This window comes from Podarcis filfolensis (genome assembly GCF_964270895.1).
Source record: "Podarcis filfolensis genome assembly, chromosome: 2".
Taxonomy (NCBI): Eukaryota; Metazoa; Chordata; class Lepidosauria; order Squamata; family Lacertidae; genus Podarcis; species Podarcis filfolensis.
The window spans coordinates 30091993-30347414 of NC_139605.1; the positions used below are offsets into that span (position 1 = coordinate 30091993).

A 255422-nucleotide genomic window follows, 5' to 3' on the forward strand; every position below is an offset into this window, starting at 1 on the left:
GAATTGCTAAGGAAATATTGCTTTGTGCAAACATTCCTGTAATATATGCACCTTGCATGCAATTTTTTTTCTTTTTTCTTTTGGACAGAGAACTGAATCAGAGAAGTGTGAATTAGGATAGCTGCATCAGAGTTCACATATTGGTTTGGGAAGTGAGGATTTGATAGGCTCACATTAAAATGTGAATCCTACCCCCCCAATCCTGAGGGGATTACCCAGCTGATCAAAAGGTGGCAGAGTTGTGGGGTGCCGGCATGTAGTCAAAATCTTGCGGAGATGGATGCTTCCCACTTGTCATTCATTCATGGAATCGGGGAAGGAGAGACATAAATTGGGGAAGATATCTCATTGTGTCTCGTCAGACTAGGCCACGCAAGGGCTGGGGAACATCACTGTGTGGATTCAAGCAAAATGAGGTGTCTATGTGCATTGTTTGTCTTTGCTTTCATTGTTTTTGTTTTTTTAAGCCAGAGCTTTGTTTTTCATCACAAGAAACAAACAAAAAGCAAAGGTCTTTCCCAGGAAGGAAACGAGGGTGTCATGGAGACCTGCCTGCCTCACATTCTTAGAAGGAACTTTGACGTCCTGGTCTTCTGAGTCTGATCAAACGTACACCATCAAATTGTCAAGCTAACCTCATGGTTTTACTTTACAAATACTTCTTGGTGAACCGAGTTCAAATCAAGGCAGCACTGAAGTGTTTTCAGTCCTTCTGGGATCTGCAGTTGATTCCCAGATTTGACACCGTACAGGCCTTTACCCTCAGAGGCCTTTGAGCAGACAGGTATGATAACATGGCAATGCCAAGACGTGAGGGGAACAATCTCTCCCTGCCTCCTGCCCAATTCAAGGCAGTGGGAATGATCTTTGTTCTTCCCTTCTGGCAACTGACCAGGTCTCCCTTGAGAAGCTTGTAGAAAGATCTGTAAAACCAGCCAGGCTGCTGTAAGGCTGGCAGAAACCCCACGAGCTCTATTTTGGTTTTGCTGTTGCGTTTTAAATAGACCAGTGTTCGTGTTTTGGCTGGGCCTTTGTGCCCACCAGCACCATTAAAACAAACGATCTGTCAGCATTTCAGGGGGAGAAAAGCGCGTTAATTTCAGGCATTTACAGCTTGGCAATAAAAAGGTGCTCAAAGCTGGAATATGAAATACAAGAGATTCTTGTGGAAGTTAATATTTATGTTCATATTTCTCTTCCTCTCTCCACCCACCCCCTGTTCCCCAGTCAAAACTACTGCTTGTCACTTAGAAAGTTATTACAGCTTGCCTCCCTGCCTGAAAACAGAGGAGGAACAATAAGAAAGTGTGGCACTAGCAAGTTAACATCTTCTGTCTAGAGCAGATGTAATTTCTGTTTATACTTGCTGACGAAACCAGTGGAGGAAACCCACCCTGTGTATGGCTGCAAAGAGACTGTGTCAGTCAAGAATAACCAGCAAGCCGCTCTGTTCTGACTCCCCAAATCATTGCTTTCTACGTGCTTTCTGTATTCCAGCAAGGAGTTGGCAGAAAAAATGCGTCTTGATTTTATGTGCTTATGCTGCAGACATTGGTCCAAGGCTTCTGTTCCTCTACAAGCAAAGTGTCTTTATACAAACTTACCAAAGGTCCTGCTGGGTCAGCGCAAAGGTCTCATCTGATCCAGCGTCCAGTTCTCACAGTGACCAACCAGATGCCTAAGGGGAACCCAAAACTCGGACCTGAGCGCAGCAGCACTCTTCGTCTCTGTGTTCCCCACCAACTAGCCATCAGAGGCAGAACCTAAGTACTGATTTGGGGCTGGGCGATATCTGCTTTCCAACATCATAAGCTAAACATTGTGATATGGTGGTATATTATGGTGCTGGAGAGGATGTGGGGAGGAAGAAGGCAGTTGCCGGCCATGGAGACAATTAGCGTCGCTGTGTGCAGCTTCTGCCTCTTCCGTTCATGGGGCCTGCCTTATCTGCTGCCACCACCTTGGCGTGGGGAGGGGAGGCTGGCAGGCTCCTTTTTTCTCCTGAGAGGAAGAGGCAACCTGTTCTCCCCTGTGTGAGCTGAAGGGTGGGTGGGGGGCCTCAATCAGCTGAGAAACAGGGTTTAAGGAAGCTTTCTTCTCAGTTGATCAAGCCCTGGCCTCTAGCCCACATGCACCTGAGTGGGGTCTTCGTTAAACTGCTGAAGTGCAGGCAGCGGAGCAGTTTAAAGAAGCTGCCTATCCGTGTGGTCCCTCTGCGGCTTGAGGGCCAGAGCGCACTGGTGGCTTCACCCAGCGTTTATCGCAGGTGAAACAGCTGTTGCTCCTGAGTCCCTTAGCCATCTGGCCGGGTTGAAGCAGCCATTGTGTTCTGGCCCTTGTACCAATCCTGGGCGATGTATCAATACATTGCCCAGGCCTCGTACTGATAGCCTTACCTTCCAAAAGCATATAATCATAGAAGGCTCATCCAGAGATCCAGGTGTGTGGCCATCACAGCTATTTGAGGGAACAAATACCATAGCTGTGTGAAGAAGTACTTTCTTTTGCCTGTCCTGAATCTTCCAACATGATGTGAGATGTAGAAAAGCATCTCCCTATTCCAGTGGTTCCTAATCTTTTTTTTTTGGCCATCTCTAAAATCCTGGTGCCCACCCCCCTGTGACATATAATTCTTATTATTCAAAAAGTGAACTCCTATTCACGTGGAGGAAGCCTAAAAGGCCATTGACTGTTAATAACTCATTCTCAAATTGCCCCCCCTTAAAAATAGAAATGCCCCCCTATGGGGCGTTGGGAACCACGGCCTTATTCACTTTCGCCACACCATGCAACGTCTTACATGTCTCTGTCATATCACCCTCCTTATTCACCTTTCTCACCCCTGAGCTAAAAATTCCCAAATGTTGCAACCTTCCTTTAGAGGGGCATTGCTTCACCTGGGTTGCTTCATTTTTGAATCAAGTACCCTGAGTTCATAATGCTTCATAGTAATATATATTGGGGGGGGGGAGAGTGTTGTTCTAGAACAGGAGAAACCAACTTATCTGATCGACAAAACTTTGAAATATTTGTCCTCACACACACAATTTGATCTTTTCAAACAAGCGGTCCAGAAAGTGAAGTAAAAGAGAAAAGAAAAGGGAAGCTACATGGAACTCACAGGTTTCAATAAAAAACCTGGGCGGAAAACATCTATCCTAAAGGCACAGCCAGACTGGCCATTTTTTGTGTTATTTGTTCAGGGAGATAGGGAGAAGTTGTCTCCCTGGCTAGAAAACTGAATGACTCTCTCTTCCAGTGTTGTATTGCAACTTGCTTTTTCTCTGGTTACAAACCATTGCAGAAGAAGCAAACTAAAGCAATGTACACCCCACAACGAATGCTCCATTTTTGTAGTAGCTTAGGTCAGCACTTTCAATACTAATGTTCAGAACAGACAACTTGAATGTTCCCTTATTTTCATTTTATTTTGGTTTGGTGTCTCAAACAAACAAACAAACAAAATTATACAAGTGATGGTGGAAAGAATTGGTCATTATCCAGCATGAGTGATAGACAGGTGTTTTCCATCAACACCTGGCTGTTTGCCAAAGTATTTTGCTTTTCTAAATCGCAAAACAAAAAGGTATCTTGGAATGTCCTAATATTAGCAAATCACTTTTGCCAACAGGGACAAAAGAACTTTGGAAAACATTACATGAAGAGCCCAGAGATCATAATTAAAAGAAGCTTCTTAATCTGGCAGAGCTCAAGTCCATCCGGGAATTGCCAGTGGAACCGGTAATAGACTTCCTGTAGAGAGACATGTGCTGATTACTTACTCAGTAATCCCTCTTCTAACTAAAGGGTACTTTCTAACTAAAGCTTGTTGGCTACTCAACAGGCGATTGCCAGGCAAATACTGATGTCACCTTAATTAGTAGGCTATTATTTGCTGTGGATTTAACACACTGGGTCCTTGCACTATCCACTGAGACTAATTCTAGATTTTCTTTCCCTGGAAATAGCCATCATATAATTGTAACGTCAGTCAATGATGAACTCTTATAATAACTTCAGCTGTTGTAGTGGAACAATGTGATGCAGCTCCGGTTTTGTATATTGAGATGCAGCAAGCTTGCAGAACTTGCACTAGGGTGCAAATCTCTGCTTTGAGTGAATCTTGCATGGCAAGTCCCCACTTTTTCTGGTTCTGGAATTTACCATTAACTTCACAGTAGTTTGGCAGAGAGGTTTGGTTAGCTTTGTAGAGCTGGGGGTAGCCAATGTGGTCCTTGCACAAATGTAGGGAAATGTAGGGTATTGTCAGAACAAATGAGGACTGATAGAATCTCAAGAAAGATTGAAATAAGGAGTGCTTGTGTGGATACAGTCTTACTGGTACCTCCTGGAACAGGGGTGGTCAAATCACAGCCTGAGGGCCATATGCAATTCTTGGCCTAATTAAAAGGGGGTAGGAATGGGCTGGGTGGGAGGTAAGCAGTTGAAGAAGAAGGAGAGGAGAGGAGAGGAGAGAGAGAGAGAGAGAGAGAGAGAGAGAGAGAGAGAGAGAGAGAGAAGAATGCCCTGACCACTTCTTGTTCTGTTTCCACTCACTTTGGCTCTGGCCCCACGCACTCTTGAGCGGCCCTCAACGGAGCGAAGGTTCCCCACTCCTTTGCTAGACTTAGGACACGCGTAAGGAACTTTGGGCCCTCCAGATTTTGCTGAACCACAACTCCCATCAGCCCCAGGAAGCATAGCCAATGGCTGAGGATCATGGGAGATGTAGTTCAGCAACATTTGGAGAGTTGAAGGTTCCCCGTGCCCAATTTAGGACAACCAAAAAATACTCTAAGAAGTCAAAACGAAACGACTGAGTGTGAAACCATTAATGTCTTGGCGTCGCCAGTGGACTGAGATGAATTAAGGATATTTAGACCCTGGAACCTAGAACAATGTCACATTGCTTACTTGGTCCACTGAGTGTTTAGCTTGGCCCTCCTTTTCTCTGGTCTCCTTTGCTGATTCCCTTCTCTTTACCCTTTCCCTTCAGCAGTAAATTTTGCTGCTGCTGACAGCAGTGGTAATTGCTTTATGTAGAATAAAAGTCCTTCCATTCTCTTCCTCTGTTTTTATAGTACATGCAACCTTACCAAGCTAAAGTTTAAAAGGACAGAAAAATTCATGGTGTTTGCAGTAAGAACGTGTTTTATGCTTTCCTGGTGCTAAAAGCAGGAGGATGTTACACTGATATGGAAATGTCAGAGTTACCGAGCTGTTTCTAAGGCCGTAAATGTTTCTTTTATTTCCCTTTCCCCCCCTTTTTATAATGGTTGCTATTAATTTTAAATTTCCATGGCATTTGCTGCAATCAGAAGGGCAAAAGTTCCCAGGCTCCCCTTTCTCTTCTCTCGAGCCAAATCTTTCAGCTTAAGGCAATACTGCAAATGTGCCGTCCGAATTCAGCAAAAGGTGTAAGTAGGATGAAATTGTGTGTGTGGGGATCAGCCTTTGACTTGCTCCTCATTGCTAAAATAAGGACATGGCCAACATCTAGACTGGGCATGATGCTGCCAAAACGAAGTACCTTTAAGACAGTGGCAGAAGGTTAAAACACTTGCTGGATAGAGATGGATTTTGAAGGAAGATGGAGATGCTTGCTGGGAGGAGATAATTTGGAAGAAGGCCTTTTTTGAGGAAAGCCCCACCATTTCTGTAACATCTGATCAGGTCCTTGAGCCCAAATCTCAACACTCTTATGCCATGACCCAATACTGACGGCCAACTTAGGGCTTGTCTACACTTTTGCTTTCCCTGTGTGTAGAAAGTGCAGATCTGTGCAGTTTTCTGTTTGTCCCCCGCTTTCTAGGTACAAGTCTGAGTGGTTTGGCCTTTGCCCTGCAGAGTACAGACCTGGGGACAGCCACCTAGAGGCAAGAAGTTGCTGGACGTGTGTGTTATTTTGTCAATAAAGACTCAACGTGTGCCATCCTTGCTGGGGTGCCTAGAACATGCAACTGTCCCAAAGTATAAGGGGCAACGTTTGGATAGGTCACGATAGGTGTGGATGCACAAAGAGGGAGTTCTGAGATGGGGCTGCAAATTGGCAAATCAAATTTTAGGGCAAAGTGTGTTTCTGGGGGAATTTTCACCTTTAATGAATAGTGTGCTTTGTTTTCTATACAAATAAGGGGTCAAGCCAAAAGAAATAAGCATCCTTTCCCCGCCTTTGTGGATGTTGCAACAGGATTTATGTGAGAAATAAATATTCTCCAATCTTTTATTAAGGTGCCTAAAATATTTATAGCTGTTTTTAGTTTGATTTCATGCCCTGCCATTTTCATTTTCTTTTTTTTTAGTAACCGTACCTCACCAGACTTTCTTTCCCCTATTAATCACACTGACTGGTGCTCAGCCTCCCCCAAGCAAACAGCCAACTCTTACATCCCACCAGGTGGAACAAAATGATCTATTGGCTCCATTGGTTGTTGCAGCCAATGACCCACAAACATGTATCTCATATTACATAAGCAAGCATATCTTGGTGCACCATCCTGAGAGATTTGCTCTTCCAATAGGAAACCCATGACTACCTGTGCATTTCTTTAGGTATGTGAAGCAACACAGGTTATCAAGTGCTACAGGTAGCTATTCTAATTCAGAGATGGCAAATACTGCAAACTGACCAATTGTTTTTTGCAGGTTCTTGTCCCCAGTAACTTTTCTATGCTAAGCAGTCTTGAACCTGGCAATCTGCAATTCTGTTAACAAAGACTTTTTGTTGGAAACGACCTGGAGTGACTGGGACAACCCAGTCATATGGGCAGGGTTCAATCAATCAATCAATCAATCAATCAATCAAAATTAATTCTGTGTTGACTGCATTGGTTGTATCTTTATTAATGGGTGTATTAGAATCCTACCATTTGCAGTACCTGATGTTTAAAAGCAGGATTCCCACATTCATGGTTCAAAAGGAGATCTGGGAAATACGATGCTAGCTAAACACATGTAATGGTTGGCTATGGAAGGATGGATCTTTTCAATGGTGGTGCCTCAGCTGTCAAATGCCCTCCCGAGAGATGCTCCTTTGGGGCCCAACTGTTGCCATTTTGGTGCCAAATGAAGACCTTTCCATTTTCCTAGGCTTTTAGACCTGCATTAATTTTTAGGCTGATTTTACTTTCTGTGACATGTACTGGTATAAAGGGATATGCATGGGCTCTGCCTGCACACCTGATGGTGAGTGATTTGGGGAAGGATCTCATGCTTCTGAATTGGAACAAGCCATTGATAAGGCAACTCAACAGTGGTGGATTGGGGACTCCTGCAATTTTCTTCCCCCTTAGAAACAATACCAACGTGACTGAGGATATGCCCAAAGCTTGAGATGGAGTGCAGCAGGGAGGGAAGAATTTTTCATTTTGGCAGACATGTCTCATTTTTAGTCACAGCTAAGTATTTTCCCAGACCACTCCAATCATAGTGATTTGGGGGAAGGATTGAAAGTTGCGTTGGTTATTCACATGGATCTTTGTTTTCCCCTATGCAAATAAGTGAAGAGCTCTTCATTGTGTTTTCCCAAATCCAAGGGGTTATAGGAGCAGAAGGGCACCCCACCACCAACTATTGGGATAGCAGCATCATTGCTGGAGGGGTGACATTTTGCTCACTCCAGTCTTTTCTTATTTTCTGTCCCAGCCCCTGTATTGTACCCAACTCCAAATGGTAAAGTCTGCCCTTGCAGGAGAGCCGCTGAATTTTGTCAGTCTTCAGCCTTTCAGAAGAGGGGGCCATGCCTGCAAATTACACCCACTATTATGAGCCCTTTCCTTAAAGGCAATCAGTTCCCAGAAGAAAAACGTTTTCACCAGCTGGAGGAAGGACAACAAGGAGGGAGCTAGCCCAGTTCAAACTCCACTGCTTCTCATCGTAAGGAGGGTCCAACTCACACTAAGGTGCAAAACCACTTCCAAAGGTAGGCTATCTAATCACCTCTTTAGACTGGGAGCTATGGAATGCTTCAGTCCTATTTGCTGCAGAGATGGGGAGAAATTTCCCACATCGAAAATGGATGCTGCTTTGAAAGGGGCCAGGGCCAGGGCAATCAACTCATCCAGAGATGCAGCGGGCAGCCTCCTTAGTGAGTAAATACCTTAGTCCAAACAAGCTTTCAAATTGTTATCTTTATTTCTCATGGCACACAGCACGTTGGTGTGTCCTGTCGCACAGTTTTGGAACCAAATTCGCCGCGGTGGCAAGCAAATGAATCTCTTTAAAATACGCAGCTGTCGATAGCTGTACGTCTGACACAGCTGTTTGCTCCCTTGTCATTCTTTTATGCACGTGTTCCCAGCAGACGTGCCAAGAGCTTCGGCCCACTGGGGCATGTGGATGCCTAGGCAAAAAGGCTCAGCAGGGGATGGAGTGATTCCGATATAATCACAGCCCTGCAAGTGTTACAAAGCACAATCAAGTGCGCTCACGTCCCAAAGGGAAATGATTATTGCATGGTAACAACACTCCCTGGAGTGGGCCTTATTGGTATTATAAAGAGTGTTTATTGTGGAGAAGCGTGTTTTGTTCTTTCTTCCTCTTTGGCAATGCTGGCGGCTAAGAATATTGAGCAGCCACTGCAGCAGAAAGGTAGCTCTAATACAGCTCTTTAGAAAGCTATATTAGCTTCTATCTGTCTCTTTCTCAGGCAGAGTTAAAATCTAGAAAATGAGCATTTTAGTGTACACAGATAGAAGCCATTCGTCAACGCACAGGCAGGCCAGCCCCCCGCTCCTTCCAGGAGTCTGATGCACTCTAATTCCATGTTTGTGGAAACTTATTATTTTCTTTTTATGTTTGTTCTTTGAATGAACACTGGACAATGGGAGAGGATCAATTTACGCTAAGAGGTGCCATCTGCAGGGAGTGTCCGCGGAGCCTCAAATGGCACACTTCTCAAGTCATTTCGCAAATTATAGTGTAAGTAAGTAGAAGTATTGTCTTCTGAACTGCACTTTCAAAAGTAAATCATAACAGCTGTCAATAACGAAACATTGAAAATAATTCCTGTAATACCCCACGGCAGTGGAGACTCAGTAGGCTCCAGCTGCTAGCAATAGTAAGAGGAGCTTTTGACAGCCATAAGGAGCCATTGCAAACCTCAGGCACCTCTGTCTCTGTCTGTGAGGAAGGTAGTTGTGCCTCGTTCAGGATTTATCACTGTGTAAACTGGTTCCCCCCTCTCCTTATATTTCCCCTGTATGGTAAAGTACACAAAATACTTGTTTGTTCTTTGTCCAGCAGCTAAGGAAATGGTTACACATTTGTCAGTTCAGACTGGATTCCCTCTTCCCTGCTAAAATTTGGATGAGATTCCTTTCAAATCATGCACAACTGCAGGTGTGGGAAAGCAACAGCTAAAAACTAAAGTGTGGTTCTAGTTGGCTGTTTGTTTTTCTTTTTGTGTGTGTGTGTCCAGTCCATGAGGCCAGGTAAGGCAACTGCCTCAAGCTGCAGAATCCACAAAGACAGAAGATCCCAGTGTCGATCTTTGTTACCCCCTTGTTCCTGATGTAGATCTTCACTCAGTTCTTCTTCCCTGGTGGGGAACCATTTTGGGGTTTACCTCAGGTGTCAAAATGTCTTGGGCTGGCCCTGCTCCACTCTACTGATGGAAGCCCAATGACTGACTTTGACTTTTATGATGAATGCAGTGAGCACAACTCCCACAAACTGAGGCACTGTTCTGTAATATGGCGAGGCAGATGTTGGGGCCCATGTACACAAACACAACCATATTCCATTGTCAGAGCAGGCTGTCAGTTGCCAGCAACCCCCAGGTGTACTTGGGAATTAAATACATACCTAAGGAAAGGTCCTGCCGGATCACGCCAAAGGTCCGTCTAGTCCTCCAGTGTCCTGTTTTCACAGTGGCCAACCAGACTGCCATACCACATAACTCAAATGCTGTGTGACAACTGCTGATGCTGCCTTGCAAAGTCAAAGAGCAAGTTGCCAGTGAAGCCCCACTGAGTCCTATTACCAGTTTTGGCCCAACTTAGAGTATCTGTCATGGCATTGAGTAGCTGCAGCAGGATTGGTGGTTGTTGCTTGGATGTGAGGCTGGGCAGCATCCTGTAACTCCAGCTGTAGCAACTTCTGCTCATAAAGCAAAACAAAGAGTTTCAAGCCAGGAAGTGAAATTTCAGTCTCAGTTGTTCCTTTGCGTGTACTGAAATCTCATTCAGCATTCATTTGTGTGCAAGAGATTCCCTTCCCTTCCCTCCCTTTTTTTTAAAAAAAGTTTTTATTAAAGATTTTCTTGGGTTACAAAGGTACATACAGCATCTCTGCTTTCAGTTCATAGAGTTCTTTCTACAGATCAATTCCTATTCAATGCAAGACACTAATGTTACAGACCAGGCTTCCTCAACCTCTGCCCCCCCCAGATGTTTTTGGCCTACAACTTCCATGATCCCTAGCTAGCAGGACCAGTGGTCAGGGATGATGGGAATTCTATTCATTTATTGGTTTTTGTTGGCGGTGAGAGAGATTGTGGGGGTTGGTTGCCTATAGTTGACTGCAGTGAGTTTTGTTTGTGAGAGTGGGGAAGGGCTGTTGGGTCAGCTTAACCATCTTGATTCATATGCTGTCGGTGGTCCTGTTGTTGTCTTGTTACGCCAGGGTGAAGGCGTCCTCTTTTGTTTGTCCCCCCTGCTGCTCTTCTTTCCCCAGTAGCTTCCCTCTCATCCCACCCCCATTGAAAAAGGGGTGAGTAGGTGAGCTGTAGTGGGAGGGGAAGGGGCCACATACAATGAGGGTGAGGGCCGCATGGATTGCTCAGCAGCATTCTGGGATATGCCTGGACTCTGTTACCTTCCTAGACACCGACGTTTCCAGGGCTGTGTGTGAAATTGGCCAAATTGTACGTGCTGCTGGCCTTTTTTGAGAGCTCAAAATATTGTATAGCAGCTACTCTTTTCCCTGCCGAATGAACTTCTAAGACAACACTAACCTAATATTACTTGGTGGTTAACATTTCTATATAAATAACATATTATTGTCAGTTCCAATGGTTATCTTTATTCCTCAGCTTTATTCTATTCCAGTTGAAGGAAAGGATTATTCCTTAAAATACCTCCCCAAATATTTTTTTTTTAAAAAACCAAACCAAACCCTGCTGTGTCCTTTTAAAATTCACAAACGCTATGAGGAAATAAAACCCATTTATCTCTAGATAGCAGCGCCTTCTACCCTTCCTCATTTTATAGGATTGCCCATTAAATGGTTGATTAGTTCTCTGTCTTTTATAAATATTTCAAGAGTTGCAATCTCTTTCCAAAGGTTTGCAGAGATTTGTGTCCAGCTTCTATTATCCATAGTACTTCACTTGATTGTTTTTATGGTCAGGCTTCCTGTTCGCTTCATTTATCGCAAGCCTAATTCACATGCCTATAGATTTGCTAAGGGTTTCGAGCCAGCTTAAAACAGCATTCCTGTTGATATGATGCATTTGGAGGAGACTCTTCATTGTGCATAATTACTTCGGGATTTTGATAACTGTCCTTTGTCATTTCCCTCTATATCACTTGCTCTCCTCTGCATGGGATGTCTGCTCACTCAAATGTTCACATGAAAGGGAACCGTTCTAAATCTGTTTACAGATAAAAATATGTGTGGGGGCATACTATCAGCAATTATAATGAATTTGAATATTCTTCATAGGGAAACAAGTTTTGTGCGCGGGTGGTGCTGTGGGTTAAACCACAGAGCCTAGGACTTGCTGATCAGAAGGTCGGAGGTTCGAATCCCCGTGACGGGGTGAGCTCCCATTGCTCGGTCCCTGCTCCTGCCAACGAGCAGTTTGAAAGCACGTCAAAGTGCAAGTAGATAAATAGGTACCGCTCCGGCGGGAAGGTAAACGGCGTTTCCGTGCACTGCTCTGGTTCGCCAGAAGCGGCTTAGTCATGCTGGCCACATGACCTGGAAGCTGTCTGAGGACAAACGCCGGCTCCCTCGGCCAATAAAGCAAGATGAGCGCTGCAACCCCAGAGTCGGTCACAACTTGACCTAATGGTCAGGGGTCCCTTTACCTTTACCTATACAGAACACCACCATCCCTTGCAGACCCTTCCCTGTGCTTCATTTAGATTTTGGATCCAGAGAGGATCATATCTCACTAGTTCTCTCTTTCATTACAGTGGGTGACCATCCTAGGATCAAAACGTAGTTAGGTGCTTGGTGTGTATAATTTCTCCCTCTGCTAAAATTCTCAAGGAGATTTTGAAGTAAAGAATACAGTCAAGGAAGCATTCCAAATGCATATTGCATAAGTGGGTGACTAATAACCCCCACTTGGGGCTCTTCCACAATTCTGCTTGTCCATGTCTAGAAAGTAAGAGTCTGAGCTTTCTCCACTGGTCCCATGCTTTCTAGGTATGGGTCCAATCAGTTCCCCACTTGCCCACTGCATTCCCTGGGAAAACTCACTCTTTACTGCTGAATCAGAGCAAATGTCATTTTGCGGAAAACCTGGCTGACATTTGCTCCGATTCAGCAGTAAAGAATGAGTTTTCCCGGGGGAAAACAGCAGGGCAAATAGGAGTGTGGCTGAACTCTTTGGGCTGGGCACACATTATTGGCTTAAAATGCAGCTAGCTTGTTCCCTTTCTCAATTCAGGTCGAAGCCAATCTGTTTTGGGAGCAAAAGTGCACTTCGACTTAGGCTTGTGGAAGTCATTTTCTTTGCATTCCGGTATCCTGTTTGTAATAGCGACTGATGTAGCAAGATTGTTTTAAGGATTAATAATGAGGAAATCTTGTTTTTCCGCCCAAGATTGCAGTGATCATTTGCTTATTTTGTGTTGAAATCCCTTCTATAGTAGCATTAAGCAGATTGGCACTTTTTTGCAATTGTCTTAGGCGCATAGAGCTGATTGAGAAGCGGCAGAATTGCTGGAAGGTGGAGATGAGAGGAAATGGGCCTTTGTTTATTCTTCATGCTGACCTCCCTATCGTTCTCCACCACAGTGTATTAATCAATGGCAATAGACATTGTTGCCCTTAGTGCAGTCAGTGTTTATAGCTTTAACTTTCATAGCAAGGACATAAATACATACAATTCATTATGTGTGCACTGTTATTTGCTCATCATCCACCACGCCGAGATTATCATAAGTCTTTGAGGAAGCCATCAGGTTTTCAGCTTGTAGGCCTCATTAGTATCAAACATCTTGTGACAAGGTCATAAAAGCAAAAGCTCTCTCAGATTGAGAAACAGCTATTAGTTGCTATTGGTCATTTTCTTACCATTGGCATAATAGCAACTACCATTTTGTGATTGTGTGTGTGTATATCTATCTCATCCCTCATGATACCATCCCCATCCACGAGTTACAATAACATTTAGCTTTGCGAGTGCAGAAAACTGTTTTGTCAGTAGCATGGCTGATAGATATTTAGCATATCTGCTCCCTTGTTCTTTCAAACAGAATGAGCGAACCATTTATAGGTTGGGTTTTTGTTTTTTTAAGGTTTCAAGTTGGACCTTTGTTTGATAGGCATGTGCTGCAGCTGGATCTTCTTCAATAAGCTACAACTCCAAGCATCCTTTTGTGGATGTTTTGTATACCAGGCTGCATAGGAATATGATCTATTTGATTTTTCTATCTTGCTAGCAGAATATGGAGAGACTGGGCATCCTCTTCTGGGACAAATATGCTATTCAATAATAATAATAATAATAATAATAATAATAATAATAATAATAATAATAGGTTTATTTATACCAGGCCCATCTGCTCATTATACCCCTTGGTAAGAAGGCAGGCAACCTGCTGAAGTTGTTGGGGCAATGGCTCAGTCACCCTCATGGCCAGCTTCCACTGGCTGAAGCTGTGCAGGCCAACTGTTGAATTGATGACTTCAGAAGCCTGGGTTCTTGCATTTTTCAACCCAGTTCTTTCCCTGTTTTACTTGCCCCATTAACTCAATAGTTATTTGTTATCTCTTGTGTGCCATTGCAATTGCGGGAACCCACGAGAGGCCATGGAGACTGAAGTGCCTTCAGCAATTGGTTCCAACCCCAATTACGTCTGCATTCCAGTGATTTGCAAATTGCACACTGGTGGTAACTGTAGGATTTTAGACATACACACTTGCAAGGACTGAGTGATAGATATATGGGAAGTCTTAACCAGCAGAGCACACCCCAGAGGTCTACCGGTGGAATTGTGTGGGGCAATCTGTTACAGCAGCCTACTTTCATCTCAGATATATAGACTGGAAATAGCCAGAGCTGGGCCAGCAGGATCAATCATTTAGAATGAGCTGTACACGTTCATTAGAATGGGAATGAGGCCACCAAACTTTATTTCCTTGGCTTTCTACTGCATGGCAAAGCCCAGGAGATATCTGAGGGACTAACTGCATACACTTCAGCCAGGAATGGTTTACAGCAATCAGCTGGTGGGATGCTGTTGCAAATCTAGTTAGTTCAGTTGCATGCCTAAAGCTAACCCAGGCTGACTTCAGCCCTTGGTGGGATAAATGTACTGCTTCCTTGCAGAAGCTGATACAGCAGGAAGTTAGCACAGGCTGATGAATGGCTGATAGATCCTTATCTTTCACCCCATTCAAAGACTCTACATTCTTTACCAATGTTAAGTTGTGGGTGAACATATCAGACGACACAGCGATTCTACAAACAGCTCTTGTTTATTCACAGGCCAGAACAGAACTGAACTGAAGGGTTCAGCCAGCCTGCTTATATAGAGCTCCACTAGAACGCAACAGTAACCATTTTCTGTAACTATCCAATCACTGAACGTCACTTTCGATACCTTATTTGCATATGTGGACCTGAACTATCTACAGTATCCCCTGCTGGCCCAGGGTGAGAACTTCAGTACATAACAACCAAACAATTTCCTAGACAGATGGAAACTTTACTAGGGAACAAGGCACCATATGCTATGACATGTGACAGACAAGGGCAACGCAGGATCCTGTGACTCTTGTAGGACTCCTGTTGCATGTCTACGCTTTACAAAACAAATGAAATCGCAACCGTGAAAAACACTGCCTAGCTCCTCAGCTATTGTGTTAACACCAGGTAGAAACTGGATATGATCAAAGATGGTTTGACCTGGGTTTAAAGAACATCTGATTATAAAAATAATTCACATTGCTCTACTATAGGTTTATATGATGCCAAATGGTTTCTTGCATGTTGAGACTATAAATCCTGGTTTATATGTGGCGTTTTCTACAGCCACAGTTCTAGTGGCAGAATTTAATATTGGGACAGAAATCTCCTTGTCTTTTCCATGCTTCTGCATATTTTCCATGCACGTTAGAACCAGAGAGATGTTTGCATAAGAAGGCAGAAGCTTCTGTCTCATTCTGAAACAAGGCATGCAACCATAAGATCGACCAAACTTACGATTTATGATTAGAGTTGCTCTATGGAGTGTGAGTGAGCCCTGAGTGCTCACTGGAAGGAGAGATCGTGAAGCTGAGGCTCCAATACTTTGGCCACCTCATGAGAAGAGAAGACTCTCTGGAAAAGACCCTGATGTTGGGAAGGATTGAGGGCACAAGGAGAAGGGGACAACAGAGGACAAGATGGTTGGATAATGTTCTCGAAGCTACCAGCATGAGTTTGACCAAACTGCGGGAAGCAGTGGAAGACAGGAGTGCCTGGCGTGCTCTGGTCCATGGGGTCACGAAGAGTCGGACATGACTAAATGACTAAACAATTACAACAACATGGAGTGTGGCAAGGAGGAAACCTAATGTTTACTCTAGGTCCATGCAGAAGGTTCCTATATTCTTGGGTCAGTAATTGAGCTTCATGGAGTCCCCACCCTCTCTTCATAGGAGTTCTGCTCCTGTAAGAGTTCGGTAGGCCAGGATTTCATAATATGGAGCTGCTGAAGATCAGATTAGATCTGGAATCTAGTATGAAACCCCACACCCACTGCCTAAAGTTGGATTGGCCCACATTTTGACAACAAACCCAACTTTTCTGTGGACACTCATTCACTGTCACCCAAAATTAAGCCATGCAGTCTGCACAGCATGATCCGGCTTGGCAATAACCCATCTGCCATGTGAACAGGTGGCATTTGGGTGTCTAGATTGCAAATGGCTGTGTGGGAAGGACTGGGGATTTCTTTTGAGCTGCTAAAGCAGGGGTCAGCAAACTTTTCCAGCAGGGGCTGGTCCACTGTCCCTGAGACCTTGTTGGGGGTCGGACTATATTTCTTTTGGGGGGGGGGGAAATGAACGAATTCCTATGCCCCACAAATAACCCAGAGATGCATTTTAAATAAAAGGACACATTCTGCTCATGTAAAAACCCGCTGATTCCCGGACCGTCCGCGGGCCAGATTGAGAAGGCGATTTGGCCGGATCCGGCACCCGGTCCTTAGTTTGCCTACCCATGCTCTAAAGAGATGGGTTAAAGGATGTGTTAAAACTTTCTTCTTCTTAATCCAATTTTAGATACACAGCAGGAAGGGAGACACCATATCATAAACAGGGCTTTTCTGCTTCCAAATAAATTAGAGCATGCATAATATTTGAAGTGGAATGCTGGGAGAAATGTGTTGATTTTTTGGGCACATTTATGTAAGCTATGCACATTTTGCTTAAAAGAGTAGCTTGTGTTCCTTTGACAAGAATATAGAAATATAGTCAATCAGAGATGATTATAGGTGAATGCTTCTGCCAGAACTGATTTACTATTTTATCTGTTAATGCCAGATTTGTAGAATCTGATCTGCATATCTCAATGTGCAGCCACTGTTGCTTTCTTTTTTAAAAAAGATAGTTTGATCTTGTCTAGAACTTGCTCCCCCACTTCACATTTATTAAGCAATTTTAGTTGGGTTTGCCTTTTGTGAGGCCTTTGTTCGGGACCTCCCATAATAACAAAGGATTACTGAGCTGAAGAATGGTTCATCAAACTCCCTGCCAAAGCCAGTTCTCCTAATGGAGACAATAGAGGCCTTCCCATGTCACACGTCTTGCTGTGACACCTGGGGGCCCCCACTTTCCAATATGATCAAGCATTTATTCGGAGGGGAGGTCACCGAGAGTTCAATTTGACAGAGGCACTCTTCCCTTGCTCTTAATGGGGCTCCCTGTTGTAAGGTCCTGCAGTGGCTTAGTACATAAAGAGGCTGAATTGTCAAAGGGGTTATTTGGAAAGTCCTCCAGTTGATTATTCATCTAAAAGCATGGCGAGAGCTGCTGTCAAGAAGCCAAATTTGTCACCGAGTGGTGCTGACACCAGGAATTGCCTCATTCCTATTTACCATAAGAATCAGGAAGCTGTTGCTACGTCAGCTGTCAGTTCACGTTGTAGTTGGTTGGAAGGTGCTTCCTTGGCGTGCAATAGTGCAACACTTTATGGGATGTGCTGAAGTATTTGCTAAAGGAGGGCACTGGGAAGAGGGTAAAAGGTCCCCCGCTTGGGAACTGCTTTGCAGGTGTAATATGGCTGCTTCAATCACTTGTATCTCAATAGCTGAATGTGGCTCTTGGAAAGCTCCCCAGGGTGCACCCCCTGACCCCAGAAGACCTCCCACACTGAGCCTGCCTTGCAACTTGAGTACTTGTGTCTGTCTGGATCGTGTCCTTGGGCTCTGTTGATGACTCTTGCTTGTCTCAATGGAAGATAGGAGAGGCGTCTGTGAGTGCGTGCAGGTGGTGGCCTACTGCACAAACATAAAATTGCCATTCATTGCTCTACCTACTTTTGTCCCAGCCCCAACCACCCCAGACACCTGACCTTTGGAAGGTTGCCCAGAAGGGAATGTGTCCCTCAGGGTGAAAAATGTCCCCAGCTCCTGAGTGCTGGATTTGAAATACCCTTGGCTTCTCAGGGGACCTCCTTAAATATATTTGTCTGTGTATATCTGCAGATTTTCACTGCCTATTTGCACCCTGCAGGTGGCAGATGACTAGAGAGTCACGACTCTCCTGGCTTTCTTTTCTACCTAAGTAACTGGGCCCAGTTTCTCTTCTCATGCACAACTTCTGATCATTTGAATAAAAAGAAAAAGTGGGATTTTTATACTTTCCGATGTCTGGGAAATCCAGAAGAGAAAATGTCTCCTTTTCAACCATTCAGATATCATATTAATCACAGGACTTGTGCCATATTCCGTTTTCGAATTTGCTTCCAGGAATTGCTTCAGGAATTGATCCTAACAACCTCACACTCAAACTACAATGAATAGGTCGATCCAGTCAAGGCCCTTCTTTGGAGCAGGGATTCTTTTTTGTTCTTGTGCATAGACTAGGATATTATGGCACAGGAATCACAGAACGACACAATGTTGTCATTCATACAGCAGCACCAACATGTAGAGTTAAGGACAAATGTAGTTTGTAATTACTATTTTTTTAAAAAAGACTAATCTCAGATGCCTCCAGTCATATCTAGAGGTGCTGGTAAAACTTGTTCTTTGGGGCTATTAAAGAAATGTTTCCGGGATTTGTACTTGCAGCTATAAGGAAGGTCTTACGTTCTTCTCTTTCTGAAATGTTCCCATCTACCATGATATCCTTCTGGACTGAGTGTCTGAGTGGAGGCTTGAAACTATGGTGTTGCAGGGGTTATTACTCAGTCCATCGGTGATTATGGAGTTCTGTGGGCTCTTATTTTGTTCCCATTCTATTTAACATCCATGTGAAACTCCTGGGAGGGCAGGCCAGTCAGGGGTGTGGACTGAGGTGCCAAGATGTGGATGACAGCCGACTTTACATTGACATACATTCTGAGCAATCTGATGCGAGCCTATTGGAATACTTCTCAAGGCTGATGAAACGTTCCAGACTGGCATATTTATTTATGCAAGAAATTTTATGAACTGCTTGATCAAATGCATGAAAGTGGCAACTATCAATAATAAAGAGATAAAATCAGAAAAAAATAAAATAAAAACAAGTATTCCTAACGAAACCGTAAGTCTGGATAGGCAGGTGTCTAAAACAATGTAAGAAAGGTTCCCATCAAATGTTGTTGGACAGAGAGTTCAAAAGTCTAGGTGCTGCCATACCTGTATTGCCCTGATGCAAGTGTTTGCTATTGAAGGATGACTTGAGTCCACAGGCCAGAAAGCCACTAAGGTACAAATTACATTTTACTTTAGCAACGTGGGTACACAGGTGTTAAGTGTGGAGGGAAAATGAGTGTCCCCAACACTAGGAGGCCACATGGCAGATATATGTCAGAGAGATGGAATTTGCTTCTGGCTTATTGGAGAAGGTCCATGTCTGGAAACACATCTCTGTTGGGCTATTACTGCAAAGCATGACTGTGTGCAAACCTACCAGTCTGAAATGCAACGCTTTGAAAAGTAGAATCGTTTCATCTCATTGTTTTTCCTTTCTTGAGACTGGCTCTATGTTTTTTAATATGTTGTATATGGCTGTCTTTAATATTTTAATTGTGAGCAGCTCGGAAACAGAAAAGCAGGTTATAAACGAATAAACACAAAACGAGTGGTCTTGTAAAACAGTTCCCACAGGGTCCAACTGCAAGCTACTGAAAGCTAAACAGTTGCTGATAATGTGACTTTTCAGCCTCAAAAATGATTGTGCAGACAACCCCTTTAGATAGAACAACACGTAACAAAATCGTTTGCTAACAAAATCTTGATAGCCGCAGGATTCCATACATATATTTACCAATATAAATGTGCACCTGGAATTCTGTGGAAGAAAAGCAATTTGTGGTTTATTTTGAATGTGAACCTGGCAGGTGGTAGAAGGGGAGGGCTAAGCCCCCTGCCCACCCTCTGTTCCCAAAGTGCCCCTTTCCACACCTGTGAGCTATGTTTTCCCTACGAGCAGAACCATTGGGTTTCATTAAGCAAAGGTACATGCAGTGTGTAGTTCTATCCTTAGGGAGAATTTTTTTTTTCCTTTTTTTGCCGTGCTGGGGTGGTGGCGGGAATTCCTTGTTTTTAAGGATCATGCATTATGTGTGTCTCCTTTTGCTTGGTTCTGTAAATGCCCTTTCAGAATAAAGTGCGGTGATGCTATTTTAAAAAGTTTGCATCACAGGAATGTTTGTTTCAGCAGCAAAATGCTCATCAGGATTAGCTTCTTTCCTCTAAGGGATGCAAGAGAAACACAGATCCTAGGGGGAAGTGACAGCATCCAAGGTTCAGTCTTTTGTCGTTTGTGTGGCAAGGAATTTAAATGTAATCAAATCTGTAGGATTAGGATAGGGAGAGGTAAAGGGAAGAATTACACTGTTCCAATCTCTGTACATCACCTTTCGGTTAATGGTGTCTTTTCTTAATTAGTTTGTGTTCCATGCAGTTCCTTACAAGAAGGACTCTGCCGAAAACAAAATAAAAGAGGGAGTTTAAACTGCTGATGGTCTGCTTTTGTGTGGCTTCCAGGCATTTGAGCAATTTTGCTAACAAGTATCCTGTAACCTATTTCCAAAGGCCACTGGCAGATAATTATATTTGGTTTAATTTACATACTTCCAGTTTATAATCCTAATTAGTTCTCCAACCACTAGTCCCTAGGCAATACACAGGCCTGCCTACCTCTTGTTTGTGATCCCTAATGTGTGAGAACTCCCATTTTTATTTGAAGCGGGTGGGCTGGGGTGGTTGAGCAAGCCAAAAACCAACTGGAAGATTGTGTTTTTAGGTCTGGCTGAGGGTTTTCTCATTTCATGTCACAATTTGGCAGGGTGATGGCATGCTGGCTATAAATATTGCATCAGTAAACATGCCTAATTGCACAGCACGCTGCTTATTTCTGGATAAGATAGTTTCCTGCAATTTATAGTGTGCCAATTTACTCTCAGACATATATATCTTTAGGATTGCACCTTTAGACAGAGATGAGAGCTAGTACCTGGAACAGTAATGTATGGGGACGAATACCTATTTTCAAGTACTAATCACATAGATTCAAGACACAGATACCTGACTATACACTCTTAAATAGTAAAGCTTTTTACCCTTCTACTAATTCACATTGCCTCCCAAGCCGAGGAATGTGAACGTGCATGTGTGAACTCACACATATGCACACCCCTTCACACTTCTTCCTCTTTCGCTGTCCCAGGTTTCCCTGAAACACAGGCACTCCGCATGCTGCCCTCTCATGTGGTTGGAAAATGTAGCTGACTAGAGTGAAGCCACACACAAGAAGATTCTGCCAGTGCTGCTCCAACTTTCTCTACCACTTAATGATGTTTGGGGCCCAGTGCAAAATGCTGGTCTGGTGTCTGACAGGTGTTCTGGACTACAACTCTGATCAGCCCCAGCCAGTACGGCCTTGGGAGCTGTAGTACAAAAACACCGGGCTGGCTAAGGCTCCCTTACAGAATCGGGAGGGCTTAGGCCCTCAGAATGGAAAATACAGCCACTGGGGTCAGCACAAATATTCCTGCAGCAAGCATAAACGACAAGGGAATTAAAGGAAGCGTTCTCCGAGCCAAACTAGAAGTGATGTTATTCACATCTTTAGTCCTTATGTGGCTGATTATTATTTTTATATAGCAGGTGTGGGGTTGCCGAATTTGTAGCAGGACTGCTGCATGGGCAAACACTCCCCACCCAAAACCTGGCTCACTGTCCTGATTATTTATGGTAAAAAAGCAGCCGCAGAATAGCTAATTACACAAATAACATCACATCTAGTATGGTTCTCAGCTTGGAATTGACTTCCCACAAAAGGTTGGTCAGAGACGTAACCCAGAATCCTTCATTGACTTTTGACACATGAAGAAGTGAACAGCAGCTGATGGTGGTTGTTTTTTTAAGCACAGCATGCAAATAGGATTGTTTAATTTGTTCAAGCTTTCGCAAGGCTCATTTGGAATTTAGTGTGCTGAAATCTGAAAAGCAGCAACTGCGAATCAATCTTTTAAAAAAAATCTTTCTTTGTGTGAGGACTTAAAAAATATGAAGACAAGCGTTGAAGTTTTGTTCTCTGAAAAAGGCTGCTTCATTCTTTGCAATTACGTAGATTAGAAAACCTTTCTTCCGACTAATCCACAAGGGTGATTCCAAGCATGGGGGCCTCAGGACCTGAATTTCTGCCATCAGCCTGCTTGCTATCCATACCCATCCTAAAATAAACTCAGTTTCGGTAATCTAATCCGTTGAGCCAGATAAACCTAATTTCTAACAATGCAGCTTACACAAGGCATTGTGGTAAAGGTGGTCAAGGTTAAAAAAAAGCCAAAGGATATGAAATATAAAACAATAATTTATTTTTTTAACTTCATTTACTTGTTAATGTTTATAACTAGTCATGATTTCATGAAAACTGCTTTCAATTTCAATACATTCAAATCTACAAAGCAGACAGCTACTACAATGGGCATTTCAAATTACACAAAACGGCCTTGTAAAAACATTGGACACACATGCACATTCTTCCAACAGGCCCACAGCCTTGGCAAACTTGCTTCAAAGTGTTTCAGGGCTGCACCATGCAGCAGTTTGCTTCTGCTCTTTCAAGTGATTACCTACATACTTCCTTCAGAAACCGCAAAGAAAGAAAATAAGAGAGTGTAGCTCTTAGCCAGGACTCTTAAGGGGTTGTGTGCATAATGCGCTTAGTGTAGTGCCTAGCTGTCCTCGGTTCCCAAACTGCTGTGGTAGTCGGCTGCCTCTGCTGTTTACTACCACTCTTCACCCCCCTGGAAGAGGGCTGCAGCTACCCAGACATTCGCAGCAGTCACAACACAGAGACCTTTACAACTTGCGACTCGCCAAACAGCCCACCCAGAGTGCATTACTGAGCGCAGGACAGGTCTCAATATCTGGCTGGTGGTCTGCACCGGGCTTGGTAGGTCACAAAGTGGGCATGCATGCTGTGCCATAAAGCGAAGCAGTATGAGTGCACAACCCCAAAGACACAACTGGTTTGAGAAATCGTGTACACTACTGCAAAATGATTCTATCAAGAGTTTGGTAGTTCAGCTAAAATATTGATAAAACAGAAACTTGTGCAGAAAAAGGGCACAATAGCAAAGATATATTGCAAAATACTGCTTTGTTAAAAATACATATTTGAAGTTGTCTTTTGAGTTTCTGCATGTGTAACCTTTTTAAAATATGAATATAGTTTAAAAAGATATTACCTGTGTAAGTATGATTAATATGCTTTTCCTGTTATTTAAAACATCTTATGTAAAAGTGTAACACGTTACAAAAAAAGGTACTATTGGTATTCCAAATAAGGTCTGTCTGTTCCGTATTGCCTTAAAAGAGATTTTGGGTGGATGACTCTTTCTTTCCTCTTTTGCACCCAGAGTTCAGTATTTGAAGTATAAAGCCAATGAACGTGTCTTTTATTTACAATAAAAGAGAGGGAGTGTTGCCACATTTAACGAGGCAGGAATCTCTACCCCATCGGTAGGGTTTTATGTACACAACTTTGGCACCGGGAGATTATACAGTAGTCACCGACAGGAAGGAGTTGTAAACTTTTGTGCCGTCGGGTGACTTTGTGCCATGGGTCAGCAGTTCTTGGATTGTCATCCAATTGTCAAATATCTTTTTATTCCTTTTCTTCATCATTTTTTTGTGGCTCAGTTCTATGATATTCATTTCCTTCTTCTCTTCGGCCCCCTGCTGTTCCTTTAAACACTCTAACCTGCTCTGCATCATAAACTCGCGCCTTTTCCTCTGCTCCTTGGCTTTCACGACGTGCTGCTTCCGCTCCTCCTTGCTCCAGTAACGGCCCATCTTCATTTCGCTGATGGCATCATCGTCCGTCGTCATGCCACTGCGCTCTTCCTTGATCTTTATGGCACGCTCTCTCAGCAACCTGTCCCGCACGGGTCTCTTGGTGATGTAACGGGTCCCGTCGCTCCTGACTTTGACTTTCCATTCCATCCTGGGCTCGCTCTGGTTGGAAGAGTTCAAGTCTTTGCACATGCTCACTAAGCTCATTTGGCTCTGCGCGTACTCCACCGCCGACTTCTGCTGTATCAACTGCATGTAGCTCTGGTAGTGCTGGGCATGGGCAGGGATGTGCGCATGTTTATATGGAGAGTGGTGATAGGGAGATAAGTAGGAGCTGCCTGGTTTGGGGGGCTGAGCTGGGCTTTTGCTTCCGTCGCTCTCTTTCCTCTCTTTGATTTCCAGCTGCTCAGCATCTTTGGGGTGAGCTTTAGCTGTGCCATATTCATGACTTTCTGGGCTAGACAGCAAATTTTTCTGAGACCCTTCTGCTCCTTCGCTGACTTGCAAATTGAGATCTTCTGCTGTCCTGCACAGAGAGTTGTTGGGGGAGATCTCCAAGGTGAGAGGCGTGCTCCGGCAACTTTCCCCTGTATTGTAAGCGCTGGAGCTGTCCTTGTCCGATTTCTCTGGGAGTTCGGTGATGTCCGAGAGCTCATGCCGGCGGACGTCAATGCTTGTGTTGTAGTTGCGGAAGCCGCTGTTGTGCAGCATCCATGGCTCTCGGTACTGCTCCTTCAACTGCTGCATCTTGTGGGCCCTCACGATGTTGAGGCACTCCAGCTCGATGTTGCGCAGCTCCTCGTTCAGCATCTCCAGCTCCCGGTCCACGCTCTCGTGGTCACTCTTGCTCATATCCAGAGTGCTGTTGTGGTAGTACAGGCCGTACGGGTTGGTGGACTTCACCTGGCACTTCAGTTCCAGCAGCTCGCGGAACCTCTCGCACTCGTCCACCGGGATGCCGAGGAAGTCAGCGTCGGCGCAGTCAGCGGAAATGAACGACTCGTTGCTGAACTGCATGTCCCCGCTGCCCAGCGTGTCGTGGCTGTAGGTCAGCTTCTTCTGGCTCCCCAGGGTGTTTGAGGAAGTCGTGTGATCGTCGGCATTGTTCTCCTGCTCCGAGCTTTCGTCGTTTCGAGTGCTTTCATCGGTGCGCCCTACGCCACTGTCTTTCTCGTGTTGGTTTGATAAAATGGTGGCAGTATCTGTGGTGCCTCCATCCTCTTCATTTTTCTTCTTCTAAAGTCATCAAGAAAAAGTACATTCGTTAAGAAAAAAAATGCAAATAAATATAATAGGCAGACTAATTTTCTTCTCCCTATTTGCAGAATTTTCTTCTACAGATTTTCTTCTATAAATTGCACACACACACTCCTAATCCTTATAGATGAAATAGGTATGGTCCACTTGGAACATGTCACGAGGAACACTAATAATGAGTTTTTACAGGAAAGCTGCTTCTTTTAGTTTTACTTAGGAGTGGAAATTTCATTTTTTACCTAGGAAATGCATAGTTCAGATGGTGATATACTTTTTGGATAGATCTCGGGTGTATTCTCCCCTCCTCCCCAATTTTTAAGAATCTATTATTCGGACCAGATTTTCAAAAGAACCCGAAACACTACACAACGCATAAAAGAAAACAAATTTATAACATTTGGATATTGTTATTTTTTCTGCATTTGAGGAATGTTGGATCAGAAGACCTTAATTCAAATCCCTGTGAAGAAATGTGGAAAGCTGTAGCTCAGTGTCAGATCACCTGCTTGGCATGCAGAAGGGCTGAGTTTCAACCCCTAGCATTTCCATTGAGGGCTGGGAATGTCCCTTGGCTGAAATGCTGCTACTGGTGAGTGCAGACAACCATGAACTAAATTGACCAGTGGTCTGACTCAGTGGACAGCAGTATCCTATGGTGTGTAGTGGATGCCCTTACACAGTTTCCCCATCACTCAGGATAAGGGCTTGGGTTGGAAGACCAAAGGGATTAATGATACATTGTAAGATGTTTGGGACAGGTGGAAAAGCAGAATCTTAACCACTTGAATAAAATGGACAGTGCTCAAAAAGAAACTGAGTGCAGGTGTGGGCAGTCCCTTAAGTAATGAGGGTGCAGTGAAGAAATTATACAATTGTAGGATGCTCTCTTGTCAGTTATTCTTATTCAGAGACAGCTGTTCTTTTCCATCCTAGGAAGGGCTCACAGCATATGTAAGAAATGTTTAATGCAATGCTTAAATAAGAGCCAGGGAACAGCATGACTTTGGTTTGACAATAAGGTATTTCACCTAACAAAGTACAATGACATTTACCTGCTGAAGCATGCTGGCAGTAAACTGCATTGCCTGATGGTGCTGTTCCTCCAGCATGTCCATGTGTAAATCATCCAGAAAATCATTTCTGTCATCATCCATCCATCCTTCATCCAGCTACAAGGAGAAGAAATACAAAACAAATGCACCGAATATTGCTATGCGGATGTGACTCAATAAATAAAGGGAACTTAAGAACTGCTTTTCTGGCAATCTGACTTATTTCATGCACAGCTTGTAACAACCTCAGCATACGAGTTGTGCTTCCTTCCTTGCCTGATGTGAATCTGAAGTGCAGAAGGATATTCCAGTTCTTGACAGAAAGCACAATGCATTATGAAGTTTTATGTGATGGGAAAATAATTTCCTCCACCCTCACTAATTCCTAGAAACAGATCTGTCGGTGAGTTGAAGAATCCAGATGCTTTGGGAACTGCATGCATGCAATAGTAATGCAGCACTACCATAAAACAGGCAATAATTTTGGCTTGCTAAAAACAGCATGATGTACAAGGCATGGGTGCTATCGCCAGTAGCAGATGGTGGGGTGGTGATGCTTACCTGACCTCCCGGGCGCAGAGTCACTGCCGCTTACCGGGAGGGAACTTGGGAGGGGAAAGCGGTGGGGAGGTTAGCGCTGTGCAAATGCATTGGCAGCAGCACTGCATTGGCCCCGCTGGCCAGTTGCACAGTGCCAACCTCCTCACTGCCTTGCCCCTCCCACTCTTCCTCCCAGTAAGCAGCAGCAACTTCACTGCTGGGAGGTCAATGCCAATCCCCCATCCACCACGAACAATCACTCTGGTCAAGTCTACAGCTGGACTATTGCAGCACACAGCTAGTTAATGTTGGATGAGTGAGATTGGGACATAGTGAGGCCGCATGTGTGCAGTTTTGCACAATAATCAGCACTATGCCAGACAGTTTATTCTGAATCCTGTGTAGTAACATGTCAGACTGGGCTGGGGACACACTATCTGAAGGTGCTGTTTGCTTGCAACTCTAGCACCATGTCCTTGCCCTCAGTAGCCTCACCCTTCCTAGCTTCTCTGCTCTCATATGTTGATGCATCTCTACCGGTACCTTCACTCACCCAGCTCTACCAGCCTCAACTGTTGGAAGCATCATGCTCTATAAAGCACAATGCCCATTGATGGTGCTGTATAAGCAATAACTAATAATAATCAGATGCAGCACCTGGAGAATTTCTGGCCTTGCTATGAGCAAGGAAACGTTCTTGCTTTCTTCACTGGTAAGGAGTGCCACAGCTTCTTCACGATTCTGTATCTCTATGCCATTAATCTGGAGAAAGAAATTCAAATCCCATTATATAGAAATCCAAAAGAAAGAACTCAGAAATTATATGTGAAGTACACTTATATTTTTAAAAACCATGCAACTCTATGCAGAGAATTTTAGTCTGGGTTTGGACACATTTGCCTCATATGGAGTATTCCTCAGAAACAGCTGCACTGAAATGAATGAAAGCCTCATGTCAGAGTCATGACTTCAATTCTAAGTTTACCCATAAAGCCACTGACCTGCCTTGACCAAGGCCAGTGCCCTTCAGACTCACTGGAAATGATTCACACCCAACTCCCAAAGAGACTTTTTATGTAAAGAGGTCACCAAGCACCTACTTTAACTAATGCTGTGGCAGTTATTTTTGCCCAGTTATTTCCAAAGAAATGACCTTAGAAAATAGGTCACTTGTTATTTTGGGGTGGGGGAAGGAAGTGCAGTGGCCATTATGAAGTGGACAAGTGGTGTGCGGTCTTAATTTGAAGCTTCATTCATTCATACCAGCTTCTCAACATCTCATGCTTCCTGAAATGCCTATTATGAGAATAAAACAAAAAATTTTTTTTCCTTCCAGTAGCACCTTAAAGACCAACTAAGTTAGTTCTTGGTATGAGCTTTCGTGTGCATGCACACTTCTTCAGATACACTGAAACAGAAGTTGCCAGATCCTTCTATATAGTGAGAAGGTGGGGAGGGGTATTACTCAGAAGGGTGGTGGGAATGGGTGGTTGGCAGATAGCTGTGATGAGCCTGTTGACGACTCTTAACGACTGCAATAGGTCTTACAGGAAAAAGCAAGGGGTGAGAAGGTGAAAAATGGCTTTGTCATGTATAATGAGATAAGAATCCAATGTCTTTGTTCAGACCAGGTCTCTCCATGGTTTTAAGTTTGGTAATGAGTTGCAATTCAGCAGCTTCTCTTTCCAGTCTATTTCTGAAATTCCTTTGTAGTAATACAGCTACTTTGAGATCTTGTATAGAATGTCCTGGGAGATTGAAGTGTTCTCCTACTGGTTTCTCTGTCTTGTGATTCTTGATGTCCGATTTATGTCCGTTTATTCTTAGGCGTAAGGTTTGGCCTGTTTGTCCAATATAGAGAGCTGAGGGACACACACACGAAAGCTCATACCAAGAACTAACTTAGTTGGTCTTTAAGGTGCTACTGGAAGGAAAAAAAAATTTTTGTTTTGACTATGGCAGACCAACACGGCTACCTATCTGTATTATGAGAATGTTTGGGGTTGTATCCAATGAAGCCATCCTGTTCATGCAAGAACTTCTCCTTGTGCAATGGAAGTCCTTCTCCCTGTGTGTACCCCAAATCTGTTCTGGAGGTTCCCCCAACCCTCCAATGCAGATTTGGCTGGGATGTGGGGAGATAGAGGTGCGAACAGGACAACTTTGTTGGATACAACTCTATATCAGTATTACCTTCATTAGGCTTTTGAAGGAGTGTGGCTTGGCAGGATTCTTCCTATGCAGCACTGAAGTGCTCTGGAGGATTTGATTTCTTTTAAATAGATTCCCTAACCCCCCCCCCCCAAAAAAGTTAGATGAAGCTGAAAACCACAGACTGCTTTCTCTGAGGGTAAAGGTTTTCATGAAATGGGCTGGGGGCATGGTAGGGATTTGGCACAACATGTAACTTTAAATCAACAGTTTTGATTGGCAACTCGTTTTAAGTGCCTCATCACATAGAGAGTGCTGCTTTTTTCCAAGGCAGGACAGGATCTAGTATTTAAAACTTTGCCCTGGCAAGATAAATACCTGCTCCTGCCACATAAACTTTACAGCATCAGAAAGTAATGTGACAACTGGGATTCACAGGGCTGTTTTGAGGCTGAATAAAATAAAGATGATAAATCTCTTTGCCTGCTAAAAGTGCTATATGATGGCAAATTCAATAACATTACGCCAGTGTTCAGAGACTGTTGAACTGTCCCCATTGGTAGTTTCTCACAAACATAATGCTGTCAGGCAACACTTTGGCTTTCATGGCTGATCTATGAAAGTAAACACGACTGCATTTGCCCTAAACTGCGAGCATCTGGCCATCAAAAGACTTATTTGGGGGAATATTTATACTGGGGACTTTTGAAATACATTTTCTTATATATTTTATTCTGCTTACTGCATTTCTAGCCCACCCCCCCCGGCAAGGACTTCAAGGTGCCTGGCATGCTTCTCCCTGCTCCTCATTTAATCTGCACAACAATCCTGTGAGGCGGGTTAGGGTGAGAGGCAGTGACTGGCCCAAGGTCACCCAGCGAGTTTCATGGCAGAGTGGGGATTTAAACCGTTGTCTCCCAGGTTCTAGTCTGACACTCTAACTACTATGCCACACTGGCTCATCGGTTGGAAATGTCACATAATAGGATAACTGAAGAAACTGTAATAGGATTTCATATAACATAAACTCACCTGAATTATACGATCGCCCTCTCTGATGCGACCATCTTTCGCAGCAATGCTGTTGGGATCAATCTACAAAAGAGAAGAAAGTAGGCTACTTTTTGCAGCATTTCTTCCCTGCGTACTTCCAACCACTGGCATGTTATCTGAGATTGCCTATACACATAGTTCACAATCCTTCTTGTTTCTCTTAGACGTGGATGGGGAACCTCAGACCCGGGGCTCAAATGCTGCCCCCAGGTCTTTCTACCTGCCCCCAAGCCCCACACCCTCTTGAACCATGCCCCTCCACCCAGCTTTGGACTCTCATTGAGTGTTTTTGCCTAGGTGGAATGAGTCCTCTAATAATTCTTCTTGCTTGTCTGGGTAGAGGATAGAGAGGGGTGTGTGAGTGTGAAGAAACTAGCCTACGGCACAAACATACAATTTACATTTATTGCTTTGCCCACATTATTTGCCTGTGGCCCTGCCCACATATGCATGTCACCCCCAGAAATTTGCCCTGAGGGGAAAGTTACACTTGGGCTGAAGAAGGTTCCCCAACCTGAGAAAGAAACACTGCACTATTTTACTAGGAAACATATGATTTGCATGCAAGAGGTCCTAGGTCCCATCTCCGGCATCTCTAGGTACAGGTGGGGAAGATTCCCACCTGAAACCCTAAAGTGCAGCTGCCAGTCAATGTAGACCTGGTGCCCTCCAGATGTTTTGTACAAGCCCCCCAGCCCCAGACAGTCAGGGATTATGGCAATGACAATCCAACAACATCTGGAGGTCACCAGTCTTAAGAAAGGTCAATGTAAACAATACTGGTCTAGATGGGCCAATCAATGGTCAGATTTAATACAAGGCAGCATCTTATGTTCCCTATGTTCACGACTGGAACCACCAACTCTCTGGTCGCCACTCATCTGAAAGTGGGTACATCTGGAATAGGTCTTCTAATGTTGATCTTAAAAGAACAGAAATAGGTGCCTGAAATGTAGGAAAATTGTTTGATATTACATTAAAACTTGCTTTTGGAAGTAACATGAAATGTAACTGACAGGGGGGAAATGACTTTTTCACAACTACAGTCAAAAGGCAGGCATTATATTTGGTCTCACCTCACTGATATAAATGCCAATATCATCTTCATCATCAGTTCTGTAGCACACTGTAAGCCCAAACTTGTCCTGGCTGTTCACTCGATGCAAATCTACTTCCTAGGGCAAAGGAATGAGATGCTGGTGAATGTCTGGTTTTTTTTTTTAAATATGTGGAAATATTTTGCTTACATTATAGTTTCTGTTTTTAAAAGATTGCACTATGTTAATTTACTGAACTAGAAGTGATTATGGACACACAATCAATACAGACGGCAATTCTGGCTCTTCTATCAATATGCAGTTGTTTTGGAAATAAGACTCTCTTATTGATCATATAGAAGAAAAATGGTCCATCTCTTATGAAGTGGCAACACCCCCCCCCCCATTTTTAGTGCCTCCACTATAATATTTGTCAAGTGAGTCTTTGGAACCAAAGTCTTCCTACATTTCCAACACCCTAGGAACAGTAACATCATTAGCGCAAAGAGATAAAGATTGATAAATAAATGCTAAATCTATGCATTTCTGTAATGGGAGATGCTGTTTGTTCTCTAATCACATTTTAGCATTCTCTAGACTAGTGCAATGTAATTCTGGAATAGTCTCTAATCCAAATACTTCAAGGCAAAGTTAGCCATGACTACATCCCCATAAAGGCACATAAAGGCTGGGCGAGTGAAAACATTAGTGTTAGCGTTGCACTGAGAAAACAAGGTTGGCACAGATTACAACCTTTCATTGTTCTTGAGATGGAAGTTGTTTCATGGTCTGTGAAAAAGTGGCCTGCAGCAAGGTAGTGAGGAAGTCAAAAGCTGTTTCTTTCTAATCTTAGTTGCATGAAATGGGGAGATTAATTTATAAACTACACACGTTATTGTTATTGATTTCTAGACCACCTTTCACCAAAAATGATAGCAGAGCAATTTATAAGGTGTTATCAAACAAAATTCATCGTATCAACTGAATGACTAATTTACAATTATTAATTCCAGGAGGTCTACTTTAAGTAGGATTAATATTGGATACAACCTTAAATTTTAGTCTCATGAATTACATAAGTAACAAAGTCAGCAGTATCATAAAAAATGGCTTAATGGCTTTCTACAGCTTGAGCGTGCGTTGCCATTTAAATGTCATACCTTTGTATTGTCAAAATTCAGCACAGAGTGGTGAAATTCTGCACCCAATGCAGATAATGAGTATTGTGCCATCCAAATACTGATGAGCTGAATTCTGACATGCCTGTGGTTTTCCTAGTACCCTCCGTATGGACTGTAATTCTCATTAGCCCCTGCCAGCATGACCTATGGGTCAGGGATGATGGGAATTGTAGTCTAAAATAACTGGAGAGGATGAAGTTGGGGAAGACTGGTTTAGTACTTTGGTAGGCCTCAGGATGCTTTGAAGAGTTTTCCAGACCTCTACAATCAAATGTAAATACAGTTGTACCTTGGTTCTCGAACGGAATGCGTTCCAGCAGTCTGTTCGACTTCCGAAAACATTCGAAAACCAAGGCACGTCTTCTGATTAGCTGCAGGAGCTTCCTGCACTCAATCAGAAGCCGTGGAAGGCATTCGGGTTCCAAAGAACGTTTGCAAATTCTTGCTTCCGGGTTTGCAGCGTTCAGGAGCCAAAATGTCAGACTCGAAAGGCGTTTGTGAACTAAGATACGACTGTATGCTTCAAAAGTATCACCCATCTTATCATGCGAAATTTGCATCTCATCCCTCATCTTTGAAAAACAAATGCTGCAATCTCCTTCTCCAAGTGGGCACCACAGTTTCAAACTTGCTAACTCCCATGCTGCTTGTATCACGCAAATAGTTAAGTGGGGTGAGCAATGCCTATCCCCTAAAAATCCCTCTAACCCTTTCCCACCTCCCCAAATCATCAACAGCCTGGGTAAACATGGCTAGGATTCCAGCCTTGATCTTAAACGGAACTTGGTGTGAGATGTGTTGTTTAAAGAATTGGGGACAATGGCCACAGCACTATCAAATTCAACATATATGTAAGTGGGCAACTGCACAGTCACATTTGACTTCAAAAGCCGGAACTTCCCCCAAATGAGGGAATTCGGAATAAGGAAATTGAAAGGGAAATCATGGTTTCCAAAACAGTATTACTAATTTGCCCAGGAGGACTCCCCTGAGTGAGTGCTTGAGGGCCCTGCTCTTGCCACTTACCATCTGGCCTGGGGCGGGGCCTGAAGCCTCACAAGGACTGCTTGCTGCTTGCTACTTGCTGCCCAGGAGGACTCCCCTGAGTGAGTGCCTGAGGGCCCTGCTCTTGCCACTTACCATCTGGCCTGGGGCGGGGCCTGAAGCCTCACAAGGACTGCTTGCTGCTTGCTGCCCAGGAGGACTCCCCTGAGTGAGTGCCTGAGGGCCCTGCTCTTGCCACTTACCATCTGGCCTGGGGCGGGGCCTGAAGCCTCATAAGGACTGCGTGCTGCTTGCTGCTTGCTGCCCAGGAGGACTCCCCTGAGTGAGTGCCTGAGGGCCCTGCTCTTGCCACTTACCATCTGGCCTGGGGCGGGGCCTGAAGCCTCACAAGGACTGCTTGCTGCTTGCTGCCCAGGAGGACTCCCCTGAGTGAGTGCCTGAGGGCCCTGCTCTTGCCACTTACCATCTGGCCTGGGGCGGGGCCTGAAGCCTCACAAGGACTGCTTGCTGCTTGCTGCCCAGGAGGACTCCCCTGAGTGAGTGCCTGAGGGCCCTGCTCTTGCCACTTACCATCTGGCCTGGGGCGGGGCCTGAAGCCTCACAAGGACTGCTTGCTGCTTGCTGCCCAGGAGGACTCCCCTGAGTGAGTGCCTGAGGGCCCTGCTCTTGCCACTTACCATCTGGCCTGGGGCGGGGCCTGAAGCCTCACAAGGACTGCTTGCTGCTTGCTGCCCAGGAGGACTCCCCTGAGTGAGTGCCTGAGGGCCCTGCTCTTGCCACTTACCATCTGGCCTGGGGCGGGGCCTGAAGCCTCACAAGGACTGCTTGCTGCTTGCTGCCCAGGAGGACTCCCCTGAGTGAGTGCCTGAGGGCCCTGCTCTTGCCACTTACCATCTGGCCTGGGGCGGGGCCTGAAGCCTCACAAGGACTGCTTGCTGCCTGCTGCCCAGGAGGACTCCCCTGAGTGAGTGCCTGGGGGCCCTGCTCTTGCCACTTACCACCTGGCCCAGGGCGGGGCCTGAGAGGCCTCACTAGGACAGCTGTTACTGCCCGAGGGGCACAGAGTGTTTTTTAAATGTTTTTAACAAAAATTCTTTTGGGTTTTTTGTATGTGGGGGGTGGGGGTGGGATGGATGTTTGGTTGGGCTTGGGGAATTATTTTTTATTTTGATGTTTTTGTAATTTTTACTTTTTTGTTTGTATTGTTTTATTGGGTTTCTTTGTTTGTTTAAGGTGTTATTTTGTTGTTAGGGGGAGGGGTCAGGGCTGCCGGAGGAGTGGGCCCCAGCCCACAAAATGGCTGGGGCATGTTCCACAGGGGGGGATGCACTGGGACAACCGATCTCAGTGATCACGGGTAGGAGGAGGAGTTACGCTAAGACTAGACCATGTCATTACAGAGGGGGCAGGTTTAGTCGTTGTCTGAGGACTATTCCTGCCTCCGGGTCTGGTCTTGACCGGATGGATACTAGAATCAGCAAGGGATACCCACATGACCTGAAGGTGCTGCTGTGCAATGCCAGGTCAATGATTCATAAGACCACTGCCATCCATGACTTGATCATGGATGGAGGACTTGACCTGGCATGTGTAACAGAGACTTGGTTGGATGAAGCAGATGGGCCTGTCCTTGCCGCTGCTTGTCCACCAGGTTTCTCTTACGCACAGCAACCCAGGTCATGTGGGCGGGGAGGGGGGGTTGCAGTGATTTTTAGGAAGTCATTAGTTTGCACCAGGCGTCCTATTGGGAAGACCCAGTTTTCCGAGTGCATGTTCTGGAAGTTGGGCAATAGGGGCAGTACAGGATTCCTTTTGGTGTACCGACCTCCCCGCTGCACCAAGGATTCCCTGCCTGAGCTGCTTCAGGTCGTGGCGGATGTTCTCCTGGAGACACCTAGTTTGGTCGTCCTAGGGGATTTTAACATCCATGCCGACACGACCTTACAAGGGGCCGCTCGGGACTTCGTGGAAAGCATGGCCTCCATGGGGCTGTCCCTGAATAAGTCTGGCCCAACCCATAGCCGCGGACATGCCTTGGACCTGGTGTTTACCTCTATGGATGTTGGTGATCTGACACTAAGTAAAAGCGAAACGAAAGAAGTGCCATGGTCAGATCACTTCCTGGTGCAACTGGACTTCTCTGCGACCCATCCCCTCTGCAGGGAGGTGGGACCAATTCGGATGGTCCGCCCCCGCCACTTAATGGATCCAAATGGTTTCCAGAGAGTGGTAGGGGATGCTTTATCCCATGTTGATGGCCTTTCAGCTGATTCCCTGGTGACCCGCTGGAATGTGGAGCTAACCAGGGCTATTGACTGTTTGGCTCCGAAGCGCCCTCTCCGATTGCATGGAGCCCGGACAGCCCCGTGGTTTTCCACGGATCTGAGGGCAATGAAACAATCGTTGAGACGGCTAGAGCGCCGGTGGCGGATAACTCATTCCGAATCTGACCGGACACAGGTTAGAGCTCAACGTCGAGCCTACCAAGTGGCGATAGCGACGGCGAAGAAGAATTTCTTCGCCGCCTCTATTGCATCTGCAGAAAACAGCAGCAGGAGACTTTTTCAGGTGGTTCACAATTTAGCGGAACCACCTGCAACATCGGGGCCCAGTACGGGCCACATGTTCTCCTGCAATGATTTTGCAAAGTTTTTTGCAGATAAAATCGCTCAGATTCGGGAAGAAGTAGACTCCACCGTGGGAGCAGGGCCGGGGCGGGAGAGTGCTAGAGTTCTGTCTAGTCAAGTTGAGTGGGATCAATTCCAATCTGTTACCTCCGAGGATGTGGACAGGCTGCTTGGACGAGTGAAACCAACCACCTGTCTCTTGGATCCTTGCCCATCCTGGCTTATAAAAGCTAGCCGGGAAGGACTGGGCGATGGGCTTCGTGGGGTGGTGAATGCTTCCCTCCGTGAGGGAGCCTTCCCAGACCCGCTGAAAGAGGCGGTTATTAAACCGCTTCTTAAAAAACCATCTTTAGATGCGGCCACGATGGCCAACTATCGCCCAGTCTCAAATCTTCCATTCTTGGGCAAGGTGATTGAGCGAGCGGTTGCCGAACAACTCCAGGCACGCCTGGAAGAAGCGGACCATTTGGATCCCTTCCAGTCGGGATTCAGGCCTCATCATGGGACTGAAACTGCCTTGGTCGCACTGGTTGATGATCTCCGGCGGGCTAGGGACAAAGGTGAGAGCTGTTTCCTAGTTCTGCTGGATCTCTCAGCGGCGTTTGATACCATCGACCATAACATCCTTCTGGACCGTCTTCAGGGGCTGGGAGCTGGAGGCACTGTCATACAGTGGTTCCGCTCCTTCCTCCTGGGCCGTGTTCAGAAAGTGGTGGTGGGGGATGAGTGTTCAGACCCCTGGGCTCTCACTTGTGGGGTGCCTCAGGGTTCTGTCCTCTCCCCCATGCTTTTCAACATTTACATGCAGCCGCTGGGAGAGATCATCAGGAGGTTTGGGCTGGGTGTTCATCAGTATGCGGATGATACCCAGCTCTACCTCTCTTTTAAATCAGAACCAGTGAGGGCGGTGAAGGTCCTGTGTGAGTGTCTGGAAGCGGTTGGAGGATGGATGGCGGCTAACAGATTGAGGTTGAATCCTGACAAGACAGAAGTACTGTTTTTGGGGGACAGGAGGCGGGCAGGTGTGGAGGATTCCCTGGTCCTGAATGGGGTAACTGTGCCCCTGAAGGACCAGGTGCGCAGCCTGGGAGTCATTTTGGACTCACAGCTGTCCATGGAGGCACAGGTCAAATCTGTGTCCAGGGCAGCTGTTTACCAGCTCCATCTGGTACGTAGGCTGAGACCCTATCTGCCTGCGGACTGTCTCGCCAGAGTGGTGCATGCTCTGGTTATCTCCCGCTTGGACTACTGCAATGCACTCTACGTGGGGCTACCTTTGAAGGTGACTCGGAAACTACAACTAATCCAGAATGCGGCAGCTAGACTGGTGACTGGGGGCGGCCGCCGAGACCGTATAACACCGGTCTTGAAAGACCTACATTGGCTCCCAGTACGTTTCCGAGCACAATTCAAAGTGTTGGTGCTGACCTTTAAAGCCCTAAACGGCCTCGGTCCAGTATACCTGAAGGAGCGTCTCCACCCCCATCATTCTGCCCGGACGCTGAGGTCCAGCGCCGAGGGCCTTCTGGCGGTTCCCTCATTGCGAGAAGCAAAGCTACAGGGAACCAGGCAGAGGGCCTTCTCGGTAGTGGCACCCGCCCTGTGGAACGCCCTTCCAGCAGATGTCAAAGCGATAAACAACTACGTGACATTCAGAAGACATCTTAAGGCAGCCCTGTTCAGGGAAGTTTTTAACGTGTGATATTTTATTGTATTTTTGGTTTTTATGGAAGCCGCCCAGAGTGGCTGGGGAGGCCCAGCCAGATGGGCGGGGTATAAATAATAAATTATTATTATTATTATTATTATTATTTAACAACCAACATTTTTTTTACATAGTCCTTTGGATCTCTGGATAAACTAGACTAAAATGACAGCTTAATACTTCGCAGGATACCTAGCGCCCCAAGTCTTTGGTTACTCACTGCTTAGAACTGCTTTAAGTATTCGACTAAGCTGGCAGTACACAGACAGCGCTGTAATAATGAGCTTGGAAGCCATTTAAAAATTCCCACGTTTGTGAGGCAAAGGGGAAAAACACACCCTGTGTTCCGATTGAAAGAGAGATTGCTGGCTTCTTCCTCCTGGTATTAATGCATTAAAAGTCCTAATAACATAATAGTCTTGCCTCTGAGCATCTCTCAATTTCAACCCGCGGTGCCATTCACTGGGGGAAGACAATAAAACTCACCAATATGAATAATTTATTGGCATGTCTAGATGACAGCTGCCACGATAAGCAATCTCTTGTTATTTACTTGTCAACATGTGTAATTTGTTTTGAAAAAAACAGAGCAGTAAATGTCAGTGACATTTCAGATGGTATTTAAATGATTTTCAATCAATAGGCACTATTGTGAATGGCTCCACACTTTCTCATCGTGCTTTCTTTTGTTACAGAAAGGTTGAACGCATCAGTATAATGGCAGAAGTTTTCCATATTTCTAAGGCTCTGCCATTATTTTTTTTAAAAAAAGAGGATTGAAGCTGATCAATAAGGAAGATTAGATAATGTCAGCCAAGTACAGTTGCTGGGGTCAGTACTTTAGGTTTCATCAAGCAAATGGAAATGAAGTCAGGAAACTCTGGCTCTAATTTATGTTTAGGAAAGTTACTGCCTTTTCCTTTAAAAAACAAAACAAAAACAAATTACAGATCCCTGATCATGGGTGCGATATGTGCCTGGTAAATGGCACCACTCACCATCTTGTCTGCAGCATGGACAGGATAAATCTTTTACCCCTTCTTAATAAGCAGCTAACATTACTTGGAGGGAGGGAGGCAGGGGCTCTTTAGCTTTTGCTTGTAGAAGACTGGGGGGGGCATGATTTGGCCACAGAGTGTCAGACTAGGAGAGCAGGGTTCAAATCCCTACTCAGCAGGTTTTTACATTTTGAAATATGGCAACCCTAATATAAATGCAATTAAAGAATTAAATAAATGGTGGGGCAAAGTCAGGAGTTGGCACTTCTGGGTTTCATTAAATCTTGCCCTCTAAATGTCCTGTAAGTCAGTGATTCCTCTATTACAGTGGTACCTCAGGTTACAAACACCTCGGGTTACAGACTCCGCTAACCCAGAAGTAGTACCTTGGGTTAAGAACTTTACCTCAGGATGAGAATAGAAATCGTGAGCCGGCGGCACAGTGGTAGTGGGAGGCCCCATTAGCTAAAGTGGTACCTCAGGTTAAGAACAGTTTCAGGTTAAGAACAGACCTCCAGAACGAATTAAGTTCTTAACCCGAGGTACCACTGTATATGTATATGATATTGTTGCAAGCCACTCTGGATGCCATAGAAGCCATGTGGCACAGTCAGTTTCTCACTTTGTTTTTACAACATGCAAGAACATATTCTAAGGAGCAGAAGCCTTGCTTCAAAAAGCTAGTTTCCGGTAACTTTAGGCAAGGGCTGTGGCACCAACATGACTCTGCAGAATAATTACTTGTGCATAGTACAATGGAGAATTCATGTATTCTGTATATTCATAGGTACTCCCTCCGCTGCACTCCTGAATTGAAGGAGGTCTGGCTAGATGACCCCTCAGGGTCCCTTCCATCTCTACAATTCTATGTTTATAAGTGAATGGGGGAGCTGTAAGTCTGGAACTCCCATGAAAGCAAGGAATTGTGAGTGTGAGACAAAGCAGCCCTTGGGGCTCCATGATTCAGCTCAACACCCACCAGTCAACTTCTTTTGTCCCCCATTCACTACAGGGAAACTTTAAAAAGTGGCTATAACTTTTTTACTTTTGACAGAATAGATGAAATTTGCAGACATAACAGCCCCTGCAGAGCAGACAAATAGGCCCAGCAGAGGCTTTTGTGTCTGATACCGTTAAAGTTTGGGCTTTTTTTTTTCTTAAGGGAAAATTTATAACTTTTGAATTTGGAGCAGAATTAGATGAACATGAAATGAAAATAAAAATAAAAATCTGATTTTCCAAAATACCTGGGTGAAGACTAAGACAAGCAAGTGGCCTCTCCAATAGTCCCACTCCTCTTAGTCCTGGAACAGCCCACTCTCCCCCATTGTCTTTCACCCAAAGAGAGCCCCACACTCTACCAACACACTGGGTGCCTCCAGACTGCCATTATTTGTGAGAGGGGCTCAAGTGCATACCGTAAATTTAGGTTTGCATAACTGAAATGGATTGCACTGATTTTAACAACCGAATTCAATCCTGCACTGATTTTTTGAATTCTGAGCAACATCAGTATACAGTAAACACAATCTGAATCTAATCTAATCTTAATCATGTGGATCAATCAAGAAATATGTTTTAGGACTCAGATCAAGTTTTATGTTTCAAAGATGCTTTATGTTTTATTTTTCAAAGAAGCTTTAATATTTCATGCTTTTGGCTTTTCATTCTCTAGTATTTCAACAGAGAGCTTGAGCTTTTCAATATGCTTCAAAGCCAGAACGCTTCATTCCACATCTCCTGTTTGGGATATATTGTATGCGGGGAAGCCACTTGAGAAATATCTGAAATACACACACACATCTGAGGAAACCGTACTCAGGCAAATGGTCTTTGTAAAAAATTCCCTTCAGAATAGCCTCAGAGCAGGTGTTTGGTACCTGAATTTTTATGAGTAATTAGATGTAGACTTACCCTTGGGTTCTATCCCCCCAGCCCTGGTTAGAAGTAGAAATAACTGGGATTTGATGCTACCCTAGATATGGTAATTTTGTGTACACAGAAAGAAGAACAGCTGTTTCCTAGCTGCCTATGCCTCAATAAAGTTTTTATGTAATCATAAAGCTTCAAAAGATTTTATGGACATCAACTCTATAAATTTTAAAAGCATCAAAGCAAAGAACATTTTTAATTTTCAGAGAACTTTTTGGAACAGAGTACTTTGCTTAAGCAAAAAACAACAGCACACCCTACAAGTACTAGGGTGTTCATTCCCATTACACAGTATAATTCACGGACCTCTACTTGCTTCTCAAAAAGTAATAACGTATTTTGGTTAACATGGTATGGTGTGCAGATTTTCCATGTATTATGGACCAAGAAATTATACAACTACTATAATAACTTCTACTTGAACAAATAGTGACCGGCACAAAGGCCACAAGTAGAAGTGGGCTTCTTACAGGAGCACAAATAGGACTTGAGTGAACAGTCACTGCAGATATAGTTAGATGTCTCACACCTGGATCCTGAACATCTCTTCACATCAATACATGTGACAGCAGCAACCAACAGCGCCAGAGTAATGTTGTGCATTATGCAATTATAATTTAGAATATGCACAGAGATCCGTTGTAGGCCCACTGAAGCGAAAGGAGGATGTGCAGCCACTGTGAAGGATGATTGTACCCTAATTGTCTTAGAAGTCAGGAATGATCTAAAGAGGATACATATTATAAGTGTCATGAGTAAGCATTAGCATAACTTTTTGAGATGTAGATTACCCTTTTCTTATATAGAGCTCCGATAAAACCAAAGCATGTGCAGATATGAGATCTCTGAAACTGAAATGGATGCAAGACAATTACATAAAATTATTCAGGCCCTACACCAACTGGTGGCAGATAAAGAAAGCTAAACAACCTGAATGCTGAAATATAAGTGCCATTTACAGTGAGACAAGAATACCATAACGTGCTATGATATTATATGCCTGTGGCCATTCATAACACTACGATTTCAAAACAAAAGATAATACTAAATTAGCCTCTGTATACGCAAATGGAAATTTGTGCCCAACAGATTATTATATCGTGTTGCAGACAATCTTCTGTTATAGGGGCAGGTTAAAACTTTAGAAACACGGAGCCAGTCTTTTCAAAATATGTACTTGTATTGGAAATAAAATTCTCTGGAGTAAGTGGGGCTATAAGATAAGGAGCTTGGATGCTTCCCTCAGTTTTGTCAGAAAGCAAATCCTAATGACAGACATCAAATCTGTGTCCAATGGGCTTCCTTGTAGTCAGCAGAGATTTAACTGTAAAAACCAGGATCCCAGAAAGTCAGTTATGTCCAGTTTTGTTGAGCATTTTACATAGACTCATAGACTTGGATGCAGGATTCTTTTGCCCAACGTGGGACTCAAACTCTGAGATGAAGAGGTTCATGCTCTACCAACTGAGCTATCTGAAAAAGCTTATCAGTCACCACTCTTCTTGAAATGAAGCTAAACCACAATTAGGTGCACACTTTTTGCAAATAAATCCCACTGAATTCAGCTAAATTTAGTTTTGAGAAGTCATTCCCAAAATCAGGCTGGTAAGGATGGATTGACCTGTACTTTTACAGCTCTCACATTTTTGTGTGTGTTTGGTGCTCTAGACACATGCTCTAGACAAGGTACATGTTTTAAGGTTCATTTGCAGTAATGCACTTAATGATATCCTACCTCTTAGAAGAATCAGTCACTTTAACTGCTTTTTGTTATCATGGTATCTATTAGGAGATTACTAAACTGTCTGTAAGTGCACCCTTTAACAACCCTACCCTGTATGTTCAAACAACATGGAAATCTACTTGTATTTGTGGTGGCTGCTTTAGAAAGTATGTAGAGGCAATGTTACTTATTTCTTTCCTTGATCATTTTTAAACGGCTTTATGGCTCATATGTACCCACATGTGTACATAAGATATGGGCCCAATTAAAGCTTCAGAATAAGAGATGCAATTTAGAAAACCGTTGATATGCTGCCCTGACATTGTTCTCTTATTATTTTTTGGTTTGAGCTTAAAGAGAGGCTGTGTAATATGCTGGGGGCTGCATTCCTTGTAACACCAGATGCCAGTTTCAGATACTGAACTTAAAGGCCTTCAATGGCCTGTTCTTGGCAGATACTCAATTCTTGTGACTAATATCAGCCTGTACAGATTGCTAGGCAATTCTACTGTGTTTCATTGAATTCTAGCAAGAACTATAGTCATTTACACAGGGGACTTGTTGACTATATCTGTTAAGTCATTAATTGTGAGTTAGGATGGCCATAAAAGCCTAGATGATGGACTGGAATTCAGAGTGTATTTTATGGAGAGAGAGTAGTCCAGGTGGTGTGGTTTGATATTTTACATCCTTTTCAGCATTCTGACTCGAGTCAATGAAAAAGTGCGTCTGCAGTCTGTTTAATACAAATCTGTCAATAAGCAAACAATACAGCTAGAAGCTGCCCGAGTGTTTGTTACACTTTGACCCTTTCCATTGATCTCAGTCTCCCAGGTTTGAAACGATTCTTAAAGGCTTTCAGAGAACGGCTATTTAAGCTGCAAGTGTTTCCTAAATGTTTAGCCAGTACTGTTACACAGCTTTATTATTTTAACAATCTAAGTGCTCTCTTAATGTCAAAATTATAAAATGCAGTGAAATGATTTGAGTTGCACGTGCTATAGTTACTGGCTGGCAAGAGCACATGTGGAAACAGCTGCCAGCTTAACCTGTCTGACACTTTGAGCAGTGGTAGCAGCAACAGTTTGTTGCCCAGCTCCTTTCAGCAATGGTTGCAGACTGCCTGAGTTGAGTTCCCTGTTCTGTAGCAGGGGAGGGCAAAGGAAACACTTCTTTGGATTGCAGTTGTTGCTTTTCAGAAAACCACCTTCTGTGTGTGTAAGGGTTTGTGGGGTAAGAATTCAGCAGGAATGAGCAGTTAATCTGGACCCCTGCTTTGGGATTTTCAAAGTGGTTTGGGGCGGCATTTACCTCAGCATTATCTTCTAGAATGATGAGCCCAAGCGACTTTGTATTCCCCCTTCCTTGTTTATCTGTATGTGTACAGGGTGGGAGCTAGAGGTCTTTTAGTGGGTGGCAGTTTGAGCAAAAGCATGAAGCTGGAGACAGATTAAGCTAGTCATTCTTAAATTTAATTAAACTCCGTGCAGCAAGTTAGTCAAAGCTTGAATTCCATGAGGCAAAAGTGTGACCTCTGGAGTGTGACCAGCCCCATGATTTTGCTCAAACCAAATGAGACACATGGTATTTCTGTAATTTGTCTTTTTAAAATATATTTCATTGCTCTACTTTTGTACTTTTTACTAAACTTATGATTTGAATTTATGTTGTCTAGGATAGCAGGGGAAACATCTTGACTGGGGACTTTGAGAGAACAATAACAAGCCATGGAGGAGAAAGAAGCACTTTGCTGTAAACAAATGGAGGAAAGACATGCTTCTTTCAGATGTAAACATTTCTACAAGAATTAAAAACACACAAAACCCTACAAGCTTCTCTTTGAAATCTACCACAGGTATAAAACTACGCTTTTGATACTGCGTTCCCACATGAAAATCCATGTATGCAAAACTGTAAAAAGTGTATAAATAAAAACCTTATCTCCCCAAATTATTATTCACCCCCTCACAAGTATAACTAGAACAGATAAGGAGAAACCTATGGCTGCTTGTATTATGAGCTGAGGACATGACCTCTAATCCTTTAATTACACAACATATAATTAACTACGTATTAAAATTAGTAAGCACTAATTTCCTGCCGTCTGTACACTGAATTGCAGAGTAAAAAGATTTTCCAATATATTTTGGTAGCATAAGTTCATAATTTGAATGCAGCAGTAGATGCTAAGTCCTTGGCACACGAAAATATAATAAAAATATTTTGTATGTTGAATGGTTGCTTCTAGTTATTACTCATACCTCTAATTCTAGCTCCTCTCTGTCCATTTCTTGATGAATGCCTCCCATATAATCATTTGGGTCATAGTATTCGTGCCCTGATGAATGCCTGGGAAAATAAAGCACAGTTTAGGTTATCACTCCCTATTCTAATTAACATATTAATCCTCCCCCAGCCTCATGGCAGATCATCACTAACATGTCACACATACATCAGGACTGATGCGCTGCAGGTGATCAATGGTGTTGAGGACGTAAGCTCATTAAACAACAGAGAAAACAAATATTTATTTTTTAAAAAAAACTGTCTCGCTGCCTTAACATATTGGCCAACCAGGCAGAGCTGGCCCACTAGAGAGACAGAGGGGAACATTTGTCAAAGACAGGTGGTGGTATGAAAACATGCTGTGGAGCTAAGGCTTGGGGGTGGCATGATGGACCCATGAAGGGGAAAAAATGAGGGCCAGAAGAAGAGGAATGGCAGAATAAGCATTAGCACACACATTTTATTATGCAGGGTAGTGGTCATAGGTTCCCATGTTACACCTGAGCACAGGCTCCACACTTCAACTACTTCCACTGAGAAAACTCAGGGGGGAAACGTACAGGCTGGTTTCCTAGCAACCACCTTTCCACGCGCCCTCTTATCACCTCAGGAACAGGAAAATATGCCAACATCCATCCTCCAATTCCCTCTGCCTCGGAGGTGGAGGGGAACCACAGTGAGCATGTGAGAAAAGAACGGTAACTTAATTAATAATTATTCTTTTTTCTTTTTTTTTTAAAGCTGTCCTCAGAAAAGCAATATGGATACTGCACAATAATAGCATGAGAACATGACCCCCGGTGCCTAATCTCTGACAGAAATTGCACCAATATATCACCTTCCCAATCCCGAGCTTTGTAGCACATGCTCATTTGCCTGATTTCTGATTGTGAAAATAATGTTTTGTCTTTAATAATGATGTAAGTTTTTTTAAAAAAAAAATGGATATATATATTTATATGCAGAGGAAGTGGGCAACCAGGTTTTAATTCCGCTTTCAAAATATGAGAACTTGGGATGATAACTCAGTGAAATTGACTGTCAACAGGTCCACAGTTGTCAAAAAGAAGCAATATATAGTTAACATCTGGAATTCACTTCGTTGGGATATGGAGACGGCTATAGATGATGTTAAAAAGAACTAGGTAAATTCATTAGGCACCATAACAAAAGAAAGCGAGTATCTATGTTCAAGGATTCTATCTTTCTGAATACCAGACGTTGAGGACCATCTTCTCAAGTAGATTGAGGGGCTCCAACATGACATCTTGATGTGCGATGTCGTAAGAAGCCAGGACTCTTGTTTATATATTGATGGGAGAGTTGGGACTCCTCTCTCTCTCTCTCTCTCTCCTTCCATGTAGTGGGATCCCATGCTGTGGGAGGGTACTGACTAGATTTGAAGGTCCCAAGTGACTGTTCTATCTGCATGGGTGATTTATTCACAGAAGTCTCAAGCAGTTGGGATCAGTCTCTGCATGTGATGGGGGCCTAAGCTACCCAGTACTCTACAATTACTGACACTTCACTCTGCTATCAGCCTCCCCCAACTGGGTGCCCTACAGATATTTTGGACTACAGCTCCCATCAGCCACTTCCCAGCACTGTGGAAGGAGTCCAAGGGGGAGTGGCCACATTCTTAGGCTGAAACCATGTTGAAGCAAGAACACTATCCAAAGCTCCATTGGAAGGTCCTTCTTTTATTTCATTGCCAGTGCATGCACAAAAGTGGACGTTGCTTTTTACCACTCATGCACCATCCTATCAGCAATGCCATTGCCAGTTTCTGTGAACAAGATGGGAAGAGTTCCATCACAAATGGCACTCCACATTTGTTGTGGGAGAAAATGATTCCTATACTATCAGTATAGGTGGACTTGCAAATAAGTAAAGGGGTGTGTGTGTGTGTGTGTGTGTGTGTATGTATAACTTGATAGTATAGAAGTTTCAGACTCCCATTAACAGTAATTAAAAATTGATTTTAAAAATTCCTTGACAACATTTTAAAGAAAGATCAGCCCTATAGAACAGCTTATTTGTGTAACATTGCCCCGGGATTATAATAAAAGGTAATTAATACACTGAAAGAGAATGTAGTGGCTCCTAGCAATCTGCAATTTATGGCCACCATGAAAAAACGGATAAGATTGAACAGCAGCCCTGTAAACAGGTAGTAGAGAGCACTGCCAGACACATACGCCATAGTCCAGATTTTAGGGGGAAGACCTGCCGCCCAAAAGGTCCCAGGTCCAATCCTTGGTTTTTCTAGTTGGGAGACCCAAGGCATCAGGCCTGGGAAATTTCTCTGCTGGAGACCCTGGAAAGCCATTGCTGCGGGCCAGAGTTCTAAGGAACTCTTTATTTATCTGTGGGTTCACTCAGCCTTTTTCTCCTCATCTAAAGGCATAGAGACTTGGCATAATTGCGCATGCAAACTTAGAAGTGAGCAGGTAGCCTCAAAGCATTTTATTTTTAAGTGTCTTGTTCATTTGGTTTCCCATTCACAATGCCAATGGGCCTGCAATTTCGCAACAGTCAAAGTTACTGCACTGATTCCACCATTTCGTGAAATTGGTTGAACATGTGGGACACAGACGAAAAAATTGCGGTGCTGAGTGTTCCCTGCCACTGCATTTGCCTAATCCCAGTTTTCCAGTTTTCCTTCCAGCAGTAAGCATTCTGTGGCCATTGAGCATGCTCAGTCCTACTGGGGTCCCTCCCTTCTTCCTTAGAGTGCCCCTGCCTAAATATATATATATATATTTTGTACTTGGTTCCCCCATGTCTGCTGATACCCCCTTCTTGTGTCTGGGCAATGTCGCTTTGGCAATAGCACTCACAGACTGAACATCAGAATTAGAGTGGATGGTTGCATAAAATATTGCAGATATTTCAGTTCTAATGTTTTTGCTCCTGAAAATGGCAGCTTAGATCTTCATAATGGTGTATGGTCGTTGTATATTTTCATCCCAAGTGTATGAAATCTAGCCCCAATGCTTCATTGCTTCAGTGTTTACTGCCTTTTAATGTAGTGAGGTACTTACTCCTCAGGTAAGAGATACGGGTCCAGTACTGAAACTGGTGGGGTAGGTGAACTCATCTTGGTAAGAGCCATGATGTGTTCAAAGGTGATGTCAGTCTGGGTGCCCATATCCACCAGGAGACATTCATGAGAGGGGCTGAAGATTTTGCTGCGCGGCGCTCTCCTCAGGACCTGAACCACGATTGGATCTTTAGCTGTTTTGAAGGCTTCTACTGCTTGGTCATGGGTTGCTTTAGATAAATCTTTTCCATTTACCTGTGGGGGAAGAGGAAGAAAGGTGAGTCTCGTTTATCTAGCGTTCCCTTCATGTAAAACCATTTATGACATGAGCTTCATTTTTGTAAGTGCTACTTGAAAGTAAGGCTGGAGCTCTGGATCACCTAACTCTAACCTGCTGTGCATTAGCAATGAGAAAGAACAGCAAGTAGTTCATAGTGGGTGGTTAAATTTCTGCGGAACAAGCGACCACCTTTTGGCAACTTCAGAAAGTCACAGCCCGATTCACTTCCATCTGAAATCAGTTCAGGGGCAGTGTGGGCGTAAAAGAAAAAGTTCAGGATATTGGACTAAGCTCTTATTGCACTGTTGGGCACATCATCAAAGGCTCATACTTTTAAACTGTATTATCACAGGGGCTTTGTTATAGCTCTGATCTACAGAAGAAGAACATGATACAGGAAGCAAAAGTGGCTACATCCATGAATCCACTAATAAACTCTTCAACTCCCTTCGCAACCTTGGGAATGCATTTCCTGACTGCTGAACACAGGATTTTTAAATATTTAAGGTTATTCCCATCCTCTAAGCTGCTACTTGTAATACTGACTATATAAAAAACAGTTTCCATGGAGCAGAGAATGGGCCTAGAACCATAAGGTGAAGTCCTACTGCTGAAAGTAAGCTGATGGTATTCGGACAAGACAGTAATCTCTGCCATAACTTTAGGCCTTCTGCAGGTCCTTCATCTTGGCATGAATGTTTCCTAAGGCTGCAGTTGTACGGAGGTTGGAGTAAAGCAAAATGCAAAGGTGATTTAGCTGCCTTATACTATGCCCTGCTAGATTTGAGCTGGCGAGGTTCAAGTGAGGAAGAAGGAATGATCCTGCATTCTTCTGTCTGCATGCCTGTTAAAAAATTAATGGTTTTGATGTTTTCCCTCCTTTTGGAAACAAGAGAGAAAAGGGAGGGAGAGGTTTAGACCTGCTCAGAATCCCTCAACCCAGGTGTGAAGGCATGTCAAGATGACTGGGAGGCCTTGGGAGCCATGACATGCCCCTAGGGCACCCATTTTTGGCACCTCCAGTGTAAGAGCAGCAATGTCAATTGGGCCAGAGCTTTGGAAGAGCTAGGTGTGTCAGAGAGGTTGGTTCCAGGGGTGGCACGTCTCATTTCGCCACTTGAGACAAAACAATAAGTACTGCCTTGTCCTGCCACTGTCGACATGGGAGCTGCTTCTCCACCACGAGGGTGCCACCTTGGGGGCTTCCAGCTGCCTGAGGCAGTGGCCTCATCCCACCCAATGGCTGGACTGGCCCTGGTTGACTCCAGCACTGGATCTCTGCTGTGTCTCTGATGCTGGAGGGATTGATCCAATGTACTGTTTGGCCTCTAGGACACACAGCATTGAGAAATGATGTAGAAAGAAAAATAATATTATTCCTACATCATTTAATAATATTCTGTAATAATATATTGACATCTTTTGTGAGCAGCCTGTTTAAACTACTGAAATACTGTTTATTTTAAATATAATCTTATCCTATTTTCAGTTTATTTTCTAAAACGTTCTTCCACACCTATCTTGTCTCTCAAGTCCATTTTGTATAACAAAGCAGTTTGTTTTGCAGATGTTATACACACACTTAATCTTTAGTGTAAATGCACGGAAGAGATATTCACCTGGAGCAGCTAAGTATCACAATCTGCTAAGTACCCTCAGACGTGGCTCAGCCATCTGGATAAAGTGATGTCAACACAACACTCTTGGCTCTACAGCTTTTCCCAATTGATTTTGAAAGGATCTAAGGCTCCTTCCCCCAAATTATTTCCATATGCTTTTTGTCCAGCATGCATTACATGGGTTTCCCCCCTTCTTTGGGATAAACTGAAATCCACTGTGTCATTTTCACTGCAACTTATAGGTAGCCTCAGGCAATCTGTCATACTTGATAAAAATTAATTTGTATCCCCCATCTCTGAAACAAGAAACACCTGCACCAATATTAGTGTAGAAAAGGCCCTTCCATTTTTGACACCAAATTACCACTGGAAACTACCCCCTTGCAGGGATTGTCTAGGGTAAAATATAACATTGTGCTATGGTGAATGTGCTGGGGAAAATGATTTCCCCTGGCTGTTCTGAGGGCTCTCCTGACACCCCAAGAGGCAATTTCAGGGGTTGGGAAAGGGTAGAAATCCCCATTGCACAAGTGGGATCCCTTGCACAGTGCTTGCACCAATGGGAACCTGCCCCAAGTTTATTTTTTTTAAAGCCATTGCTATATCCTCCAGTATCTGACCACTGCAATGCTTGACCACTGCTGACCTATGTCTGAATGCAAATAAATAAACCACCCTCGGCTGCTCCAAAAGCCTTATGCTTTCTCAAACGACCTTTCCCCCTTGCTGTCCCTTAAGGGCTTAATGTCTCTAAAAAGAAAGGAAAAAAAGAAATCCACCTTCTCCCTTCTGTCAAATCCCTTCCCAAACTCATCTTTGGCACAATGTCCTTTCCCCCTATGGAAACTAAGCCATCATGTGTGCAACTCAACTGAAACCAGATCCTCCTTCTGTCTTCCTTACTCCCTGTTGAACTTTGGCTTATAAGGCCCTTGGGTCAAGGACCTGCCTTTCTGCTGCAATTCTGTAGAATGCCACGCACAGTGACTGCATATTATAAATTAACAATCTGTCGCAGCCATCCTGGGATGCTAACCACGATCATAGTGCCAGGCGATTCACAAGCTCCCTGCATCTGGTTCAAAGCACAGTCTTCCTACTTTGGCTTACTTTATATCCAGCTTTGTTCTGGTCATTCAAGTGGAAGCTGTCACTGATGACCTCACGGGATCACATGGTCAGGTTGATAAACAAGACCCAAAGTTCTCTATATAAATAAACTTACAAGAACTATTGTCCACTCTTAACTACCATTGCCATTGGCTTATTCTTCAATTTGGGGTAAGGGGGATTTATTACATTGATGGTATGGTAAGCACAAGAGCAGTGATTGGGAAACCTGTGCCCCCCCCGATGTTGTTGGTCAACAAATTTCATTGTCCTTGGCCATTGGGGGCAGCGCTGTCTGGGGAAGGTGGGAGCTGGAGTCCCAACACTGTCTGGAGGGTCACAGGTTCCTCACGCCTGAACTTGAAGCGTCCACTCATAACAGAAAGGAATTTAAAACAAAACTTCCAATATCATAAAGCTATTGTGCAAATCTAGCGTGCACCTGCACCTGGAATACTGTATGCATCTTCTCACTACAGAGTTGGGAAAGGTTCAGAAAAGAGAAACCCAAATGAGCAAGGGGGTGTAGCAACTTCCCTATGAGGAAAGTTTACAACATTTGCACCTCTTTAGTTTTGAGAAAAGGTGAGTAAGAAGACACATGATAGAGGTGTATAGAACTATGCAAGGTTTGGGTAAGTGGACAGAGAATGGCCCCAACTTTTCAAATGTTTAAATGGGGCTTAAAACCCCATTAGTTTCAAGCTGCCTTTTCTTAATTAAGCCTATGATTAAAAAGACCTATTCCATTTCTATTTTGCTGTTTTATTTTTTAACTGGCCTCTTTTTAAGATACTTGTCGTGCTGCTGCTTTTAAACTGTCACTTTTAAAAGTTAGCATTTTTCTTAATGATACATAAGCTGCCTTGGATAGTCTACGCTCCCCAAAACAGCTTATGAACAGTTTTATAAGTAAATAAATGAGTTAAGCCAAAGGTTTCGTGGCAGATTTTTGTTCTAAACTTGTACGATATCTGACAAGAGTGCCCCGCAGTAAGTGGTTTTGTGGACCAGACCTTTAGGATCACTTCTGTTATTTTAAAAGAAAGAAAAAAGCTGGATCTTCTCAAGTCAATATGGCCATATAAAATCAAATAATGGCTTTGTATGAAGGAACACCTGGTTCCTTCAGTTTTACAGTCAACCCAAATTGATCATAAAGCTTCCATATATGGACTGGATGCCCACAGAGAAGTGAATTTGCATCAGGCTGAAGCAGGCTATGTATCTGAAGCTGTGCGGTACATCAAAAGCCTTGTTCTGTTCGCTACTCAAAGCATAGGTGGTGTGCTTGGGGAGGAAATACATTCTTCTGTTCTCTTTTATAAACAAGAGTTTATTTATAGAGAACGTGTAGCACAATAGATCTGAAAGGGACCGAGTGCAAGACAGCTACAAGAGAGCAGATTTATGCAGAAAAGTAACTTGAGATCAAAGCAGGCCTCACAAATTTTGCTTCTGGCATTAATTTTTAAGACATCTATGTTCACACCTCTGTTTCAAGATGCACACAACTCCACATAGGAAAAATTACCTGCTTCAGAATTTTGGTAAGGCCTGGCATTAGAAGTTAACTTCACTGTGAAATTGGCACATGGGGAAAATGGTAAGCCTGCTTTCAGGTTGAATGGGTGCCATCTCAAGACTGGAGTCTGCACACCTATACCTTGACAAAGGAACATCTAAAGTGCTCAAGCTGCTACTACTAGTGAATTTTTCTCCTACCTCAATGATATCACTCAAACCAGGCTTAACACAGTACTTTTAATTAAAATGCGTGGCAATTATCTATTTTGCAGACTAAAGATGTTTCACTGTCCAAATGCCTTATTTATTCTTGGACAGTTGGAAGCAACATGATGATCTATAGTACCTTTGTAACAGCTTTGGCATTATTGCAGTGCCGACATCAATTAAGGAAGAAGGGGGCTTGTAATATTCCTGTCTAATGTCGAGTGTATGCCAGATCTCACTCCAATAAATGTTGCAAGCATTATTAATCAGAGATTGATGAATCATCCTTTTTGCCACACTTCATTGGCCAGATCCTGAACGCCTATCAGTTACTTCAGTGGAGATGAATTAATTTATATCAGCTAGCATTGTAAACATTACGACTACGGCCGTTTCTAGCCAGCGGAATTACTAAAAATCACATTGCAAGGAGGAAGCCTTCTTGAAGGTGCATATCTGAAGTAAAATGGCTGCAAACCACTAAGAATCAACACACCTTATACAACAAATTTGAGAACAGATGTTCCTGACAAAAAGGGATAACATGGGTTTCAGGCTCCTTTTCCGCTCAGAAATTAACTAGTGCTTCTGATCAGTTTCAGGATTCACATTCACATATCCAACATAAAGGGACATGGGTGGCGCTGTGGTCTAAACTACAGAGCCTAGGGCTTGCCAATCAGAAGGTCGGCGGTTTGAATCCCGACGACAGGGTGAGCTCCCGTTGTTCGGTCCCAACTCCTGCCCACCTAGCAGTTTGAAAGCACGTCAAGTGCAAGTAGATACATAGGTACCGCTCCAGCGGGAAGGTAAACAGAGTTTCCGTGCACTGCTCTGATTCGCCAGAAGCAGTTTAGTCATGCTGGCCACATGACCCGGAAGCTGTCTGCGGATGAACGCCGGCTCCCTTGGCCTATAGAGCGAGATGAGCGCACAACCCCAGAGTCATCCACGACTGGACCTAATGGTCAGGAGTACCTTTACCTTTACCCAACATAAGTCTTTCTGTTTTCCCGCCTGCTGCAATTAAAATGCTCAAAATGACCTTAAGCACAATCCCTTCTCCACTTGGCCTGGGCCTCTACATCTATACAGGGCAAAGCATTTATTCTCTTGACTTTGCAGAGGACTGTTGCACCCCAACTACAAAAGTAAGGACTCCATCCCCTTGCTAGCCTTTTCAAACTTTTTTTTTAAAAAAAATGATGGCAAGGAGAAATAATAAGAAGTGAAAATTATATGTCCATTCTCTATTTGGCAGTTCTTGCTCCTGTGCTTGTCTGCACAGGTAAGGGGAAGCATCCAGCTGCCATTAGCCTTCAACTGTCTGCAGCAATAGAGCATTTGTGCATGAAGACAGTCATGCTCTTTGCACAAAGGCTAGTAGGGCAGGGATACTTGGCATCATCCCTCCTCCAGTGTTGATGAACACGGCAGCAACAATGCCCAAATAGGACTACAGTAAGTGAAAGTCATTAGTAGATGGTGGGACTCTGTAAGTGAGAAGAATTGCTGAACATCTTTCAATATGAGTAGAAATTCTCATTTTAAAAGGCTAGCTCTCTTATTCAACAACCCCAGAACCCAATAGAGGGAGACTGAAGTTCCTGATTGAAATATATGACGGCTCCTTTTACAAATCAGGAAGCACTTATTGCTTTACTATAACCCACTTTTTGGTACTTTTATGGCTAGGCATCCGTAGTTGTCTCGCTGTGAAAATGGAGTCTGGTGGCAGCAGAAGTTGAGAAGAGAGGAGTGGGGGAGGTAAAAATCAGAACAAGGAGTTGGGATTGGAAGTGGTTCTTGAACAAAGAACGGATTTTGTTGGTAGATGCCTTTTCAGTAAGAAAGGAGGATAAGAGAAGCATTAGAAGAGTTCTGCTCTTCTGTCCACATACTGGCCAGCCAGATACCTAGGAGAAGCCCACAAGCAGAATATGTGTGCAAGAGCCCTCTTCTGCTTGTGATCAGCAATTGGCATTTCACTGGAGTGTGTGTATAAAGTCATCAAACAGCTCTGTAATGCTAATTAGAATAGACTGGATTATTCCAAGCACATCTATTCAAAACACGAATTCCAATGATACCGAGGGAATTCATTTCCATGCCAGCATAATTAATATTTCAGCTTTAAGAACCAATACACCACAGTAGCCACAGTATTGGTTATAGATCTGGAAAGCCGTGTCCCAAATCTCTGCTCAGATGTGACACTCATGTGTGGCCTTTGTCCAGCAGTGACTCAGACAGAGACACAGAGATGTAGATGCTGAAGGCTGTGGCACATGAGATCCATGTATCTGGGCCTCCAGTTACTACAGCATTATTTAAATGCTCATTCTAAATGTGATTTAAAGTAATTTGACTGTTGTTTTTAACTAGGCTTTTATTTTTATTACTTTAGATTTTATGACCATGTTTTTTAAAAGTTGCATGCAGCCTTGAGTCCCAACTTGGGAGAAAGACAGGATATAAATATATTAAACAAACAAACAAACAAACAAACAAACAAACAAACAAACAACCCCCCCCCCAATCTCAGCACTATCAAGGGGCTGACCTACTTGCCTCCACAGAGCTGATACATCAACCCAGGCAATGTGCCTGATGCAAGCTGATGGACAGACAACAGATTTTTAGGCTCCAGGCCAGACAGTTGCCCCTTTAAGGTTCTCCACTAGGCAGCAAGGGGAGCACAAAAGGGGTCCAGGACCATAAAATGGCTCAGTTGTGCCTCATGTTCCTTGGAACAAATACAGTAGTCTGCTTTATGTGCTCTGTCCAGGGTTCTGAAAGGTCTACCACTAACCTCCCTTCTTTTCAGGAACCCCTCATTTTAGCTGTAATCCTGCTACTCTGCTTCCTGCCAGTACTGAACAATTTGCACCCTTCTCAGATGTCCATGGAATCTGCTTTACCAGGATAGACACAGTAATAATATCCCAGCCTAAGCTTGCTCACAAGGCTGCTGTAAAGTAAAAATACAGCTCTGATCTCCTTGGAAGAAGGGCAGAATACATACAATAAATAAGCACTTAATGATTTGTCAGTTCTAAATTAAAGGTGAACAACAAAGAGTCTTGTGGCACCTTAAGGACTAACAGATTTATTGTGTCATGTTTTGTGCTGTTGTGGCTTTCAAAAGGCCTCTGCCACAATAAATTTATTCTCTACAGTGCCACAAGGCTGCTGTTTTTGTCGCAACTGACTACCACAGCTGCCTCTCTGAAACGCTTCTTTTCTAGCAGACATGATCCATTGCACATCACCAGACAGTGTTCAGACTTCCCAGCCTGGTGCAACCCCCTTCGCCTCAGATGACCATAAGGCAGACCTATAGGCTGCCCCCACTACACCCTCCAGAGAAAAGGAAAAGATTAAATACAGAGAGGCATTGAGCTGTCCTGCAAGGAGGAGACAGGCACATAGTGGTATGGGGTTGAGAGTGCAAAATAGGCTAATAGAGGTGGGACGCAGATAAGCATGGAGGAAATAGTGAATACAGATGAGATGACGCTGAAGAGAAATCTGTGGTGGTCCAGAGACCAGATGCTTTGAAGTGTAGAGGAAAAAGGGGAGCTCTAGAATGAGAGGGAAAGAGAGAGTTAACAGGAGCTAAAAAGAAAAGGCTGGGCTAAAAATGTGTCAAAAATGCATCCCTGCAGCTGACAAAGCAGTACAGCCTTCTTAAATTAACATGAATGTAAAAGAGGCTTTCAGAGTGCTCTAAGCTGTGCATCCCTAATCTAGTGTGTGCATTCAACCTGAGAGGAAAGTATTTCTGTTTTACCCCACACATTGCGTAAGCACTTGGTGCTGACTGCAGCTGCAAAAATGTAAGACAAGGCACGCTCAATTTTGGCCTGGTCAAATTAAATACCATTAACTCGCCCTCTTGAGCACATTACAATTTGTACAGCTGTAAAATTAAGCCCAATTTAATGTTTTCTGTTAGTAAGAGAAATGCTGATTGTGTCCAAAGTTTTATTATTTACAATAAACGAAATGTGCAAATTCCAATGCCCGAGGTTTAGTACTGATCTTTTCTTTACAAGACTAAGCAATTAGGGTGACAAAGCAATCAGAGTTAAAGCATATCAAAACAACCCATGTTATATCAAGTGTAACATTGCTAAAGATAGCTGTTCGCTGTTAAGCAGAAAAAGCAGTTAAGTAACACAGCCTCTAAAGTGATTGTAAACTTTAGAAAGCATCGTCTGGCCATGCTGAAAGGTGAATCATCGCAGTAACTGGTCAGGGCTAACTTTTGTGGAATATATGGGATTCACAGTATAAACATTAGGTTATGTCTCATACTTACAGTGGTGCCTCGCAAGACGAAAATAATCCCTTCCGCGAGTCTCTTCGTCTAGCGGTTTTTTCGTCTTGCGAAGCAACCCTATTAGCGGCTTAGCACTATTAGCGGTTTAGCGGCTATTAAAGGCTTAGCGGCTAAAAGGCTATTAGTGGCTTAGTGGCTTAGAAAAAGGGGGGGGAAGCGAAAAAAATCGCAAGACTCGCAAGACGTTTTCGTCTTGCGAAGCAAGCCCATAGGGAAATTCGTCTTGCGAAGCGCATCGAAAAACGGAAAACCCTTTCGTCTAATGGGTTTTTCGTCTTGCGAGGTATTCGTCTTGCGGGGCACCACTGTATCCCACTTTTGGTGCTCATACGGCAGGAGTGAAGAGACTCAGGCCAGGGGGCCAAATACTTCACTGTTTGGCCGCTGGGACCTTTCCCTGACCACACCTTTCCCAGTGGTCACACCCTCTCCCTGAATTTGCATAGCTGGAACATGTACTTGAACTGTGTTAATGCCTTTTGCTTGCCTAAAAGGAGGGTGGAGAAGATGGCTGTGCTGTGTGTAGCAACCTCAGACTTTGGCATGGCTGGAATATAACCTGCTGCAAGAGTCACATCTATTGCCCTGCCCACTTTTGCACAAAGTCTTGGCTATCACTAGTACATTGCTGCAAGAAGACTGCCTGTGAGGGAAGGCCACCCTTGTGCTAAAAATGTTTCCCCACCCCTGCTGCAGGATTACACCATGTGCAAGATGTGAGTGCACAAGTGGCCAACCTACAGGGGAAGGGGCCATGTTTGAACTTGTGCTCTATGGAAAACACTTCTTACTCTTTCCCCATATAACCTTCTGAAGAGCTGGCTAATACGCTCTGTAGAAAGACAGGAAAAGAACACAACTGGCAGTAGTGCTCCACAGATAATTTTATTTATTTAGTTGCTTCCTTAGCAGCTCATCTGCAAAACATTTAATCTTCCTGTTTTCATTTCCTTTCTTGTAGTGGATGGCAAGGTTCACGCCTTCCCCCTCACACGGGCTTCCTTTGTTTATGATGAAACTAATGAACTGCCTGTCAGTATTATCATGAGCTGTATTAATTTTGTTCCGCGTAAGTCAATGGGAGCCATTGACAGATATGTGGAAAAGTGAAAGGGCTTCTGTTGTTGCTTGTGGTTCTGAGGTGGTGTGGAGGGTGTGGAGATGAAGCTGCTGTCTGTTCAGTGCATTAGCAAACCCAGTATCAGGAGAGGGCAGGTGAACGTTTTGCTCCCATTTTAAACAGGCTTCTTGATTGCAGCTCCTTTATTTTGACTCTTCTAACTCAGTGGGAGATACTGACTACTGTGGGATAAAGTAAAACAGTGTTGCCTCGACTTCTCTTTGTCTCACTGTGGTTAGTGTTTGTGTGTGTGTAAGAGAGAAAGAGAGGAGAGGGAGGAAGAGAGAGAGAGAGAGAGAGAGAGAGAGAGAGAGAGAGAGAGAGAGAGAGAGACTCAGTTTGTTCCTCAGAAGGATGCAGTGTTACTGAAAAGGCTGTATTGACAATAATGGATGGGAGCCGGGGGGCTGGCTTTTATGTCTCACAACTGTCAAGAGGTCTTGTCATCATTTTACCTTGGATTAGCAACAGAGCATGTTCTCCAGTATTATGAGTTCGTTAAAATAACCCCTGACTCATAAGAGTCATGCTGGGAGGAAGGAACTGATGACAGATTGTTATTGTTTCTCTGAATGGCTGTTCAAACATTATGATCACCTAGATCATTCTAATGTCCGAAGACTGAAATTTCTGAAGCTTTGACTACTCTCGCTCTTAATTCATAGACTGAAATCCACAAAACCCCCTGGAGCTGGGGTAAATAGTACTACAGACAGAACTCGTGTGTTTTTCCTATAGCCTCAGTACCCTGAAAGCACCCAGTCCTGCCTGACCAGGTTGGGCCTGGTTAGTACTTGGATGGGAGAACTAGTGTGTGTGGAGCAAGAGGGCTGGTTTTTGGCAGGCCTTGCAAACCTACAATTCCAGCCATTTGCCTGCTAAAGCTCAAAGTGCCCAGAGTGTGGACACCATTGCACAACTACTTTTGCACTCATGGTAGCCATGATTTGCTTGAGGCCTGAACTGTAAATTCATCTAGCTACTTTCCACTCACCCCTTAGTGAGATTTAAATGGGAACTTGGTGTTATGAAAAGTTCTTACCCATGAGGAGAGCATGCTTGATGTTTGGTATGCTGATTGCATATTAGATCTTTCACATGGGGCTATCTGGGGTGACTGGAAAAGTCACCAGGATATGGAAGAAGATCAGCCATGTGAATCCAACATAACACTACTGCTTTCCTGGGAGTTGTTTAGATTTATATTAGTGTCAGAATGGTTGACACCTCATCCCATATCCTACTAGCGAGACAACTTTGAACATTGTTAATGAAGAATGAGGTATTCCAGCAAGATGTCTATCTTGCCCCGGGAATCCAATTATAACGATCTCATAGTGTGTGAAGAAGATCAATGGCAAAGCACATCCAGCCCAATAATTCTTTGGAAGAGGAATATTTTAATAAGAAACCAGTCACTTATATGATTTATAGAGTAACTTCTGTCAACTGGCACCCTGTATATGGGGTGATCTACTACGTGATTTAAAGAAGCTATTTTTGACGTTCTTGGGCTCACTCATTATGATGGGCAGTGTTTGTGTGCAAGAAGGCATATTCTACTCATGCGCATGTGTGCACATGCACAGTGTATCTCTACCCTCTGCACAGAGAAATGTTCTGCTTCTCCAGCTCTGGGATTCCTAACAGTGGGGACGAATGTCAATGCCCCCTGTCGGTCCCCACTACAAAATTCTCTCCAAGTGCAATACTTTACTTTTGTCAGTGCGGAACCACAGAGAGCTAAACCTGGGGACACAACCTGCTTTCTTGTATGAGTGACAACTGACCCATAATTTTTTTTAAATAAAATTTATATACCGCTTGAGTGTAGAAAAAAGCTCAAAGCAGTTTACAAAGAAAATAAAACTGAAAATGTACCTCTAATATGTATGCTGTAACTAAGTGGTAGATCACATGTTTTGAATGCTTAGAACAGGGGTCAGCAAACTTTTTCAGCAGGGGGCCGGTCCACTGTCCCTCAGACCTTGTGGGGGGCCAGACTATATTTTGGAGGGGGGAAAAGAATGAATTCCTATGCCCCACAAATAACCCAGAGATGCATTTTAAATAAAAGCACACATTCTACTCATGTAAAAACACCAGACAAGCTCCACAAGTAACCCAGAGGTACATTTTAAAGGACACATTCTACTCATGTAAAAACACGCTGATTCCCGGACTGTCCGTGGGCCGGATTTAGAAAGTGACTGGGCTGGATCTGGCCTCCGGGCCTTAGTTTCCCACCCATGGCTTAGAAGCTTCCAGGTTCAGACGCCACTTTTAATGATATTGTAGCTGGTGATGGAAAAGGCAAAGGCTGAAATTCTGGAGAGTCACTGCCAGTCAGGTTAGGTAATACATACCTAGAAGGGTAAATAGTCTGACCTGCTATAAAGAGACCATGGAACAACAAATCTGAACACTCAATTTGCAAGGAACACTCAATTTGCTGGTATGCTCACATATTAATTCCATTGCGAAACCAGGCTTACAGTGCAGCTACTTAACAGTTTCATTTATATGTATTCATTTCTTACATTTATATACCACTTTATCTTTCAAGGAGCTCAGGGTCATATACATAGTTCTCTTCCCCCCCACTTCATCCTCACAACAACCCTATGAGTTAGGTTAGGCTAAGAGATGGTGACAGGCCCAAGGTCACCCTGTGAGCTTCACGGCCGAGTGTGGATTCGAACCCTGCTCATAGTCCAACACTCTAACAATCACACCACACTGGCTCTACATGCTATCTATGACTCCTCTTTTATATCACATAGCAGCCTTCACCTTTATTTGTGGCCCATCTGATTTTTTTTAAAAGGGGTATGATACTGATGTCAGAATATGTTACTTTAAAGAATTCTCAACTTCTTTAAAGAATTTCACAAACAACATGCAGGTGTTGCATAGTCGATGTTGTATCAGCATGATTAAAATATACATAGCAAAATACGTAGCAATGTACAAGGTGCTATAAATAACAGTAATTTCTGAGTTTGAGCAATGAAGAATTTCAACATGCTGTGGTCATGTGTTTAAACCATGAGCTCAATTTGAAAAGGGTATTGCAGAGAATGAATTTTGGTGGATCTGGCTCTGAAATGAGTTGGTCAGCTTATCATGCAAACAGAGTAGCAAAGGATGTAAAAGGACAGTGTGATCCATCTGTACACAATGGACATGGACACTGGAGAGAAATAGAATGATACAACAGAGCATTAAGGCAACACATGATGTATGTTCCTAATCAAGAATAGATGGCACCATAACGTGAAAAGTGGGAGGCCCAGGCACAAATCCAAATGGAAAATCTTCCAAGCAAGAGAATGCTAAGGACATCTGAAACAGTCACATCAATCATGTGGATTTGGTGAAAGGGTGGGGGCTCTTTTGTTTTTTAAGGGCAAAAGGAAATAAAGGTTCACAACAAGAGAATGGTCAGCAGGTTAAGTCTATGTAAGGCAGTGGGAGGAGCTGAGTTTGTAAGCTCCCCTGAGCCTGGTTCCTAGGGCTGGTGAGGAGTCCGCTTGCTTCCAAGTGGTGACTACTCCACATTCCACTTATGATGTCCAAAGGGTTCTGCCAAACGGATCCTTCCTAACAATGTGGAGAGTTTCCAGTCCAATACTGGAAAGTCAAAAGGCAGAAGGTGTTGGCACAGAAAACTCCACATACAATATGAAACACCCACTAAGTAAGCAGAACCAAAAGTTATAACTGAGATGCTGAAAACCCACCACAGGAGGCCTTTTGCATGCGAGCTAAAAAGCATATTTGGGTTCTTAAAGGTGTCTGGACCTCAGAAACAGAGAGGTTAACACAACAAACTGAGCAAATTCCACAACTCAGGGTGGCTCAATGAATACAAGGAAGCTGCTTGCTTTAGATTGTCACCTTCCAGTTTGGGGAAGAGAAACACCCCTCACATGCTAGATTTCCAGATTGCCCTAACACCTGAAGAGAAATCTATGTGTGGATCAGGTTTTGTGATAAAAGCATGCAGCACAAAGTAGACATGTGTTTTCTACTGGATGCTGCTGTATTTTTAATGTAAGGAGAACAAATATTTGAACTCTTATGGGGGAGGAGTTCCTATTTTGGACATGGCAACAGGGAGTGAAAATGGAAGCCACCCCTGCACTTGTGAATCTGCTTTTCAGGACATGTCTTGAGATGCCACCTTCTCAGACTTGATTAGAAAGAAAGAGATACTCAAAGAAAGACCACTTACAGTAATCTTCATGTTTTGAAATAAAATCACATACTGTACTGAACTGCCTGTCAGACAAGGCAGGCTTTCTACTGACTTCATGAACAGCAAACTTTTTTTTTTTTTGCATCATCTATTATGTCTGCACTGTCCATTATGCCACTGACAAATGCATCTAAGAAAACATTTGTGCTTAATAAAGAATAAGAAGTTTTCCTTTACAGAAAAGCATGCCAATCCTTGGGATTTGTACTACAAAATTTGCCATGCTGACAGACTACAGATGTCTGTGTCTCATTTAGAGCACACTTTATGGTCTGATACACTTATTTAGCCAGCTTTTAAGAAGTCTGCATTTTAGGGAGGGGGAGCAGTACAATTTTATGGCAAATGCAACAGCAAAAAAAACCTATTTTCTAAATCTCTTCTTCTCCGTCAGAGTCTAGAGAAAAGAGGTTCAAAGTACAGGTTAATTCTTTTTACAGCTTCATCTAATCCTTCTTTTATTTCACTAGAAAAGACAATTTCTTTTTTTTTATAGATGCAGAACTGTATTATTTAGCAACAGACTGTTTTGAAGTGTGTGCACTTCCCTTTTCTCTCGTAAGCTATTGATGGTATAAAGAAAAAGACTAAAAAGAAAATTCTTGTTTGAATAAAACAAAATCCACTTGTCCTCTCTGAAATATTTAGCTCTCCAAGGAAAAAATTCTGAGTGGGAAACCTCAGCCCTAAAGAAAACGACACTGAGACAGGTTAATTAGAATGAACCTTGCATGACTGATTTATTTTGCTGTGTCTCTGGCATATAGAAAGTAACAGTTCTCATATATATACACACACACACACACACACACACACACACACACACACACCGTATATATATAGTGGGGCTGGCCTAAACTGAAAAGATTTTAATCTATTTGCTTGGAACCAAAAGTTACTGATACTGAGTTAAAACCTGATTTCCATGTAGCCTTTTCATTAGAAGCACCCAAGGGAACAGTCAAGCAGAGCCCAGGGGACAATAATGGAAATTGTGAGGTGACACACTGAGAGCCTTGTTTCAGGGTAGCCATGATGAATGAGAAGAATCCAATAGGCTTAAGAGATCTAGACTGGGTGATGGGATAGGAATGGTAATTGTGACTCCTAGTATGCCCTCTTTATCAGGATAACTGCAGCAGTTGGAGAATTCTGCCTCTGACAAAGCAGGCAGCAGGTCTCAACCTTTGGGAGGTGTGTTGCTTGCATGGCTGCTGATGAAGACATTCATTCATAGGTGTCACAGTAGTGGAATTTTTAGATGGAACATCAAAAGCATGGGAACACTGACAGAAGCTACTGCAACAGTGCTGGTAAGACAGAACATCTAAAGAAGTCTACCATCTATGATAAAACACTAAGAGTGAAGACCCATAAAATGACAGCAGATTCTCCCTGGTCCCACAAGCAAACTGTCAGATGTTCATTATCAGAAAGCCAAGTGCTGTTTCAAGGCTTCAGGGAAGAGTCACTTTCGCTGGTTGCCCCCCTCCAGTTTCAGAACGTCAAGGCAGCACTCCACAGCCAGGTTCCTGATGAGGCTGCAAAGCTTATGATGTCTGAGAGGAGCTTTGTTAAATACAGTATATCTAGCTACAACAGGAGATCATAGGCCTTGGGGAGGAATCATGTCTCAGGAGAAGAGCACAGACTTCACAAACAGAAGGTCTTAGATTCAATCCACAACATCTCCCACTAAGAGGGTCATGTGCAGGCGATGGGAAAGACAAACATTTCTGCTTGAGATTTTGGAGAGCTGCTGCCAAATACATGGACAAATAGTCTGACCTGCTAGGAGTCATGCTCCTGTGTTTCTTGGAGGCTGATACAAGAGAGGACAAGACTGGTGGATTGAACCATTGTTTGACCTGCTTGTGCTATTACTGCATCCATCAGAAAACCAGGCTGATGGTGCACCTAAACACATGCCATGACTCTACTTTTTATATTGTGCCTTTTGGACTGGACCTGGAGAGGGGGGAGCAGAATTTAAGCAGTAGCCCAAGGATCTATTCAAGAGGCTTGTTCTCACGCTTCAGACTTATTAAGAACAACCACCACACACATTAACAGCTGGCACGTATCATCGCCGCCAGCTGTTTCATCATCATCATTATCTATATAGTGCCATCCACACTTTGCAGAGTAGAAGAGGACAGGTCCCTGCTCCAAGGGCTTTACAATCTAAAGTTTGGCATGGAAGAAACAGAATAAAACTGGATGGAAGTTGAGGCTGGGCTAAATGGGAGAACAATATGCAATTATGCAGCTAATTGGAGCAACAGGTTACATCAGGGTAAGGAAGGAAATAGTTTCCATCCACTTTCTATTCAGCATAGTGCATGTTCCTTGTACTCATACTTTCTCATCTCCTGTGTGGTGTAGTAGTTAAGAGCGGTAGTCTCGTAATCTGGGGAACCGGGTTCGCGTCTCCGCTCCTCCACAGGCAGCTGCTGGGTGACCTTGGGCTAGTCACACTTCTTTGAAGTCTCTCAGCCCCACTCACCTCACAGAGTGTTTGTTGTGGGGGAGGAAGGGAAAGGAGAATGTTAGCAGCTTTGAGACTCCTTAAAGGGAGTGAAAGGCGGGATATCAAATCCAAACTCCTCCTCCTCCTCTTCTTCTTCTTCTTCTTCTTCTTCTTCTCCTCCTCCTCCTCCTCCTCCTCCTCCTCCTCCTCCTCCTTCTGTTTAGAACCTGGCTTTTGAATTACTGGGTTGGTGAACAGGTGGATATGCGCACAATTTTGTTAAAAGCTGGGCTAAGCCAAAGTATGCTGAACTGATACTCTGGAGTTAAATGGGGCATGTCTGGGGCAGAGGGTGTGGAATCAACTGTACCATTATACAGTGTGTTACAGACTAGGTTCATTGACTTTTTCAATGGCCAAGAACCAAGTTTCCCTCACAGTTATGCATTATCAGATAATTCAGCCCCCCAAATTCAGCTGGCCTCTTTGCTAAAACCTTATGTCCTAATTGTTTTTCTGTATTAGGTAAAATAGGTTTTGTTTTTTTAAAAAGTTATTTGCGGAGCAATATGTTCTTGGGGACGCGGGTGGCGCTGTGGGTAAAACCTCAGCGCCTAGGACTTGCCGATCGTCAGGTCGGCGGTTCGAATCCCCGCGGTGGGGTGCGCTCCCGTCTTTCGGTCCCAGCTCCTGCCCACCTAGGAGTTCGAAAGCACCCCCGGGTGCAAGCAGATAAATAGGGACCGCTTACTAGCGGGAAGGTAAACGGTGTTTTCGTGTGCTGCGCTGGCTCGCCAGATGCAGCTTGTCACGCTGGCCACGTGACCCGGAAGTGTCTTTGGACAGCGCTGGCCCCCGGCCTCTTAAGCGAGATGGGCGCGCAACCCCAGAGTCGGACACGACTGGCCCGTACGGGCAGGGGTACCTTTACCTTTACCTTTATGTTCTGGTGGCTGCTCATACCCATATTTGCCTTTTAGCAATGAGTCTTCCCACCTGCCCCGGCAATTAGATTCAGACCACATAACCAAGTCAGAAAAATGTGAATGGATGCTTTATTAACACTTATTGCACCACTATTCAGTTGTCTCAATTCCAATATACACAATTTTAGTGCTCTTTTGGTGCCCCTGAAAATGAGTCATGACCTTCCCTTTCATTATTAATGAACATAACACAGCCCATTTATTAAACCTGCACTTTTCCCTCTGCTCCATATGCCTGTTTTCCCTTCCAGTATTTGACATGTGACAGTAAAGCTCAGAGCAAATGTCCCTAGTGCTTCCTCCCCTGCGAATTCTTGCCACCTGCTTCATAGCGTTGAACAGATGTATATATGTAAACCATTACAAACCTGTTCACCCAATCATTTATCATTTTAAGGAGAGAAAAATACTCCAAAGGCACCCCCTACTCCAAATTTTACATGTTTGGGTGAATTACTATATTAATATTTTGAAGGCTGTAATGCAAAAAGGCACTTGAAGCTATTTTAGTGCATCACTCATAACAAGTAGGGTTTTTTAAAAAAAGAAACAAAACTTTCAAACCATGACTTGTTTTTTTTAAAACCAAAAAACCCTTCTACCATGAAGAAACTGTATTTTCTATAGAGAATCCAATGGAGGTGTTGCATTATTCATCATCAAATGAAGAGGAAAATTTCAATTGCCAGTTTCTAGTAAATGGTCTAATTAAGAAAGGGGGATTCTGAGCCATGGACAGGCGCCACAATCATTAAAGGCCATTTTCCAGCAGATTACAGGTCTCCAGTCTATCAACGAGAATGCTGAACTAATTAAGCAGCAGAAAACCCAGCCCAGGACAAAAGTCTTCGGATTACGCAAATGTATGTATGCAATGAAGGGTCTACGCTATGTCACTTTAAAATCAGAACCTCCTTCCCTTCAGGCTTCCCAGCTGAAGTATTCCTATAAGGTAAGGGAGAACCATCTTTTTTTACTCTGTCAAGGGCTGCATTCCCTTGGAAAGTATTACTGTATGCTGGTGGAATCAGTGATGGTGGAGTCAGAGACAAAAGAAGAAGAAGAGTTTGGATTTGATATCCCGCTTTATCACTACCCGAAGGAGTCTCAAAGTGGCTAACATTCTCCTTTCCCTTCCTCCCCCACAACAAACACTCTGTGAGGTGAGTGGGGCTGAGAGACTTCAAAGAAGTGTGACTAGCCCAAGGTCACCCAGCAGCTGCATGTGGAGGAGCGGAGACGTGAACCCGGTTCCCCAGATTACAAGTCTACTGCTCTTAACCACTACACAACACTGGCTCACAGTGTTCCGGATTAACTGGTCCAGAATATAGACCTCCCTTCCTCAATTTTCTCCATGGCCATTTCAAGTAAGAATCCCCAATCCTATGCAGCTCTACTCAGAAGTAAGCACCACTAGGTTTGATGGGGTTACTCTCAAATGGATGCTGTTTTACGGCCTAAAAAATAAAATAAAATGAATGCATGGCTAGTGCATTAGTGCAAGGGACATGGGTGGCACTGTGGTCTAAACCACTGAGCCTCTAGGGCTTGCTGATCAGAAGGTAGGCTGTTCGAATCCCCGCCACGGGGTGAGCTCCCGCTGCTCGGTTCCAGCTCCTGCCAACCTAGAAGTTCGAAAGCGCACCAAAAAGTGCAAGTAGATAAATAGGTACCACTCTGACGGGAAGGTAAACGGTGTTTCCGTGCGCTGCTCTGGTTTTCGTGTTCCATTGCGTCAGAAGTGGCTTAGTCATGGTGGCCACATGACCTGGAAAAACTGTCTGCAGACAAACGCCGGCTCCCTCGGCCTGTAAACCAACCCCAGAGTTGTCTGCAGGTGTTGCTGGACTATTAACTTCCATTTTCCCTGACCGTGAACCATGCTGAGTGGGGTTCATGGAAGTTGGAGTCCAAACAACAGTTGGAGGGCCACAGGTTGTCCATCACTTATTTAGTGTCAATGAAGCAAATATGTCAAACTTTTGAAAAGTGTGCTCTATTCAAATTATTCAACATTTATGCCCAATCTACATACATTTATGCCTATGTCTTCAGGCCACTGGCATCCATTGGTCTCCTCAGTTTGTTCAACTGGCAGCTCCTTCCACCCAAGCTTGATTATCAAATTTGCACAGGTGTAGAGGTTATTTGCTCCCAGTACTCAAGTTTAAGCGTGGACCAAAGAGGAGCAGAAAAGCTCTTTCTGGCAAAAACTGGTATCAAATGTTACCATTTTAACATAAGCTTAACATAGGGACTGGGGTGAGAAGAGTAAATTCCTTTCCCTGTTGATCTGCATAAACCAGTCTTCCTCAACCTTGGCCCTCCAGATGTTTTGAGACTACAATTCCCAGCATCCCTGACCACTGGTCCTGCTAGCTAGGGATCATGGGAGTTGTAGGCCAAAAACATCTGGAGGGCCGAGGTTGAGGAAGCCTGGACTATAAACCTTTGGCAACCAGAGCATGTGTTATTTGTGAGCATGCCAATTCATTCAAGTAACATTTCCCCCATTTCTTCTACTGGAATTTTGTCACTGTAAGTCAAAAGCACATAGGAACAGCTCATGATTCATCCAATTACAATATGGAGGTGGATAGATAAACATACAGAGAGATAGTATTGCTCTAAAAATGCAGAATTTATCTTTCCTTTCCTTCTGCTATATTCTCAGTGCAGAGAGTGCATCTCTAATAATTGTATGATTGGCTCCTTCAGTCCTGGTTTTTAAGAAAGTTTCAAAAACTTGCCTAGTTTCCCTTGACTTTTCAATGTAAGTTTTTGTCGTATATGCTGCTGTCGAGTCCTTGTCCTTGAATTTTATTCTATTGAGCATATTTAAAACTGCTTTGAATATGTTTTATGTTTGTTTTTAATGGCATTGACAGGAGCTGTATTGAGAAGGCTACAGTCTTGAAAATGGCTTGAATGACAGAATGAATGACAGTCCTGACGTAGCACCATGTATGATTTTTACAATCCAAAAACTGAGAATAAGAAATGCGAGTTATTATATGGAGACAGAAGGAACTTAATTCATGATCATGGAACTTAAGCACATCTTGTTTAGCTACCTGAAAAACCCTATTCAGCCAGGAAGGTCTCAGCCATGTAGCTCACAGCTGCCCTTCTCTCCTTGGAGGAATGACAATGATATTAACAAACAAACAAACAAACAAACAAACAAACAAACAAACAAACAGAATGACATTTAAAGATGAATGCTGAGCAGGACTTTGTAGAATCTGGAATAACTTTTGGTGCTGTTAAGCACTAATTTGCAAACCTAATCAAAACCTTAAAATATAACCCTTTTTGTAAGTTTGAGACTCATCCTCAGCAGTGAGTATTAAGTCTCTGGCTTGCCAACCATGATGGAAAGCTGCTAAACATTTGCAAAATTCTGTAAAGAGTCTGTCTGGGGAAGAACCTAAGAGAAATCTGCTGGATTAGGCCAAAGGACCTTCTGAGTGCTTACATGCTAGCTTGTTCACTGAGATAATCTGGAAGGGTGCTGTTAGTTGTCCCCTGTGCTACAGAGGCCTGACTGGGCTCACCTGTAAGTCAGCCACGTGGTGTCAATTGTCCAACACTTTCCCAGCAGAGATTTGGCAGGCATGATCACTTTTGACTTCCAGGTGTCTCTTTTTTGTGCTGTAATCCTATGTGATCATGGTATACCTCTGAATACAGTGGTACTTCGGGTTACAAATACCTCAGGTTACAAACACTTTGGGTTACAGACTCCATTAAGTAGTACCTCAGGTTAAGGACTTTACCTCAGAATGAGAACAGAAATCGTGCAGCGGCAGCAGGAGGCCCCATTAGCTAAAGTGGTTCCTCAGGTTAAGAACGGTTTCAGGTTAAGAACGGACCTCCGGAACGAATTAAGTTCATAACCAGAGGTACCACTGTATTGAATATTGAAACTATGTGGATGGGGTCAAGCACTTGATGCCTGACAGACACTTGGCCTTGGGTCTCATATGCACTTGCATCCAGTAGCTACATAGGACTGCATCAAGTAGAATCAGCTCTCATCCTGCTGCAGGTGTGTGTGAAAGCACGTCTCATTTATTCACATTGTGAGAATTTAATAATGTGCCATGCAAGCCCTTTACATATTTTCAGGTTCTTTACTACAAATACAATAAGAAGAAAATACAGTATGACATATGATAGTTGGAAATACAATTATCTGATTATTGTCATCTCTCAGTTTTACACAACTTGTCATCCCCCCCCCCCATCATTATATCCCACAACTTACTGAATCAGCTCTTCGCTGTGGCACATTAAGGTGCTTCTGTAATTGAGCAACATTACTCTATGCTGCTTCAAGCATATGTTGAATCAACATCTATGATCTTCATATTCTGCACTGTCTGGAATATGGCCCAGTAATAATACCTCCTGAACATCTGGTAACCAATACCCAGTGGTTGTATCTATTATCTATGTATCTATTATACGTAGGATTCCCATTTAATATTTGCTCACCCCCAGCACATGCAAAAATAAGTGAAGTTGGCACAACAGCCCTTCCAACATGCACCAGTCTCTAAACCACTGGTAATATTCAGCTTAACAACAACAAAGCCCAAGCCTGCTGTGTTGGTAGAGCAGAAGCAAACCATAAAGATCAACCGTGCATGTGAGAAAGTGCAGTGCCAGTGTGATCCCAAGCACTGCCAAAGCAATGGCCATTAATGTTGCTGTATCAGCATTCTTCCTTTTCCAGCACAGCTGTTTCATGCATGGATTGGCTGGGTCGTGGGGTGAGCCCTCTGTTACCATGCCGAAGACTGAGAAACAGCCTTGGAATCAGGAGCAGTAGAGCAGCCCTCTACTGCTGATCTCTAATAGCAAAGGGAGGCTGGGCAAATGTGGTAGTGCAGTACATCATTTCAGCTCTCACTGCTCAAAACTGCTGTGTGTGCCGGTAAAGCTGATCAATAGGACCGAGCTGACCATTGGCTAAATCCTACTATTCCAACTTAGCTGGCTTGGAGTTCAAGCTGTAAACTGGCTGAAGTTCAAGTACTTCCATTTAACTAGGTCATGGATCAGGCTGCTCGTGACCTAAAATAAGGGGTAAAATTCAATGAACGGGATAATGTGTGTGTCAAGATATGGATGCACACACCTTATGCAAAATATAACTGCCTATTTCTTAGATATGATTTTTCACTTTGAAATTAATGATTTGCATAGCATCTCCTAATCAAAATATAAGCAGGATTTCTTTCTCTGAAATAGTGATTGCTGTGTTGACATTTAGTACATTGAAACTGCAAGTAATTGAGATTTAATGTACATTATCCCCCCCCCCCTTTACAACTCTTCTAATAATCCAATTGGCCCTCAGTAAACCCATGTCTAATTATTTCCAGCACTGTGGTTCATTACTGCTATCAAATTTTTTATGAAGACCCTCTCCCCACCAATACTTTAGAAACATTTTGCAAAGTTCCTATCTGCAATGCGAATTAACTATAATCACAAATCCTTCCTTAAGTGGTGATAGGACTAAAGCTCAAGATCTTTATATAATAAAAAACAAGTGTTATGGGTTAACTCTTATCTAATCCTTAGGATAAAATTTGCAAGAACAATGTTGATATAAGTTTGTGGTGATGATGCCCAAGAAGTCTTGCTCCCTTGCTTTCTAAAACATTTGCTCTCCTAATACATAGGAAAACTGTTTATCAAGGGAGCTGATATAAAACAGTCATGACAGTCTGCATGCCTTTCTGTTTGTAGTTACAAAGTTTTCTACTTAGCCATTGTGTTCTCTGGGAGGTGTCAGAGACATATATATGGGAAATGGTGCTTAAAATTTAACTGTGTTCCTGCTAGTACAGAACACAGGGCCCATTTTACTTACTGTGTTGTGAGTGACATGAGTAGTTCCACAACAAAGACTACCTCACCTTTCTCTGTGATTTGCAACACCCTCTGCTGGCAAATGTAAAAACAAAACACTTTTTGCATTTAGCAATAATTGTTGCTAGGTGCTCTGTTTTTCATTTCCTTAAAGTACTTTGTAAAGACGGAATCACCTCACATGCAATTTGTATGTTCACAGATAGTTATATTTTAAAATTGTTTAGATCTCCCTTTTAGAGTCAAATAACATATAGAGCATAAAGATGGCTACTTTTTCACATTTATTTATTTATTGGTAAAGAGAAGGTAAAACAAGTTTTGTCTTGTCAAATTCTGCATTTCCTTTTGATGCTACGTCTAACTTTACTGGAGCTACTATTATAGTATTTCTTTACAAACCTGTACTTTGGGATGAGATGATCTTTCAGAATCAACTAAAGAGGCAAATGGCTGGAGCCCAAACAAATATTTAAAAAATGGCATGGACTATATAGATCAGAATGATTTTTCAAGTGTTTGTTTATTCTCACTGTGCTTTGTAGCCAGAGAAGTTGGGAAAGAAAAAATATTGTATATAGATAAAGAAAGAATTCTAGACGGGATCTCCCCTGGGTAGCAAAAGGAATTTTTACAGCTGACAGAAACACAGAATCTACAGGAATTAAACTTGAGTCAAAGTATTGGTAGAGGTAGTGGCTCACTGTCTGTGGTGAATAAGTTAGTGCATTTGTCCTCCAGAAAGAAGCACCATAGAACTATTGGTAAACAGAGACCAACCCCTCCGCCACATCAATCATCACTTGTGTCTTTCCAAACTTGTTCAAAGAGAGCATGACCAAGATCTGACCCTGGCTGAGATGTTTTCCTTAACTCATGCTGGGGACAGGGTCTCAGGGTCTACTGTCTTGTAGCTATAGATGCCTGTTTATTACATATATGGTGCATTTCAACGAATATTTAAACCTCTGCACTTGTGTCATAAGGCACATCACCATAAAAAATAAATAAATCCCAAAGCCCATGTCAAATAAGGTAATAGCTTACTTGCTACAATGGAATAACATTCCTTGCCTATTCCTTCTTCTTGCTCCGACAATAAAAATAACAGCAATTGTCATGCGGCTAAAGTAACATATATACGTCCTTAGAATTCAAAGCAAATGGCTTTACCTGGCAAACTTCATACAGCAATTTGTACTGTTCCTCTTGCTTCTGCAGAGAGCACAAGCTGCATCCCATGTTTAAGAAAACTGTCTTTCTTATTCACCGCAAGAGCCCGGGAAGTTGTTGTTAGCAAGCATGCATGTAGATATCCCTTTGGCACACTAAGAGAGTCAGATGAAACTGAAACGATTTACGTTGGTGATGCTCTGATCACTGGCAAGCAACTCTGCCTTCTTCCTTAATGCTCTCCCTCCTCCACTCACAGTACACAACACTCCCTCTACTGCTTTAGTCCAATGCACACACTATATACTGCTGCTCATGCATATTAATCAGCTCTCATTGACTATTCATAACAGACAGTGATACAGAAGCTATAATTGCTGTCTATGACAGCTGAAATTTCTCTAATTAACAAGCAAGCACTCCAGTAGCAGGGCATAATAAAAGACACTAACAATTCTGTAAACCATTTTGTAGCAATTACAAATAAACATGACTGCATTTTACTGTGGTCCCTAAGGATAATTCTTAGCATATTTAAGCAGTTTACAAATACATTTTAAATGTAAGTCATAACCAAAACGAATCTGCTGCTGATACAGAACTATTACAAGCAACATTAAACAGTTCAGCAAAGTTAAATAAAACACTCCTTAAAATATTTAAGAGAACGTGGTCACAACTAAATGGAAGTCTGTAGAGAACAAGCATGCATTTAGCAAAAAAGAAGAAAGGAAGAAAAATGAAGAATGGAACAGCTCAAGGAGCTGATGCAACTAGGAATGGGACAAATTCTGCAACTTATTTTCATTAAAGTACAATATTGCCAGCAAACCTCACGATAATATAATTCTTTATAAATTCCACCTGACATCAGAATGGTTGCACATTATCACAGCACCCATTAATAGTATTTATGTGATGATTCTGTGCTTATGCATATGCTAAACAGGAGCTATATAATCAGCTGAGCACACTTCAAGGTCCTCTAAAGACCATATAGCATGTGCACTCCATGGTAATGTGACTGCTATAGTTGCTTTATGATGTGTATTTAAAAAGCCCTCTGTATATTTACTTCCTTCAGCTGGTAAATTCTAAGTGAAATTATTCCCCATTCACCAAATGAAATCATTACCTAGTGATGATTTGCAAGTTTTGGCTTCATCCATTGTAACACGCATATGAAAGGTCAGGTGTCTCTCTGTGTTCAGAAATCGCACAAACACTGTTTCTAGTTGGGAATACATTATAGGAGGCAACAGGGTCCCCCCCCCCCTTTATAAAATATAAATCACTCTGGTGCAAGAAATTCACTTTAAAAAAAACCACCACCACCTGGCTTCTTGCAGTTAGGAAAGTGATGGGAAATACACAATAAAGTGTGGGATAACCACTGATGGGTGGGAAGACATATAACCTCCCTACAAGCAAATCAGAATGAATGCCCAAGAAAGAGGCTATCTGGAGGAGTCCCCTGTGAAGGAGGTTAGGCTTGGAGGCAGTGACTAGCTTTGTAGCTGATTGGAGATCAGAACTGAGTTCTATCCAACTCTATTACAACATTCTTAGCCACTGTGCCTCAATGGGTAATAGTGGACTGAGCCTTAGGAGGCACTTGTTCACAGTAGTATCCACTGATTGTTGGCTAAACTCACCCATTGACAGTATGTGTGCAGTCTGAGAGTCAAAAAAAGTGTCCTGTGAACAGATGAAGCCTGTTATTCTTTTCTGGAAGTAATTCTTTTCTTATCCCACAACTGGACACAGTGGGATGGATGTACAGTAACTGTATTGCCTCAAACCAAGGAACATTATTTTGATCATCAAAGTGTGATGCTAGCCTCTCAAGTGAAGCACAAACATTGCCAAAGAAAGCATAAATCAGCCATCAACCCACACCACTGTGTATGTTCACTCAGCAGAGACAGGTTCCTCATCAGATGTTTGTGGAGTGGACAAGAAAGATCAAGAACAGTGTAAGGACTCTGCTGAAGAACAAAAGGAAATATGGTGGCAGGTTCTTTCTGTAACATGTCTACCCTTAATGACAACTTCTGTTGCCTTTGCCCTTCTTACCAAAACAGTCTGCATTGGTTTTTTGAAAGCTTTGGGAGGATTTGCAATGCCTTGTCTTGGTCAGCCCATATGTTAACATGAAAAAGTATTTCTCTAAGGGTTTGAACATGGGAGAACCTTACACAGGGTGAAGTGAAAAGAAAATCTGAACAGACCAGAGGATATCTGGGGCAAATGATTCAGGAGACAACTTTGGGAAGACTGAATGTTCCCTGAAGTTGCTTGGAGTTTCACATTCCCAGGCTGCAATCTTATGCTTGCTTACTTGGAAGTTAACCACATTGTACTCAGTGGGAGATAGGTTTGAGTTTCATGTCTCAAATTTCCCTGCATCTGGAGGTTCTGTCTCCCAAGCTTCTCCCAGCACATCCCATTGTCCTTTATGGAGAGTGAATGGAATCTGACTGTCCACTGGCCACATTCTGCATTTGCGACCTCATAGCATGGTACGTATAATGTGTACAGTGTGTTCTTTGGTTCACCAGGAACTGGAACATCTGCTAAGCTAATATAAGAATCAGGAAGATCGGGATAACAGCTCTTCAGCTGCAAGTGAAATAAATCAGTAGTTTATTTCATCAGTAAGAGTTAAATGAAACAAAATAACAGGACAGGTCCCTGATGCAATTCAGAAGCAGTCCCTGTTAATACGCAGCTACACAAGAATATCACCACATATCTTTAAAATATTCTGTAATCTCAAATGGAAGAATAAATCAAGAGGGTTGGCTTCCCATGTTCTTGTTGACAAATATTCAATAACCCCTGTGGTATCCATGTGGTGTGATCAGCCCACTTGGCTGGGAAGTGGAGTCAGTGTGACAATCAAGCAAAGAGCCTTTTCTAAATTGAGGATGCTTTTCTTTTTGTGTGTAAGTCCAATTCTGAATTTTGACACATTTTAATGTCTCAAATTGACCTGGGTTGAGTTGTGTGTTCTTATCAGCAACTGTTTAAGCAAACTGTCTTTGTATAGGCTGGGTGCAATGAAATAATATTTTGCTTAACGTACCAATAGCCTAATTAACTTTCTTTCATTTTCAACGTTTTTCTCATACGGAAGGAGGGCAAGAGGAAAGAGAGAGAGAGAGCAGCTGTTCCTTTGTAATAAATTTATGTAAGCTGAGTTTATGATGATGATGGTGATGACCATTGTAGGAAAGAGGGTGAAAGGAAGGGAGGTATTTGTTTGGAACATTAGCACTTTACAGAAGAAAAGAAATCTGGATTGTTTGTTTCTGTATGTGTTCAGATTTTATTTTATATGAAAAAAACCAAGTACAAAAATTGGGTCAGCTTAATCAGCCCTTTTAGTGACTATGCGGAGAATGTATCCGACTATCAATAGGGCTATTTATAAGGGCTTTCCCAATATCATAAAGCTCTTATGGCCATGAAAAGTTTTTGGCTCTCAATAATTAGAGACTTACAGACTTTGTTGTTTTGTGCAGGCTGAGCTTTTACCTTATGAATACTTGGAGCCAGTGCCAAAATAAAAGAAAAATGTCTCTTAAGAACAAACTCTATTAATATATTTCTAATTCCCATTTATCCGGTTCCAGGACATGGCCTTGGTGCCCTCCACTGTTGACTGTGATTTTATATCCTAGCCACAAATCACCTACCAAGTGCCTCCCTTGTCCCAACAGCCATTGCCTCCAGGTCTTTCCTTTGCCTTGTTCTTTTGTACTTGCCACATTGTTCCTGCCATTTTAATATTAGTTGTTCAAGGACCAGCCAACACTATTAGATCTTTTTACCATGAATTTGCAGGGCAGATTTTCCTGTGGGTTATTTACCCTGTCACTATGGTAAAGTGTGCAAAACGAACAAAACAAAGTGTGAATCACCCTAAATTCTGTGATTAAAATAAATAGCTTTGTCCCTCTTCCATATCTGCTGCCAGAACTAGCTGTCCTCTATGCTCATCCACTGCTTTCATGCCTTTTGCAGCTACTGTGGCTGTAACTCCTTCCCATCATGCAACACATACAGTATGAAGATTGAAAGATCTTATCACATGGTGAATCTAAGAACACTTACCAGCATTGCACAGCTGTGAGTTGCCATATCTAGAAAAGTATTAGAAAACTAGCTTTCTCCCCAGGTTTTCATGTCTTACGACCACTTTTACAATACCACGTTACAAAGAGGAATTTTTTTAAAGAGATTATTTTGTGGTGATCATTCTAGCTCAGAACTGCATGTTAAAATCTTGTATGGCCATGCAAGATAATGCATTACTGGTGACAAAATACAGATACAGTCTTCAGAATGGAGAAGGGCTGTAGCTAGCCAAAGGGCACATATTTTGCATGTACAAGGTGCCACCTCCAGTTAATAGGGGTCAAATAGTAGTACAGTAAATGCAATGTGTTAGTGCTGGAAAAGGCTTCTGTCTAAAACCCCACAAAGCTGCTGCTGGTCAATAGACCAAGATGGACCATCACCTCGATTCTGTATGAGGCAGCTTTCGCTGTTCCAGTACATGCTCAAATCCCTCCACATCTGTTAATTAAATGGTAAGCTCTTGAAAGCCTTTGCCTTGGTTTCCCCAATATGTGAGAAATAAATGAGCTAATCGGGCTCTTATGATGAATAATAAGACGAAATACCACTGAAGGCTTCTGCATTCTAAAAATGATATAGAAATTATTAATCAAAGTTTTGTTTCTTTGATATTTTGAACAGGAACACTAGAAATTATTTGTGCGATTTTGTAGCAACACAATGGGTTTGGACTAGTTTACAAACGTCAAATGTTGAGAACAAAGCAGCATTTGGTAATATGGCCACACCCAGCAAACTGCCTTTGTGCAATTTAGCTTAAATGAACTCTGCCAGTTATACTGTGATTTCCCAGGTTGAACGAAGTAAACTACCTTTAAAAAAATCAAAAATCAAGCTACTCCTGTTGTGTGTGGAATAAGTCTGTCAGCTCCCATTACTGGCTAAAATGACACCACTGCCCTCTATTGGAAAGAATTAGGCCTTGAGTTGCTAGGCCACAGTGAACAGAAATATTTGGCAGTGCGATCATGACAACTTATTTATTATCAAAGCACTCTCTACAGAGCCTCCTCTATAGCTTGGTCCTGAAGTGAAGGAAGAAATTTATAAATAAACAAATAAAGCAGACATACTTTGGCTCTCTTAGCTTCTGAGGCAAGAGGAATCCGTTCACTTCCAGCAGCTGCCTGGCAGTAAGCGGGCATAGATGCTCTCATCGTAAGGCTTCTCAAATGTCACCCGGGACCACCCAATCAAAGGTCACAGAGCAACTGCTTGATCCTCCCCCTCCCAGGTTTTCCTGAAATCATATGGGAGAGCAAGTTTGACTGGAAGTCCTTAGTCTGATTCTTGAGCCAGTGAACTGAACAGGTATATGCCCAAGTAAAATCCCACCCCACTGTAGGCCTGACTGGGAGACAGAGGAGCCACAGTGGTGATTCTCCACCTGCCCCACCTCAAAGCACTATAATGGAAGTGAATTTTAAGCACTAGTTGGGCTTGGGTGCAAAGGAGCTTGCTCTCTGTCGGAGACTGCAGCTTGTAGGTGCATCCTTTCAAGGCCTGAAAAAAGCCAAGTACGTAGCCTTTCCTTCAAAGAAACTTGCCTTCCTGTCTGGCTTTCATGCAAAATCTACAAAACCATAGCAGCTTCTCCTGGCTTTCCTAGGGAAGCGGCTTCAAAATTCACAGCTGCGCAGAGAGAATTCTCAAGTGTTTTCTTTCAACTTGGGAATCGCAACTGCTATATTTGGGCCGATTCCTGCCTTTGCCATCTTGGGCCCACCCCCACCCCCCTTGCTGTCTTTGTCCTCCCACTGGTACAAAGATGCTGCCCATACTTTGGTAAACCTCTCACCCGCTTTTATGGGGTGGCATCCCTCCAACTCAGTTGCTTATTGCACAGCTGCACACCCACACAGATTTCCAGCATGTCGCTCTGGATCATTTGAAGGCTATTGCAGGAGCTCGATTCCAGTATTGCCCGAGTGGGCAACTGGGAAATGTTATATTATCTCCCCATCAAAGGTCAAGTCTGGGAGCTTCCACATCCCACATACAGAGTCCACTTGGTCTGCCCTTTCCTGACAGAAGCAGCACAAAATAAAACTGGAAAACCCTGCATTAGATGGAGAACGTCTAGTGAGAGCCAGGACTGCATTTAATTTGCGGCCTCCTTGTAAAGGGGTTGTCTGATCAGTTAAATAAACTATAGAAAAACAATTCAGACTCCCAAATACTCTGTGAAGGTTTAGAGCAGGGGTTCTCAACCTGGTCCCTACTGCCCACTAGTGGGCGTTTCAGGATTCTAGATGGGTCGTAGGGGGTTCTACGGCACAAGCTGAATCCTCCTTCCATCAAGCACTGGTGGGCGGTAAGGAAATTCTACCATCAAGAAAGATGCATTAGTGGGTTGACTACCCCTGGTTTAGAGTTCCAAGCCCAGTGAATTTTATACGATAGCTGAACAAGGATTTTTTAAAACATTATTTTTTAAGGATTTCTTGGTTTACAAAAGTATGTGCAATGTCTCTTTTTTCCAAGTTACATTTTCTACAGATCAGTTTCCTATGTTGAGACATTAGTGTTACATTAGGAAGAAAAAGGGGAAAGAGGTGGAGGGGGCCATGGTGAGTGGGGGTGGGGTGGGATGGCAATGCTTCTATTCTACTTAGTGTATGTGTGGGGTTTTGTGTCAGCATCGCTTGTGCGGGTTCTCCTTACTATTCACTTGTATTCCTTTGGTGGTGAGAGATGTTTGGTTTAGGGGTGTGGTTGTTTGTTTGTGATTGGCTGTAGTGAACTTTGTTTTTGTGGAGAGACCTGTCAGGAGTAAGCATGGACCAATGGTACCAAATAGTATGGGAAACAGCCTTATTAGAAAAAAAAACCTAACCTGAACAAGGTTTGAACACACACAAAAGCCAACACTCTAGCTCTGTAGCATATTAATTTAAAACAATGCTTCATACAGTGATGTGGTGAATGGATGTTGTTGTTTTTTTAAAGCAAAATTTTAACGCAGCTGTTTAATCAACATGAATGTTGTAGAAATCAACTGACATAATTTTCAGTCTTTCACACCAATAGGCATGTTATCAAAAACTAATTGTTCAATCTCATCAAAGGAACTAGATCACATCTGGTAATCTGAGATCACAGTTATGGGGCTATAGCTCAGAGGCAAGGGAAATTGTGGTGATTTACCATGATACCCACAGAAGCATCTAATATTTGCTAGTTTGCTGAAGTAAAACAGTAATATTGTGGAGATACAATGGGTTTATCAATCTGTTTAGTGTATCTAAATCCTTCTGGTGTTTGACCTTAGCGTCTTTAAGGTGAACTGCCTTTAGGGATTGCAAACAAAACCCAATGTCACAGGATACTAGATTACAAATGATTCGTCTTCAGATGGCTTTTGTACTGTGCATAAATACACAGTATCTGAAGAAGTGTGCATGCACATGAAAGCTCATACCAATAACAAACTTAGTTGGTCTCTAAGGTGCTACTGAAAGGAATTTTTTTATTTTGTTTCGACTACGGCAGACCAACACGGCTACCTACCTGTTAACCATAAATACAGTGTTGTTCAAGGCACAAGGATGAAGGTTCTCCCACAAATATCTACTGGTTTACTGTACCTCAGCTCCTTTTAACAAACCAGATGGACTGGCAAGCATCTTACTTGGGCCCTCCAAGTCTCATGAGGTGACACCATCAAATTCAGATTATCCTATCTACCTCTCTATATCCTAGCACCATCACCATTTTTGCCTAAATGCCCTGTTGAGGGATTTCTGCAGTCTCACTGTCAGTTTACAGTGGTACCTCGGGTTAAGAACTTAATTCGTTCTGGAGGCCCATTCTTAACCTGAGGTACTACTTTAGCTAATGGGGCCTCCCGCTGCCACACGATTTCTGTTCTCATCCTGAAGCAAAGTTCTTAACCCAAGATACTATTTCTGGGTTAGTGCAGTCTGTAACCTGAAGCGTCTGTAACCTGAAGCATCTGTAACCCGAGTTACCACTGTATAAGATACTGAACCACAAACCAATTTGGCTGTTGTAGGGCATATGGTGATGAGCTCAAATGCTTTTCAACAAACCCTACAAAGATGGGCTTCAGTAGCACGAACATTGTACAGTGCAGCAAATGTACCATATCACAGATGTATCTGTCAAGAGGAAGTCTTGTTTGTGTACATTACAGAAGAAAATAATCAGGAAATGTATTGAAGTGCAAGAATGAAAAAAGAAAGCAGATTCTTAGTAAAGGTCACAGGCCATTAGTACAGTCCACAAAGTCTTCAATGTTTCTTTTCAATAACACACTCTTCAAAACCATCCAGATGAAGGCTAGGTAGCATTACATGCTAGGACACTCTTGAAACATGGGAGCTGGTGTTTTCCTTTTGAACCCGAGTGAAAGACAAGTCTTATGAGAAACCATGGATAATTAACGCTTAAAATATTCTCAGTTTCTGTTGTGGTTAACAAGTGAAACCACCAGTAATGATGTAATCTAGCATGTCAAAAAAAGGAAAATGAGAAGAGGAGGCAGAAGGCAGGGAGCAGCTAAAGGATGCAGAGGCAACTAATTAACTAAGTGATCCTTTAAACTGTCAAATCAAGCAAGGAGCTCCACGGACCGGTGTCTTATTGATATTCACATTAGGGCATTGGAAGCAATGATTCTAGTCCCAGTGGTTATAGTTAAACATTTTCTTTAAAAAAACACACACATAATGCCTGGTTTACCCCTAGGTATCCTCAATCTCCCATTCATAGGGAAATGAGAGAAGGCCACCCTGAATTGCATAATTTACTGTTCGGATGAAGAAGGAGTGGGGCGTAATTCTCAAAGGGTGCATATTGATTTTTGAATTATTATGAGGGATTGCATATGGAAAAAACCCCACACAATTATTTTTCTTCTTGCCACACTGTTAATCGTGCAAAGACTTACAATGTTAAATTAGGAAAAGATGTGTGTAACTCTCTGTAACACAATCCCCCTGCTTTTAATTTCACACAAGAGATGAATATGCAATTTAATAAAACCCTGTCATGAGTAGGTTGAGATGAATTTGTTCTACCTCATCAGTTGCGATCCAAGGGCAGTCTTTGCAAAATTGTCATTCCCACAAGAACAATAATCTTTAAGGATCAATAATATAATTATCTCCTCACATTTGAGACTGTTGGGCCTTTTCAGGGATCTAGACAATTTTCTTTTATCTGATAGTCACTGAGATCAACAGATAACATTTGTAAGATGTTGGATTTGGGTTTTTGTTTTTAAGGAAAAGCCCTTTGAAGTTACTGCTGACACAATACTATTATTTACATAAATATGAAAGAATATATACATAAATGAATTCCCTACTCTTTCATTTTTGTAGCATACAGGTCCTGTTATGTCATTACGTATCATTCACAGAATGGCAGTGATCCACGTGCTCAGTCAGTGATCATACACTGTCCAATGGGATTTTCCCATCTTCTCTTCAGTCGCAGCAAGAGCTTAACATCCACCCCCAGTGTATGAGGCAAGTCAATCTCATTTCACACTTGCACTTTAAAGCTCCACATTGCATTGTGCTCTGCAGTAGATAGTACAGTCGAGAAATTTCAAAGATTTGTAATATAAATTGTTACAAAAATTACATAGGGCAGAAAACCTGTTTTTACAAAAGAACACCATATTTTGCTTCTCAAACCACTTAAACAGCTCTCCTCTTTCTGACACATTCACTTCCCTGAAATTCTCCTGTATCACTCTATTCTCCACAATGCCCGCAATCCTCTGCTACCAGTTAAGGTTCCCAACCTGGCCCTTGCTATTTCTTTCAAAAGTTTACTTCTGCATTGTATAAGACTAGGAATAACCACATGGTGCCATTGAGATATAATTGGACTACAACTCCCATTAGTTTCAGTCACCTTGACTAATAGTCAGGAAGATGGGAGCTGTAGTCCAACAACACATGGAGGGTACCACATTGGCCACCCATGTGCTAGACTGTAAACCTGAAATGTTGTGACCACGAAATATTTCCATAGTCACAATGGTAGACACATATTTCACCAAAATGAATAACTGGAGTTAATGAAAAAGCAGCCTTGTGTTTCCTAATAAGCAATGTCTGAAGTCAGCCTGGAAGTGTAATGTGTACTTTGAAGTGGTTTTTAGGGGGGCAGTGGGGGATAAGCTCAGAAAAGGCCTTGTTCATTGTTCATTTGTACTTAAGGCTTGTGTGAAAATTTAACAGTATTTAGACACAAAACTTATTCTATTATATACAGGCATACTTAATAATTTAAGTTTTGTGTGTGTTTTGAAAAAATCAAAAAGATAATGTATCTATCAACTAGGTTAACAATAGATAATGAACTGTCAGTCTACAAATGTTGAATACTTTGACTGCAAATGTCTTCTGGGAGCATACGTTATGGGTCAGAAGACACACTGATTAAACCTACAGAGAGAAAAGTCTGTCACTTTGGGTCATGGCAGGAAAATGCTTCCCAATAGTCTCACTAAAGAATTGAATAAATGGAAAACAAATGCCAATGGAAAATCAGCTGGAAAGAAAAAGTACATTCCATGGTGCTCTTTCATTACATCAGCACTGAGGCAAGATCAGCTGGTGTGTTTTTTGTTTTTTATTCGTGAGTTATGGAAGCACCTAGATTCTAGATCAATAGGATTTCTATGATGGTTTGGGTAGCTCACATTTCCAGTTATTTTCAGTGGTATTTCTTCTTCCCCACATTGCACTATGTTTGTACTTGGGAAAGGTAATGTAAAATGCCTAGGCAACATATCAAAAGTTCGTGTAGCACAGTGGTGAACAGACTGAGCTACGAATCAGGAAGGAGCTGGTTTGAATCTCGGCTCTGATATGCACTCATAAGGTGGTGTTGTCTGTGTCATTCTCCTTCAGCTTCCACAACGTGAGGATAATATTGCTGACCTATCTTAAAGTGCTGCTGCCGTAGGGATAACAAGATAATATATGTGGCATCACATTGAACAATTTAAAGCACTATATAAATTATATTTGTTACTACTTCTTCTAAGTGATGACCCTGTACTAAGCTTGTAGCAAGAGGTGGATACTGAATTTCACATTCCCTGTAACTTTCAACTCTGCACAAGCTAGCTTGGAGAATTGCACATTACTGCAGCCAATCTATACTCCCTCCCTACTCATCGACCCACCCTGAGTTCCATGTTAGAATTCCAAGGCACAGTGAAAGGAGTTCATATTCTTTTTTTAAAAAAAATAAACTGTTTTAGTTCAGCAAACTGCACAGGTGATGTGACAAACCCATTTTAGATCGCATATGCCAGGGCTCAAACATTGCCTCACAAGGGTAGTCATGTAAGCATTTATGCGTTCGTTCACATTCACATTCTCACATATTCTCTCTTACACACACACCTAAGGATGTGGCTGTAATTTAGTGAAGAGAGATAAAATCCTTGGCACATAGAGATAACCTTCTGGTTGACTTTGTAATTACTCAGCTCAAGCTAAACTTTGGTGTAACCGGGATTGGTCTCAAGGATTTCAGCTTATGCCGCCATGATGGTTTCTTAAAGTCTCGCAACTCAGGTGTTAAATCTTCCTCCTGGGCTTCAAGATGCAACTCCGATTTAAATAGCTGTTTTGTGTGATTAAGAGTAATTTGGAGCAATTAAAGAAAACAGTTCACTTGTGACAGGTGGCAGAAAACGAAAAGAGATAATTACTTTTTTTAGCCATCTGTGTTAATTGTCATTAGCAGAATTAAGTTGCAGTATACCTCTTTGAAATGCGAGGCAAAGTTCTTTCCACCTTTGCCTTGTAAACTAACACTTTCTCAAGACTAGGGGAAGGGGGAAGAAAGTAATTTTACCTTGCTTACCACAAAGTGCCCATTTGTTCATTTTTGGAAATGAAGGAAAGTTGCAAAGTGACTGTTGTTGTCATTAAGACAATGAAATTATAAGCTGCCTTTGGTAGCAGGAAGACTGCTGTGGCACACAAACGTGTGAAAACTAGGAGTTACATACATATATTTAGCCAATGTGTTAAATTTCCCTGACTCTTTTTATATGTAATTACTAAATAATGCAACTCATAATGAATCTATGCTATCACTAAATTGTGTGTATGTGCGCAGACTGTACTAAAAAAAGTGCTACCAACTAATTCTGCACTTTCTAGAGGACAACTATAGTCCATGAACATCTCATTCTGCACTTTCTAGAGGACAACTATAGTCCATGAACATCTCATTGTTTCTTAATGTCTAAATGACTGTTATGTACTGAGCTGAATCCTAGAACAATAGAATGCAGCAGTCTGATTGGTCTGCAGAAGCCACCCAATCCAGCTCCAGGTAGAAGTGAATCAGCAACCTGGTTGGCCTGCAGGGGCAGCCAATTAGGCTTCTGGAGGAGGTGAATCCGCAACCTGATTGGCCTATAGGAGCAGCCTGGAATTAGCCAATCACACCCATTGTGTAAATAATGTATATATAGCTAGCCGTTTTGGGGAAAGTTTCATTCATTGCTAATCACGTCAGCATTGGAATGTTTTCACTTTCAGGGGATCCAGTTTTCCTGAAGAAATCAAGGCCACCGGAGACAGAATTGCGCAACAGTATAACTTGAATCTCACATATTTGTGGAAGAAGTGACAATCAGTGGCCTGTAACTTAAGTGCCGCAATCTCAGTCTGGTTGCTTAAATCTCACTGACTTCAAGGGAATTCAAGCAAACCAACAACAGGCAGAATTGCAGCAAATATGTACAAGCCATATCCAGGGGACCCTTAAATTGTCCTAAATTGGGGAGGGGGATCCCCATATACATTCAAGCCTCCTTAGGGGAGGAATCATAGCTTTGAATGTTGAAGATCCTGGGTTCAATCTCCAGCTAAAAATATCTGAAGGACCCTTGATATGAAAAATCTCTGCCTGGGGGTAAAATTATAAGCAAATTGGCAATGTTTTGCTTAAAAGTAACTGCATGTGTAACATTTATTGATTTATTCTGAACATTTGTATCCTACCTGTCTTCAAAGCAAAAGGCACATTTTCCTTCTGTCTTGATTCTTGAGCAAGCTAAGAATGGCAATGTTAAGTGGCAAGACATACACACTTTGACATGATTTAGAACGCAGATGGCCAACCTGTGGCAAGTTCTGGATTTCAAAGGTTCCGCTTTGAGTATGACTTGGTTAGATACCATCCCTTATGAATATATACAAGTTACAAAGGAAAAGGCCATACCACCCACTATGCATGTTTTTTGGTTTTAACGATTCATGAGACAATCAGACCAGTAAGAGCTAATTAAAATACCCTATTACTCAGGCATGGCGTGCTCTGCTTCCAATGGAAGCATAATATCACTAACATGACATGCATGCACAAAAAAGTACGTATCATGTCATCTGACAAGTTGGCTATTGTCTAGAGCAACTCCTCCAACCCACCCCACCCCCCGGGAGGGATTCATGCGTGTGACTGCCAAAAGGAGGGTCATGATTCAGTCTGACAGGGGCATAGCCTGGACACATTTTTCCTTAATTGCCTAGTTGTCATCTCAGATACAGCCCTGGGTGCCTCTATAGCTGAAGCAACAAAGAAAATGGATCTACTGAATATGATATATTAAAATCCCAAAACGTTCCCTATATTTGGGGCGCTCTTCGTTAAGAAGCCAAATAATTAATCTTTGTCTCTTTCATCACCAGCTGAATAGTGGCCATTATTTGATGACAGAACGCATGTATGAAATAATAAAAAGAAGCAAGATCACTTGAATGTTTAATTTCTCTTTTTGTTCTGTTTCTTTCTAACTGCGGCCATGCCACAGTTTGTAATACTGTACCTACAAAGGGAGTCATGGCTAGAGATAATTCCTAAGTTACACTATAAAGCCTCACTGTGGCAAATGCAGGATCTGGTGTGTTTTTTCCCCACAGCAGGGAGTGATATAATGGACCCTTCTGATCTTTCCCCCCTCTCCATGCAAGGACTATAATTCTTTCATAATGGGACATAAAAATGCAATGTTAACAAGATTCAACAAATATGGCATATGGTAACCTAAGCAAAGTGTGAAGAAGCCAAGTAAAAAATTATGCAGGATGGATCTAACAAATATCATGCGGCATATGCATTTTTTTCTGGCAATCGTTGAAGAGGCTGGTAAGAATGATTTGTTCTAATGAATGTGGCTTTTCTTACAAAATGAGTAAGGGGCATTCATGGGCTGTTCCAGGACAATCTCTTAGGGCAAGAGGTTGCATTGTCCTGATCGTTTTTATTTATTTATTTACGGCATTCATAGGCTGTCCTGAAACAGAACGTTCTTAGGGCAGATTAGATCACAAACTAAATTAAGAATTCAATAACCATAACAATAAAAGTAACAAGTAAAATGATGCATCATAAAACACGAGGCACAGAGAATAAAAGTTCACTAAAACATATGTAGTAAGCTGTACGAAGAGAGAGAAGTTACTCATACTAAGTTTGTTGTAACACGTTAAACAAAACAAACACGAAAATTTTGAAGTATCGGTTTAGCAAGTCAGCTAAGTGGGCTTCAAAAGGTTAAGACAATGGGTTCCATATACACTGGCACCTCGGTTTATGAACTTAATCCGTTCTGGAAGTCCGTTCTTAAACCGAAACTGTTCTTAAACCAAGGTGCACTTTCCCTAATGAGGCCTCCTGCCGCCGGTGCCCTTCCACCGTTCAGATTCCGTTCTTAGACCGAGGTAAAGTTTGCAAACTGGGACACTACTTCCGGTTTTGTGGCGTTCGTAAACCGAATCGTTCATAAACAGGACTTTTCTTAAACCGAGGTACCACTGTATGCCATCAACGATTGACAATTACACCCATAGTACTGGACTGTATAAATAACTGGAAGATCAAAATAGCTTTTTATCTAAGATACCCAGGGAAGGAAGGCCTTTTACCTATTTATAGCATCTGTAGGCCACAAACATTCAACTTGCCAGATGATATCATTCTATGGGCCAAACTAGACCTATATTTGTAAGCTGCTTAGAGGTTTGTGTGTGCGTTTATTCATTTATTTTTTCAACTGAGCGGTATACTATTTTTGTTAAATAAGATAAAGTAAAAAAAAGAAAGATGATTTTCATGACTTTAGCCCTTTCATGGTTTGTTTGTTTTTTAATACCCAGCCTGGGAAGGGCTGATCCGGACTGGGACTATGGCATGGAGAAGGAGGCGTTTTAACCCTTTGCAGCTGCTGTGGTCACATTCCAAATCAAGAGTGGGGTTTACCTCCCATTGTAAATGGTTGGCATGCAGTCCCCATTCACATGATGACTCTTAAATATGAATGCACAAATCATAGGGAGTGCAGTTATTTGAACACCGCAGATGTACAATTTCCATCTGTTGTAATATATAGGAAATCCCTCTTCAACTAACTTAAGTTACAATTTTTGTTACGATCAGCGATGGGCCAAAGTTCTGCTAGGTGATATCTTCCCACCCCATCCTTTACTCAGGATACAGACATGTTAGCTGTTAATCAGGCTTCCATGTTAAAACCGGGGACATGGTTCTTTGTTTCACTTGCTCATGACAAGCTCTACTAACCGTGCACATTGAACATACAATTGCCACTAACAATGAATGTGTCTAACATGTGGGAAAGTCAGTCACTCATAAAAGATTTCACTGCAGAAGTACCAATATCGTCCCACAATTATCACCCATCGGTCAGTGCAGTATCCCCAAGCTATGCATTCATCAAATGTTTATTGATTAAAGGCTGGGTTTTAACTCCTCTAAAGGACTGGGAAATATTACATGTGATTTAAATAGTATTTAGAAGACAGAAATCAAATACAAAGCAGTATTTATGCAGTATCAGTTTTTTTTCAAGAGTGGCCGGAGTAAAACAGCAGGAATGGAGGAGGCTTTCCTGAAATCTTTCGGTGTATATCATACTTAAGAGGTAAAGCAGCAATCCAGAAAGAATACCCACACTGTGATATAGCATATATTCTGCCCACTCTGCAACAGAGCACACATCCTGCCACTAAGTTTGTCACTGCCTCTGAAAAATCCTCAGCAGCATTACCCAAATACTTAAAAGGAAAGGAAAGAAACAAAACTGCAATGATGTGGCCAGGTGTAATTTCTCCCCTGCCAGCTACAGCCCTGATAGGGCCCTGCTCCAAATTCCTTCCATGGAGAATTATAGAACATCTATAGTAAAGAGGAGAGCCTTTACAAAAGGCTTCTCCAACCTAGCACCCTCTGGTTATTGTTCAACTAGAACTGCCTTATCCCTGACCTCTGGCCATACTGGCTGGAACTAATGGAAGTTGCAGTCCAAGACTGAGGGGGCAGGGTTGGGGAAAGCAGCTTTATAACTATCCTTATGGCAGGATAGTCCAGAGGTATGCACCTATGTCTCTTTCCCTACCTTCTGGTGGGGGAAATTCAAGGCCTGCTTGTTCTGAGAGCCTTTTGGTGTGTAAGGTTGCACTTTATTAGGAAATGTGGCTAATGCTGATTGAAAGCTGATTCCTTTTTTAAAATCCAGATGTTACTAGCCTGTTTAGCTGTCTTTGTGTTTTTGGAATTGTAAATGTTTACTTTAAAAATACAATTGTTATAAGCTACCGCAAGCACACTGAGAAATACACACACACACACACACACATATATACACACACATATATATACATTGGTTCCCGAACAGCTTGGCTCCCAAACCCGGAAGTAAGTGTTCTGGTTTGCAAACGTTTTTTGGAAGCTGAACGTCTGTTTCAGCTGTCGGCATTGTTTCCGGGGCCAATCAGCCAAGCAGAGGCCGTGCCTTGGTTTGTGAATGTTTTGGAAGTCGAACGGACTTCCAGAATGGATTGAGTTCAGGAACCAAGGTACCACTGCAAAGTGCGTGTCCCCCCACATCATCATAAGCATCATCATGCAATGAATAAATACACGAACAATAGAAGGCAATTTTCCTGCACCTTTTAACAGATTGGGTAGAACAATAGTGACAAATTCAGCAAGGTTTTCACATTATCTTTTCTAAACAAGTATGGAAGGACAGAGGCAGCTTCTGTCCTCATTTGCATCTGATCAACCCATCGCATTAGCTGAACCATATGAAATTTCTCAAGAAGCATATTTAAGGAGCTGGGCCTGTTGTGTTGAGAATCTAGCTGCAGAGTTTCAGCCCCCAACAGTCCTACAAATTAAAATCAATCCTAAATCTCACTTGGACTATTTTCAAGATACTGTTTTAATGGAATTATCCAGCCTCCTTGCATACGGAGATGTTAGAACTAGGCTTATTATCCTAAATATTTGTGATAACCTATCTGTCTCCAATTCCAGGAACTCATATCTATAGTCTTGCTATTGTTAAGGCTGCAATCCCAGGCACAAATTCTAGTGAAAACAGTCACGACTTTCTTCCAAATAACTGTCGCTAAAGCTGCCCTAAATTAACCTTAGACATAACTAAAAGCAGTAGAGCTCACCTTTATTGTTATGCCATTTTCAATTCACTTCTGATGGGGTGTATCTCAACAAAGGCAGCAAGGCTATCCCTAAATTATTGTGATCAAAACAGGCCCATTCTTGAAGCATTTCTCCTTCATGAAATCCAGTAGGTCTTATTACTTAACGTTTTACCTTGGCTCTGTACACCCTATCTTTAGCTATAAAACAGAGGGATTTGTTTATAGGTGTCCTTCACATAAAATTGCCTCTCAGTTACAGCAGCAATTTATCAATGGCTAAATAGCCTGAGGCTAGAAGTAGACATTTACTTAAAGGACCTTCAGACTATTTTAAATAGACCTTTGGGATCTGGGAACTGACCAGTGTGTGACATGCCCACCCCACACTCCCCCCAACTGCCCATAGCATCTTGCTGTGCTATTTCTTTTAATTGACTAACCTCAATGCTGGCTGTTCAAAATCACTTTAACCTAAACATGCCCCCGGACTGAAGCTCCTAATGACCTTCCCTTGGCCCTAAACACATATGGCTGAGACAATGCAAACATCATTTGGAAGATGAGTAAATTCAATAACTCAATTACCACTGCACCAAAGCCACATTCATCAAACCTCGACCACAGGAGTTTGTATCTTTAGCTCCCTGCCTTTCAATGGCTAGGCATTTGGGCAAAGAGTAACTAATCAATTTAGGAATGATTAAATAGAAATTTGTAACACTTGGCATTATTAAACCTTCAATCTTCATTATGGCCCCTTAACGATTACATCATGGCTGTGTAAAATAAATTAACAGGACTTGGCAACATTTTTGACATAAATACATATGGGGGGCTGGGAGAAATCATTAAATTGCAACAAATAGATACTGTAGGCTTATCAGTGAGCTGGTAATAGAGAAATGCAAAAGCTGAAACCTAAAGTATACACAGAGCAACAAACTACCAAAACATTTATCCCAACTCAGAGATGCTCTAGTTAAGTGGAAGGTAACACACTTGCTACTACGTCTGATGAAAAAGACAACACCCTGAGCCTGGAAGCCACAATCCAATTCAAAGATAGATGAGTTTATGCCCATTGATTTCTGTGGACTTAAATACACTTTACTGTGTTTTGGATTGCAGCTAGCATGCACACCACCAGACACTCCTCTGTTTGGGGAAAGACTTCTTTTGTGCTCATGTCCTTCTTTGGACTTCCCTGTAGCTCTGTAGAAGAGTGAAAGGCCCATAGCTTGGTGGAAGAACAATTGTTTTACATATTGAATGCATCAGGTTTAATACCTGGTATATCCACCTAAAAAGGGATCTTAGGCATAGCTGTCAACATTTCCCTTTTTAAAGGTAAACTCCCTTATTCCGAATAGGATTCCTTGCAAGAAAAGGGAAAAGTTGACAGCTATGATCTCAGGTAGCAGAGCTGGGAAAAACCTTTACCTGAGATTTGGAGAGCTGCTGAAGCTCACGGGTAGAAACAAACAAAATGGCCCATTATAACGGAGCTTCATGTGTTTATTGCCTTGATATGTGATACAGAAACATGGATACAGGTGTGGAGAGACTAAGCCAGGCTTCCTCAACCTTGGCCCTCCAGATGTTTTGAGACTACAATTCCCAGCTTCCCTGACCACTGGTCCTGCTATCTAGGGATCATGGGAGTTGTAGATCTCCCATGACCCCTAGGTCTTTCCCCCCTACATTGCAGCCTTCTTTTTGAAAAGTTTATGTTTCAAACATTACAAATTGCTTGTCCTTATTAACGGATGCTACTGGACTCGATCAAAAGGCCCACCCCATTCCAACATTTTCTTTCCAACAGTATTTGATAAGCTATCTTTGGATACCAAATGATGATGACAGTCTAACCCAGGGGTCAGCAAACTTTTTCTACAGGGGGCCAGTCCACTGTCCCTCAGACCTTGTGGGGGGCCAGACTATATTTTGGGGAAATATCCCTCCCCACGACTCTCCCCTCCCTTCTCCACAGCACTAGATGAGCCCCGGTGGCTGCTTACCTGTGCCTTGCAAGCGGCAGGGGCTGGTGGCGGCGGTAGGACGATGAGCGGTGTGAAAGGGCTGGCTCTGGAGAGGGGCTGCTTAAAATGGCACTCGGCCAACCGTGGCTCAACAAAGCCCAGCCCCCTTCCTCCTCTAGGCAGGGCGGGGAGAAGCCAGGAGGAGGGAGGGAGGGAGGAGGACCACCATGGTGTGTGTGAATGGGGGGGGGAATGGTGCAGCCCGAATGATCAGAATCCCCATAGCAATCCACGCGGCGATTCATGGACCGTCTGTGGGCTGGATCCAGAAGGCAATTGGGCCAGATCCAGCCCCCGGGCCTTAGTTTGCCGATCCCTGGTCTGACCTCTGCTTTATACCCAGCCTCTGGTACTCAAAGGTTATAACATCCCTGAGCATGAAAGGTCCACAGATGATTCTGAATTTCCATGAATCATCTTAATCAAGCCCTTAAAAAAAAAATACAACCGAGCCCACCTCCCCACTTTACATGTACTTTTTATCAGCATGGCTGTCACATAGCTGGAGATGAATGGGAGCAACCGCAGAGGATTTCACAATCATGCAGTCCTGAATCAACAGCCCCTGCCAATGTGTCACTGAAAGGAACAGTGCATCTTTGCAGACCTTTCAATGAGCTTCGTTAGTTGTCATGAATAGTTTTAAGACTTTGCAATGATGTAAACCCCACTTGTTCTGCTTCTCAATTAACTACATAATAATTGAGACCAGATGCAGGCTAATAATGCAAGAACCATGGCTTTTATCAGTGTGCAAGATAGCAGATGCTTTACAAGAGCAGTATCATTCATGCTAAAAGTAATTTTACCGTTCTATGGGAAAAAACCAGCAGTCATTTGGCTCATCAGCTCAACTTTAAAGGACAATGGAGATATTTGAAGATCAGCTTTCCACTGTTCCCTGTCGTGGCCACCTTGCAATTAATTTTATGAGGTTTTAAAAACTCGGTAGATGTGGGCTCCAGTAAAGATTCACATGAAATGTTTCTGCAAGATGTAGTTTGGCAAGCAGATAGTGAAGTGATACACCCAATGCCAGAGAGAGGTTATCAGGGAATAAATGCATTCTGTGCCCATAAATGTCTAAGTGTTTATGGAGCACGGATAAATTTATTCCTATAGTTCTCCAGATGCTACTGAGCAAGTTATCACTATTCTATTTCAAGCCCCCACCCCCACTCCTTTCTTCTGGATATTTGTTGCTGGTGGGTTGTAAGTAAGGTAGCAGTTAATCATTTGGGCACACCAGAATACAGGGATTATAATGGTGTGAGCTAGCATCAAATTGTCTATAATGACTGCCCATCAGAGTTTCTACCTTTGCAAGAGAATGTACTTGCTTACTTATGCCCATCATGCAAATATAAGGGGGCAGCATACATCTCTATTCATTCACTGGGTGGGGGGGAATAAAATGCTCTGTATACTGATCCTCAGCTAAGCCTGCAACCAAAATTCATGCCCACAGAACTGCACCAATCATCAAAGGCTCAAATGTTTTTAGTGCTTGGTTGATAAGCATGTGTAATATTATAGCGGAGTCCATCCAGGCTGAGATTACAATCATGCAATATTTGCAATTTACTTCAGTTGGGTTATGTGTAAACTTATTATAAAAAGTGTGATGTATTTTCAAGTACAGTGGTATCTTGGGTTAAGAACTTAATTTGTTCCGGAGGTCCATTCTTAACCTGAAACTGTTCTTAACCTGAAGCACCACTGGGGCCTCCCGCTGCCACTGCGCCGCTGGAGCACGATTTCTGTTCTCATCCTGAAGCAAAGTTCTTAACCTGAGGTACTATTTCTGGGTTAGCGGAGTCTGTAACCTGAAGCGTCTGTAACCCGAGGTACAACTGTAATTAGATTTAGGATTGAAGCTCTGCAGCATCATCTAACCATGTTTGCTCAGACGTAAACTCTATTACAGTCCAATGGGTCCTACTCTCAAGTGCAGCCTTTACCAACCTGGTGTACTTCAGCTGCTGTTAGACTACAACTCCCATCAGAATGGCCAATGGACATGGATGATGGGAGTTGTAGTCCAATAATATCTAGCAGGTGCCTCCATGCCAGGTTGTGGAAGGCAGCTCTAATGAGTGAGTTTAGGACTATAGCCTTACTGTCTCTGAACGTTCATTCAGAACTAAATTCCACAAGGTTCAGTGGTACAAGCCTCAAATAAATGTGCCAGGATTACAGTAGACTACATTACTACCAAGGAAAGGAAATAGTTAAAACATTTGCTTCTATTACTTCTATTTTTCATATTATTTGAAGCTAGTTTACTCCTTTCTCAATAAAGCAAATTAACAGAACACCAATGAGAACAGAAAGCAATGAAGCAAATCCATTGTGTGCTGCTTTTAACATCCACCAAACCAATTTCCTTTTTTTTAGAACCATTTCCTGGCAAAGCGCTACGGCATGGCACATCACCGGCAAGAATGAATATCAACAGTCATGGAAGGTGGACTTTGCAATGTAGGTTCCGACACAACTGTAATTACATTGGGTGCAAATAATGCTGCTGTAACACAATATAATCAAATATATCTAATATAGACCAGCCTATAATCCAATAAAGCAACAGCCTTGTTAAACCAACATTTATCAATCTCAATCTGGAATATTTACATACATTTCATAGTAAAAGGCCGAGACGGTCTGAAAGGCAAGCTGAGATAAGCAAGAGCAGTCCCACCAAGATGCAACAAGAACAAAGAGGGCTGGACACGGCAATGTGTAGGACCTTTATTAAATAACTGCTGACATATTTAGAAATAATTACGTATGATTCATTTCTCGCATTTTCTGAAATTAACTTCAAATCTGGTAGAATGGTTACAATGAGCAGTTCTTACCCACTACTTTTTATCTTCATTAGTGGGATTCAGACAGTTCATAAGAGAAGGGGATGAGCAAAAATGAAAGCATGCTTATCAAGGAATAGTTCTAAGTGGGATATGAAACTTACCTTTTATGTGGCATTAAAATGGTTACTGCAATTATGCTTCACAGTTATTCCTAGTATTATTATTTACAAACAGAACAGAACAGAACAAAATGTCACTTTCACAGGACTACACTCATAAACCAGAATAATGTCTCCTCTTTGTATTCCATTCATAGTTGCTAAGGAGTTAAGTTTTGCCTCCTCTTTCACCTCTGTGCATTGACATGGGCACTGGGCCTAAGCGTCAGACTGAACATGAGTGCTTCCTAAGTGGGAAAGTGCATTCAACATGCAGTGCCAAAAGAAACTTAACACTGAAACAAACAAGCATGATTGAGTCTCTTGGTTCAGATGTGCCTACTGCCATCTGACTGGTACAGCCAGACTGGTACAACCCCAAGACCTGTTTCCAATCTATGTTTTAAAATAAGCTATAAAATATTCTTATCTGAGCTGGCATTTTCTGATGAAGTTAATGCTTGTGGCTGCTGGATTGTTTTCTATGTATTTACTTTTAATATGGCCAATGGTGCATGTCTGGGGCAGACGTTCAGCACCCCAACTCAGCAAAATGGACAACCATAGCTCCCAAGCACAGCAGGGCTACCGCACCACATTTTGGAGTGAGTGGAATGACTTCTATTCACACAATGGAACATTCCCACCCCCAACTCTGCTCCAGAGGGTTGAGGGGAATTCAGAGCAGATTTGGGGTGTGGGGTTTGGGGAGCACATGTTGGGAGAAGAGGTAGGTGATGCTCTTACATCAGCAAGAGCTGTTCCATTCGCTCAATGGCTTAGCTGGATGCACATAATTTATTTACTTATTTACTAGGAGCATTTTCATGTGCCTCCCATGGCAAGTCTTGAGGTGGTGTACAACAGTAGTGCACAACAATATTAAAACACATATCAAAACACTGAAAAAGAAGGCGAAAATGCAACTGAAAATCTAGGAGGGACTTTTTGCTGGGAGCACAAATGTGCTTTTAAAAGACACCTGATTTTTATTGTTTTGGGCTCTAGCCTAAGTTCTGAGGGAAGGTGGTTCCACAGTACAGGTGCCACCACAGAAAAACCTCCTCCTAGTGGCTGCTAACTAAACTTCAATAGGCTGTGGCACCACCAGGAGGGGCTTCTTAGCTGAAGATAATGGTTCTGTTAGGCAATAGTGGAAAAGGTGCTTTTTCAGGTAATTTTGCCCCAAGTTGTTTAGGGCTTTGTAAGACAATATCAAACCTTTAAACCTCATCTACTAGTTTACAAACAGCCTGTAGTGGTATAATATGTACATGATACACTGCCAGAGTAAGATGCCAAGAAGCTGCGTTTTACACTAGTTGCTGTTTGCAGAGCCCTGCATAGTCAAATTATCAGTAAATGGGTCACACTGACCGACTACCCTTGTCTAGGAATGGGCGTACCAGTCAGATGGCAGTAGGCACTCCTCAGCTGGGATAGCTCAGTTGGTAGAGCATGAGACTCTTAATTTCAGGGCTGTAGGTTCAAGCCCCACACTGGGCAAAATATTCCTTCTTTGAATGGGGGGTTGGACTAGATGAGCCTTGTGGCCCTTTTCAACTCCGTAATTCTATGAAAGACACGGGACGCGGGTGGTGATGTCGGTTAAACCACAGAGCCTAGGACTTGCTGATCGGAAGGTTGGCGGTTCAAATCCCCGCCACAGGGTGAGCTCCCATTGCTCGGTCCCTGCTCCTGCCAACCTAGCAGTTCGAAAGCACGTCAAGTAGATAAATAGGTACCACTCCAGCGGGAAGGTAAACAGCGTTTCTGTGTGCTGCTCTGGTTCGCCAGAAGCGGCTTGGTCATGCTGGCCACATGACTCGGAAGCTGTACGCCGGCTCCCTCGGCCAATAAAGCGAGATGAGCGCCGCAACCCCAGAGTCAGTCACAACTGGACCTAATGGTCAGGGGTCCCTTTACCTTTATGAAAGGCACACCATGGTGGTTACTTGAGTCTGCAATGACAGCGATGAATCGGTGTCATTCTTCCAGTCAGTGTGCAATCCCATTAAGAACTGGTGAATTCCTAATTCCTAAACACAGGGACGAACCTGCTAACCAATGGGGCCTCTGTTTTACTCAGTTTCAGCTGATTGGTCTTCATCCAGCTCACTACTGCATTGAAGCACTAGTCCAAGTCAGGCACAGCAAGCCCTGACTCGGGTGTAGCAGAGAAGTAGAAATGAACATCAGCATACTGACGACATCTTGCCTCAAATCTTCTTACAACTGCTCCTGACAGCTTCAAGCAGATGTTAAATGGCATTGGGGTATTTATGAGGTGCAGTAACCCAACCAGTTCCGCAGGAAGAAGCAGAACCACTGCAATATGGTGCCCCAACTCCCATCCTACGGCGTTGGTCCAGGAGTTGTTGGTATCAAAAGCCATTGGGAGACTGAGGAAAAGTAACTCCTTCTGTTCCTCTCCTGATAAAGGTTGTCCATGACAATGATTGTGGGGCAGTGATATATCTATGTCTGTTTATGTTCAGGTTTGAAGAAAAACTGTTCTGTGGCCGTGGCTTTAAAGATTTGAGGCTGTGTGCGGTTATGATGCTACAAGCCTGTGTAGCAGCGGTTCCTGGTGACAGGTTCTGACAGAGGAGGAGAGAGACAATCACTTTAAGTTTTCATTAGATGGGGCCTGGATCCAGTTATGTTCAAGCTGATGGGTCTGTGTGACAGAAGACTCTGATTGGCTGGAGGTTCCAGTCAGCTGGGACTTAACTGTCAGGGACTGACATTTGGGAACCGAACAATTGGGCTGTTGGAGGGAGAAGGGAATTGATGAGGGAAGTGTGAGGGGAAAGACCAGAAATATAGGCTGAGGCAAAAGTTGGGCCTGAATATTTTTATCTATTGTGTTTTTAATACCTCTCTGGTGAAGATCAAGGAACGAAGGAGTTGATGATGGAGAGGCTGCCCTATGTAAATATCTTACCAGAGGAAGTAGGATATTAGATTGACTAAACTATCCAAGCAGAAAGGGTGCAATCAGAGGAGCTTTGCACTACAGAGATAGATTGTCCCCAGTAGCTAGACTGCACCGTAAGGATAATTGGCTAGGGTGGAGGTTAAGGGAATCTGGCAACTTAGAGGCTAGTGTCAGAAACAGCATCTCTTGCGTCTTTGGAAGCTGTCAACAGGCACTCTTAAGACCTCGGTATAATTATTAGTATTCCCATTATGCATTTAGTATCCCTAAAGCTGTCAACTTTTCCCTTTTCTTGTGAGGGATCCTATTCGGAATAAGGGAATTTCCCTTAAAAAAAGGGAAAGGCTGACAGCTATGTATCCCTTTAATAAATCAGCAATCTTATCTTCATCTTGTCTCTAGTGCTGGTGTCCCTCTCACGTGTTTATATAAGTGAGGGTGAGGGAACTTGCTATCCTTGACATTGTGGTAGCAAAGAGGTAGGATCAAATTTATTGGAACCTTATCTGAACAGAGAGACAGAGAGAAGGACTGCTCCTTGTATAAATATTCCTTAACCACACCCTGGATCCACCCAACCAAATACTCCTTAGTTAACTCCCATGATAGGAGAAAGTCAGGGGGACTTAAAAGTTGGCTGAATCACTGTAAGCACTTGCCCACATACTCAGACCACAGTAGATGAAATTGATCCTGTAATACTGGATAAAATGGCACATCACAATCTAAAAAGCTATTCCCTACCCGGCGAAGACCATTAAGTCCAATATGTAAAAATCACCTCATTGCACCACTGAATTTGGTTATTTTATGTGCATTTAAAATTTTATGTTATCTGCCCAGAGATCTTGAAACTGGACATTATGAATATCTAAATTTGTATCCCCCCCTGTATGTGTGTGTGTGCACGTGCGCGCGCGCGCGCACACACACACACACACACACAGAGAGATTTAAAAATGAGACAAAACTACAAAGACCATCATAAAATGATCCAAGGTTGTTTTTTTAAAACTACTGTTGCTGATCCCAGACTCTTCTGCATAAGCATCACATAGATGCCCCATCTGGTTTTGGCACTGACTGTAACCTAATTGTGAGAGGGAAAGATATGCTTGCTACTCATTAGTACAAGCTTTCTTGCCTTTGAGTCTGGTTTATAATGGCATAGGTCAAAGAAGCATTACTTTAATGAGAATCTTGGTAAGCACATATGCACAAAACATTTCTTATCTTCACGCTGATTTGCAGAACAATGTGCATTCTTAGAAATATAATCTGTATGCATCAATATGATGTGCCTTGTAGCAAAAAACAAAGCATTAGATTTTAGCACAACAAAATTTGAGTGAACACCTGATTACGAAGAATGGATGAAACCCTTTGAAACAAAGAAACTAAAAAGATAAAACTGCAGGTTCCTCTTATTTTCACCCCACCTCTTTTTAAGATAGGAAATCATGAAAACACACTTATCAATATTGTACATTTTTTTCTTATTTAATGGAATACAGAAGACCATGGGCAAGAAGTACTGCTTACTTTTGAAATTAGTTTTACTGAAAATATGATTAAATATTTGGGATTTTTAAAGCAGTAATGTTTCCCCTACCCTCAAACATGCCCAGTTTTAAGAAATTGAAAACTCATTATTTCATATTCCAATCTATGGTGCTGGAAGCCCTCAACTATTGAAAATAATGACTTTTTCAAATAGCAGGGAGCATGGTTCTCCAAAATTTATATTCGTGGAGATTCAAAAAACAAAACAGCATGAGAAGTTCCATGAAATGCCATTAATGGATAGAAATTTCCACATTCATTATTTTGAGTTTATTACTTTTTATATGTATACTATATAACTTTCCAGAAAGACTTGGCTACAATCCTAGACAGCCAAGGCATAAATATGCATGTAGCCAGAACATGTAGCTTTTATTGCAGCCAATCACCTGGTGAGAACAAGCTACATTTCAGTATAAAACAGGTTTCCCTGTTCAGTCAAGTGACTGGCTATAGAAAAAGCTTCCAATTTATCTATAGCTGCCCCACCTGCACTACAGCCACCCAGAGCCACAGCCAATGAAAACAAAATAATTTTAGCACACTCAGTGGCTTAAAACACATTACTGAGTCTCTACTGTAATAATGCTAGACTGGGAACCAAAACCATTGTTTTTAGAGTGGATAGTTAATTTGCCTGCCTTAAAATGGAATAATAATACTTAGTTTTTACACAGCATTTTAGAATGCCCAAAGTACCTTATGTATTTCATTGTAATCCTGTAAGGTAGATTAGCATTTATTATCTCCATTTTGCAGGCAAAGGGGGAAATGGGGAGTGAAGCTGAGAGAAAGCCTTGCCTAAGGCTACCTAATGAGCTTATGGCAAAAGTGAAATTCAAAGTCCAGATTTGTAACTCAATCTTTTCACTACTATGCTATATTTACTTGTAGATGAACAATAAATTTAAGTTTTGGCTTCCTGTATTGACTGGTTGGAACAAACATGTGACCTTTCTGATATTGTTGGACACTAGGTCCCATCATCCCTGAACACTGGATTGTGCTGGTTAGGACTGAATGGAGTTGGAGTCCAACAACATCTGGAGGGCCACAGATTCTCTATGCCTGTGTTAGAGCTTAGGTATTCTGTTGACGTCATAATAATTACCTTACAGAAGCACATATTCATGTAAACCAAGAGATATTTTGCAAGACTATTAAGCAACCAGTGCTTTGGCTTGTGCTGTCAAACACCTTTCTGAAGGAATAAACCCTACACAAATCTGGAGTGAAGTCCCTAAAATGGTTGGGTGGCACCTTATATTCCTCCTTTCAGCAACTCTTGCAGCCAAGCTGATGCCAAAGCTGCTACCTTTGGACATCAGCAAGGTGAGAGCATCTGGGCAGCCCAGGACCTCTATACACGCTGCCCAGGCTTGTGCCCTGAGAAGGTCACTTTGGTGCTGCAAATGTATCGGTTCGACTTCACACCTAGAGGTGCACTCCATTGCCCCTCAAGACAGACAGATGCCAACAATATAAGATACCGGTTATAATTTTGTAGGGAACACAAATAAATATACCAGTGCAGGATTCAAATGTTTATCTATAGTATGCTACCCAGCCAGATGGGAAATGATAAAATTGTTGTTGTTCCCAAGGTCAAAAGCACAAAATAGTTACATGAAATTAACTGAATATAGATCTACCATATTTCTTACATATGATACTTAGGATTCAATTTCATTTGGTGGAATAGGATCAACTCAAATACTGTACAGGGCAACTATATGAAATGGGATCTTGGTTTTTTCTCCATTAAGTGAATAGCTCACTGCAGAGCAGTAGTCACCATATGTATTTACATAAAGCTACTCAGGGGAAGGTGCAGAAAAATAATTTATGCCTGCAGCATGCAAGGTCATTAGCTCTCCTACAGAACACCATTAAAGATGCTAAAGCACCTCATATAACATTTATTGCAGGAAATATTTATAACCTATGAAATAGTATTTTGGGATGGGTGGAGGTAAATAATATAGTTTTATGCCAAAATGAGCATGGCTTATATTTAGTGAAATTGAAAAGAAGTTTAAAAGCTGTTGTGCGACAGAATAATTCTTTAGCTGAATGTTTGATGAATAACATCTTTTGATTTTTCAATCAGATTTTTCAATCAGTTCTAAATATGACCATAGTGGTGCCTAATAATAACCAGGCTTCTAATTCACTCATGCCCAGAGGGACACGGGACAACTTTCTTCAGGCTGCAAACTTGTGCTATTGCAATTGCTGTATGTGTGTTTATTACTGGAAACACAACTCCGTCAATCTTTCCCATTTGATTACCATAAAGCCTACAAGAGCTCTTATTTGTATCACACTATCTGATAGGAGACAGGGAATTGATCTTTCTGCTTGGACAGGAAAGCAGAAACTAGACACAATCCAGTTCCAATGTCGATCAGGAGGTAATACAGTCTTGAAAGTTGTATTTCTGAGTTATTTACACACAAATCAGTCCAAACAAACTAGCTTGTGTTGGTAATGACTACATTATCAGCCACTCAAGTTGGACAGAAGAAGATCATATTGTTTCGATATATTAATACATTGGCTAGAGCAGAAATGATTGCCAAATATGTTCAGTGTGCCCTGCACAGGCCCTCACCCGCTACTCTAAGACAATTCACATAGTACAAAGGATTTTCTCCTTCACTGAAGACAACATGGTACTCTCCAGATGTTTGGGTCACACCCATCACCCGAGGCCACTGCCATGCTGGCTGGGGCTTATGGGAATTTTAGTCTACAACTTCTGGTGGGTACCATGTGAGCTACCCACTGACCTGGCCTGCACCATGTCAGCCTGGCCTATTGCAGCCAATGAGGTAATAAAGCACACTCTGGATACCTTTCTGTTGCTAGTATGCAGTTAAAAAGAAAACAGGTTGATCTGAAGTCAATGCAAGAAACAAAGGAAAATAAAAGAAATCGTAACTGAATATTAATATATAAACCATTCTACAAAAAAGCTTAATCTTTTCATAAGTAACACAACTTAATCACAACTCCCCCTCCTCCTCTCAACCTCGGATTGTTCTAAATAAAGCCATGTAAAATATGCAGATGTTTGCACGTCTCAAGTCCTAATTAAAAAATCAACTGATTAAGGCTAGTTTTTGTGACAGGATATTAATGTATCATGGCTAGTGCTCATAAAGCTATTAGAGAAAGGATGGCATTATAGCAAGTAAAACAACTTTAGAGAGCAGGCTAAAATGCTGCAATTTATCTGTTATGTTTTTGCACAGCTTCTGAAGGTGACAAGCACAAGCTCACTGTCATGTGTCGAGCTGCCAATTATGTCAAACCATGTTTCAAATGTGAAATAATCTCTCATTAAAGCCTATGCTGGCATCACAAGCGAAGTCCAATTATTTCACTTTTTTATGTCATTGAACAAAATTGTCAATAAATAATACAACTGACAGGGCTTTAAGATCCACATGTGTATCTTTGCGAATAAAAAGCAAACTAATGTAGACCCTGTGTTGTTACGACATGGCTAATAGACACATTGGGCCTAATTTCCCAAACATTATATTCCCAAATCTCAGTGGGATGCTTGCATTTTACTTCTTCAATAAAAGTTCGTGATTAATTAAAACTGTATACCAGAATATTTTTTAAACGTTGTTGTTGAACACTAGTTGAAAAGTTTCGTAGATCAGACTGTAAATGGAAATGAAGTCTAAAGTAAATTCATTTGCCATTTCATATATGACAGGACTGACTTAGGCTGGCAAGATGAAAAAGAGGAGAGGGTTTCTGCACCTTCCTTCCTTCTTTATTAAGTAAGTAAATATACCACCCTATACCCACAGGTCTCATGGTGGTTCACAGGATAAAATCACAATATAAAAACACAAAATACATAATCAAAATAAAAACAAAAACAAGCTGAAGGTATACCTGAGAGTTGATTTCATCAGGTATACCTTCCTCACCACTAATAAAAGGTGAACAAGCTCCCCATACCCTATTTACTGGGCCAGCTTACAGATCCATTGCCCCACACAACTGCTTGCACCAATCTTACTCTGCCATCCCTTTTGTGCACCCCTGGATTTGCTGTCTCCCCCCCCCCCCAGTGCATATACTAATCAAATACTAACATACTAATCATATACTAATCATACCTTCTAATCTGCTTGGTATGTTCTTTTCTATACACTCACCATTACTGTTACTGCTCTAAATTCTGCCCTCCACATTACAGATGACTTCTGTATAGAAAGCAGCAAAACAACGTGGTTGAGAAAAGGGTTGAGAAAAGAACAAATCTTTTGGAAAGAGGCCATGTTGGTCATTTTTCAGTTCCCTGCCCACAACCATTTGCCTCTTTCCTATTTAACTTTTGTCCTCTTGCTGTCTGGGCTCAAGCTCCCCTGCTATTAACCTGCTCCGTTGCTTCCTACTTTTCCATGCTGCCCCCGAACCCTAGTTTTATCTTGATTCTTTCCTTCTATCTGTGAACAGGACTGAATTCTCCAAAGTGATCCAGAATAACCAACAAGTAGTCAAAAGGAAGTGAGGCAGCTTGGGAGAGATAGGTTGGTCTTTTCCTCTGCACTACTGTGAATTCATTCTGAAAATGAAGCGAAGGATTCAGGTTCGTTCTAAATGTTTCTCATAATGACTGCAACAAACTGCAACATTCTCCCCAATGTAAGTGCAGGGTATATATACAAAGTTCTATAAATGCAAGATACATAAAGAGAATTATAACACATCAGTTCACTATGTTTATGGGCAACACTGTGAGTGTGAACTGCAACTTGTGGCCACAGAAAAATGTCACCTTCATATTGAGCTGATCTAGACACTTCTAAGGACTGCAGCTATGTCTTTGGTATTAAGTCATTCTGTAAGGAGAGGAAAAAATGGAACTAATTTGCGGTCCTTGGCTACTTGATACAAAGTATTATGTATGAGACTTTCCAGTGTGAGAAAGATATTGAATAATCCCATTTAATGTTGAGTAAATGTCATTGTTTGCCATGACTAATCCGTGGTACTGAAGAGGAAATTCCACATAGGAAGCCCTAATGGGACCTTCTCCAGTTTTTCACTTTTGAATGAGTATTAAGTAACATCACTTTGAAAATAAGTACCAATTTGCTCAGATATTTTCCAGTATGTGATCTCACACACTAAAGTGGAGATAAACAGTGAACGCTTTGGATGACAAATGCAAATTCTGTTAGGCTGGAAAAGCCAGGGCAATCTCCACTTAGAGAAACCTTCAAATTAAATGAATAAAATTATTTTGAAAAGATGTTCAATGAAGGGTGCAAAATAGGATTATTCTACTCCATCAAGTTCCGTTTTGATGTTTAACGAATCTGTAACACCAGGTAAATTATGGTTTTGTGTTCACTGCACGGCTTTTAATGAGATTATCGGGTAAAATCAATATAAAAATTAGGGGGAGCAAGATGCATTTTCAAAAGGCGGGCACAACTTTTAGGAAAGGTTGACTGCATAGTGCCATCCTGTGAACATTTGCACAGTGATGCCCTTTAAGAAACTCAGCACTGAGACTATACAGGCCACAATGCTGTTTTTAACATGGTGCAATCCTCAGGACTCAAACACATGGCAGACGATTCAATCCTTTGCAAGTCTACTCAGAAGTTCATCCCATTGAGAGAATGGAATTTTGAGCAGTCGAGTGTGCATCTAGGATTGGAGTTTAAGGCCCATCTGTTTATGTAAGACTTGTTTATGTATTGAAATTATTGATACTCTGCCTCTTAGTTAAGAAGGTGGCTCACAGCAAAATTTAAATATTAAAACAAAACTAAGAAGGGTTGAGTTTCCATTTCAGTAACTCTGCTATCATGAACAAGCATGTTCTAGCCCCTCAAATTAAATGGAAGCCAAAAGGTTTGGTCCAGGAGAGAAATTACAACGATCCATACCCAATTACAGTGGTACCTCGGGTTACAAACACCTTGGGTTACAAACGCTTTGGGTTACTGACTCTGCTAACCTGGAAGTAGTACCTCAGGTTAAGAACTTTGCCCCAGGATGAGAACAGAAATCGTGTGGCAGCGGCAGTGGGAGGCCCCATTAGCTAAAGTGGTACCTCAGGTTAAGAATGGTTTCAGGTTAAGAATGGACCTCCAGAGCGAATTAAGTTCATAACCAGAGGTACCACTGTAATAAAAATAAATAAGGAATACTGTGTTTCCCACTTCCTCTTTCCTGCCAGTCAGTGTCTGGTAGACAGTAACCAGCATGTACAGTGGTACCTCGGGTTACATACGCTTCAGGTTACAGACTCCGCTAACCCAGAAATAGTACCTCGGGTTAAGAACTTTGCTTCAGGATGAGAACAGAAATCGTGCTCTGGCGGAGCGGCAGCAGCAGGAGGCCCCATCAGATAAAGTGGTGCTTCAAGTTAAGAACAGTTTCAGGTTAAGAACGGTACCTGAGGTACCACTGTATTTCCTAAAGGAATATTTGCTCCCCCCACCACTTGCTGGCTGATATTGAGGCTAGCTTATAACCTGCTGAATCTTCATTAGCTTAAAGGTGTAAGTTACTGAGCAGCTAATAACTGCAGAATATATTTAAAGGGGGGAAACCCAAACCTAATCATAAAGCATGCTGTGAAATACTTAAAGCAGGGGCAGCTAATTCACAGCCTGGGAGCCTAATGTGGCCCACCATGCAAAATTTTGGGGGTTCCCCAAACCAGAACTATTTAGGCTGCAGGAAGAAAAAGACAGAAAGAAGACACAGCACTGGGGTGCAACCCAGAACCTTGATATGGACACAAATAGCCCCCTTCCTCAATTAACCTGGACAGATCATCTGGGTAAGAGGGCTGTGTGCCTGCGTATGACAATTGCTCAGTGTTGGCTAAGCATGCATGTGGCACTTGGGACAAAAAGAGAGAGGAAAAGGTTAGTCAATCCTGATTTGAATTCTTAAGATACCGTGTTCCCAGGAACACTAGAAGAATCTGCTGGATCTGACCGATGGACCATCTAGTCCAGCATCCTGTTCTCACAGAGGCCAACCAGACACCTGTGGGAAACCCTCAAGGAGGACCCAAGCTCAAGAGCACTCTCCCCTCCTCTGGTTTCCAGCAGTTGGTATTCACACCAGTGTACTATAAATCACTACCATGCTCCAGTTCACCATTTGACACAATCACTGGTCTGCTTAGTGCCATTTGCAGAAAAAGATACCTCTTGTGTTAATGAGCATCACAATGCAGATTGTGGTAAGCATCTGCAACAAGCACCAAAGACTACTGAGGCCTCTCCTGATCAAATGGGTTGCATGTCTTCATGCTTACATTGTGTTATTTGAGACCAGGGTGACTTTCAATGGCTCATTTGCATTCCTGCTTCTGTGGGACTGTTATGATAAACCATCCTTTAGAGTGATTTCCCCCCACATTTCCCCTATCCCGCTGAAATTTGTTTTTATATTTACTTGGCTTGCCTGCATCTCCCTGTGTAACAAAGTTTTATTACTATATTTCATATTTCTATGATATATTGAACCCTTCAGCCATGCTTCACTTAAATTGCCATACAACTTTGCAATATTAGCAGCATGTAAGGTAATAAAAATAAGACCTTATTTCTACATTTTAGTTGAGGGGAAGGAAAAAAACTTCACATGATTCCAGAATCCGTATTCTGTTTAGCTGTTTATAATGCTTAATTTTTGACATCTGGTACATCTTATTTTATAGATGAACAGTTTAGATATTAAGAATTTCTTCCAAGGTTTATGGCATTCTAGTGCCATCTAGTGAAAGATTATGGTCACAATGAATGCCTGTTGTAAAGTTATATGAGTGTTATAGGTGCTATCAAAGCGAACTGAACAGTATGAATTTTCCATTTCATGAATATTCTTTTTTTTAAAAAAAAAAAGCCAAAGAGAAGCAAAATATAAACCCTCTAGGGATCCTTAAACATTTATTTGAACCTGGGTTTCCTAGTTCCCCAGTGCACTGGCTCATATAAACACTACATGACTTGTTTATATGATAAGCAATTTAGAAGGAACTATTCATGTGATTCAACTGCTGATTTGTGTATACAATCAAAGGAATTAATCAGAGCTGAGGTGAATTTAAAAAAGGAAACAAAAGCACACAGGGATAATAAAAGTTTCCTTTTTAAAATTTCACTTTCAAATACTGCTCTAAAGATCCTTTTTGGCATCTTTCTCCCTCCCAAAACGGGGATAGGGGTTGAGCAGGTGTTTGATCTTTAAGTGTAGAATGATGATGCAGATGTACATACAAAATTTTATTCCAGTATCTCAGTCATAAACCCCATGTATTGCATGCAGATGAACTACTGATATTTCCAGGAAAGAGAGTCAGGTAAAAGGTTATGTGAAAGATCTCTAGTTGAGAGACAGCTGCTGCCAGTCAGAGTATATTCAGCGTAGATACAGGCATGCTATATGAGATTCTGAATTACAGTGCCATGGGTGCAGGGCTAAAGATGGAGTTTTGAACTTGGTGCGGAAACTGCCACTTTCATTTTACAAGTTATTGTGTACAAACAGATGGCTGAAAGGGCTGGTCCCTTTGTTATGTCAAGCACATTTAGCAGCACACACATCATTTCAGGTTTATTAATGTGGAAGAAGTTCAGAGTTGATAGAATTGCTCAGTGCAAAATATTAAGCACAGCACAACACTTCTAGAAACATCTTTGCATATCCACGAAACAGACGCCACTACAGCACTCTGCACACGTGCTTTTCTAAAACCTTCCAGCTGCTACTTTTTATTTTGCTTCATTGCATGTCATTGTTCAAAGGAACACTGAATACTTAAAAAGCCAGAATTTTACATGCACTTATGAACCTAGCTCTTAGTAAGACAATTCAAGCAGATTGAATATTTGGCCAGAGGTAAGTAGCAAGTTTCATAAGCCTGGTTAGGTACACTTTAAAGATGATTTTCAGTGACTGGGAGGTCCTTGGAGCCATAGGATCTCCCTTGCTGACATCAGAGTCAGAGCTCCACCACTGGAGAGGGAGATCCCCTATTAGATCTCTGCTTGTTGTAGAAAACCAATGCTTCAGCTTCTAATTTACATGCTGCAGATCACTTGGAATACAGTGATTTCCTCAACTAAGGAGAAAAAGCTTAGAATGAAACTATTGTGCACAAAGATTACAAGGTAGCATGCCCCTAACACTTATCCCAGTGCTAGAGTGAGAGTGGGATGGGGAGAAATGCTGTCTTTTACCCTTATCAAGCTCAGCACTGTGATGCTTAAAAGGTAAAGGGACTCCTGACCATTAGGTCCAGTCGTGACTGACTCTGGGGTTGCGGCGCTCATCTTGCTTTATTGGCCGAGGGAGCCAGTGAACAGCTTCCGGGCCATGTGGCCAGCATGACTAAGCCACTTCTGGCAAACCAGAGCAGAACATGGAAACGCCATTTACCTTCCCGCTGGAGCGGTACCTATTTATCTACTTGTACTTTGACGTGCTTTTGAACTGCTAGGTTGGCAGGAGCAGGGACCGAGAAACGGGAGCTCACCCTGTGGCGGGGATTTGAACTGCCAACCTTCTGATCAGCAAGTCCTAGGCTCTGTGGTTTAACCCACAGCGCCCCCCCCCCGTCCCTACTACACAGACACCCAGCACTGTGATGCTTAGTGCTGAGATAAAAGATACAGGGTCCATGTGAATACATTCTCTATAAGGGGGAGACAGTGGGAACTTAAAGTAAGATCAAGCCAATGGCCAATCTTTTCCAGTATCCCATTCCCACATTAGCCACCCAGATGCCTGTGGGAAACCCTCAAGCAAAACCAGAGCATGAGAACCCTCTTCCCTCCTGTGGTTTCCAGCAACTGGTACTCAGAAACATCACTTCCTCCAGCTGATGAGGCAAAGCACAGCCTTCATGCCAAGCATTGTCCAACCCTCTTTTAAAGCCATCCAACTTTTATTAACCCAAACACCTTATCTTTGATTCGGGTGCTGTGGTGTTTCTCTCTGCAGCTTATGGCATGACTCCAGTCAGTGGGCCGCACACTGCTAGACAAATAACCTGTTTGTGACCTCAATCCCAAACATTTTACATGGATGTGAATCTTGCAGAAACCAACTCACGAAGTACAGAGGAGTGAGTTGGCCTGCAGTGCTACGCTCAACCTCACAGCTAATTAAAACTGTTACGAAGCTAAACATGTCCAGGCAAAGAGGCTTGGCAAGTTAATCCAGTGCAACATGTGAACCCAACTAAAATATAAATGTAATTTAATTAGTTGATAATGGTCCATTAATTACAATGGCACCGGAATGAAACACGGTGTTATGGGAATACATAACAAAAGCAGTGAGGAAGAATGCATTTGCTTTGAGTGCTCTGTTAAGAAAACCACCTGTGCAAATAGTTGAGCCAGCCTAGTTCGGCAGACAGGAAGGTTGTTTTTTATTGCCCAGAAAAGGGTTTTGTTTCCATGGCAACACACACCGGACAAAACCCAACTATTTCACCCCCCCCCTTTGCAGTGAACATTTCATTAATTCTAACACATTAGCATGTGATTTAATAATGTGTTTAAAATAAGTTTATTAACCATCAATTGTTTAGTATAATGGCTTCTGCCTAGTTATGACCATTTAGTGACTTAAGAATTCATCTTAACATCTATTAGGCCTTTTCTAGGGCTTCTGGCATTTTAAACAAATGCTGTAATGTTCTTTGGCTCAGAGTAACCACTGTAGACACCAGGGGGAAGCTAAGCAAATGTTTTAAAAGTGGCATAAAAGTTTATTTAATTGAGCATAAAATTATATTAACTTAGGTCATATAAGTGTTGCACAGCATTTAATATTTTGGCAAGTAATTACGAATACACATCATACAATATTTAATGATGTTATTCAAAAAAAACTGGTTTCTTGATCTGAGGGCAAATACACCATATTTACAAGGAGTTGTTCTCAGACGGGGCCTGGAAAATACAATGTGTTACTCATTAAGTGTGCTGTTGTGTGATTATTTGATTACATTTCTGCTTTGGTCTATATGGAAAGAAGCAAAAAGGAAATAGAATAAACTAAAGCAGAACATATTATCTTTCAAATAATTCAAATCACAAAAGTCATGTTGGACTTTAACCTCTGAAAAGTCATTGCAATATATAATTAAGCCAAAACTTGTGTAGTCGCTCAACAGAGGGGGAAACTCCACAGTAAAAAAATATAGTTTCATGTCTTTGCCATACTTGATAGTTTATCAAGACTGTTTCCATTGGCTTAACTAGAACAAGCCAACTGGAACCGCTTAATATTGTACTATTTTTTTTGGGGGGGGGAGCTAACAGCACAGCCACAACTCTTCCAATTGACAACCAGCTACACAATTTCATCAGGCACACAGGTATTTTAGCATTTCAGTCGAATACTTATACATTTCTTCACTAACCAAGAACACTTGGGCTTGGATTCAATGGTGCCGTGTGTGTGTGTGTGTGTGTGTGTGTGTGTGTAGACAATTTTAATTATGTGAGGGGAGGTTTCCCAATCAACCAGATGCCCTGGTGGCAAGCCTTTGGACCACATCAAGCTCATGGAAGTCCAGTAACATCTGTAGGTTCAGAGGCTTGGCATCCGTAGTATACAGGATATAAAAATCAGCAAAGAGAGGCTGTGAGTCAGAGCAGAAAAAAGAATGGTGTGCTCTTTTCCCTGGAGTTTTTTTTTTTTTTTGGAGGGGGGGAATACCTCAAATATCACTCTTCCCAAGCTGCCTTCCTCCCCATTTTTCCTTGAAAAATCACAGAACTTCAAGTAATATACAGTTCGAGACTCAGTCCCAAAACTCAACTCCAATGCAGTATGCTTGAGATGAGTGCTTAAACCAGGAAACAAATGTCCACTAGATGGCTTCCTAATAATGAATTTAGAGCAGTAAAAAAGATTCACGAACCGGGAGCAGTAAGGGTCTGTTTTCAGCTCTGATGCTATCCTAACAATAAAAGAGCAATTTATGTTATTGTATCGGAGGTGTATTCTTCACTCTTAGATAAGCTTCCCTCGTCTGGGAGGCCACGTTAACCAGTAAGGGGGGAAATGTACACCACCAGTTCTAGGCTTAAAGCAATATATTTTTAATTTATTATATGGTACAAATGTGATTAACAAAACCCCATGTCCTTGGCCAAAGGCTTGCAATCTTATCAAATATGGCAAGCAATGTTGCTAAAACCAACAAAGAGACAGTGGTCTTCGATAAGGGCAAAGGATGTTAATTTGCCACACTATGAAGAATCATATAAAGAAAACAAAACCCTGTGTGAGAGAAAGCACAGAATTTGAACTCTATAAAATCCACTCCATCCTCTCCTACTGAGCCATCTTTCCCCATCATTTCTCCCCCACAATATTAAACATATCCTGGCACCCTCCTGCCCAGTGCATACTATTGTTGCTTATTCTTTGCACTGGAAGAAATGTAAAGGTAAAGTGACCCCTAAGACTCTGGGGTAGTGGCGCTCATCTCATTTTACTGGCTGAGGGAGCTGGCATACAACTTCCAGGTCATGTGGCCAGCATGACTAAGCCACTTCTGGCGAAGCAGAGCAGCGCACAGAAACACCGTTTACCTTCCTGCTGGAGCTGTATCTATTTATCTACTTGCACTTTGACGTGCTTTCGAACTGCTAGGTTGGCAGGAACTGGAAGAAAGATTTGCATGCAAATCAGGCCATGCATTAAATACCTCTTCCAATGCTGAAAATCTTCCTACAAGGACAGGAAAAGGTGTGGAATCTGTGTGTAGACAGTCATGAGAAAAGGTAACAAGGGAGGACACTTTCAGCTGCAGCTTAGGCAGTTGGTCACAGCTCCTCAGCACATATATACATAGCAACCCAATTCCCCACAGTCTGTGATCAAGGCACAGGTTTCATGTGTCTTCTTCCAACTATCTGAAGTGTACCAGAGGTCTGTTGTTTTCTAGGCAGGGATATATTAAAAATCTCTTTTTTCCTAATCCAGCAGGCATACAGTGAATAGAAAATCTTGTACCTCCTATAAAATGCAATGCTTTGTGGTAAGCTATATGATAGAACCATACCTGTTGATTCAAGATGAATTTATCTCAATTGCCTTCCCCTCAATCTGCATTTACAAGCACTAAGAACAGAACCTCTCTACCCCCATAAATAGTTACCAGCCTGATGATGATGATTACAACAAAAAGCTCTTCTTGGGCAGTCTTAAACTCCTTCCACGGAAGAACTGCTTTGGGTCTGGGCACCCTCCAACTCCAACTATCCTGAATTGTGAGTGGGAAGGTCTCAAGGCAGTCCTCTCGTGTTCATGAATGGCAGTCCTCTCGTGTTCATGAATTCTGAACAGTCACAGTTCCCCACTGCAGGTAGGACTGTAACATAAGGAGGGCTGCTCAATGCAGGAAGGCCAGAGATGATGATTTTGTTCACAGCCACATACCCCCTTACAGAATAAGTTTATGAACACCTGAAGAAGGCTAAAGTGGTTACAAGTACAAAGGAACTATTATTCCTCCCTAAGTGATCCTGAGCACCACAATCCAAAGCACATAACCTAGGAGTAGACAGTCAAATCAACCTGTTTGTAGCAGCAAATCTATGCATGTTAATACTTTTGCCTGACACCAATCTGAGGTATTAGGTGCAGAACCAATAGATTCCAATGAGCAAGTATACTCACTAAAGTAAAAAAGGTAAAGGTAAAGGACCCCTGGACGGTTAAGTCCAGTCAAAGGTGACTATGGGGTGTGGTGTTCATCTTGCTTCTCAGGTTGAGGCAGCCGGAGTTTGTCCACAGACAGCTTTCCGGGTCATGTGCCCAGCATGACTAAACCGCTTCTGGCACAACGGGACACTGTGACGAGTGCCAGAGCGCACAGAAATGCCATTTATCTTCCCACCGAAGCGGCACCTATTTATCTACTCACACTGGTATGCTTTTGAACTGCTAGGTTGGCAGAAGCTGGGACAGAGCATTGGGAGCTCACCTCATCGTGCTGATTTGAACCACTGACCTTCCGACTGACAAGCCCAAGAGGCTCAATAGTTTAGACCACAGCGCCACCCGCATCCCCATATTCACTAACACAACCAATATAGCCTCCTTTTTAAAAACACAATTCCCCAGGAAGTGATCTTTAAGATGTTAAAAGCACAATACACCCTGTTTTTCAAGGCGCTTATTAGCTGCACTGTTATATGACTTGGCTTCGTGCAGTCCTTTTAGCCATTTGTGTTTTGCTGAGGTAGACTCAAAGTAAAATGTTTCTTTGCTGTATATTCAACATATAAAAAGCATGTCTCAGTAAGCCCACTGTAAGCTGAACGGCCATTCCAAACTTCAGACAGGAAACACCTGGGCTCCTGTGGTGAAGTATCGTCACTGTGAGCACACGGTACATTTTGGAACACATTGGCTCGAGTTCTTGTCCTTTCACAGTTTTCATAAGCACAACTGCACAGGGGCTAAAATGTGTGCAATGTGAACTATCCTGAATCCGATACTAAACTTTCTCCCCCAAATACTTTGGGCATGCAAATCCCATGAAAGGCATATGGTGTTTCCCTGAGAAAGATTAAATGTTTCATTCATTTTGAGTTATGTTTTTCCTTCATGGAACCACATTCTCCTCTCTTTGATCTTATGATTCTGTGATCTTGTATGGCTCTGTGTTCACAACCCTTCAGTTCCTGTAACTGGAGCTTGCACAGCAGTCTGGAGCAAGCTCAGCAGAAATTAATGTAGCCTGTGCAATGGCAGTGATGGGTCGACTGCGTCTATAAGCAAGGAGTGTGTTCTGAATCATAAAATGTTGCCATTAAGGGTAATGATAAACAAATCATGTTGGGGGCCCCCAGCTTCCTACTCTTCCGAGTGAGTTAATCTTTAAACATCATCCGACTCTAAGTAAAAGAGCTGCTTCTAACGTTCCATGCCCCTGAACTTGTGCCTTTACGCACTCAGCAAGTGTGGCAAAAGTCTCCTTCGGCGCACATTTAAATCTGTGAGAAAATGCAAGGCAGCTCCAATTTAACATTATTTCCTCCACTGACAAGCACATCTGAGGAACGCATGCGCAAATGTTGCAGAGGGCTGAAAAAAAATCAACGTCAGCAGATACTTTTTATTTCACAAGTGTGCGTGATCGGAGTGGCTCCTAAAAATGCCATAGCCTTCTACTCTTTAAGTTCTCTTCATAATGCAAGCTCTCCATGGCAACTGGCAAGATCTGTTGCAGATACCTGTACTAGTTGGAAGTTTGGGGTTGGGTGTAGACTGAGCAGAAGATTTGGCTTGAACCCCGGTTTGATGCTAGGCCTGGTCGATGTATCAATACATCAGCCCAGGACCAATTTGAGGGGCAGAGCGTGATGGTGCCTTCATCTGGCAGTATATTGGGGGGGGGGCTTGCCTGTGCCTGACTCCCTCTGCTGCTAGTGCCCAGCCTGCGGAGGGAGGATGCGGTGCCAGGGTGAAACCACTGCCACTCCCACTCTTGGGATATCATGTTTGGCATGGAATGACTCCTGCAAAATGCCTATAGCCTTGAGGAATGAGCACTCCACAGGTTTGGCCTGTGGAAAGCCTTCTCCTTGGGTTGTGCCCATAGAGACCTTCAACACATAATTGCAGAAAGCCTCCAGGTAGTCATTTGTGATTGCCATGACACTACCATCCAGTTACATTGCTAGGCTACCAGGGATTTAAGTGAGTTGAAAGAGAACGGACAGCCTATTCTCTAAGCGGTAAGGCCAAGTACAAATGATAAAATATATAAATACAGAACGGGGGCTTGACTCACTGTCTTATCCTCTGTATGTGATAATTCAAACAATATAGGACTTTTATCTTTGGCAGGGGAATTCTCAAGGTTATGTTTTCAAGTTCCCTAGAGAAACACAGTAACCTACAAACGATTCAAGGGTGTGTATTTAAAATATAGGCAAGGCGTTGTTGTATATCAGGACAAAAATATTTAGGATAATGGGAGCTTTGCACAAGCAAGCTCCTAGTCTCTCCCTCCTGTAATTAGGATGCTGGTTTTTAATTACTTATCTATGTATTAAATAACATGGAGAAACCAAACACATACACAACAATCTAGTCCTCCCCTAAAAAAAAACAAGTAAACAAAAAAATGCCCCAAACTGAGTTGCTACATTTGTTAATATGCATCTAAGCAGCCAACACCATAAATTATAGGGTTTTTTTGCCTCTGTTGTAGACCATAATTCATACTTTCAGCTTATCCCAGGTTGCTGTGAACTTCCATAGAAATCGATAAATTGATGACTGAATTTGCCTTTGGGCACCTGAACATTCAGCAACTCACTTTTCACTTCTTTCCGTTATTTTGAATTATCTTCACAGTCATGAAGGTAATTTCTTTGCTCCATGTAATGCCCACATGCCAATCAATAAAACTAAAGCGCCAATGATGACAAAAGGAGTGTTTTAGAAAATAAATATGTTTATTAATTTTTCATAGTGCTTACAATATGCCTAGTAATAACAAAAGATTTCTGCTAGTTCCCTCACTGCAAGAAGTGAGGTTATAGGGAACCAGGCAGAGGGCCTTTTTGGTAGTGGCACCTTCCTGTGGAACGCCCTCCCTTCAGATGTCAAGGAAATAAACAACTATCTGTTTAGAAGACATATGAAGGCAGCCCTGTTTAGGCAGGTTTTAAATGTTTGATGTTTTAGTAGGTTCTGATATATGCTGAGAGCCACCCAGAGTGGCTGAGGAAACAATGGGTGGGGTAGAAATAAATAATAATAAAATGATAATGATAATAATAATAATGATGATAATGATAATAATAAACAAATAAAAGAGGTACAGTTGGTTTCAGCAGATATGATAAAGGCTTATGTCTGGAGTGACGAAAAAGAAAAAAAATTGGTTTGTTTTCCAGATATCCTGACCACATTTGGCCATGTGTACCAGAGGACTGGGATTATTTTCTTTCTTTCTCTTTCTTTCTTTCTTTCTTTCTTTCTTTTACAAACATATGCAATAAAGCAATACCATGTTTCATAAAATACTTTTTCTGAAGACGTGTACATGCACACGAAAGCTCATACCAAGAACAAACTTAGTTGGTCTCAAAGGTGCTACTGGACAATTTTTAATATTTTTAATATATGTTTCATAAAAATTATCTGCCTCATAGACTTTTCTTAGAGTACTATGTCCCAGCTAAGTTTTTCCATGTATTTATTGAAGCCAGGAATTTGTTAAGAGTCAATCAAAGGTATTTCAGGTGTTTCCCCCCCCCTAATGAACCCTGGTTTTAAAGTAGATTCAGTAAAATCTTACAATCTATGAGCATGATTCAGAAGGCCATATGTGTATGCAATTCTCATCATGAGCTGTAAAAACTAAAGAACTACAGTCTCATCCAAACAGAGGTGTTTCTCTTGTGTCCTCAAGTTCCTCTAGATAGGAGACTTTGAGAGTATTTGAGGACTACCACCTAGTAGGTATTTGTCAATCCCCGTCCAAGACTCTTGGGTTTCAACAGTAGTAGGCTTCTCCTGTTGTGCTAATTTCTACTTACTCAACGTTCTTCAGAAGAATAACCCTGTATGTCTGCTACTTTAACTGGTCCCAGAAGCGTGAACTCAAATACAGTTACTGTTTAACTGTAGTGATTCCATTAAAGGCTAATGGCCTGGGGTATGCTTCATTTCATGAACTGGAGACTAACCTCAAAAGATAATGATTGAGAATCAGTATTTGGTCTCCAAGAAACTGAATGAGGCAAAGCTATTATGGGGAGGAGACCAAAAATAAAAATAACCCCAGGAAGGGGGTGATGGAATGCAGTATAGTGGTACCTCGGGTTAAGAACTTAATTCGTTCTGGAGGTCCGTTCTTAACCTGAAACTGGTCTTAACCTGAGGTACCACTTTAGCTAATGGGGCCTCCCACTGCCGCTGTGCCACTGCCACACGATTTCTGTTCTCATCCTGAGGCAAAGTTCTTAATCTGAGGTACTACATCCAGGTTAGCGGAGTCTGTAACCCAAAGTGTTTGTAACCCGAGGCACCACTGTAATTGGGTATGGATTGTTATAATTTCTCTCCTGGACCAAACCTTTTGGCCACTGCACGATTTCTGTTCTCATCCTGAAGCAAAGTTCTTAACCCGAGGTACTATTTCTGGGTTAGTGGAGTCTGTAACCTGAAGCGTCTGTAACCTGAAGTGTCTGTAACCCGAGGTACCACTGTATTCTGAAAGAGGTATTGGTCAGAGTGTGTGTTGTGGTATGAGCCTACATCAGTGCTGCTTCTGCTTGGGAACCAGTGGCACTGTTGTGGATCATTTCCAGGTGATTCAGGCCAAATCACATGTGATTATGGTAACAGATAAATCATTACTGCAGCATGTACAAAAGCAGTTTTCAGTGGCAACCATACCTTGTTTGCAACCGTATCTGAACTGGAGCTCAGACTTTATTCCAGCCTTGCAATTGTGCACAAAAGGTACTAATCCTGACCCCAAAAATACTTTTCTCACCTGTCCACAAAAGTATATACTATTTGTAGCACACTTGTAGTCAGAGACTGGGCAGGGGAAAGAATCAATTGCTACGATTTTACAGAGGTTTCACCATATGGTCATCAAGGGGTGACGCTTACTTGCCACAGGTGAACAGGTGGCTACTGACAAGTCTGTACTATTCATGGTGGTTCAGAGTTATAAACCAAAGGATGCAATCCACCAAATGCTGTTTCAGGCAAGCCTGACTGAAATAAATATGGCTTGCGCTGGAACAGTGCTTCGTGGATTGTACCCAGAGGGGTGCAAACTAATTTGGAAACCAGATGGTGCTGAGCAGAGGTCAAGTGTCTTTCCAAGAGGCTTTCCAAAATAGCACTTTATTTTTTCAGAAGCCTCTTAAAACATATACCTGCCATTTGAAACGAGCTTGGAACATCCTGCTTTATAGCTGATGTTTTGTCAAGCTGTTTTCTTCTAAAAGCCAAGCCTGGACAGGAGTCATAAATAGTTTTCCAAAGTAACTCTCCAGCCTAAAAATAGTAATTTCCCCAAACTAAAAATGACTACCGCCCAAACATATATGCCGGCTCATTCAGACGTTATGTTCCCACACCATAGTCTGGTGTAGTGGGAATGTGCTGTGAAGTCACATGTTCCCTCCAGCCCCTCCTTTCATTTCATCCCCCCCCCTCCTTTCCATAATTGGATCACCAATGAGAGGCTCCACACTACTTACTGTTGATCAAGCATTGATCTTTCAAGTGAAGTGAAAGCACAAATGTAAATGTGGTTCCACGTGACATTTAAGAGAGGTAAATGACCCCTGGATGATTAAGTCCAGTCAAACTTGACTATGGGGTGCTGCGCTCATCTCGCTTCAGGCTGAGGGAGCCAGCGTTTGTCCACGACAGCTTTCCAAGTCGTGGCCAGCATGACTAAACCGCTTCTGGTGCAATGGGACACCATGACGAGTGCACAGAAACACTGTTTACCTTCCCGCCAAAGCGGTACCCATTTATCTACTTGCACTGGTATGCTTTCGAGTTGCTAGGTTGGCAGGAGCTGGGACAGAACAATGGGAGCTCACCCTGTTGCACGGACTCGAACCGCTGACCTTATGATGAACATACTACCGGTATATTGCCTATCCCAATGGCAGAGCCTTGGAAAGCTTATGTAAGAGTAAGTCCCATGCAATGGTAATGGGGAAGTGAACTAGGATCTCTCTCTCTCTTAAACTGCCCTGTAGCTATGCAGGTACACTAATGTTCATCAATGAAAATGAAGTCAGTGGGGACCAGCATGACTGGGTGTGAAAAGCAAGTGGCAGTCAGTTGCCTAGGAGCTGAGGAGAGTGAGTTTGTAGCAACTCCAGGCAGAAAGGACATATCAGATTGTCCAAAGCATTCCTGGTTACCAACCTTCCAGCCGCTCAATTTCTAAAATGTGGACACACACAAACTGAGCAAGGATGACTGGTCACTTACCTCAGCGGGAAGGAAAGAGGAAATAATAAATTAGACAGAAGCAGGAAGAGTCTCAAAAAAGACAGAGAAGTGCTGAAGACCCACTACAAATAAACTGGAAAAATAGTAGTATGTCACTGGGTTGGACCATTGTAAAAAGTGATGATTTTCATGGTTCTAGACTCAGGCATGTAGCCGTGTTCGTCTGACACAGTCGAAACATATAAAATCCTAACTAGTTCTGTGCCATCTGATAGTCTGCTAAATGTTCATGAAAACAAAATAAAAAAATTCCTTCCAGTAGCACCTTAGAGACCAACTAAGTTTGTTCTTGGTATAAGCTTTCGTGTGGATGCACACTTCTTCAGATATCTTTTTCATGTGCATGCACACTTCTACAGAGAGGAAACCACGCTCTAGAGAGGAGAAAGGGGTTGTGTGAACCCACAGCCAATTTTCAGTTTTCTAGTCCATGGTTTAGAGGGCTGAGAATGCAATAATCAAATGCAGCCACTGAAGCAAACACCAGGGTTAAACATCTCAAATACACCCCCACACAGTACCTTTTTTCCTGCATGAAATGTTCTAGACTGATTTAATAAAAAGCATAAGCCACATTAATTAAACGGTACTGTGAACTGATGTGCTGGTGCAAAATAGGTTCCCTGTGTTTGGCTTAAAAGAAAATATTGCAAATTATTACAAAGGATAGCTTTTACAAAGGTGTGCATTCATTAAATCAAACAGTATGTCTACACACTTTTAATTTTATTCAGCTGTATGAAAACTTTAATACTTAATTCTCTTTTAAAATGCAAAATAGTGCTGCAACAGCATTCAGGAGGCAATCATGGTAAGATTTAAGTCCTCCTCTGATGGGCAAATTAGCCAGATCAACAGATCAAGCACCAGTCAGGAAAGTCAATGACCCTTGAAAGCTGGCTTAAGCTTCCATAGGGCCACTTATTACAGACCACTTGCTATGGATGCAAACAATGTCAGGTGTGCCCCTTTAAGATCAGAAAATCTCTTATTAAAAAATGAAAGAGCAATTGGTCCTCACTGGTTGCTTTGATGTAAGATCAGTATTTCCCCTAAAATAGATTTCTAAGGGCAAGACCCACGAAGCTAGCTTTTATTTCGAAAGGCGTTGCTTTGATTGGCATTCCATAATTTAATTAATTCAGCCTAAAAGTAAGAGTTCTCAGCAGTACTATGCTCAACTGGGAAAACAAATTGGAATGAATAAAAAAAATGGGGGGGGGGCGGAGCAGCAACTGTTATTTCAACATTAAACAGATTAGAAAACCACAAGGACTGCACAAAGCAGAGTTGTGGCAGAACTACCTATTTAGTTTTAGTTTCACTTTCACTACTGTCAAAAAGCTCCTCTATTTTGGCTGCATATTTAAGTGCCCCCTCCTCTATTTTACACCTGGAACCAAGGATAAGGGTGGTTTTTAATGTTTCTATGAACACTGTAGCCTGAAGAACACAACTTAGGGAATCACCCTAGCCCTAGGAGCAAAGGTGAATTTGAGCTCTTAATATGGGATGGCTAATATGATCTAATAGGCATTGCTGAAACCTGGTGGGACGAGGCTCACAATTGGAAAGTAGAAATTGAGGGGTCTCTCTTCTCTCTCTTTGGCAGTCACTCATAGCCAAGTAACATATGGCCTTAACAATATAAAAAAATTCCTTCCAGTAGCACCTTAGAGACCAACTAAGTTTGTTACTGGTATGAGCTTTCAGGTGCAATAGATGTTTTAAGCGAATATTTATGTCAAGGAAAGAGTTAAACTCCCAGCCCTGATCAACTACCTCCCCCCACCCCCACAACTGCTTTCATACAAAATGATGATGTTGAGAGATAAAATCACAGATCTTCTAGACCGTGTCCATTTGGGCTCTCTGTCTTCTTACAAGTAGGCTCCAAGGAAACATGAGATGGCTTTCAAGGTTGTTTTTTAAAAATGCACCCCTAGCCATGGGGGGACGGGACTTAAGTACATACAAAAGTTAATCAGTGTGCTTTGCTGTGCTCTCCTTCCTCTCCCTTCTACCAGTGATCATCAAGGCCAGAGAGGAGGTAAATATTTTTCCTTATTCTACTCATTTGCAAAGGTGAGAGACCAGGTCTGTTTTATAACCAATGCACAGAAGGGAGGGTTCAGGGATGAGTTTGCACCTCTTAGTAATACTGTACCTTTATACAGTGGTACCTCGAGTTACAAATGCCTTAGATTACAAACGCTTCAGGTTACAAACTCCGCTAACCTGAAAGAGTTACCTCGAGTTGAGAACTTTGCCCCAGGATGAGAATGGAAATTGTGTGCCGGCGGTGCAGCGGCAGCAAGAAGCCCCATTAGAGAAAGCACACCTCTAGTTAAGAACAGTTTCAGGTTAAGAACGGACCTCCGGAACAAATTAAGTTCGTAACTAGAGGTACCACTGTACTCCCATCCCGCATAGGAGGTCATCTTAACCTTTTGAAAACCATTCACGCATCTGCTGAAGGACCAGAAAATGCAACTACGAAATCATTGGCCAATCTATAGGAATATCGTTGCAGTCAACTTGGAACTACGCAGCACGCATCTGAAATTAACAGAAGGCACAATGTAACCAGCACAAACAAGAGAGGCAGGATAATTTTCATATGATTTTTTGCTGAAATACCCAGGAGAAAGAAAGGAATTGATGCAACAAAAGGACTAGATCGGTACAAATGACGCGGACAAAATAAATGACGGGGTCCCCTGCTACAGCGCATTAGAACTCCTTGCTGTTTGCTTTTGAAGCGGCTAATGCCCCGTAGACTGGATTCTGCACACACAATAACCCTTAGCAAATTACTCTTGCTGATTCAAGATTGCTGGGGTCAAGGTCAGAGTTCAAGCCTTTTTGAGTCAAGGGCCTTCCACTAAAAACCAAGGCAGCATGCAGCGTAGGAGTGCTTGCTTCGTGCTCGCTACCAATTTGGCTTCTTCAGTTCATGCTTGGCTGAAACTTGACTTGGGACACCACCTTGCAGGAGTGGCCAGCTTAAAGCGCCCGCCAGCTAATCCTTCAAACAGCCCAGCTACTGCTTTCATGCCATCCCGAACAAAGATTAAAACGGCTTCACGCTCTTTTTGAAGTTCAGATGAAACTAGTTATCCCCCAAAGCCTGTAATTGCTTGCGGGACTTGAAGAGAAACAAAATACAGGGACCTTATAGCTTTTATGGTTTCAGGCAAACACCAAGTGATTATTTAACAGGGATTATAGAAAGTATTAGATCAATATAGATAATATCTCTATTACAGTCTGCAACAGGGGTGAGAAAGGTAGCCTGATTATCAAGGCCTCTTTCTCTGCTTTAAGCGAAGCGTTTTTAGGGCAGCTGCATGCCTAACCAGATTAATAGGGAATATCTGGCACATATTCCCATTGCTTTTTCAAGAAGAAAATACTCAAACTGAAAACAAAAATTCCAGGGGACTTCAAACCCAAAGTCAAAGGTATATAAGAAGAGTAGAAGCATATGTAGAAGCAGCAGATCTGCTTCATCTAATATATAGAGGGTTGTAGCCAGTTTTGCCCAAGAGGAAGGCAAAACTGCTTCCCTTTGCACCCTCACCCAAGGACGCCTCTCCCCAGAAGGTTGCAGGGACCTAATGAACATGGCTGTCTGCAAGGACCTGAAGCACAGCAAAAGGGTGGAATCTCCAGGCACTGGGGAACTTTATACGACCTGTGCAAGATTCCTCCACCGAGTTTTAGTAGATTTCCATCTACAACACTATCAAAAATGTTCTGTAGGTCCCCTCAACCCTCAGGAGAAGCTTTTCCACTGGGAAGGAGTGGAAAGGAAAGGTTGGCTATGTGAGCTGCCGTCCAATCAGACAACGTTGGGTACAGCCTGGAAAGAGAAAGAACTCTTGCTCATAATCCTCTTGTTGAACCATTCAAACAGAAGCAAACTAAAGCCTAGTTAAATGGACGAAAATCACGATCTATGGCTGCAAAGAGACCAGCAGGTTTTAGGGAAAGCACTGATGTCACATTTTGAGAGAGCAGGACCGCTGCTAGTGGTGATCCCACTTTCTGTCTCCAATGAAATAATCTTTACAATTTATTTATTTTTGCATTATTTTGAAAAAACTAAACTTCTGTTTGAATAGAGTATCTGTGCAACAAGGAAAATATGGGTTTACAATATGGATGACACCTCTCTCTGATAGACACACACACACACACACACACACACACACACACACACACACACATTCTTCTAGTTTAACATTATATGTGACTGTTCAATACCATAAATTTTGTACTGTATTGTTTATTCCCCACCTATTTTTGAATCAATCTCCTTTCAGTTGAGAAATTATATGTATTTGAAGGGTCCATTGCACTGAAGAACCCATAGTATACAATTGTCACATAGCATTCTGCCCATTCCAAGAGGCTCTGGATGTGTGAGAGATGGAAGTATACAGTGCACTGAAATAATCAGCAATATAAGCAAACTGCACACTTTTAATATTTGCATGGATACGGCACCACAACAAAGCTGTTAAGTTGTTGAGCTGGAAAGAAAGCAAACAGCTAGGATAAATAAAAGCAGCAGAAACACCCACAGCTGATGTGAATCCCCACAACCGCTCTTGAGTCAGATGGGAACTTGCCACATCATCATTAATTGAAGATTTTATGTGCGTGTGTTTTGTAACTTTCTGGCAAAATAGCAACTGCTGCAAGAAAGAGGGGGGAAAGATTCAGAAACTCCCTTTTAATAGTGAACTCGGGTGTCTTGAGTGCCTATGAATTTGGGAGCAAAGATGACCATCCGAAAATAAAGTGGTGGTGTCTACATACTTAGAGGAGATGCCCTAGGTGCCCATAAAATACATTATGTTTCAGAATTAAAAGGAAATATAATTTTCAAAAACAAAAAAAACAAAACCCAAAGCCACCTGACAGGAGCCTGTGATCTTACAGACTGCTGACGGAGGTTTAGTCTACAGAGAGATAGAGGGAAATGGGCTAAAGAAACCAGAGGTCAAGCTAACTGTGTGAGTCTGTCTATCACGTCTATTGTTAAGAGCAGTTTGAGACACAGAATGCTCATGTGTCAGTCTGAAAGAAGAAAAGGGGGAAATGGAAGGCAGAGCAAGAGCAAAAATCGACCTGCACCTAACAATTTTTGTTAGGGGAAAGGTGGGGGATCAAGGTTAAGGATGGCTTTTTTTCATTCCCTTTACTCCATACCCCCTTGATGTACAACTATAAAATATTCAGGTTTGGAGTTTCCACCTCTCTAGCGCTATATAGTATAGCTAAGGAAATGTGGGGTGCAAGAAGGGCTGGGAACAGGGTAGAAAAGGTGCTATTTATATCTTCCTCACTCCTGAAACACATCCCCTCCCTAGGGAGGCCTAAACAGCATTATAATGTTGTCTGAACAGGAACACTCCCCTTGGGAATTATGCTGCAATATTTTGTTGCAGGACCCACTTGCATTTTCTTTCTCTTTTTTCCAGCAGTTTCGATAACTGGCAGTGCAAGATGATTCAAGTAGCAGCTTCAGAGAGGCTGCTGCTGGTGCAGCAGTAAAACTGCTAGCACATTTGGAAAGTTAAGCAGAGTCTGGTCTGGTTTCAAATTGGACGGGAGACTGTGTGTTAAGATTCCTGCATTGCGGGGGAGGGGGTGTCGACTAGATAACCCTCAGGGTCCATTTGAACTCTACAATTCTATGATTTTATTATTTTTGTTGGGACAGTGGAAGGAGGAGATGGAGAGTTAAATTCTCCCTCTGCACAGGACACTGTCCACAGTACTAAGGTGATCAAACTTCCCCTTCCGTAACAAAACTGTGCATGCTGACTTCTGCACATGATTAGTTCAGCTCTCAGTTACACAGCATCTCACAAAAGCTTACTAAGGAATGGATCCGATTTGAAATCCCTCTCTTTGTGAGCCAAAGCTCATGTTACAATCTCTACATGAGCACTGAGGAGTCCCCAAAACTTTGATCTACATCCCATGGTGCCAATCCACATGGTAAAGACTTGTGGCCTGGAATTTAGAGAAGAATAACTACTCAAAAGGAGGTCAGGTCCTGGACTATCCATGACAGGGGTCAGCAAACTTTTTCAGCAGGGGGCCGGTCCACTGTCCCTCAGACCTTTTTTTGGGGGGGGGGAGAATGAATTCCTATGCCCCACAAATAACCCAGAGATGCATGTTAAATAAAAGCACACATTCTACTCATGTAAAAACACCAGGCAGACCCCACAAATAGCCCAGAGATGCATTTAAAATAAAAGGACACTTTCTACTCATGTAAAAACACGCTGATTCCCGGACCATCCGTGGGCCAGATTTAGAAGGCGATTGGGCTGGATCCGGGCCCCGGGCCTTAGTTTGCCCACCCATGATCCATGACAGCTGTTGCATGCTCTCCAGCTCTAAGTTTTACCCCTTTTCTTACTCAGTGTATTGGCTTCATGTTTACATTTAAGCCTCTCATGCCTATGATCAGGGTCCGATGCACCTCACGGACAAGTTTCAGAGCAATAAGATGCTTAAAATGTGGCACTAGGAAGGCAGTTCCACAAGGGAAGCAACCATTTGTGCACAACAGCTTGGTCACACAGACCAGGTTATTTTGTGTCTGTAATGACAACTGTTATTTTGGCCATGTTGTGAGAGCATACAACAAACATACACAATGATTCTTAACAATGATGTAAGAATTGTTGCACAAATATCTTTTTTGGCTTGATGAAAAATAGTGGAGGCAGAAATAAAGTTTTAAGATACCTTTTGCAGGCTTAGCAAGGCTATTGTTTCACATCAAAACAGATACATCACCATTTAGGAGCGCTGATCTCAGGAGCACGAAATTGTAAGCTGAGAAGCAGTGCTTGGAGAATATTTTTATTAAGATGCAGAAATGCGTTTAGAATTCACTACATCACAGCATTATACATATTATCGATAATGCTACATGCTTCTTATACTTCACAGCAAGAACAGGTTTTACAGTTTAGCACCCACGCCTATAAATACATAAATGGTCACTTAAGACCATTCCCAAATAATGAGACCATTACAGATTAAGTCTTATAAAGCAGTACGTATCACATTAGGTTATTAAATAGACAAACCTCAAGGCAAGCAGCCAACAGTTTGAATATAAAATTTCATTGCAAGTTAGATGCCCCAAGACGTAATAAATTTGCAGCTTGGTATGGATTACAAGATGAAGCTTCTGGATGAATAAATTCTGAGCAATCAGAAGCAAGCTCCATTCAGTTCAGTGAGGCTTATTACTGCCAACTATGTGTTTGTAGGATTGCAACTGGTTTACAGTGAGTGTTTTCAGATTCTACGTCAAACGTCTTCTGATCATTTTATTGCATGGGAACCTTTCCAATGCACTAATACAGAACATGATGTCCTCTGATCAGCATTAGCTCACCCTGCACACCAATGTGCATTTCTTTTTCTCTCCCCTCACCCCCCATTACATTGTTTGCTGTCCTTTTCCAGAAGAACAAGGTTAGAGAACAAAACTTGACTGTTAACACAGAGTATGAGCATCTTAGCCATAATGAAGTACAGTGGTACCTCGGGTTACGTACGCCTCAGGTTACAGACTCCGCTAACCCAGAAATATTGCTTCAGGTTAAGAACTTTGATTCAGGATGAGAACAGAAATCGTGCTCCGGCGGCACGGCAGCAGCAGGAGGCCCCATTAGCTAAAGTGGTGCTTCAGGTTAAGAACAGTTTCAGGTTAAGTACGGACCTCCGGAACAAATTAAGTACTTAACCCGAGGTACCACTGTAAAATACAAATGTTTTTGTATAATAACATGTTTCAGTGCTAATGCTACAGGTCAGGAAGTGGGGTGGGGGGAGCAGAGGAAGAACTGATTGATCCCACAACATTTTTTTGTTTGCAAAAGATCAGTGCAAAGAGTTGGGAAAAGCATAGACAACTTGCTTTAGCCATGGAGGGAAAGGGGATGGAGACATAGAGATGAGAGCCGTAAGTGAGCATGTCCTAGAGAAACAAAAACAAAATGTTTACATGTTTATCTAAAATTTGTGTTATGTTGCCAATAGGGAAGTCAAAACGCTTTCAAATTTGTGCTACATGAAATGCAGTAGAGAACTGCATATCCCCGAACTTATGAAAAACATAGAATATAAAAATGCTGGTATCTAGATTACTTTTTCCAATCATGCACATTTATTTTGGTGTGTTGGGCTATGTTATTGGCATAATATAATATTTGAGGGATAATGAACCAGCAAAGCTGTGCCTTTGGGGCAACTTGTTTTTAAAGGTGGGGGGACGTAAATCATTAAAGCGAATGAACAAATGAATTGCACGTCCCATCCCAATTGTACCTTTGTCTCAGGTCAAATCAAATTAATGGACTGTCATAGCCACAGTCTTCTGGCTTTGCAAATACTGTTCAGTACAGCTGAGTAAAAGCTGGTGAAGCATGAAAGAAGAAGTGAAGGCTTATTGCACTAATAAGCCCTGCAATAGTGCTACTTTTCCAGGAAAGCAGACATGTTAACCAAACCCTGGTCTTAATGAATCTTTCTGTGACCTCACTCTTCATCGTAACAAGTTGATTTTAATCCTGTTACGTTAACATCAAAGGGATGAGATTCATTGGCAAAGTTAAATGAAGCAACAATGAAGGATTTATAAAAGGCAGGCCAATACCCCCCAATCAGCCCATCTGTCTTAATTAAGCTTATATTTTGCTGAACACTTCTGGCAAGATTTAAGGTTTAGTGACCTAAGGCAGAACTAGCACATTGTAAGTCAAGGTTCTTTTTATCTTCTTATTTCTTCCTTTGATTGGCAGGCCAGGATTGCGGGGGGGACACGGTCCCAGTCAGGAAGTTGGGGGGTGGCGGCAAAAGAGCATGGGAGGGAGGAGGGAGGCACACTGTGTCCCCAGCACACACTTGGTGACTCCTTATGTATCGGCCAGTTTTCAATTATAAAAAGAGGGTGGGTGGGTGGTTCCATCAGGACCGTAAAGGAAGAGACAGGGCCTAATGATAGATGCAGAGTGCCTGGCTAGGGTTAGATCATAGAGAGACCTGCCTCCTTGCCAGCCCAGTAGTGGCAGGATGAAGATGATGAAGGTGAGAAAGGTGGGCCTTTCTAAAGAAGCCCACATGGAACATAAAGGGAGAAAGATGTCATTTCCTTTGTTGTCCCATAGTCTGGTCCCCCAACAGTGAGGCTGTTGCAACTGCAAGGGTGGCAGTGCAGACCTTTGCCCCCTGGAGAAAAATCTGTAAATCCAGTACCGTTGACTAGAATGTCAAGAGCTTTCTGGTCACTGGAAAAAGGAGGGAAAGAAATCACAACAGAGGTTTGCTGGTCGTATTCTGCCTGTTTGACATGATATGTCTTCATCATTGACGTAAGATTTGTTTCTCCATTTACAAGTAAGGTGCAGGTACAGCTTTTTCTGAGACAGTGACATAAATGGGGGGAAAAGCTTTCTCTGTTTCATCTTCTGCTTTTCATGCAGTCATGAATGTCACATGACTTTTACCTCTTGGAAAGCTTTTGATGCTTTTTGATGGCAAACAGATCAGCTCCTGAAAGAAGCAAAGGGCTGCAAAGTTCCATCAAGGAATAGCCCATTGCCTGAACATAGAGGCTTCCATACCACCAGCTCATTTGTCCATCTAGTCCACTACTGTCTGCTCTGACTGGCAGTGCCTCTCTGTATGCAGAGCACATGTTATGGTCCTTCTGCTTCTGTGAATAATAACATGGCCTTGTAAACATGCCATAAAATTCTCCTGGTGGCTTTTGCAGCTCAGTAGAATTTCCAAACATTAGTGAGTCTACATGACAGCTTCTGTTTGTTTAATTCCCAAACAGGCCTAATTTGGGAAACTCTGCTTTGCACAGATGGATGAATTCCTGAAGTGACTGCCTATTTTTACTGTTCTTTGTAATACTGATTCTCCCCCTGTTCCTAGTTTTCAAGTGTTTTCTTTGCTGGCAAATGTCACATGAACTCATATTTAAGACTTCCCCCGCCATGTGCCATGATGTACTCGTAGGGAAAACACACAACTTTAGTTAAAAGGTTTATTTTAAAGCTGTAATAACAGAAGTTTCTTTCTTTCTTTCTTTCTTTTTCTTTCTTTCTTTCTTTCTTTCTGATGCCTGTCCTCATCTTAGCTCAACCTCACAACAACCAAATAAGGAAGATGCTGCTGAAATAAGAGTTCAAGGCCAGCCAGTGAAATTGGAAAAGCAGGGAACCTGGATATCCCCCATCCAAATCCAACATGCTACTCACTGTACCACGTTTTCCTACAGCACACTGCATTTTCCATGTTCTTCAGGGTTTCACACATACACACTTTGCTTTCTATAGGATCTGTCTCTTTAATCATCATCTCACCCTTTCATCATCTCCCAGTCCAGGCTTCCTCAACCTCGGCCCTCCAGATGGTTTGAGACTACAATTCCCATCATCCCTGACCACTGGTCCTGTTAGCTAGGGAACATGAGAGTTGTAGGCCAAAAACATCTGGAGGGTCGAGGCTGAGGAAGCCTGTCCCAATCCCTCGTGCCATGTTGTCATTCAAAGCCACTTATTGGGTTTCGCCCAACTAACCTGTAGGCTCCACAAATCTACAGCAATGTTATTTGGAAAGGTGTGGCTTAACAGCGATGTCTTCCCTCCCTTAAGTAACCAGAGCTATAAATGGTAGCTGCAGCGTGAAATCTGACATCTCTCCACTAGCTGTTCCATTCCTTTGGGGCAGGTCCCTTTGGAGATATTTCTGTTTCTGCAGCAGCAGCAGCAGCAGCATCTGGCTTGTCCCTGACATCTGCCAGGAGAAGGGCTGTTGATCATTTTGAATCCCCAGGCCAAAGCAGAGACATGGTCACAGTTGAATATTTGGAATGTGAAGCCCAGTTTGGTTTTTCTTTCTTGGGAATTCAGTTTAGCTTGCTGTCTCCCGTGCAAATTAACAGCTTCCAGAGCAAGCATATGTCAACATTCCACAAGTGTGGTTGCATGTTTATATAAACACTTAAGCTGTAGTTCTCCCCCCAACCCCCAGCAACCACATACAGATAATGTTGGCTGCCCCTGTTCACAAATGGAGCATCACAAATTGGAACTGCGCAGTGGGGGTGCATGATAAACTGAGAAATATCTCAGCAACTTCAAGGAAAACAAGACTCCTCCAATACATCTCAGTTTTGGGGTGTGGGGGAGATGAAAGGAATCCTGAAAAAGAAATAAAGAATACTTCCTTCCTACAATAATTTTACACTGTTGCACTGTGAAAAAAGTATACAGCACCTTTGTTCACCTTTCACATGCCAAAGGCCCAACCTAGCAGAAGCTGCTATAACCCTAAATAGCTGTTTTTAACCTTTTAAATCAACTTCTCATTCCAAGTCATACTGAGAAAGCTATTGCAACATCTTTAACGCTTGCCTGTGCTAAACTGTTCAGGACCTAATTAACTCTGATCACCTATCCACACACACATTTGCTCATCAACAAAATTCTCGGACTCACTTTCTGAGGCTGATGCTATTTCTGAAGTTGATGGACAAAATGCAGTCACATGCAATGTTGGGCAAAGTATTAGGAACCTTCTTTTTGGCAGGATGGGGTATATAAATAAGGCAGCCAAATGACGGCTGCGTTTTTGGAGAGAGGATGAATTCTGTAAAATTTCAGAAGGGAGGAAGGGGCAAAGTTTTTATTTCTTTTCACACATGAGTGGTGGTAGAGCTGTAAAGTGAAGCCCCCTTCTATGATATTTCCCCTGGAATGCCCAAAATAGGAACTATGCCATGTCATGACATTTGCTATGGTTCTGCCAATATGATCCCATCAATATGATTTTTTTTAAAGCTGTGCTAGAATACACAATAGTTGAAGCCCCTTTTGCAGTTGGGGGCAGCAATGCTTCTGAATACAAACTGTTGGAAACCACAGGAGAAAGGGTCTCTTATGCTCAAATTCTGCTTGCTGGCTTCAGCCACTCTGAGAGGAGGATGCTTGACTAGATGAGCCACTGGCCTCATCCAGCAGGCTCTTCTTATATTTTATTATGTATTGTTGTGGCTTCAGTTTCATTCTGTTTGCTACAGACAGGTAAGCGTTACCAACGCTATACTCTGAACCTTAGGCCTTAACCCACAGAAAGGCATTCTAGTTTATCTTTGCACATACAGTGGTACCTCAGGTTAAGTACTTAATTCGTTCTGGAGGTCTGCACTTAACCTGAAACTGTTCTTAACCTGAAGCACCACTTTAGCTAATGGGGCCTCCTGCTGCCGCCGCGCTGCCAGAGCAGGATTTCTGTTCTTATCCTGAAGCAAAGTTCTTAACCTGAAGCACTATTTCTGGGTTAGCGGAGTCTGTAACCTGAAGCGTATGTAACCTGAAGCATATGTAACCTGAGGTACCACTGTACAGATATTTCACAATGACAATCATCCATACAAAAGCATTCTGTTTTCTATTAAATTAAACAGGGATGCAAAATATTAATATTATTGTCCAATAATAATTCAAGACAAATCTGTGCATTTATTGCTTCCTCTGGCTCCAAATTCACATGAACAGTACACGCATAGAGCTGAAACTCACCCTGGTATACAGCAGCTTAGGATTTGCAATCATTCTGATCTGACTCTTGTTATCACTCATCAATGTGGAGTCCTCCTTTAGGTTGATGATGGCCCATGTTCACACCTTAAGAATTCTGTTACGAGAACATATCTCATTTTGATGGCACCAGTTAATGAGGCTCTTTATCAACAGAGCTGGAGCAATGAAAGCTGCATTTCCTTGCTGCCACTGCTGAACTGTGCCTAAGGAGGGAGGAACCCATTTGGCTCCTAGCAGACACTACGATATGGTACTTGCTTAGAGCCTTACGGGGGCTATACATGCATGGCCACCATCAATTTGCACCTTAGAAAGCCACCAAAGAAATAAAGAGGGCGAAAAGGATACCTACTAGGGCAACTGCCGTATTCTTTACTCTGTAAGACGCACCAGACCATAAGACGCACCTAGTTTTTGGAGGAGGAAAACAAGGGGAAAAAAATTTCTGAATCCCAGAAGCCAGAACAGCAAGAGGGATTGCTGCACAGCGATCCCTCTTGCTGTTCTGGCTTCTGGGATAGTTGCGCAGCCTGCATTCGCTCCATAAGACGCACACACATTTCCCCTTGCTTTTTAGGAGGGAAAAAGTGCATCTTATAGAGCGAAAAATACGGTGGTATATTGATCAAGGACTACAGAATCTACTGACTGAATAAATATGATCAAAACCTGTTTGAATCAGCTTACGAAACAGAAAGAAAAATAAAAGAACAAATGTTGAGAAAAGGGGGAGGGACATTAAAAAGTGTTAGCAGACTTTTAGTTTAGACAACTGTTTACCAGGAAAAATAGGTTAAGAACTTATTCCATGAAAGTCTCCATCTATTTGTTTTCACTGTCAAGCAGGCTGAGCTTAAACCAGGTTAACAAAGCTTGGAGTCAAGTAAGGAGCCAGAGGTTACTGCTTCCGAACACATCGTGCCCATTTCACTGTGAATTCTGCAGCATGTGTGTGTGCCAAGATAGACACTTGTGTGATCTTCATTTTGGAAATGTACAATTTCCCCATGCAGCCAATTGACCTGTGTAAAGTGGCTTAGTGGCTTTAAGAACGCCAACAGCTTCCTCAACCTTTGATTCGTTTATATCTTTCTGTTGCTATACCATTAGATGCTATGTTTGTATGGGCTGGTGATATGCAGCTCCTTATCATCACCCAAAATCAAATTTTAAGACGGCTCAGACTGAAAATTCAACTAATCAAATTAAATATTTGGAACAGCTACTAGAAATAAATAAATAAACAAATAAATGATTTATTTATTTATTTATTTATTTATACAGTGGTGCTTCAGAACACCACATACCGTATTTTTCGCCCTATAGGACGCACTTTTTCCCCTCCAAAAATGAAGGGGAAATGTGTGTGCGTCCTATCGGGCGAATGCAGGCTTTCGCTGAAGCCTGGAGAGCGAGAGGGGTCGGTGCGCACCGACCCCACTCGCTCTCCAGGCTTGAGGAGAGCCCCACCGCCAGCCCCACAAGCTCGGGGGACAGCGGGGAGGCGGAACGCCCCCATCCCGCTGTCCCCCAACCTGGTTTGGAGGCTGGCGGTGGGGTGAAGCCTGCTCTTCCCCGTCGCCATCCCCGCAAACTCGGGGGATAGCGGGAGAGGCGCGGCGCTCCTTTCCCGCTGTCCCCCGACTTGGTTAGAAGGCTGGCAGCAGGAGAAGCCTGCTCCTCCCCGTCGCCATCCCCGCAAACTCGGGGGACAGCGGGAGAGACGCAGCGCGCCTTTCCCGCTGTCCCCCAACTTGGTTAGAAGGCTGGCTGCGGGAGAAGCCTGCTCCTCCCCGTCGCCAGCCCCACAAGCTCGGGGGATAGCTTCCCGCCCCAGCCCCGCGCCTGGGGGAGGGAATAATTTTTTTTCCTTTATTCCCCCCCGAAAAAACTAGGTGCATCCTATGGGCCGGTGCGCCTTATGGGGTGAAAAATACGGTACATAGTGCTTTACAAAGAACAGATGTGGTAGGCCCCCTATCCTAACCAGACCCATAGAAAGAACAGAGGAAGGGGGGAAATGGAGACATGGATGGGCATGTATTGGGGTGGGGGGTGTGACCAGAAAAGGTGAACTTTGAGGAAGACTTAAAGGAAACAAAAGAGCATGCAAGTGTTCTGGGAGGCAGCCCCAACCATAGGGGACAGCAAAGGGGAAATGGGCAGAGTTCATAGACTTCTAAAGGGAAAATAGACTTTTATGCCAGGCGTGAAAGCTGGCCCTTTCCCTATCAACATGCTTAACGCAACAAGCTCTACTCAAAATCCGCAATTCGCTGTTGTAAATGGAAGCACCTCAAAGATAACATCAACATTTTTTTATTTGCAAACCCAACACCCTACCCCAACCCTGTTTCATGCAGGGAGAAGAGGCGAAGGAATAACCCAAAGCGTTTTCTGACTGGCTCTCTGTTTTAAAGTGCCTCAGCGAGTGGAGTGCCAAGACAAACATGGACCACAGCAGCAAGCAGCACGGAGGGGATCTTATTACAGCAGCTGAGCACGTCCAGAGATGCTGGTTGCTGCCCCTGGGAGGGGTGAGGGAAGAAGAGATACAGAGCAGAACCACAGCCCAGTGTACTCTTAACACAGTTTCATTCTTAGATGCACTTCAACAGCAACAAAAGCCCTGTTTTGGGCAGTCTCTTGTTCTGAACAAGGAAGCAGCGGGGGTCACGAGCGAGGACTGGAAGACAGAACCTGCTCTTTCCTCCCCAATGAAACCCAGAACAAGTCACTCTGTAAAAGTGGGGAAGTTTTAAAACGGCATCAAGGGCATCGGGAAAGTTGCAAGGAAAGACTCCAGAAATGCAGGATATGGTTAAAAATCCAAAAGGGACTCTACTGGCAATAATACCCTTGTCAGCTGCTCGAGAAGGAAGATGTAGGTTTAATGAATGCACTGGGAGACCATGAGGTTTATATTTATGAAATCTTTCCTTCGCTCACCACTGTTTGGGCTGGCTCATGCCGTCAATTGCTCTTACACAAGAACAGCTGCAGTCCATCTTGAGAAGGCAGCTTGGGTGAGGAAACATTAGCATGAACCGGGCCGTACGCAGATAAAGCTGCAGAACTTTCCTGTGATGGCGGCTGCTAGAGGAGACATTTCCTGCCAACCTAGCAGTTCGGAAGCACGTCAAAGTGCAAGTAGATAAATAGGTACCGCTCTGGCGGGAAGGTAAACGACGTTTCCGTTCGCTGCTCTGGTTTCGCCAGAAGCGGCTTAGTCATGCTGGCCATATGACCCTGAAAAACTGTCTGTGGACAAATGTTGGCTCCCTCAGCCAGTAAAGCGAGATGAGCGCCGCAACCCCAGAGTCATTTGCGACTGGACTTAACTGTCAGGGGTCCTTTACCTTTACCTTTAGAGGAGACATTACAGAGCAAGGGCAGAGATGGTTGTTGATTATCTTTGGTTAAAAGGCGGTGTCAGGGAATCAGGAGCAGGAGCACTGGGGAGAGAGGATTGGGAGAGTGAAGGGGAAGAATCCGAGGGCAGCGTAGGGGAGTATGACAGTGGCCCGAGAGATTCCATGAGCTTCTCCAGCGAATCAGAAGATTCCCAGAAGGGGGCGCCGATGGTCAGGGCAAGGGGGGTCCCAGGGGGGACGCACCAGAAACAAGGAGCCAGAGGGGAACCCCAAAGCAGCAGTGGAGGATCGGGACCAGTTTCCCCACCAGAGCGTAGTGGGGGGGAAGAGTCACATGTGTCAGGGGCAGTGTCTCCTCCAGAGAGGGAGTCAGGGCTGACCACGCCTCCATCGGAGAGTGGGGGAACGGAAGGGAGGTCAGTTGCAGCTAGCCCCCCCGAAGGGGGAAGCAGTGACAGCAGCAGTGAAACGGTCAGGAGGAAAGCTGCTGGCTGGGCGCGTGCGCCAAGTTCAAATGTGCAGGCGCGCGGAACAGCAGGAGACCCGGATGGGGAACCAGCTCCTAAAGCCCGCCGGAGGGAGGGAGAAGGCTCAGGGGAATCAGCGGGAGAAGAGGCTAGAAAGGGCGGAACCCCGGCGGGCAGGCGGACCCAGAGGAGGAAGGAGCAGCGGAGAAGGTGGAGCAAGGCTAGAATCTTAAATTGGTGTCAAGGGGGAGGAGACTCAGACGGAGCATCAGTGGTCTGACACTTGAGACGTGGAGCTGCGCGCTGCGGCTCTGGAAGTGAAACTGAACTTCAATAAAGACTTTTATACTTAACAACGAAGCAGCGTTGGTCCTTTGTGAGCTGGGACCTAGGGTAGCTCTGACAGGCGGCTTCACACAAATCGCAGGCAGACCCAAGGCCAAAGTCAGGCCGCAACTGTTCTCGGGCAGGGGAAATCGTGTGAGCTTATGTTTTCTGCTGCAGAATAATGCCTTTCTAAAGGTAGGTAGGTTTGGAACTACACAGCCGATTATCTAACTATTAAAAGACCCCTGCATCCTTACAGTGTTCAGTCCCACTAAAATCCATGGGTTTAACAAACACTCACATTCTGTGGAGGACGGCATAATAATAATCCCCGAAGGCAAGCATGGTGTTTTGCCATAGGCAGCTTTGTGCCTTGATATATACCTTGAAAGGCCTCTGCATCAGCTGTCAGGAAGAACAGCAGGGATATAGCAGGCTTCTGTATCTGGCTGGCCTTAAACATCTCGTTTGCATTGCTGTTAACTGGGGTTTTCTGTGTTTGCTGTAATGAGCTTCCTGCATGCAATTATGGCTAAACAATGCTGAAGTAACTGGCACACTCCAGGTAGATGGAGAGCAAATGCATGAAGCAGGGCAGCCTTTGTTCAAGGCCAGCTCTATGGGCCCCAAAATAACATTCAACAGCAGCACAAGAGCAATCAACAATCACCATTATTTACGTGAAGGAGGGGGCAGGTTCATTTTCTGCTTCCCGGACCAAGGTTGAAAGCTAGGATGTGAAGGTATGATGGCTTGGGTGACACAATGCATGATCAACATAAATAATTCACAAAATGTAGCCGCTGCCAGGAGCCCAGATGGTCTTAAAGAAAGATTCATTAAATTCATAGCAGATATTTATGGCAACTAGCAGTGATAACGAAATGGAACACCCATGATCAGAGGCTCCATGATGTTCAGGCTCAGCAACTAGGAAGGGCCACTGCAGGGCCGGCCCAAGTTATTTCAGCACCCGAGTCTCATCACTACATCCCAAGCACCACTATCTGCTCAGCACAAACCCCAAAGCCTTGTACAGCCCTGCTCCTGGCAGCTGTGTGACCAAGCATTCCACAGTCAGGCTCATGCTCTGCTGGAGTACCACTAGTAGAACCAAGTGAGTAGCACTCTTGACAGGTTGTGGTGGCTCACAGCATGCTGCCAAGTCATGGATCCTATTTTTGGCTTTGTATGGCAGATGCTTTCAGATGCTGCTGCTGCCAAGGAGTAAAAGGTAAAGGTAAATGACCCCTGGATGGTTAAATCCAGTCAAAGGCGACTGTGGGGTGTGGCACTCATCTCGCTTTTAGGCCGAGGGAGCCAGCATTTGTCCACAGACAGCTTTCCGGGTCATGTGGCCAGCATGACTAAACCGCTTCTGGTGCAACGGGACACCGTGACGAGTGCCAGAGAACACAGAAATGCCATTTACCTTACTGCCAAAGCGGTACATATTTATCTACTTGCACTGGTATGCTTTCGAACTACTAAGTTGGCAGAAGCTGCGGCAGAGCAGTGAGAGCTCACCCCGTCATGGGGATTCAAACTGCCGACTTTCTGCTCAGCAAGCCCAAGAGGCTCAGTGGTTTAGACCACAGCACCACCCACATCCCTTCCACAATGCCAAGGAATACACTCACTGCAGCAGAGCAGCACTCAGGCGGTGCTGCACAAACTCAGGCAGACCGTGGGGTTGCTCATTCAACTTCCCTTCCCAATCCACCACCTAAGTATTGCAGGGCCAGCTCTGGATTGTAGCTTTCATGAGTTCCACAGGACAAGGAGTGGCCACTGTTGGAAACCGAACACCAGACTTCATGAACCTTTGGTCAAATCTGCATAGTTTTTCTCATTTCTTAGGAGTGTGGCTTACAGAATGCTTATTGGTTTGGACTGCTTGTATGATTTTTATGGAAGGTAGCACAGGAAACTCGTTTAGGCTGAAGAGCAGGCTGGGAAGTATTTTCATAAATCATTAAATACATGTCAAAACAATCAGTCTCATGTAGCCCTCAGGTGCCATCAGTCTCAAAATTCTGGGATCTGGTTTGACAATTTGCCCCATGAAACCTAGGGCAGCCAGATGCAAAGGACAGAGCTCCTGCACTTGCCATAGTTATGTAGAAGAGGGAACTTAAGCAGGGAATTATCAAGCCAGGTGCACCTGCTGAAATTTAAAAAGAGCCCTGATGGATCAGGCCAATGGCCACAATTCTCTCTTCTACACAACTATTAATTGTGCCCTGTTCTCATTTGTACCTGCCCATCCTAATGGCCCCACTAGCTTACACTATTAAAATTCGCGTTCTCTTAGCATGTACATTGCCAGCAATATCTCTGCACCGCTCCATCCATGACTTCCTAGTGACGCTTGGACCTTTCTAGCTTCTCCATTACCTCCAGCCTGCTGAGATTGTCCAAGCAATCCACACCTTTTGCAGTTGGCTCAAACAGGAATACAGGCATTGAGATTAACGATACAAATTGATCCTCTAATCATGCACAATGCTTTTTCGCATCATGTGCTTTTACTGTTTGGGAGGAACCTTCATCTGACGAGATATGGTGAATGTACATATATGGAACTGATGTGGATATACGGAGAATTCTGCGAGTGAGTACTCAACAGAGCTGCTTTCTGCATATCCCACTCTTAAGAGGAATACAGGTGTTGCTATGTAAAGGCCCCCAGGTTACTGCTGCCTGGTGTTTCCTTTTTTCTCATCAAAGTCATCTTTTAATTGCGCTGGGTCAAGTACTGCTTTCCTTTGCTAACTATCTTTGTGTGCTATGGCACGGTGCCCATAACTTAATTGTGGCCTTGTGGGCCGGCTTATTAGAGGAGGACTGGTAATGGACAGGAACTTGAATGGGAGGTTTCACATTTCAATCTGATGAAAGAGGCTGGATTTTGGTCCTGAGCCAGAGATGCACAGTTGTATTAACCAGATAAAAAACTGAGAGATCTCGTCCCACTGTAGTTGGTGGGAAAACAACAGCAGTGTTGTTTTCAGTAAGATCACCCAGATCACACTTGCAGTGGCGGAGCTAATGATGTGCAGGCACATGGCACTCTGTCCAATCCATGGCATCTTCAGTTACAGAAATTCAGATTTCAGGGCTGGGAAGCCTCCTGCCTAAGGCCCTGGAGAATTGTCTGAAACATGCTTGCTGCTGCTGGCCCAAGCTGAACATTTATATTAACATCTAGAGGCTGCATTTCAGACTAAAAGGACCCTCCAAGTGACATACCATATACTAAAGAACAACAACAAAAAAAACCTATTAAAAAACCAACAAAATAAAAACATTTACACATTAACACAAAAAGGGCAGGCATACCATTTTGCCTGCTCTATATACGTATTTGTAAATACTGAGTTGGTTCTAGACTTAGCTGTGCTTACTCTTGAGTGGCTAATTAAAGTCTCACTGATTTCAATTAGCCTATTCTAAGCATAACTAACTCTGGATCCAAATCCTTACCTAAATCCAACTTATTTCAATGGGTCTATTACAGTGACCCCACCAGACCACTTTAAAATTGATGAGGATCTTGGCAGACCATATTATTATTATTATTATTATTATTATTATTATTATTATTATTATTATTATTATTCCCTTTGTAGCAAATGTAATGAGCTGTGCTAGATGCTATTTGATTTCTAATTGTATTTTCATTTCTTCTTTTATTTCTTATCTTGTATTTTATTTTATTACAATGGGTTCTTCACGAGTTGAAGTTCACGAACTACTGGTGATCCACTGACCACAGTTTGGGAACCCTTGGTCTGTACTAAGTTTGGACCCAACCTCACTGCTTTTTTCATTCTGTACTAGTAGTATACATTTATACTGTACACTGTATAGAACTCCCAAGGTTTGCCAGGACTCAGCCCCAGAACCTACTTTGAATTCCAGGAATATGCAAAATAACAAAATGGTTGTGTGTGCCTCTGAACATGCGCAGAGCGCATTTCCAACACTACTGAGCAACAACAAACCATGCAACTGTGATCAGAGCAGAATCGAGTCAAGTGCTGTGACTCCCTAGGCAGACTTGGGCTCAAGGGCCTCTCAGTTTAGAGATGTAGCACTGATGTACACAGGCAACACAAATGTTTAGCCAATATGCAAGCATCTAGCAGTTACTGTAAAATGCAAAGTCTGCTGACTATCCTGTTCAATTTCGAGGACGCAGATGTACACGGAAGCCATAATGTTATGCAAAATGCACAGGATGTTATTAGTGCCTGACACATGTACACACAGCTGTTTGCAGAGTCAATAAAAGGAGATGAGATCGAGTTTCTTTTGGAAAAATCTAGACCTCCCAACCAACATTCAGAATTCTTGATGTCCACAAGTAGCACCATCACAACTGGCAAAGTTGACTAAAGGATGGTGAGTTACAGAAAGGGCAACAACAAAGGTTACTCACACCTTATCTAGCCACCCCCATCCTCAGTCTCCCTGCTTCTTGCTTTTCTATACTAAATAAATTTATATTCCCTCACCCCAACTTCACAGCCACAATTTTCACTCTAGAAACCCCCACGCTTACTTGGTTCATACCAACGCTTGGCTTAGTGTAAGCTTTCTCAAACTAGGCCCTCCAGATTTTTTGGCCTACAACTCCCATGATCCCTAGCTAGCAGGACCAGTGGTCAGGGATGATGGGAACTATAGTCTCAAAACATCTGGAGGGCCGAGTTTGAGGAAGCCTAGCTTAGTGTTATGTCAGAACTGGGCCTATACATGGCTAGGGCTATGTGCACGGCAAGCAGTTTTCAGATATGTGAAGGCTCTGCCATGCAGACACATTTCCAGCAGGTTTCCAGATAGGGAGCTAAATGTGAAATGTGGAATAGCTTGCTGACTGCTAATATGCAGGAGGTTACCAGAGACTTGAAGGAAGTGAACAACTGCTTGTACTCCTACAATGGTCTGGAGGAAGCAAAGGTCACCTGAGCATTACCAGCGTCTATTCCCAAATCCATCAAATCACCTTGGACTCCCCCACTTAGAGAATGCCATACTGCTCCATTTCCCAGACTGCAAGATAAGCTGCTACTATGGCTTGGAGTTATGGGGCACCTGGTGCTTTTTTCTGGGGGGATGCATACCCCTAAACAATTTGTGAATCTAAGTTTGGCCTCATTAAGCGGCAGTATTTCAATATGAGTAGGAAAATGAGAGTACCCCTAAACATTTTTTAAGGAAAAAAAGCACTGGGGGCACCTGAGCATGCAAGTACTGTGGCCGAGGTGTGTTTGAGAAGCTGCATTTACTATACAGTGGTACCTTGGGTTACATATGCTTCAGGTTACATACGCTTCAGGTTACAGACTCCGCTAACCCAGAAATAGTGCTTCAGGTTAAGAACTTTGCTTCAGGATGAGAACAGAAATCGGGCTCTGGCGGTGCAGCGGCAGCAGCAGGAGGCCCCATTAGCTAAAGTGGTGCTTCAGGTTAAGAACAGTTTCAGGTTAAGAACGGACCTCCGGAACGAGTTAAGTACTTAACCCGAGGTACCACTGTAAATAATAATTTTATTATATTTATGGTAGATATCTGAATGAAGTGAGAGAGTTGGCATCACACAATGTTCAGGGCAGCAGTTCCAAGCATAACATATCACTGGTTTGGGGAGGGACGGACATTTTGATTCTAGAAGGAACAGGAGGAATCTCCTTTTCTTCTCTCCCCTCCCTCATAATGTCTTGTAGGCCTTGAATATTCATGGTTAAAGAAGAGCATTGCATAGCACAATAGCAATTTCAGGGGAAACTTTACAGTGTAAAGTCAGTTGATTGAAGGCTTTACCCCAGTGATTTCTCAAACTAAGAAATGGGAAGATAAAGAACAGCTGTTCAAAAAACAATATGCAAGAACTTATTCTTCACCACGTTAAGAAGACTGCCCTGTTTCTGAAGGAAAATATTATGCTGTTTTAAAGAAATGCAGCTGGCCTGAGTTTATGAAACTTGAATTATCTTTCCTTGGAACCCGATCATCAGAAAGCTGGAAGAATTTCACTGCACAGCTCTGATCCAATTTCCTCCAGCATGTTTCCCGATTCTGACTTCAGTAATAAAAATTGAGCATGTGGTCACAATTTGGCCTTAATTCCCATTAGCAGAGGTGAATACTGAAACCAGGACTTTAGCTGACAAACTTCAAGGTACAACTTGCAAATACCTGAAATGGTAGAAGGGTTTTTGAGCACAGACAACTCCAAGTCACCTTCTCCACCACACCACACCCCTCCCCCACCTCAGAGAGAACAGTTAACGTAACCACATAAAAAGGGCTTTGAGTAGTTGTGTGCTGAAAATTTTTAATCCGTTTGCATGATTCCCCAGAGTTTTCAGTCTGAAAATGGTTTATGAGAGACCTTGACCCATCACAGTTTGACCTGCCTAAATATTCTTGCTGTGAATATTTCACAGCAAGAATATTCACAGCAAAAATATTCTTGCTGTGAATATTTCACAGCAAGAAGGGGCAGCCCTTCTCCCTCCTCGGGAAAAGCCCCCTCGGGAAAAGCCACATGCTCCACGCGGCTCTTTAAAGGGAGCGCTGACATAAGATGCACACACATTTCCCCTTACTTTTTAGGAGGGGGAAAGTGCATCTTATAGAGCGAAAAATACGGTATTTAGCTACTCTGGCACTGTTGAGCTTTAGCTATGTGAACCATTATACAGTATCAATGAAAATACGTATCAGACACTCCTGAGATCGGCACTTACACAGCTTACATTACAGTTAAATCACCCACATTTTATTTTTTGTTAAGAGAAAAGACAACGGAATGAATGATATGCTAAATCCAAAGCTTCCAAGCTCATTTGAAAGTAGAGTAACAGAAAAAAACACATTGATGTAGGCTTATCACAGCCCATGCACGATGGAGGCAGGATCCTCAAACAACGGGTGACATCTCTGTGCAGACAGTCCCCATGCTCTCAGGTCCTAAAAGCTGGCTGGAATTGTAGTCTTTATAAAAATCCAGCAACCTAATCATGGTTGGGAAGACAGAGAGATGTCTTGGAAGGGGTTTGAAAACCCCTACACACACAGGAATTCTTTATTTTAACCAATCTTATACTTAAAAGGGGAATGCAGCTAATGCTTGTCTAACCACTTTTCATTACGTTTTATAATGTCCGCCCGCCTTAAACCTTAAGCTCCAGCCAGTTCTCCACAGACAGACAATGTAAAGAACAGTAACCATAATATATTACACAACTGGACAATATCGCATGGATTTTACAAGCCAACGTGAGAGAGGCTATTTGGAAATGCCTTTCCACATTCTTATTTAAAACTCAGAAGTAGGAAGGCCATCCAGCAGTTTTAGGACTGAACTGCTCCTTCCAGTTTCTGGGGCAGGGAAATCTTAAAGTTTGGGTTTTACATGTACTTTAGAGTTTTGTTTCACTTCTGTATCCAAAGGGAAACTCTCCCTTTGCTATACTGTGATTGTTTGTGCATACCTTGACAGTCACATTTAAAACCTACTCACAATAGATTCACTAAAAAAAATAAAAAATTCAGGCATTATGCTGAGAATGCAAGCCTGCCATCATTTCCCAAAACAATCTTTTAAGTGTTGAGGGGGTAGCAGGTCAGGGGAGGATGACTTGGAAAATCTAGTAAGGAACCAGATGTAAACTCTTAAGCAGGAATGGGAAGCAAAAGTAATTTGCAAGAAGCATATTAGGGCTTGTTAGCTCCCAAATGAAAAATTAAATTAAGACAAAATTAAGGTATTTGGGGCAAACCAACCCCAATCTCCCCATTATGCCTTTGATCAAGGTTTGCTTCAGGATTTTCAAACTATAAATCTAGCTACCTTTAAGTATTTAAGAAACAATCAGAAAAGATTGGTCAATGGAACTAATTCCTCATACTGTACCATAAGGATGTGGAACCTGTAGCACTCCAGATGTTGGGCTCCCACCTCCCAGCACCCCTTTACTGTTCCGGAGCCCTGTTCGCATCCTGAAGCGAATGCAACCCATGTCTGCGCGTGCATGGGTCGCAATTTGCTGCTTCCGCGCATGCGTGTGATGTCATTTTGAGCGTCTGCGCATGCACAAGTGGCGAAACCCGGAAGTAACATGCTCCGTGTGGAGCGCAACCCGAAAATACTCATCCCGAAGCTACTTCAACCCGAGGTATGACTGTACTGTACCACACAAAAGGAAGAAGTAGAATGACCTCTGTACAGAGGACTTACTATAATAAATGAATGAAACATAAGGAAGATAATCAATTATCTTTGGTTACTAGAGTTAGAAGACTCAGTGTGTAAAGAGAAACAAGATGTGTTGAATATGAGATAGAAAAGTTTAAGCAGAAGCACGGGTAGGAAATAGTACAACTTTGGAAGTAATAGTACCCCTCTATTCTGCCTTGGTCAGACCACACCTGAAGTACCATGTCCAGTTCCGGGCACCACAATTTAAGAAGGATATTGACAATCTGGAATGTGTGCAGAGGAGGGTGATCAAGAGTCTGGAAACCAAGCCTTATGAGGAACAGTTGAGGGAATTGGGTATGTTTAGCCTGGATAAGAGCTGAACGAGAGGAGATAGAATAGCCACCTTCAAATATCTAAAGCACTGTCACATGGAAGATGGAGCAAGCTTGTTTTCTCCTGCTCCAGAGGCTAGGACCTGAACGAACGGATTCAAGTTACAAGAAAGGAGATTCCCACTAAACATCAGGATGGTAAGAGCTGTTCTACAGTGGAACAGACTCCTTCAGAGGTTTTTAAGCAGACACTGGATGGCCACCTGTCATGGATGCTTTAGTTGAGTTTCCTGCATTGCAGGGGGTTGGACTAGATGACCCTTGGGGTCCCTTCCAACTCTACAATTCTATGACTCTATGACTCATCCTGAAGGCTTAGTATAATCAGTCTAGCATGAGGGTGAGGTGTTTCTGTCTTGCTGTATTTTAAAAGGGAAAACATACGATTAAATTCAAGTGCTGCTTATACAGATAGGTTGCTGTGTGCAGAGTTACATTTTCGAGTTCCTGGCATTCCATCAAAATGCCCCACTGAAGAGCAGCCCTTGCGTTATGGTTTTACTCAAGACACCTACTGGGTGCAGTAAGTAAATCTGAACTAAGCACGCTAAAACCACTGCCTGTAACCAGAGCAATGAGTTTTACAACAAACCCAGTATGAACAACTTTAGGTAAGTATGGGAATAAATTTCGTAGGACCGCCCCATTAAATGTGATGCTAAGAATATGTATTCACTGAGAATACCACATGCACTGATACGACTTGCTGTATAAGCGTGTCCTAGAATGTGTATTTCTTATATCTAAATTTCAGAATGCATTGTTCTGCTACCACAGGAATGCTGAAACTGAGCCTGTTTTTCTTAAACGTTTCACGCAACAGAGCCAGACCATCGGTCCCAAGATTATTCTTTATTGACAAAAGTGACTATATAGACTAATAAAAAGCATCTGAGCTTGAAGGCAAGGAGGAGGAGGCTTAATGCTTCAGCTCCCAGTAGATGTTGTGAACCAAGCAGGCTTTTGTTGCTAATCTACAACAATCCAAGAAACTTTGCTAGTAGGCAGGCATACTTCATACAAGCACAGAACACGTAAATCAGGCATCCCCAAACTCGGCCCTCCAGCTGTTTTGGGATTACAGTTCCCATCATCCCCGACCACTGGTCCTGTTAGCTAGGGATCATGGGAGTTGTAGTCCCAAAACAGCTGGAGGGCCGAGTTTGGGGATGACTGATGTAAGCTGTGAAGTAAAGACTGCTAGATAACTTAACTCTTAACATCAGGCTCTTAACAACGTTTGGCAAACTTGTGGTATGAGCGTCATGATCTGTAGAAAAGGAACTTTTCCAAAACTTCCAATCAAAGCTTTATACACAAAGGGACACTCACAAGTATTCACATTACAGTGGTACCTCTGGTTGCGAACGGGATCCATTCTGGAGGCCCGTTCGCAATATGAAAAGAATGCAACCCGCAGCGGTGCATCTGCACACGCGCAGGTTGCGATTCACCGCTTCTGCGCATGTGCATCCCGTCATTTTGTGCGTCTGCGCATGAGGCGAAACCCGGAAGTAACCCTTTCTGGTACTTCCAGGTCGCCGTGGGACATATCCTGAAAGAACGTAACGTGAAGCGGACATAACATGAGGTATAACTGTATAGACTTCCCTCTGCTCCCACCTACTGTAGCAAGCAGAATTCTTTTGTCGGCTCACAGGATGCAAACTAATGGATTCAAGTTACAAGAAAGGAGATTCCAACCAAACATCAGGAGAACTTTGTGAGGCTAAGAGCTGTTCTGGCAGTGGAATGGACTCTCTCGGAAGGTGGTGGACTTGCCCTCACCAGTGATATTTAAGCAGAGGTTGGATGGCCATCTGTCATGGATGACCTATGTTGTTGAGATTCCTGCACTGCAGAGGGCTGGACTAGCTGGCCCCTCAGGGTCTGTTCCAACTCTACGATTCTGTGATTCTATGAATCAGGCAGGTGGGGGACTTCAGAACTGGAAAAAGAGGTGCAAGAGAAATTTCCAGGCTGTGACACTTTGACCCAGTTCATAATAAATCATGTTCTGATCGCTTACAGTCAATGGCCATTTCACACGGGGGTTCCATTCCTGGCCCCCAGGCACATTGGCAGTGCGCATATTAGTTCACCCTGTCCCGTTGTACCCTTGTGATGCCACATTTTGTAACATTTTCGGTCACTTCTGGGTTTGCATAATAATGAAGCTATTTGTTCAGCAGTAAAGATTTTCAGAATAATAAGAATTTAACTTCTGAACAGAGGGAGCATAGCACGTCACAAGACAGATTTAAATGTTATTATGTGATTCAGTGGCAACCTTAATACTCACTGTTTTGCGTGAGCCATTCAAATGCCGGTAATGTGAAATGGAAACAATTATTGATCTCTGTAAACATCACAGAATACTTTTATTGCAGCAAAATGAGATTCAACTAGATCTCTCAAACACACACACACACACACATGCGTGCATGCAGTATTTAAGGATCAGAAACAATGCAATAAAATGTATTTTTTAAACAAACAAACAACTACTGCAATATATGTTAAGCTCCCTCTATCCTGTACTGTATATTAACCGAAAGGGTTTTAAGTGCCGAAAAAGAAAGCCTTAGGGCTCCCTTGTTCGAAGTGAAACGCCAACAATGCAACCTGCAGAGCCCATGCTGGTCTTGCAGTCATCCATGTCAACTGTGGAAGCTGGTGGGAATCAGCTCAGGCAGAAACGCTTGGCCTGAGTGGGCTGGCCCTCTAATTAGAGCCATGTGAGCATACTCAAAGACATCAGCCTGAGATTAGCTAAAATTCAAGGCTCAATGGCTGATAATTAGATTTCTAGTTCTGGAGATATGGTTACGAGTTTGCATAATAAAATGACATATCCATCTTTCTTAGGTCAGAACTTGAACATAACTAACTATTGCAGTGATAAATGACTCCCTTTGTTTAACATCTGACGAGCAATTGTTTTATCGGATGTAAAATAGTCAAACAGGACCAAATTAAACTTCATTCCACCTAATGGAAATGGGAGCTGGACAAGAGCCATTGACATTTCTAGCCTTTCCTTAAGAGTCCAACAAACCGCTTTTGCAGAATCAAACTTCCTAAAATATTTCAGCATAACTGGATTACAATAAATTCAATATTCTTGGAGACTTGAATGTCTCCATAACAAACACTCAGGGGCAGTAGGATTGCACAGCAGGAAAGCAATCTCTGTGGAATTCAAGACTGCCATCTCCCTACACTGCTAAATTGTGAAGAACGCGAAATCACACACCCCTCCAAATACGTTTCAGGATAATTTATTTATGCATGTTTACATAGGGTTCAATCCAGACTGAATTTGCTGCAGCTCATTTAAATCCGACTGATTTCAAGAGGAACTACAATTAACTTTGTCGGCATCCAGCCCAAAAAAGTTTAAGTGAAATCACATGATAAATCTGAAGACAACTTTAGTTTTATTACTTATTTGAAGCATTTTTGTTCCAATCATTACTCTGTTTTATTTCAGCCAAAAAGCCTTCCTGAGCCATTTGCAAATATCAATGATAAGGCAGTCTCTGTCCCTGGCTTTCCAGACTTAATGGACATGGCACAAAAGGGAAATGGATTGGGTATTGGGAGGTGGAAAAGAAAGCTCAGACCCTCTTTCTTGTTTCCCAAGTTCTTCTAACGACTGGCTGGAGTGAAAATATATGGAAAGAACGAACACAAAGTTGTTTGTCTTTCAGAGACAAACCCCACAATTTCATTTCTCCTCGTCCTGTACATAGGTATCTTGCTGACAAGTATTTCTACTGAAGAATCATGGAATACAGTAGGTCAGAATGCATCAAATTCTACAGTTTAGTTATAAGGAATGCAAGGTGAATGATACCATATTGCTCTACAAAGGAGCATATAGACAGGAAACGTCAGTTTTCTCCTCTGTCCCCAGATATTAACATCAACAAAAGGATAGTGTCCAGATCATGGGAAGTAATTGTACTGCTCTATTCTGCCTTGGTCAGACCACACCACAACTGTTTTGGGCACCGCAATTTAAGGAGGATATTGACAAGCTGGAATGTGTGGAGTGGTGTGTGATCAAGAGTCTGGAAACCAAGCCTTATGAGGAACAGTTGAGGGAATTGGGTATGTTCAGCCTGGATAAGACAAGACAGAGAGGTGATATGATAGCCATTTTAAAATACCTAAAGGGCTGTCACATGGAAGATGGAGCAAGCTTGTTTTCTCCTGCTCTGGAGGATCGGACCCAAATAAACTTATAAGAAAGGAGACTTCAGGAAGAACTTTCTGACAGTAAGAGCTGCTTGAATGAACTATTTTGGAAGATGGTGGATTCTCTTTCACTGGAGGGTTTATAAGCAGAGGTTGGATGATCATCTCTTTTAGTTGAGATTGCAGCATTGCAGAGGGTTAGATGTTCTCCAGGGTCCCTTCCAACTCTACAATTCTATGATTATCGCCAGATATTATCAACTTGATCAAGAAATCAGACCAAAGCTCCAGCATATTTTGCTGATTCCCTATCCAATTACAAGCAGCAGATGAAGTAGGCACTTGCCTATGAAAGTTCATAGCACAATAAGCATGCTCATCTCCAAATGTTTAGCAGCACACTTCAGTTTTCTGCTATATCCTACAGCAGACACATCTAGTTATTCTTCTGGAACACAGCATTCAAAAGAGCCAGATTCTCTGTGAGCCTAATGGAAATTCAATGTATGAAGCAGCTGAGGGATCACATATCAAACGTGTTCATGTTTTTTCCATACAGCAGTGAAGTGCATGAGCCCCTTCATAAATTCCTTTCTTTTCAGTGTTGGATGAAAATAACTGCAGGGTGACTAGATTAATCCTCTATTAGTGTGCCTGAGAAATAGCATTCCTTACCAATTATAATTAGTGACATCACTACAAACATCAAGTCAAGCACCCAATGAGCATTTTGAGAAGTCTTAAAAAAACCAAACCCACCTCTCTCTCTCTTCTTTCATTACTGTTAGATGCTAGACCTGTCTGTCACATTTTTAAAAGTTACTACCTATGAAGTTTTCATTCCCTGCAGACCTAACAGAAGCGCCAAAGGCCTTCTAAAACCCGACCTTGCTAACGATATCTCTGTGTTTCAAGGTTATCCAAACAAGCAAGGCACGTCCATCCCCTCAATCCAATATCGCTGATTTAGGGTCCTCACTATCAGCAGAGTTATTACCAGTTACTGCATTATCTTCATCTATAAGCACACACAGATGGACTTTATGGTTTCCATCAAGTGAAAACAGAAAGAAACTTACCGGTTCTACTTCCTTAGTAAAAGAAGAAAATGGGTGGGGCTATTTGAAGGGGTGCAGGAAAAACACCAACCAGGGAATTAGTTTTGATAATGTAAACACCTCTAAGATTCTTTTGAACTTAAAAGGCCCATAACTGAATACTGATCTCTTTACTATTTGTTATTGTAGCTGATTGTTAACTTCTGTCCTGCCAATCTTTCCTTTGAAGATATTATGTGGGATGCAGCCTGATGTAAATGGGCCTACATACAGAATGAGGGGCCAATCTAGATCGTACACAGTACAAACATGTAAGATCAATGGGCAGGAGGGAAACTGTTTTCAATGAAAAGATGTGGCTTTTCCCCCATCAGTGGACAAACAGCTTGGGGGGGGTGTTGATTTTTAGCTGAAGATGGTGAGAGCTACAAGGGTTAAGCAGCCCCTTCCTTCCCCCACCCCTCTGGATGCCCTTCCTCCACTTCCCATTTTGCTATCTTCCAGAGCTGTTTTTCATTATTTTTATTTTTCAAAAACATCAGGAGAATGGTACATATGTCCTCAGTGTAATGTCTAATCCGGCCCTAACCACCCTGAATCTCTTTTTCAGCACCATCATTCCGGGTTTGATCCACACTGCGGGAAACTCTGTGATTTGGCTAGTCTTGTCAAGAGAACATTCAAAACCGTTTCCAACTGGTGATGTCCTTTGCCCTTTGCCTCTCTGTTCTGAACAGGGCTGGTCCAAGCATGAGGCAAGGTGAAGCAGTTGCCTTGGGCAGTGGAAGCTGAAGAGGCAGTGCAACATTGCCTCCATCACCAGCAGAGAAGCGGTGCCAGCAGCAACACTGGTTTCCGGTGAGACCCCGCGAGAATTCACTAAAATCTCACAAGATCTCACTGGAACCCAGCACTGCTTCTTCACAGGTAAAGGGGAAGGTGGGGCAGGTGGGGCTGCAGCAAACCTGGGAAGTGCTGCAGTTTGATACAGGGGGCAGTACATTCCCATTTCACCTCAGGTGGCCAACTGGGACACAACGCCCACAGTTCCGTACAACATGCGAGTACAAAAATGGTATTGCCGCCTATGTGAAAAATAAAACTCTTTCAACAACTTGGTTAATTTGACAGAGATTTGGGACTCTCTATCCACTGCTTCAATCTTGTCAATATTTTCAGGAATAAAAAAAATATGTGCTTTGGTTTAGAGTGTGGAGGGGATGCACTCACAATTACCCCCTGCATATCCCCAGAGACACCAGCTCCCCTCTCCCGCCCCCCTTTTAACCCTGTTCAGTTAGGCACCTCATACAAGCAGGGTTCCCCAGCAAAGGGAAGATTCCAAGCTGTGTTCAACTGAATGCAGTTGGAATATCCCTGCAGATCAGGCATAGGCAAACTCCGGCCCTCCAGATGTTTGGGACTGCAATCCCCATCATCCCTGACCACTGGTTCTGTTAGCTAGGGATGATGGGAATTGTAGTCCCAAACATCTGGAGGGCCGGAGTTTGCCTATGCCCGCTGCAGACTGTCACATGCCAGAAGATAAACCATGCATCAACATTAAACACCTCTGGAGAGCAACAGGAAAAGGGACCACTAGAGAAATCTTTGTGCAACTCTTCTGTTCAGCTGAGGAACTGAAGGCTAGATTTTCTGAGGTCTGCTCACATGACTCCAAAGAGTTTACAGCAGGATCTGCCATTTAAAAAGTGACATTTTTCACCAAGCACGTTTTTAAAAATCCCATTTTCTTCTTCTCCTTCTTTTGTTGTTGTTTTTATAAATTTAAAGTTTACTGTCATAAACACTGGCAGCCTGAAACCAAAATCTGTTTTTGTTTCCAAAGGCATGCACATTTGTTAGTTATTTAGAAGAATCTCATGCGGGCTAGGGTAATGAACACAGCTATGTTTGTTTTAAATATAAAGAAGTATATAGATCTGGTGGATTTGTACAGGAAAGGCAAGGGTGGGGGTTTTAAATATCAGGCTGTTCCAGATCTGAAGGAAACCTTTCTTCTTTCACTATGTATGCTTCCTTCCCAACCATATAACCAAACTCCTCTGCCTAGGCTTTACAAATGCTACGGGAAAGGAAGCTTAGAAAGAGGTAAACAAAAATTAAGGTAGGGTGATTGTTACCGTTTGCAATACATTACTGCCATGGAGAAAAGAGTATAGAAATAAAACAAATTGTCGCATTTTACATATTGTGAAATTTCTTGAGCTGCAGCATTCACTGAAGGTTTGTTCCACAGTAGCTCGGACTTGAGTCTTTCAGGACAGTGGCACCTTCCCTGTGGAACGTGCTGGCCACAGATGTTGTACAGGCTCGAACCCTGTACACATTCCCCTACATGCTAAGGACTTTTTCTTTTGTATAGGCTTTCTCAGAAGCACGAGTTTACTCAGGGGAATTTTTAATGCTTCTTTGAGAATAGTTTTAATCTGTTTTCATTTTTTTTAATTGCTATATGCAGCTTTCGTATTAATGTGTGGTCTAAACCACTGAGCCTCTTGGGCTTGCCAGTTGGAAGGTCGGTGGTTCAAATCAGCGTGATGGGGTGAGCTCCTGTTGCTCTGTCCCAGCTCGTGCCAACCTAGCAGTTCAAAAGCATGCCAAAAAGTGCAAGTAGATTAATAGGTATCACTCTGGCGGGAAGGTAAACGGCGTTTCCGTGTGCTGCTCTGGTTTCGGTGTTCCATTGTGCCAGAAGAGGCTTAGTCATGCTGGCCACATGACCCGGAAGCTGTACGCCGGCTCCCTCGGCCTGTAAAGCAAGATGAGCGCAGCAACCCCAGGGTTGTTCGTGACTGGTCTTAACTGTCAGGGGTCCCTTTACCTTTACCTTTAATGCTTTAACAGAATAAATAATTCTGAAGCTGCAACTGAAGCTTCCTGTCACTCAGGAATAATTTCTAACACCAGTCTCCAAGAAAGTGAGCACCTCTGCATCACAAAAAGAAGGAAATGTAGCACACTCAAAAAAGAGGGAAAAGGCACAGATTTGCATAAAATGTATTACTGCTGCAGGCTAAACTTGAAATGCAACACCGGAGGGTTGAGGGAAACCTATGGTTGTCCAGATGTTGCCCGCTGCCTACTCTCATGAGCTCTAGCCAGCATGGCCAACAATCAGGGTGATGCGAGGTATAGTCCAAAACTTCTGGAAGACTGCAAGTTCCTCACCCCTCTGCTACACCATTATATTACAATCTCTGGAATATTCAGTGAAGCTTATTAAATAACTCCTAGTGTGGTCATGACTGAAATGAAGAGGCCCTTGGTAGAGCCAGCAGAGTTCCAGGATCTATTCCAAACACATCTCTGTAGCACCTTCTTCCGTTGCTTCTCCACTAATCATTTGTTTTGTACTTGCGCCAGAGTATTGGTTGAATGTTTATGAAGCAAGAGTTCTCTTGTGGTGAAATCCCTCTGCGCAAAACAATAATGCGATTTTAAGTCTTTAACAGCATCTAGCTTGTTTCAATACCGAAGAGCGTATGTTTTCAATGCTAGCCTAATAAACAACAAATGCAGCAATGCACAACTCTACTCATTTAATGTCAGGACATGAAGCGCCTTATTTGTGGCTTCTTATTAATGATGAACAGTGGCTTCTTCCACAAGCATCCACCATAAACCCAAAGGACTACTTGCAGTAATGCATAAAATTAGGGTAAACGTACCACCAAAATGCTGCAGCACACTAAGGTGGAATGCCAGTTCATTGAAGGCCTACCTGAAGACCTGTGAATGTACTATAAACTAACTGACCGGGATTCATTCTTTGGCCCAGAGAGCTGCTGGTACAAAAGCAATGGAAAACCTGAATCAAGGTGTTTGCAAGTGTTTAAAACACTGGAGTTCAGCCCTTAAAAGCTGTACACTGAATTTCACAGCTGGCTTCAAGAGACATGTAGTTAGTCACTGCTGGAAACAGCATGGGGACAGACCATAATCTAGCAGTGTTCTTCACAATATTCTTATGCTAAGAATTACAGTGCAAACAAATAAGTACCTGGAGCAGTCGGCAACAACCAATGTGCTTCAACAGTGCTGCAGTCAGGAAGTTCTAATGCTCCTGCCCGGTGGGATTATTCTAGCACAGTCATTTTGTAGCATAAGGAAGGATGAATCCGTCCATTTCAGTGTCACTCACTTTCTAATTGTGATTTTTACTGTGTATTTATTTTAAAAAACTGTCACAAAGGTGAGAATTTGAATATGCATTCCCCCCTTATACACATTTTTGCATGCAAATCTGCCTAATGTCCAAACAATTCCCCCGTCCAAACAATTCCCCCTAATATAGCACACATTTGCATGTTATTTTCAAGAAAATATGTATCTTTATACAATTTCCATAATATGCATAAATGTGGAACATATCGTTTTTGTCAGGAGAACTGCACTGCAAAATTCAGAGAAGCATTATAGGCAGAGATTACATGGTCGCCATTTATTGCCACAAGATATTCAGAAAAAGAGCAAGTCACACATGTGCTTTTGGCCAGTACTGTCAACATGCTGCATTTCTAAAACCAGCTTAATTCATTTTTCTATAAATGGAAACCATGCTTTCAGTATATGTGGTGGGAGTTAGTTAAATGTATGCTAAAACTTGCCAAACTGCACTTTCTATAAAAGAGGGGAAAGAGCTTCATGAATTGAAAGCAGTGTGCTGGTTGAAAAAGGTAGGTTCCCAGAAAGAAAAACCTTCTTGTAATCACATATCAAAAGTCTAATACCGTTTATAAAAACCAGAAACTACTTTATGAATCTGATTGTGTTTACAATTTGGAGCCCAAAGTCTGCCCTCCTATAGCTACTGTTTTATACAACTGTATTTATGGCCTGCAACAGAGCTGACTTCCTATTCATGGTTGGTTTCTGGATTATGCATTCACTGAGTGAATGCTGAGCAGAATATTTCTTTCCCTGATTAGCCTTTTAAACAACAGTACATCTACGCAGAAGAGATATAAACACAAACAGTCCAAAACAAGAATCCATTTCTTGGTCTGAAAAGTTTTTGTAAAGAGTGACAAAAGAACTGTTCCTAAAAGATCATACACTTGAAAAAAGAGAATCAGACAGAAAGTGTGTAGAATGAGAACACCAAGAAAGAAAAATGTGTGTGCAATTAATCTGCACGTTATTTTTACACTTTTGCAAAGAGTGTAAGCCTGTTGCTGAGCAGTTGGATATGATAAAAAAAAATTAAGTATCCATGTCTCCAAGCTAGCTGCAAGGGAGTTTCTTATTTGGTTTATTTATTCATTCAATTTATACCTAGCCCTTCCACCCAAAGAAGCCCAGGGCAGCTTGTCTTACCACCAGACAAGCTTTAGGTTCATCATCAATGTTGCATATAATGACAGAATGCTGGACAAACGTATAACCAAGTTGGTGAAGTATCCTCAGTTAAGTAGCCTCCTAGCTGTTCTCCTTCACTTAAGTAGCCAGGCTCTACCTGCTATCAAGCAAAGCAAGTCAGATTCACAACAAATGTTTCTAAACATGACAAGATTCATATGGCAGACATCTAGTAAGCTGTGCTAATAATGTTGGACAACAGAGATAAAGAAGTCATACAAGAAAGAAAATGGCATAGGTTTAATATGTATGCATAAAATGCTATGTTTGGATGCACTGTGTTTAAAATGCAATGGAGAGATGTTTGTATTAGGCAAGAGAGGTTTGTCTCTAGCTGTAAGTATATATAAAAAAAGGGTGGACCTTTCTGTTCAGGTTAAATGATGACTCACCTAGAAAACAAGAGATGCCATGTCAGCTCAGCGATGTTGCTACAAGCAACTTGCTTGTATAGGATCTCTCTCTGGGACCAGAGACAGAAAAGTTTATTGAACTGCATTAAGGACTTAAAGGAGATGGGACAGCATTGCCTGCTTTTAAGAGCAATGTGTTGTTTTGTACAGTCGTACCTTGGATACTGAATGCCCTGGAACTTGGACGTTTTGGCTCCCGAATGTCGTAAACCTGGAAGTGAGTGTTCCGGTTTGCGAACGTTCTTTTGGAACCTGAATGTCCGACGGGCCTTTCTGCAGCCAATCAGAAGCCATGATTTGGGTTTTGAACATTTTGGAAGTCGAATGGATTTCTGGAATGGATTCCGTTCGGCTTCCAAGATATGACTGTGTTGTTTTGTGGTGGAGAGCCGAGTCATTTCTACTCTGCAGAGATTTGGATCAGGGATTCCTTTTGCAGCAACTCTAGCAATCGATGCACGGTATATGAAGTCCAAGCTTCTTAAAAGGCATTCTTTAAGTTATATTTATTCTACCTTATTTGTGAAATGGTTGCATTTCTTTTTCAGTAAGTAGTTCTTTAGAAGGAAGAGAGACCAGGAGCTGTCATCTTGGTAGAAATGTTAGATGGATAGAAATGATAGATTCTTTGCATTCTCGTCTACTTATTTTTATAGTAAACATCCCTGTGGACTGTGAAAAGGTCTGCATATAAATCATCTAAATAAATAATAGAAGAGGAAGAGACTTTTTTAAAAAATAATGAATGCTCAGAGTTTGGACCCCATGCTGGCTGTGACTCTGGTACATCAGCACCCTCTGTACCCATTTCTCAGCAGCTGTGCAGCACTCTTTCTACCACCTCAAACTCCTGGGTTCTGCCTTCTTTGGTTTACTTTTAAATCTATTATAGACTCTGCAACTAGACCTCCCCCAGGTACGATTCCCATGAATTGGCCACTCTAGTACTGAAGAATCATTACAGAATCATTATATCCAAGGTGAAAGCAAATCAGACGATTTGTGTATCTAGCCTGTGTTGTCCACCCTGACTTCAAGCAGCTCTCTGGGGTCTCAGGCAGATGGATTTTCCTCACCACATTATTTCTGTTTCCTTTCAAAAAAAGAAAACCTCATCCCTAAAAAAAGAACAACCCAAGAGATGCCAGGGATTGAACCTTCTGCAGGCAACACATGTGCTTTTCCATTTGCCTCTGACCCATCTAATAGTAGACTTTTGACAGTTCTAGTCTCAACTTTCAAAGTAGAGTCAACAAAGCTAGAGAAAGATACAAAGAAAAGACAATAAAAATGGGGATAAGTGCTGAAAAACTTCCATTTATGGAAAGGCTACAATTGCAGAAGGTAGAGCTGGTTTACATCTTGTGCTAAATCCAAATATGCTCCCCCACTTCCTTAAGGTTGAGAACTGCTTTAGGCTATTGCCCTTATATAACACTACTTGAACTCTCCTGCAAGCATTGATGGAGTTACACTGGTGGCTACTTTCCTTTCGTTCCCTGTTTCTTGATTTCAACTCTATAATCCCAAGTTTAAAAGAATGGCTGATGGGTGACCATATATCTTACTATCCAGGGCCGGCCCTACCATGAGGCAGTGTTAGGCAGGTGCCTCGGGTGGCAAATATTGAAGGGCAACAAGTGGAGGGATCTCTCTGTGTGTGGTATGCAACCTGTCCATCACCCACTAAACTAAGCCATTGTCACTGCCCCTGGGGTGCAGTGGAGGATGTTGAAATAAGATTGAACGGTCTGCTGAGCTTTTGTACCTGGAATGCAACTGGGAAGAGACAATTTATCTCCCTTTGCTTCAGGCAGCAACATGCCTTGGACCAGCCCTGTTACTATCCACTACCAGCAGCAATTCTTTGAAACTCAGAATCATACTATGGTTTCCAAAGAATCGTGAACGGAAACTAATTTGTCATAAACATGTACATGCTTTGCAAAAAGTCAACTAGTACTGCATGCAACAGCTACAATAATCACTGCTGAACTCTGAAACTCACTACCACATGCTGGGAGAATGGACAGCAATATGAGAAAGGACTGAGATGGGAAAGGGAATAATAAAGAATGACTTTTTCCTGCAAAGGTTCTCTAGAAAATCAGCTGTCGAAGCAGAGAATGTCCAACTGGGACTTCAGCATCCTATCTGTACGGTTTGAAACACATCACAGTGCCAGATGGTTGCATTAATAGTTGTATTTTCATTATGGAAACAGTTTTGAATGGAAATATTTGTTTTATCTGAATTTATCCAATGCTCAGAAAATCTGGAAGTGCGCCTTAAAGAATGTAAGTTTCTCCGTGCTGTTTGGCAAGATTTTAGAAGAGAAAGAAAGGAGAATACTAGAAAGAAAACTATTCTCTAAAATCAGCCACTGAAGACTTATAAAACCATGGATCTTTAGTTTACTTATCCAGATTGATTGCTTATAACTTCTGATTCTCTAAAAGAAAAAAAGCTTGCAGTGTTACTCTGTGCAAGATACTTCCAAAGGTTAAGATGTTAGCTGTCACCATTCCGTTATACATCCCATTACTGATGGGGGGAGGGGAACCCCAGCTCCTCCAATTTTCCATCTCTGCAGCCAGACTCCCTCTAAACAATTTCCTGTGCCCGTTTTACGTTAGAGACTAAATTGTTGCTAATGCAGGAATTCAGTTAACCGCAACCGATAGACAAATACCTTTACTTATCACTAATGGATTACAACACTTGACTGCAAAAGCCATTTAAACCTTAAACAAAAGCACATTCTGTGACATACGCTTACATCCACAAAACCAGACAGCTGCTGCTACAGCAGGTTTTTTTTATTGTGCATGTGAGAAAAACTGCACTAACAATTTAGAGGGCAACTTGGTTTTGTTGTACGCTAGAAAGTTTAAACTGGTGGTGTAGGGTGGTTTTTTTGTCCTAAAATGAAACACAACAGAAATAATTGCTTGCACTGCAAATGCACGTGAGGCATGGGGGGAAAACATGTTAACTACTCTGGTATTTAAAAGAAAATGTGCATGTACATTAGTCATGCATATCGTGTTTATATTAGAGTCACATGGAGACTCTCCAGTTGTGAGACCGCAATTTCACTCGACAAAGTTCTGGAAAACAACAGTTGTGACACCTTCTGCTAAATATTTGCGCTGGCATAGTGCTACTGCAACACTGGCACAAAACCAAAGCTTGTGGTGCTATACTGCATACATGTTGATAAATATACTCTGCCCTGAGCATTTATGTGCTGTTGTAACAGTCTCAAGATTGTACTATAGACAATGGATATGCAGCCACAAATGCAAAACTGGGGAGGGAGTTTTTTCAGTTTAGTCAGGCCAACACCCTAGTCCAGTAAGCCTAGACATCACTGTGATTATAACACATTTTATAAGGTGCCCCCAGAATCCTTTGAAGCAAGTGAAAGCACAGCAGGTCCTCAGCCAGTCAGCAAACAATTCCACTGATGGTAAAGTAAAATTACAGTTTGAGAGAGTCTTCTGAGTCATCTTGTCCAACTATCTGTTTGATGAAAATCATTGCTGAATATGAATTTCGTACGACAGAAATTAAACTATTACAGGATGGTTCCACAAATTTCCTACATCATGAACTATTTTATTTACAATTTAAATCAATGGTACAGAGAGGTACAGCTTGGTGTCATCAGCATATTAAAGACACCCTCCCCCAAGCCATCTGTTAACAGCCTGCAACAGCTTCATACAGATGTTAAGCAGCATGGATGACGAGACTGAACCTTAACAGTGAAATCCCTATAAATTAAAGTTGTTATTGATACAAAAAAACCTTTTACTAATGGTCAACAATCTAAGCATACATGTTATTATACATTTCATATCTGTAACAATTATGATATACATACTTTAACACAGGGGTAGTCAACCTTTTTATACCTGCTGCCCACTAATGCATCTTTCTTGATGGTGAACCCTTACCGCCCATCAGTGCTCGATGGAAGGAGGATTCAGCTTGTGCTGTAGAACCCCCTACCGCCCACCTAGAATTCTGAAACACCCACTAATGGGCAGTAGGGACCAGGTTGACAACCCCTGCTTTAACATAACAGCAATGAATTGTAGAGTTGGAAGGGACTGCAGCGTGGTGCCGTCAATCACAGGTCCTTGAGGTGGTCCAGAAGGATACCATGATTAACGGTACCAAAAGCAGTCAAGAGGTCAAGGAGGGTTGCACTCCCATGGCCCCTCTCCCAACCCAGGTCATTGGCCAGGGTTTCAGTCCCAAAACTATGTCCAAAGTTGGATTTAAATTGGTCTAGAAATTTCATCCAAGCATGCCTGAACTTTGTCTTAAAAAAGGAACAAAAGCGACTGAATGATAGTTGTCTAGCGCAGGCATAGGCAAACTTGGCCCTCCAGATGTTTTGGGATTACAACTCCCACCACTCCTAGCTAACAGGACCAGTGGACAGGGATGATGGGAACTGTAGTCTCAAAACATCTGGAGGGCAGAGTTTGCCTCTGCCTGGTCTAGCACTTCAGGGTCCACAGAGGCTCTCTTAAGGAGTGGGTGCACCAACACCTCCATCAAAGCTGGTGGCACAACCGCTTCTGCAGCAAGGCATTAATTGCTCCCTGTGACTTATTAGTAGCACCACCAGAGTAGAGAGCTTACTGACATGGACATCCAAATTCTATCAGCTGGGTAACAGGCTTAGTGGCTAATGTCTGTTACCACCAGAATGATAGCCCCTTATTCTATCCCCTCCCCATAATTATCCTCTAGACCAGGCATGGTCAAACTTGGCCCTCCAGCTGTTTGGGGATTACAACTCCCATCATCCCTAGCTAACAGGACCAGTGGTCAGGGATGATGGGAATTGTAGTCCCAAAACAGCTGGTGGGCCAAGTTTGGCTATGCATGCTCTAGACACACAACCCACGACACCTACATGGGCATGTAGATTGTGTCAATGGTCTAATAATCCTACGAAGGCTGGTTGGAAGAATGACCCCAAAATATCTCACAATTTAATTGGCACAAACTTGTGCAAAAGCAGCAGACTGCTCTTCTGAGCAACGAGGTGACTAAGTGCATCAAGCCAAATGGATCAACAGATCGCAAGACAGACTCTTAGTGCAACACAGTACCCGAAAACCATTAAATATCTTCAGAAACCACATAGTGCTAGCCTAATACAAAGGAAATAAAGTGCACGATAACAAGAGAGCAAAGCAATAAAGCATGTAGACACTTCAAAGTGCAAGATTATCCTGAGAGACTGAAAGCTGAATGCAAAGATGGTGGTTCTATTTATCCACATGCTGATGACAAGCAGATCAGAGGGCATCGTGTCCATCCTCCCACCCTGGACTCACCTGTATAAACTAGGAAGTCTGATGGAAATAAGCAACTCTAAAGGGCCTGTGCCTCCAAAAGCCAGTCTTGGAATATTAACTTGCATGTGTATTTCTGTGAGTGGTCTCCGACCTCTTAGCACCTTTAACAAAGTACAGCCATGACTGTCTAAAGTGGTACCATAGCTCTTTAAATGTATGGTGTGGATGTGACTGCAGTAATACAGGCTGCCTTTATTGTAATTGTTTGTATGGTTTAATAAATTTTATATGTACATAGTTTTATTTCTAACAATGTTCAATTGTTTTTTAATGATTGCTTTTTCTATGTTTTTAGCAGTTCTTATTTTTATATGTAAGCCACCTTGATTCATAAAAAGGAGGGTTGTAAATCGTTGCTGTTGTTGTTATTCTAAATCCAATAGTGAACTTTTTCTTTTCTATTCTGCCAACCACTTTTTTGGGTTCCTTGTTCATATCCTGCTAACATAACCTCTTTCCCCCTGAGTAAACTTAAAGAGCTTGTGGTTTTCACTTTTTTGACCAATGATGCCTGCCTCTTTTTCTCTGCATATGCAAGGAGATAACCAAAGCACAACAGGAATAAACTGTGCCTTAGTGGTACCTACCTGATCCAATACACTTGTAAAATGCTTTTTGTTAACATAGAACAGGACTCCCTCTTTCTCCCTCTCTCTTTTTAAAAGAAAACAAAATAGATGCCCTATATTGAGAATAATAGTGGAATAATGCAGGATCCCCTCTTGTGCATCAACCAGTGAATGCCTCAATCCAAAACCTGCAGGAGTTGATCCTGTATTGTGCTTCCAAATTTCCCACTCGCCTTATTTGGAACTCAGTGTGTGTGTGCGCGCACATGTTTGTAAAGAACGCCTGAGCGAGCCAATAACAACCAAACAATATGGTCTATGCTTTTGTAGTGTCCATTTTTTCTCACACCACCCACACACTTCAGGCACTGAAAAATTCAGACTGAATCATTTGATATGGCAACATGTGGTGTATGCTTGGAATCTGCTGGCAACCCATCAAGTCCCGTTTTCAGCAACCTCCTGCAGTGATCTTTCTCCAAGTCATAATTACCAAAAGGTGACACACGCTATGAAAAAAGATGCTGGTCCACAAGATTTGAAAACAAAACATACAAGCTGCAAAAAAAATAAAATACTGTAAAATAATCCTACTTTATTTTTAAAAAACATATAGGAATTTTTAACAGGGGTTTAATTACACGGTAAGTGAATTAAGATAGAAAAGTGATTTGCAGGCTAAAATTTCTACATAATATGAACTTGGTTCTTTTATAGGTAAACTCCAAATTAGATTACAGTAATAAGTTATAATTGAAGTAACCCTGGAAGAAAGTCCAGAAGCTGCAACTAATGGAGAATGTGGCCGCCAGAGGTACAGCTTATCAAAATCATATAACGTCAGTTCTATGAGACCTGCACTGGTTGCCTATAAACTGCTGCACCCAATTCACATGCTAATGCTAACTTACAAAGCATTTGCACACATCAGGATATCAATCACAACAATGAGGGGTGTGGGAATCAACAAGGTAAGTTTTCCAATCCTGGGATCGCCAACACTGGGCTGCCATTACAGCAGCTGGAGCAGGAACAAGAGCAACAGTATGAGGAAGCCACTAGGAAAACCTTATTTTCCTCCTTTCTCCAGCAGAGCACCAGTGCCAAAAGCGCAGCAGGAGGAGGTCTTGGGCTGGGGCCAGAGCTGCATCTGTAATTTGAACACTGCTAATGCCTTGCTTGCCAAACTATGCTATCCATGCCTATCTGCCTTTATTGATACATCCTTCCCTTCTGCATGAAGGTGTAAAGGTTAACAAATGGTTAGGTATATTTAGCATGCTTATATGCCATTCACTGAATGAACCAAATCCTGCGAAATGAGTGCCTTTCTCAATTATTGTCCTCAGCTGTTCTGACTGTCATCAAGCAAAATAGTTAGGAGTTCCCATAACTCAAGGCCCTGCTATTTATACTGCATAGTCCAGATGGGACATCTAGTTCTAACAGGTGCTTAGTACAAAGCCAAAGGCTATAGGTCAGCTCCTGGCTGCAAAATCAAATAACCTATTTGCTCTCTGACCCCTTTATGGACCATGAAAACAGAGGAGTGAAAATCCAAAACTCAGGTTACAACGTGAAATTTGGAACCACCAGGGTCATGCATATCCATCATTCCAGTTTCTGTCATTTCCCTGGCATATTTTCAAACAGCCACCGGTGGCCAATGCAGCCACCGATGAAACCAAGCACCATCTCTTGCTTGAGAGGGGACTGTGTGAATAGGAGTGGGGAGGAAATACGACCATCCTCATGATTTGACACATCCCAAGATCTCAACATACTATAGGGACTGAAATCATAGCTTGTTTCAATCTATGACACAACCTAGTTGCTGTAAGAAAAACACTGGGTGCTAATTTGATCAGAAGAATGTTGGGCTTCTGGTGGGCGGGGCTTGTATGTCATGCTCCAGAATCAGCCCCTCCCTTTGGTGTGTTCCATATCTCCCCTCAGAGGTCCTGGGCAAAGGCCTGCTGGATCCACATGGTCTCTCCTAGTCCTGAACATCTTGATTCCTCTTTCTTCATTTGGAACAAATCACGGAGGGAATCATACTGTGTAAGGGAGGCAACACATAAGCCTTCAACAAGAAGCCTTCAAGGCTAAGTCTAAACCAGCACACTGAAACAAAACCCATTGTGACTTTTCTTAGCTCTTTGTAGCACAAAAGCTTCCCAATGTTATCAAAGTTATATTATAGCTATTAAAATAGCTATTATGACTAACACAGACTGAGAATAAGATGTGGATACTCATGCAAAGTTAGCTGGGCTTTGGAGGCTAGCATAGACCTCCACCAGACTATGCTGAAATGGCTGGAGAGATGTTTCAACATCTTGAAAGGAAAAAAAGAGAAAAGATTGGAGGCAGGGAACCTGAATGAATCAATGGAATGTATGACCTTTTCCAACTCTTCCTTGTGTTATTTAGACCACTGACAACCTGATATGTGCCATACATTCACCAGTGTGCAGAAAAACCTTGGATCTAACTTTACCTCTACAGATTTCTAAACATACAGTCTGGACTGAAACTATCCAGCAGCCCTCTTTGTAAATGCAGTCCTAGACTTAAGCACTCCGAAGTTAGGATTTAATAAAATGGGTTGATTGTTTACAGATTAAGACTGAAGTGAACCTCTGATGTGCAAATGACTAAAAGCCACAATATCTCTCTGTACCATCTTTGTATGATCCAAACTGCAATGTAAGGTGGTACCAGTAGATGAGATATATCTTAAGGCCTTAAAATCTTAGCATCAACTTTGGAAAGTTAAAATGAAAGCTATTTCCCTTCCTACTGAGAAATTTCCTGTTTCCAGGCACTTGTTAGCTGGGGCAAATCTTTAAAAGTGTAACAAGCATTGGGGCTCATTCTACTGAAAATATATTTTTCCCCTTCAGAAGCTGCTGCCATTTGTTATGAAACTTGTCCTGAGCTGTCAAGCATACCTTTTCAATCAAAGCAACAGCTGCCAGACTGATATAGCCAGAACAAGAATGCTTGAATGGTTACATGCCCTGGTTTATCTCAAAAGAGGAGGTCTTAGTCTCAAAACACTACAGAAAGCATCAGAAATGAAGTGACTCGACATTAATCAAACTTAATGCAATGAAGGGGAGCTATAAAACAATACTTTTTAGGAAGCTTATTGTGAGTACTCCTGGGGATAAACAGGAGCAGAAATAAATGAAGGCCAGCAGTTAAAAGACATTCCTTATTATTTCTGAAATATATCCTTACCTTACTATCATTGGGACAGAACAGAAATATGCTGGTTGCCATTTAATCAAAAGCAGGAGCTATAGGATCGCACAGTCCCTCTAGGGAACAATTCCCCCCTCTTACCACAAAGTCAATAACCTCAGTAATGGCTAACCATGATTCTCATTTAAACAGGATTTGAAACCAACATTAAACCACTATTTAATTAAATCACCACCAGCACATTAGTATTTCTGTTTAGAACAGCCACACAAACCACAACAGCTAACTGATAGAGTACAAATTGGACAATTCATCTGATACTGGGCAAGGATCCTTAGCTATAAAGCGTCCATTGCAGGGTATGCAATCTATCCCCTTGAACCCATCTACTGTTTCATTGTGCTACTTAGGGAAAGGGAACATTCCAAGTACACAATGTGTTTTTGTTAACAGCGGCCAAATTTCAACTGGCTTCGTGATGGAAATGATATATTTATATTGTCTTACTGACACTGAAAACTTTTTCACACACATGATATAAAGAGGAAGAGAGTTTTAAATTATGTTGGAGAATATGTAATATATTGTGCGCTAAGGTTTTATTTATTATTTTCCCCTTTTTACTCAGAAAAAAAGAAAACGTAAGTGAATATTGGTTGCTATGTTTGAAATGAATTAATTTTACCTGTGAGTGCAGAATGGCAGTATTGTCAATTGCAATACCCAATGGTGTCTATTTATGGACTGTCTACTTTGAGTGCTTTTTCATCTCCTAAACTGTTGGAAGGAATTACTGGATCGTCTCGAAAAGCTGCTGCAACTGTTTATAAATGCTTATTGGATCTTTGTAAGGGAGATGTTCCGAAACTTATGAGAGTTGTGAAAAAGAATTTTCCATTTAACCTAAACAATAGAATTTGAGAATGTATACAGAATATTTCTCTAGACTGATCCAGCAAAAAATGTTACTTATTGGACTCTGCAGTGTTTGTACAGAAAGGCACTGTATAGTACAGAAAGATGCTGGAGGTGTAATTTATCCTTAAATAAAAGGATAAATACCCACTATGCATTATGCTAATGAATCCCAACCTTTTTGGAACGGCCCACAAATCCAAATTTACTTGGTATGGTCACCCATTCATTTATTGTCACATAAATTTTGGATCTTAGGTCTTCGCTGCCACCCGCTGCCAGAGAACAATTCTTAAGTGTTAGAGAAGAAAAAGAGTTTACATTTGATATCCTGTTTTATCACTACCCTAAGGAGTCTCAAAGCGGCTCACAATCTCCTTTCCCTTCCTCTCGCACAACAAACACTCTGTGAGGTGAGTGAGGCTGAGGGACTTCACAGAAGTGTGACTAGCCCAAGGTCACCCAGCAGCTGCATGTGGAAGAGCGAGGAAGCGAACCCGGTTCACCAGATTATGAGTCCACCGCTTTTAACCACTACACCACGCTGGCTCTCACAGTGTAAGCCTCGAGCCTCTCTGATATTCAATTACAAATATCAACACAGTCTTATGCCAACAAAACAAAAAGTTGTTAAAAGGCATTCATTGTACCAATTGTACAAGCAATAATTATTTGGGGCTTCCTTATAAAGCCCACAACCTGCCTACATAGACTTTATTAACTACAGTAGAACCTCTACTTACAACCGCCTCCACTTGCAGATGTTCCAAGTTTCGACCGCGGCAAACCTGGAAGTAACTGGTTCATTCGCGCACGAGCAGGAGCGGCGATCGCTGTTCGCACCTGCGCAGAAGTGGCAATCACCATTGGCGCATGAGCAGAAGAGGGCAATCGCCGCCCACACCTGTGCACAACAGCACCTCTCCCAGTGACCCGTTTTGCCATAAGGATGGCCCTCTGGAACAGATTGTGGTCGTGAGTAGAGGTTCCACTGTACTTGCAGGAACTTGAGACCCAGAGGTTAGGAAATGCTGCATTATGCAATAGTGTGAGAACCTCAGCACCTTTGCTATATTTGAACATATTTCTTTTTATGCACAGAATTTTGCTTAATGGTTGCCATCAACTTGATTTTAATTAATTTTTATAATGAAATATTTTTAGAATGTTGGATTATTTGATTGTTTGATAATTTGATTGTTGTTAGCCGCCCTGAGCCCGGCTTCGGCTAGGGAGGGCGGGATATAAATAAAATTTATTATTATTATTATTATTATTATTATTATTATTATTAACAAGAAATTCATGTGGACAACTGGAGGGCTTATATACACTTATATGTTTAATTTTGGATGGAATTACTGGTGGCTATTATATTCTCAATGTGAGTTTACAGTGCGTATTGTTAGTTTTTCTGCAAAACAATACCAATGCTTTTCTGTAAAAATATTTGTTTTTTTCTTCTTTGTTAAATCTGACACTTAAAAAACATACATATATATAAAAGAAATGAGTAACTAATGAAATGTTGCTTAAGGTATTGTTCTTTTGTAACTGCCAAATTCTGTAAATGAAGTAATTAAAAAAAAAAGAGGACTGTGCAAAGCCCATGTAAACAAGCAGGAGTATTGGCCACACTCATATGTCCTTTTGCAAGCTTGATAACAATATTCATGGAAAACATCAATTAAGTGTGCATTCATTAGCAGCTTTAAACTACAAAGGCTTCAATTTACATTATGGTATGAATGAAAAGTTGGCACTCCCATTAGAGGTTTAAAGAAACAAAGTCCTTGCTAGAAAGAGGCTTGTGCCCCAAGAACATATCTATACTTTCTTCTTCTTCATAATTAAAAATTTACATTTTTACATTCATGAAATCCTCTAGCATCTACAAATATTGTGTCTCCTTTCCAATATTACATCTAAGTATGACTTGGCTAACCAGAGTTCATAACCCAAAAAACATTCAAGCTTTGAAATGTAAGAGGCCAATCAAAATTTGGAGTCAACTTTCATTTTCCATCCTCTTAGCATTCAGCTTCACAAGTTCACTTCTCTCTCCATGTTAAAGAGCTCTCTAAGAGGTAGAATGGTACCAGTTCAGACATTCTTCACCAGGATTTGGCTTGATGTCTGAATTTACCTAGATCTTATGTTTTGAATTGTGCCAGAGAGAGTACATCTGTACTTCTCGAATAAGGAAATACACTACTTTGTTAGCACATACTCTAGCCGTGAGTGGTGTGGAGGATGTGTGAAACAGCCCAACATGGAATGAGCAAATGCTATTTATCCTAATGGCACAGTTGCTGGAAATAACAAGCCAGTTGCAGAGCTGTCAGACATTTGACACTTCCCACATAAGCAAGAGAAAGTTTGCGTTGGTTACTGTGTGATGCTGCAGTCTTTGCTATGCACACATTGTTCCGACTCACTTCTCTTTATGCCTAACAAGTTAAGATCTTGTTGGACTAACATGGAATACTAATTTTTAAAGTAAACATTGGCAAGCTCTTGGACACTACTATAGGGTTGCCAAATTTCGAAAAAAATTCTGGACACAAGTTGTTTTTGGCAAAGTTTTTTTTTTCCAAAATCTAAAAAAAGAAAAAGTTTTTTTGTGGGGAATTGAAGTTTCTGAGATTTTAAAAAGAAAATTGGCAAAATCCACACTTCTGACATGAGTTGCCATATGTCCAGATTTTCTCTGACACTTCAGCAGTTTCTGCCTGGATGCTGTTTTGACGGCCGAATCCCGGCTATGTCCGCGAAATTCCGGACATATGGCCACCCTAACTACTACCATTTCTTTCTCTCTAATACTTCACTTGCAAGCTATACCTATTTATGCTAAATCATGACTAGGACATACATGGACTACAGGTTGCAAGCTTGTAAAGCACACCACTTTCACCTGCCCCCTCCATGAGTTACAGTCCCCTGTGTCATATTCATATAGTCAACAGAGGGTCTTCCAAACTTTTAGAGAAACTCTGAGTGGGCATGGGTGGGGAAATACAGCTGCAGTGGGTAGGAGTAATTGGCAAAAGTCAGGTGCCCTGCCTCGCAAAGGTGCTTCTGTTAGCAGCAAAACCATAAGAGGATACAACGTAAGCACGTGAACAAAATAGCAAGAAATACTGTGTTGCAAAAAAACCACAATCTGTGAGTCAAGAGCTGGCACTTTCTTGACTTTGCATTGTATTACTGTTCCATGAAGACGGTATTAAATAAAACTTTTGTGTTATTGCTCTGACAGTTCAGTTTTGAGGATAAATTGACTGACCGACTTGGTTATCTAACCGTTTGCTCTGGTTCACCAATTCTCTCTGCAATTGTTTCTTTATTTTTCTTCTTCCTCCCAACTGTCTGGATATATGTTCACGAGCAGTTGAGCTCCACTCTTCTGTTCAAAGTCAGGACTATTTCTTGCCCTCATCCTGAATTAGCTTTAAGACAATGTCATATAGCCAGTCAGATTTATCTATGAGGGACAGCATTAATTCAAAGCTGGTGCACTGTAAATGCAGAAAGCATTTCTCTCACTCTGAATTGATGCTGGGGAAGGAAGAAGTTTGCTCATCAAAGCCGGAGGTAAGATGGACTTTGCTGCCATTTCCATCCTACCCAAGAATTGCCAAAGGGGGCACTTTTCACTGACCACAAACAGGACTACTCTGTCAGGGAATTCATTTCAGCTCAGCCCTGCAATTGTAGCACAGGACTGAGTCTTAAGACGACAAAGATCATATTTGGTTACATGGCTAAAATGGCAACAGACACTGTTGAGGGAATTCAGGTAAGTGGAAAGATTATCTGCAACTGGTTAATGCATAAGAAACTAGGCATCTACCTTTCCAGAATTCCCACCTAACTAAATTAAACAAATTTTGCGCAGCTGAAAGGGAAACGCTGGAAAGTCTGCACGTTTTATGAACTGTAGATTGATTCCTACCACCTGCTTCAAGGAATCACGAGTAAGTGCAATGGTCTTTCCATAGATGCCAATAAAGGGGTTCCGGGAAAGGCATTCCATAGAATAACAATCTCAGCCACACCTGGAAATAGCAGAGCTTCCTAACTAGGTCTGCACTTTTAAATATGCAGACAGTCCAGTTCTGTGACAAATCTTCCTCTATTGTTTGTGAAACAAACACACACATTCTTGGCACTGATAGACTCTGAAAATCAGACAGATGGAGATGTTATTGTCAAATGAAGAGGCCAGGATTTCAAAAAGCTTCTTAACACACCTGTCACTATCACTTCTGTTCCGCTGAATCCAGCAGCCCTTAAAACTTATTATCAGATCCATTCAGAAGGCACAGCAATGAGACAAGAAAGATGAAACCATGTAAGGTGTTGTGTCTTGTAGAACCAGAACAGTTTTGACATGTTGTGGATACTGTTCTTTGTCGTTTTTCAGTAGATTAGGTTCGCATAAGAATGCAAGAGCCTCAGTGGATCAGACTAAAGGTTAATCTAGTCTAGCATCCCGTGTCACACAATGACCAACCAGATCGCATGAACACAATAGCCCTCTCCTGTTGTTACTGCCACTGAGACACATACTTCCTCTAAACCCTGGACTCTGCAGATAGTCACCACAACAAGCAGCTACTGACAACCAGTTATAAATGCGTCTAATAACCTTTTAAAGCCATCTAAGCCAGTGGTCATCCCCGTATCTTCTGGCTGAGCATTCTGTAAATTAATTATACACCTGTGTGAAGAAGTTCATCCTCTTGTCTCTCATGATTCTCCTGCCAATCAGTTTCACTGGATGACCCCCAGCATCGGAGGTGGATATGCACTGTGTGCACACACCACAAAAAAATCAAAGACTACAAAGATGCAAACTTGAACAGCGGGGGCATAATCTATTGAAATAAGTCCACAAAAAACTTTGCAAAGGCAGCTGAAGGTAAGAGAAAAAGGTGGGTAAAAGGTTTGAGATAGTCTTTTCACTACTGTCATTATGTCACTGCTTCTCTTAATTACTTCCAGGGTTATTTGGGTCCTCAGGTAGAGTTCCTAAAGCATATAAATTGTCTGTTTGATGGCTTGCCTGATAGAAAGGGATTTGTTGGAATTACAGTTCATTTTTTCGTCTACCCAGACATGTAGTCAAAATAAAATAAAAACCTCTTTGACTGTGTAGCATACAAAATATGTTAGCAATACAGTACATTTATCACAGATGCCGAATTTCTGTGCACAGAATGAATGCAAGAAATCTCTACTAACAAAACACACCACATCAATTCTGTACACTAATGTTTGTTCTGTGTTGTTGAAAGAATTAAGTTTTCCACACATCAGAGCCAGCTCTACAAAGACTGCTGATAAACTGCGTGAAAGATTCAGCTGCGTCACTCACATGCCTTGCCTTAATATCAGCTAGTCCAATGGTGAGGGAACAGAGCTCTCTCTTCTATTTTTAAAAATGTCAACAGTATTTTTTTGGAAACTTTGTATATTGCTCTTTTTCCTTTTTGAGTTTCTCTTTGACAAATTTCTTCTCCAAAAAGCTTCAAAGTCATCTGGCATTTCAAACAAACAATAAAAAAATCCTGGCATTCTCAGAGTAGGTGGTCTGAAACATTAAGCCATCGACAATTAGCTTTATGCCTTCTTTTCTAGTGACAGGATTTGTTCTCCTTTCACTGACAAGGGTAAGGCATCCTCTCTGTCTAGCACTGTAAATTATAAAAGAAAGCAAAAAAGCAACCCCATTTGCCATTTTTAATGGATGCACTTCAATGCTTTTAATGGTTAAACACGCATATGGCCATATATTGTCGAGCAAGGACTATGAATTGACAGGTACAAACACTTGCCAAGCAACATAAAATTTAAAACCGAGGCTGTGCTCCAAACTCTTGCATTACTACTGACCTTGGCTCTAGACACTGTCTACTTTGTTCACCTAACCAAAAGAAAATGTTTAACTATGGGTCTTAGCCATTAACTCCCATGGAATTAAAAAGCCAAACTTGGGAACCCATTTACACTATTCAGAGGGGAAACTGATTAGGGAGAAATAAGGAACACAGGCACAATGCCAAGCTAGAGACCTCCTTGAGGAACTCTACAAGGCATGAGCAGGAAAGATCAACACCTCCCAGTTTCCAATAACTGGAACTCTGTCTGAGCAGATATATGGTACTGAATCGACAGAATCCATCAATAAAAGCAGTGTCACCTCACTGATCAACAGAGAACATTTTTAAAGAAAGACCTTTCTAATTAAGGGGAGCAGAATTATAATATGATCCTAGGGTTGTAAATAAACTATTTCAACTTCTATTAAGAAATATTCGTAGAAGAAATAACAAATCAAATCTTATAGCAGTGAAATAGAGGCAAACTGCACATGTAAAAATCATGTACGATAAACAAACAAGCAGTTCATATTACACAGCAACTAGCTTTCTTTCGTGAATCACAACTCACAAAACACTCCTCCTTTGCAAACCATTGAAATGAATCCCGAAAAACTCAACACCATTTTAAAGTGTTTTAAGCAGGGGACGTTGGGTGATATCCAGCTAAGCCATGCTCAGAGTACACCTACTGAAATCAAAGGACTTGAGTGAATTGATCTCAACGGGGTATACTCTTAGAACAGCAAACACAGGACATCACACCATCAAAGTAGATTATATGGCCAGCTTCTACTTTGGTCAAGAGAGGTCCACCACCCAACTACAAACACCACCACCAGCTGCCAATATTCAATCAATCTAAAAGCCAACAAAAGTCCATCTGGCTCATTTTTGTAAAACAATGTATTTTAGAGTGCAGGTCTATGCATCCAGTGTAAGGATCATATTTGTAATAAGTCACAGGTATCTACTGGAGGGGATGGTGTGCATAATATCATTCCTTGGTTTCTTACTCATCCCTTCCTACCTATATGTACTAGGGATTGACAATGAGTCCCCTGTTTGACCCAACAGGCATTAAGAGTGTTACAGTGTTCCAATCAAACACTTCACAAAGCCCTTGCTGGTCAGATGGGCGAGGTAGTAGTAGTAGTAGTAGTAATAGTAATAGTAATAGTAATAGTAATAGTAATAGTAATAATAATAATAATAATAATAATAATAATAATGCCTTTCCTTTCTCTGCCCCAAAACATGATTTGGGGAAAGTGGTGGGAGGCACTCCCCGTCCCCTGAGTGTCTCGGGAGACTGGAACTACAAGTTCTAGCATCCCCAGTAGGGAAGTGGTGCTCTGTGCGACATTTCCTCCAGGGATTTAGGGACTCGCCGGTATAAGAAGACATACTGCCGGGTATATGGATGGACAGCTGCTGCCTCTGCCACTTCACCTGCCCCCAAGGTAACTTCTTGGGCGATTGGCAAGGGAAGGAGACACTGGAAGGGTTCCATCAGAATCCAAGAGGGTACAGCTCTCAATTCTGCCAACAAGAATTTGACCAAGGATCGCAGCACTCCTATTTGAATTATCATGACACCCTTAATGATTTTGAATAGCATGTTCAATTCACAATTATTTATGCCATGAATAGTCTGCCTTCAAATAAAATAAGCTTCTCAAAGTGGGAATTATTACATATGGATTACATAAGCATTAAATGTATCATATATGCACCCATGTATCACCTTTCTGCAGGGCTCATGTGAACATCTTTTACAGTTTTACACACAACTGGAATCCTCTAAATCAAAGCTAGGAACGTTCATTGCCATTATGTACAGAGGATTATGTCATTTCTTGAGGTGTGAGCCAAAAAAATGTGCTAGGAAAGACATTGGTTCCTCCACTGGCAAGCGATGGAAAGGCCTGATACTCCTGATACTTTTCGAATGAGCCACAGAGATACCTGGCTTGCCCGAGGCCACAGTGAACACCAAGCTCCATGGATATGTGATAGATCTTGACGGTGAGCCACTCATACAAACATACGTCACACAGTGAACTTTCCAATGAATGTTGAACTTCCATTAAAATGCTGCATCTCATCTTCCCCTCACATTCTGTTTCGGTTAACTTTCCCAGGACTTTGCACACAATGGTGACGTAAATGCGAACGCATACTGCAAAATACATAGGACATGCCAAAACCACGGGAAACAGCATATTGACTGCATCATATATATTTTTTAAAAGGCTTGTGTGAACAAGTGTGTCTAATCTGTAGCCTTGAAAAACTATGGAATATTCTGCCAAATCAAAATTTTCCGTTTCACACATAATGCTGAGCAGGGTCTGCTCAACAAACAATGAGTCCTTTCACAGAGACGTAAGCAAGCCACATCTTGGTTCTCCAAAGCTGCTATTGCCTCATGACTCTGTAACTTGTGAGCATTTAGGATGAGATGGCCACAGCAACCATCACTTAACAAGGCTGCACGGTTTGGCCATAACCATAGTTAAAACAAAACTTGGTTCATAAGCCAACAACAAAGCATGGGTTCACAACACAGCTAGTCTGCTGGTCTGGATGTTCAAACAAGCCACACTTTTAGCTTAACAACCCATGACTGTGCGAACCAGGCCACAGTATGTGTGTGAAGTTTTAAAAAGTCCTGGAATTTCACACACTGATGATCTGGCCCAAGATAATTCAGGAGCCTACTCTGTATTTTCTCATTGTTTGAACCACAATTTTAAAAACAACACCACCACTAGGATATTATCAATGTGCATTAACTTAGCAGCCTGCAAGTTTAAACTGCACTGGTTAATACTGATGGGGGTACATTTTTAAGCAGTAGGGCTGAAAAATATAACACGACAGCCTTTTGTTTCCTGTTAGCATTTGTTTCACAGTTTACTTTCACACTTGGAAGATGATCTCCCTCACCTAATTTGCTGAGAATATGAATGACCTTGGGTGATAATTGGACTGGCAAAAGCAGTCAAGACCTTTCCCAAGACCTCTGTTTATAGCTCCAAATTTGCATTTTGCTCCCAAGTGAATTCTGCTATGTTTTATCGCCTCATTGACAGCTCTGTTTAATTAAGCATATGTGATAAAGGCAAGACTTCCTGAAGACAGTAGGGAAATTTTTATAAGGGGAATGGTGGTTTAACAGCAATAGCGATGAAGCCTAGCATTTTCGTTTTAATCAAACGAAGGAAATCGTTCCAGAAAGTGGGCCACAACCAGCAAACATAAAGACACCATTATACTTCCAAGTGGTAAATAATGTATTTATTTTTAAATGGCACCACTTGCAAAAACATCTCAATATTAAATTGTCGAAGTAAGCTACAATCAAATAAATGCTACTTATTTCCACCCACTGGCCTTGCTCCATTGAAGTGATTTCTAACATGGAACGTGTTAGAAATAAGGGGAAATGGTGATGTTTGTAGGGATCCACTTGTCACAGTGAGAATCCTGCCCATACACTGGATTCTAGATTCCATCTGTTCCATTGGACATTAAGGTTTAAGGCACTTCACCAGAGAGGAATAAAGAACAACATCATATGACTTCTGGAAAACGGCTTAACTCGCGACTAACATTCAAAATCAAAGGGACATAAGTGTCGTTGGCTGGAGCTTCAGGCTCCGCTCTAAATACATTAAACAAAAAGCTTCCACAGTGCCTTTGCTTATCCACAGATTTTTAACAATGTGCTATCAGAGTGTTAAGTTACCAAGATATTGTTAGCTGCCCTAATGTAGCCAAAAGAAGAAAGAACTAAGCAAAGAAGAGGAGGCGTGCTGGGACTACTGTAATCTGAATGTACAATACCACAATGCACAAGCTAAGATAAAGCAACTTTAATAGTCTATAAAGCCAGAGATTTATTTGACTCTCTAGGGGGCTAATATTTTATCTATCTGATTTTGACATCTTTGTATGCATTTCTCTTCCCCCCCTAGCAATTTTTGGAGTCTGCTGCTTCAGAGTGTTATAAAGAATGTCCTTTACCAATTAACTGCACCATCCCCATAGCAGCAAAGAAACACACTTCAAAGAGTGGACAAAATGGGAAACGAATGTAATAGTCCACAAGACCATTAAAACTAGTAAAGAGTTAAGGAAGGCGGCTCCAGTTATTGAAAAGGTTTGCAACAGAAGGAGCCAGTAACTCCCCTGCTGCAAAGCAGACTGTACCTTCAAAGCTTTCAGCGGCAGAAGGAAAGCCAATGTGCAGGGAAACAATAGGGGATGCAGAGAAATGGGCAACCTCCCATCCATGTGTGGAAATACTTTAAAATGAAACAAGATGGTTTTGAAGAGGACCGTTATTAATTTACCACTCTGCTGTGCTTCCTCCCCTTCTTTGTTTGTAAGTGTTTTGCTAAGGTTGTCATAACCAAACGCAAATGGAAAAGGGATAACCAGAAATAGAAAACCTGTAGAACTTGGCACATCTCTGTTCTACAGAACACAGTTCCCATGAAAACACACACACACAAACACCCTTGAAGCTGGGGGTGAGTTTCAACACAGCACATAAAACTGCAGTTGATGGTAAAGGTAAAGGTACCCCTGACCGTTAGGTCCAGTCGTGACCGACTCTGGGGTTGCAGTGCTCATTTTGCTTTACTGGCCGAGGGAGCCGGCGATTGTCCGCAGACATCTTTCGGGTCATGTGGCCAGCATGACTAAGCCGCTTCTGGCGAGACCAGAGCAGCGCACGGAAACACCGTTTACCTTCCTGCCAGAGCGGTACCTATTTATCTACTTGCACTTTGACATGCTTTCAAACTGCTAGGTTGGCAGGAGCAGGGACCGAGCAAAGGGAGCTCACCCAGTCACGGGGATTCGAACCGCTGACCTTCCAATCGGCAAGTCCTAGGCTCTGTGGTTTAACCCACAGCACCACCCGCGTCCCTGCAGTTGAGGGTAAAGATCGTTAATTCCTTGTGCAAACATGGAAGCCCTTTGCCGTTTCCAAATTTTCAAAGCGCTAATTGAGAGACTCATAGGTGTTACGTGGACGAACCCAAGTGCTGTTCAGACCTTGTAGTTACTGAGGTGGGTACTGTTGTCCTTCTGCAGATGGAACACTCTTTGGTCTGGGGGAGGCTCTGATCAGCAGAGCAGAGAAGGAGGGAAATTTGTGCTGATTCAATGGCGGAATCCCTCTAGCTCTGAGGGACTTAGCTCCGCGGAAATCGGGTCTTGCCGCTACGGTGAAGCGGGGACCCTTCTGAAACCAAAGGCGGGTGAAGCCTGTGACCGTGGGACTCGGCAGGCACCTTCAGCGCCCCCCAATCTGCAAAGGAGCCCAGTTACGGGCTCCGGAGCGAAACGGGGTGTCTGGCGCGGTGCTGAGAGTCAATTGCTTCTTCCGTGGAGTGAAGCTGCACAGCTGTTGCCGGGGAGCGCTGACCTTTTTCCTGTGACAATTCGGCTATCAAACAACTACCCGTGAGTAGGTCAAGTTTAAAGATCGGGGAATAAGGGGAAAAAAGCATTAATTTGGCACCGAAGCGGGAAGGTGTAAACAGGAAGTCTGCCTTCCGTTTCTTGTAAACAGATCAAAGCAAAGACTGTCTAAGCCAAGACCTTGAAAATCGCTTTAAAAAGACTCAAATCCTAACATCAATATAAGAGAACCCCCCCCCCCCCGAGTTGCAGGAGAGGGGAGGGAAAAGGGGGAAGTATTTTTTTCCTGCAAAAAAAAAAAAGAGAGAAAAGGGAACAAAGACCACCACTTAATGCCTGGGAACGGACTGCCAAGGGACAATAGAACTGCCGTACTGTGAATCGCGCTGTTTATGGACAAAGCAACTTTTTGACAGCTAACTCTGTAAGAGAGATACTTTGATTCTAAAGGGTTTCTCCAGACTTGAAACTGTTACTTACTTCGTTAAAGGGGGGATTTGAGAAAGTTGGAAAAGTTACTTTATTGTAACAAGTTTTGACTGTTACTGTGTCCCCCTAGAGGAACTTTGAAATTGCTACAACTGGCCAGGGAATTTTCCACTCTAAACTGGCCAGGGGAATTTTCCACTACAAAACAAGCTCTAACCGTGGGATTGACCTTGATCCCTAGATAAAGTGTTATGGCAAACTTGCCTCAGGAAAAAACAACAAGATCGGGTAAAATTAGACTGCAGCAGCGAAGAGCATCAGCATCTGGCCCTTCTGCTCCACTAGGGGAAGATTCTGCTCAAGTTGGGCTAAAAGGAATGGCATCTGAAGAGGGTTTAGCTTCAGCATTAGGAAAAAATTTTGAATCTTTGGAAAAATTAAGCAAACAAGTTGCTGAAGCAACAACTAAAACTGATCAAAACACTTTAAGCATTAATAACTTGGGGCAGAAGGTGAACTCAAATACAGAATCTATGGAGAAACTGCTGCAGGAATCTACTTCGAATCGAAAGACAGCTGAAGAAGCAAAGGGAAAAGCATTGGCTGTAGAGGAAAAAATACCACCGATATGTAGGCAACTCGAGGATCACAGGGCATCGCTGTCTATGATTGAATTGAAAGAAAAACAGACAAATTTAAGGATCAGGGCTGCACCTGAACTTGAGAAAGATAGTTTGAGTGATTTTCTTACGCAGGAATTTGCAGACTTTTGGAACTTAGACTCAGATAAGCAAGATTTCAAGATAGTAAGCGCTTTTAGACTTGGAAGAGGGGGGAGGAAGAACAGGGTGAGAGACTGTTTGATTACCCTCCGAACAAAAGAGGAGAAAGACAAAATATTGAGTCTGCACTTCCAGAAGACTTTGGAAATACATGAATCAAGAGTGGAAATACTTAAGGACATCCCGAAATGCCTTTTGGATCTTAGGTCTAATTACGGAGATTTGGTGGCCCTGTTGAGAGGAAATAGAACCGTTTTTAGGTGGGAATTCCCCCAAGGCCTATCTTTTACCTTCAAAGGGAGAAAGTTTAAAATAAGATCAGTGGAAGATAAAGAAAAATTTTTGAGAGAGCACGGAGAAGACCTGCAAAAAGAAGCTGAAGAAGAGCCAAGAGCATTAAAACCAGGAATACAAGACATAGTACCACTACCTTTGGGACTGGACAAGCTAGAGAAAGTGATACCATCGACAGAACAAGAACAACTACTGGGTGCAGTTGCAGGAAAAGCAAAATAAATACACCATGTCTCTGCAACTGTTAAGTTGGAATATTCATGGCTTTAACTCCCCGGAGAAAAGGAAAAAAGTCTTTCATTTATTGAAAAAGGAACAATTGGACTTGATTTGCTTACAGGAAACACATGTGATAAGGCTACATAGGAAAGTATTGATTAATAAAAGATTGGGTCAAGAATTTATTTCATCGGACAAGGTCAAAAAGAGAGGAGTAGTAATTTATGCAAAAGAGAGCCTATCACCGAAATTTATCTTTAAAGATGACCAAGGAAGATTTGTGGCAATTGAAATCCAAACACAAGGAAAGAAATTTTTGATAGTAGAAGTATATGCACCAAATGAGGGGAAATCTGAATTTTTTAAGAAGTTGCATGAGACATTGTTGGACTATATGGATTACAACATTATTATGATGGGAGATATGAATGGAGTGGTATCTACAAACATGGATAAGTCACAGAGACAGGTAGTTACTAAAGATGGCAGACTACCAAAAACTTTTTTTGAAATGACTGACAATATGGACTTGATTGACATTTGGAGAACAAAGAATCCCTTGGGTAGAGAGGGAACTTTCTTCTCTGAAGCCAAAATGACATGGACAAGAATTGACCAAATCTGGATAACTAGAGGACTGGCTCCCAAGATTCGAAAAGCGGAAATTTGCCCTAAAACTTGCTCCGACCATAATGCTGTGAGAATGGAGATGAAACTAACACCAACTGGTTCCTTTAGATGGAGGATGAATGACACCTTGTTTAGAGATGCAGAGGTTACTAAGAAGGCCCAAAAAACCTTGAGAGACTATTTTGAGATAAATATGAACACTACTATGGAAAAAAGAGTAATCTGGGACACAAGCAAAGCGGTTATGAGGGGGTTTCTAACCCAACAGAATGCAATAAAGAAGAGAACTCAAAATGAGAAAAAAAATAAAATTTTGGAGAAAATAAAAGAGGGAGAGAGGAAATTGAGAGCGAAACCAAAGTCACAAGAGATTCTGAGAGAAATAAAGTTATACCAAGTTCAATATATGAAAATGATGAACCAGGAAATAGAATGGAAAATCAAACAGATGAGACAAAGGACATTTGAATCGGCTAACAAATGTGGGAAACTGCTAGCTTGGCAAATGAAAAAAAGACAAAAACTCAACACTATTACCAATTTGGAAGTGGAAGGAAAGAATATACAGAATCCAGTGGAAATTAGAAAATGTTTCCAGAGGTATTTTAAACAGTTATATACACAAGGGCCACAGAAAGAAACTGACATAAATCAATTTCTAAAAACAAATGGACTACAAAAAATCTCTCAAGAAAATAAGTTAATGTTGAACTATAAAATAACAGAACAGGAGGTGGAAGGTGCCATCCAGAATATGCAGTTCGGCAAATCTCCAGGGCCGGATGGCTTAACCTCAAAATATTATAGATCTTTGAAAGATTGGATAATTCAACCACTAAAGGAGGTCTGCAATGAAATTTTGGAGGGGGAAAAAGCGCCAGAGTCGTGGAAGGAAGCCTATATTACACTTATACCGAAAACTGAGTCTGAAAAGACACAACTTAAGAACTACTGCCCCATATCCCTGCTTAATGTGGATTACAAAATTTTTGCAGATATCTTGGCTAAAAGGCTAAAAAAAGTATTAGTGGAGGAGATACATAAAGACCAAGCTGGCTTTCTCCCGGGTAGACACTTGTCTGACAACACGAGGAATATAATTAACATCTTGGAGAAGTTGCAAGTGAACATTAACACTAAAGCAGTCTTAATCTTTGTAGATGTGGAGAAAGCCTTTGATAATATTTCTTGGAGTTTCATGAAGAAAAATCTTCAGGGGATGGGGGTTGGTCAAGGGTTTGAAAATGGTATAGGTGCAATTTACTCAGAACAAAAGGCTAAACTAATAGTTAATAATGTGGTGACAGAGGAATTTAAGATAGAGAAAGGGACACAACAAGGCTGCCCAATTTCCCCATTGCTTTTTATTTTGGTCCTGGAGGTTTTGCTAAATATGATCAGAAGGGACCGTTTGATCAAAGGTATACAGGTCGGAGCCAAACAGTACAAATTGAAAGCTTTTGCAGATGACTTAGTACTGACGTTACAGGAGCCAGAATCTAGTACTAAAAGAGTATTAGAACTGATTCAAGAATTTGGTCATGTGGCAGGATTTAAGTTGAACAAGTTAAAAACTAAAGTTCTTGAGAAAAATTTAACACCGATTGAGAAAGAGAGGTTTCAGAAGGAGACAGATTTAACATTGGTTAAGAAAGTAAAATACCTGGGGGTTAATATGACCGCTAAGAACTTAAATTTATTTAAAGACAATTATGAGAAATGTTGGTCAGAAGTGAAAAAGGATCTAGAAATATGGTCAAATTTGAAGCTTTCCTTGTCAGGTCGAATTGCTGTTATAAAGATGAATGTATTGCCAAGAATGTTATTTTTGTTTCAATCATTGCAAATCTTGGACAAAATGGACTGTTTCAAGAAGTGGCAGAGAGACATTTCTAGATTTGTTTGGCAGGGCAAGAAGCCCAGAATAAAATTTAAAATACTAACTGATGTAAAGGAAAGAGGTGGATTTGCCCTGCCAGACCTTAAACTCTATTATGAATCAGCAGCATTCTGCTGGTTGAAAGAATGGCTGCTTCTTGAGAACACAGACATTTTGGATTTAGAAGGTTTTAATAACGTTTTTGGGTGGCATGCATATTTGTGGTACAACAAGGTTAAAGCACACAAAGCATTTAAAAACCATATTGTCAGGAAAGCATTGTTTAATGTCTGGATAAGATATAAGGACTTACTTGAAAATAAAACCCCAAGGTGGCTGTCACTGATGGAAGCGAAGGCTCAGAAAAAGCTCAATATGGAGGCCAAATGGCCGAAATATTGGGAAATTTTGGAAGAAGGAGACAAATTGAAATTGCAGAGTTTTGAGAAATTAAAAGATAAAGTGCAAGACTGGCTTCACTATTATCAAATAAGGGAGGCTTACAATTTGGACAAAAAAAATGGCTTCCAGGTGGAAAAATCAAAATTGGAAACAGAACTGTTAGATCCCAAAACTAAGATACTTTCAAGAATGTATAACTTGCTGTTGAAATGGAATACTCAGGATGAAACGGTTAAATCTGCTATGATTAAATGGGCACAAGACGTTGGACATAACATTATGTTTGCTGACTGGGAACAGTTGTGGACCACAGGTATGAAATTTACGGCATGTAATGCCTTAAGAGAGAATATTATGAAAATGATATACAGGTGGTACATGACACCAGTCAAGCTTGCAAAAATCTATCATTTGCCCGATAATAAATGTTGGAAATGTAAAGAAAATGAAGGTACATTCTTTCACCTTTGGTGGACGTGCCCAAGGATTAAGGCTTTCTGGGAGATGATATATAATGAAATGAAAAAGGTATTTAAATATACCTTCTTGAAGAAACCAGAGGCCTTTCTCCTGGGCATGGTCGGCCAATTGGTGCCAAAGAAGGATAGAACTTTCTTTATGTACGCTACAACAGCAGCAAGAATACTCATCGCAAAGTATTGGAAGACACAAGATTTACCCACCCTGGAAGAATGGCAGATGAAAGTGATAGACTATATGGAACTGGCGGAAATGACTGGAAGAATCCGAGACCAGGGAGAAGAGTCGGTGGAAGAAGACTGGAAGAAATTCAAAGACTATTTGCAGAAACATTGTAAAATTAATGAATGTTAAAATGATGTCGGATTGAAATGAAGCGGCCTTAGCAACAAGGTTAATAAGAATATGTAAAAATGGATTGATAACGGATGAAAATATAAAGTTATAATATGTTGAGATATAGAATTAAGATAAAAAGAAGAGGGTAAGGATTTGCTGAATTAACCATGTGAACGGGAATACAAAAAAGGGAGGTGTGAGGAGGTCGGGGAAATAAGTAAACGAAATCTAAGATATGAAAAGATTGATTTGTTTTTAACTATTTTCCATTTATTTTTTCGGTATTATGTACTTTTTTCCCCTATGTATTTTTGTACTTTTTGTATTTTTCCTTTTTTTTCTTTTTTATTCTGTAACCTTCTTCCTTTTGTAAAACTTTAATAAATATCTTTAAAAAAAAAAAGAAATTTGTGCTGATTCCCCAACCCCTGCAGCCCACATTCCCCTACACTGTTCCAAAGGGTCCCCCAAAGTTCTGGAGCAGATTTCTGGGAAATGCATGGAGCAACACGGGAAACGAGGGGTCAGCAAAAATAGATTCCCTCCACATTTGGTTGGATCAAAGAGCCTTCATTTGGCACAGGCATTAGTGGATATAAACCTCAGCTATGGCAGCAGCTTATACTAAATAGTCTCTGAAGAAGGAAACTGGTGAGCAACCACCTTTTCTTGGTTGCACTAACTTCACATTGAGCCTGTACTGGCAGAGGAATCATGGTTCCTTTTGATGACCAATGCCTATGGGGTCCTCAAGTGTCAACAGGTGGGCTAACCTATCTTGGCTCAGGAAGCTAAATGCTCTTAGACCTGAGAATCTGACTTCTAAAAATCTTAAGAGGCACACCAGATAAGAAGCTAGACAAGAACTCTCTTACACAAGAGAAGAACAGCAACTGAATACTCCTCAACTCCACCCAGATACAACTATGTCCACTGCCTCCTAGTGAACAGCCCATGTGGACATGTGTCTTGGGCTATTGGTATGGCATCAGTTAAGTGTGGGCATGGAAACTTTAGCTGAAAAAACATGGACCAAACTTGAAGCTTTTAATCTTACTGAATATGTAATATGCAATCTACCTATTTCTGACCCTCCTAATTACATATCTCTCAGACATCATTAAGCGAGTATTGGACTTAGGAGTAGCATTTGGTTTTGTTGTTGTAAAAGCTATGAATCAACTACTGAAAATTTAAGGTTCGTATAGACCCAGTTCTGCCGAAACCTAAGTAAGTTAGTAAGTTTGTACAAAACTCAGGAGTATCTTTACTATTTATATTGATCTTACTGCAATTTCTGAAGACCAAGTGTTTAAACAAAATGAAACCACACTGGATATATTTAAATAATTTTGAAGAGCAGCGCTCTGAATATTTAATAGCTTTTTAGCTTATTTGTGCCAATTTTATTCATATCACTTCATACAATTGACATGGTAATTTACTGCACATGTAGTAAATTAAGGATGATTGTGCCTGATTGCCCAATTATTGTGATATGCATGAAATAATACTACAGATAGGGAAAGACCTCTGCAGTGTTTGCTCTGTGGAGTCTCAAAAAGAATGTTCAAGCCCACCAATTAAAATCCAACAGTTAAATCATGATGGCTTTGGCTTCAAATGTGGAAAATTATACAGGGGATTACATAAAACTGAAGGAACTAATCCAGATGTGAAAAAACCTCCAAATTCTTACATTTTTATACCATCAGTATCTCAGTTATATGTTTATCAACTTCACTTAGCACAATTTAGATGGTGGTTTGTTAGCACTGTTCACAAATATTTTATCATGTGCTGACCAGCAGAATGGGAAACATCCAATGTAAGTCACTGGATTCATTTTATTATGAATTTCAGCTCCCACTATAAAAAAATCAGTTGGCTGGTGTGAAATTAACGCACTATGACTGTTCATTGTTCAGTTCAATCTATGCCTTGGATGGTGTCGTACATGCATTTTCCTATGCAGTCACATTCCGCCATAGTCTAGACTCAAAGTTGAATTTCTGTATGCATATATTTAGAATCCATGATATTCAGTATCAATTCAACAGAACGTATGTGAACTGGAGAGTCAATATTCACATTTTAAACTGTGATGGGTATGAAAAGGTTATTGTGGACTCTGTAGCATTATAAGAGATTGTTTGGCACAAAAGGGCTAAACACATTAGGGGTCGCCAACCTTTTTGAACCAGCCATCAAATGTCTGTCAAGGGTGTGTGTGTGTGTGTGTGTGTGTGTGGCAGAGCACAAAACAGCTTCCTTGCAGAGCAGGGCATAACGCAAATTTAGAGAGACAACTACCCATGACAACCTTATGCTTATCATAAGTCAGCTATTTCCTGATTGTGAAGATCACACAATACTGATTACATATACCCGCCACCAATGTTGTTGGTGTCCAACAAGTACCAAGAAAAATACACAAGGTAGCCACATCACACTCATTCTCTTCACAGAAATTGCACATCTGCAAATGTCCTGTGTATTTTCATTACAAAAGCTGGCTATAACAAGTGGGACCTGCAATAAAATGCTGCAATGTGGACTCGTCCTGTTCAGTTTTCCAGCCTGGACCTCGTGCATTCTCCCAGAATATTCCTTTTTAATCCCCCACTACAGCAAGCCTGGACCATTCTATGTTCACTGAGCATCCTCAGTCGTCATTGAGCTTTGGAGAGGGTTGCCCTGTGGGGGTTGGGTCTTCTTTAGAAGGGGTCTTTCTACAACTTTCAGGATTCCCCCAAACATGCTGTTACCTCCTCTCTCGTTCTTTGGTGGTGCTATCTTGGCTTCAAAATCATAGACAATCAGAGATGGTTTTCCCTCTAAGTATATAATAAATAAATGGAACCCTTAAAACTGAGAAACTAGCCAATGCCAACTTTGCTTTCAGTTTTGAAAGCCAACTTGATTCTTACATAACAGATCTTCCACCATTATTGTTCAAATGGCATTATTTCCAATTGATAATGCTCTACAGGTTTTTGGGGAGGAGGGGACATTCCCACAAAGTTACAAAAAGTTATACATTCTGGTCATTAAAGTGCCTTTTATTTATCTCTTGGTTCCCCCCTTTTTTTTAGTTATGTAGATGCCTAATTACATCTTTTCTTATTTAAATAAGATCCATTAAAGAGATATTTCCAGGCCCTGGTGGAAATGAAATGCCCCTGGCACACAGTGTATCTACATGCTGTGAATTTTCTATTAAACTGGGCATGCGATGGAATGCTGCTAATCTGTGAAAGGTCCTTGTCTAAGGCTTGGCTTACAAATCAGACACTCTCCTTTAGTTGTACGTTTAAAAAATAGGTGTTTAATATGACCAGCTCTGCTGGAAGACATTATTCTCCCTATTTCCAATTCCCCCCCAAGTTGATTTGCCCCCCTTTTTGCATCAGAAAGGAACAGAAATATAATAACAGCGATTAATTATATCCGCATTGTTCTATTCTTTTCTTAAGTCTAGATCAGTTTGGTTTTTCTTTTTGCCTTCTTCGAGTCAGACTGAGGCAATATTGAAGAGTGCTTTATCCCAGAGAATGTTTTTAGAGTTAAAAAACGGACCTCCTGTTTTCACTCTGGCCTACAGATTTTTCTCTTTATAAATATATTACTTCTCTGTTTCATCTTCTGCCAGTTTGCAACATCCAGCCTTTAATTCAGATATGACTTTGCTATTCTTTTTTCAGACTCTATTAATAGTTGAAATGCAATCATCCTCCCTGGAAACTGTACCAGTAGCATAACAAAAAAAAGTTATCTTGTACACTGGGGTGGGGGGGGGGAGGGGAGAGAAGCGACAAAATATTTGTTCACTCAAGCAGTGCTATAGCACTTCACTAACTGCAATAATGAAAATTGCCTTCCCCCAGTTCTCCCATGAAAAGAAATCTATGCCTTCAAGCCTTTAAAAATAATAACTCTGAAAAACTTGTGAGCTTATGGATAAAGGATAGAGGGGGAGAAATGATGTTGTGTATCATATTTTCAAACTTCGTACTTTCAGGGCTTGTATATTGAAGTTATTTTTAAGTATGTCCCTTATGACTTGCTCGTGTGGTCTAGACATCAGTAGACTTGGTTTTTCTTTGTGCAAGGAGGGAATCTCTGGATGTTTTCACTTACAACATTGTTAATTATCATTCTGACATCATTGCATATCTGTTAACAAGACACACGTGTAATTATGAATCGGCTATCAAGACAGATTCATTCCACAATAGACACTAATCACTTAACTTGAAAGCAGGAGACAACTGTGAGGTTCTGAATTATTTAAGGTGCAATCCAAGCAAAGGTAAGCACATTTAACTCTCCTTTAATTTTAGTGCAAAAGATGGAAGCACGTGTCTTATTCTGCCACAGAAATCAGCAGGCTTCAGAGTTATTTATTATGGCTTGATTGCGTCATTACAGCCTGCTTTTATATCTTTCAACTTGGTTCACTTCACAGTTGCCCTTTGACCATGTAAACAATAGTTAAGAGGTTGCTAGCTACTCTGGGTTTAAAAATATGTTTTGATTTATGAGGTAGTGTCCATCTTTGCAAATACATGAACATTGTTTGAAAGTGCCCATAAGGTGTAGTTTCCTAGCTGATGTTACGGATCACTAAAAACCCCTCAAATCATATCAGTGTTGACATGGAGGGTTTTCCATGAGCTCAGCAATGTGTGAAAGCATTTGATCTTGATAGAAAAGGTCATTCATTTAATAAAACTGTATTAATGAGAGTTTTGATATTGGGAATCCACCCAGCACATAGTTAAACTAAGGATGTAGTGGTGGCCACCAACTTGAATGGCTTTAAAAGAGGGCAAGCTCCAAATTACAGCCATCATTTTGCAGATTTTGCACTTGCGACTTAGAAGTGTCTGGAAGTGGGCTAGGTGGGATGCCATTTCCACACAACGCATAGGCTCTGAAATCTTCCCAAATACCACAACTTGTTCTTAGTTGTCCTAACTGCAGCACACACACCCCCAACTGGAGCATACCAATTAAACAAATTCTGCTATTAAGTTTTCTTCTTCTTTTACATTTTGAAGATTGCTCCAGGATCATCCTGGCATTGGCCTTGTTTGCACATCATGGTTAATCATAATGGCACCACTTTGCTCCTCCCTAGCTTAGCATTATATCCAAACTGTCTTGTAGACTGTTTCATTCCAAATGAACCAGGTCTTATAGTCAAGACTTGCCCTTGGTTACCAGACGGTAGATTTTTTATTTATTTTTAGTGACACTAACTACAGGGTGTGTCTTTTAAAAGAGGCCCTGTGGAACACGTGTACTCTGTATCCTCAGGGCCTCTTTTAAAGGGCTCACCCTGTACAACCCACACTTCAGATAACATGTACACTAGTGGAAAGGAACACAGTGTCCCAGATTAGCATGTTCATGGGAAACTAGCATAGGGCAATAAACTGAGCCTGTATAGAGTATTAAACCAGCCAAAGACATTGCCACACATTTTTAAACTGTCTTATTTCACATGCAGAGGCACCTTCAGAGGTTATCATTACCACATGCAAAGAACTACTCCATTCATTCAGTGGAACCTGGATGAATGGATATTGCTGAAGAGCAGCATGGGGTAAATTGCACTGTAACTTGCTATTTAAAAGACAGCACTCCGTCTTGCTGTTCTACAGAGTGGATTGCTGTCTTCACTCTGCTAGTTAGCCAGGATGATAAAACTAGGACCCAGATCAATAAATCTAATATAATATGTTTCAACTGCTCAGCAGAAGACACCTTCGTCGACTGATTAATAACTACGGTGACATCACTATTCCCTAGCTCCACATTCTTTTATTCAGCTGGACAAGGTCACCTTTGAAATGTATCTTTGCCCTCAGACATTAGATTGGATTCTGTGAGGGAGTCCAGATAGCGTTAATGTGTTTGGACATTAAAGAGATAAAACATGGTTCAAACGTTCAACCATCACAAGCTCCCTCTTCCTGCTAAGGCTATCGCAATGCACTGAAGATAACTTATACAGGCATCATGAGCCTTTGAAGCCTGAATATTTCTGCTCAGTGGACACACACAGGAAATTGATGATGATGCTAATAAAATGACATGCTTATTTCCCCCCCTCTAGTACCACTATTCTTTTAACATTTTTCTGTACATGTACAGAACTCAAATTCTACTCTTTGGTCGCTACAAACCCACTTTGGGGAGTGAGAATCATCAACTGTTAATATTATGGCACAAATGAACGACCTTTAGACTGCAGAGATATTCCGTTTTTGTTTCAGGAGAGTAACTTATTAAGGTGAGATTCATCACTGTGCATGTGGATATGCATAGACAAAAGCTAATCGGTACATGTAAAATTATGTAGTGGTTTACAAGCTGCTCCTTTGTAGAAGGAAACACATACCTATTTTCATAGCCAGTTTATTTTTCACAAGCACCTACATTCAAAGATGATGAATGGTTGTCTGTATGATTTACTTCTTCAAAATGAAGAGTAACATCTCTCTGCTCCTACATGAACATGATGTGGCTTAATTTCAAGTAAATTTGCACAGATTATACTGCATACAGAAATGCCTTTATCCTTCAACTACTGTTTGCATTCAGCTTTAATTTGAAGAGTCTCAAGAAGGCAAATGTCAGGAGCCATCCTATTCTGGGCAAGATGAGGTATTTAGTGTTCACTTTACCTTGCTTCATATATAGCCTTTCTACCCTTTTTCATCTCTTGCCACACACCTGAGCCTCCATCCTGCTTCTACATATTGCACAATATTCACAAGATAACCAGAGATGGCACTCTTTTTGTGCATGTCCCCAAGTATTACAGAGTTGACAAAGATCCACCGCTAATGGAGTGGTTGAAGGGAACAAAAGTATTTTCAGGTCCTACTGTTCAAAACATTTTACACTGAAAGGATTACATGAATGCCCACCAACTAGGTTTTTTTTGCAGATAGCCTGCTCCAAAATTTATTATAACTTGAAATCAGTTGAATTAAAAAAAAAAAAAGTGTGTTGGCTTGCTCCATTTGCACCTTTAAACATGCTTTCTAGAACAAAATGTTCTCCATAATATTTTCTCCTCTTACAAAAAAACACTGTTGAATGCAGTTTTCTTTATCCACGCAGAATATAGCAAATATATATATCACACTTTGCCAACAGAAAATCTTTAACAGCTGTTTATTGCTCATTTGCAGAACATAAGAGCAAAGGAATTCCATGTCTTGGGGAAACTGGCTGTTCCATGCTATCTTTGGCTACAAAAGCAGCACTTTTCCTTAAATAAAAATAAAAGTAGTTCCCCAACTTCCCTGCTTTTGCAACAATGAAAGAAAATGAACAAATTCTAATATAGACAACAATGGAATCTGATTTGCAGTTAGCAGATTTCCGTTCCATAAATCAAACATTCCCCTTAAGCTCAAACTATCATCTTAAGTAATGATCTTGACAACAGGAACAACTTTTTCAAACAGTCAAAATGTTAGGAAAATGGGAAGAACTCCAGACTACGAACTTAAAAAAAAAAAAGAGTGCTCAGTAACCCTTCAAGGAATTTCTCAGGAAAGCTCATCACAATGTGCTTTAAAAGCTCACTTAACAGGGGCTTCTGTCCTTTATCATCTGTTCAAAACATTTTGGCCCTCTTGAAAAAAAAAAATGCCTTAGAAACCAAGCTAAATAAAGTCACAGTTCTCACAACAGATACTTGCCTTCACATATGGTTTTAACTAAATAACTTCACGTCTCCAACAGCTTCAGAAAGAAATAACTGCAGCATACCAAGTACATGCTAGCTCCTCAAAATGCCAGGACATGCACATACCTTCCATAATCTGGCCTCTATATTTAGATAAGAACTGTACCTAAAGCCAGGAAGGTCAGCATTGAAGCAAGTTGAGCATATTTGAGCTGCCCGGTCTTTTAGCCTCCGCTACCCACATCACAACTCTCCCAGGCCAGAGATCCTTAGGTATCCCATACACAAAAGAATAGAGAGGGAATTCTGCCCATCAGGAATGATCCAACATAGCATTCTTACTTCAATAATCCTGTCGTGAATCTGCAGCCCTCCTTCTTTGGCGGCAGGCCCGCTGTCTGCTATTTTAGAGACAAAAATTCCTTCGCTAGATGAGCCGTCTTGATTGTCCTTTGAGGAGAAAGAAAATTGGGGTGGGGAGGGGAAGGAGAGAAGAATGTAAACACCGGTTAAGACTGAAGCATGTTGAATTCATGGCACTGGTCACCATTTAAGCACTGCACGGCATATGGATGTTTCAGTTCACTGCTGCCCAGTGCCCCAGCAGTATAGCACGCTCACACTTTCTGTGGGTAAATGCCAAACACAGCCACAGACAGGTAGGTGTTTACCTTGCCACTATTCAAAGGTGCCACCGTTTTGGATTTCCCAGATAAAACAGAAAGCGAGGGAATGTGAGGTTCTTCCATTCCTTTGCCCACCAGTGGGCTCACCTAAAGGCAGAGGTGGAAGAGAAGAGCCATCCTTCCCCACGTGAACCTCACTGGAGGCCGATCACCAGGTGCCTCTGCCTTTGGACCCAAGATCCCTGTTTTCCGGAAGAAAGACCCATTTCTTCGGCAGCACCTAACCTGTGGAACTCACTCCCCAGACATGTTTACCAGCTCCCTTTCCTGTTGGGTGCCGGGGGATGTCCTCTTCTCCCATGCCTTCGTAGCATTTAACTGTAGTTTTCTACCAGAACCCTGCCCACCACTGTTGTAATTGACAGATTTGCAGTTTTTGTTTCCAATAGTCAGCTACTGGGTTGTTGTTGTTTAATCTGTTGCTGTCATCTGTTCCCTTGGTGTTTTTTTAAAAATATCTGACAGTTCTTTTTATCAGCCATGTGAATCTACCCCAGCCCTACCTACAGATGCCAGAGGCTGAACTTGAGATGTTCTGCTCCCAAAGCATGGTCTCTGCCACTGAGCTATAGGCCATTCCCCTTTTGCAGTTCTATCGTGACCTACAGAGCAACCCAACCCAAACCTACTGCATAAGAATAGTGGTAAAAGGAGGGGAAGGTACACAGCCCAGGTAGGCTTGGAAGAATGCTTATTAAGGAACAGCATTTAGATTTCGGCATTGGTAACAGCTCTTGTCTGTTAGGGAAACTATAAAGTTTAGAACAAGTTTGTGTTGCTCCAAGACCTCACAGATCTATGCACAGAGCATCTGCCTTGCATGTAGAAGGTCTCAGGTAGGTATGGAAAAAAGCTCCTGTCTGAAACCCTGGACAGGTGCTGCCAGTTACCATAAACAAAGCTGAGCTAGATGGACGAGTGGTGTGGTTCAGTAGAAGGCAGCTTCTTATGTAAGCTGAACTCTCCAAGTAGTTTCAGAACATTGCTGCATAGAACTGAGCTGAAAACTGATTAGTGAAAAAAGGGGTTCGCCCATCTATAACAGGACTGAAAAACTGTTTCATTGTTGTCCAAAAAAATTATTAGCAAAAACTGCTCTAAGGTATACATGAATATTGCCTTCACTCTAAATGGGTTTCATTTAGCAACTAAGGTCAGATATAGTAAAAACTGACTGGCTGCGCAGGAGCCTGGCATCATCGTATCCAGAACAGGATCCCTAACTTGCTGGGATTACTTGTGGAGAAATGACAGTGAAGAAGTAGAGAGAAAGGGCAAAGAATGTCTGCAAACAGTTATGCAAAAAACTTACTACATATGGCAAAAAGCAAAACAGGAGAGCATTTGGCTCAACCCTGCGACTTTACAAAAAAAAGTTGTTTTATATGTACAATATTTGCATATTTTAAGCTTTTTCAATGCAGGGTGGAGAGATGGTGCTCATAATATCACTCCCCCCTGCAAAAAAAGAGAAAAGTGTGAATCTGGCAGCAGAGTGTTACATAATTGTTGTTTGTTACGGCTGATCCAATTCCCTAAAGATTCTGAACAGTCCATACTTTCATTGGGCTGTAAAATGGAAAGACTAATCTGTAACAGTTCAGCGGCTAAGTATATAATAGCATAATATGTGGTTTATGCTGCAATTCTAGTCATATGTACCTGGGAATAAACTCTATTGACCGAAACATAACTTACTTCTGATTAAACACACACAGGATTCCGTTGTATGTGACAATTCCCAGCCCAATCCCATCTATAACTATATACCAGTGAACGAGATAAATCTATCAAGCGACTTTTGTTAATTGGGTAAACATCTTTAGGGATCTTTAGCAGCATCAATGAGATTGCACAGAAGTGTCATTAAAATGCTGCTAAATACAAGGAAACGGTTTAATTAAAGTGCATTAGCCAACAAGCTTGCCAAATTATTTCAAAGAAACCTTTATACAAGAAAATAAGCCTCCCTCCTTTCATACATTACAAGGCAGACTTGGGGGGTCTGTTGATTTTGTTCATACAGTACAACAACCACCAATAAATATGAAGAGTTTGTTTTAAGTTACAAGAAGCCCAAGCCCAGGGCAAGCAAAAGCTGAGGTGAAATCATGAAGTCCCAAACTAAATATCATCATACAGATTGCACACAGAGTCTAAGAAACCATAGGTTAGGGTGAATGCATGATATCCCAGAGACAAGTGTTAGAAACTGGGAGAGAAAAGCTAGGAGCCAAATGGCTTCTGGGACCTGGGCTGTGGGTACCCAAAACAGAACATCTAGCCGCCACCGGGGGGGGGGGGGTTGGCAACACTTTTTATTTATTATTTTGATAAGTATGAACTAATATGCAATTCACATAAGTGACACATTGTTAATATCAGAAATTGTTAATACATGTTTAATTTGGTGTTTACAATAAAAAAATCCTGTTACCGTACTTCAGTTTTCAAAACACTCTACTCTTTATTGTTAAACTCCTTAATATATTGTCTGTTCTTAACATATACTTCGAGGCTTCAAAGCAAATACATTTCAGTAATCCCCGAATGTCAGCCAGGCACAAAAAAATGGCACCCAGACTTTCTGAGGTGCTTGCAAATTAGCAAAATGTGCCTGGCACCCTGCTAATTTCAAACCCTGGAGAAGATTGAGGCAGTTTTGCTCATCCTCTGGTCCTCCTGCAGCTGGGAGCCAAGTCACAGTTTGGCTTAGCATGTGGTCAAACTCGGGTTCAGACAGGAAGCGAAGACTTCTAAGATATCTAAACTCACAGTGGCACCAGGACCGGAAGAGGAGCAAAGTGGCTGCAGTCTCCCCTCTGGGAGCCTGTGCGTTTGCACTAAGCTATTGCTTGGCTTAGCATTATGTGCAGACATTATCTTGTTCAGCAGAGACAGAACATGCCTCATAGTGTGTATGATGGAACACCCCATGCTGTTACCTAAGATGAAAGTAAAAGCTCTGGTGGAACAGACCAAAGGCTCGCCTAGTCCAGTATCCTTGCTCTCAACAGCGGCCAACCAGATGCCTATGGCAACACATCATGAGAAGCGCAAATGTACCACAATTCATAGGGGTAGCATTTGTTCAAATGAAGATAGCCCATGTAAATAATACTTTCTAGAGCAGAATATGTGCCTAACAACATCCCCTCCACTGCAAAAAAAGGTCTCAATACTAATAAGAAACACATATATACATCAATGATTAACATACCATGCATGGCCGACCACCAATTATATTAAATCCAAGAGACCCAGAATCACGATGAAGAACAAGCGTCAGCGCTTTAGTCTCTTCACCCTATAAAGAACAGGGAAAGTCAATTTAACTCTTTGAACACTGGCAACCTTAGGGAAGGCTTTTCTTCATAAAAAAGACATTAAAAGCTGGTGTTTGATGAGGGCTTCTATCCATAAAAACACTTGAGGACATAGAGCTGTATTTTCTCCACAGATTCCAGTGAAAATCGTTTGAGGATCAAGTTTTCCTGAAGGTTCAGTACTGGATCAAGGAAATCAGCTCATGTTAAGGTGAAGCTGTTGCTAGTTTTTATCATCCTGAAATTCTTACTGGATAGATTGGGGTGCTGGTGATACAAAAGCCAAAGTTACTGGTTATGGTTCTTAGCAAAGCTCACCTCCCTGAGATAAACATGGATGGAGGTTCACCTTCAGCAGTAATTGAGTGAATACAGCTGGGTTCTCCATCACAGATACTCTCAATGCAAGGACTTCTTATGGTTCTCTCTCTTGCCGTCCTTCCACATCTGCTTCCTGACTGCATGCATTTTATTTATTGAGATGACATTTGCACTAAATCAGGCATCCCCAACCTGCGGCCCTCCACGTTTTCGCCTACAACTCCCATGATCCGTAGCTAACAGGACCAGTGGTCAGGGATGATGGGAATTGTAGTCCAAAACATCTGGAGGACCGACGGTTGGGGATGCCTGCACTAAATCTCTATGGATGTGGGAATGGATTTTTTTAAAAAAATAGATAAATTAGGAAGCAATTGATAAAGAAGGCACCAAGTATGATAGCAGACAAAAACTGTGTAGACATTCTCCATACCAAAGACTGATGCACACAACCATTTTTACAAAATTCTGGCAATTGGCCTCACCAAATCCCGGAGGCCCTTTGAAATAGATGCTACGCTTGATATTCCACCTCATACCACAGTGTCTACAAGATTAGCCACCACCCCAAAAAATCAGAGTGGTTTGACTGCATTCAGTTGTTACAACTGAATAACGTGTACCTATGAAATAAAGTTCCCGGAAGTGGAATGCCATTACTAACAAAGCATCTGTAGGAATGTTGGTCATGTAAATGACAACTTCCCCTCCCCTTAGACCAAGAAAGTTAAGTTTAATAATCATTTGTATGCAGATGCCTTCTCAGTACTGCATCCATCAGTAAGTATTCTGGATCCTACAGGAAAGCTCTGTGAGGAAACTCTCCATTAATGTTTAATACATTTAATTACAGAAATAATAATGCATGCATGCTATGAAGCAGTTTCTTGATCAAGTCGCCTTGGTCTGCTGCAGAGTTTGTTCCCAAATATAGGAACGCCATGTGCTAACATAACATCCCCCTTTCTCAATTCTGAAAGGGAGAGGCCATAGCTCAGAAGGAGAATGCATGCTTCGGATGTATGAGGATTCAAGTCTGAGCTCTTTCAGCTTCACTTAATAGGGTATCAGGTAGCAGGGCTGGGAACAACTTCTACTTGAGATCCTGGAGAGCAGAGTTCAAGACGCACTCCACTCAGGGTTGGCGTTACTGTGCTCGATGGGGAATTGATCTGATTCATTAAGTGGCAGCATTTTATTTCCTGGGAGAGTTGGAGGATTCTTCTAGTACTTTTTAATCTCTGACCAATAATACCAAAGAATACAACAACTGACGTATCCCTCCACCCATTTCTGTGCCAAAGAAAGTTCACTGACTTGAATGAAATGACACTAAGAAAGTAGGGAAATGAAACGAAATAAATGAAAAAGGATATCTGTATATCTGAAGAAGGTAATGTAAACTGGTGCAGCTCAGTAACTTTGACCTCTGTTTTTAAATAAATATAAAAAGTTGATACCATGAAATATAAATTTCTTTTAGAATGAGCAGAACTATATCATCAGGCTCTATGGCTTCCCCAAAGCCTGCTTCCCATTGTATTTTCCCCACTGTAAATTCTCGCTGCATGCATTATTCCCCCTCCCCACTCAAATTTTAGTTCTGGTCCACCTGTGCTTTGAATATGGGGGGCAGATGGACCTGTTAACCCTTCAAATGATGTTGAACTCCAATGCCCAAAGGCTCCAGCCAGGGATATATTTTTTAAAAATAAAACACCAACTATTATTCATAGCAGCCTAGTCTTAAAGCTCTTTGGAACCATGGAGAACAATGATGTCCCCCTCAACTGGCTTTGAATCAAGCCATGTGTAGCTTGTACGTTCCAACTATTTGGGTGCTTGAATAAGTCATGCATCCTTCAAGCCCCTGGAAGAGCAAGCTCCCTGGTTCTTATTTAACCACAACGGTAAACGCCATGATTGCCTGGGTGCTTTTGCCCCTATAGTGGGATTTAATGAAAACAATAAAGAAGTAAAGCCAATCATTGCTGCATACCAAAGAGAGAATGCATGTTTTGTTTTAAACTACCGTATTTTTCGCTCTATAACACGCACCTGACCATAACACGCACGTAGTTTTTAGAGGAGGAAAACAAGAAAAAAATATTCTAAACGAAACAGTGGATGTATGTTTTTTGTGGTTCATGCTGTGGCCACAGACATGTGATCTGACGGTGAGTTTGGGGTAGCCCAATGCAAAAATCCTGAGGATCCATGTGGATCCATGCTTTGTAACCACTTTTTTGCGCCATTGCGGCCCCATGAAACAGTGGGTGTGCGTGTTTTTTGGTGCAGGCTATAGCCATGGACATGCTATGTGATCTGATGGTGAATTTGGGGTGACCCAGTGAGAAAATCCTGAGGATCCATGTGGATCTGTGCTTTGTAACCACGTTTTAAGTGGGGAGGGAAGGAAAAGCACTCAAGGGACAAGGAGCACGCGTGGGGTGTGTGAAGAAGGATGCAGCTAATAATGCAGGAGAGGCTCCTCTCCGGCTTTGCTCCTTTAAAACAAGCAGGCTCTGCTTCTCTCCCTCCTCCCCAGCAAGGAAACCACGATAGTAACCACTCTGAGACAAATCAAGAAAAATTGCGACCAACACTCTCCCCCAACAAGCGCAGTGAGGTCAAAACACACACACACACACACACACACAGAGAGAGAGAGAGAGAGAGAGAGAGAGAGAGAGAACTGGCCCTAAAGTTGCTGGAAGTCGCAGGGGCGCTGAGGGAGTGAACGGGAAGCAAGAGAAGGAGAAGGAGCCCTCACACACACACAGAGTGTCAATTCTAAAGTCGCAGGGGCGCAGGGAGAGTGAACGGGAAGCAAGAGAAGAAGGAGCCCACACACACACACACACACACACACACACACACAGAGTGTCAATTCTAAAGTCGCAGGGGCGCTGGGAGAGTGAAGGGGAATCAGGAGGAGGAGAACGATAGCTCAAGCACACACATACACAGCCCCTACAGTGGCTAATCCAAAATCGGACAGCAAAAAACTGCAGGCAGGGACAGAGAGCAGGGGTTGTTTTAAAGCAGCCAACTCCCGCTCTGCTTCTCTCCCTCCTCCCCGGCTCCGCTAGCTGACAGGAGCCGCTTACACCCGCTTTGCTGTTTCAAAGCGAGCCACTGACTGCTCACGACTGCAGCAGATTCCCCCGCCATCTGTAGGCATTCGCTCCATAACACGCACAGGCATTTCCCCTTACTTTCTAGGAGGAAAAAACTGCGTGTTATGGAGCGAAATTTACGGTAAGTGATTATACTTCTACTATAAGAAAGCTAATTCACGCCGCTCAACCCAGTTTTCCTTTATTCTTTTGCAGCTGATACTCAATTATCACTATGAACGCTCAGTTCTCAATGGGCTGTCTCCCCACCAACACTATTATTATGTACAGATGATGGCAAGTGGATATCTTTAGCATTTGATATGGACAATCACACACCCAGATAACTGCCTGGTTGATTGTGGCAACCATGAACCTTCACAACTTAGCCATTTCCAATCTCACCATGAGTTAAACATTGTTTTGGACTAAAGCAGTGTGCATTTTTAACATAAATATTACAACTTGTAAAGGTCTTAATTTTTTTAAAATGCTGTCTCACAGGAGCCAACCATATCTGTTCTTTGTAAAGTATTATGTATATAGTGGTGTAAAGCACCACTGTATTATTATTATTATTATTATTATTGAAGAATTATGATTGAAAGCCATTCAAAATATTTAATTTGATTATTTAAATTTTCAGTCTGAGCCATCTTAAAATTTAATCTGGGGTGATGATAATCAGGCGAACATCAGCAGCCTCTGCAACCTCCCTGCTAGGAAAAAAACAAACAGGAAAAAGGCAGCCACATGAACCTTAAAGGTAAAAAGGTGAAGGTACCTCTGCCCGTACGGGCCAGTCGTGTCCGACTCTAGGGTTGTGCGCCCATCTCACTTAAGAGGCCGGGGCCCAGCGCTGTCCAGAGACACTTCCGGGTCACGTGGCCAGCATGACGAAGCTGCTCTGGCGAGCCAGCACCAGCGCAGTGCACGGAAACACCGTTTACCTTCCCGCTATAAAGCGGTACCTATTTATCTACTTGCACTTAGGGGTGCTTTCGAACTGCTAGGTGGGCAGGAGCTGGGACCGAAAGACGGGAGCTCACCCCGCCGCGGGTATTCGAACCGCCGACCATACGATCGGCAAGTCCTAGGCACTGAGGTTTTACCCACAGCGCCACCTTGCATCATCCCAAACACCATAGCTCACGTTGGCAGTGCATGAGGCTCTTAATCTCAGGGTTGTGGGTTTGAGCCCTACATTGGGCAAAAGGTTTTGGCATTGCAGGGGATTGATCTAGATGACCCTCATGGTCCCTTCAGAATCCACAATTCTATGATTCTATAAAGATGAAAATGTTATAAACAAACACACGAATTTGAAGAAGTTATTTAACATGTCTGGTTTCCATATCCAATTAATGGCATAAATTACAATTGTTGCCTAATAACGCAATGCAGATGTTTTAAGCTTGGCTCCCCACCCCCTCCACCGTTTTGGCATTTCAGTGTGAAGCTGTCAGTCAAACTATATTAACATTGAGAAACATTCTGCTGAGTTGCTCAAGCCATCATATATTTTCCTGTCACTCCTATGAAAGAAAAAAGCCCAGAGCTAGTATCAGCTGGTATAAATTACAGAAATCTAGAGATCCAAATTAACTGCACAGCAGTTTATACTTGGGACTATAATGTTGTTTAGTGGTAGAGCAAGGCACAGCGTATTCTTACCCCCCAAATCCTATTTACTTAGAAGCAAGTCTCACTTATTTCAATCATATTCCTTTCCCCATAACGGATTGATTTGTGTCTCATTTGTAACACTGAAGCTGAAATCCTGTAGCCATTGACAGTAGACCCACAACTTATGCACATTTAACTTGTGCACATTCAGCTTTACACACTTGGCAATTTTTTAAATTAATTTTTTACAAAATAGAAAGGGGGCAGGCATCCAGGAAATAAGATTTTGGCATTCCCAACCACCATTGCATCCAATGAGTTTGGACTATACAAGATTTGGGCTTTGTGCTCTATCCCTGGAACACAACCCCACATAAGTTTCGAGTTTACTGTACCTTGTAGTAAGCCCAGTTGAACTAAATGAGACTTAAGACTTCTGAGTGGGCATATACAGGATTGTGCATCAAAAATCAGCCTCAAGAAATACCCGGCTCTTTTATTTTCTGTTGTTGCCTTTAACTGGCTTTCTAGCATGCTCAACTCTTCTAAAAGGAGAGCAGTGGAATAAGAGGTGAAACTGTTTTCCCGGAAGCCCCCTGGCCCAGACATCAGATAATATTTCAAGGCAAAAACTTCCAGTCCTGTGAGGCCACTTTTAAGGTCTAATAAGTTCAGAAATGGAAACATAAGAATGTTATTGTCACAAAACCCTGTGACTGCACTCAGGATGGTAGCTGTAATTAAAGTTTGAAGAAAAAGGTTTCCATTACTATTCTTGATTTGGATTGTTTCTCAGCAAAAGAAGAATCGTGGGGACGAGTGAGAAATAGAAAGATCTGCAATGCATCAACCAGCTAGTTTAAAAAATAAAAATAAAAATCATCACAATATTTGGCAGTTAAAAACAAACAAACTTCCTAAGCATTTAAAAAGATTTCTGCTAGCTTGCCATGCACATCCATAGCTGATCCACTGTTTGCATTTTAGCACAGTAATACAAGGGAGGAAACTGGGTGATAATTCTAGCAGATGTGCTTCTAAAGCACCACGACACAAGGGACTAACAACTTGTTGCTCCAACAGCCCTTTTGAAATTCACATCTTGATATTAATGCCATTTTAAAGAACAGCTCTTAAAAGAGTCGCCTCCTTTACAACTTACCACTATCACTCTAAATTATTATTATTATTTTAAAGCATTTTATTGCAAATGGTCATACTTAACTCCACCCAGCTCAGATCATCTGGTTTTACAACAAATCTGATCGTTCTGGCATGCTGCTTACCCACAGCTGAGTCAAACTCTTAAACATAATTCTGGAAATTGCTTCAGATCCCAGCTGAGTATTTTGGAGCTAGGAAGCTACCTTCTACATTTGATTCTGAACACTGGGAGTGTTCTTACTTCGTGAGTAAAAATGTAACTTTGCTCATTTCTCAGCCAATCCCATTAGAATAGGTTAGCACACTGATTCTCAAACAATAGGGGTTCAGTTTCACCACTGAGTCACAGAAGGTTTCTGGGTAATTTACCAATTGCCAGTAATAGCTGTTTAGGAAGTGGGAGGGGCAGGGGAAGCCCCATTTAAGTACAGTCATACCTCTACTTACATATCCCTCCAGATACGTAAACTTCAGCTTACTAATGTGTTTATACTTCCGGGTTTCACCGCACACACATGCGCAGAAGCGGCACCTCTGGATACAGACTTTTCAGGTTGCGGACCGACCCCCGGAGTGAATTAAGTTTGTATCCAGAGGGCCCACTGTATACAGAAACTGAGAAAGTTCTGTTTCCAATTAAATGGTTGGGATCATCAGGTAAACTATGAAGAGAAGAAGAGAATTATGTAAGTATACTGCCCTTAGAATGCAATCCTGAAGTAACCTCCACTGAGTTAAATGGAGACTGCTTCCATGTTACTGAATTGCAGACTTAGAATAGTTTGGAACACCTCGGCTATCGGACGTTTTCCCTGGCTAGATGTTGTGCCTGAAAGATATATGAATCAAAAAACCCTCTAGATTCTGTCATTCCTTAAAATTCACTCGTCAGTCACATGCTAAGCCCACTTAGCACTCACTCCTCCACGTACCTTGTATCATTGATTCTACCAACTCCCTAAAATTCAATTTGCGAGTGTTTCTTATTGCACTGACCGCACAGGCAGAAATACTTCTAGATAATTTTTTAAAAGGGACACATGAACATGGTACCAGAAACCGTTAACACAGACTAAAAGCTAAAATAACAAAGTGGTTCAACCCTAGGAGTTATGCTGTGCCCAAGATGGAGCAACATGACTGCAGTACCAGCACAACGGCTTAGCATATAGCATGGCACTGGAACCGCCAATCACGCCAGGACAGCCATGTATTGTATGACTAATATTTATCACTGCTAGATATTAAATGGCAGAATGTACAAGTTGATGGTCTTAGACAAAGCGAGAAGGCAGGATTTCAAGGCACTATGGATGTGCCTCTTTTCAGTAAGCCTTGAACTGTTTGGTAGAAAGGTTTTCAAAGCAGCAGTAAAATGGTCTTGTCCCACTTGTCTTGGGCAGGAAACCACAGTAGCTGGAAGTGGAAGCTCCAAATCATCTGTAGGATTTGGATTATAGGCATCTGATTAGAGATAAGAACCTAAGGACATTAAGATGTTCGCAAAATTATCCCAATACAAATTGCAGCATTCCCAAGTTGGGTTTTGATGTCACAAGACCATAGCGGTTGAATCTATTGAATGACACTGTTTTATATTAGGTGCTACAGCTAGCTTGAATATTTTGGAATCTACAAAATCCCTGAGCCCAGTGTGCATGCCTGGCCACTTGCTTATATCCTTTGCCCTTCGCAGCACACAACTATGTTGACATCGCTGTCTGATTAAATAATCCAGGGATCAAAATACTGGAAGCAAGCCATTCCCTCCCCATACACACGCCAGCGAAGCGAGCCATGTGGCAGGACAATCCCCGTGCTGGTCTTCCTTCACAATTCTCCAGCGCACAAAGATGTATATTTTCTAATTGCACTTCTTCTGGCTGAAACTGTTAATCTTGGAAAGTTGCCCGAATGGCTGTGAAAGACATGTAATTGATTGAGCACTACACCACAGTTTTGTGGTGACATGACACCTTTTGGCTTTCTGCAGATTACACGCTGCCTTTTTCTGAAAAGTGCATAACAGCCTTTTTGTGGACAGCCTGAAAACAAACAGTCATGTTAACCAGCTGTGTCCATAAATCTGATGAAAACATTGCTGCACACACTGCATACTGTAGACACTATCTGGGGGGCTATGTGCTTTTTTTTTTAATAGCAACTAAAACACCCAGTTGAGTAATCTAATAATGCCACAGAACAGTTACAAAGACCAAAAGTTGATTCAGACATTACATATTCCAGTGATGAGATCACTCCATGTCTGGACACTCACAAAAACATACTATGAGATGCACACAGCTTGCTTCCTTAGCAACTGTGAATTGCAGAATCAGGCTTGAAAAATTTCAAGTGCTTAGGGCACAGGGAAATTAAGGAAGCTGTGTGCATTTCACAGTCTCATGGGTATCCAGACACTGGTTTCACATCAGGAAGGGGCATCCTAGCAGGAACCCAGTGGAAATCAGCACCCCAATGTGAGTCAACTTTATCTACAGTGATGGTGTGCACCAATGTAAGTAAAGCGCAGTCTTTATTCCAAGCAAACAAGGAAGACATTTGAAACGGTTGCTGTAACACAGGGGGTAAGGGCAGGGACATACCACCTCTGCAAGATAGTCATTAGCAGATGGATAAGCAATGAATATTCATGCACCAGTGGTAGGGGCTGAGTGCAGACCTCAGCACTAGCAGAAGGAACTAGCAACACTTTGGCACTGTCACCCAAGCAGCAGGATCTCATAAAAGGAGAACCGTTTCAGGATCTGCTTTGAATGACGGTGAAGTCAGCAACGCAACAATATGTAGAAAAGGCCAGCTCAGGTTGTAGAAGTGATGTTACCTATCAGCATCACAGGCATAATAGGATAAGGGCCAGCAATGTGAACAAAGGGCAGAAGGAACATACTGATAGACAGGAGGACTTCTACAGATATGCACATACAATTTGTATGCTTGTACTCAAGGGGTAATCAATACACAGGGGTTGGAGACAGGGGAAGTTGGGGGGCAATCCTACTCCCTTCCCCATACACTGATTGCAGCTGGTTTTAGAACACCTGCATAGGGCTTAGAAGCTAATAATAATCATGGAATCGTAGAGTAGTAAAGGGCCATGAGGGTCATCTGGTCCAATCCCCCTGAAATTGGAATCTTTTGTCCAACATCAGGCTCACACCCATGACCATGAACTTAAAGAGTCTCGCGCTCTACCAACTGAGCTATCCCAGGTTGTTTCTATGCATGTGGATAGCCAATTCCACCCTCTCTGAAGGTGAGAAAGAAGAGATTTAAGTTGGACACCAGAAAACACTTTCTAACTGAAAGAACTGCTGTCCATTGGCATAAGATGCCCATGAAAGGTGCAAAAACCCATTCTCTAAAATCTGTAGAGATAGTTCTCCCACCTTTTCTTTAAAAAAAATATCAGTCTGAAGAGTGTTGCATCTATCCTGCAAGTACACTGGCACTGAGCTCTATTATTCTGGGAAATCAGACCAAGCTTTAAAGATTTTAAATTCTGTGCATATTCTGTAATGGCTGATCCTAGCGACCTTATGCTCAAGCTAAGCCTCTTCTAGAAATAATATGTTATTTAGCAAGTCACATTTAGAAAGCTTTCAGGTCAGGGAGCATCCTTATTCTATGATCCTGGTTACTAACAGAGATTCAAAATCAACGTTGAATTCAGGAAAAAAACCACCCATTTGGGGTTCATAAAAGTCCCCTTTTAAGGGGCGAGGGAGAGTGGAAAAGAAATTGTGGCCTGGATTTCCTCAACAGACTTATTTTCTGTGCCTCCCACTTTACAACTTCTAACGTTTTTCTTTCTCTCTGACCAAAACATGCAAACAAGACTCAAACACTAAATCTATCAAATGTAGCCATGAGTGGGAAGAGTGTGTTGGAAAAGTATGAAAACACTTTCCAGGGGAAAAAACAGCACTCATCCATGTTTGAGAGGAAATACTAAAGTGTTTAAACACACACGGATGTTGCAGTAAACAAACCCCGCAATGTAGCACCTGAAAGACTGCCCAAGAGGCCAGTTGTCACGGTTATGAGAAGAATTCTGTTTCATTTTCAAAATGTAGCGTAGTGAACATGGGAACTTGGTATAAGTTCTCTTATGTTTTGATAGTACTCTCCTTCCCCCTCCTCTCTCTGTAGCCCTCCTTTCCTAGGCAGGTCCTGTTTCTCCCAAGTTAGTGGTGAGCAGCTTAGCTGTAAATATTTGCCCTTCATGTTGAGCCTTCCAGCTGGCTGAAGCTGCAGCTGACAGACATGTCTGTAAGCAAAGGGAGAGAGAGGGAGGTGGAGATGGGGGGAGGGCAGGCAGGCAAAAAAATAGATTTCAAAGCGGAAAGCGGGGGACAGATTTGACCACTTAGCAGACTCCCAAGCCTTACTAATGAGGAAAAGAGAAGAAAATAAACAACAAAAATCCTGTCTCCTCCCCTACCTTCTGTCTGCCCGGAACCTATCTACACACACACACACAAACACAACTTTCACCACAGGATGCCAAAAGTCTGGCACTTGGGACCGGGAGCTGCTTCTCCTTTTGTTGTGCTTGTTCCAAAGGGGTATTTACTCTCACTAAAACATCAGTGCCAAATCTCTAGCTTTCGCCTGAATGTGATGAATGACACATTCTCAGAGATCCCGTAGGGGTCCTGGAACTGCCTTACCAGGGGTCTGAATATGGGAGGTGTAAAGAAGGGAGGATGCAAACGCACCCTGCAGCATTCTGTTTATGGAATTGTTTAAAAGGGTCAAAACTAGAAGCATGATTCCTTGCATTACTGCGCAAACGCTGGGTCCTGTGACCCAAAAACTGTGGCAATGGGGGGGGGGGGCAGAAGGATGACTACCAACAACAGCAACCAGGGGGCTTGTGGCAACTTAAAACATAAAATCAAGATGTCACAAGACCCCTAATTATTGTTGCTGGTAATTTACCCTTCTGTGTTTTGCCCCTCTGTGGGATGCCAAAGTTTTGACTGGGTTGGAAGGGACCAAAGGGGGTCATCTAGCCCAATCCCCCCCCCCCGCGACCCAATCATCTTTTTTGCCCAACGCGGAGCTGGAAGCCCCGACTATCCCAGCTCATTTCCAGACTAACGCATCTGAATCAGGTAAGGGACCCTGAGAATCACCCAGTCCAACATCCTGCAATGCAGGAACATGCAGCTGTCCCATCCGGGGTGCGTGCGAGAGAGGGGAGCCTGCCTGGGCCACTTGCTTCCTCAGAGGCGCGAGAGGGCGCTTCAGCCACCGAAGCGCAGGGGGAGGTTTGCCCCAAAGAAACCGGCGCAGCCTGTTCAGGATGCCGCGGGATTCTTTGCTGCGCCTGAGAGAGGATGGAGGGCGAGTGGCTGGCGGGGGGGGGGGAGCAGGCAGGAAGGGCGATGCTGGGGCCAAGGCGGGCCTCCGTGCGGATTCACCTTGTTGGGCGTCGAGGCGGCGAGGCTGCGGCTGAGGGAGTCGAGGCGGGCGCTGTACTCGGTGAACTTCTTCTGGTAGCGCAGCGCCGTCACCTGGAGCTCGAGCTGGGCGGCCGAGAGCTGCGCCAGGAGCGCCTTTTCCCGCTTGCCGGCGCGCAGCGCCTCCTTCTTGAGCTCCTTCTCCAGGCCGGCCAGCTGCGCCTGCAGGGCGGCGCCGTGCGCCTTGAGCGCCTGCAGGCAGCAGTGCGAGCCGGCCTGGCGCTCGCCGTGCGTGAGCGCCAAGCCGCAGCCGCGCTCGCAGGAGCCGGCCGGGCGGGCCGCGCAGGCCTCGCGCATGTGCGCCTCCACGTCGCGCGCGTTGAGCACCTCGGCGCAGCCCCGGTGGCGGCAGCGGGCCGCCGAGTAGCCGCACGCCTCGGCGTGCTCGGCCAGGTGCTGCAGCTTGACCACGGCGCCGCAGCCGCGCGCCCGGTTGGCGCACTTGATGTCCAGCTTGAGGATGAGGCTCTTCAAGGGCAGGACGTGGTTGAGCTCCTTGGCCGACATGCGGCGGCACTTCACCGGGCAGCTGCCTTGCTGCACCACCCACGGCAGCACGCAGCCGGCGCAGAACACGTGGCCGCAAGGGGTGGTCAGAGGGTCCTCCAGCACTTTGTTGCACAGGTTGCACTTCAGGTCCGGGTCCACCTCGCCGCTGAAGCGGTCCAGCTCGAAGCCCATCGCTCCGCCGACGCCCCACGCTCTCGGGGGGAAAAAATTATGGAACAAGCAAACAAGCGGAAACCCCCAAGGAAAACGCGCGCGCACAAGCAAGCGCTCGCTCAAAAACTCCTCTTGGGGAAAGAGGTGGCGGGGGGGGGAGTTGCAATACTATCTTCCCCCTCCCTCCAAAATTTCAAATCGCCCACCCGCAAACCACACAGCCTCCCCCGAACTGTCTCTCTCTCTTTCGAAGTCTCCAAACTGCAGAGATCGTAGGGAATTACTGCAGCCGCTCTCCTTTCTTGGTTCCTCCGCTAGTCCTTGGGAGCAGCCTAGACTGGCTGGCTGCAGGCTGTCTACTGACTGAACTAATTGCCTCAGACTTCCTCGAAAATGCTGGGGAGGAATCCTCTACCGCATTGATTCTAGTGAAAGCGCAGGACTGCCTTCTCCCACTTTCCCCCCATCCCATCCCACCCCTTCTCCTTCCGCCCCTCCTTCACGCAGCCTTTCCCAACCCCTCCTGCACTCGCCCCCTCTCTCCCCCTCTTTTGGCTCAATTTCATGTGTGTGCGCGCGCGCTTTTTTGTCCAGCGCAGCTAAGAATGCTGTTTATTCGTGAGCACAATCATCTCTGCGAAGGCATGCTGGCGATATGAGAAAGGAGGGGGTTGTGCGGTCTTAGTTATAGCGCTATGGGAATCTGTTTGCACAGTTGTGCGCGTTCATCTGTTTGCTCGAGTTGTTGTGGGGCTGTGTTCTGAGATGCTCTTGGGGCGGCATCTGGTCTTATGACGTTCAGGGGAGCTGTGGGGTGTTTATGCAATGGATTTGTGGCATACCATACTCTTGTCTCTCCCTCTCTCTGCAAGCTGCCTTTCCTCCTTATTGCAGAGTTATCTGGCTTCTGGCATGTCTTTTTTTCAGTTTTGTTTGGTTCTCGTGTTCTCCGTTCTACAGAGTTGTGGGTTTTTCTCTGTGGACCTGGAGGTGGTGACAGTGGAGCCCTGAGTGCATATTTTCAGTGGAATTGGAGGGGATCATTCTGTGACACTGTCACAGAATGGCAGGATATTAGATTCAGCAATACATGAAACTGGGAAATGTCGTTTCTGGGAAGCTGTGGAGTTCTGGAGCAGCGGGGTTGGTTCTGTTTTGTGGAGCTATTCAGGGCTGTTGAGCTTAATTAAATTCTGTTGAAGTTCCTTCCTAAGGTTGGTACTCATCAACATTTTTATCATACCAGCTTAGAGATGTCAAATCTGCAGGTGAACCGGGAGAGATAGCTAACACTTCAGAAGATGGAGGTAACATTCAAAATGACCTTGACAGAATGGAAAACTGAAATTAACAAAATGAAACTCATCAGACAAATGCATTTAGGAAAATAAAATGAACTGCGCTGCTATAGGATGGCTTGGTAGTAGTATATGTCAAAAGGACCTCAGGACTTAAGTCCATCTCAAGCCGGTCACAAGTCACCTATGGGATGTGACTGCAGAAATGACTAATGCCATTTCAGGCTGCACAAATGGAACTGTGATTTCCAGTTCACAAGAAGCAATAGCTCTACCTTATCTTGCACTAGTCCAGCCAATGGAGTACAAGATCCAGTTTTAGGCACCATGCTTAAAAAGGACATTGGCAAACTGTAACAGAGTAGGAAAATGAAGATGGTCTGCTTTATGGTGAACAAGCTCTATGGGGAAAGATTGGAAGAACTGGGTATGTTTAGCCTGGATAAAAGAAGACCGGGGAGGTACATGACAGTGTTCTTCAAATATCTTTCCCATAGAACTTGTTCTCTGCTATCCCAGAGGGCAGGGCTAGATCTAACAGACTGGGGTGGATTCAGGTGGAACACTAGGAGACACTTCTTGATGGTATGAGCAGTTTGTCAATGGAACCAATAGCTTAAGGAGATGGTAGACTCTCCAACGCTGGAGGTCTTCAAGCAGAGGCTAGGCAGAGAGGCTGGATTTCCTACACTGCACGGGGGGCGGGGGTAGATTAGATTGCTTAATTAAACATAGGAAACTGCTGTGGGTCTACCTTTAGCTGGTGGTCCTTGGCATTTGTGGTTGAAGACAAGACAAGCTGTCCATTGTGTCGAATATATTGGATCTTTATTGCTTCTTTAATTTCATGCATTGTCTTTGGTTGTATTACAATTTGAATTCCGTGGAATTACAATTTCTGCAACAGTCAGAAACATCATTAAGGGATCCACCAAGATCCTTGCTTGGCAAATTTCAAGTGGTCTGTGGGGGGAAATGTTGGGAACCACTAATCAGCACTGACTGACAATCCCTTTCCAGAGTTTCAGGTAGGAGACTTTCTCAGCCTTACTTGCCAGGGATCGAACCTGGGACCTTCTGAATGCAACATATGTACTCTGCCACTGAGCCACAGCCCTTCCCCCTAACACAGTTCTTGGAAAATATAGGACATCTGGCTACCTATCCTATACCCTCGTGTTTTGTATAGGGTGACAAAAGTGTCTTTGTTCGCCCTCTCCAACTCTTAGCAGACTGTGGAGGTGGGGGAAAGGCAGCAGACAGGGTCAAAGGACAATGTCTGCAGCATTTTTTTTAACAGTTCTTAGCAGACTTGTGAGACAGGTAATGAAGGCTGGGGTAGGAGGTTTTGTAAAAGGGGCTCTGGGCGAGATATAAATGTTGTATCTCATCCTGTACCCTCTTGAATAACATGTGAATAACTGTTGTCCATAGGGTATTGAAATGAGGTCTTAGAAAGAGTTGGCCAAACGGGATTTCGCAAAAGGGTGGAATAGACCCAGGTAAACATTTGGAGGCAAGCTGAACTTTAAGCCTGTATTCAAACTCAGGTTCACATGAGCATGGAGTCTCTAAATTTCCTATGACTTAGCTGAGACTCCTACCACTTGGACTGCAGATCTTGTGCCCTACCTGTATCACTCCAAATGTAAAACTTTGAGTTGACAGGGCTATTGTCTCTTAAGACACACAGACCAGAGTCACACAAGACACTGAAAGGCACTTTTTTTTTTAGCTTTTTCTGTGTGCCATGCATCAGTTCAGTAAGAGAGGAAGCAGAAGAAAACAGGTTTAAAAGCAAATGGGCATTCTAACTAATGTATATTTTATATTTGCAATGCAGGCTGATATATTGGGGAGGGCAATTCCTGTGCAGTGTGATTCTATACATGTCTACTTGGAACAAAGCAGCATTGAGTTCAGTGGGACTAACTTCCAATAAAGACTATATAGGACTGCAGCCTGAATCTTAAAGAGGCGGGGACTGAACAAGAGTAAATGGACAAAATTAATATATATTTTGTACACAACTTGCACTGCTCTTTGGGCTCAGGGCATATGCCAATTTTCTTAAATTCAAAGTCTTTCAAAAAATGTCAAAATGCTTCACTCCAATAAGCTATTCAATGTCCTTACCTGCCTATATGGAAACTGGCTGGCTTTGACCTATAAAGTGCCTACCAAGCTTGAACCCTACACACTATAGATTCTGCCTCTTCCCCTACATACCCTCACAATTGTTTTGGTTGTGTCCTGTGGCCACCTCAGACAGTTGATTTTGGGTGTCAAGAAAGGGCAGCAAATTGTCAGTTGATTCAAAGTATTAATATTTTTAATTGTCAGGGAGATGGGGAGGTTACTGTGGGATTTCCATGCCATTTCCAGTTCTGCTTCAGAAAGCAAAGGGCAGGATTCATCTAATAAGTCCTGTCAGCCAAAGCACTGTTCGAGGACTTCTAGTTGAGCAACAGGTGATGTGCCCCTGCAAATTGGTTTGCAGAGGTCAGAAGAACCCTTGGAACAGCACACACAGGGAGGAGAGGGTAGATTGTTCTGTCTAGTGAGCTGAAATGCTTGTCCTGACAAAATGTGTTCCTTGCATGATCTTGAATTCCTCCCATTAAGTCTAAGGTGCTTTGCACTGAAGGGGGGGTGGAGAGTACAGATAGAGTGGTCAACCATACATCCGCCATGCAGGAGGCACCAGGTTGTGTTGCTGGTGTACTCTAAGGAAAGTAATATTCGATATCAGCTCAGAGAAAGGACTAACATCATTGACAGCCACTGCTAGTTAAATGGCACCCCTAGACTGTCAGTATCTTGCAGGAGGGATTCAAGCACATAACTAGCTCAGGGCCGCAATACCTCTAGGACAGGGGTTGGCAAAGATTTTGTGGCTTGGGCCGGTTCACGGTCCCACAGACGCTGCGGTGGGCTGGAGTGTGTGTGTGCACACATGCACGCACGCACACACAAACACTATTTCCTGCACTCCTTCTGGCACAGAGGAGGCGTGCACAGCTTCCCATTGGCCGCAGGAGCTTCCTGCAGCCAATGGGAAGCCGGCCAGCGTCGCAGAAGGAGTGCGCATGGGAGCTGAGTGAGTGGGTGACGGGTTCTCAAGCGAGTGGTGGGGGTCCATGGGCTGGTTAAACAGCTCCCCCATGGGCTGCTTGTTGCTGACCCCTACGCTAGGACCACGTCTCTCCATACAAACCAACCTGGACCAATCATCATCTGAGGCCCTTCTTCCTGTGCCTCCTCCGTGAGAGGTTTGGAGGGCAGCAACACAACAAGGGGGCTTTTCTTTGGGGGCTCTCTGCTTGTGGACAGCTCTCCACAGGGAGGCTAGCCTGGTGTCTTTGTTACATAGTTTTAGGTGCCAGGCAAAAACATTCCTTTTCTCCCAGGCCTTTGGCTAATAAAACAATCTATGGACTTTTAAACTGTGTGCGGGTTGGGAGGATAATTGCTTTTTTGTTTGTTATTATGTTATGTGGTTTTGTGTTTTTATATTGGATGAAGGGTGATATAGAAATTTAATTAATTAATTAACAATAACAACAATTTCAAAACTTTAGATTTGCACAATTAAAAGTGGGTTACAAAAAATATGTGCTGCATTGCTCTAGCACAGCAAATGCACTTTAATCCAGAAATAGACTTTTTGTGCTTAGGAAAGTGATGGGGACATAGGAATGACTAGCAGGAAGACATATAAACACCCAGCAAGCAAATCAGAATAAATGCTCTTTGTAGTATAACCACTCCACAAACAAATGAGAACAAATGCTGAATAAATAAATATCAAACACAATCTAACCCCCGCCTAAGCTTTGTGCAAGCAAATCAGGATGAATGCTCAATAATAATACATAGGTCATTTGGAAGAGTTCATTAACAACAAAGAGCCTTGTGGTAAGTCACTTTGGGTTGCCTTGGGCAGGATAAAGTGACTAACAAATTCGATAAAGAATAATAATAATTATAGCACTATGAAGTTTTGTGAACATATAAGCACTTAAGTTGCCGCACTGTTGTTTCTGCTACAACCAACTAGCAAGGCTTTCCATCTGGAAACTGCTAGTTAAGTGAACAATAGCAAATGAAGTGATGGTCCGAGAGCATTTGATATTTGATACAGAAGAATGAGACACCGGGGGAACACTAGGAGAGAGGCATTTGGGATACTGTTTTCTGGGTCCAGAGCATTTATCCTCTTGAGAGCCAACTTGCTAAATAAAGCACTTTTTATATATATATAAAAGTGTACATCCTTAATAATTGACCCAGGAGAAGAGGTGTATTTTGTATGCAGTGTATCTGCAACAAAATATAAAACATAACAAAATTGCCCTTTTACACTGTAAAGCAGAGTCTATCTGGTTTCGAGTATCTTGTACAGCACTTAGTTGACCAGTACAACACATAAATATTATCTCTTGAAATCAGTGGGTCATCCAGGCAAATATATTTCTGGATGGAGGAAGATGGGGCAGCCACTTCCATTACTCACAAGGCCTCAGCTTTCCCTGCTGGATTCTGAGCTGTCGCAACGAGGTAATGGAGCCTTCTCATGCAAGCTTGCGTCTCTTTATAGTAAAATATGTTTTCTGCGTTGTGTGGTCTATTACGGTCCCATTAATGTCATTGAGAATTATGTGCGTGTGTTAAGGCCAGGAAAGCTTGGTTCTTGGAAAATCTGTTTCCATACATATATAATCTCCATGCATTCAGAAGGTATAATCAAGAGCCGCTATGTAAGACCACACCAGAAGGATATCTAAGATCTGGAAAATAGACATACTTTCCTCTACCAAAGTGAGGAGGGTGCAGTGCAGCATGCAATTCACATATCCATTCCAATATGTGTTTGCTATTAAAGAAAACCCAACAGCTTTGTTTCAAAGGAGGGTGAGTGCTCGGCTCCAGTCTTAGACCCTAATGAAGCCCCATGCTACACTTTCCAAACCTCTCCAGTGGGTGGCAGCAGCCAAAGTGGAGGGAAGACCACTGTGGGGAGGCAAAAGAAACCAGATCCAAACTCCATTCAGCAGTAGAGTTGCTGCTCTGCCTAAGCCTGGCAGAGGGAGAACAAGCCTTTAAAATAGTGGTCTTTGCCAAGTAACCAGGTGATATTATTGAACTGATTTGGTTTAGGATGCAGCTTATTATTATTATTATTAATTAATACCCCACCCATCTGGCCTGGTTTCCCCAGCCACTTTGGGCGACTCCCAACAGAATATTAAAAACACAATAAAACATCAAACATTAAAAACTTCCCTAAATAGGGCTGCCTTCAGATGTCTTCTAAAAGTCAGATAGTTGTTTATTTCCTTGACATCTGATGGGAGGGCATTCCACAGGGTGGGCACCACTACCGAGAAGGCCCTCTGCCTGGTTCCCTGTAACCTCACTTCTCACAGGGAGGGAACCACCAGAAGGAGGTGGAGATGCTCCTTCAGGTATACTGGGCCAAGGCTGTTTATGGCTTTAAAGGTCAGGACCAACACTTTGAATTGTGCTCGGAAATGTACTGGGAGCCAATGTCGGTCTTTCAGGACTGGTGTTATAAGGTCTTGGTGGCTGCTCCCAGTCACCAGTCTAGCTGGTGCATTCTGAATTAATTGTAGTTTCCAGGTCACCTTCAAAGGTAGCCCTATGTAGAGCGCATTGCAGTAGTCCAAGCGGGAGATAATTAGTGTAGAGCATGCACCACTCTGGCAAGACAGTCTGTAGGCAGGTAGGGTCTTAGCTGGTAGACAGCCTATGTTCCTTCCCCTCTCTGACATCCACATCCTCACAATGCCCCATTTTGGGGACTTGCACCGGCCTCAGCTCAGCCAGCTGAGCTCTGGTTGAACCAGGATGAGCAAGTTACGTCAAATATCTTCATCTGAACTGGAGTTGAGGGCTTAATGTGAGGCCAAGCCAGGAAACCACACACTGAGCCTGAGATCTACTGTGTTCTAAGCTGTTCTTCCAGGTGGAACTTTGAAATATACTCAGAGTTGAGAGTGGATTTCATGCTCTTTATTCAGCTCATAGCGGTGAGGAGGAATGGAAGTTCCCCCAGAATGTCTTCTTTATATACATTATTTACACAATGGGCCCCACGTGATTGGTTAATTCCGGTATTCACCTGTAGGCCAATCGGTTTGCAGATTCACTTCCACCTGGAGATGGATTGGGTGGCTCCTGTGGACCAATCAGACTGCTGCATTCTGGACCCTATTCTAGGACCAATCAGACTGCTGCCTTTTGGATCCTATTCAACTCAGTACATAACAAACTTGCTATAGAAGTGCAGCACCCTAATGCTGTCTTGGATAACTCGGAGATCTAGTATAGTAAGAAACTGAGGGAAACCTTTTCTCTAGCTATTTTTCTCCACATGTGTATTTTTCTCTACCTCGAGTCTGAGAGAGGGACACTTCTCTCTACCACCTTCGAAATTTCCTCTGTGCACAGAATATGAACCTTCTGCTGTTCTACTATTCTGCCACACCGACAAATGTTCATTATCTGGATGCATAGCATAGGATATCAGCCTCCTTTTTTTGCCCTGTGACAGGGGAAAGAAACATCCCTTTCTGAGCTCCTGAAGAATTATACAGTGAATAATATGGGCAGGCACATTCCATGCTAGAAAAGTCACCCAGATAATCCTCGCTGTTGGAGTTTCTAGACTTCAGCGCAGTTGTCGTAAGCATAGCGATGAATCCAACCCCGATAGGCAAAGTCTCTTATTTGAGAGCCTGCATAAATACCAGGGTGGAAAAATATGGGCAACCGTTGTGAATAGTATTTTCATTAGGATTTTTCTCTCCCAGCAGCTGACGCTGCTAAATGTGTGTGAGATACACTTTTGGATATGAGCTCAGCATGGGCTTTGGCTTTTGTTGATGAATGAGAGAGAAAAATCTGATTTCCAAGCCACCCACTCATTATGTGCCTTGTATTTAGCTTATGCGTTATTTTGAAAAGCTGCTACTGGCTCATAGCTCACGTCTCATGTTGAAAAGCCGTTACATAGAGGCTGGGCTGGGGGCAGCGGCGGGAAGGGGGAGGGGCTGCAGGATACACCATGAAAGAAACTTTTCTCAGAACATTTGGTCTTGGGTGTCCAGGAGGGAGGAGGCACCTAACACTGCCTTTCCAGAGTTGTTTTTCTTCAGACTGAGGTTTGAAATGGACAGAAGCCCTGCTTTCTCCGTTAATTGCCATCAGCAGTGGGCAACTGCAGCCAAGAAGAGGGAGGAGTCCTATTAAATCAAGTCTGAATGACCCTCCTGACTGGAGGTAGCGTACTGGGGTGGAGTCGCTCTTCAAACCGTTAGAGCTGTTTTATTCCAGGCTGATCTCCTGTCACGACCTCAAGCAGTGTGTCTGTGAGGGGGCCTTGTCATACTACCAAGACTCAGAGCTGGCACAAATCCAGCACAGGGATTTTTTGTTGTTGCTGCTGCTGCTCTTTGCAGCAGGAAACTTTTTTTTAACACTGAGTCTCTTTCAGGTCTCTCTCTGTTTTAGTCTGCTGCTGCTGCTACGAAGCCAAAAAACCTCTCCTATTGCAGCAAAATCTGTAGAGCAAATCCTATTCAGCCAGCCTGTTCGGTCCTTCCACTCCTGGACAACAGCCCAGTTTTCATATCCACCTACACAATTCTGAGACAAAAGTATTGTTGCATCTTTGGTGAAAGCGATCTAAGCAAGATTTTCACTTCGCTTTCTTTACCCCCTTGTACCATTGTTAAAGGACACCTAAGGAAAAACTAGTCACACAGCCATGGAAACAATTTCTCTTCTACAGTATTTGGATCTTCTCTCTCTCTCTCTCTCTCTCTCTCTCTCTCTCTCACACACACACACACACACACACACACACACACACACACACCCTTGCATTCTTTGATCCAGCAATCATGAGCCTTAACCCTTTTCTAGTAGATATGTACTGTGGGCTCCTTCCCAAGGAGCAAAACACATAGGGACCTTGGCACTTCAAGAAAGTGGGCTGATGTTGGGGGACATTTGTGGAGTCATCAGCCATTAAGGAAGTGGGAGATACATTGCTCAGTGCCCAGCCTAAACACGGAGATAGCATTACCCTCTTTGCAGAATAAGCATTTAAAATCTGAATATAGTGGTCCAGAACAGAGGAGAAAAGGTTAAGGCAGATTTCCACTCTGCTCCGCACTTGGCTGTGCATGAATATTTATGCTAAGAACCACTGTTCGCTTATTATTTTAACCTCTGTGACTGAAAGCCAGTGTTCTCTTCCTCCATTCAGCTCCTTACAATGTTCCTCAAAGAAACTTAAGCCAAGGCTTGGGCTGAATCTCTAGACAAAGGGAGCCCTGTAATTGTGTAGCTACCTCCAAGAAGGGCTCTCTCTGCATGCCTCCTTTGCATGGTCTTGACACAAGTATCAGGAAGGCCTTGGATATCGGGAGAGACCGTGTAACTTTTTGGATGCAACAGGAAGCAAGAGTAGGAGATAACACTGGCTAGTGCTTCCTGTTTCTGCCTTTGTCCACTGTGGCTGAAGGTGAATCCATGTGTATCTCCCTATTCCTAAAGTTGCCCTTTGGTTGCGCCTTTGGATCTTCAACTTTTCTGAATTTTGCAAGGCAGTTCTTAGCTTTTAAAAAATGTATCAAAATGCATTTTAAAATTTGTACTTTAAGGTCCCAAAACATGGTTTGATGGCACACGAGGCCACCAGCTTCCTGAAGCTCAGCAGGCCTCCGTCTGTTCAGTGCCTGGATGGATGACCATTTGTCTGTCACCCTGGCTTCCTTGATAGAAGAAAAGCAGGATACAAATGCAATAATGAATGATTGAATAAGATACAGTGGTACTTCGGGTTACATACGCTTCAGGTTACAAACGCTTCAGGTTACAGACTCCGCTAACCCAGAAATAGTGCTTCAGGTTAAGAACTTTGCTTCAGGATGAGAACAGAAATCGTGCTCCAGCGGCGCGGCAGCAGCAGAAGGCCCCATTAGCTAAAGTGGTACCTCAGGTTAAGAACAGTTTCAGGTTAAGAACGGACCTCCAGAACGAATTAAGTACTTAACCTGAGGTACCACTGTACATGTATAACTGCTACCTTCCATCATACCCTTCAACAGACTGAAGGGAAAACCAGGATGCCATCTTCTGGAATGACATCTTCCTGTTTTTTCTTGCAAGAGCACAGTGTACATTTTGGGCGCTGTGGTCTTGCACGATTTTGCACCATGATCCCCCCTGGAAAAGCACTTTTGGGGGCACAGCACCCCAAAGTGTGCATATTGGAGCACCATGCAGGATCGTGCCCACCCCAAAAGTGCTTTATTCAGTGGAATTCTGGTGTGAAGTTGTGTGAGATCACGGCACCCAAAATTGTTGCCATGTTTTTGTGAGAAACAACGGGGTTCCCCAGTTTTACTGGAACAGTTGAGGGGTCTACCTTCAATGTTGTTTCCCCCCCAAGCTCACTGAAATGAATGCAAAGCAGGATGGCAGCAACTGTGGAGCATTATGCAGGTGTTCACTGCAGCTACATTAAAAAAGAAGGATGCCTGGAGTGTTGGAGGGGAAATCCCGGAAAGGGATACAAACCATACTCAAGGAGATCTATGGCTGTACAATTTATTTGTTACTTTCAAGTAAGAGGGAGAGGGAGCTCCGAATTTGATCAGAGCTATGGTGCTGGGTGCAGGGAGATGTAAAAACCACACCAGGTGTTAATGATTATCAGAGGGGGCCTGCTAGGTAGTTCCACCAATTCAAGAATTTGAAGGGGAAGGGTAGAAGAGGGCATTCTTTGTGGTAGCCCCTAAGCTGTGGAATTCACCCCCCACAGACGTGTGTCTAGAATCTTCATTGTGTAGTTTTCATTGGATGCTGAAGATGCACCTTTTTACCCAGGCCTTGGCACCTAAGATATCTAGGACCCATCCTAGTTCCTTGATTAGAATCTTTTAAAACTGTTTTTAAGGCTGCCTTGAGTTTTTAAATTACTACTCACCCTGGACCTTGTGGTGAAGGGCAGGTAAGAATTCTAAAAATCAACATCACTATTAACAACAACAGCACCTCGTCTCTCTAAATAGTCTCCCCAAAGCTTCTCTTTTCACTGCTGTGGACAAAACATATACAGTCACAATTCAGATACCTGCATTTCCCACCGCTCTTTACTTTTTTGGCTAATAAAACCTGTGTGATGTAGACATGGAAAACAACAGAAATGTACAAGGTAAATGGCCTTTCCCCAGTGCTGCTGCTCTAATAGAAATCAGGAAACTGTTCCCTGCCTTCAGCCTAAGTAGCTGCTTTAAAGTTTAAAAGAGACTCATATCAGGCCAGATATAAGAATGTTTACTCAGATGCATTTTCCTCTGATGTCAATGGTACCTTCAAGTAAATTTACTGCCGCAAACCCAAAGCACAGTTAACTCTGGGCATGATCCAGCTGAGGTTTGTTCCACTGAAGTTCCATCCATATCAAAGGGTCAAGGAATTAATGGGCCTCTCCCACCTTAAATCAGCAAAATTGAAGGGCACTTAACTTTGGCTCAGTGTTTAAATAAAACCCTTGTTTTCAATGCTATATGCTAGCAATGGAACAGAACCCAGAAGACAGAGCAGTGGTGCTCACTCAGGGCTGCCTTCTGCGCATCTCTGTTTCAGAAAGTGTTATCAAGGCACTTTGCTTACACTGCAAACATAGGAAGTACCTTAAAGGTCAAAAACCCCAGATTAAATGTAGGTTTTTATTTTCCTCCGAAGGCTTTGAGCTCAACCCCTTTGCCTTTGAAGTCCTTGACATAATTCCTATTGCCATTGATAGGAGCAGAAGTAGGCCTCTTTCTGAAACTGAGGCTTATTGAGCAGAAATGTATAGGAAAACTGAAACGTTTGCTTCTAAAAATGAAAGATGTGCTGGCTTTGGCTTGGTTTGGTCTTAACCCCACTAGGTCTCTAGAAATGAAGGTGCACTCTTCATTTCCAGGTGCCAGTTAAAAGAACATCTTTATTCTAAAAAGCAATTTTAAACTGACATTTTAGGTAGTAATGTCCCTAACACGCACATTAATACACTGCATCTCTATGATCAATTCTACTGTATTGTTGGTTGGAAGCTTCTTTCACTGCAGTGAGATCATCTTGAGTAGGGACTGAGGAACAAGCCCCCTCCCTCTTCCCCAAGATGTGGCTTGGGGGCAAACTCAGCTATTCACCCTCCACAAATCTTGGGCTTCTCCTTCCTTCCAGTGAATAATGAAGACCAGGGTGCATGAAGAAAAGGAGAAGGTGGAACAGAGGAATGAAAGACGGATCTTCTGCTTTCTCATGTACTTTTGGCCATCCACAAGCACCCCAATTCATTTCGAGAACAGAAGGGAAAGAGGGGCCTGACTATGAAGGGGCGGGAAGGCTGATTTGTTGCCCTGCGGACGGTGCCACCAGTTCCTGACCTATTCATAGGGACTCCAAGCTGGTACAATAACTTGGTTCATGTGTAAGTCTAATGCACCAGTGGCAGGATAAAATGACCTTTATCCAAACTTTGGGGTGTATTTCACCACAGTAGCTATAGGAGACTAGAACTCCCACCTACCCCATCAATTCATTTTTTGTATATTTGTTGATAAGTTGAGAAAGCAGAATGCCTTCTTATTCCCCTTGCACTGTTCTCTGAGTCACAGGAACAGGTGTGTGTGTGTCTTTTGTGGTGCTTTCTGCTTTTCGCAGTGCAACGCAGTGTGCTCAGCCCATGGATCTTTCAACCTCGCATGTTGCTGCCAGTATAATGGAATGGTTTGGGCTGTTTCCACGGTGCAGTGATTGATACACCTGGTTTTAGGGCTGTGTTGCCAGAAACGGCTTACAAAACGGTTCCTTAAGAACTCTGGAGGTGATGTCAGGTCTTCAGAAACAGCTCAGTTGCGGTGGGTTTCCTGCCACATAAAGAGAAAGGGCCTCCATTTGTTGAGCTGTGTCTATCTGTAGTGAAAACCAGATGGCCAAATGAATGGAAAATTGTCAGCGATGAAATAGAGAGGAAGGGGGCTTACAGAAGAAATTAAAGAAAGACAACCACATGGGAACTGACAATGGGTGGGGGAGTCTTCTTCCACTTGATGGCTGAACAAACCTGTATCAGAGGCGGAGCAAGCTGACGAGGTGCTGCAGTGCTAAAGTTGTTCTGACATGCAGTGATGAATAAATATCCATATTGTTTGATTCCTAACTTCCCACAATCTCCTCTTCTTATTTTTCCTTGCACAAATTGTAATCTACAGGCAACCCCATTTATGCAGGGATTACGTTCCGAGACACCGCATGCGTCAGTGAAATTGTGTATAATTGAAACACATTGAAAAAGCCTGCAAATACCCCATTCTGTCCTCATCCCGCCCTGACCCCGTTCCTCCTTTTTAGTGACATATTTATGACGTTTCCATGTCACTTCCTGGTTTGGCAAGATGCATGTATATAGGCTTGTGCACATATTGAACATGCGTAAACAGGGGGCTGCCTGTATATGGATTTGTTCTGGGAAGATATACGGATCTCTTAAAAGCACTTGCTCTTAATGTAATGTTTCTTTGAATCCTCATAATCTCTCTCTCCCCACCCCCAAGGCAAAATTCAGCTGCTGTTTTCATCAAATGAAAGAGCTATAGATGGCTTTGTGTTTGCCTTCACTTCCTTGACTCTATGCTCCTTGCCCACAAATGTAATGATAATTGTTGCTTTTCAGAAAAGGCAAAACTGAAAAGAGTAAGCTTTCCAGAATCATCCACCCCAGATTAAATGGAAATCCACATGATGCATTAAAATAACAAACTGCCTGTGTTATTATGAATGTTTATTTTTAGTTGGACTACATTACAGGGCAAGGGGAGTAAACTTCAATGTAGGTTAGCTTTTTGCATGGCATCACCAATGTAGATCAGTGTGCCAGAGTACAAAAATCAGATCCATGTAAGGTTGTACCTAGCATGTCAGCATACACATGCCAACCTCAGCATAGACTGTTACTGCTGGAAATCACCATGGACTGATTGTAAGCGGTAGCTATCAGACACCAAGAGGGTTATAAGAATAAAGGTTTACAGACAATGACCAGTATTTGCAGACAGGAGCATTTGTCCCTATTCTAAATGTACAATTCTACAGCAATCTTTGGACTGAGGCTTTCCATTAGGTTGCACTTGCCCAAAGAACCCGAGACCTGTGAGTATAGGGCAATATACAAATTTTAATAACACCACCACCACCAACAACAACAACATACTTTGCAATTTGAGAAATAGAAGAGGGGACACAAATCAAAGGTATAAATGAGCAGCCAGCTACACAATATCTTGAAAGGAGTAAAGGTTAAAACAGAATGGGCAAACCATACATTCATTATTCAGGAACACAATTCACAGAATTCACTGTATTCTGAAACTCGCCCCCCCCCATCAATATATCAATGTACTATATTTCTGTCCTTTCTGCATAACATGCTGTAACTGATCTATTTTAATTATGTTGTTAAATGCTGATATCCATCGCTATAGTCCCTTAATTGGAAACATTCCTTGCGGCACTTCTTAATGTTTCAATTCCGTTCTTGTTTTTCCTTTCCAGGTTTAGTCACGTCCAAGATATTTCCTTTCATTTCTTTTCTATAGATGTACAGTATTAAAAATGTCCTGGAAACAAAATTAATCTAGGGTTTTTTTGTGTGTGTGTGTGTTTTTTTTTTTTTTTTTGCTTAAGTGACAAGGCAGTTCAGCTAGGATGAAAATAATTAGAGAATATAGAATGATGACAATCAGAAATTGTTCTGTTTTTGAAACGTTTATCCCACACACACCCCAGTTTTGCTTAACATATAATTCCACACAGATACTCTTCCATTGGTGACACAATGACTGATATTCAAAAGTATGATTTCATGGGGTATAGTGCTATTCCATTTTATAGCATTCTGATGTTTATATGTCTGTCTTTGCTGCTATAACTTCAGCAACTTAATAATAAATTGAATAACAGAGCATGCAGAGACAAAAAGAAACATGCAAACCCAGCAGGCGGCCCCATTAGCAAAAGTGGTGCTTCAGGTTAAGAACAGTTTCAGGTTAAGAACAGACCTTGAGAATGAATTAAGTACTTAACCCGAGGTACCACTGTAATGTTATTGATCAAGAACATCCATTCTTTGATAAATATTCTGATAAATATTCAATAACACAGCTGACATAGCAGGGATGAGGGAATATTTTTCAGTCTGATGGCCACATTTTCTTTTTTTAATATAAATAATTTTTATTTGATTTTACAAATACAAAATTATAAAAATGGTTCTATTAAATCTTTTCTACTGCATCTTTTTCAGTAATCCATGTTTTTACAAGTGTTATTGCAATCCTGCTAATGTTTTCATCTGTTTACAGTGGTCTCCAAAATAAATTATACAACTTTCCCATTCCTTATTGAAGTTTTGGTCTTCTTGGTTCCTGAGCTTCCCGGTCAATTTTGCCATTTTGGCATAGTCTAACAGTTTAATTTGCCATTCTTCTCTGGTAGGGACTGTTGGCTGTTTGCAGTATGGTAGCGCTGCAGAGAGCTTGCTGGGGAGACCATGCATTTAAAAAAAAAGAACTCAAAAATAACTTAAACAAGGTTTTAATAAGAAAAACAAAAACTCCTTTGACACTAAATACATTAACAACCAAACCAGACCCAACCACCAACCCATCCCCCAGGGTAATGGGAAAGCTAGGTGCTGCTCCTTATATACTACACCCAAATGCTGACACACCTTAATCAATACAACTCAGCAGCACCTGCTATGTTTCACAGCTGTAAAGCTGGGTCTCGTTATCTTGCTCTGGCCCTTGCTCTGGCCCCTTAAAGACATACACATCGGGTGGAACAATGATGAACCTTTACATTTAAAGAAACCATTCAACATTTCCCCTGCGGTTCATCATTGTGGAACAAAAACATAAAGCATATTTTGTACATGTCTTTCATGTGTAACCTTTGGAAGTGCCTTAGTAAAAATGTCTGCAGTTTGATTGTCACCTGGAATATATTCAAATACAACCATTTCGTCAGCAATTAGTTTCCTTACAAACTGCAAACGTAACCTTAAGACTCTAGTGCGCTGCATATTGGTCTCTGAACACAGGATAGCAAGGCCGCTCTGGGAATCAAGGTAAACTTTTACTGGTAGTGTTACTTGCATCTGTAGGTCTGCGAATACTTGCAGGTCTGCGAATACAGTCCAGACAAAGTTCATAATTCTATCCAGTCTTATCTTGGTGTTTCCACATCAATTCTTGTTCATATAATTTCTCTTTTTCCTTTACGATCTCTTCTGTTAGTCTCCTTAAGCCGATAAGCAAATATAATAATCCTGTGTGAATTTCCCGTTCCTCCAATCTAAGTCCAGATGGTTTCCATATATCTCCTTCGTAGATAACATCGCTCTTTCCATCATAAATTAGGCATTTGTCACTCTTAAGTCCCACCGAGGAGTTGATCCACGATATGTAAACAGCTCTATTTCTCTCTTTCTCCTCCCAGACCCAAGAGCTCCAACAATGCCTCCCAAAATGGCGACGGCATTTTTAACTGCGTCATTCCAAAACTCTTAGCTTTCCAGCTTCGTCTTGAAACATTGCTTTGGTTCGAAAGTTTATCTCCACACAGCCTTAAATCCACAGCTTAAGTCCTTTTCTGACTCATTAGGGGAGGGGATTCTTGTTTAATCACATAAAAAAAGGAAAGGCAGGTTTTTCCCCCCCTCCCCCCTCAGTCATTTGTCTTACCGTATCTTGACGTATCTTCTCATATTTTATTCTTGTCTTGTTATCAGAGATCTCTTCTGTCAGCAGTCTTTACTCCCCCTTTTTCCTTGAAGTATGTGCAATTTATCTCGTCCAAATTGTTTCTTTTGAAGATTCTTGCAACTAGTGGCGTGGATCAGGGACGGCGTCCAGGAGTGCCGGAATCCCACAGGAGGGCTTTGTGCCTAGTGCCCCCACCCCCACAAATTCGGGGGTGGTATAGGGCACAGCAGGCAAGGGCCGTCCCCCCCACAATCCTGGGGGGGTTAAGGAGGCTAATTACCCCCATCATAGCCTCCAAATTACCTCGTGTGGTTCGGAGAGATGTTATTGTCAGCCATCTTCCGATGCGCCACCTAGTGGCCCCCCCTTTTGCTAAAGTTTGGTGCCAATTCCTTCCACTTTGGTGCAGACCATAAAGGGATTTATTTAATTTGCATACCAAACCTTCAGTGGCGTCTATGCCTTCAGGAACACGCATAAAAATTTGTTATTTTAAATCTGCAAACAAATATGCAGTTTTTATATCTAGGTGATAAACAGAATGCCCACGTTGTGATGCATCTTTTAACAAAAGCTTAACTGTTTCATATTTTACGCTTGGTGAATGACACAAATCATAATCTTCGCCTGGAATTTGTTGAAAACCCCTAGCAACTAATCTTGCTTTGTACCTTACAACTTCATTTTTGTCATTCATTTTAACTCTATAAACCCATTTTGAATCAATAAGTCTCATATCTGGGGTTTGTGGTACAAGAGACCAAGTGTTATGCTCTTTTAAAGAAGCTATCTCAGAGTTCATGGCTTTATACCAATTTGCAGCTTGTTGCTTAGGTAATTTCTGAACATCATTGTAGCTTTTAGGCTCAAAAACTGCCTTATTGGCATACACTGTATTAAAATGTTCATCTGCAAAACGTTGTGGCTTCTGTCTTTTTCTATCTGAACGTCTCAGTCCGGAAGGAGAGTCAGACTCCTCAGACTTAATGGGACTAAGTGAACCACTAGTTTCAGGTTGTAAATCATTGTCAGATTGAAGAGATGCCTGTAGGCTAAGCTCACGGTCAGAAAACTCAAGGAATTTAACCTCCCCTCAGGTGCCTGTGACTTTAAATCATCAAACAAATCAGATTCAACAGACTTTTTGTCTTTTTCCATTAATTTAGAAGCACCATTTCCTGCTGCTGCTTCTTCCTCTTCTTCCTCAGTATTATCTATACCATCAGTATCTTGGAAGACAGCAACTCCATTCCAATTTACAGTTTGTATCATGCTTCTGGTAATATGAAATTTGCCAGTTGCTGGTATGTAAATTCTGTACGCCCCCTGCTGGTAGCCCATTAATTTTCCCTGGACACTACGTTCACCCAATTTCTGCTTAGCGGGATAATGCATAATTACATCTGAACCCCAAATGCGTAGGTATTTCAGATTAGGGCGTTTTTTAAACAGCTTCTCATAGGGGGTGACATCTAAACCAGAATGATAACTGCGATTTCTAACATAACAAAAGGCATTGAGCACTTCAGCCCAAAAGACTTTGGGCAGATTAGCATCGTGCAGATAAGTTTTAACTCCTGCCTGCAAGTCACGCTGCACAACTTCAACAAGCCCATGTTGCCAGGGACTTCGGGGGCAAGATAACTCATGAGTAGTCCCCTGCGCTTCCAGGAATTTCTCAAAAACCTCAGAAACAAATTCTCCGCCCCGGTCAGAAAACAGGTTCTTAATTGGTTTGTTAAAGTGCGTTTTTACCCAGTTGCAAAAAACTTTGTACTTCTCAAATGCTTGGGACTTCTCAGCTATTGCATAAGTCCAACAATATCTACTATACTGATCTATCAGAGTGAGCCAGTACTTAGAACCTCCTAATGATGGTGGGAGTGGCCCAACTAAATCACAATGTACAAGCTCAAATGGCTCAGTTACTTTCCTATCTGAGCACCTACCCTTGCGTGCAACCTTAATCTTATTCTTGCAACAGGATAGACATTGCATAAAGAATTTACATGGTTTTAAGTTGAGGCCATTAACAATATTCTTTGTCTTAATTACATCAGCAAAATTCAGGTGTCCAAGAAGTCTGTGCGCCTCATGGACACACCCAGAATGTGGCCTTACATTCCTCAACCCCTGGCTTGACTGTGCTGCTCTGCAATTTATAGGCGATTGTGAGTAGGTGCGAAAATACAATCTATATAAACCATCAGATTCCCGGGCATACAATAGACGTTTGTTCCCATCGAAAAACTCACACATTGACTTTAAGAAACGCACAGTTATGCCTTGACGAGCAAAGCACCTTACTGACAATAAATTGTCCACTGACGGGCAGTAAATGCAGTTCGCTATTGTAATGTTTAAAGAGTCAAGTTTAACAGTACCCCTGCCAAGCGACTGCAAGACTTGTGAATTAGCTAAATGTACATTACCAATTTCCTCTTCAAAAGAAATAAACAAGCTTTGATCATTGCAAACGTGCTGAGATGCTCCTGAGTCGACAATAAAAGAATTCCACTTGGCACCTTTAATTCTTTTACGATCTGTAGTCCGAGCATGAAAAGCTCGGGGCTCGTTTCTGTCTCTACTATACGATGTCGGCTGCTGGGCTGACGACCGTGACTGACGAACAGAAACAGACTTGGGAGTACTTTGCTTTCTTTTGGATCTGCAGTCCTTTGCAAAATGTCCTTGCTTATTGCAGAACCAACAACGCTTGGCAGCTTTAAATGCAGTCGTATCACCACAAGTTTGCTATGGCGTTCCTCATTACTTCTGGAAATAGGAGTGCTTATGGCACAAGCCTCCCTTCTGTCCAACTCGCCCATTAATCTTGCTGTCACCCCTTCCACAGTTAATTGTGCTGGTGAAATGGCAGATATCTGGCTAGCTATACCATCGAAGTCCTCATTAAGGGAACAAAGAATGATAAAAACATACTGAATATCAGGTATGTCCATGTCCCTTCGAATTAATTTGCCGCGTATTGCCTCCAGAAGTCTCAAGTCTGCCGCCAAATCACCACCAGGCTGCAACTTCGTCTGGTACAACTGCTTGAAAAACATCAATGCAGATGCTGACTCTTTCCTAACATGCACTGCTGCAAGACTGTCCCACATTTCTTTGGCAGTTTTCTTATTTCTTATATAGACTACTTGCTGGTCGCTGACTGCCAAATTAATTATCGCCCTGGCTTTTGCATCTCCTTTCGACCAAGCATTAGTCATTGGGTCAGGAGGGTAATCAGTTACATAGGTCCATACTTCTCTAGAGGTCAAAAGCGCCTCCACCCGAAAAGATCATAAACTATAGTTCTCATCTGTTAGCTGTGGGAAGACCAGAGCCTTCTCAGCTTCAGGAACCCGGTCAACCATTCTGGAACTCTTCCAGACCCACAGATCTACGCTAACAGGAGAAGGAGTTTTCAAACCTTTCTCAGAGTCCAAAAATATGCAGTCATCCACTCAGCAGCTGGGCCCATAACCAAAGATGTTGGCTGTTTGCAGTATGGTAGCACTGCAGAGAGCTTGCTGGGGAGACCATGCATTAAAAAAAAGAACTCAAAAATAACTTAAACAAGGTTTTAATAAGAAAAACAAAAACTCCTTTGACACTAAATACATTAACAACCAAACCAGACCCAACCACCAACCCATCCCCCAGGGAAATGGGAGAGCTAGGTGCTGCTCCTTATATACTACACCCAAATGCTGACACACCTTAATCAATACAACTCAGCAGCACCTGCTATGTTTCACAGCTGTAAAGCTGGGTCTCGTTATCTTGCTCTGGCCCTTGCTCTGGCCCCTTAAAGACATACACATCGGGTGGAACAATGATGAACCTTTACATTTAAAGAAACCATTCAACATTTATCTTCTTTCCATCTCTGGGCTAACAGCATCTGTGCTGCTGTTGTCTCATACATAAAAAGTCTTTTCTGCTCCCTTGGGATATCAGCACCTAAAATTCCCAACAGAAAAGCCTCTGATGGTTTTTGGCAACTTTACGGAGGTCACATGCCAGTGGTGGACAAGGCCAGAGAAAAAAAGTGGGTGGAATATAAATTTTACCTTTGTATGGTATGTTAGTTTCTACCACACTCACACACCCCTCTGTATCTTCAGTCCAGGCAAGCAAGAGTTCAAAGGCACAGCCCACCAGGCTAAAATCACCAAGGAGGGTGTGAAGCAAGACTGGTGATAGGTGTGATCTGGGGAGAAAAGGTCCAGGTGAGGAGGGTGTGTGGTGTGGGGATAGTCCAGAGGGTCAGGGAAAGAAGTCGAGATTTGGGTCAGAGGTTCCCAGCAAAAATCTGGATCACACAAAACTGAAGCTTTATTGATCAACAAAGGATACTTCTTGGTGGAAATCATGGTTGAAAGCAAAGGGTTAATAATAATAATAATAATAATAATAATAATAATAATAATAATTCATTCCCCACCCATCTGGCTGGGTTTCCACAGCCACTCTGGGTGGCTCCCAACAGAATATTTGAAAACCCGCTAAAACATCAAACATTAAAAACTTCCCTAAACAGGGCTGCCTTCATATGTCTTCTAAAAGTCAGATAGTTGTTTATTCCCTTGACATCTGATGGGAAGGTGTTCCACAGGGCGGGCGCCACTACCAAGAAGGCCCTCTGCCTGGTTCCCTGTAACCTCACTTCTCGCAGGGAGGAAACCGCCAGAAGGCTGGACCTCAGTGTCTGGGCTGAATGATGGAGTGTGTATGTGTGTGTGTGTGTGTGTGTGTGTGTGTGTGTGTGTGTGGAGACGCTCCTTCAGGTATACTGGGCCGAGGCCATTTAGGGCTTTAAAGGTCAGCACCAACACTTTGAATTGTGCTCAGAAACTCATCTTCAGTCATTTCATTTCAATCATTTTCATACATCCAAAGCTAATTGAGCTCAGTGAAACGAAAGTGTTCACACACTTCAGCTTATATTATTGTGTTCCATACCAGCAATAGGCATACTCTGAGCTTGTGGAAACTGCTTTGGCTTTTCCTGGAACACTGAGGTCCATCAGCTGCAGCCAAGTGCAAACCTGCTAAGAAAATGTTCATGGGAATTGCAACCTAAAATATCTACAAGGAAGGTTTTGACAGCTGAGAGGCTGGGAGAACCAGCGGAGATCTCTGGCTTCTTGCCACTGTCTTTTTTTTTTTTTATAATATTTTTTATTCAAGAATTTTTTCCATATAAACATAACATACATAAACATACCAAGACAAAAACAAAACAAAAAACATGTACCATTTCATATCCTAATTTCTTATACCTATCTTCCCCGACTTCCTCATGCCTCCCTTTTCTGTATTCCAAATTCTTATCGATTACTCAGCAAATCTTCCCTTATTTTAATTTAGATTTAAACTAATCTTCCTTATTCTCCTTGTCTTAACCATTGCTAATAGTAACCATTTACTTTCCAGTCCAACATCATTCTAACTTTCATTAACTTTGTGATATTTCTTTAAATAGTCCTTGAATTTTTTCCATTCTTCTTGCGCTGCTTCTCTTCCCTGGTTTCGGATTCTGCTCGTCATTTCTGCCAAGCCCATGTAGTCTATCACCTTCATCTGCCATTCTTCCAGTGTGGGTAGCTCTTGCGTCTTCCAGTACTTCGCAATGAGTATTCTAGCTGCTGTTGTAGCATACATAAAGAAAGTTATATCCGTCTTTGACACCCCTTGGCCGACAATACCCAAGAGAAAGGCCTCTGGTTTCTTGGGGAAAGTATATTTAAATACCTTTTTAAGTTCATTATAGATCATTTCCCAGAATGCCTTAATCTTCGGGCAAGTCCACCAAAGATGAAAAAATGTACCTTCAGTTTCTTTACATTTCCAACATTTATTATCAGGCAAATGGTAAATCTTTGCAAGCTTGACTGGGGTTATGTACCACCTATATATCATTTTCATAATATTTTCTCTTAAGGCATTACATGCCGTAAATTTTATCCCGGTGGTCCACAACTTTTCCCAATCAGCAAACAAAATATTATGACCAATGTCCTGAGCCCATTTAATCATGGCTGATTTAACCGTTTCATCTTGTGTATTCCATTTCAGCAGCAAATTGTACATTTTTGACAAATTCTTAGTACTGGGTTCTAACAGTTCTGTCTCCAATTTTGATTTTTCCACCTGGAAGCCAATTTTACTGTCTAGTTTAAACGCTTCATTTATTTGATGATAGTGCAACCAATCTCTCACCTTCCCTTTTAATTTCTCAAAGCTCTGCAATCTCAGTTTGTCCCCTTCCCTTGCCACTGTCAACTTCCATGATGTCTTGTTCCCAACAGCATACTTTATGTGGGGACTTATGAATCCAAATGCTCCTTTGTCGTCCCAACTTTACATCATTGTCTGGTGCGCCTACCAATTATTTAGCTGCGTCAACATTTACCATGCATATTTCATAGGGGAGGGTGTCAGATTCCTCCTCGGTTTATGACAAAAGTTACTTTAATGGCAGATAGGAGCCTTCAGTGAGAAGGCTAGATTAAAAGCTGAAATAAAAACCAGTTACCCCCTTTTGAAATCATAGGCCCACTCCTATACTTCTGAAAAGTTACAGTATCTCTGTGAAGCAGCTTCATAAGCATTTGTTGGGGTTTGTAACATAGTTGCTAAAGCAATTAGCTGGAAGGAGGTATGTAGTTGCTAGAATAATTGACAGAGTGGTCCAGGAGGGGGTGAAGTACAGCGTAGTGCAAGGATGGAGAGCCTGTTGTTGGACTCGAACTCTCATCATTCTCAGACAGCATGGCCAATGATCAGGAACAATGGAAGAAGAGAAGAAGAGTTTGGATTTGATATCCCGTTTTATCACTACCCTAAGGAGTCTCAAGGTGGCTAACATTCTCCTTTCCCTTCCTCCCCCACAACAAACACTCTGTGAGGTGAGTGGGGCTGAGAGTCTTCAGAGAAGTGTGACTGGCCCAAGGTCACCCAGCAGCTACATGTGGAGGAGCGGAGACGCGAACCAGGTTTCCCAGATTACGAGTCTACAGCTCTTAACCACTGCACCACACTGGATACTGTAGGCCAATGCCTAGGGTTGCCATACATCTGGATTTTCCTGGACATGCCCAGGATTCAAACTACAAAAACAGCATCTGGGGTGGATGGTATTAAAAACGCCAAAATGTCTGGAGGTTTGAGAGCACAAAAAGCCGTGCCCTGGAAGAGGAAGCAAGCGGTCACTTCCTTTCCTGCCGCCACTAGCCAAGCACGTGCAGGACGCAATGCCAGGGCTGCGTCAGCATCGCAAGAGCCCTTATGCCTTCTCAAAATCATGCAGGCTTTGGGAAGGTAACAGGGAAGGTGCTCCTAGTCCCTAGAAGGGACCCAGAGCAAGGCTTGCATGGGATGGCTTAAGGTGGTTCTGGGGCTTATGCAAAAAAATCCCTACTTTTTGGAATATGGCAACCCTACCTATGCCACCTGAAGAGGGTTCCCACCCCTGATGTAGTGAATAGCATGTTGGACTTGGGCCAGGAAGAACTGGGTTAATTGACTCGGAAACTAACTGAATGACATTGGGCCCATAACATACAAAGCAAGATGGCAGCTCGTGGCAAATTTCAACGATTCGTATGACACTTCCATACATGTCAATGTTTTTAGGATTAAGCTGCAAGGCGAGTTTCAAGTCTTATAAAAATCTGTCTGTTTCTACTTTTTTCTTCCCCATCCAGATTCTAGTGGTGGCTTACCAGTTATCTCCTGAAGAAAGCGCCTGGAGGTCAACTAATCTTTATATGGTTATATAACAACTTTCTACTAAGCATCAAAGACCGGCAGAATCAACAAATAAGCACCATGTGCTTGTTCCGGTATTCTTTCTTTCTCTCTCTCTCTCTCTCTCCATGCAGTGCATTGCAGTAGTTTTCTGCTTTAGGGGGAAATTGCTGCTTGGTTGACTCTTTATGCTCTTCTTCTCCTTCTATAAGTAAAATAGATATGATAAGATTGGTCTCCACAGCTTTTGTTCATGTTCTGTTCAACTCGTTTTCCATTAGAGAGCATTTATGCAACCCATTACTAGGTTTTTCCATACCCTGCTTGCAATCGTTTGATGCTCACAAAAGGATATTGAGTGTAGAAGTGCAGAGTGGTACAGTGGACCTGGAGAGGGCCTTGACAGAACCATATACACCAGAGAGCCTCCAAAGAGTGTTCTTGAGAATCCATGCTACAGGACTGTAGACAGGAACCCACCCCAAAATCATCGGCTAAACATTATTGTGGCAATTGGACCTGGTTAACCACTGCTCACATTGAGAATTCTCTGCTTCTCTACTATGATTACTTATTCTATTTATTTGTCACTTTTTATACCCAAGTGTCTCAAAGCAACTTATGCAGTAAAGACAGAAATAACAAAACAACTGCCTCCATTAAATGAAATGCAACAACAGCAATTTTAGTCCAAGAATCATTCAAGAATATATATGAAGCAAACAAATATTATTCACCTCAATTAAAAGGATGTGTGAAAAATAGGGTTACTAACTTGTTACCTTCCCAATTAAGTACCACAGCCCTGGGAAAATTAAAATATTTCTGCCTGGCACTTAAAAACAGACAACGATAGTGCCAGGATTAGCTTGCTGGGCTTCTAGGCTATGATCAGTATGCCTCTGAATGCAGTCGCTGGGAATTGCAAGTGGGGTGAGTGCTGCTGTGCTCGGGTCCTGCTTTTAGGCTTCTTTTGTTCTTATGAGAGTGTTCCACAAGCAGGGAGCCACCACTAAGAAGGCTGAGTTCCTATACCTGATCAACTGAGAACCTTACTATATAACCTTGGGCCAGTTATTATCTGAGCCTAGTGTACCTAACAAAGGGATCATGTGTCAGGCCAGACCTTTCCTCCAACCCTCCAGGCCTGTAGCACTGGCAAATGCTGCTCTGGAAGATGGCATCATTGCTCTTGATGTGCACCAGAGCTATGCTTCCTCCTTCCTCCACCTCTGTCCTTGGGTGAAAAAGACTACATGAACTGACACTGAAAAATCAGGAGCCTGTAGAAGCGTGTATTTTTCCAGAGATTTCGGGAGCTTGAAGTAATAGGCTTGAAAACTGCCAGGTGTGAGAGAGCCCTTGTTACCGAGTAAAGTCACTGAATAAGAGGAGTCAAAATGATGGAAGAAGCCAAAGGCAACAGTGTCAGCGTAAAAGCTGAATCGTTTACCTGATTATAGCTCTTTTAAAGGCAAAGGTTATTGCGCTGGATGAGGACAGGAGAAATTGCTTTCTAACAAACTCAAATATGTCTCCTTTCATTTCCACATGGCTATCATTTTACAATTACAAAGCTACTTTCCCTTGCAAGCTGCCATTATAATGTAAGATTCTGATGTTTAGCTCCTTTGTAGAATATTATAATTACAGGACTTATAGGAGCTATTTCTGAAATATACTGAATTCTGTCATGGGCACTGGAAAACTGCAACCCGCAAAAGAGATATATTGCTTCAAATATTCTATAAAACAGTTTGTGGGCTCATTATTATTGTTATTATTATTATTAACCTGTCAGCACAGAAACCTTGTTTTCTAGAGACATGGCTGTACCATTTTCTGAGAATCGTATTATACCTAGTTTATACCTAGTTGAAACCTATCGGGTCAGTGAAATCCTAGTCATAATTCTTTTCACTGCTTTTCTATTTATTTCTGCCATCATCCCTTTATCTGGGCACCGTCCCCCGTTTTATTGATGTAATTCAATTCCCATCACTTTTGCCAAGAGGGCTGTTTTCAAAACTCTTAAATGCTCCAAATTTCTCCATCTGTTCTTTCTTTCTGTCCTTCTTCCTTCCTTCCTTTCCTTCTCTTTGCCTATCCCTTCTGTGCATTTCCAGCACACAGCATCTGGTTTTACTTGGGTGTCCTTGGCAGGCTGTCTGCACCGCTCAGAAGGTTGGCTTCGGACCAAGCTAGGATCCACATCCTTCTAGATTGCAGCAGGGCCTTTCATGGTAAGAGTCGATGCAAGCATTTCTCTAAGTGTGGTCTAAAGACTATCGGTGATGAACAGAAAACTTTCAGGAGGTCAGAGGAGAGAGCTTTGTTATGACAGTGAAAAGAATATCTGCATTTAAGCATTTAAGTTTCACACAGTCCAGCTCAAAACTTTAGCTGCATTATTGTGCCAGGTTTTCTTTGTGCTGAATATGACAATTCTGCTGCACTTTGCAGTGTTTTTATTATTTATTCTTGCTGTAATTGTTATTGCATTTGTAATTTGTTATTGCTTTGTAATTATTATTGCATTTTTGTATCAATCCCCTTGAGCTTGGAATGGTGGTATTGTATTTTAATATTTATTTCCTCCCTCTCCTCCAAGAGGCTCAAGGCAGCACATGCCATTCACTCCCAGTTTTATCCTTACAACAACCCTGTGAGGTAGGTTAGGCTGAGAGACGGTGATAGGCCCAAGGTCACCCGATGAGATTCATGACTGCGTGGGGATTTGAACCCTGCTCTCCCAGGTCCTAGTCCAAGACTCTAACCACTACGCTACAGTGTAGCATATTAAATAAATACTAACAAAATAACTGTTTTAAGTCTATTCTTAAATAGTTGTTCTCAGCATATCTAAGGCCTGTCAGGATGGCAGAACGTATAGAACTGTGGCATATTAAAAGGTCATAACAACAGGCTGAAAAAAAATATTTAAGAAAACAAAAATTCTAATGTAATTTAATTGAGTCACCTCGCACTTACTACAAACCCAGCTCTAAATTCCCACTGAGTAAACATGCTTCACTAGGTTCACGGAGGCCATACCTATCAGCCTAAAACTACCTCACAATGTTCTTGTGTGATAAATGCTGAATTCATTGCACCAGGCCCAGGAAACCAAGCAAAAGTGAATGGCTATTTCTTACCCCTTCATTATTTTCTTCCCTGTGAAGGGACTCTTTCAACATCCAAGTATGCATCAAAGTTTGTTTTCTGTTTTCAGCTAGGTCACAGAATGTGACTTGGAGAAATTTCATATACCACACAGTCACACAACTTGTTTTCCCATATCTTTGGTAATGTGAATCCAATTATCTCCTTTTCTTTCTCCTGCACAACCTAATCTAATAATAGTTTTGCAAAGACCCTGGGAAGAACACTGTACATTTTTCTTACAAGTTAGGCATTTACAGTGGAAGCAAAGATGATTGCTATGCTCTTTCCGAGGGTGTGGAAATCTAGTTATCAACTAGAGACATTTATTTGTTATATCTCAGATTTATACTCTGCACCTTCCTCCAAGCACTCCTTTAAGTAGCATTAGAAATTTTGTTTTATTTTGCACATACTGTTGAATATGGTTTGTGATTCCTCCTCTCTAATGAATATTGGAAAACAAACCTTAAGTAATTTGATATTTTCAAGTTAATAAGATCAAGTTCCTTAGGAGATGCAAATACTGATTTTTGTTCTTTGTTACAAGACTGAAATGGGTTTGGGTCTCCCTGCTTCATTTCTTCATTTCTCAGGCGTGCTTCAAAATATGGTGCAAGTATGGGGAAATTAAAAGACGTCTGCTTCTTGGGAGAAAAGCAATGACAAACCTAGACAGCATCTTAAAAAGTAGAGACATCACCTTGCCAACAAAGGTCCGTATAGTAAAAGCTATGGTTTCCCAGTAGTGATGTATGGAAGTGAGAGCTGGACCATAAAGAAGGCTGAATTATAGTGCTGGAGGAGACTCTTGAGAGTCTCATGGACTGCAAGGAGATCAAACCTATCCATTCTTAAGGAAATCAGCCCTGAGTGCTCACTGAAAGGACAGATCGTGAAGCTGAGGCTCCAATAATTTGGCCACCTCATAAGAAGAGAAGACTCCCTGGAAAAGACCCTGATGTTGGGAAAGATTGAGGGCACAAGGAGAAGGGGACGACAGAGGACGAGATGGTTGGAGAGTGTTCTCGAAGCTACCAGCATGAGTTTGACCAAACTGCGGGAGGCAGTGGAAGACAGGAGTGCCTGGTGTGCTCTGGTCCATGGGGTCACGGAGATTCGGACACGACTAAACAACAACATGGGGAAAACTGGGTCCTGTAAGTAATAGAATGTGTGTGTGTGTGTGTTGGCTTTTCCAAGGCAAAAATGGGTATATGATTAAGAGTGTGCAGCAGACACAAGACCTGCTGCAGAATGCACCTACAATAAAACACCTGTCCAGAGGAGCCTCTTTATATCTCCTCAGGTCACCACATCCCCTCAAAAGGCCATATCATGAACAGGCCAAGGGGGGGGGGGGGAGACAGCAAGGAGCGGAAAAGCAAGGAGAACTGCAGAACCAAAAACAGAGTAAAGCTCAAGTCTAAAAAGAAATTGCATGCATTTTCCTGCACATTTCGATTCACTTCTTCCTCATATAGGAGGAAGGACTTTCCGGCCTTCTCTTGCCACTTGTCCTCACTGAGAAGCAGATGTGGAACCCTCATGCCTGTATTCAGGGCATTAGGTTATCCCAAACCCACATGCTTAAATAGGGTTGTGTGTGTTTTCCCATTCAAAGTGCAGGCCTGTTTCTTCTGGAGACTGACAATGCAAGCCATAGCAGCACACTAGGGTGATTGGTTTGACAAGCACCACACCTTGCGTTTTTTTAGACCTTCAGGAGAGAAGTGGAAAAGAGAGGTGCAGGGCAATAGCTCAGCGGTAGAGCATCTGCCTTACATTCAGAAGGTCCCCAGTTTGAGCCCCTCCATTTTTAAGCAGGGCTAGGAGAGGCTCCTGCCTGAAACCCCAGAGAGATGTAGACAATACTGAGTCAAATGGACCAATGCTCTGACTTGGGTCAAGCCAGCTTCCTATGTGCCAATGATCCCAGAACAGTATCCCACCATTTTTTTACATTTTCATATGCTGGAATTCTAAAGCATTGCCCTCCTGGCAAATGAATACAGTACATTGTCTTAAGCACAGGGGATGAACAGGAATCTGGCAATTGTACTGAGTTGGATCTTTGTGCCACAAACCCTCTAATTGCCAGACAATACTTGCAATAGAACTGTTTGTTCTCTTGCTTGCGGGATTATGTTACAGTGAATAATGAGGAGAAGAAATCACATGGGTGGGTACCTGCTTGTCTATCGGTGGCGGCAAAGGCTCATTGGGACTGGTAGAATGGAAGCCAGGGAGGCCAGCAGTAGGGGGAGCCAGAGCCAATGACAGGCACAGGCAACTCATTCTGGGTTTGCTCCCATCTTCCTCCCAGTTGTGTTGTAGGTATTAAGGAGGAGGAAGCTGGCAACCAGTTTCTGGGCTGGATGTACACCATTGTGCAAATTAATTGAAACAAACAGTGTAGTTTATTGTACAAAACTCACATATACATGTACAAAACTCACATATGCGTACATTGGTAATGGATATGACCTCCGCTATTTTTAAGCAGCATTTGAACACGGTTTGGTATGGAGTCTACTAGTTTCGAACAGTCACTGTTGATTTTCGGATCCCTGTACCACACTTGAATCAGCACCTGAATGCACTTCTCCATAGTTGTACAGTCTACAGCATGGAGGTGACTTTTGCATATAGCCCACAAATTCTCAATGGGATTTACGCCCAGGGAATTCCCTGGCCAATCAAGTACCTGTATTTGCTGCTCTGGCATGAATTTCTTCACCACTTTTGAGTGTGACAGGGGGCTAGGTCCTGCTGCAGTATCCCAGTACCGTCAGGATACCTCTTTTCCAGCTCTGGAATAACTCTCTTTCGTAGATCCTCCATATATTGTGGCGAGCGCATCATTCCTTCTGTTGGCTGCAGGCTTCTGACACCATAATAACCAACTGATTTTTTGTGTTTGTTTTGAGTATTGAGGATTACGAGTAAGACAGAAAACATGCTTTGTTTCAATTAATTTTCACAAGGGTGTAAGTAAGAAGGCAGGCAGGTGGGGTTCACTGAAGGCAGGCAGAGACGGACTGTTGGGGCTGTGCCCATTCGCCTTAATGGACCAGACTCCAGTACAGTCTTTCTAAGGCTGAGAGCGCTCCCCTTTATGGGAGTTCTTGTGTACATCCTACGTTTGGAAAAGGAAGGTGTTGCAGAAGCATCAAGACGCTGCCAGAAACAAATGGCCTCCCTCTCTGCAACAAAACATGCCTCCCACTTCAAAGCGCTGCCATGAAAAATCTCCTAGAATGTTTTGGCCATAGGGCTGGTCCTGATCCTGGTTCACTTTTATGGCTGGAGCCATAAAGTGACTGAATTAGAACAGAGAACATGTCCAAAGCTACAGACTTTAGATCTTGGCCAAAAAAAAGCTCCTTGGCTAGCCCTGTAACGTGCTTCAGAAGCATCCATGTTCATCATTTCATTACAATATCTTTATACCATGTGATGTGCCAAATATTACATATCTGGCTGACCTGCAGTGGGAGACACATGTTTGACATTATATTAAAAGGTTTGCGTGTGTGTGTTTTGTTTCTGCTTTGTTCTATCGCCATTGTGCTAACCAAGTCTCAAGCACATCCAAAGTAGTCAGAAGGGGTTGTTAAAAATAGCCCAGATTTATTTATTTTTTAAATGGATCATCCAAAGCCCCATGCACGCAGGAGCCCAGCGCCCTTTGCTATAAAGGGATACACCATGTGCACACTAACAGTGGAATGGGTGGTGGGTCAGAGCTGCAAAGCCACCCTCCGGACAGCAGCAGCATCACTGCTGATTACTTAGGGTGGGCTGTAAAACCAGGACCGTGTGGTAAATAATGTGGTTACAGAACAATTTAAGATAGAGAAAGGGACACGACAGGGATGCCCAATTTCCCCACTGCTTTTTATTTCGGTCCTGGAGGTCTTGCTGAATATGATTAGAAGGGACCGGTTGGTTAAAGGTATTCAGGTCGGAGCCAAACAGTATAAATTGAGAGCATTTGCAGATGATCTAGTTTTGACGTTACAGGAGCCAGAATCTAGTACCAAAAGAGTTTTAGAACTAATTCAAGAATTTGGTCAAGTGGCAGGATTTAAATTGAATAAGTCAAAAACTAAGGTTTTGGAGAAAAACTTAACACCGATTGAAAGAGGGAAGTTTCAGAATGAAACAGGTTTATCTATTGTGAAGAAAGTGAAATACCTTGGGGTTAACATGACAGCAAAAAATGGGAATTTGTTTAAAGATAATTATGAAAAATGTTGGGCGGAAGTGAAAAAAGATTTAGAAATCTGGTCAAATTTGAAGCTTTCCTTGATGGGTCGAATTGCAGCTATAAAGATGAATGTATTGCCTAGAATGTTGTTTTTGTTTCAAACATTGCAAATTGTGGACAAGATGGACTGTTTCAAGAAGTGGCAGAAAGATATTTCTAAATTTGTCTGGCAGGGCAAGAAGCCAAGAATAAAATATAAGATATTAACCGATGCAAAAGAAAGGGGTGGATTTGCCCTGCCAGACTTTAAACTTTACTATGAATCAGCAGCGTTTTGCTGGTTGAAAGATTGGCTACTTCTTGAGAACACAGACATTTTGGATCTAGAAGGTTTTAACAATGTTTTTGGGTGGCATGCATATCTGTGGTACGACAAGGTTAAAGCTCATAAAGCATTTAAAAATCATATTGTTAGAAGAGCATTGTTTAATGTTTGGACAAGATATAAAGACTTACTTGAAAACAAAACCCCAAGGTGGTTATCACCAATGGAAGCGAAGGCTCAGAAAAAGCTCAATATGGAGGCCAAGTGGCCAAAATATTGGGAGATTTTGGAACAAGAAGGTGACAAATTGAAATTGCAGAGTTTTGAGAAACTAAAAGATAAGGTGCGAGACTGGCTTTATTATTTTCAGATAATGGAGGCTTATAATTTGGACAAGAAAATTGGCTTCCAGGTGGGAAAATCCAAACTGGAAACAGAACTTTTAGAACCCAAAACTAAGATACTATCAAGAATGTATAACTTGCTGCTGAAATGAAATACTCAGGATGAAACGGTTAAATCTGCTATGATTAAATGGGCACAAGATGTTGGACATAACATCATGTTTGCTGACTGGGAACAGTTGTGGACCACAGGTATGAAATTTACGGCATGTAATGCCTTAAGAGAAAATATTATGAAAATGATATATAGGTGGTACATGACCCCAGTCAAGCTTGCAAAAATTTACCATTTGCCCGATAATAAATGTTGGAAATGTAAAGAAACTGAAGGTACTTTCTTTCACCTTTGGTGGACGTGCCCTAGGATTAAGGCTTTCTGGGAAATGATTTATAATGAATTGAAAAAGGTATTTAAATATACCTTTGTGAAGAAACCAGAGGCCTTTCTCCTGGGCATGGTCGGCCAATTGGTGTTAAAAAAGGATAGAACTTTCTTTATGTATGCTACAACAGCAGCAAGAGTACTCATTGCAAAGTATTGGAAGACGCAAGATCTACCCACTCTGGAAGAATGGCAGACGAAATTGATTGACTTTATGGGACTGGCAGAATTGACTGGCAGAATCCGTGACCAGGGAGAAAATCGGCAGAAGAAGAATGGAAGAAATTTAAAGACTATTTGCAAAAATATTGTAACATTAAGGAACATTGAGTGATGTTGGATTGAAATTAAGGGGTTATCAGCTGTAATGATACAAAAGAATATGAAAAAATAGTTCTTTTTTGTACATAAGTAAAAGTATAAGTTATAATAATTTAAGAAGATGGATTGAAAATAAGGTTTATAGCTGTAATGCTATGAGATAAGGATTTGCTGGATGAACAATTTGAACTGGAATACAAGAAGGGGAGGTATGAGGAGGTCAGGGAAATATGTTATTGGAAAATATGACATGAAATTTATGTTTTTTATATTTTTTCTTTTTAATTCTTTTTTTCTCTTTTTTCTTTTTCTTTTTGGTTTGTATAAAATGGAAAATCTCAATAAAAAAAAAAACCAGGACTGTGTGGTTGCACTGATAACAGGGCTGGCTTGGTGGTGGCACTCCTCCCACAGTAATGGCACTGCCCCAACCTTGCTGCTGCCCTGTCTCAGCCCTATCAAAACAAACAGCAGTGGCACTAGGGTTGGGAGGGTGGCTTCTGCCCACTGTGTAGACCACTGCGGCTGCTGCTGCTGTAATAATAATAATAATACCCTGCCCATCTGGCTGGGTTTCCTCAGCCACTCTGGGTGGCTTACAGCATATATAAAAACATAGTAAAACATCAAGCATTAAAAACTTTCTGAAACAGGGCAGCCTGCAGTTGTCTTCTAAAAGTTGCATAGTTCTTTATCTCCTTGACATCTGGAGGGAGGGTGTTCCTTAGGAAGGGTGCCACTACCGAGAAGGCCCAAACAAAGGTTTACTATTGCTGCTCCAAATTTCATCTTTGCTATAGAACAAGGCAAAATGGTAGCACACTGAGCTCTGTTTATCGAGCCGTCAATTTATCATTATTGTACTGTTGGCACTTACAGTCTTGTCTGGATTTAGCAAGGAAAGGCAGAGCCTGCAACCCCTACTATCAGGGAAAGCTTCCAGTGTCATGAAAGTCCTGCTAAAGAATTCTCTGAACGTAGACTCCGAATTCCAAAATTCATGACATTATGACATGGAAGGCTTAGAGGAGCCTCCAGTCAGGAAAGTAGGCAAGAACTTTACTCCCACAGCAGAGAACGGAACGGCAACAGGAAACGACTGCCTCCACCCTGATACAGCAAAGACCAGTGCCAACTAGTGACTTAAACTGTATAATAACACTATTTACACACCCAGAACAATTCCTGCTATGCTTGTATTACTGCCCTCTACAGCCCTGGATCTCGCATTGAATCAACACATCCCCAATAATATCTGCAGTCATTTTCGTTTTATTGCTAGACTGCACTGAGTGCCACATAGCATTTCTAACTGTTACCTAGTAATAATGTCCAGAAGAAATAAACTAGAAATGAGCAAACCCCGGTCTTTTGTATAAGAGAGAAGACTCCTCAACAGCTGACTACCTTCTGCGTGAATCAGCACTGCTGCCAGATGGAGCACCTTAGTTATCGCTGTTTTGTTATTAGGTTGAAATAAGCTGTCAAAGTCTATTTGCCTCCTACCGCGTAAAAGCCAAGGAATGGACCGACTTCTTTCCACTGCTGAGCTGACATACCTCAACATCTCGGAGCCGCAGGAAAAGAATGTGCTCTCCTAAAATCAACGTGGATTTATACTTGTGGGTTGATTAAAGAATGCTTAGCTTACTATTTTCATAGGTCCAGTTTATACACCTTGAAAGTGCATTTGGGGGGAGGAAATGCAATGCTGGGTGAAGGACATTACACAGTTGTGTTGTTTGCAGTAAGAAAAAAAAGTTCTCCAAGTCTCCACGTTATGAGGAGTTTGCCTCTGTTTTTGCTCCAGATGCTGGGGAAGGCTGTTGCCTCCATTCCCTGCTTGAAAGCCTTGGGCAAATTACAAATGGAAACTGCTGGGCAAGATGAACCCTTTCTTCAGGGTAGGAACCTAATCTTCCCCTCTGTCCATTGGTTGTTTGCTGTGATTGGCAGTGGCTCTCTGGGTTCTCAGGCAGAAGTCCTTCCCATCGCATGCTATGTAATCTATTGGGTTGCGTCTAATGATGGTTCTACTCAGAATAGGCCCATTGAATTCGATGAGCCGTAGTCATGTCTATTAAGTTTAAGGGGTCTACTTTGAGTACAATCCCTCAACAGGAAATGCCTTCCTTGTGAAAGCTAGGCATGCCTGAACAGACATTTTCACAGAAAGAGTCTGAAGAACTGCACCTAATCATGGGGGCAAGAGATGTGGCAATAGGCCAGACAGACAAATTAAAAACGTAACAAAAACGCACCTACGTTTTGATCTAGTCGCAATCTTCTGCAAAAATCACTCACAATTTCTCTCTCTCTCTTTCTCTCTCTCTTTTTTTTGTCACAGATGCCAGAGGATATAGAGGGTGACTGTGACTTGGCCTGGCAAGTGGTGGCTTGCTTTGATTTAGAATGCTCCAAAGAATAAATCTAGCTTTTCCGTCTCTATCACTTTGGAGATGTATCACAAAGATAAATCTGTTAGGCTAAGATTTGCAGGGTAGAACTGAAGAGCCCCCTCCTTGGTGGGGAAATTGGTTTCAAGTCAGAGAATGCTCCTCCTTGACTTCGCTCTCGCCGATAGCCACCTGGCCCCAATATGTCTCTGCTTATACAGTTCCTCTTTAAATAAATATAGTTGCCACAACGATGCTTGGAATTCTCTTGCGTTGCCAACAGAGCTGCTTTATTTTTGGACCATCACAGAGTGCACAAAAGCTGACATCTCAGGTCTCTGGATTTTCTGGCAGCAGGGATTTGAATCCCAGGACCTCCTCTGAAAAGGCTGTTCATCAGATTCGCAGAGGACGTGAAAGGGAGAAATGGGCTTTCAGGAACGTTGATGTAAGATGAACTTTAGGTGAACTTCAGGAGCTCCATAACTACAGGAACAGAAACGACTGAGAAAACACTGTCTTACAAAGTTCCTTAGAGGTCCCCACTCCTCCAAGAAGCCTATCTATTCATCTGATACAGGTACAGCAGTTTCCAAAGGTATTCATGGAGACACAGCCCCTTTATGGACCACAAGAGTACTGTGAGATGTCCAGGCTAAGGGGACAAAAGAGAATTATGTTGGCCACACCCCACATCCCTCAGAAAACTGGATTCATGCTGTTATGCAGAATTGCCAAAGCACTAGCCCTTGTCTGTGTTTGTTTTGTTTTGTTTTATAATCTTATTCTCTAACTCACTGAGGGTTTGAGACTCATTGGCTACCATCACCTGGTTTAGCCGGCCAGTCAAAGCCATTCTTGGGGTGTGGTCGCTGTCGCATGCTGACAAGCTTCTAGGAGCCACAAAGTGAGAGGTGAGTGCATAGTGGGAACCAAAGGTGTACAAACTATCCCAGAAGGAGCATGACATGTGTCATGCCAGAGATACTACCCCTGCATGCAAAGGCTGAGGCTCCAGCAGATTGAGCAGACGAGGCCAATAGCGGGTCAAGCAGTCAAGAAGGCGGTTTTTGCATGGACGCCTCCTTCTGGCAACTCCTGCAGCCAAGCTGCTACCAAACATATTGCTCTGCTTTCCTTTGGGCCACATTAGTGAGGCCAAGAGGAGAGTCTAGTCATCTGGGCAGCCCAGGACCTCCACACACACACACTGCCCAGCCCCGTGCCCCTGGGAGGTCACTTTGGTGCTGCTAACACAGCAGTTTGACTTCACCCCTGGAGGTGAACTCCATTGTCTCTCGAGACAGATGGTTGCCAACAACATCATGATCTATCATTTTATTTTTATTTCTTATTTCATTTTATAACCATAATTTGAGGGGTTTTGAGGGTAGTGGTTGTTGTTTACAATCCAGTGGTGTATACATTTTACGAAATAAATAAATGAATGATCAGAATATCTGATACAGAAGCATCAGTACAAGAACACCCCAGTCTTACTCTTATGCAGGATTATTTCTTTGTTGTGTTTACTTTCACCTGTAAGCATCCTCTTCCTGCCAACTTTGGAAACTTATCTGCTTTCTGCTGCCCTTCCAAATACTGTAGCACTGTTTTCTCATCTTACTTTTTGTCCACCCCCAATTCCTACAAATTCAGTGGGAAACTTTAACCAACACTTCAGAACAGCACTAGTTACAGCTTTCCAGAAACTGGAGCAATAGTAACAGTTAATGAATCACATAATGAAGTACCATAAATCAGAGCCGTAGATATGGGGGGCGGGGGGGGGGGCTAACTGGTTTTTTTGTCCCGGGTGAAACCTCCAGAGGGGCACCATTGAGGCTCCCAGACTGTGTGTGTGTACAGAAATGTTTGTGGGGTGTGTGAAACTGGGGCTTTGGACCACAGGCGAAATAAAGCCTAGTTTTGCCCCTGCATAAACACAAAAAAGTGTTTTTTGGTATATCATAGGAAATGCAGTCACCAGTGAATCCCTACAGAAAGAAAACCAAAACTTTAAATAATTTTTAAAAATATGCAGGGAAATCTGTCTGAATAATCAGCGAAAAGCAATAATTAAAATCAAAATAAGGTTGCATTTCATTATAATAAAAAGGTAGTGGGATATATAAAAAAAGATATAAAATCTTTTCTGTGTCTACACTTATAAAACAGAACATCCTCTCATTGATCAACTGTTAAGTTAATTGTTGAGAAGCTACAAGGACAGCAGTGGGCCATCTAAGGACATCTAACGTGTTTTAAAATATTCATTAACAATATGGAAAGGCTGTGAAAGGTAGAGTGGCAACATTTATTATTCATATCAAGTGCCTTGCTAACCATATCAGCCTTAGAAAATAGGAAAGAGAACAAACAACAGTACAATTTTTAATTTGGATAACTATCCTTTAAAACTAGACTATCCAGCTTATCTTAAAAAATAGGGATGGGGAACCTTTTGCAGCTCAAGGGCCGTATTCCCTTCTGGGTGACCTTCTGGAGGCCACATACTAGCAGTGGGTGGTGCCAGAGACAAAGGTGGACAGAGGCATCAGTGCAAAAAATTTCTTTCTAAAGTAGGCTAGTGTATAAATGCAGAGACACACACCTGTTTATCCTCCATCTAGACAAACAAATGACATCTTCGGAGCTCAGGGACACATGACAGCAGCCAAAAACCCATAAGGAGGGTGCAAAGCCAGCCAGTGACCTGACCTGGGGAGAGTCTTGGGGGCCAGATAGAGAAAACTGGAGGGCCACATTTGACCCCTGGACCCGAGGTTCCCCTTCCCTGCTTCTAAAAGTACTGAAAGCAAATGTTATATGAGAACCTGTGCAAACGCCCTGAGCAGCAGCTGTGAAAAAAAAGAGAGGCAAATGCCATCTTAGGGGTCATTAGGAAAGGAACTGAAAATAGAATTGCCAATGACATAATGTCATTATACAAATCTGTGGTGCTCCCTCACTTGGAATACTGCGAACAGTTCAGAAAGGATATTGCAGAGTTGGAAAAGGTTCAGAAAAGGACCAACTCCCCCATGAGGAATATGAGTATTACTAGCTAAGTATTGAAAAGCATCTGATTTCTTGCGGTTTTTACTCTTTGCAGCAGTCGGATTAATTTCCATAGTGAAGAAAGCATAGCCATGTGCAGATAGTGCCAAGATGTCACTGGACTTCCTTGTACAGTGTATCTGGGTGGATTCTGGAGTTTCCTGTCGCTGTTCTGTTATTGTAATAAAGCCTTTGTCTAGCTTGTTGTCTGGTGTCTCTGGTAAGCCATCCATGATACCTCATAATGTATGAGTGTATTTTCCACTCCAGGCTCATGTCTCATGAAGCTACCATTCCTTTCGTCTTCTAGCTGTACAAGCCTTGCATAACAACACCACCACCGTCCAAACATATGGGAGAAGTGTTTCCTGACAAAGAGGTAAAAAATAGTGTGTGAAGAGGTCTTCAGATTTTAGATAATTAGGGTTAACTAAAAGGGCTCTAATTTAGCAGTTTTGAAACATAATACCCAGAACTGACCATTGTCTGGGACAGAGTAACAACAGTGTGAACATTTGATCCACTTAAGATAGCTGCTATTCTCTCACAAAAATGTTAGCAAAGATGCCCATTTTGGTTGTCATTGTTGGAAGACTCGTGGAGAGCTTGAGACTATCAATGCGATTGTTTAAGTGCCTTCCTCTACAGTTTTATGAGATGCTCCTTTCATCCATTCCTTAGATGTTTAGATCCAAGTTTTGGATTGAGAAGAACAGAAGAAGAGCCTCCTGGTAAGGCCAATGGTCCATCTTAGTCCAGCATCCTGTTCTCACAGCGGCCGACCAAATGCCTGTGGGAAACCCTCAAGAAGTACCCAAGCACAAGAGCACTCTATTCTCTTGCAGTTTCCAGCAACTGATATTCCGAAGCAGCATTACCTCTGACTGTGATGAGGCAAGAAGCTGGTATATGCTGGTCCCACCCCTGACCAGGGCCGGATTTAGGTTTAATGAGGCCCTAAGGTAATGGGGACCCTTTATATGTCCAGCTGTCCTTTGTCAACAACAAATTGTCGCTGTTTTTTTGTGTTGAATACATGCTATATGGTAATTTATGGACCTAATAGCTTTCTAAAGCCATTTGCACATGCAGAATGTAGGCACCCTATATATAGAAATGAGCAAAACAGTGATATTTTAGGGAGCAGGCTAGCAGGCGGGGGCCATTCCTTACATCATAGGAGCCTACACAACACAAAACACTGTTGCTGTATGTAGGTTTTATTTTATTTGGTTTTTTTATCTTATATTTTGGAAATGTACATCCAGGTTTTTTTCCTTTACATTTTTTTGGGGCCCCCAAGAGAGTGGGGCCCTAAGCTATAGCTTGTTTAGCTTATATGTAAATCCAGCACTGCCCCAGACTTTCGTATGTACAACGTAAGGTGTGAAAGCGGCTTCAGTGTACATTCAGCTCTATGTGTCCTAGCCACACTGTATGATCCAGAGGTCACAGGTGGGGTCAGTAGGTGTCCCCCATGTCCACACATTCATGAATTGCATGGGGGAAATACCTGAAGAGCGCTGTTGCCTGATTGTGCACTAAGACAATAAAGACCCTTAATACTGATTTGCTATTTTTACGTTTAGTCTTTTGGATATCTGACCAAAACTTTGGTCTTCCAAAATTTGCACAAAAACTTCTGAAATGTTGCTGAGAGAAATGTTTCCATATGAAAATTATTAAAGGTTGCATGTCATGCAATTCAATATCCTTGCAATCTGATAGCAGGAGCTCTATGGAAAAATCAGTAAGTACCACATTAATGTTGCATGCAAAAGTATTACAAAAACAATAACAATATAAAGTAGCAAACATTTTATTGGTAAAAGAAGCAGCTTAATTAAACCTCAATAAAGCAATTAGATGTGGGGGGTTTTGGCAGGCGAGAGAATTTTTAATTCTTAAAATGGCAATGCATTGCAGATTTCTTTGCTGTGTTGCTTTGATTCATTCATCTTTTTTTCTTTTTCTTTTTTAAAAAAACCTAACATGTTGTAAAGATCCAAATACAAGCTTTTTAGTTTTGTAAATAAAGACAACCCCCACCCTCCCGGCTTCGGCAGCAATGTCACTGGAAAAACTGTTGGTTGTTCTGAAAATATACAAAGACCAAACCACAGACAGAATTTGCCGAATACTGTAAACATTCTCACAATGTGGGTATAAATATCTCCTCTTTGATTCATGGCATGCCAGATTTTCTTGTAAAGAGATAAAATAGGAGGTAAAGAATAAAAGAGTGTTTGAATTCAGCAAAGAAGCTGACAATCAGGAGAGGCCAAAGGAGGAAAGAACTTCAAACGCTCTAAGTCTTTGTCTCCAGGGAAATCCCAACATTTATAATGTGTGATAACAATAATCTTAAATAATATAATCTTCCAGTTATCCAATATTTTCATGCCAAAGAATCCACTTAGGCTTTGTAAACACAAACGATCTCTTCTTTTCCTTTTTTAAACTCGCTCAGAGGCAAATGGAAACCTTCCCCAAGTATGAAAAAGCTTGTACTACAGAGTATAAGAAAGGCAGTTAAAGAACTGTATCCAATTGAAGTGGCACAGGGGGAAGTTCAGTGTTCAGTCTTTTAAACACAGAATACAAACAGGGCACTTCTTACTGCATTATGAGAATAATTTCCTATTAACCTCTCCGAGACAGGGAGAGCCTGAATTGGGTGTCAGAGAACCTTTAAACAAGAAGTCTCCCATGCCATCTGAAGCAGGAGAATCCCGTGCTGGGCTGCTCCAATTATTCCCAATTTCCAGTCCATCTTGGAAGACGGGATGCAACGCAGGGTTGTAGCCAACTAAGTTCAACTCAAAGAAGACCTACTGAAATTAATGAACCTAAGTTAGTCATGCCTCTTAACTTCAACAGGTCTACTTTGAGTAGGACTTACCTTGGTCTCAACCCCGGAGCAATGCTCATGTGGGACAAAGGAGAGACAGAGTGGTGGGTCTACTGCCTCATCCCAAGCCCTGTCACTCGCCAGGGTGGAAGGTGTGAGTGCTTCTTCCATTTTGCTAAGCCAGGCTAGTGCAGTTGAGGGGCCTGAGGGTCAGGTCCTGGCAGGGGCGGTCCACGTGGCTTTGGTTTCAAACGCCCTGTTCAGGACTCCCCACTTGCTCCACCAGCAATCGTTTCCCACTCCTTTGCTGTGATAAAGCCTCCCCACCCCAGTTGTCTTCTATGTCAGCAGAGGCAGGTGGAACAGCATGTACACACTATCTGAACCCCCCTCAAGCTGTCAACATCATGTGTGTATGCTGGACTGCACACTTGTTTTCTTCCACAGATTGTACAATGGAACATCTTGTGGTGTCTGGGACATAGGGCTCTGCTACCAGACCACTGGGGCTCCCACCATGGTTTTTCTAGAGCACTATGGTGGGAGTTGTGCCCCCCAGTTTCTCCATGGATACTTGCAATTGAACATGCAAGGCTTTTCATCTCATTGCACGCCGTGCCAGCAAAAGCTGCACTCATCAAATTTCTGCCTGGGAAGCAGCTTTTATATGCACAGGAGCCCTCCTAGAAAAACAAAATGGCAGTCAAGTCTTCCCAAGCTCTGGCACAGCCAGGCAATTTTCTTTCAATTTTTCAGTTTGAAAATCAATAACAAACTTTTTACATTCTCTCTCCTCGAAACAAAAATCATCCACAGCTGGTTCTGACAACATGAGGTAGGGAGGAACTGACTATCTCCAAATGAACATTAATTGGAACGAAAAGCTGCCAATAAATATGGATTGCAGATAGACCTGCTCTTTAGTGGACCCAGAAGGAACATTGTAAATATATGATTTAAACATGTCTCAGGAACTACTGTCTGATCTTATCATCAGATGTTACTGTGGAATTCATCCATGCATACCCTGGGAGGGAAAACAGATTGAGTACATTAGCTTGCACTGTGAGGAGATATCCTTGACTGTCTCATCTGGCAGATTACACTCCATTTACAACTTTCAGAAAGAGAGAGGGAGGGAGAGAGAGAGAAATAAAAGTGTTTCAAATGTAAATTCATTCTTTTTTATTTGCAAGCAACCCTTTTATTAGGTTCATCAGCTCATCAGTCTTTGATGTGAGCAAACAACCCACATTTTCCCTGTGGATGCCTCTCTCCCCCTTCCGCAAAACCAGTGTTAACAATTTGTGTTGATCAGGTTCCGATTATGACAGAGATATTTAGGAGTTGCTCCAATACAGGCTTGCAAATGAAAACCCCTGATGAAAGCCAAAGCAAGAAAATTGGGAGAAATGTTTTTAATGTGTGCATTCATTCAGAGCACATTACTGAATTTTGCTAGAATAAATGGAAACTAATGTGCCTCAAATTGCCTTTCTGTAAGGCAACAGGCTGAACAGAATATTTAACAACTGTTTTGTTATTTAAAATATCGTTCGTTATCATGCTGTGGGTGGGTGGGAGGCTCACACTGCAAGGACCCAGGGTGATGGGGAAGGGTTGTGCAGATCATCCCTCTGTATGTGCTCTGTTCATATTGCACAGCACCGCATCCACATGTGCCTTGTGGGAATCCTGTCACCAAGGGCTGGGCCACCTGGTGTCACAAGTGTACTCCAAGTCCTGCCCCCCATTGCATCAACACTCCTATGTGTACTGCTTTATTTCCCCCCTATATTTCCCCCAGAGAGCAGGGAGATGTGCGCTTTTCCAAAGAAAAACAGTTGCTCGAGAAGCCCATTCCATCTAATACACAGAGTTCTTCAGTCATACCTTTATAATAAGAATGCATTATGGGCACATGGCCCAGGAGTCCTTTTGTGATAATAAAACTTATGCCTTGACAGCTTTTGTATAGGCCTTTGAAACATGAATTTCTCCCCCCTCCCCCAGTTTTTACTGAAGCTTGGGCATGTTAAAGAAAATGAATCATATATCTAAGGTACTGGCTATTGTGGCATGTGAAAGACAGATACGATCAGTTAAAACAACAACAATACATGGATGTATATCTCTAGGACTGACCCACCTCACAGTAATGCAAAGAAAAGCATTTTTAAAGGGTTTGCAACTCTATTTGCACAGGGGGGAAAATATGCAGGCAAAAACAGTTTCTTCTGGGTATGAATAGAAGCTTCCATGTAGTGAGAAGTCATTAAGTGGGATGAACTCCATCTATTTGGTATTATTTCAGCTGCTGTTTATTTCTGGCTCTTATAGCCGCTGCCGACCCATTCCCTGCAGTAGATTCCCCTCTGTGTGGCCCAGAAACAAGAACAGGCTGGAGCTAAGAGAAAGCATTGCATTTAAGGGAACCTCAATCATTTTCTGCAGTGATTTGTACAAACTGGGACATTGCTCACCATAAAATGGCACGCGGACAACTTTTCCTTGTGGCAAACATATGGAGGGGGAAATCATTTGCTTTCTATATTCAATGAGGCAAATGAAAATCCTTGCATCCTTCCACACGATTAAATAAGCCCCCGGCCAGGTCAATGCAAATTTGCTCCTAATGTCCTCAGTTTGCCCCTCAGCCACTTTCATGTCACAGGGATTCGAAAACGGTAGAGAAAAGCAAGAGGACAACACAGAAAGTTCCTTTATGCAGAGGCAACTGGACATTCTAACTATGCTAGCCAGCAGTTGCTCTCTGGGATTTCAGGCAGGGGACATTCCCAGCCTACCTGGAGATGCCAAGTATTGAAATCCTAGGATCCCTTGCATGCAAAGTGGTTGCTGTACCACTGAATTATGGTCCTTTCCCAAGTGTCAGGAGTTCAGGTTCCCAGCCTGATAACAGAGTAAGCGTGGGTAATTAAAAAGGAGGATTTATTGAAAAAACAAGCAGATAGCTCTGGACAAGTCTAACAAAGTCTCTGGCATCATTACTCAAGATGACCCTTCTGAAAACTCCTTCCAGTGTCGACCGAAGATATTGAACTTACGACCTTTACATCTCGTGTTTTGCTTCCTATCTAGCAGCCTTCCCATTCGCCGACTCTTCGGACTTAGTGGATCAGCTCCAACCTCTTCCTGTTCTGAGAGTCTGTCTCTGAGTCTATTCACGTCTGCAAGCTTTGGCTGTGTTCTAGCTTGCTCTCAGTTATTGCCTTATCAGTTTGCCCATCAAGGTCAGGAAGAGCCAAAGTCTGCAGCTGCCGGCTCTCCCTGCCTGACTAACGTCTAAGCCTCTCTGTTCCTGGCTGCTTTCTGCAGTTGGCTGCAAACCTTCGCCTGGAGCTGGCTCATTCCTGACATCAAGTTGGCTCATTCCTGACCACTTGATCTAGCCATTTGCTTAGCAACATTTCTCGACCCACCCACTTGGGAACCCCAAATTATCCCTTTGGTTGAGAGCCACAGCTAGGGAGAGGAGCCCACCCCACATCTCCATGTGGCAGCCGAGCAACTCCTTGTCACTACCTCCAGGCATGCTTTGGCTCTTGTGTTATTGGACAGGGCTAGATCTATGGAGATAAAAGTAAATTAGTAATAGTACAAGCATTCTCCTGACCTATTTAGTGAGAACCCTTGGTTCCTTTATTCCTTTTTTACAGGGACGTTTAATTATTTTTGTCTCTGCTCTGCTGACCTTTCCCCTTTCCATGTAAATTGAATCTCAAATCTAAATATTTTCCTATTTGACTGTAGGCTTGGCAGAGCGCATTGCTGAGCACTGCGGCATCAGGGTAACCTTTCATTAATTTAGAGGGGAGAAGGAGGAGGAGGGGGGTTCTCCGAAAAAGTTCTGACTCAGCTAAACAGTCATGGGGCAAACGTAGCAAAGAAAGGCACATTGTTCCAGTAGACAAAAGCGAGCTATCGCTTTTCATAAATCTGCATTCCCAAGACAACTTTGCAGCTCTGGTTTAAAAAAGAAAGAACGAAAGAAAAAAGGTCCATTTCTTTGAACCTACATACCATAAAGAATTCTCCATTTTCATGTTTCATTCCCCCCCAATCCCTTGGTAGAGAAAAAGATATTGGTTAAGAATACCTGAACCACAAGCATATTCCATGATTTAGTGGGGAAATAATATAGTTTAAAAGCATGGGGCACAGCTCACACAGAAGGTCTCCTATAGATGTCCCATTGATATGAATGGGAGTTCTGCAAGTGCATATACGGGCAGTTCCTATTTATCACAATGTAAGGGAGCTCCCAGGGATGCGGGTGGCACTGTGGTCTAAACCACTGAGCCTTGGGCTTGCAGATCGGAAGGTTGGCAGTTCAAATCCCTGTGATGGGGTGAGCTCCCGTTGCTCGGTCCCAGCTCCTGCCAACCTAGCAGCTTGAAAGCATGTCAAAGTGCAAGTAGATAAATAGGTACTGCTCCGGCGGGAAGGTAAACGGTGTTTCTGTGTGCTGCTCTGGTTTCGCCAGAAGCGGCTTAGCCATGCTGGCCACATGACTCAGAAAAACTGTCTGTGGACAAACTCCCTCGGCCAGTAAAGCGAGATGAGCACTGCAACCCCAGAGTTGTCTGCGACTGGACTTAACTGTCAGGAGTCCTTTACCTTTACCTTTATAAGGGAGCTCCCAGATGGCTGCTGCCAATAGGACTCAAAAAATGGGCAGGAAAGGATAAAGGATGGGGAAGAACACTGCAGTATTATTCCTGGAGCCAGACAACAATTTTAAAATGTCATTTTTCTGCTAAATATAGGTCTTAAACTTAACTATACCCTTTCCTAGCTGATATAATTAAGGATCTGGATCATAGGAAAATGTCCCTTTCTTATACTTTGTATGAATTCTGGAAATGTTTGCGTGTGTTCTGTCAAGGCCATGATTGTTGCTTGGACTCTCTTGAAAACAATATAGCCTAGGATTTTTATGCCCTTAAACCTGCTGACATTGAGTCTTCTCCTACTGGAAAATTGAAACTGAATGCTGCAATGAAACCTCATCCAAAGGTGAACAAATATGACTGTGTCAAATGCAAATATTATTAATTGCTAAAGCATAAAAGTAAGGTGGCAAAGAATGAAAATATCAATGAATGCAATATTAACAAAGCTGGGACATTTTGATAAAAATTGAGAAAAGAAGAGGATTGTGAACTACTTTCGGGACAAAATAATTTGTTATTTTAAAGACAAAACCCCTATGTCCACCTTTAGTGCTACAAGATTTAGCTATTGCCACATACAGCAAACTCAAGTTTGTTTTAAATAAATAAATAAAATAGATTACATTTCGTCATAACGTTCATTTGCTATATTATTCCATATTGTACCATTTGATATCGAAAGATATAGGAATATTTTACCAGAGGGTCTTTGGGATAATAAACTTATTTATAAAGGGAACTAAGAAAATAATACTTTCTTTAATTATTATCTATACACAATATACAGTTCAACCCAACTAGGGAGGACAAGGGCTACGAACACATTTTCAACTTTCCAATGAGTCTTTCTTCTTCATCATCTTTATTGCTACACTGCCCCACAATTTTTTACAAGTTTTTTTTGTACATTAGTATCCTGAGTAGCTTATTAAAAATTGTTCATTTCATGGAAGAATGAGAACTGTAGCAAGCACCTATGAAGAAAGAAGAAAGAAAGGAGGTACAGTGGTACCTCAGGTTAAGAACTTAATTCGTTCTCGAGGTCCGTTCTTAACCTGAAACTGTTCTTAACCTGAGGTACCACTTTAGCGAATGGGGCCTCCCACTGCCACTGCGCTGCTGGTGCATAATTTCTCTTCTCATCCTGAGGTAAAGTTCTTAACCCAAGGTACTACTTCCGGGTTAGCAGAGTCTGTAATATGAAGCGCCTATAACCTGAAGCATCTGTAACCCGAGGCACAACTGTACAACAAACACAAATGAAACAACAGAAGGGCATCTTCCTTCTCATGAGCTAGGTTTGTTAAAGTGGAGTAAACGCTTTCAGAAACCATATCAACAGCTCATCAAAGCGCTTGGCATTGACTCTGTAGAACGATACCCACACTCATCTTCAGCCTCAGTCTTAATTAAATCCTGGATGGAGCTGGATGCCAAGGTATACATTGTCGAAAACTCCCTGTTTGGGATTCTGTGCCTTCACTTATTTGTGTATTTTATGTGTGTGTGGGGGGAGAGAGTTCTAAGAGCCGCACACCATTATTCAAATAAATTGATAAAATAACAAAGCAGAAGAACTGAAGCACAGCAATTAATAATGAAGATGAAAGAAAACCAGAACAAAGAACCAAAGGGAATCACACACCCAATAAAACAACATCTAACAGGGTAAACAAAAAGGATTTCACCTGGTGCTGAAAAGGCAAGCGTCCCTGGAGAGGGCATTTAGGAGATGAAACATCAGCACCAAAATGGACATGGACTGTCCATGGACGAAACAAACCTACTGGATTTTCCGACAAAGGATTTTCCTC

At 42.4% G+C, this 255422-nt stretch overlaps 1 protein-coding gene across 3 annotated transcripts; it reads right to left on the minus strand.

Moving 5' to 3' along the window:
* Positions 1-22176: 22176 nt before the first annotated feature.
* PDZRN3 (PDZ domain containing ring finger 3) lies at positions 22177-207388 on the minus strand. 3 transcript variants are annotated; one of them, XM_083600550.1, is made up of 10 exons: positions 206192-207388; positions 194406-194492; positions 190842-190949; positions 47273-47526; positions 44204-44291; positions 30811-30909; positions 29714-29776; positions 27188-27292; positions 25991-26107; positions 22177-24917 (listed from the first exon to the last, which is right to left on the minus strand). In XM_083600550.1, the coding sequence occupies exons 1-10, from the start codon at positions 206909-206911 to the stop codon at positions 23385-23387; spliced, it is 3174 nt and encodes a 1057-aa protein (XP_083456676.1). In that variant the 5' UTR covers positions 206912-207388; the 3' UTR covers positions 22177-23384. The 3 variants fall into 3 exon arrangements, with proteins under 3 accessions (XP_083456676.1, XP_083456677.1, XP_083456678.1); XM_083600551.1 differs by lacking the exon at positions 194406-194492 and having other exon boundaries at positions 206192-207330; XM_083600552.1 differs by lacking the exons at positions 190842-190949; positions 194406-194492; positions 206192-207388 and adding an exon at positions 72259-72534.
* Positions 207389-255422: the final 48034 nt, after the last annotated feature.

Bases quoted from the DNA above. Each gene is read 5' to 3' on its own strand.
- PDZRN3 (XM_083600550.1), bottom strand. From the start codon at position 206,911: ATGGGCTTCGAGCTGGACCGCTTCAGCGGCGAGGTGGACCCGGACCTG. The intron at 47,527-190,841 runs GTAAGAATGCTA...CTTCCCCCACAG, and splicing joins TTCACGACAGGATTATTGAA to GTAAATGGAAAAGATTTATC. The intron at 44,292-47,272 runs GTAAGTACCTCA...TTATTTTCCCAG, and splicing joins CCGTATCTCTTACCTGAGGA to GCATTCATCAGGGCACGAAT.